This window comes from Panthera pardus, unplaced genomic scaffold (assembly GCF_024362965.1).
Source record: "Panthera pardus isolate Hobbes unplaced genomic scaffold, ASM2436296v1 HiC_scaffold_12, whole genome shotgun sequence".
Lineage (NCBI taxonomy): Eukaryota > Metazoa > Chordata > Mammalia > Carnivora > Felidae > Panthera > Panthera pardus.
This window is the reverse complement of record NW_026526677.1, coordinates 57,065,255-57,317,580: the sequence shown is the minus strand read 5'-3', so window position 1 is coordinate 57,317,580 and position 252,326 is coordinate 57,065,255. Positions and strand designations below refer to the sequence as shown.

Here is a 252,326-nt window from a genome sequence, read left to right as displayed (position 1 = left end):
GATAAATATTGAAGAGTGGAGATACTAGCAATATGGAACAAGAATCATAAAATAACCAAATACAACTATTAAGTGTGAAAAATAGTTGAAGTAAGGAACACATTAGATAAATGGTACATACACTGCATTCCACTGATTAGTGAGAACATTGAATTGAGGAACTCCTTCACTAGAAAGCAAAGAAATAGAAAAGATTAAGAGGATAATAGTACACATAGCAACTTCTAGTAGCAATTCCAGAAAGCTAAAAAAGCAAGAACTAAAGTACTGAAAATGAAGACAGTATTTATCATAAGCATCTGCATAGAATGCAGCTTCTAAAATAGTTCCTGATCCCTGCCTCCTGGTATTCATGCCTTTGTAGGATCCTTGTCCTCTAAGTATAGACTGGACCTGGTAAGTTGCTTCTAAGGAACAGAATACAGCAAAAGTGATAAGATACCACTTTGAAGATTAGATTATGAAAAATACTTTTGCCAATCTCTCTGACTCCTCTCATTTGCCTCTGTGCAGCAGTCTGTTTGTTATGAGCTCCTATGGAGAGGCCCACTTTGTAAGGAGCTGACAGCAGCCTCCAACCAGCAGCCAGTGAGGAACCGAGGTCCTCAGTAAAACAGACTGCAAGGAATTGAATAAAAAACAAGCCACAGACAGAATATACTTGTGAATTTCATTCATGCTTCATAAAGGACCAGTATTCAGAATATATGAAGAACTCTCTTAATAGGAAAGCAAGCCAATAAAAAGGTGAAAGATTTGACCAGACGCTTCACTAAAGAAGATCTATAAAGGGCAAAAAAAAAAAAAAAAAAAAGACATGAAAAATGCTTGACATCATTAGTCACTGGGGAAATGCAAATTAAAACCACAGCAAGACACCACTACACACATATTAGAAAGGCTAAAACTTTAAAAGACGCCATATCAAGTGTAGGTGGAGATGAGCAATTGGAACTCTCATACACTGTAGTCTGAGATTTTGGAAAAACTGGCAGTTTCTAAAGAAGTTAAACATTTATTTAACTTAGCCATTTCATGCTCAAGTATTTACTCACAAGAAATGAAAGCCATGTGTCTATATGAAGGCTTGCACACAAATATTCATAGCTTTACATGTCCAAGAACTGGAAACAACCCAAATGTCCATCAAGAGGTGAATATACTGTATAAATAAATTATGAAACATGCATACTATGTAATATAGTATGCAGTGAAGCAGAATAAACTTGATACCCACAATATAGATAAATCTCAATATAGCCTAAGTGAAAAAAGTTGGAAAAAAAAGTACATATTTTATGTTTTCTTTTATGCAAAATGTTAGTAAAAAAATTTTTAATGTTTATTTTTGAGAGAGAGAGAGAGAGAGAGAATCTCAGCAAGGGAGGGGCAAAGAGAGAGGGAGACACAGAACCTGAAGCAGGCTCTAGGCTCTGAGCTGTCAGCACAGAGCCTGACACAGGACTTGAACCCAGGAACCGTGAGATCATTACCTGAGCTGAAGTCAGACACTTAACCGACTGAGCCACCCAGGGGCCCCTAGAATGCAAACTATTTTAACAACTCTCAGTTTTTCCATTCTGCTTTCTGTCTCTAAATTTGCCTATTCTAGATAACTGTGTAAGTGGAATTATACAATATTTGTCCTAGTGTCCACCCATGTTGTAGCTTGTATCAGACTTTTATTCCTTTTCATGGCTGAATAAAAGCCCAAGTTATGTATATACCACATTTTGTTTACTCATTCATCTGTTGGTGGACACTTGGATTGTTCCCACCTTTTGGCTATTTTATTTTTTTAATGTTTGTTTATTTTTGAGAGAGACAGGGTAAATGGGGGAGGGGCAGAGGAAGAGGGAGACACAGAATCCAAAGCAGGCTCCAGGCTCTGAAGTGTCAGCACAGAGCCCTACATGGGGCTTGAACTCATGAACCGTGAGATCCTGACTGAAGTTGGATGCTTAACGGACTGAGCCACCCAGGCGCCCCTGGCTATTTTACGTTTTATTTTTTTATAAGCCTAGCATTTTCAATTTTTATTTTATTTTTTGAGAGAAAGAGTGTGTGAGCAGGGGAGAAGGGGGGAGAGAGAGGGAGAGAAAATCTTAAGCAGGCTCTATGCATAGCATGGAGCCTGACAGAGGACTCGATCCCAGACCCTGGGATTATGACCTGAGCCAAAATCAAGAGTTGGATGTTTAACCCAACTGAGCCACCAAGGCGCCCCATGGCTATTTAAAATAATGCTGCCAAGAAAATTGGTGTATAAGTACCTGTTTGAATCCCTGTTTTCAGTTCTTTTTAGTGTATACCTGGGAGTAGAATTGGTGGGTCTTACAATTCTGTTTAACTATATTAACGTTTTGGGGAAATACCAAACTGCTTTCCACAGCAGCCGCACCATTTTACATTCCCAGCAGCAATGACTATATGAGGGTTCCAATTTTTACACATCTTCATCAACACTTTTTATGTTCTGATGTTTCTGATAATAGCCATCCTTGTGGGTGTATAGTGGTACCTATCTCATGGTGATTTTGATCTGCATTTCCCTAATGACTAGTAATGTTAAACATCTTGCTTACTGGCTGTTTATATAATTTATTTAGAGAAATGTCTATTTAAGTCCTTTGCCCATTTTTAAATGTAGTTGTTTATTGTGTTGTTGAATTACAGGAGTTCTTTATATATTCTAGATATTAATCCTGTAATAGATACATGGATTTACAACTATTTCCTCTCATTCTGTGGGTTGCGTGTTCACTTATTGTGTCCTTTGATGCCCAAAAGTTTTAAATTTTGACGAAGTTCAATTACCTTTTTTTTTTGGCCTGTGCTTTTGGCGTCGTATGTAAGAAATCATTGCCAAATCCAATATCACAAAGATTTTCTCCTATGTTTTTATTCAATGAGTTTTATAGTTTTAGCTCTGATGTTTAAGTCTTTGATCCATTTTGAGTTAATTTTGTATACTGTGTATGATAAGGGCCAAGCTTCATTCTTTTGCATGTGGACATACTTTCCCCAGCAGCATTTGTCAAAAAGACTGTCCTTCCCCCATTGAATGAATGGTCTTCGCACCCTTGTTGAAAATCAATTCTCCATATGTAAGACTTTATTTCTGGGTTGTTTATTCTATTCCATTGGTCTGTATGTCTCTCCTTAATGCTAGTACTCTACTGTGTTTATTACTGTAGCTTTGTAGTAAGTTTTGAAGCACATTGCATTTATTTACGCCTTTAATTTCTGTCAGCAGTGTCTTAGTTTTCAGCATACAAGTCTTTCACCTCCTTGGTTGTTAGGTTTATTCCTTAGTATTTTATTCTTTTTGATGCTATGGAAAGTGGAATCTTTTTTCTTAATTTCTTTTTTGGATTGTTCAGTGCTAGTTTATAAAATGCAACTGATTTTTACATTGATTTTGTATCCTGCAACTTTGCTAAATTTATTAGATCTAACGATTTTTGTATGAAATGTTTAGGGTTTTTAACATATAATTGACCCTTGAACAATGCTGGGGTTAGGAGCACTGACCCTGTGCAGTCAAAAATCTGCATATAAGATACAATAAGGGTTGGCAAGGATGTGGAGGAAAAGGAGCCCTTTTGTGGAGGATGCAAATTGATGCAGCCACTGTGGAAAACAGTAAAAGGTTTCTTCAAAAAGTTAAAAATAAAACTACCCTACAATCCAGTAATCACAATACTAGCTATTTAGCCAAAGAATACAAAAACACTAATTCAAAGGGATATATGCACTCCTATGTTTATTGCAGTATTATTTACAATAGCCAAACTATGGAAGCAGTTCAAGTGTCCATCAACAGATGAATGGATAAAGATGTGGTACATATACACAATGGAATATTAGTCCGCTATAAAAAAAGAATGAAACCTTGCCATTTGCAACAACATGGATGGAGCTAGAGAGAGTATACTGCTAAGTGAAATAAGTCGGTCAGAGAAAGACAAATAACATATGATTTCATTCATATGTGGAATTTAAGAAACAAAACTAACAAAGAGGAAAAAAATGAGACAAAACAAAAATAGACTATAGAGAACAAACTGATGGTTACCAGAGGGGAGGTGGGTGAGGGAATGGGTGAAATAGATGATGGGGATTAAGGAGTGCATTTGTGATGAGCACTGGGTGATGTATGGAATTGTTGAATCACTATATCGTACATCTGAAACTAATATTACACTGTATGTTAACTATACCAGAATTAAAATGAAAACAAATGTATAACTGGTTTTTGGTTTTTTTAATGTTTAATTTTTTAGAGAGAGTGCATGAGAGGGAGGGGCATAAAGAGAGAGAGAGAATCCCAAGCAGGCTCTGGCACTGCCAGCGTGCAGCCTAACACAGGGCTTGATCCCATGAACCATGAGATCATGACCTAAGCCAAAATAATAGAGCCTGTCATTCAAGTGACTGAACACCATCCTGGTGCCCCTGCATATAACTGTTTAGTCCCCCAAACCTTTACAAATACTATTGACCAGAAGCCATACCAATAACATAAACAGTCAATTAACACATATTTTGTATGTTATTTGTATTATATACTGTATTCTTACAATAAAGTAAGCAAGAGAAAAGATTTAAAATCATAAAGAAGAGAACGTATCTTTACAGTACCATACTGTATTTCTTGAAAAAAAAAAAAATCTGCATATAAGTGGACCCAGTTCAAACCTGTGTTGTTCAGGGTCAACTGTAATAAGATATGATCTGTAAACAGCTGATTTTACTTCCATTCCAATATGGATGCCTTTTATTTTTTTCTAAACTAATTCCTCTGGCTACAACTTCCAGTATATGTTGAATATAAGTGACAAAAGTGGGCATTCTGTCTTCTTTCAGATCTTAAGGGAAACCTTTGAGTCTTTTACCATTGAGTATATTTACCATAGATTTTTAAATGTAGTATTTATCATGTTAAGGAAATTCTGTTCCTAGTTTATTGAGTGTTTTTATCATAAACATGTTAAATTTTGTCAAATGCTTTTTCTGCATCCATTAGGAAGATCATGGGTTTTTTCCCCTTTTATTCTACTAATTAATATAGTATATTGATCAGTTTTCATGTGTAGAACCATCCTTGCATTCTGAGAATAAATCATTGTGTGTATTTTCTGGTCATTGTGTATATTCTTCTCAATATGCTGCTGAATTCAGTTTGCTAGTGGTTTTTTGAGGATTTTAAAATCAATATTGGTCTGTAGTTTTCTTGTATTATCTTTGGCTTTGGTATCAGTGTAATGCTGCTGTCATGGAATGAGTTAGGAAGTGCTTCCTCTTAATTTTTTTTTTTTTTTTTTGAGAAAAGTTTGAGAAGGACTGATTGTTAATTCTTCAAGTGTTTTTTTTTTTTTTTTTTAATCTGGTATAGTTAATACAATGTTATATCAGTGTCAGGTGTACAATATAGTGATTCAGCAATTCCATACATCACCCGGTGCTCATCTTGATAAGTGTCCTCTTGAATCCCTTACCTATTTCACCCATCTTCCTACCCACCTCCCCTCTGGTAAGCATCAGTTTGTTCTCTGTAATTAAAGAGTCTGCTTCTTGGTTTGTCTTTTTTCTTTGTTCATTTGTTTCTTGAATTCCATATATGAGTGAAATCATGTTATTTGTCTTTCTCTGGCCAACTTATTTCACTTAGCAGTATACTCTCTAGCTCCATTCATGTTGTTGCAAATGGCAAGATTTCATTCTTTTTTATAGCTGAGTAATATTCCATCGTGTGTATGTACCACATCTTTATCCATTCATCTGTCGATGGACACTTGAGCTGCGTCCATAGTTTGGCTATTGTAAATAGTGCTGCAACAAACATAGGGGTGGGTGCATCTATTCCTTTGAATTAGTGTTTTTGTATTCTTTGGGTAAATAGCCAATAGTGGGCCTACTGGGTCATAGGGTATTTCTATTTTTAACTTTTTGAAGAACCTCATAACTATTTTCCACAGTGGCTGCACCAGTTTGCATTCCCACCAGCAGTGCACAGGGGTTCCTTTTTCTCCACAACCTCGCCAACACTTATTTCTTCCCTTGTGCGTCTTTGACTTATCAGCATACACTTAAGTCAATATTGTACTACTTCCCATAAAGTACAGAAAACTTTGCATAGTATAACTCTATTTTCCCACTTTCCCTTCACTCATTTTTTTTATTCACTCTCAATTTTACATATACTTATGGGTAATTTTCAATGAACAGTATTCCATTTTGTGAGTGGAATATACCATAGATCCACCTATTCTAGAATTTAAGTTTTTTCCACTACTTCTGTGATACTTTTATACCTATTATTTTTTGGTAAACATATGTACGCATTTCTCCTTGGTGTACCCTAGGAGTATAATTGATGGGTTCTAAGGTATGCATATATTTGTCTTTACGAATTAGTTTCCAAAGCAGTTGTCCCAATTTACAGTCATGTGAGATTTCCATTTGCTTAATGTTGTCAGTCTTTTTCACCTTTAGCCTTTTAGGTGGTGTGTAGTGGTATCACATTTTAATTCAAAACTTTTTAATTTTATTTTAAATGTTTATTTATTTTTGAGAGCGAGAGAGCACAAGCGGGGAAGGGGGCAGAGAGAGAGAGGGGGACGGAGGATCTGAAGCGGGCTCTGCGCTGACATCAGGGAGCCGGATGCAGGGCTTGAACTCATGAACCGCGAGATCACGACCTGAGCCGAGACTCAACCAACTGAGCCATCCAGGTACCCCTTAATTGAAAACTTTTTAAAACCACTGTACTGACCAAACAAAAGAATGTGTGAGCCAGATATGGTCCATAAGTCAACTCCAGGTCAGACTGTTTTCTGAGAATGTTTGTTTTAATGTATATGTGAACAATTGTCTACTGGACAGCTGGAAGATAAAAAATTCATGCCACAATCCTATTAGTGGAGAGATTTTGAAGCAAACTACATCTGAAACATCCATTTGTCTTGCCCTGTTCAATGGGGTGAGTGGAAAGAACCAGGTCTCATCAGGGTGATAAATGGTAGTCCTGAGGCTGTAGGGGCACAGAGAAGAGCACTTAACCCAGCTGTGGGAGGTTCTCTATAATATTGCCTCATCTACCATCCCTCCTCACCATGAAATAGACTGTGACATCAGGCTGAACTTCATTGTGCTCTCAAGACCAAAGTCCTCTGAGGCCATTGCTCATGCCATTTCTTCCATGTGTTCTTTGTGTGGAAAGCTCTCCCTCCCTTCCCTGCTTGGCCTTCAAGGTTCATCCCTGCCCCAGATCTTTCCCCACTTCCTTTGGCAGAGTTGAATACCTCTTCTCAGAGCTCGCACTGTACCATGTTCCTCACTTACCTCATCTCATTGAATCACTGGTGTTTGTTTATGTCTCCCTCTAAGTTGGTGTCTCTGGGAATGTGGCTGGGGCAGACACCTGATGTTTTTGCCACTTATCCATCCTACTTCTGGGCAACAGTGCCCTAAACGTTCTTTGGGACACCACTCCACCCCTGTTGTAAGCCCTGTTGTTTTAGATCATCTTTTCCAGATCACCATGGACTCATGGATGACCACAGGACCCAATTTGGGATAATGCTCTTCAGTCCCAGGACTTTTATTCATACTATGAGGAGAAGAAAAGCTCTCTTGGCTAGACTTGAACCCAGAAGGGCATTTGGTCTGGAGCTGCTGAGTATCACTGAAGCCTCTGAAAGGGCAAGCCCAGTGGCTATAAAGATGAAAACAAAGTCTAAGGGACACTGAATTTCTGCACCAAGCAGTTTCTGGACTTCTCAGTTATATGACCCAATGCTTTCCCTTCTTTAGCTTGAATCAGTTTGAGCAGGGGGTCTCTGTCACTTGCAGCCTCAAAAGGTCTGATGCAAAATGGTTGTTTCCTTCCCTGACCACCTGCTTTCTGAGACCAACTCATTGATTCAACTCTAGAAGGATAAGAACCTACTGGAAAAGACCTCAACACCACTGGACTCTCAGCAGACAGGGCACAGCCTAGATCACTCATTAGTTCAGATGACAGACACCCTGAGGCAGCATCTCTTTTTTTTTTATTTTTTTATAGTTATTTTTTTAATTTTTTTTAAATATGAAATTTATTGTCAAATTGGTTTCTATACAACACCCAGTGCTCATCCCAACAGGTGCCCTCCTCAATACCCATCACCCACCCTCCCTCCCACCCCCCCCCATCCTCCCTCCCACCCCCCCCCATCCTCCCTCCCACCCCCTATCAACCCTCAGTTTATTCCCAGTTTTTAAGAGTCTCTTACGTTTTGGCTCCCTCCCTCTCTAACCTTTTTTTTTTTTTTTTTTCTCCTTCCCCTCCCCCATGGTCTTCTGTTAAGTTTCCTAGGATCCACATAACAGTGAAAACATATGGTATCTGTCTTTCTCTGTATGACTTATTTCACTTAGCATAACACTCTCCAGTCCCATTCACGTTGCTACAAAAGGCCATACTTCATTCTTTCTCATTGCCATGTAGTATTCCATTGTGTATATAAACCACAATTTCTTTATCCATTCATCAGTTGATGGACATTTAGGCTCTTTCCATAATTTGGCTATTGTTGAGAGTGCTGCTATAAACATTGGGGTACATGTGTCCCTATGCGTCAGCACTCCTGTATCCCTTGGGTAAATTCCTAGTAGTGCTATTTCTGGGTCATAGGGTAGATCTATTTTTAATTTTTTGAGGAACCTCCACACTGTTTTCCAGAGTGGCTGCACCAGTTTGCATTCCCACCAACAGTGCAAGAGGGTCCTGTTTCTCCACATCCTCGCCAGCATCTATAGTCTCCTGATTTGTTCATTTTGGCCACTCTGACTGGCGTGAGGTGATATCTGAGTGTGGTTTTGATTTGTATTTCCCTGATGAGGAGCAATGTTGACCATCTTTTTATGCTGAGGCAGCCTCTCCTTATGAGCCCTCAGGCATGGCCAACTTCAACCTACCACCTTATGGATGGGAAAAGCAAGATCCAGACAGGTTAAGTGAATTGCCCCAAATTGCTCAGCTAAGATGCTGTCTCCAGTTCTACTTGCTCTCAGAATCCACACACTCTTCTTACTATACCAAAGAAGGCACAAGTAGGTGCTGAGTCCCAGGGAGACAAGTACCGTGGCGGGGAGGGGAAGGTGGACAAAAGAGCCAGAGCCAGAGCCAGGGCTAGAGCCAACCATATCTTTATTAGTCTCTGCAGCAGGGCCACTAGAGCCCATACCTACAAGGGAACTTTAGCAGGCTACTCTGGCTACTGGGTAGGAATGTTAGCTCTTCTGTTAGGACAGGGTGGGAGAGGAAATTGTAAAGGAGCCAAATGGAGAGATTGCTGGGCCACATACAGGGAGGCACACATGGGGCTTCCCACTGGATCAGGCCCTAGAGGTGAACACTGCCATCTCCCCCAGAGTGAAGGAAGAGACAAAGCCTAAGATGGTGACAGCCACAGTTATGGACAGAGGGCCAAGTTCCTGGGGACCAGGAATGCATTTCCTGATGGAAGCACCATCCTAGGGCTGGAGGTCCTGAACACAGCTTATCTGCCCCCCAGCAAGGGGACCCCAGGTTCAACTCAATTGCTGCCCCAGGCACCCCTAACATGGGAACAAGTGTTTTCTGAGCACTGAAGGAACAGGGGACCCTGGAAGCTGATAGTGGGAAGGATGGGGCTAACCTCAGAGAGTGTTTTGGATTTCAGTATGTGTCAGTATTAACAGGCAATATATTCATTATAGGCGCAATCATGAAACTTCCCTCCAAAAAGCTCACATCTCCCCTTTACCCAGCAAGCTCTTTAGCCTGGAGGGCCATCATGATCTTATCCCAGTCCCCACCCCAGCCTAAATGAACTTTTAATTCCTTGGACATGTCCATGATAATCATTGCTCTGCACTCTTGCAACAACCCTACTCCTAGCCTACCTTCTGTTCTTTACCCTCATGTGTCAAAGGATTGATAACTGTCCTGTCAAGTGTTTGTTTACTTCTGTTTTTCCCAGCAACCATGGAGGTGCTGGAGGAAAAAACCTGACTCCTCGGTCTCCAGTACCTGGGAACTTTAAGTCACATGAGTCGTTTTCTGTGTCCTGGTGTATTGGAGGGAACCATGTCTATATGTGTCTATAACAAAAGTCTGGGGTGTCTGGCAATAGATACAAGGATTTTGAGCTATGTTTGTGCCTGGGATGATAGCTTCTTGCAACGCAAGGGGTGAGAGTGGGGGAGTGGGATATGGATGATCCAAGTCCAGGGGGACTAGTGGAGAAGAAGGAGCCGAAGTACAGCAGGACTTAAATCGTGGAGGGTGGGGTCAAGGAGGAAAAGGGGTCTGTTGGTCTAGGCGCAGGGTCCACACTCCCAGTCCCAGGGCTCAGAACCAACAGGGAGACCACATGAGCGAGCCGAGCGCGGCACCTGTGGCGGCCCCCGCGAGCATGCCCATGGCCAGCGGAGCGCCCGCACTGTAGCAGGGATCCTCCCGCACTACTACGTGCGTCACGCCGGGGCCTGTGGAGAGAACGGTGAGGGACGGGGACTTCAGAGTAGGGAGCAGAGAGATCTTCACTCCTCTCCTCCCACTAGACTCATGCCCAACCCAGGGTAAAGAGCTGAGCCCACTCTTCTGCACCTCAATCGGAGAAACTGAGGCCTTGATGCGGAAAGGACTTGCACTCCTTCTCCAGGGCTTACAGGCCTTGGATCTGCTGGGACCATGGGGCTAGAGTGGAACAGCGAGGAAACTCAGTATCTCTAAGAACCTCCAGGCCACATCAGAGGATGGGCGTTCCCAACCGCCAGCCCCTGGGGCGGAAGGAGGCGGCCGCTCCCGCGTTAGCCACCAGGGGTCGCCAGCAGCTCAGAAACGGGTATTGCTGGTCAGACAGCCTAGAGAAGTGAGGTCAGTTCTGGAGTGTGGAGGTACACTGGTTCAAGAGATATTCCGAGTCTCGGGATGGGGAGGGCCCAGTGGTGGGTACCGCCCGGAAAAATCCGTGGTCCCCACAAGAGTGGTTTCTGTCCCAGCTGCAGGGGCCTGGGGCTGGATCTGGGCAGGGGGCAGGCCAGGCTGGAGACTTACCTGCATAGGGCGGTCCGTAGTAGCTGCGTACGTATGTGGCTTCATGAGCATTGGGAGTTACCACCTCATAGTAGTCCTGGTACGGGCTGTAGACACGCACCTGGGGAGCCCCACTGGGTTACTGCCCAGAAACTCCCTGGCCCAGGTTTGGGCCCCTACCCACCACACCCTGCTTAGGTTCTTCTGGGCCTACAAAACCACTTCTTCAAGGTTAGAAATGGATCCCCAGGAACCAGCAAGCTCCTGGAGAAAGGCCCTGCCTCCCCACATGGTCCATGGTCCTTGTCCTCTAAAACTGTAGCCCTTACATCCAGATCCCATTTCCTCACCCTACCCTCCTACCTATCACTCCCCTGGTCAAAAATCCTCCACAGCGGGGCACCTTGGTGGCACAGTTGTTTAAGTGTGGGACCCTTGATTTCCATACAGGTCATGATCTCATAATTTGTGAGCTTGAGCCCCGAGCCCGAGTCAGGATCTGTGCTGTCAGCCTGGGATTCTCTCTCTCTCTGTCTCTCTGTCTCTGTCTCTCTCTCTCTCTCTGCCCCTCCCCTGCTCATGCGCTCTCTCCACATAAACATTAAAAATATATAGATTTTTAAATTCCCCATGTCTCCCAACTTCCCTATGTAATCTAATATTTGCTAGCTGCTCTCCAATGGTCCCATTTGGAGAAAGCCAATGGATTTTTCTACTCTCCTAGTCACTGGGTAGGGCACCTGGCCAGCCCCCAGGCCCGGAAGTAAAAGCAGGTTGGGGAGGAAGGAAAAGAAAGGAGGGGATGGATGGAAAGTAACTAAAGTATTATCAAGCATCCACCATGTACCAGGTTCCGAGGGAGGTGTTCATATGTATTACTTCCTCTAATCCTTACTGCAGGCATTATTATCTCCACATTACCACAGAACTGGGGGTGGGAGGCTCAGAGAAGAATGGTCACTTTTCTCTCTCTGAGGGAGGAAAGCAGTCTCTCCATTAGAATCAACCCCTCAAAGCCTAACTCAGAAATCATCCACTCCAGGAAGCCCTTTTGGTTTCAGAAAGAATTCTTTCTTCCTAAGTTCTCTATGGGCTATCTTTCCTCCTGGACTTTCCTGCCTATACCCCAAATGTGAGCTATTTATAGACACGGACTCTGATTAATTTCTGTTACATACGGGATCTAGTGAATAGCAAGAACCAATAAATATATGCTGAATTAAATAGAAACTCCTAATCCATGCCCCTCATTTTACCCATGAGGTAGTAGACCTAGAGAGGGAGCAAGATCCCCTAGTCTCCTGGCTCCTTCTTCTTAGCCCCCTTCTACTCTATATCTCTCTCAAACTAGGTGTCACCCCTGAATGGTCCAACTCCTCTTAGAAGTCAGGTGTCTTAAACTCCACCTATCTCGAAGGGATTTCATCACCTTTCTATCTCCTGAACCTGCTCTTCCACAAACGCTTTTCTCTAAATGCCACTACCACATACTCAAACCAAGGCATCAGGTTGGCACTCTCATCTTCACACGCTTGTCTTCCATATCACACCAGCCACAAAGTCTCATGATTTTATCCTCTAACTATGCTCTTCTGTCCATCCTTTTGGCCAGTGCCAAGAGAATAATAAGCCATTGATTTGGCAACTTGGAAGTTGTGGATGACCTTGAAAAAACATTTTTCAGAGGAGTGGTTAGGGGGAGAATCCAGACTATGGAGAGTTGAAGAATGGTTGAGAAATAAGGCATGGAATCAACATGTCATGACATCCCTTTCAAGAAATTTGGTTGTAAAGGGGGTTTCTCTAAATACATACCTGTGATTTCAAATCCCCACGCCATTTCTTTTTTTTTTTATTTTTTAATGTTTATTTATTTTTGAGAGAGGGAGGCAGAGCACAAGCAGGGGAGGGGCAGAGAAAGAGGGAGACAGAATCCAGAGCAGGCTCCAGGCTCTGAGCTGTCAGCACAGAACCTGACACGGGGCTTGAACTCACAAACCATGAGATCACGACCTGAGCCAAAGCCTGACCGTGAACCTCCTGAGCCACCCAGGCACCCCTCCATGCCATTTCTCTTTGATGAGGATGCTTTCTTCATTTTTCATTCAATTACCTAACTTATCTTTCAGACTGAACCCAAGTATTACTCTCCCTGAACCTCAGGTTCTGTTGGGAGAACAGACTTAGCCCTTAGACTCTCCTTATCACAGCACCAGTCACTCTGCAGTGTCATTGTTTGTATCCCTGTGAGTGTGTCTCTCCCATCAGACTTGAGACCCACAAGGGGGTCTAATTAGGCCTCATTGGAACATGATAGCTGCCTAATGTACTGAATTTATCTCAAGTGAGTCAAATACAGAGCCAGACTGAACTAAGGTCACCCAGCTCTAAGTCCAGCCTCAATTTAGGGACAATGACCAGTTCCAGGGTAACACAGTAGGCTCAAACAATGCTCAGTCTCAAGTGACTTCCCTCACTGTGCTCTTCCCTAAAAGTGATCCAATAGAGCTTTCTGGTGGTGGGTAGCCAGGATCTAAGCTCCATGCCTGGAAGGGTCTAGAGAGATCCAAGCACTCAGATCCCCATTTTTATTTGTAGAGACTTTAGGATCTAGAGCCTGTATCTGCACGGCAGCTGCACAGTGAGCCTGTGGCCTCATCTGGCCTCAGAGAGAATGGAAAACACCAACTCATGCCCCTTGGCGGCACCTGTTTCTACCCTCTAGGTCTGGGAGGCCCAGAGGTAAACTCATATGGGTCACCTGGCAACGAGGCAGGGGATCCTCCAGGGACCTTAGGGACAGAACGTAAGGGCTTGATCCCTGATCCTCTCCCTTTCTGCAAGCCCAGCCCCTTTTGCAAGTGCAGGGTCAGCCAATCAGGAGGCCACATACAAATAAGTTCCCTTCCCTCAGAAAAGCTGTTGTTATAAGGTTTACAGCTTTTTAAACCCCATTTTTAGGCATCCCCACTTTAAACAAACTTACATCTTTGGGGTGCCTGGGCGGCTCAGTCGGTTAAGCCTCTGGCTTCAGCTCAGGTCATGATCCCACTGTTTGTGTGTTTGAACCCTGCATCTGGGTCTGTGCCGACAGCTCAGAGCCTGGAGTCTGCTTTGGATTCTGTGTCTCCCTCTCTTTCTGCCCCTCCCCCACTTGTGTTTTCTCTCTCTCTCTCTCTCTCTCTCTCTCTCTTTCTCTCTCTCTCAAATAAACATTTAAAAAAAAATCTTTAAACAAACTTACATCCTCATTTGGGTAGGGGGGATGTCTCAGAATGCTGGGATGGGAATCCTAGTCCTGCCACTGAAGAATCAAGTGTCCCGGTCAAGTTATGTAGCCTCTCAGAGCTTCAGTTTTTACATCTGTTAATAGGGATAGTCTTTCCTACAATGCCCACTCCCAAGGCACAGTGAGAATCCAACTGAGCCACGTCTATGCACCTGAACCTAGGTAGACCTAGCCTTCTGGGTTCAGTGGTTCTGGACATCAGAATTACCTGAATAACTTTTTTAAACCACAGATTTCCAAGGCCCCACTCCAGACCTACAAAATTAGAGCATCCAGAGGTAGGATATGAACGTTTAGATTTTTTTTTTTTAAGTCCTGAAGTGATTCTAACTCACAGCCACATCAAACACCACTGTACTAGAAAAGGAGTTCACAGTTGACTATAAGACCACCAGCACTCGAAGATAGGCCCCCACTGTACCCACCCCATGCCCTGCTGAGCACTGGGGACAGAGATAGGATTCATCCCCCAATCCTGCTTTCCAGAAATTCTGGGGTAGGAGGAAGGGAGACAGATGTGGACTAAATTATGATATGTGATAGTGATGCCATTAACAGAGGTTTTTCACTCCTCCTTCCTCCCTTTAGTCATTCACTCATTCGCTCATTTGGTGAACACTGCCTGAGGCCCACTTGTGCCCCAGCTCCATGCACCGGGAAGAAGGAGGGTCAAAACAGACTGTCCCTTGGGGCGCCTGGGTGGCTCAGTTGGTTGAGCGTCCGACTTCAGCTCAGGTCACGATCTCACGGTCTGTGAGTTCAAGCCCCGCGTCGGGCTCTGGGCTGATGGCTCAGAGCCTGGAGCCTGTTTCCGATTCTGTGTCTCCCTCTCTCTCTGCCCCTCCCCCGTTCATGCTCTGTCTCTCTCTGTCTCAAAAATAAAATAAACGTTAAAAAAAATTAAAAACAAAAAACAAAAAACAGACTGTCCCTATCACCAAGTACTCATTGAGCACTTGCTGTATACCCAGCACTGCACTGAGCCAGGCTCCATAGGGGCAGAGCTGATCAGACCCAGTCTTTGCCTTGGAGGAAGTCCCAGGTCTCATGGGAGAATAGAGACCGAAATAAAGGGACTTGAAACAAGGCCTAATAAGATGATACTAAGCATTAATCCAGCAGGCTGTGAAGGGAGTGACAATACCTGGAGGTCTGGGAAGTCCTCCCTGAGGAGGTGGTAGCCTTTGAAGTGGCTCTTAGAGGCTAAGCATCAGTTTGTCAGAGGAATAAGGAAACTAAGAGTCTTCACGGCAGAGAGAACGGCATGTGCAAAGCCTGGGAAGAGGCAAGAGGTCTGGTGCAGCTGGGAAGCTGGAGGAGCAGCTACAGCACAGGGGATGAGGGGATGTGGTAGGTGAGATTGGCTCAGGCTGGATCCTGAGAGAATGGGACTTGAGATCCTTGAGATCTCAGGCTGGATCCTTGAGAATGGGACTGTGGTTGGTGTTCTGTGAGTGATAGGTAGCCATGGAATGTTTGTGAGCAGAGAAGGGATGTGACTAGGCCCAGTTTTGGAGGCACATCTTTGTGGCCAGAATGGAGGCAGGGAGGGCTGAGCCAGCACTTACCCAGATCCGCCTCTCAACCTTACAGGGGCTCCACGAGCGGGTCACACACCTGACCTTGGGGCAAACCCGGCGGCTCCTGGGAGGGACGGTGGCTCCGGTTGGGGCCTGCTCAAGCCACAGAAACCCAAGAAGGGGGAGGGAGGGAGGTGTCAGTGGCCCTCTATATCTGGAGAAACTCAGTTTTTAACAGGCCCAACCTGAGCCCTCTGCCAGCTGGGCAGGGGAAAGAGTGGTCCTCTTCCTCTTCAGCCCATGGTAATGGAGGGAGGCTCAGAGGGGGACACTTTGCCAAAGTTACCCAGAGAAGGATCAGTAGTGTCCCTCCATAATTAGCCCACCTTCACCGGTTTTAGGCTGCTGAGGCTCTCAGTCTCCAGAAAGGACAGAACAACTCTGATCTGCCCTCCCACCCACCTGTCCTCCCCTTCACTGGCCTCCCAGCCTTGTCCTTGGCTGTGACCCTGGCCCTATATTCCCTGGAAGAGCCTCTGTCCAGAGTGGGGTATAAATCTGCAGGACATGGAGGGACAAAGCGCAGGTCACTCCTACATAGGCACAGAACAGAGAGAAGTCACGGACACAGGCATGAACACTCAGAGAGGCAGACACTGGTACAAAGACTGAGGCACAAACACATTCCACTCAAGCAAGCCCTGGGATCAGACAGGTGTGTGTGACGGCGGACAGTGGGAGGGGGAGTAGAGGGTCAGAGCAGAGACTATGGTAAACAGAGCAGCAGGAAGGTGCACAGGCAGAGGAGGGACAAGGCAGCTTCATAGAGTCACAGAGTGCAGAACAGAACGGTCAGCCCTCACCTCCTTCTGCCTCTTTTGGGTGGGACTCGTTTGCTCTGCCTATGGGGAATTTGGAGCTCAGAGCCAGGTTAGCCAACAGGGGTGTCTCTGCCTTGTAGACTACTGTTCCAGCCTCCTCACTTCCAGCTTTTTCTAATCCAGTCTCCACCCAGAAGCCTGAATCTGCTCCCCAAAGTCTGGCCAAGTCCCCCCTTCTTAATGCCCTTTGTCATTTCCCACAACGCTCCTCAGAGGTCATTTCCCCCATTTCTTTCCCTCCATGTATTATTGTCCAGCCAGGACAGACTCCTGGCACTTACACACACATACACACACACACACGTGCACATCTCACCCCTCACCTCTGCTCATGCAGTTCTTTCTACCAGTAATGCCCTTCCCTCCAAATCTCACTGACCTAGGCTCCAATACAGGCTCTTCCGCTGACTTAAGACTATGAGGCTTTGGACAAGTCACTTCCTCTCTGAACCTCAACTTTCCTATCTGTAAAATGGAACTAAAAGTACAGCCCTACCGCAGCTGTTGGAAGATTAAATGATATAACTGATGGCAGGTACTGAGCACAATGCTCAGCCCTCAGCAGGTGCATGTCTAAGAAGGGTTCTAAATACAATCCAGTCTTCTCTGCTACTTTCCAGCAGAGTCTCTCTGAGTGAGATTGGGCTCCACTGCACCACACATAGAAGGAGCAAGCACACAATGTGGAGTCAGGCAGATGGGGTCAAGGCCAAGCTGGGCTATCATTGAGCTGGGGGCCTAGGGCAGCTCCTCAAACCCACACCTCCATCAATCACTAGGCTCTATTGACTCTACCTCCTAAATATGTCTTATCCTCATTAGCAAGGCCTTAGACCAGACCTCCAGCCAGTCACCAGGACTCTGTCCCAGCCTTCTAACTGGTCTCCTGGCATCCACTCTTACCCTCTACAGGCCATTCCCTACTGACCAGCCAGACTATATTTTTAAAACACAAATCTGGTCTGATCTGTTCATATCATCCCACTGCTTAAAAGCTTTCAATGACTTCCTGGTGTTCTTAGCAGAAACCAACATCTTAACACATCCCATAATGCCTGGCCCTGCCAACCCTCCTACTCCCTTTGCTCTCCCTTCCTAAGCTCCAGCTGCCCCAGCCTTCATTCTGTTCTTAAACTTACTGAAGTCTTACCCTTTCTCAGGGCCTTTGCACATGCAGTTCCTCTGCCTGGAAAGCTGTTCCCTTTACCCCACCCCACCCCTTCTACACAGTCAATTTCTGTTTATCCTTCAGGGTCTCATCTTTAGCCTTGTCTGAACTCCCATCTGGACCAGGCCACCAAGGTGGTCACACATTGAATGCACGGTGCACATCTCTGTCAAAGCAGTTAACACCGTTGCAATAGAATCATTAACTGTGTGAGTAGTTGCTTCCTCACACCCGGCTGCCCACTAGATTGAACCCAGGAGAACAGGGCCAACATCTCTTAGTTCACCTCTGATCCCTGCCCTTTTTCAGAGTGCCTGAATATAGTAGGAACTCAGTAAATAATTGTTGTGTGGATGAATGAAGCTCAATCTTATCCTTTTCAGAGAGGTAATAATAATCCCAGCCTCACAGGACTGTTGTCAGGAGTAGGTGGAACTGCACCTGTGTCACACCTAGCACATAATAGTTGCTCAATAAAAGACAGTTCCTTTGCCCCAGCTTACATGCCACCCCCTACAGTCTCTCTCTCTTCTCCAAGCACCAGTTGTCTGTCTTCTGTCCTTTTACACTTGGACTCACAGTCTCTGAGTCCACACAAGCCTATTCACTCACATTTATGGGAATTGAGAATTCCTGGCAGGTGGAGACCGAGTCTGAGTCACCCATGATTCCATGGCAGGAAGGGGTGGGGAGGGGAAAAGGAGGGAATGGGGGGCTCACCGGGGTAGAATTCGCCTCCAGTAACGCCGTCTTCCACGCTCTGCAAAGCAAACCCATCAGACCTTGAGGAGGGAGTTTGGGAGATTGGGCCCCTAGCTGTTAAGACTTTCGTCCTCAACACAGCCTCAGCCCCAGTCTCCTGTAAAGGGGGGAGGTCCCCTTGACCCCCTTGGGTAGACAAAACCCCTCTCCCACCCCAGTCACACAGACAGAGCCCTCGTTTGAGCTGGAGCCTCCTAATTCATTCTTAGTCCACAGTCTGCCCCTCTTCCAGTTTCCCCGTCTAGACACTAGACAGCTGGGTTTGGGTGGTCTCTTTGGGGCCTTCGGATTCTGGCATGCTTGGGCTGGTTCTCTAGCTGCAGCTCACCTCCACACCCCAAACCTACACACACACAGTTCCCCAACGCTCTGACCCCAGAGCCCCGTGAGGGCCGAGTGGACACAGGACAATCAGGCCTTTGTTGGTTGCCATGGCACCTAGCTAGTGTGGACAAGGCGGCTCTGTGCTTTGTCGGGCCAGAGCTCAGCTTCCCCCACTCCCACACACCCCATCTCTTTCACTCTCCTACAATGCAAAGGCCTACTGACCCCTCAGCCCAAGGGTAGGAAGGGAAAGAATGTGAGTAAGCAGACACACCCGGCCTCACAGTGTGGATCTGCATCAGACACTGGCATGTCTCTGCAACACAGTGGGCTGCCTCTGTGAGGCGGGGCAGGGTCTCCACCTCAGATCAAAGGCCACCCACTAAGGCATCTCCTCAGGAGGCAGTGGGAAGGGAGGTCCTTTACGGATGCCACAGAGTTGTCTGTTCCTTTGTATCACCCCCAAGTGAGGGCTCATCTCAGAGCCTGCTAAATACACGACCCTGTATGATCAAGGACCACACACCTGAGGAGAGGCCAGTGTGCCCACTCCTCCCTCCATAGTCCCAGGTTCCATCACAGGGTGATGTGAGGACTTTTCTGGGTACCACACCAATCACCACGAGCCATTCAAATCCACTCTGCCCAACCTCTTCCCTGTTGACTGATCTTTGTCCCCTCTTCCTACACTTTGGGAATCAGAAGGCCCAGTGAGGAGGAGGCATCCGGTTACGTTCCCCAAGATCTCTCCCTATCCTCTCCTGAGAGGACTTACACGGCATCGTCCTTGGTCTCTGCGCACAGATACAGGCGGGAGCCCTCCCGGAGGTTCACAATCAGCAGGCCATCTCGGCTCCGGCCCTCTGGGGGCTGCACATCTAGAGACAGACACACACATATGGGGTTTCCACGGGGCACAGGCCCCAGTAAACCAGAAACAAGAATAGGGACGGACCTCCAGGTCCTGTTTATTGGCCATTGCCAACCTCCTCTGATCTCACACACTTTCTCTGGGATTCTGCTTACTCTTCAGAGCCTTTCAACCTTTCCACGTTGCCTATTGCCATAGTTAGACATCTATCAGTTACCCTGTTATGACTGTGGCCTGAGCCCTGGTTGAGGAGATTTGCTCTGTGACTCTAGGCCAGTCACTTAACCTCTCTGATCCTCCTTATCTCTTTTCATCTTTATCCAGTTTCTAGCACCCAGAGGGCAGGAACCTTGTCTGACTTACCTCTGTGACCCCAGCACAGGACCCAGGCCCAGCACAGGGTAGGAACTCAATAAGGAACCGCTATCTTAATTCAAACCCACATGAGTTGGAGTTGAGAGACCCAGAAGCAATGTCTATGGAAGCCCTCTGAAGCTGGCAAGAGCCTCATGCAGATGTTATCAGACAGACACAATGGGAGGGCCATGGACATAGTCACAGTGCCAGAGGGAAAAGGGCTTCTCACCGTGGCACTCTTGGCCGATCTTTATGCTGCGGACATTGAACTGGATGAGCACACGATCCTCCTCGTCCTGTGCAGTCTCATCACGGTAGTAGCCCAGGGTCCCATCCAGCCACAAGGCAAACCAGTTTCGCTTCCAGCGGCGGAGGATGGAGCCTGTGCAAAAGTTCACATTTGCTAGGCAGGCTGATTTCAGAGCCTGCTAGGGGGCAGGAGCCCTGGACGGGCTCCCAGAATCCCCTCACCCGCAGCCCCCAGTGTTATAACCATGCCTTTCTTGTCTATCTACCCCCTGAAATGATGGCAGAACCTCTTTCTGCCTTGCTTACCCAGTGCCTCCCTATGTGCCTATGGGCCTAACACATAGCAGAAGCTCCATAAATGTGTTGAATGGTAAATGAATGACCAGATTCCTTCCTTGGGGGCTTCCAAGGCCAAGCCCCAAGTTTCAAGGGCAAAGGCCTCTTCCTACCCTGAGCCTCCATCTAATCCCTTATCTTGCACTTGTATGACAGTTGTTTCTGTAGTGTCAGCCTCTTCTACCGGACTGGGGTGTCCACAGCTCCCCACCCTGGACTTGGCACCCAGCAGGACCTGGGTTCAGTGTTTGCTGAATTGAATGAACTGAGAATGGGTCATGGGGTGTTGGAGAACCCCTAACCCAGGAGAGCTCTTCTTCAGATCATGATTCTGGTCAGAGGTGGGTCTGGAAGCCTGAGCCCTACCTTTGGACATTTTACGACTGAAAATCTTAACAGAAAAGGCAAAGTCATAAAGAAGCTTCTTAAGGCTTTACAGATCCCAAAGCATAGAGGCATTTTCATATTATTCTGAGCCTCGTTCCATGGCCAGCCCTGGGCTAGTGCTGTGGATATGCAGAGCATCAAACCCAGTCCATGCCCTCGAGGAGCTCACAGTCTGGGGTCAGTATGGAGTGGGGGAGTGGTAAGACCCATAGATGAAGGCAGTTACATTTTGGGGGGATCCGTGCTATAACAGAGGTATGCATAACGCACTGGGAACAGTGTAGGGAGCCTCTAACCCAGCTTGGTGCTACAGCAGAGGCGGAGTGGAGGTTAGAGGAAAAGTCAGAGAAGGCTTCTCCCAGAAGGGGACATTTTCCAAGCAGTCAGGAATAGGAAGGACACTCCAAGCAGAGGAGAGTATAAACAAAGGAGAAAGGGTAAAAAGGGTCTTGTTTCTTGGGAGAAGTGTTCACTGTGGCACACCTAACAAGCCACTTCCTTCACCCCTGTCCCTGGACAAGGTACACAATGGACGAGGATTTGGCCCAAGGTTACTTACTCTGTCTCCACAGCCAGCCGCCCCTCACCAGGGCCATTTCTTCAAAAGGACTTTCCAGGGTGGAGTCAGGTGGAACCTGTAGGACGGAGGATTCACAGGACACACAAGCCTCATCAGCAGCTCCGGGGCAGCTCCCCAAAGAGAAGCCCCCAGCCCTGCCCTCCCTGGGGAAGCCACCGAGGAAACGTGGAAACGTTTAAGAGAGTGTTAGTAAACAAACAAGGGCAAGCCTGCCGGTCTCCTTCTCCTTCTCTGCTCTAGAAAGATAATGGGAGCACTGTCCTCGTGGGGTCAGCAGGGCAGCCACCCATTGTGCGGGGGTGGGGGTCAGGAGCCTGAATTCCAATCTCAGCTCCAAAACCTTTGCCATGTCCCTTCTCTCTGGCTTCTGTTTCTAGATTTGTGTCTATGAGGCAAGTAGAGGCTGGAGTGGGGAACAGTTAACAATGTTGGAAACCCTGGGAATTTGAAATGCTGTCGGCACAGAATATTAGAATCATGACAATGAATGAGGGACTTTCATGATAAAAAAAAAAGCTTCCCTCCCATTTGAATCTCACCTGAGCCGTTTACAAAGTGTGTAAAATAATAGTTCAATAGCTTCTATTATTGACTGAGCATTATATGCTGGATATGCTTCTCAGTGCTTTTGTCTATTATCTCATTGAAACCTCATGAAAATCCTTGTTACTCCCAGAAAACAGGCCTGGAGAACTTCAACCACTTACGCAGATCCCCTCGATTAGTAAACAGAGGAGCCAGCATTCACACCCAGCAGTCCCAACTTCTAACCATTACAACAGTAGGAGCTTTTAAAACTCTCAATACCCAGGTCATACCCCATAACAATTAAATCAGAAGGTCTGGGGCTGGGAGGCAAGCACTGATAGTTTTTAAAGATCCCAGGTGATTCTAATGTGCAGCCAAGTTCTGAAACCACTGCATGTACTATACCACGTCACCTTGTCCCCACTGTAACTCTGTTGGATGGGTAGAATCTTGACTCCTATTTTACAGATGGACAAACTGAGGGACAGCAAACGACTTGTCCGTGTATGCGATGGAGCTTGGACTGGAATCCAGGTTCCCTCTGTTCCTGAGGGCGACTTACTTGCGAATAGGTGGCTCTGCCCCTCCCCCACCTGCTTACACCTGTTGCTGCGTAGCAAGAGCTGGAACACCTGAGCTGGAACGCCTGGCTTTGTCCCTACTTCTCCTGCCACTCCCTCCCCTCTCCAAGCCCTACACTGGTCAGACAAAGAGGGTCAGGTGCAAACTCCCTCTCCAGCCTCCCCTTGATGCACCCACCTGTCTACACCTGTGGCGGATGCTGCTGCCAAAACGGCCGCTACTTGATGCTTGCTGTTACCCAACCTGCTGCGCCTGCGCTTTGTGTGCCCCAGAGAGCCTGGGGCATTTCAATACCCGGGCTGCGCCCCGGGCCTGGCTGCCCCTGGGCCCCGCCCCCAGGTCCCGCCCCATCTCCTGGGAGGGGATGGGGCGGGGAGAGATGCGCGATCACGAGGCATTCTGGGACTTGTAGTCTGAAGCCCTAGAGCTGGATTGCACAAGGCCTGTCCTGGGTGGAAACCCTGTGTTGACCTGGAGCACAGGTGAGCAGATGCACCTGCAATTTTATTTTGCCAAGACATCTGTGCGCTCATTTATCATGCAATACATTTCCTAAGAATCATTAACTCATTCTGTAGAAAAAAGTAAGGTAGTAAGTAAGTAAGCCAGGCTCCTAGTCTTGTCACGTTTTTTCAATACTCGGTTTGTGCCTGGCACTGTTCTGGATGCTAGTGGAGGGCACAAAGGAGCACCTGACAAGGCCTTCCCTCCTTCCTTCCCCAGCTTCCAGTCTGGTGGGATAGACTAAATGGAAACACAAGTAGAGCACAGGGTATGATTTAACAATGGGAGAAAAGAGTCTGACTTTGCCCAGGAGGTTCAGGAAGGCCTCCCAAGGAGGCTAAAAAGGGTTCTTGAGGGATGAGTAGTTTCCCAGGGGGTAGACCTAAGAGAATCATATGAGCACTGATCAGAAAGTTCAAAAGATGGGGCAGCTGGGTGCCTCAGGCAGTTAAGTGTCTAACTTTAGCTCAGGTCACGATCTCACGGTTCATGGGTTCAAGCCTTGTGTCGGGTTCTCCTGACAGCTCAGAGCCTGGAGCCTGCTTTGGATTCTGTGTCTCCCTCTCTCTTTGCCCCTCCTCAGCTCGTTATCTGTCTCTCTCTGTCTCTCAAAAATGAATAAACATTAAAAAAAAAATTTTAAAAAGGAAAGTTCAAAAGAATATGCAGTATTTCAGTGTGTTTGGAAAGTACAGTGCAGGGGTGGGGAGGGCATGGGGAGTGGAAAGGGATGAAGCTACAGGTTTTGCAAGGACATAACATGAAGCCTGGGATGACAGGCTCAAGACTTACTTGGGTATTATGACATAGTGACTGGAGCTTTGGGGGTGGGGGTTTCAAGATGGAGAGTTAGGTGGTTTGATTTGTGGGTAGAAAAGATCTCTCTAGGGCATAGTCAAAAATGAAGGAGGCCCAACTGGAGAAAGAATATTGTTTCTGTATCTACAACCTGGGCTCCTCTTCCAGGATCATTTCCTAAATAGCTTAACCCCACCAAACCCCAACTAAGAGCAGATCCAGGATGTCATTCAGAGAACAGGGATGTCAGGGCCTGAAGGGCTCTTGGTCCTAAACCCTGTCTGAGAGGGGCACCCACCCTGCCCTGGACCCTTCTTCCTGTCCCAGAGACCTGTTCCTTACCGGGGCTGCAGGACTCATGGTTCCTGGGCGGCCAGGGCAGCATTTCCCAGAAGGTTCCTGCAGGGGGTCATTTTCCTGAGCGCCTTAAGAGATAAAGGGATCAGGAAGATGCTACCAAGTGGGAGCCGGAAGGGGGAGGTAAGAGGAGGCATACAGATCCTAGAGAAAAATCGTCCTCCCTCTCCAGTCACTCCCCAACCTCCCGGACTGATCTCAGCTGCTGACCTTCATTCAGTTCATTGGGTAACAAATCATCGGTAATTTGGTTGTGGTCTTGGCCTAGTATCTCTAAGATTCCCGAAGCAGGGGCGGGCCGGGCCTCCTCCCACGGTCGGGGCGTGGCTAAATCTGCTTTCTCCAGCCTGGCCGGACAGTGCCATCACCCCAGCCCTGGCTGCACAGCCTGGCTCTTTAAGCTTTCTCTCGCTTCTGAATTTCTGTAATCCTGACCTTGAGCCACCCCGGCGCTTCGCCCCTTCGTGCTGTGCGCGCCTTGCTGAAGGATTCGCCATGACCAATCCTATTAGCCGCTGAGCTCCTACGTCTCCGTGCATCCCCAGGAACCAGCTTTACCAAACCACAGTGCCTTTCTGACCCTGAAACGTCCCACCCCTGCCTTCTCCTAATTAAATATCCGCCTCACAGTGCAAGGAAGGAAGGGAGAGAGTAAGGGAGGGAATACAGACGGTAAGGAGGGGAAGGAAGAGAAGGAAGTGGAGGAAGAAAGGAAGGCAGGAAGAACGTAGGAAGAGAGGGAAGGAAGGTAGAAAGGTGGTAGAGAAGGGAAGGAGAAGCAGAAAGGAAGGATGAACGGAAGGAAGGAAGGAAAGGGTGGAGCTGGCCTCAGGAAATCTAGACCTGGATTCTGCCCCTCTCCCCAACTCTCCTTGCTCCCCTCTGTGAGGGGCTGTTTGGTGTCCTTCACAGAGGAGTGGGGGAACAGGGCAGACAGCTCCTAGATTACATACTCTGGATTTAGCAACTATATGAAAAGGGAAGATTCTCCTGCAACAGTGTGTAATTCAGGGGGATGAGTCCTCCACCACCCTCCCAAAGAGGGGATGCTATGACAAGAAAAAGGAGAATGGTGAGTGGCAAACTAAAACCACGGGTACCTGTACAGAATCTAAATGCAGCCTCATCTGGCATATGTGTCTAAAATGTTGGTCAATGACCCTCTTTGAGAAGCTGATAAAGGGTGTAGATTCTGCTCGCGGGAAAAAATGCACACACATATCACATTTTGCATGTAATTCCTGGGAGTTCATAGACCCTGAAGCCATGACGATTACCGCTGAGATTGTCTTTAATTTCCAGAGCTGTGTAGACTGTTGGAAAGAGTGTGGGTCAACAGGTGAGAGATGCTGAAAGCATAGCAGGAGTCCCAGCTCAAAAGTCTTGGCTTTGAGAGACTGTTTAATCAACTGAAATGTATTGAGACCAACAAGCTAACAAGTAACTTTCAGGTTTCTCTTGTAACTGTGGTGCATAGAACCATTGGCAGAGAACAAGTATTTGGCTATTTAAAATGTCTCTAGTGGGTGAACAGTTCATATAATATATTGTTTAGAGAATAGTGAACTAGCTCATCAAGTTAAAATTTACCACTCATATTTTCAAGACAGTATGATATAATGCGAATAACACACTAGCTCTGTTTTAAAATTCTGAAATTTATTTTAAGGTGCAATTTGATCGAAAGTAAAAAGTTATGTGAAAGGTTTTTCATAATAATCTAGTGACATATATACCATAAAATTCAGTCTTTTAAAGTGTACAATTCAGAGGCATCTGGGTAGCTCAGTCAGTTAAGTGTCAGACTTCAGCTCAGGCCATGATCTCACGGCTTGTAGTTTCGAGCCCCACGTCGGGCTCTGTGTGGACAGCTGAGAGCCTGGATTCTGCTTCGGATTCTGTGTTTCCCTCTCTCTCTGCCCCTCCCCTGTTCATTCTCTGTCACTCTCTGTCTCTCAAAAGTAAATAAACATTAAAAAAAAAAGTGTACAATTCAGTGTTCTAATATATGCAGACTTGTGCAACCACCATCGCTAAATAATTTCAGGACATTTTCATCACCCCAAAGAGAAACTCTATACCCTCTAGTGGTCATTCCTTTCCCCCAACCCCTGGCAACAACCACTACCTACTTGGTCTCTATGGATTTGCCTCTTCTGGACATTTTGTTTGAGTGGAATCATGCAACATGTGGCCTTTTGTGATGGAATTCTTTCACTTAACATGATGTTTTCAAGGTTTGTCCACGTTGTGGCACGTATCTGTATGTGTATTTCATCCCTTTTTTTTTTTTAAGTTTATTTACTTATTTTAAGAGAGAGAGAACATGCACACAGGGAAGGGGCAGAGAGAGAGAGAGGGCGAGAGAGAATCCCAAGCAGGCTCCGTGCTGTCAGCACAGAGCCCTATGTGGGGCTCAGCCTCATGAACTGAGAGATTATGACCTGAGCTGAAATCAAGAGTCAGACACTTGGGGTGCCTGGGTGGCTCAGTCGGTTAAGCGGCCGACTTCGGCTCAGGTCATGATCTCACACTCCGTGAGTTTGAGCCCCGCGTCGGGCTCTGTGCTAACAGCTCAGAGCCTGGAGCCTGTTTCAGATTCTGTGTCTCCCTCTCTCTGACCCTCCCCCGTTCATGCTCTGTCTCTCTCTGTCTCAAAAATAAATAAACGTTAAAAAAAAAAAATTAAAAAAAAAAAAAAAGAGTCAGACACTTAACCGACTGAGCCACCCAGGCATCCCAGGGTACTTCATTCCTTTTTACTGACAAATACTATTCCACTGTATGGATATACCATATTTTATTTATCCATCAGTTGATAGACATTTGGGTGGTTTCCACTCTTTAGCTATTGTAAACAGTGCTGCTATGAACATGTGTGTGAGAACTTTTGTGTGGATATATGTTTTTATTTCTTTTGGGTGTGATATTGCTGGATCATATGGTAACTCTATGTTTAACATTTCATGCTATCAACCTGTTTTTCAAAGGGGCTACACCGCTTTACATTCCCACCAACAGTGTATGAGAGTTCCAATTTTTCCATATCCTCATCAACTTTGTCATTGTCCATCTTTTTTATTATAGCTGTCCTAAGTAGGTGAAAAGTATTATCTTGTTATGGTTTTGATTTGCATTTCCTTAAATAGCCAATGATGTTGAGCATCTTTTCATGTGCTTATTAGCCATTTGTACATCTTCTTTGGAGAAATGCCTATTCTAATCTTTTGTCCATTTTTAATTGGGTTATTTGTTTTTTATTGTTGGGTTGTGAAAAGCTTTTAAGCTAAAAAGTTATAGATAATTCAAAAATAATTTTGAAGAAAATTAAGTGAAATGGTATAGGGCCCTTCTTGTGTTTCAGGAGTTTGAGTAGAAGGGTTATGTGGAGGCTCAATGGACCCGGAAGGTGATATACTTCCATTTCCTGGTTGGGAGTGTCCAGAGAAAAACCCAGCCCATGAGGGAGTATAAAGAGCACAACTTCTTGGTGGAAAGCCGTGGGTTTGGGATGGGGTGAGGGATGACCAGTATCCAGGCTTCCTGGGGCATAGGGAATCAATTTTCTGTGTCAACCTGGCTAGGTTATAGTACCCAGCTTTTCCATCGAAAGCTAATCTAGGTGTTGCTGTGAAGGTATTTTGTAGATGTGGTTAACCTCTACAACCAGCTGAATTTAAGTAAAGGAGGTTATTCTCAATAATCATCCAATTAATTGAAGGGCCTTAAGAACAAAACCGAGATTTCCCTGAGGAAGAAGACTAGTCAGTCTATAGACTATAGTCTCAGCCCCTGCCTGAGAGTTTTCAGCCTGCTGGCCTGCCTTACTGATGTCAGACTGGCCAGCCTGCACTGTCACATAAGCCAATTCCTTGAGATAACTCTTTATATATGAATATGTAGCCTACTGGTTCTGTTTCTCCGGAGAACCCTTACCGATACAGGGGGGAGGTAGATGTCTTGTCATGAACTTCCCATTTGAATCTATTGAAAACACCAGATGTGTCTGACAGAAGGGGAACTGAGACCCTCCTATCTCAGAAGAAACAGCACCCCATACCAGAGATGGGGGGCAGTGCAACTGCTCCCTGAAAACTGCTCCATCTGGATCATCATCTAGAAGCTCAAGTTTAATTATGGCTCCCATTGTTCTTTGTTGCATGTTTACAATCTCTTTTCTTGAGATAAAAAGGTTCCTTTCAGCCTCCTGTGCTCTTGTCCAATGGTCATGATCTTTTAGTTCAAGGCAATAAAAGGATAAATGATGCTTTCCAGATTTTCTTCAAGGTCTTTTTTTAATGTTTATTTCTTTCTGAGAGAGAGACAGAGCATGAGCAGGGGAGGGGCAGAGAGAGAGGGAGACACAGAATTTGAAGCAGGCTCCAAGCTGTCAGCACAGAGCCCGACGCGGGGCTTGAACTCACAGGCCGTGAGGTCATGACCTGAGCCAAAGTCGGACGCTCAACCGACTGAGCCACCCAGGCGCCCCTTCAAGGTCTTTGACTTGCACTCTGAAGGTCTTCAGCTCTTCATTTGCATGCTCATCTTGTCATTTGCTTCAGAACTTTCCTTTTCTTGCTCCAAGTGATAATCTTTCTGGACAGATAATTTCTCAAGAGACTCCATTTCTTTCTCTTGATAAAGTTTATCACTTCACATCCTCTCCCCTGGAGATTTTGGTCTGTACTTTTTCAGTGGAGGTTTGTTCAACCTGAAGACTTTTTAATTTTTACTTAAAAATATTATTTTTAATGTTTATTTATTTTTGAGAGAGAGAGAGAGGCAGAGTGCGAACAGGGGAGGGGCAAAGAGAGAGGGAGACACAGAATCCAAAGCAGGCTCCAGGCTCTGAGCTGTCAGCACAGAGCCCGACGTGGGACTCCAACCCACAAACTGGGAGATCATGACCTGAGCCAAAGCTGGACGCTCAACCCACTGAACCACCCAGATGCCCCTCAACCTGAAGGCTCTTAAGATGATCTGTCCTGTTGGCTTTTCTGTTCCCTTCTTTAGCAGTGTTGATGTAGAATTGACGTCTCTCTCCATCTTGGATTTTTAAATGCGCACTCGACTTTTCAATATCAGCCAGTGTCCTCCTGGCTCTTCTTGTCTGGTCATAAATACTGTCTCCACCTCCTGATTCCAACTTATTATGTATGTTGCCTTCCCCAAGGGAAGCTGTTAGGTCTTTCATCTTTAGCCAACATTCCTCCAGAGACTTGATCTGACTCTTCACACAGGCCATGGAGTTCTGTATGAAGCCCCTAAACAAAAGGTGCTTTTGTTACCCGTATGGTTTTAAATTTGCTTTTGCTTTTTCCACTTGTACTTTTATAGATTTGGTTTCTTTTTACGGATTTGTGGGTTTTTTTATTTATTTGAGAGAGAGACAGAGAGCATGAGCAGGGGAGAAGGGCAGAGAGAGCGAGAATGCCAAGCAGGCTCCACACTCAGTGTGGAGCCCCACGTGGGGCTCGATCCCATGACCCTGGGACCGTGACCTGAGCCGAAATCAAGAGTCAGACACTCAACCAACCGAGCCACCCAGGCACCCCACAGATTTGGTTTTTTTATGGATTTTGGATCTTTCTCATGAAAAAAGAGATGGGCTTATCTTGATCTAAATATTGAGGATTTTCTTTTCCTGGCTGGTTTGCTGTTAAGCAGAAGATGATCCAAATCATGGGGTTTGATGTATCAGGTCGTCAGTCACTTCTGGGCTTTTATCTTCTTTCACCTCAGGGTGAAACTGATGGGAACTTTCATTTTATGAGAACTATGCTGAATTGTTAATGGTATGCCCCTTGACTCTTGGTATAGAAAAAAATTTTTTTAATTGACTGAAAAATTCTGCCTAAAACCAAGAGAACTGTTAACATACCTACCATCACTGCACACACGACTCTCTCCCTTGACTCTGGGAGAGTGACACTGGTCTCGTTCTGCATAGAACTCTACGGCATCTCCCAGTTTGCCAACAGCGCAGATTCAAGGCAGGATGAAACCCCTCCATGGCACCCAGGCTGCACAGAGCCCCCTGCTGTCACCGAGTCCTGCTGTGCCACATTGTGGAGAACACTGAGCAAGGTTCCTTCCAGAACCAAACCTGTCTGGCAACTGGGCAGACCAGAGTGAGAGGGTCAAGGGGGCACAGCCCTGTGTCAAATACCCTGATACCCTCAACCTTATGCAGGGCTCCTTCTTTTCTCCTGCTTCCTTTTCCACTGTGGCCCCCAGGAGGACTCATTCTATTCTCTGTGCACACTGCTCCCTCCGCCTGAAAGCACTTTCTCTTGCTGCCTATCCTGTAGTCACTGGGCCTAATCATCCCTGTGTCCCCAGTGCCCAGTGCAGGGCCTGGCACAGAATAAGTGCTCAGTGCTCCACACATGTTCATGAAGAGAATGAATGGGTAAACGGTTGAAAGAGGGACAAAGCCATCATTTGCTCTCCCTGCAGATTTACACATAACACTCACTGTGTTGCCTCAGCAGATGGTTCCCTTAGGAGAGCTTAAAACTCCTTTCAGAACCGAGTGCCAGATGGTGGAGAGAAGGGGAGGAGGTGGCAGCCCTGCCCTGGCTCCCCATTCCCCCTGCCATCCCCAGTAAGAGACTTTGAACAGGTTAGCTAACCTCTCTGAGTGTCCTTTCCTCATCTGTAAGCGGGGAGAGCAAAGCCTGCCTCCTGCCATGTTATGAGGATTAACACAAGGGCCGATAGAAAGCCCTGCAAGTAAGGAGTTCAAAACATTTTAGTGAACTTTTTGATTCCATTATCAAGGTATTTAGCAACTCTTTCCATTCTTCAAGTATTCAGTTATTCCATGCAGGTTTAGCAAGAGCCTCATGGTAAAATAGCTTATAAACTTAAGAAAAAAAGAGATAAAATTCTCTTTACTGTTAAGATTATATACCGAGTAAACATAAGAGACTCTAGTAAAAACTACTAGAAGTAATGAGAGAATTGGAAAAAGTGACAGCATATAAGATAAACATAGAAAGCAAAAAGAAAAAAATTTTTTAAGAACATTTTATGTTGAGGGGCACCTGGCTGACTCAGAAGAGCATGACTCCTGATCTTGGAGTTGTGAATTCGAGCCCCGCGTTAGGTGTAGAGATTACTTTAAAAAATAAAACCCTGGGGTGCCTGGATGGCTCAGTCAGTTAAGTGTCTGACTTTAGCTCAGGTCATGATCTCATGGCTCTTGAGTTCAAGTCCCACATCAGGCTGTGTGCTGACAGCTCAGAGCCTGGAGCCTGCTTTGGATTCTGTGTCTCCCTCTCTCTCTGTTCTTCCCCCGCTCATGCTCTCTTTCTCTCTCTCTCAAAAATAAATAAATATTAAAAAATAAAAATAAAAAATAAAACCTTAAAACAAAAAAGAACAAAAAACCCTTTATGTTGAGGTGTAAAAAACAGCAGCAGATTTTTGGCTCCCCTTTCCTCTGGTACCTCCTCCTCCGGAAGCTTAGTGCCCAGGCCTGGTTGGTTGAGAAGTTCTTCACCCCCTTTACACATTTGTTCTTGAGTGGACAGGGAGGCTATTTCATCTAGATTTTCCAGTTGTTCTCTGCGGGAGCACCCACTGCTAAAAGCTGCTGTCTCGTACTTGGACGCAAAGGTGTTAGTCTTTTCTTCTACTCTTCGAGTGAGGACTCAGAAACAAAATTGGGAGGAAAACTACCTCTAGAGCAACCAAAACTATGAAATACTTCAGAATACACTTAAGAAAAGTATAGAATCTATAAAGAGAAAACCATAAAATTGTATTAAAAATATAAAATGAGATTTGAATGAATGAAAAGACATGCCATGTTCTTGGACAGGAAGATAGAAATTCATAAAATTGTCAATTCTCCAAAATTACTATGTAAATTTAATTTAATTCCAACTGTAACACTAACAAATTTCTTTCTTTCCCCCTTCTCATCCTCTTTCTCTTTCTTTGTTCTCCTTCTCCTCCTTCCCCCTGCTCCTGCCGCTCCCCTCCCCTGTCCCTTTCCCCTCCCTTCCCCTTCACCTCCCCCTTTTCTTTCTCCATTTTATTCTTCTTTCAGAGTTGACAAAAGGAAGTATGAAAAATGAGAACAGAGGAGGAGCCTTGCTCTCTAGAAAACAGAATTGACTAGAAAGCCAGTGTAATCAGAGCACTGATTACTAGTTTATCCCCCAAATTCACTCTTCTCCTTCCTCAGTAGAATCCTAGATTTACAATGGGACACATAGCCACTTGGAATTAGGACCACCTCTCTCAGCATATCTTCCAACTTATTTGGCCATGTGAGTAAGTTCTGGCAAATGAGATATAAGAGGTGTCCTGTGCAACTTCAGGAAATGGCCTTTGAGGGAGAGACATATCTTTCTTCGTCCCTTTCACCTTCTGTTGATTGAAAGGCAGCCATATGGCTAAAGCTTGAGTGGCCATCTTGGACCATGAGAGAAAAGTCATGTGTTGAGGATGGTGGAACAGGAGAAAAAGAGCCTGGGTCCCTGAAATTGTGGAGGGTCAAGCCAGCTCTAGATTACTTATCTCTGGACTAAATCTATGTGAGAGAGAAATAGATTTTTATTTAGTTTAAGCCACCATCACGTTAATTTTTCCGTCATAGGTAAACCTATTTCTAATTAATGTTGAATTTTTATCTAGAAATAGATCACTGCAAGTAACAAAACTGAGGTGCTTAATTGATGAGTGCATTGGGTTGCAGATGGCAAGGACTCAGGCACTGCAGACTGGAAAGCTTGTGACTCTTGTTATACAGTAGTAAAACATTTGATCCAAAAATTGCGTTAGTTGCCTATTACTGTGTGGCAAACCATCCCCGAACTTAAAGGGTTGAGACAATGAACATTTTACTACCTCTCACAATTCTGTGCATTGAAGGGTGATGGTTCCAACTGGGTGGCTCTTCTGCCGGTCTCACAAGGGTCTTTGATGAGTCAGATGGTGGCTGGGGAGGGAATATCCAAGATGCCTTCACTTATGTGTGTGGGTGGGATGGCTGGAAGGGCTGTGACCTCTTTCTCCACCCATGTGACTTAGCTTGGGCTTCTTTACATGGCAGCTGGATCCCAAGTAGACAAAAGTGAAAGCTGCCAGACCTTCTTAAGGCCTTAAAGTTAGTCACAGGACCAGCCCAGATTTCAAGGGAGGGTACTACACAGGTTGTGAATACTGGAAGGGATGATTCATTGAGTGGTAAGCTTCAAATTCTAGCTACCCCATCTTGAAAGGCAGATCATAGGCTACCTGAGGTTGTGGCAATGCAGTGTAATAATGTAGAAAGGTAGGGAAATTTAGAATGTTGATGTTTTCCAGCTCTTTCTTGCTACTTCTAGCAAAATCCTGCTGGAGAGAAAGAAATAACGAAACTCAAACTAGAGCTAGCCACTCTGTACAGCTTTACTAAGGGAGGAACACTTTGCTATTACCTATAATCTGGGTGGACCAAGAATCCTTTAATTTTGAGTATTGTAGAGTTTAAAAAGCCAATTGCTTCTGCACTGAAGCACTTCCGTTTGTTAACTGCACAGTGGCAGCTTTAGGAGGAGATAAGACAAGTACCCTCTTCAGAAAAGCAGTGAGCCTGTTGGCAAGGAAGGATGGTGCTTTCCCACCCATGCGTATTGTTTCAAATGGTCTGAAGAGAGCCATCATCCAGCTGGAGGAATGAGTGATAAGGAAAAGATCAGAGTCTTCAGGCTCGAAAACCGTGCCTAGATGAGGTCTTTGGCTGTGGTTACTCACACTGAAACTGACCAGAACCAAATAGACCTATTTGGTCTGTTTAGTAGACCAAAGGTCTACTAAATTTTTTAAGGAATGGTGCTATCAAGGAAACCCCAAACCCAGCCTGCAGAAGCCTCTGGTTGCTCACCCCTCACAATACTCCTTGGACCCTTGAACCTGCACCAGCAGGAAGTGGACTTGGATGACTGAATTTTTCAAAAAAGGTGTGTTGTCTTATGTTCTTCATGGATATGGCTCTCCAGCCTTGCGCTTGTATGCTACTTCTCAGAAATGTGGCCTATCTAGGAATTAAAGGAGGGCTACTGATTTACCTATTGGTTTAACCAAGTTTTACCAAATGCTTCTTTGTGTCAGATATTGGGTTAGTGCTGGGATGCAGTTGTGAGGGAAAGGAGAGGCAGCTGAGAATCTAGAAGGCCTGGTAGGACCTGTACTCACTCAGACTCATCATCCACAGCTATGTCTCCTCAGTGAGGGCCTTTTGAAGGACTCCAGAAATTTCCACATCTGTCCCTGTTGCTGATTCCAGTGATGTGTATCTTGGCTGCACCAACTTCCTTGGTCAGTCTGGTTGGATTTTTCCCTGCCATCGACATTTCCAATACACTGGTTAGACAGTGTGCAGAGGTTAGGACTCATGGACCTGGTGCCGTCAGACTGAATATCCCTAAGACCTGACTGTGCAAGGCAGTGGCTTGCAATGCATTGTACCATGGCCCTTTTACACACATATCCTGTCTAGGCAACCCATTCCACTTCCAAAGGGGAAGAAAGCCTGATGATAACAGAAAGTATTTTGGGGATTACATTTTAGTGTTATGCTTTAGCAGTAGGGGTACGGGTACTTTCAATATGAACTCTAACACATTTGTCTTCTGGTCATAAAAAATGGCATACATCCCAGTCCTTTACAGATAAGTGTGCCTGGTCAGGAGGAACTTTCAGAAATGGCCTGTATTAGGCAGTTTCTGGTTGTACACGCAGAAAGCTGACTCTAGCTTAAGCAAAAAGTATGTTCTCACTCTTTTCTCCAGGCTCTGTGTCTATTGCATTCTTTCCTACCCGCCAGCTCCAGGAGGAAAAAATCCCAGGGAAGGATTCTGACTGGCCCAGCTTCTGTCATGTGCCCATATAGGGCAAGTTCTGTTTCCAAAATGAAGGGGTAGGAGGGGAGGAAGGGCTGCTGGGAACAATAGCCAATACATTTGGGTTTAGACAACAAGACTCCTGGGAACAGAACTTTATTTAGGAAGAAGTCGCTTGAATGGCTCCTTTGATGACGTAAACGTAGGGTAAATAGATACCAATATTCTAAGTAAAGGATGACACTGGACTCTGGTGTCTTGAAAAAGACATCCCATCTTCACACCCCTTGATCTGGTTTCTGGGGAGGAAGTGGGAAAATTTGCTAGACCCTCCCAGAAGCAGTGAGGTCACACTGTTACAACATTCTTGGTTGGTGGAATCTTACTGAGTGAACTCTGCCTGCAGGAAAAGACACCAAGGCCCCAGTTCCCTCACACGAGCAATACCAGAACACAGGGCGCGGTTCTGCCACAGCTCGTGGCTGGAGTTAGAGCTCTGTACTCCACCTCTCCATATAGAAAATATTTATGTTTTGAGAACAGTAACTGAACACAAGGAGGGAATGCAAAGAACTCAGTGCCCATCAAGTTCAGAATGACGCCCACAGGAGGAGGGCCTGACCCCTTGGAAGGTCCCTGTGGCCTCTGCAAGGATCTGAATCAGCACGAGTGTCATGCGAGCAACAATCAAGGGTGCTTTCACAAGCACTAGAACAAGATGGCGAGAGGTGGATAAATTTTGCATGCACTTTGGAGTTTTTAATTAGCTGGTTGATGGACTGGGTGTAGATCCTAAGGGAAAGGGAGAATTTAGGAAAGGCTCTTAGGTGTCTAACTTGAAGTGGAGGCATTTGCATATATATGAATTTTACATAAATATTAGACACATATACTTATGTACATATGCATTTGTTTAAACACGGACAAAATATTTCTAGAGGGCTATGTAAGAATTTCCATGGGAGATGTGGTAGATTGCAAAAAAATGGTCACAAATTCCTCCCAGTCCTTGTGTGTGTGGCCTTTTGCAATGTGACTGTGCTGTTCTCCCATCAAGAGGTGGAGTCTGTTTTTGCCCACTCTCAAAGCTGTCTGGCCGGTTACCTGCTTTAACCAATAGAATGCCACTGAAGTGATGTCAGAGCTCTGGGCCTAGGAAGCCTTGCAGTTTCCATTCTTACCACCACGCAAAGAAGCTTCCTTGAAGATGAGAGCGATCACAGGGAAAGAGAGGCCCCCAGACAGCCAGCCTGAACAGTCACACCTGTGAGTGAGGCCATCTTAGGCCTGTAGCCTCAATCCATCAGCCAAAAAACTGAAGCAACATGATTCACCCCAGGCAAGGCCAGCAGAAGCCCTGCCCAGCTGGGTCCAGCCCAAATCACTGACCCACAGAGTCGTGAGCAAATACAGTGGTTGTTGCTTTAAGCCACTGAGTTTGGACCAATTTATTGCACAATAATAGATAAGTGTTATAGCCGGGAACTGAGTGCCTAAAGAACAGGAGTAGGGGAGATTTTCATTCACCCTTTGGTATCATTTGAATTTTGAAACTTGTGAATAGATTACCTATTAATTCTCAAAAACTTTTTGTCATTTTTGCATAAGCCTCTTATTTTGAACATAAAGAGTATAGTTTTTAATTGATCGTTGATTTTTAAAAAATGTTTATTTATTTTTGAGAGAGAGAGAGAGATGGAAACAGAGCGAACTGAGGAGGGCAGAGAGGGAGAGGGGGAGACACAGAATCCAAAGCAGGCTCCAGGCTCTGAGCTGTCACCAGAGAGCCTGACTCAAGGCTTAAACCGGGCTATGAGATCATGACCTGAGCTGAAGTTGGATGCTTAACCGATGGAGTCACCCAGATGCCCCTGACCATTGATTTTTTAATAAACTTTTCTTGAGGCACAGCATACTTACAGATAAGTACACAAATCATAGTACAGTTTGATGGACTTTCACAAAATGAACCCTACCTGTGTAACTGGCACGCAGATCAAGAAACACCACCAGTCTCCTTTATGACCCTCCTAGTTGCTACCCACAAGGAGTATGTGTATATATGTTTATTTATATTGTATTTACATACTGGGGGTACCTGGTGGCTCAGTAAGTTGAGCGTCTGACTTTGGCTCAGGTCACGATCTCACAGTTTGTGAGCTCGAGCCCTGCACTGGGCTGTGTGCTGACATTCAGAGCCTGGAGCCTGCTTCAGATTCTGTGTCTCCCTCTCTCTCTGCCCCTCCCCGGCTCACACTCTGTCTCTCTCAAAAGTAAATAAGTAAACATTAAAAAAACAATATTGTATTTACATACTTACATATGTATTTACATATATAATTTTTTAGTTTTTTATTTATTTAGAAAAGCAGTTTCTTTTCTTCCCCATGAAATACATTTGAGCAAGTATTTAAAGAATGTCATTTTAAAGACACATCAGGTTATCTGCCTTCACAGGAACACCCGCAGATCTCCATCTGGCCCTTCTGCTTTAGCAGGGTGAACACATCTGAGCTGTTCCTGGTGGAAGCCAAACCCCTGCAGTTGGGAAGATGCATTACTTCCCTCTTGTGGCCATATTTGGTTACTGCACCGAAGCTGGGCACGGGGGCGGGCGGGGGGCGGCGGGGGGGGGGGGTCAGTGCAGGACTTTTCCAAAGCTTAAGCCAAGGTGCAGAACCTGATTAACTGGCCTCTGTTCTGGGCTGGCATTTTTAGAGCACTCCTTATAGCCAACGTGACCTGACCGTCCCCAGCATGGGTAGTACCTGTAAAGTTAGCCCTGTGGTTGGTAGATGATTTCCACTAGCAGTCTGTCCTTCATGGGGAGGAGATAGTTAGGATGGGGAGTGGGGAGGGGCAACTGAAGGCTCCTCCTAAAGAACAACCGGTGTTAGAGATTGTGGCCTTGGAATTCTCAGAACACAGTATTTGGGAGGACACTAGACGTGTCTACATGGCTGAAGCCATGAAGCCCCATTTCTCTGGAGCTTCTCCCTCCTCTCAGGTCCTGTGGGAGAAGGTGAGGTGTGTAGGAGGCTTCAATAAAAACTGGGGGCTCGTCCCGGATCCTCAGATTTCTGGGGTACCTCCCACCCAGGTGAACAGACAGGAACGAACACATACCAAGTCCCATGGAAAGCTGTGGAGAGCTTCTGACAAGGAAATGGTGTGATGTGATTTCTGTTTTTAAAAGTTCACTCTTGGGGCACCTGGGTGATTCAGTCGGTTAAACTCCCGACTCTTGGTTCTGGCTCAGGTCATGGTCTCATGGTTGATGGGATGGAGCCCCACATCTGGCTCTGGCTCCAAGCCTGCTTGGGATCCTCTCTTCCTCTCTCTGCCCCTCCCCCACTTGTATGTACCCTCTCTCTCTCAAAATAAATAAAATTAAAAAAAAAAGATTCACTCTTTGGGGAGATGGAAGGAACTGGTGATTTCTTGAAAGAAGACCTGGTAAAGGAAGGGCCATGAGGAGTGGGCCCAGTGGGGAGGTCTCCATAAGTAGACCTGGCCACTGCTCTAAAGACCTTGACTCTCACCTCTCACACCTGGCGCTTAATCAACATGCAAGTTGAGGAGCAGGCTGGTCCAGAGGACAGAACCGGTTGCAATCTGTAAATAGTGACATCGGTCAATTTTAGGTTATGTCTGCTTTACTGTCGCTATCTTTCCGTTTCCTCCTTGTGTGATATTTTGTCATGCAAAAAGGTTATGGGACACTTACCACTAGCCCTACTCGGCAGTGCAGATATTAAATAGGACATGAAAAGGGGAACCATACAGGCAGAGAGTAGGGGACAAGCAGCCCCTGGAACACACTTCTCACTGCCCTGTTGCCAGAGTCACAGTAGAAAGGGCCCTGTTCCAGTAATGTTGAGATGGAGGAGGAACACACTTGGCTGGCATGAGTGATTAAAAAAGAAGGGATTTTTAAAAATATTTATTTATTTGTTTTGACTAAGACTTAATATTTTAATTTTTTAAAAATGTATTTGTCAAAATGTCACATGCGATTTATGGAACAAACCATAAAATGCTGTGCAATGAAATCAATGATGAAAGAGCCGAAGATTCGTATGTGCAAGAATGATTCCCAGTTCATCACAAGCCTCAATCACAACTTTGTCAGCAGCGGAGCCGGAAGGAGCAGCTATGCCACAGCACTCCTGTTAGCTCTGTCTACGTTACCCCTGAAAGGAAAGAAGGCATCGGAGCTGGTAGAAACTTCATTAGGTTTCTCAACCCATTCCTTCTTCTCTGCTTCAGTTATTAGTAGTTCAGGGACTTCCTCAAACAGTACCTTCCACTTTACCAAATCTTCATCCTCGCCTATGGTTCTGGTAACACACTGATCAATGACACTGGAGATTTCTGCTCTCTTCACTCCAGTTTTAAACTTCATTGAAAACACTTGTGGATAATGTCTAAGCCACCAATAGTTTGCCTTATCCACTGCAAGGTCGTGCAGTGTATTCGGGACTGCTGTCCTGCTCCAATACCGATAACCTGACCATTCCTGGCATAGCACACGGAGTTAGACTGTGTGTACTTCACAGCATTGGTGGCTACAATGAAGTCTCTGAGCGCAGACGCTGGCAAATCTTTATTCTTGATCACAACATTGCTAAACAATGACCTGTCGATGACGCCATTATTTCTCTTCTGACTTAAAGGAAAACCCAAGAGAGTTGGAACTTCGTTTTCATCTGGACTGTGAGACGGGTCCAGCTGAAGAACACAGTAGTTCCCACTTTTCTTTTCGGAAAGTATTTTCAGAGCTTCATCTTCATATCCTAGGGCAACAATACCATCCGATACCTCTCTGGAGATAATTTTGGCAGTAGGGACATCACAAATATCAGATAATGCAACAAAGTCACCAAATGAAGACATCCCGTCAGCCCCTCTTGCTCTTGCATATGCAGTTGATATGAGCGTAAGGGTTGTTGTTGTTTTTTAAAATATTTTTGAGAGAGAGAGAGACCGAGAGAGAGAGAGAATCCCATGCAGGCTCCGCACTGTCAGCACAGAGCCCAACACGGGGCTTGAACCCACAAACTGTGAGATCATGACCTGAGCTGAAGTCGGATGCTTAACCAACTGAGCCACCCAGGCGCCCCAGAGTGTAAGGGTTTTATACAGATCGTAGACCATGCAGACTTTGGCCTCATCTTCACTTGGTGGAATTTCCAACAGCAGTACCTGATGGGCTGACATGTTTGAAAGAGGCAGCAGCAGGAATGTCTAAAGCTTCTTTGAGTTCCTTCACTAGCTGCCAGGCATTCAAAGCATCATACAAGTTTATAAATCCAGGGGCTCCATTTAGAACTGTGATGGGAATATTGGGCTTCAGCGCTTTTGATGAGAAGGAGTTTGGTGAGCATTCATTCCATACCTCAAGGGTATCTGAGATATTCCTTTACTATACTGTGTCCTGAAGTAATCTGAAATTGCTTCCTCATATTGTGCCGTACGAGTGAAAGCCTTCAAGGCTCAATGGCATCTAGTCTCCAAGCAGGTGTCTTAACTGTCGGAGTTCTGCATCTCTGTGGACGTGGCCACATAGTCCTCGGGTTCACATACTACTGTCACTCGAGCATGCTTTTCGGCTGCTGCTCTCAGGAGGGTTACTCCACCAATATCAATCTGCTCAACAGTTACATCTGGAAAAGCCACTGTCTTCACAAAGGGATACAGATTACAGACGGCAACCCTGATAAGATTGAAGTCAAGTCTGGCCATGTCAGCATTATCTTCTGGGATATTATGAGCCAAGATACTGGCATGGACTGCAGGATGCAAGGTTTTCACACGGCCCCCTAACATTTCAGGAAATCCCGTCAGCTCAGAGACATCTCTGACTGCCAGACCAGCATCCCTGAGAGCTTTTGCAGTCCCTCCAGAAGCGATCAGATTCACACCAACAGAAGCTAGGTTTCTGGCAAATTCCACGAGGCCCGTTTTGTCAGAGACACTAAACTAGGAGAGCTGGCCTGGTGCCATGGCTGCGGGTGGCAGGGTGGGGAGTGAATGAGGGCAGCTGTGGCGATGCCAAATGCAGAAGGGCACAGAGTGGCCAGAACACGCACGATCAGGCAGGCTAATGTTTATTTATTTTTGAAGAGACAGAAAAAGAGAGAGAGCACAAGCAGGAAAGGGATTGAGAGAGAGGGGACAGAGGATCCTAATCAGGCTCTATACTGACACCAGTGAGCCCGATGCAGGGCTCACACTCATCATGAGGTCATGACTTGAGCCAAAGTCCTCTGCTTAACCGACTGAGCCACCCAGGTGCCCAGGAACTTTTAAAAAGAATGGGTATGGGGAGAGAACAGCTATGTGACTATGTCACATTGGAAGTACCTCTGTCAAGGAAATAGCCTAGTTAGAAAAGGGGAACTCCTATGGGGCACCTGGCTGGCTCGGTTGGTAGAGCATGTGACTCTTGATCTCAGAGTTGTGAGTTCCAGCCCCATGTTGGGTGTAGAGATTACTTAAATAAAATCCTTAAAAAAAAGAAAGAAAGAAAGAAAGAAAGGGGGAACCCCTAAAATCCTGTAGCTGAGATCATGAGGCTAGCTGTCTAGGGAGATGAATGAATCTCTAAGGCCATCCGATGTATCTCACCTTACACTTGAAAAAACATTCTGTGTCAATTAGGATGTTGTCATTGTAATTGAGTCTTCCTAACCAAAAGTGACTTAAGGGGTACCTGGCTGGCTCAGTTGGAAGAGCATGTGACTCTTGATCTCCAGGTCATGGGCTTGAGCCCCATGTTGTGTGTAGAGATTACTAAAAACAAAACAAAACAAAACAAAACAAAACAAAACAAAACTTTAAGCCAAAAGCAACTTAAGCTGTAGAATTTTCATAATCTCATTTAACAAGAAGTCAGCAGAAAAGTCCCTGAATTGACTCAGTGTGTAACCTGTCCCACAGGACCTTGCCATCTCTCCCCTCAGCCACCCACCTTGGCAACATCTCCCCTCAAGGTTGCAAGATGGCTGCTACAGATCCAAATATCACGCCATTATGCAACAACATCCAAAATCTTCCCTCCTTGTCTATCCTCTTTTTTATCACAGAGAGAAAGCTTTCTCAAAACTCTGCCCCCACCTTCCACCAGGGGAAATCCCCTTTCATTTCACTGGTCAGAACTGGGGCATCCAGGCTCCACTGACCCAGCCACAGGGAACAGGGAAATGTGACCATGGCTGACTTGGACCATGATTCATGCTATCAACAGGGAAGGAGAGAATGCCTGCTGGGAAGTGACCCCCTGCGTCTCCCATTACATTTTTGTTCTTTTCTCTGATTACAAAAGTCATATATGTCCACGGTAGAAAATTTGGGAAATCCAGAGAAGGATGAAGTAGGAAGTAAAATCTAATATTCTACCATCTGGATCCAAGCACTGTCTTTTCACCACTCTTGCCTATCTCTGCACTCGGCTCCGTGCAGTCCCCACCATCCTCCTCTTGCACCAGCCCTTCATATCTGCCCACCCGCTCCCAAGCCACCTTCCATTCAGCCCAGAAATGCTTGCTATAGGCCTTGTCCCCACACTCCTCCCTCACTTTTTTTTAAGCTTTGAAAAAAAAAATTGTGAATAACAGAGTATGTATAATAGATGTGTATAGTTTAAATAACGACGTGATGGACACTTGTAAGCCCACCACTCAGCCTGAATACTTTGAAGCCCTGATCACATCCCTTCCTCTCCCTTCCCGAAATGGCTGTTGCTCACTGTGTTCATCAGTTGTTGCCACAAAAATGCCACGTATTGCCTCACAGCTTGACAAGCCTTTGCCTCACTCTCATGGTCTGCACGTTGCACTAATCTAGGTTGGGCTTGGTGGGGTGGCTCTACTTCAGGCCATGGGTTGTCTGGGTGGGGCTCCAGACTGCAGAACTGGAGCCAGGTCTGCCCCATGTGTCTCCCACCCTACTAGGATCAGAGTCTACCTGGTGCCTATTCTCCTCCTGGCAGCTCACTGAAGTGGGAGAGCCATGGCAAACAGCAGCACAAGCACGTTTAAGGCACTGCTCATCTCGTGCTTACTAATATTCGGCTGGCCCAAGTAAGTCATATGGCCAAGCTCAACCTCAGTGGGGCGGGGGAGTCCACTCTCTTCACAGCAGCGGGAGGTATCGAGAACACTTGCTAACCCATTACCCAGACTGCACAGTCATGCCTTTGGTTTTCTTTATGGGTTTACCCAAAAGGGGATGTATCCCTGAGGAATGTATGAGTTGTTTTCCTCTGGTTTTGAACTTTATATATCTGAGTGGATAGATTTTGTCTGAGTTACTTTTTTCCTCCCTTCTCCTTACTTTGTTTTCTCCCTGTTTTATCAGCCAGGATGTTTGGTTGTGAACACAGACACCAGTTCTGGCTCACTTAAAGAAAAGGAATTTATCGGAAGGGTGTTGGGTGAAGGTTGGAGAAGCAGGCTCAGGAAGTGGACAGGATACAGATCGGTACTTGCCTTGGGCTGGAGGTGGAGATTCCCTCTACAGGGAACTAACTCTCTGTAAAGGGGCACAGAGAAACTTTTGGGGGTGATGAAAATATCTTGTATCTTGACTGTGATAGTGGTCACATGGGATATATACATTAGTCAGAACTCATCAAACTATACACTTCAAATGAATGCAATTTGTTATATGTAAATTATACATCTCCTCGATATAAAAAAGAGGACCTGCTTCATTTAATAATAATATTTAAGTCTGTAGTGGCTGATCCTTCAGAAAGCAACTGTGGGGTTCTCCCCAGACCAGTTTCATATGATTTGAGGTGATATTTTTGGCTCTATACCTGGTTCCGTTTGACTCTTGTTGATTCTGTGAGCTCCCCAATACCACTTAAATTTTTTTTTAACGCTTATTTATATTAGAGAGAGAGAGAGAGAGAGAGAATGTGCAAGTTGGGGAGGGGCAAGGGAGATGAAGACAGAATCCAAAGCAGGCTCCAGGCTCTGAGCTGTCAGCACAGAGCCCCTCGCAGGGCCCAAACTCACAAGCCACGAGATCATGACCTGAGCCGAAGTCAGATGCCCAACTGACCGAGCCACCCAGGCACCCTAGCACTGAAGGAAAAAAAAAAAAAAAAATATATATATATATATATATATATATACACCTATATATGTGTATACACACACACACGTGTGTGTATACATATATATACATATATGTAACATATATATGTAACCTATATATGTGTATACACACACGTGTGTGTATACACATATATACATATATGTAACAGATATATCTCAATAAACAGTTCAGTGATTTGAGTATATTCACCGAATTGTGCAACCATCACCACAATCAATTTTATTTTGATTTTTTAAAGTTTATTTATTTATTTGGAGAAAGATGGAGTGAGTAGGGGAGGGACAGAGAGAGGGGGAGGGAGAGAGAGAATCTCAAGCAGGCTCTACACTGTCAGAGTAGAGACTGACACAGGGCTTGAACTCATGAGCCATGAGATAATGACCTGAGCTAAAATTGGATGCTTAACCGACTGAGCCACCCAGGTGTCCCACCACAATGAATTTTAGAACATTTCATTTCATCGCCCCCCCAAAAAAGGCCATACACCTTGGAATCACTCCCCATTTCTCCCTAGTCACCTGTACTACTTTGCTAAGGCTGCCATAACACAAAATATCTGGGTGGCCTAAAGCAACAGAAATGTATTCTCTCATAGTTCTGGAGTCTAGTCCAAAATCAAGGTGCTGGTAGGACCAGGCTCTCTCTGCAGGCTCTAGGAGAGAATCTGTTCCAGCCTTTCAGTTAGCTTCTGCTGTTGCCAGCAATCCCCAGTGCTCCTTGGCTTGCAGGTACATCACTGCAATTGCTGCCTCTGTTACCAAGTGACATTCTCCTCTGTGTCTTATGTTTTCATGTGGCATTCATCTCTCTGTGCGTCTCACTGTGTGTCTGTTCTCTTCTTATAAAGACATCACTTATATTAGATTAAGAACATACCCTGGGGGCCTGGATGGCTCATTTGGTAAGCATCTGACTTCAGCTCAGGTCATAATCTCATGGTTTGTGAGTTCGAGCCCCACACTGGGCTCTCTGTTGTCAGTGCAGAGCCTGCTTCAAATCCTCTGTCCCCACCTCTCTGCCCCTACCACACTCACGTGTGCACACCCACTCTCTCTCAAACATAAATAAACATAAAAAAAAGAACATAACCTACTCTATAGTCCTTATCTTAGTTTACATCTTTTTTTTAATGTTTATTTATTTTTGAGAGAGACAGAGACAGAATGTGAGTGGGTTGGGGCAGAGAGAGAGGGAGACACAGAATCTGAGGCAGGCTCCAGGCTCCGAGCTGTCAGCACAGAGTCCGACGCGGGGCTCGAACTCACGAGCTATGAGATCATGACATGAGCCGAAGTCGGAGGCTCAACCAACTGAGCCACCCAGGTGCCCCTCTTAGTTTACATCTTAATTATGTTTTCAAAGACCCTATTTCCAAATAAGGTCACAGTCATAGGTACCAGGGGCTAGGACCTTAACATATCTTTTGGGGGGACACAATTCAACCCTTAGCACCCTCTAATCCCTAGGCAACCACTAAGCTACTATGTGTACTTATGGATTTACCTACTCTGGGCATTTTATATAAATATAATTATACGATATGTAGTCTTTTGTGACTAGTGTCTTTCATGTAGCGTAGTGTTTTCAAGGTTCATCCATGTTGTGGCATGTTGTATTAGTACTCCATTACTTTTTATGTGAAATAACATTCCATTATATAGATATACTGTATTTTGTCTACTCACTCATTAATTGATGGACATTTGGGTTGCTTCTGTTCTTTGACTATTATGAATAGTGCTGCTGTGAACATTCTTGTACACATTCTTGTATGGACATATGTTTTAATTTCTCTTGGATATATACCTAGGAGTGGAATTGCTGGGTCATATGATAACTCCATGTTTAACTATGAGGACCTGCCAGTCTGTTTGCCACAGAAGCTACACCATTTTACATTCCTACCAACAATGTATGGAGTTTCCAATTTCTCCACATCTTTGCCAACACTTGTTATTATCCGTCTTTTAAATTGTTAGTCATTCCAGTGAATTTGAAGGATTTCATTGTGGTTTTGATTTGCATTTCCCTAACAACTAAAGATGTTGAGCATCTTTTTATGTGCTATTCCCATATTCTTTTCTTTAAGTTTATTTATTTTGAGAGAGAGAGACAGATCAGGCAAGGGGCAGAGAGAGAGAGGGAGAGAGAGAATCCTAAGAAGGCTCCACACTGTCAGCACAGAGCCTCATGTGGGGCTTGAACCCATATGAACATGAGATCATGACCTCAGCCTAAATCAAGAGTCGGGTGCTCAACCAATTGAGCTACTCTGCCACCCCTAGTCCCATATTCCTTTAATAAATTCCTTCTCTTAAATCAGCCAGAAATTTTTGTCATGGTTTTGTTCCTTACAACCATGAATCCCTGAGCCTTTCCTGAAAATCTCCTTAAGAGGTGTCTGTCTTTTGAGTTGGTTGTGGGCCTAACAAAGGAGTACAAAGGAGTTCCCCAGGGGTCCACTGAGTCTTCCCTTAAGGTACCTGAAGACCTCAAGAGTACAGGAATTCCATTTCACAGAGGCCCTAAAAATTCACCAAGGCCCCCAGGGGTGAGAAACTGCTTCCAAACTCATTAAATCATTTAGTAAGCACTCACTGACTCTCCCTACTTGTCCCATGCCTGGCCCCGTGCCTAGGGTCCTGCCTTCAAGTTGCTTGACATCTGCTACACAAGGCAGACCTGAACCTAGCCAGTTTCTGCTTAGAGTGACCAGTGCTGCTGCAGAGGAAAATATAGGGTCTCTCTGTCCCTGGGAATAGGAGGCTTCTTAGAGATGGAAATAGTTGAGATAAATCCTGGAGAATGAGTGGGAGATAGCAGGTGAAGGATGGGTGTGCGATGAGGCTCAAGAAATGGTTCGTTCAGAGGGACAGCTTTATATCAGTGATGATGTATTAGTGTATTAGTGATGATGTAAGTTTAATTGCCATAACAATCATCCTCTATGCTGTAAATAGATGTAGTTCTTTAAAGTTCAAGTGTGAGCCGTCCAAGTGGGAGTATAAATTATCTATTTCTGTGTAAGAAATTACACCCAAATGTAGTGGCCTGAAACTATAGATGTGTATTGTCTCACATATTTTCTGTGTCAAGGATTGGAAATGGCTTAACTAACTAGTTCTGGCTCTAGGTTCTCATGAAGTTGCTGTCAAGACATCAGCCAGGGCTGCAGTCATCTGAAGTTTCTATGGGAAGCTTGGTTATTGGCAGGAGGTCTCAGTTCCTCAGAATGTGGATCTGTTCTCATGACATGGCAGCCACCTTCTAAGATCCAAGACAGAGTGAGGCAGAAGCCACAATGCTTTTTATGACCTCATCTTAGAAGTTACCCTCTATCACAGGTAAGAATTATGGAGGCCATCTTCGAGGCTGGATAACATAATCTGCCTTCTTAACCCCAATGACTTGTGTCTCTCCTACATGCAAAATACTCTCACCTTCCTGTAAGGCCCTGAAAGTCTCATCCCATCACAGTATCAACTTGAAATCCTGAATTTTGTCATTTTAGTCAAATTCAGATGAAAACAAGTCTCCTTGGGAGTAGTTCCTCAAGTAGTCTCATCAAGTACAGTTCTGCTTTATCCAAACACCTGCAAATGAGAGACAAGTTGTCTTCTCTCTACCTGCCCAACATCCCAAGCAGGACCAAGGTAACTGCTATCGACCTTCCTGCTCAAATAGAGAGGAAACAGGTACACAGGAGTCACTGGTCCATAGCAATTCTGAAATCAAGCAGGGCACACATTGCTTCTGAAATCAAGCACTTACATGATTCAGACCAAACTTGGGAATACTTCCTTGTGGGTCTTGGTTCTGCCCTCAGAGTCATCCTTCTTTTCTCATGAAAGATTGACCATGTTTGCAGCTGAGTAATTTTTTCAGCCCATTTCCTCAACTATTATACAAGTTTAGAAATCTAAAGTTTTCTTTTCATTTTATATTGTCCCTGTTCCTTTCAAATATAGGCATTTGAGTTTGTGACACGTGGTTTAGACAAAGGTCTTGTAGGGAAAAACAAAATCCATATTTAGGGAGCTTCCATGAGTTCTATATGACCAAAACATTGGGTGTTCCCTGGGTTTCTCTTTGCTAGAATGTTTAAACATATACTCACAATTATTACTTACTTGTGTCAGCCCTCATATCTGACTGTGATAACCTCTAGGGCAGGGCCTATTTCTCGAGGACAAATAGACAAATCCATTATCATGCTGGGATATTTTAATACAACTCTCTCAGTAACTGATAGACTATGCAAATAAAAATATCAATAAAGACAAATGAAATTTGAATGACATGCTTCAGAATTTTGACATAATTGACATAATAGAACATTGGATCCAATAACAATAGAATACATATTCTTTTCAAGTGCACACAAATATTTATTGATATGCTGAGCCATAATGTAAGTCTAACTGAATTTATAAGAGTTAAGATCATACAGAGTATGTTCAATGACCACAGTTGGATTATGCTAGTAATCAAAAACACAAAGAAAACTAGAAAATCCCCAAATAATGCAAAGGTCAAAAAAGAAATCACAATAGAAATTACAAAGTATTTGATTCAAATGATAATGAAAATATAATATGTCAAAACCTGTGGAATGTAGCTAAAGCCATGTTTAGAGGGAAATCTGTGGCTTCAAGTGAGTATATTGAAAAGAAAACAATGGCTGAAAATAAATTATCTAAATATCTATTTCAACTAGTCAGGAAAAACACCCAGAAATTAAATCCAAATGAAGTAGAAAGAAGAAAATAATAAAGTTGACAGAAGAAGTTAATAAAATAGAAAACAAAGATATGAAGGGAGGATTCAAAGAACCAAAAGTTAATTCTCTGATAAGACTAGTAAAGTTGATGAAGTTTTGGCCACATAGGTGAAAGATAAAAAGAGAAGACAAAATTCTCAATTTAGAAATGAAAAGAGTGCCATCCCTACAGATCCTACATGAATCAAAAAGATTGTGGGAGGAAATGGTGAGTAACTATATCCCAACACACTTGAAATTCAGATGACATGAACAGATAACTAGAAAAACACAGCCTACTAAAACTGACACAAGAGGAGACAGGAAAACTGAGTAGTTTCTGTTAAATTTTTGCTATTAAAGAAATTGAATTTTTTATTAAAAAAAAAAATCTTCCCACAAAGAAAACTCCAAGTCCAGATTCTTCCAGAGGACAGAAAAAATAGAAGTACTTCTCAACTTATTTTATGGGATGAGCATTACCTAGGTACAAAAACCTAGCGAGGACATTATCAGGAAGGAAAATTATAGGCTAAACAAAGATGTGAAAATTCTAAGCAAATTATCAGCAAGCCAAACCCAAAGATCAATAAGTAGGATAATACTACACAACCAAATTGTGTTAACTCCAGGGATACAAAGTTGATCTGACATTTGAAAATTAATATAATGCACCAATTTAACAGAATAAAGTTAAGAAAGTCATAGGATCATCTCAAGAGATGTGGAAAATTAATTTGATAAAAGCCACCAATCATTTATAATAAAATCCTTTCAAACTAAGAATAGAAGGGAACTTCCTTCATCTGATAAGGGGCATGCACAAAAAACCTACATCTAACATCATACTTGCTGATAAAATAGAAAAAGCTTTCCTCCTGAAATGGGAATAAGGAAAGGGTGCCCAGTATCATCCCTTCTAGTCAACATTGTACTGGAGGTCCTCTCCTATGAAGTAACAAGAAAGAGTGTAGAATTAGAAAAAAATAATTAAAATTATAATCATTTGAGGGCAGGGGCCTGGCCTGATTCCTTTGCCAGGGCCTGGCACAGAGCAGGTGTTTGTTTGGTTGGTAACTATTAAGTGGACAGATGGAGAAATGGATGGACAAAGAGAATGTTAAGTAGTAGGGCCCCAAGGCAGGGGCCTATCTTGTAGGGCACTGATGACTACATAATCAACAGAAAAAATAAAACAGCAGTGAAATTACACACAGTGAAAATTTTTTTTAATATTTACTGATTTATTTTGAGAGAGAGAGAGACAAAGAGAGAGTGCAAGCAGGGGAGGGACAGAGAGAGAAGAAGAGAGAGAATCCCAAGCAGGCTCTGCACTGTCAGCACAGAGCCCAATGCGGGGCTTGATCTCATGTAGCATGAGATCATGACCTGAGCCGAAATCAAGAGTGGGTCGCCTAACCCATTGAGCCACCCAAGCATCCCTGAAACTTTTTATTGATGAAAAATTGATAAAAGGATCAGGGAAATCTTCTTGATAAAGTGTAGATCAGCAAAGGTTTGGCCACCGTCTTCATTTCTTTTCTCTCTCTAGGAGCTTTAGTAGAGAGTCAAGATATTTGGCCCCCACTTTGACCCTAAAGATTAAAATTTTTTTTTAAGATTTTTATTTTTATTTTTTAAAGTTTATTTGTTTATATTGAGAGAGACAGAGATAGCACATGAGCAGGGGAGGGGCAGAGAGAAGGGGAGAGAGAGAGAATCCCAAGCAGGCTCTGCACCGTCAGCGCAGAGCCCACAAAACTGTGAGACCATGACCTGAGCCAAATTCAAGAGTCGGACGCTTAACCGACTGAGCAACCCATGCGCCCTTAAAGATTTTTATTTTTAAGTAATCTCTACACCCAACGTGGGGCTCAAACTCACAACCTTGAGATCATAGGTTGCATGCTCTACCGGCTGAGTCTACCTGACCCTGAGGACGTTTTTGTCTTGTAGTTATGAATACAAATTTTTGATGGAATTATATCATATTGATTACTTTTCACTGAGAAAATATTTCCCAGAACAAATCCCATTAAGTCAGTTCAATACCTTTGATTTTTCTATACAGTCATTAAATCTATTTCCAACTTACTCATTTTGGCTTAAATTGAACTATAATTATCTTCATCTGAAAAATAATTTTCGGTATAAATTTCATAATGATGATTTGTGTTACCAGTCAATTTAAAAAATCCATATCACAGTTTAATAATTATAGCTTCTGCCATTGTAAGTTATCTTTTGTTGTCATTATTTCTATTTTCTATGGAGTTCACTTTTCCTGGGATGAATTTTCCAGATCTACATTTTGTCAAGAAGGCTTCCTTGATTTTTCCATCCATTTTAGTCAATGAGTAATTTCACTGTGTGCAATTTAGATGTTGTCAGTTTTATTTTTTTCTGTTGATTATATAGCGGGTATGAATCTTACTCCACAAAGTTAGGGAAGTAAGAAATGACATATTACTTTATTCAATTTAAATCAAATTAAATCCAATTCAGAGCTTACATTATATGGGCTCCTTCCCCTGCAAAGGATCTGGTCTTTTGTAGAGAAAAATATTTTGATTAATGGATACCAATGTCCTTCTATCTACCATGCGCTGTCCCTCCAGACAGCAGGCCACACATATGTCCAAGCCCCAGACCTTCCTACTTCTGGTAATCTCTCACTACCCTCAAAGGCATTGGCTCCTGAATGGCCTTTGCAGAAAACAGCCCCCCAGGCTCTCTTGGGTGAGATGCAGACACATTTCTTTTCCCCTTAATTCATCCAGGTTAGGATTAGAATGTTTCAAGAGAAGTTTAGGAGGAAACAAAAAGCCTACAAGAAAATGTGAGAGCTGGAAAGGATGGGTTTGGTGCATTCTTTGATAAATTTGTGCAAATTTATCCTCTTTGAAATCAGTTTTGACTGTCAAAAGGTGATTGTTCACAATAGATAAAGACTTCCTAAAACTGGGGAAAAAAGGAACAGCCCCCGCCCCCTTAAGACTACAATGAGAGCAAACTAGTGGGTACGCAGGTGGTTATTCCATTCTCAGAACTTTTCCATCTCTAGCAGAACAGCAACATGGCAGGCCATAGGTATTTGGACAGAGGCTCTGACTTCTAGGCTTTTCCCTCTGGGGGATTTCCTGCCTCAGTCTTGTTCTGTCTGCACTGTTTTGCTTACCTCAAGTGTATTCTCTGAGACGTAAGATCAGTCCATCCAGAGACAACTTCCCGTCTGCCTGATCTTGTCCGCTTTGCTCTATTCATTCCTGCCATCCCCAAGTGTCTCCTGCCAACCTTTCTAAAGCTTTCCTCTTTCATAAAGAACCAAAACAATACAGTTGTAAACAAATACAACAAAACAAAATGCAAAATCCTTGTCTCTTTACAGAGTTGTAGGGTTGAAGAGAAATTTACATTAGACACTCATAACAGCCCTGGGAGGTATGTGTGAATATCCACATTTTGCAGAAAGATGAAGTGACTTGCCCAAAGGTCACACAGCTTGTGAGGATGGAGATAGGAAGGAGGATTGGAGTTCAATTCTGGCTGGATCCTTAGTCTCTGCCAACTGCATGGCACTACCTTCTCAACCCCACACTCCATTAAAAATTCCTATCACATGGCCAACAGACACATAGAAAGATGCTCAATATCACTCATCATCAGGGAAATACAAATCAAAACCACATTGAGATACCACCTCACACTGGTCAGAGTGGCTAGAATGAACAACTCAGGAAACAACAGATGTTGGCGAGGATGTGGAGAAACAGGAACCCTCTTGCAAACTGGTGCAGCTGCTCTGGAAAACAGTGTGAAGTTTCCTCAAAAAATTAAAAATAGAACTACCCTATGACCTAGCAATAGCACTACTAGGAATTTCTGCAAAGGATACAGGAGTGCTGATTCATAGGGGCACATGTACCCCAGTGTTTATAGCAGCACTTTCAACAATACCCAAATCATGGAAAGAACCCAAATGTCCAACAACTGATGAATGGATAAAGAAGATGTGGTTTATATATACAATGGAATACTACTTGGCAATGAGAAAGAACGAAATCCTGCCATTTGCAATAACGTGGATGGAACTGGAGGGTATTATGCTAAGTGAAATAAGTCAGTCAGAGAAAGACAGATATCATATGTTTTCACTCATATGTGGAACTTGAGAAACTTAGCAGAAGACGATAGGGGTAGGGAGGGGTAAAAAATAGTTTCAAACAGAGAGAGAAGCAAACCCATAAGAGACTCTTAAATACAGGGAACAAACTGAGGGTTAATAAGGGGGTGGGGGAGAGGGGAAAATGGGTGATGGGCATTGAGGAGGGCACTTGTTGGGATGAGCACTGGGTGTTGTATGTAAACGATGAATCATGGGAATCTACCCCCGAAACCAAGAGTGCACTGTATACACTGTATGTTAACTAACTTGACAATTAATTATATTTAAAAAAAATTCCTTTCCCGGGGCACCTGGGTGGCTCAGTCACTTAAGCATCTGACTTTGGCTCAGGTCATGGTCTCATGATTCGTGGGTTTGAGCCCCACATTGGGCTCTGTGCTGACAGCTCAGAGCCTGGAGTCTGCTTTGGATTCTGTGTCTCCCTCTCTCTCTGCCCCTCCCCCGCTCACACTCTGTGTCTCTCAAAAATGAATAAACATTTAAAAAAATTTTTAAAAATTAAAATTCCTGTCACAGACACAAGCCCCCAGTCTCTGTCGTCCCTTCCTGCATAATTTTTATGCTCTAGTCCAACTACTTGGAAGAGAGATTCTTCCAATTTTAGTATATGTGCTGCCGAAGCGAGCACTGGAAGAGAGATTCTTAACCTGGGGCCTGAGAGTCCAGAGGGCTGTGCTCTTGGATGGGAGAGCTACATTTTTATATTCATTAATCTTTACAGAAATCTGGTTTTTCTTTCCATTTTGAATATAGGTGACAAGCCGCAAGTAGACTTAGCAGTACCTTCCAATTTTGTCACCAACAGAAATCACAGATGTTTCCCTATCACATTACAGTTGTTGCAAAATATCTTGAAATATTTTGAAATATCTTGAAAATATGCTGACATATTTTGTGTTCATCACTACTTTGAAACTGTGTAGTTATTAGGTAGTGAGATCTTTAATTTGTGAATGAATATATATTCATATTTGATCACTGTATTTCAGTATAAATGGTTTCTTTGGTAATTCTGGTATTTTATGTTATGCACTTACAATCATTATTTTGAGAGGAGCTTCGTAGGCCTTAGCAGCCTACCTAAAGGGTCCATGGCACGAAAAGGGTTGAGAACCCCTGATCTGAGTTTTCCTGAACTCAGGGACGCTTCCTCTGCCCTCTACAGGTTCCTTCACTGTCTGATGAGTTCCTCCTCATCCTTCAGAGTACACTTCAAGGGTTTCCACTTCAGTAAACTTTCCCAAAGGAGCTCAGTCCAGAATGGAATTTGATAACTAGAGTACCAGTGACCTCTCTCTCTTGGCCCCAATTCCACCCAAATCCCAGGCAGCCAATGCAGGAGTTACTGTGCCTGGGGTCGGTACCTTATGCTGAATGAATAATACATAAGTATCCAACGCTGTCCATCTTCTTCTAGGGGGGTTCATAGATCCCACCCAGAGGAACCTCAGCTCTTCTGGAAATAAAAGCACTTGTTCTTGTTCTTTCTCTTTTTCTGGAATGCTTTCCCACCTTCTAGTTGAAATGAAAATTGGTGGCTCCTTCCTTTCCCTTCCTCCACCAGCCAAACATCACCCAAATAAAAAGAGAAGATCTCTATTGCTCTCTGGACAAGGCAAAGTTATGAATCTCCTGGGTCAGGCACTGTACTTGACATGAATTAATTCATTTCACCCTATGAAGCAGATAATATTAGTCACATCTTACAATGGAGGACATGGAGGTTCAATAAGGACAAATGATTTTCTCAGTGTGGTAGCCTCTAGGTGGCTGAGCTGTGATATGAACCCAGATCTGGTCTCCTAAGTCTGTGCAATTTGTATGATACCAGAGTTCTTTCTACTCATTCAAAGTATGGGCCACCCCAGGAGACAGGTCAAGAACTACTAGTTAAAAAGAGAAAAGGCATGGATTTGAAGACAATGGATGTTAACACAAATTTTCCATAGCTGCTTTTAGAGATTAAGCGGAATGGATAAACATTTCCCAAAATATACTCTTCTGAATCTTTTTGGGGGGTCTTAAAATATTTGCTAATTAGTTGATTACTTGGGCTTCCAGCTTAATTGGTATATTGGTCTCCTAGGACTGCCTTAACAAATTACTACAAACTCGTGGCTTAAAACAACAGAAATGCGGGGCGCCTGGGTGGCTCAGTCAGTTAAGTGGCCGACTTCGGCTCAGGTCATGATCTCGCGGTCCGTGAGTTCGAGCCCCGCGTCCAGCTCTGTGCGGACAGCTCATAGCCTGGAGCCTGTTTCAGATTCTGTGTCTCCCTCTCTCTGACCCTCCCCGTTCATGCTCTGTCTCTCTCTGTCTCAAAAATAAATAAATGTTAAAAAAAAAAATTAAAAAAAAAACAAAACAGAAATGTATCCTTGCACAGTTGAGAGGCCAGGTGTCTGAAATCAAGATGTTAGCAGGCTTGGTTCTTCCTGGAGGCTTCGGGAGAATCCATCTATGCCTCCCTCCCAGCTTCTAGTGGCTTCCAATAGTCCTTGGTGTTCCTTAGCTTGGGGCTGCGTGACTACTCATCTCTGCCTCTATCTTCACATGGCCTTCCCATTTATTGTCTCTGTGCCTCAAATCTCTTCTCTTTTTTCTAATAAAGACACCTCCACTCACTGGATTTAGGGCCCAACTAAATCCAGGATGGATCTCATCCTAAGATTTTTAATAGCCAAGATTCTACTTTCTAATAAGATCGCATTCACGTGCACGAGGGTTAAAACTGGGACTTTCTGGGAGACACAATTTAACCCACTATAATCAGACTGCTTTTTTTTTTTTGTTTTCAAGTTTATGAACTGAGCAGCTTTATGTAAAGGATCTTCCTAAACGTAAACTTCCCAGCAAATTCTCTCCTGACCTTCATCAGTAACAGCCCTCACTTCTGTCAGCTTTTCAGAGCATGCAAAACATCTGGTACTTTGATTAATTCTTTTATCTGCCCTGGGGTTCTATATGGTCAGCAATTTTATGGATAAGGATCAGGTGTAGGAGGGGAAGTGACTAAACACGCATTCCTAGTTGAGTTAGGATTTGAACCTGGGATGTCAAGCCTCTTTCCTCCAATTGCCTGCTGCTGCATGGAAGCTTCCATAGCTGTTAATGTTTGTGCAGATTCATTTATGATTTACCTTTGCCCTTAATTTATCTTTCCATTGTCATTTAAAAAAATTCTTCCCCCAAGCTTTATTGTTATTTCCCTTGTTGATTATATGGTCTATATACTTGTCATGTTAATTAAAAAATAAACTTCCTTAGATTTTTAAAAAAAATATTTTATTTTTAAGTGATCTCTATGCCCATTGTTGGCCTTGAACTCTCAAGCCAAAGATCTAGAGTCCCATGCTCCACTGACTGAGCCAGCTAGCAGCCCCTAATGGATTGATTTATTCTTTTTTAACGTTTATTTATTTTTGAAGGAGAGAGTGTGAGTAGGGGAGGGGCAGAGAAAGAGAGAGACACAGAATCTGAGGCAGGCTCTAGGCTCTGAGCTGGCAGCACAGAGCCCGACGCGGGGCTCAAACTCACAAACCCTGAGATCACAACCTGAGCCGAAGTCTGACGCTCAACCAACTGAGCCACCCAGGCGCCCCTGATTTGTTCATTAATTCAACCACTATTTACTGAAGGCTTACGCTGGGAGAAGCCCCCGGCTGAACTGATTTAGGTGGGTCACAGAGATGAACCAGACCACCTTGCTCCTTGTCCTTGAGGACAGTAAATAGACAGTGAACATATAGTGTGAGCAGTCCATGGGAGCACAGTGGGCTTCTAACCTAACCAAAGGTGAGGAGAGGCTTCCTGATGTCGGAATTGGGTCTTAAAGGATAGATATATAGGATGCAATCCTATTCTTTAGTATTGGTTGTTAGAATTAAATATTAGGATGGGCATTTGATACCCATCTACTGAATGTTATTATGTTATTAGTTTTCTAGCACTCTGGGAAAATGGCCTAACAGGTTGGTATAACAGCCTTCATCACAAATGGTAGTAACTTCCATTTGTCCAGTGTTTGGTCATTTACAAAACATTTTCATACTCCTTATCTCATTTGCTATCACAAAAAAAAATCTCTTTTTAAAATATATTTAGGGGTGCCTGGGTGGCTCAGTCGGTTGGGCATCCGGCTTCGGCTCAAGTCATGATCTCACGGTCTGTATGTTCGAGCCCCATGTCAGGCTCTGTGCTGACAGCTCGGAGCCTGGAGCCTGCTTCAGATTCTGTGTCTCCCTCTCTCTCTGCCCCTCTCCCACTCATGCTCTCTCTGTCTCAAAAATAAAAATAAACATTAAAAAAATTAAATATATTTAAAACATTTTAATTCAAGGGGTGTCTAGGTGGCTTAGTCGGTGAAGCGGCCGACTTCAGCTCAGGTCATGATCTTGTAGTTCGTGGGTTCGAGCCCTGCTGTGCTGACAGCTCAGAGCCTGGAGCCTGCGTTGGATTCTGTGTCTCCCTCTCTCTCTGTCTTTCCCCAGCTCATGTTCTGTCTGTCTCTCTCTCAAAACTAAATAAACATTTAAAAATTTAATTCCAGGATAATTAGCATACAGTGTTTCAGGTATATGATATAGTGATTCAACAATTCTATACATTACTCAGTGCTCATCACTTAGTACTCTTAATCCCCTTACCTGTTTCACTCATGTCTCCACACAACCCCCCCCCCCATAACTATTAATTTGTTCTCTATAGTTAAGAGTCTGGTTTTCTTTTTTGCTTGCCTCTTTTTTTATTTTGTTTCTTAAATTCCACATATGAGTAAAATCATATGGTATTTGTCTTTCTCTGACTGACTTATTTCACTTAGCATAATACTCTCCAGAGCCATGTGGTTGTAAATGGCAAGATTTTATTCTTTTTTTATGACTGAGTAATATTCCATTTTATACACACACACACACACACACACACACACACACACACATACACACACACCCCATATCTTCTTTATTTATCTATTGATGGAAACTTGGGCTGCTTCCATTTTGGTTATTATAAATGCTGAAATAAACATAGGTGTGCATATATCTTTTTGAATTAGTGTTTTTGTTTTCTTTGGGTAAATACCCAACAGTGGAATTACTGGATCATATGGTAATTCTATTTTTAATTTACAAAAAGCTCTTTGAGAATGCTTTGTTTATATTCATGCATTTTTCTTGTTTATCTTAGCTAAACTCTAAAATTATAATTTAATTTTCCATTAAGATGACTGCAAAAGTTTAAAAATTAAGTTACATAATTTTTGGAACTTGTAAACATTCAAATTGCACCAAGTGTTAAACCAGGGCTTGGTTTATGATCCTAATTCGGCCATCTCTTCCTCTCTCTGGGCCTCAATTTTCTCTGCTATAGAATGGGCATGTAAAGGAAGTTTAGGCTGAAGGATTAAATGACATAATGGATCTTAAATGCCAGCCCAGCAGCTGGCTCAATGAAAATTGGTTCTCCTAACATGGTCTGTAATGTCCATTTTCCTGCCATTCTAATGCAATACTTTTTTTTTTTTTTTTTTTTTTGCAAGCAATTCTTAAGAGTCCAGCCCACACATGTGTGCCAATGCTCTTAAAGAGATGCTTTGAGAGAAAGAGGAGCTCAAACAAACTCATTAACACAGTGGAGACAAAACCATCTCACAGTCCCAGTTAATCAGATAATAACAGGCAAAGGATAGTGTTTTGACACTGTCATTTTGTCCTTGAGTGTGTTTTGGTTGGGTTGCAGAAAACAAAAAAAAAAAAAATTAGATGTGGTAGAAATAATCAACACAAAATAAAACTGACAATGGCTAAAACTACATGTGGTAAACATTTATTATGGATGGAAAAGCAAACTGAATGATCCCATCTTTGTTGGTAACATTAAACATTGCAAAGTTGACCCCTGGGAAGATTCCACTTGGTAGACATAATCAACACAAAATAAAACTGACAATGGCTCAAACTGCTTCCAGGAAAAGGTGGAATTGGTGGAAATAATGACTAGAAACTTCATAATAGCTGAAGCAAAAATCAGTAAAAATTGGTAAAGATAAAAGATAACCGAAGAATCTGATCTTTCTTGTAAAATTGACAGAGAAAATATATCTTGATGCAAATTCAATATAGAAAAAGATCTAGAAAAGTTAGAAATTGTTTAACTGTGCTATACAGAAAATTTATCAAGGAATTAAATTGGCTTCATGGAGTTGATTCCTTAAATACTTTAATAAATCCATTAATAATGGTCTAATTCTGAGTAAAAAGTTTACATACCAACAGTTGGTGGGGATTCGGAGAGAGAATTCTCAAATTAGATGAAGGGTTTGCACTGTAAGTGTCACTTAACAGTCTCCAAATACTCTCATACTCATCGCTTTATTGGATTCTCCTAATAACGTTTTGAGGGGACAGGGCAGGAATCATTCCTTCCATTTTACAGATGTAAACACTGAGATTCAGGACAGTTAAGAGACTTACTAAAGGTCACCCAGCATGTTTAAGGCAAGGTCTAATTTAGGATAGTCTGGTAAACTTTCTCATCCCTGTGACCCTAAACCTGATAATGCTTTACTTCCTGGCCAGACCAGATCCCTTCTAATTCTGATCTTCACCTGGCCCCCCTCTTTCTTCCAGTAGGACAAATGGGAAAAAGAAGGAGGAGGGAAGTAAAGAGGGTTTAGAAGAGGGCCTGGGCAATGCAACAATTAGGGAGGGGAAGGGACTTCCCTGTCACATAGCAAACATGTCACAGGCACTTTTCTTACTCAGCTCAGAAAAGAGAGGGGCACTTGGGTGGCTCAGTTGTTTAAGTGTCCGACTTTGGCTCTGGTCATGATCTTGCGATTCATAGGTTAGAGACCCATTTGGGCTCTGTGCTGACAGCTCAGAGCCTAGAGCCTGCTTTGGATTCTGTGTCTCCCCCTCTCTCTGCCCCTCCCCCACTCGTGCTCTGTCTCTCTCTCTCTCTCAAAAATAAACACTAAAAATTTTTTTAAAAACTTAAAAAAAGGGATCAGAGGGGCTATGATATTTGGGGAAATGTATGTATGGGACTGGGCTTTTAAGGCTGGGCAAAAAGGATGAAAATGAGATAGGCAGTTTGAAAATGATAGTGCCCGCGGCACCTGGCTGGTTCAGTTGGTGGAATGTGCAACTTTTGATCTCAGGGTTGTGAGTTTGAGCCTTACATTAGGTGTAGAGATTACTGAAAAAAAAAAAAATCTTAAAAAAAAAAAAAGAAAATGACAGTGCCCGATATATTTGGGCAGAGTGAGTCATAAGGAACAGAAGTGTAACTAGAGTTAGGTGGGGTGAAGCTGAAGAGATTGATTGCAGCAGGGCTGTAGACCACATTAACCTCTGATACAAGGAACCTGGCCTTTCTCACGTAGGCTTGAGGTTCTCCAGTGGGCTGGCTAGTGGAGCTTGAATGTTCTAGTGTTCAGAACATCAAGGAATAACAATATCCTAAATCTAAAATACCATATCAGGACTTATGCTAAATAGGGGATCATCTGATGCCATGTTCCATATGCTAGGAGAGTTGGACACAGAAGAAAAATTATTTTTTTAAGTATAAGACTTATTCAGTCAATAGACAATGTTTTGTTTAAGGAGAGCTTTGCAGACCCTTTACAGTAACTCTGTTCCTCCCTCCTCACTCCCCATCTCCACAGAGATCTCTGGCCCGGAGATTAAAAACCAGTGCTATAAGAATTCAGATAGAAAGAAAATTAATGTGCCTAAAATTCATTCTAGGGAAGGTGGGATTTTGGTTTGAATTTCAAGAATGAGGAGAAAAGGAGGAAATGGCTTTGGAAAGACCGGAAGAAGTAAAAATTTGAGAATAGGTAATGAGAATAGAAAACATTCTACTAATTTAATGGTCTTTTATTAATTGTAAATAACCACCATTATTTGTTTTAATAGTGGAACTGTTGAGCTCACAGAAAAACCAGACAGGCCTCATCCCAGAGCACCACCGAGGGCAACAGGAAGCCGTGGTAAGCTTTTAGGCAGCAAAGAACTGTTGTTGGATTTTGGAAATTTTTTGAAAATAGTCTTATAACTTAAAAAATTAGATGCTCTTTTTTAAACAGTTTAGGCAATAAGAAAATAAGAATTACTTGAAATCTGACACCCTTTCCTCCAAGATAAACACTGATAGTATTTGGGGGAACCTCTTTGCTTAAGTCTCACTATGCTTTTATAGACTATCGTCTCAAACTTCACGTAAATTGGACCATTTAAAGATGCTGTTCTGTAATCAATGTGTTTCCCTCCAGAATAAATGGTGAATAGCTTTTCGTGTCAATAAATAGATCTACATCATCATTTCAAATAGCTGCTTACTACTGTATTGTTTGTATATACAAATGGAGATTTACAATACCCCGATAATCAAAAACCTCAATGCACCTTGTGCATTCATCTTTTTCAAAATGTTTCATTCTCTTTTTAAGGTAAAAAAAAATTAAAGTAATGGAGCCCGGTCGAAAAGCAACCTCTTTTCACATTTGCATTTAAGTTGCCAAATCGTCCTCTGATTTGCAGGGAGACCAGGAGGGAGCTGCTGAATTAGCTCTGGTGTGACAGTGGCAACGGGGCTGGCGATGAGAGTACAGACTCACAGGTGATCTAGCCCATCTAGGCCTATCCTCAGTGGGTTATTCCTTCCTTTTTTCCTCTCTTTCACTTCTTTTTCTTAACATGGAGGAAGAAACGAGAACTGCATCTCCCAGCATTTCGCAGGCACCACCCCCTGGGAACTCTAGTACCGCCTCTGAGAAGGGTCCGGAAGGAGGGCGGGAGACTGTGGGAGCATGCTGGGAAGTGTAGTCCAGCAGGGGGCGGCGGCGGGTGTATGTGTGTGTAAAGAGGTTGGAGACGTTGCAAACATCGCTACTTTGAGAAGAGGGCTCGGGGAGACCTAACTTTCCTCACAAATGGTTTCTGAGTTTACAAAAGCCGCTAAGGGATGGTTGACTTTACTCCATTGTCCGTGACCAGGGCGGGCGCGGCCACTCTGCATAGGGCGCGCGGCTGGAGGCGTAGGCCGCGGAGGCCAGGCGCGGGCCGGAGCAGGGCATGCCGGGAATTGTGGTCCCGGCGCGCTGAGGCTGTGGGACGTGTCGCGGCGCCGCGCAGGCTCCTCCTTCCCCGCCCTTCTTAGCGGTCCCCCGCCCCCTCCCTCCGCCTCCTCCTCCTTCGCCCGCAGCCGAGCGTCCCCTCCCCCCACCCGTCGGGCTCTTCGTCGGCTACTGCAGAGGATTCAGAGCCGAATCTGAGGAGGAGGCTCTCGGTCCCTGCGCGCCATCCGCCACCTTACTGGACACAGGGGAGGGAGTGAGAGCGTCGTCGCTGTAGCCTCCTGAGAAGACAAGGGCATCGCCGCCTCCGCCGCCGTTTTCGCCTGCAGCGGCTCGCCGGTGAGGAGACCTCCCCCCCTCTCCTGGTCCGCTCTCTCGGAGCCTGGGCCGGTGGTACTTACGGAGAACGAGAGTGGGGGCTGCGGAGCCCCCGCGCGGGTTGGGGGAAGGGGGTTGAGATCGCGATGGAACGGCGGGTTGGCAGGGGAGACTTGTCCAGGCGCGGGCTGGGGGTGGGGTGAGGGTGGGACCCAAGCAGGTTGGGGGGGGGGGCGGCGACAAGGGAAGGGGACTTTTAATAGCGATTGACCCGATATGGGACAGGAGCGTGAGCTTGGGAGGTCGGGGTGGAATTTGGGATGTTTTTGGGCGACATGGATGATGAGACTGGAGTGGGATGGCTTTTAATGGGGGAGGGGACTGAATGAGGGTGATGGATTTGGGGTTGGCTTGGAGCAGTTGACAGCTTGGGATCCAGCCGGGGTGCAAGGTGGGGAGATGATTTCAATAGACAGTGGGATTGCAGGGTTGGATAGGACCCTGGGGGAGGGGTGTTAATTCAGGAGGGTGGAATTTGGGATGGACCTAAGGCAGACTAAAGTAGGTGGTAGGGGCTGGGAGTAAGGGGCTTGGCATGGGTTGAGACCTGAGCTTGAAGTGGGCGTTTGCCCTCTGGGGGTGGTGTAATTTGTGGAGACTTATGGAATAGCGTGGGTTAGGAGAGCAGAGGAGGTAGAATTGGGGGTTTTTCTGGGGAGTGCTTATGGAGGTTGGAATAGGAGCTTGGTGGGGGTGGGACTTTAAATGAGAGGAGTATGATGATGAGCTGGCAGGAGGGGGGTAAATTAGAAGTTAGGCCCAAAATGGGCAGGCAGAGATTGAAATTGGAGGGGGACACAGGGGATGGGATTTAGGGTGATTTTAGAGCCACTGGAAAAGGCATGGTGGCTCCCTGGGTGCGGGGTTGAGTCAGAGGGCTCAGAAGATGCTGCTGGGCTAGACACAGTGAAAGAATAGTGGCAGGTGGTGCACAAGGTTGGGGGATGGTATCTTGAAGAAAATGCCCCTTTCCAAGGTGGTGGAGGGAGTTTTGGAAAAGGAGTGTCTGAGATGAACTGGTAGGACTGGAGGGGTGGTTGCTGATGGTGAGGTGGCAAAGAAGCTATTTAAGGAGTGGGAAACCTGGAGTTGCAGGTGCGGATGGGGCAGGGAGGATGGAGTGGGGCGGTGAGCAGGGCTGGGAAGAAGTGGGTTGGATGATTCTAGAGAGGAAAGATTCTTACGTCCTCCAAGAGACACAAGAGGGTAAGGGGTTGTACTTAAATGGACAGCTTTGGAGGCTGTGGTTAGGGGAGGGACAGTAATCAGAGGGGACTTTGCAGGGGACAGAGAAGGTACATTAAAGACTTTCTTTCCTAGAGGATGTCTTAAGCTGTTAGTTCGATCTTTTTGTTTCATTTGTATTAGTATCATATTTGGAAGTAAATCAACCCGAAAGGTGAAGTTAAGAGGGGCTTCAGTTAAAGTAGAATTAAGGGGGGGGGGGCGACGGGAGGGTGTTTTCTATTCATTTATCATAAAAAGAAACTTTGAGGAAAAAACCTCCCAAACTAAAGATGGAGAAGATAAATCTGAAATGTGATAGATATCTTTCTATATGATGTCTCTGCCTGCTTCTTCCCACCCTCCCCTTGGTGCATTTGAAAATTAGTCCTGGAATTTGGAATTAAATAGATTTGATGAGTTGAGATATTTAAGGGAGCATTTCTTGCTTGAGAACCCATAAATGAGACTGAAAAATATGAGGCTGAATTTATTTCTTAGGCAAAGTGCATGTATGTAGAAAGAGCTTAGGCCTTTTTTTTTTTTTTCTCTCTCCTCTTAAAATTGATTGTCTGAAGACTCCATTTATTGGTGTCCTGGTTTGCAAGGCAATTAGGCCCATCATTGTATTGCAGGCTAATAATCCTGAGATGAATCTTGGCACCACTGCTTTATGTAAACAGAGAGAAGACAGGAAATACGGAAATGTCATAAATATTCATTGGTGAAATGGTTTGGTATTGATGGAGTTTTTCATTTGATTCTCTTTTGACATTACTTGATAAGATTTAAAATAATTGGACTATATTTCTATAGATTGAATTTTCTCCTAAAGGAATTCAGATGGTCAGAATTCTGTCTGATGTGGCTAAGTAAAGCATATAGAATCATTTTTGTGTTTTTTTTAGGAGTTGGTGTTGATATAGGAACATTGCATTAACTGCAGAAACAGTGTCTCCATCTATTCATCAGCAATTTTATTTAAAGCTTCATGATATGTTCATTCTTATGGCAGAATAGTGATCCTGGAAGGTAGAGAGGGGTGTGATTGGGGGGAAACAGTTTTAGGGAAACAATTTTTTGCACTTAATTGCATTAACTATGATATGTTAAACATGAAGTAGCTGTTGATTAGAGCTCAGACTGAGAAAACATGAGGAGGGATGTAAAGAGGATAAAATTGGCATCAACAGGATCAAAATGATTTTTTGTTTGCTTGTTCAAGCTTCAGACTTCAGCTCGTAAACAATCCATTTTCCTTGGCTTTCACAGTTGAGCATGTAAAAATGCCCAATACTTAGAATCCTTTTTTTTTGTTGTTCCAAAATAGGTAGAATGATGGAAGATTTGACTTATCCTTGGGATTGAAAGTGTTTTGTTATAAGGAAGCTGTATTACAATAAAAACCAGGTTTGAGCAGTTACCTGTAATTCAGTGAGAGTGTAATCTAATGCAAGCATTTCTTCTCATAACTTTGGGGTGCAGACATTGCTTTTGCGGATCTGCAGGCTTGAGCTAGAGGTGAGATATTTATGTTAAAGCTCTAGCTTTTGAAAGCTCAAAATGAAGAGTAATCACCTGGGAGAAGCGTCTTGGTGGATTTTTCCCCCGTCAACAGCTGTGGGCACCTGTGCAGTAGAAATGTATATAAAGTGTGTGTTTAATTCTTCTGATATTCTGGTAAGGAGGAGGGAGCAGATGGAAGTATTGATAGGCCCCTCGGTAGAATGAATAGCCTGTGAATTTAGGGGTGGAGAGTCCTGGGTTCAAATCCCCATTCTACCTATTGATAGCTGAGTGATTGATTTCAGCAAAGTCATTAAAAACCTTTCATACTTAGTGGTAATGGTTGCACAACATTGTGAATGTACTTCTCCTGAATTGCACACTTAAAAATGGTTAAAATAGTAAAAACAAACAAACACTTTTATGTTTGGCAAGGCCATCAAGGGAAACAAATCAGTTCATGTCCTGAAATAACGTTATGCATTGAAAACACTGTATGTATATGAACTATTTGTTCAATGTTTATTTATTTATTGCCTGCTAAGTGTCAGGGAAATAAAAATGAACAAAAAACAGTTGTGAAGGAGTCTTTCATTGTTGGGAGAGATAGATGAATTAAATATAGTGAGAGGGGAGCCTAGGTGTCTCAGTCAGTTAATGCCCAACTCCTGGTTTCTACTCAGGTCATAATCTCCTGGTTTGTGGGATTGAGCCCCATGTTGGGCACTGTGTTGACAGCACGGAGTTTGCTTGGGATTCTCTGTCTCCCCTTCTGCCCCTCCCGTTTGTGCTCTCTCTAAATAAATAAATAAATAATCTTAAATTGAGAAAAGTGAGGCATAACTTGGTGTGGTGAAAGGTGTGGCTTCTGAATTGAGTCCACCATATACTGCTAGCTCTGTGACCTTGGGCACAATAGTCTTATCTGTAAAGTGGGCATGAGAGAACTAATTTTAATTTCATAGGGTTGTTTTGAGGATTAAACAAAATAATCCCTGGAAAGTATTTAACATAGTGGGTTGATTACATAGTACATATTAAAAAACATTAATTGTTGCCATTATTATGAGACAAGAAGATATTAGAATGTAATTAGCCTTGTGTGTCCTACCATTGAGTTCTTGGTATAACGATGTTCTATAATTTAATAAAGAGGGATTACTTTGTATTATCATCTCACAGTTTATCTATTTACATGTTTGTACTGTAGTCTAGGAACTTTAATCAGTAAAGTGCTAAACATATGTTAGCTGTAGCTTCCTCGTCTATAAAATAAGAAGAAAAACTGCTCTGAGGGTTTAAATGAATTGTTTAAGGTCACAGTAAATGGAAAAGCCTGGGTTACAGCCCCCAAATTCTGATTTTCCAACCCTGTTTGTATCTTCTTTTTACATTGCAGAATAAATCGTATGTATAAAGGTGCATATAATATACATCTTTATTTTATTTTTTTTTTAAATTTTTTTTTTTTCAACGTTTTTTATTTATTTTTGGGACAGAGAGAGACAGAGCATGAACGGGGGAGGGGCAGAGAGAGAGGGAGACACAGAATCGGAAACAGGCTCCAGGCTCTGAGCCATCAGCCCAGAGCCTGACGCGGGGCTCGAACTCACGGACCGCGAGATCGTGACCTGGCTGAAGTCGGACGCTTAACCGACTGCGCCACCCAGGCGCCCCAGTATACATCTTTATTTTAAAGTATGGTAACAAATTGAAGACCTATCTTTTTCCTACTTAGCTTAAAAAGGAAATTTTTAGTACCTTTAAAGCCTTTTGTTATTCCCTGCCTGATTGAATCTCTCTCCTTCTCTATTCCTCATAAGTAACTGCTTTCCTGAATTTTGTGTGGATCGCTTTCTTGTCTTTATAGTTTTACCAAACAAGTGCATATCTTTAAACAATTTATTTTTTTACCGTTGCAATTTTATGTAAATAGAATCATAGTGTAAGTATTCTCTGGCCATATTCTTATCATTCTTATTTTTTTTCTACCATTAAAATAACATGCATGTGGTAGAAATTGGAAATTACAAAAAGGAAAAGGAAGCAAAATTATTGTCTATAATCCCATTATATGGCTATATTTTTTACTTATATGTATATGTAAGTAAAATTATATGCATACCTCAGTAGATGAGCATGTGTACACACACACAGGGTAGTCTAGATAGCAAGAAGCCAGCTTGCGTTTATGGCTGATGAGATTATCCAGATGTGGATCAATCGTACTTGGAAATAGGAATGGGAGGGGGTAATAGCAGCCTTTGTGAGCTTTGGAACAGCACTTTCTTAGAGCTTTTTCCTCATTGCTAGCTCTGTATTTATTAGATACTAATTCTTTGTTATACCAACGTAGAACTTCATTTCCTGTTTTGATAGGTCACTTCATTCTTTTCATCAGAATTTGTGTGTGTCTTTTTGCAGGTAGTCTGCCTAGTACATTGATCCTTTCCTGGTTGTACAGGAGGGTCTGTCCTCTGATGTACAGAGAGTACCATGGATAGGAAGTCCTCAGTTATACATATCAGAATTTAACAACCTAGACATCAAGAATTTTTTTGTCTAAGAGATGTGAAATCCAGATTCATTAAAATCTGTTGGAGCTTCAGTTTGCTTGTCTGTAAAATGGGTCTCAAATGAGATAATAAATGTGGAAATACTTTTTAAACTGGAAAGTATTATATAAATGTTAGGGTTTTTACCATCCTAGTTTACAAAATTGAAATCCCCACACAGAGGTAAAAAGCTTGTCATATTTGATTTATTGCTTTTCTGAAGAGTTGCTCTTGGAGGAGGGTTATATGGACAGTTCACAATTTCTCCCTTGAAACTTGAAGATTGTTGGATATAGTGGGACAGAGAATGTGCTAGAAGACTTTCTCCTAGTGAATTTATGAGACTTGGTCCCACAGTAACTGTGCTGGCTAGCTCAAAATGAAACGAGGCTATATTGAAGTGGAGAATGCAGTATACAGTGTTTGCTTTTCATTATTCTGACAAAACTCAGTTTTCCACCTGTAACTTATAACCAAGACAGAGAAGTGAGATAAATGGTGTGCACATATGTAAAGGGTGATAATACTCCATTGTTGATTTGTTGTATGGGTTAAATGAGATAAAAAGGACAAAGAACCTGGAACACTCACTGGCACATATATAATTGGTGCTTAATATGACAGCCATGACTACTATTATTTTTCTTTTACTTATGAATTGTTTAGAGCAAATTTTTCCTGTATGCTGTTCTTTTGTTCAGTATTTTTCTGAGCTGTATCTCCTCACACTCATTTTACATTTGGAATAGAAATTTATGTAATATTATCATAAGTAAAGCAAAACAAAGAACATAAATCCACAACTGCAACACATTCCAAGGCCAAAGAGCTAGTAGTCCTGTCTGCTTCAGATAGGTTTAAGACATTTGTTCAACAAATACAGGGCCACTTGGGTGGCTCAGTGTCTGACTCTTGGTTTCGGCTTAGGTCATGATCTCATGGTTCATGGGATGGAGCCTGGCATTTGGCCCTGGGCTGATAAACATGGAGCCTGCTTGGGCCCCCCCCCCCCTCCCTCCCTCCCTTTCTCTCTCTCTCTCTCTCTCTCTCCCAAAATAAAATAAATAAACTTAAAAAAACCACCAAAATACATATTGAGTGATTATTAGATGGCAGTGAGGGGGGTGCTGTAAGTATGGGCTACAAAAATTAAAATTCCCTGCTCTTAAGGAGTTTAGAGTCGATACATTTGGGAGACAGACATGCCACACATTGCCATAGCATGGTAGGATAAATGCCACAGTGGGGCATGAACAAGGGGCATGGGGAGGATGGAGGTTGGTGTGGCCTGATCTGCCTAGGGGAACTGGCAAGAGACAGATGTTTGGAGGAATTAATGCTTGAGCTGAGACCTAAAGGAGATGTGGATGTGTTGTGGAAGGAAAGCTTAAAATTGGTTCATGATGTCAAAAGCACAGTCTTCCTTGATTGTTCCCTCCCAGTGTTCTTGTAGGCCTTAGTTTCATACCTCTTTTTAAGGCCTTTCTAGCATGTATACCTACTGTAAGACCAAATGAACAAATCCCCAAACATACTGTACTGTCTTGCTCCTGTTTTTTTGATATGCTATGCCTCTTACCTGGAAAGTCCTCTTCTACTGAATTTCTTAATTTTTACTTTGTCCGTTAGATAAGGTGTATTAATGAACACGTTTTGCGGTTTTTTTGTTCTTCCCAGTTGTTCAGCTGGAAGAGATTTTTGAAGCTATGGAAATCAGCAGATATTTAAGATGAAATCTTTATTGTTTCTGCTTTCTCAGTAACTGTTGGTATTCCTTAGGGTTGGCTCCTTGAGTTACTGAACTAAGATTCTTTCCTGAAGTAGTCTTGCCCACTCTATTGGCTTAAACTGTTACCTATATGCTGATGACTCTGAAATATCTCCAGCATGAAGCTCTCTTGTGAGTTCCAGACTTGTAAATCTGACTAGCTACTGGCCATCTACATACAGATTTTCTACATTTAGATTTTCCTCACATTCATAAGGTCCAAAACAGAACCCATTTTCCCCATATACTTCTAACCTCTTCCATTCTGTGTCCCCTTCCACACAAAAAGTTAAAATCATCTCTTCTTGTAGTCTTGTAACAAATGTACTACCATATATCCAGTCATACTGGCTAATGAATATGTGCCGTTAGTCTTTTCTCTTTTTAAAAATTTTATTTATTTGTTTATAAAAGTTTATTTATTTATTTTGAGAGAGACAGAGACAGTGCGAGTGGGGGAGGGGCAGAGAGAGAGAGAGAGAGAGAGAGAGAATCCCAGGCAGGCTCCCTGCTGCCAGCACAGAACCCCATGTGGGGCTCGAACCCATGAAGCCGTGAGATCATGGCTTGAGCCGAAACCAAGAGTTGAACACTTAATTGACTGAGCCACCCAGGTGCCCTTCTTTTTTTCTTTCTTTTTTTGTTTTTTTTTAATTTTAATTCCAGTATAGTTAATATACAGCGTTACCTTAGTTTCAGGTGTACAGTTTAGTGATTCAAACTATTCTGTATGTTATTCCGTGCTCATGACTGAGCACTGGTTTTTTTTTTTTTAATTTTTAATGTTTATTTTTGAGAGAGAGAGAGCGTGAGCAGGGGAAGGGAAGAGAGAGAGGGAGACAGAATCTGAAGCAGGCTCTGGGCTCTGAGCTGTCAGCACAGAGCCCGACGCGGGGCTTGAACTTATGAAACTGTGAGATCATGACCTGAGCTGAAGTTGGATGCTCAACCGACTGAGCCAGCCAGGTGCCCCATGATAAGTGTACTCTTAATCCTCTTCACCAGTTTTACCCATCCTGCCTCTAACCTCCCCTCTGGTAATTATCGGTTTGTTCTCTATAGCTAATAGTCTGTTTTTGGTTTGTCTCTTTTGTTTTTCTTTGTTTCATTTCTTGAATTCCACATATGAGTGAAATCATATGGTATTTGTCTTTCTCTGACTCATTTCACTTAGCATTTATACCCTCTAGATCTGTCCGTGTTGCATATGGCAAGATTTTATTCTTTTTTTATGGCTAATATTCTATCGTGTATATATACCACATCTTCTTTATCCATTCATCTATCAGTGGACACTTGATAATTTGGCTATTTTACATAATGCTGCAATAAACATAGTGGTGTGTGTATCCTTTTGGGTTAGTGTTTCTGTATTCGTTGGGTAAATACTCAGTAGTGGAATTACTGGATCATATGGTAATTCGGTTTTTAATCTTTTGAAGACCCTCCATACTGTTTTTCACAGAGGTGCACCAGTTTGCATTCCCACCTTTTACTCCACATCCTTGCCAACACTTGTTTCTTGTGTTTTTGATTTAGCCATTCTGATAGATGTGAGGTGATATCTAATTGTGGTTATGATCTGCATTTCCCTGATGATCAGTGATGTCGAGCATCTTTTCAGGTGTCTGTTGGCCATCTCTGTGTCTTCTTTGCAGAATGTTCTGTTTTTTAATTGGATTACTTGGGGTTTTTTTGGTCTTGCATTGTGTAAGTTCTTTATACATTTTGTATACTGACCCTTTATTGATTACGTCTTTGGAAATACCCCATTCAGTAGGTTGTCTTTTAGTTTTGTTTCCTCTGCTGTGCAGAAGCTTTTTGTTTTGATGTAGTGCTAATAGTTTATTTTTGCTTTTATTTCCCTTGCCTCAGGAGACATATCTAGAAAAATGTTGCTATGGCTGATGTCAGAGAAAGTTCTACCTATCCTGTCTTCTAGGACTTTTATGGTTTCAGGTCTTACATTTAAATCTTTAATCCATTTTAAGTTTATTTTTGTGTATGGTGTAAGAAAGTGGTTCAGTTTCATTCTTTTTTTTTTTTTTTTTTTTTCAACGTTTTTCATTTATTTTTGGGACAGAGAGAGACAGAGCATGAACGGGGGAGGGGCAGAGAGAGAGGGAGACACAGAATCGGAAACAGGCTCCAGGCTCCGAGCCATCAGCCCAGAGCCTGACGCGGGGCTCGAACTCACGGACCGTGAGATCGTGACCTGGCTGAAGTCGGACGCTCAACCGACTGCGCCACCCAGGCGCCCCTCAGTTTCATTCTTTAGCATGTAGCTGTCTGGTTTTCCTAATACCATTTGTTGAAGAGACCGTCTTTTTCCCATTGCATATTCTTGTGCCCTTAGTCATTTCTTCTCCCTTATCCTTCATAGCCCCAATTAAATGTTTCTAAATATTTCTGGAATTCATCTCCCCATTCCTACTATTACCGCCTTAGTTCAGACCCTGATCTCACCTGGACAACTGGTTTCTGTATCACCCATCTAGTAAACCTGTCTTACTCAGCAGCTACGACATCTATCCTGTAGGTGTATGTGTCCACATTGTTCTCTTGCTTAAATCCCTTTATTGGCTCTAAAGTCTAAGCTCCTTACCATAACTGTTAGGCCTTCTGTGACCTGTGCCTATGTACTTCTGCTTGTAACTCTTCCTATGACTGGGAATACTGAGTAGCATGTAGTTCTTACAGATATCTTGCAATTTCACACCTTTGTTGATGCCGTTTTTCCTTTTATTCATCCCTCTGGGTTGGGTCCATCTCCCCTAAGAAACCTTTCAAAACCTTAAAGGTTGCTGTAAGTGCCCCCAATTTGTTCCCAGGGTCATCCAATACATGCTTATGTCATAATACTCTGTTTTAGGTAAATTGACTGTTTTTGTCTGCTCCTGTAAGTTTTTTGGTGGCAGGGACTGTATCCTAGTCATCTTTATAGTTTTAGTTTTTGGAGGGTACAAGTAGTGAGTGATTAGTTTTTGAACTGAATCTAGTAAGGATAGAGGACAAGCCAGGAGTATGATATTCTAATAAGGAGTAAGATACTATGTTGTTTTTAAAATTTTTTTAGAATGGAATTTAGAATTTTATTGGATTGATAAAGGCTTTGGTGATGATGTTGGTGTATAGCTTAAGATTCAGAAGTAGAAGCAGCAAGAGGTTATATTCAGGAGTTGGCAAATGATTTCAGTAAAAAATATTTTAGGTTTGCGGGTCACATGCAGTCTCTATAATTTCTTCTTTTCCTTTTCCTCCTGTTCTTCCTTTCCCTCCTCATCTTCTTCCTGAAGCCCCTCCTCTTTTCTCCTCTTATGTTTCATTCAATTTAAAAAAAATGTTTACTTTTGAGAGAGTACAAGTGGGGTAGGGGCAGAGAGAGGGGGACAGAGGATCCGAAGCAGGCTCTGTGCTGACAGCATCGAGCCCAGTGTGGGGCTCGAACTCACAAACCATGAGTTCAGGACCTGAGCCGAAGTCAGATGCTCAACCAGCGGAGACACCCAAGTGCCCCATCTTCGTTTCATTCTTAACCCATAGACTATCACAAATAAAACTTTAGGTTGTAGAATATTGAAGATAAAAGAGACTAAAGCAAGTTCATATTTCTTATTTTATTTATTATAAAATTTGCTGTCGTGGGCAATTATGCATATCTTTAGTGTAGAGAACAATTATACAGAATCTTTTTTGTCAAACTGTTACTCTGTTTATCTAAGAGTTTAATGTTTTAATAAATGGACCATTGATCTCTATATGAAGATGCTGTAAGAATGCTTTGGTTTATAAAGCTCCAATACAACTCCCTCTCCTCCCTCCATTTAAGCAGTTATCTGCGTCCTTTTAGAATATGCCTGTTTTTATAATGGTATAGATTGTGCTTTTTCTTAGATATGCACATTTTGAAAGAACTGTGGCTGATATATTTTTTACAGTAAACTTCAATTCTTGGCTGACTGAAGATTATGATCTTGATTTGCCTTGTGATCATGTCCTTCAAGGTTGACAGTTTCTGCTGATGCTCATATTTTCTAGCCTTTGTTTTAGAATTTTTTAACATATCCCAGTTTTCTAATGTGTCATCCTTGTTTTATTTTGAATTTATAGCAAAAATCTCTATAAGTATTGTTACACTATACTTCTGTAAACAGAATTATACTATTTTATTTGACCTATAGTGCATAGGTGTGTCATATTGCATTATTTTAAGGATGAAGAAATCAAGACTCAAGAGGTAATTTGTCTCAGGTCTGAGAACTAGTAGGGGATGAGGATGGAAAGACAAAAGGGACCTAATAAGTTGCATATCAGGTAATATGCTGGGTATTTTTTCTCCCTTATATAATTTAATGATCACATTTACCTTGTGTAGGGTATTGTGCCTATTTTACAGAAGAGGAAACTAAAGCAACTGAGGTTTGTAGGGATTAAGTAGCTTGCATTTGGTTACCTAGCTAATAAAAGCAGCTTGTATTAAAAACCTGATCTGGGGTGCCTGGGTGGCTCAGTTGGTTAAGCGTTGGACTCTTCATCTTGGCTCGGGTTATGATCTCACAGTTAGTGAGTTTGAGCCCCATATCCGGCTCTGGGCTGATGGCATGGAGCCTGCTTGGGATTCTTTTTCTCCTCTCTGACCTTCTCCTGTTTCTGCATGCGTGTGTGCATGTGTGTTCTCTCTCTCAAAATAAATAACCTTAAAAAAAAAATCCAGTCCCACATAGATATGTGGCTAGGAAAGGAAGGAATGTTTTAATTGCCTTTTTAGATAATTGTGGATATTCTTTTTTGAATATCAACACCAAAACTTGACAACTGTTAGTTTCTTTTTCTTTAAAAAAATTTTTTTTAGGGGCGCCTGGGTGGCTCAGTCGGTTGAGCGCTGACTTCAGCTCAGGTCACGATCTCGCTGTCCGTGAGTTCGAGCCCCGCATCGGGCCCCTGTGCTGACAGCTCAGAGCCCGGAGCCTGTTTCAGTTCTGTGTCTCCCTCTCTCTGACCCTCCCCCATTCATGCTCTGTCTCTCTCTGTCTCAAAAATAAATAAACGTTAAAAAAAAAAAAAAATTAAAAAAAAAAATTTTTTTTAAAGTAACCTCTACGCCTAATGTGGGGCTTGAATTCATGACCCCAAGACCAAGAGTCTCATGCTCTATTGACTGAGCCAACCAAGTGCCTGACAACTCTTAGTTTCATTTTTTAAAGTTTATTTGTTTATTTTGAGAGAGAGGGAGTCATGTGCTAGCAGGGGAAGGGCAGAGAGAGAGGTGAGAGAGAGAATATCAAACAGGTTCTGTGCTGTGCTGTCAGTATGGAGCCTGACGCGGGGCTGGATCTCACGAACTGTAAAATCATGACCTGAGATGAAATCAGGAGTTGGGCACTTAACCAACTGAGCCACCCAGGTGCCCCGACGACTCTTAGTTTCTTAAAGGTCCATTACATTATAGAAAATGAAACTATATCAGTGAGCTTTTTGTATTGTGTTACCTTAAAATCTGTTGGTCTGTTTTGTACTTTGAATGGATCTTCTACCCAGGCATGATTTTGTAGCATCATATATTGGTCATTTGCAAAATATTGGTTTACTGAGTTACATAGATCTTCTAAATGTTGTATTCTATTATGTAATGTCAAAAAATCACATTAGTTAATGTTACCACCAATCTTATCAGTCAATTCTTTTCTAATTTTTGCTTGTAAGCTCAAATTTTAGCAATGGCAACAAATAGTGACAGTTGTTTTCCATGAAGTGAGTCTCACATCATTCATTTTTGAAAAAATGCTGAACATCCAAGTCTGAATAATCATAGTTCATCTGCCAGTTGTTCTTTCAAGTAAAAACGGTGTTTCATGAAAAAAGCTGCTAGTTCAGCTGAAACTTAATTGCACGAATGCTTGAATGTTTTTCTTTGAGACAATTCTTGTACTTTGGTATGCAGGAGAAGTACTTTATGTATACTTCCAATTTCATCACAGAATATTAAAAAGATGTGCAGTTAATGATTGAGATTAATAAAGTTAATCATTTTTGTGGCTTTATCAAGAGCATTCTGTAGTGAAACTGAAATTAGTTCTCTTTTTTGGCATAGTTATGAAGAATGGAAAGATACTATTACAGTCTGGTGTCACTGCCTTCACTCAATACAGGATGGTATATTTTTATTTATTTGGATGATGATTGTGTTTCCAGGCTTTACTTATTTCTCATCAGAAGAATAGGTGGTTTTATTAAACCTTTACTAACAATACTGTTTTGAAAGCCAGCACTAGGGCAACTCGCTGGCTTAGTTGGAAGAATGTATGATTCTTGATCTTGGGGTCCTGAGTTCAAGCCCCACGTGAGGTGTGTAGAGATTACTTAAATAATGTAAAACTTAAAAAAAAAAAAAAAAAGCCAGCATGAATGCAGTTGGTTTTTACTTGGTTTAGTAGAACCAAAATACTTTAGAGTTGAACAGTTTCACAGGTTTGTCAGGATGTTAGAAAATCCCTGGGGGGGGGGGGGGCGCCTGGGTGGCTCAGTTGGTTGAGCGGCCGACTTTGGCTCAGGTCATGATCTCGCGGTTCGTGAGTTCAAGCCCCGCGTTGGGCTCTGTGCTGACAGCTCAGAGCCTGGAGCCTGTTTCAGAATCTGTGTCTCCCTCTCTCTCTCTGACCCTCCCCCGTTCATGCTCTGTCTCTCTCTGTCTCAAAAATAAATAAACGTTAAAAAAAAAAAAAAAATCCCTGGGGTTGGTGCTTATTATTCACCACCTTGTGGTGAAGGAAAGGTATGAAATAGCCTTTAGAGAACTGTGCATAACTGTGTATAAAAGTGGTTCTCTAGGTATTTAGTCCTCGTGCCCTTAACCTCTGGAGCATTTACAGTAGAAAAAGAAAAAAGATGTAGTTGAAGCCACTGCCAAGTAGTTTTGTTGCATAATGACTGGTTTTTCACTGTGATTGGGCAGTGGAGAACGGAGGAGGTGGGTTAGACAAGTTGTAGTACTGAGCATCATTTAACCTTTCTGCCAGCACACTTAAACTGCCTGGAGCCTCAGTTCCGAAGGGAGGAGAATGAACATTCATTGTGTGTCTACGTTGTGCTAGTCCTTTATGTTTTTTAATCTTATTTATACTCACAGTTATCCTGTAGGATGGTCACGGTTATTTTATACAAGAGAAAACTTAGGCTGAGAGATGTAGAGTCTGCTCAGACCCACCAGCCGGTAGATGACTAGGGTGGAATTTAGCCCCAGACTTTTCTGTCTCCATGGCCTATGAGAGCTCTTTCCTACATGCTGTTCTGTCTTCCATGGGCAATGTCTCAGTGATTATTTGTGTATCCTTGACACCTGGAACCTAGTGGAGCTTAGTACATTTTTGTTTAATAAATGAATCTGTGATAAATGAGTGAACCAGTTTTTACAGAGTAGGACATAACCTAGCTCCTCTGGGCTACTGTGTAGATTAGTGCTACAAAGTTTGCACACTAGATTCTCATCACCATTTGCTGTGGGGGAAACGGTCAACCTTCTTAGTGATAAACTATGAAACTATTTAAGTAATTTGGATATTTAGGAATTAAAGAGATCTAATGGGATGAATTTTTGTTACATTGTTAATGATCTCTTCAGAAATAAGGTAATACATCTTTTTTGCCCTTGTTTTCCCCCTTATTAGCTATGAGACCTTGGACAAGTTACTTCACTTTTCTGTGCCTCATTTTTTTAATCTTTAAAAGGGGAAGGGCAGTAATAATAGTACATAATTCCTGGATAGTTGTGAGGATTGAATGAAATAATTCATATGAAGAACTTAACACGGTGTTTAGCATATATTAAGAAATGCTAGCCATTATTCATATCTTTCTAGAATGAAGTATGGGATTAAAAACTTTTTTTTAATGTTTATTTTTGAGAGAGAGAGCGCGAGTAGGGGAGGGGCAGAGAGAGGGACACATAGAATCCGAAGCAGGCTCCAGGCCCTGAGCCGTCACCACAAAAGCCAACGCAGGGCTCAAACCCACAAACTGAGATCGTGACCTGAGCCGAAGTCGGATGCTTAACCAACTGAACCACTCATTGTTTGCCTCTCCTCCCACCTTATATATTTCATCTCTAGTACTAATAAAGTATACATTGTACTGTGTTTGCATTTCTCCAGATGCTCCATGCCTCTTGTTTCAATGTCTTTGCACATCCTCCTCTCTGGGCCTGGACATCTTAATTGGTGTAACTCCTACTTGGCCTTTGAGACTCAGCTTAGGAGTTAACCTTTTCTGGAAAACTTTCCTTGGCTTTTCTCAGATTGGGATTGGGTGCCCCATCTCTGGGGTGCCCTGATTGTAATGATCTGTTTATTGTTTATTGATTTCCTCCACTTGCAGGGAGCAGGGATTGTATCTGATCACCCTTTTTCCCAAGGGCCTATTTTTGGCCCTTGAGGAAAAGGGCATCAGTAAGGTCTTGTTGATCGAATCCCTAGTGTCAGGCTAATCTGTTAGCAGCTGTACTTTCCCAACCAGCCGTATTGTTACTCCATATTGTTCTAGACTGAGTTTTTGTGGAATGGCTTTTCTGTTGTTTTCTGTTGTCCTCCGCCCCCCTCCCCCATGTTACCTCTGCTACACTTCAGTCCACTCTGATGCAGCTTTCATCTATTTTTGCTCATAGTTGGGGTAGTGGAGCTGTATATGCAGTAGACCTGTAAATACTCAGAACTTGATTTGTGACAGATCTTAGAATCTCACTTGGAATGAATGAAGGTTATATTGGTAAATGAAGAAGTTTGGACCTTTTGTTTGCTTTTCTAACTGTTGGTTCTATTCTCTACTTCCAAGTTTCTTTTTTTAACTTTTTAAAAAAGTTTATTTTGAGAGAGAGAGAGAGAGAGTGTGTGAGTGAGCACTCATGAGTTGGGAAGGGGGAAGTCATGAGATCGTGATGCTTGATCATGATCAAGAGTTGACACTTAACCGACTAAGCCACCCAGGTGCCCCCTTCTTTTATTAAGTTTTTGGTCAATTTTAACTTTCAGATAACATAGAATGAATGCTATAAAACTAAATTTGATCAGTACTCAACTTGTGCATTTGATTTTTTTGACCCTAAATATTGGATTTGACTTATTAGTTTTGGTGGTAGAGACTTTAGGAAATGTGGGGTTTTTTGACTACCCTGTTAAGCACTTAGTGGTCCCTGACAGGTGATTTAAATTACGGCTTCCAAAAAAGGTTTTGCTAGAGTCTTAGTAGCACATAAAAATAATCATTTATGCATGTGTTCATTTAGTTAACATGGATGTCATGCTCTGTGCTAGGTTGGTTCTGATGATACACAGAGATGAGTAGGATGTGGTCTCTGTCTCCAAGGAGCTCCCGGGTGCAAGGAAGCAGGTATAAACAAATACATTACATTCAGTGTCTCATAGATGCTGTAAAATAACAAGCAGAGAGGGGGGGTGTTAATACCTTTTTCAGGGAAGAGTTCTTGGAGGAGTAAACACATGAGCTTATTTCTGAAAGAAGACTGGGTCTGGTGTGTGGAAGATTCTGGATGTAGAGTCAGAAGACCTAGGTTTGAACTCCAGCTTAGCCACTTACTAGCTCTCTGATTTGGAGAAAGTTGTTTAAGTACTCTGAATTTCAGTTTTTTCCCCTGTAAAATGAGAATAATCACATCCATATCTACTTTTGAAAGTTGCAAGGATTTAATACATGTGAAAGAACTTCATAAATGTTCTATACAAATATTATATCCTGGTTTTTGTTTTTCATTCAATGATAATAGTATTTTGGCAGATTGGAGCATCAGTTTTCTTACCTAGTCCAGAAATAAGTAAGAAAAAGACTGCATATATTAGTGTGTCATTTTTGAAGTACTAACACTGTTGGCATCATGAATTAGGGCAAAGAGTTTTAAGTCTAGTCCATGAAACTGGGGTTCTGTGATATTATGGAAGATGCTCTTAAGATGTTTACGGTGTGGTGTCTGAAAAAATATTGAATGTGGTTCTGAGTGGCATGGATGGCAACAAGCCAAAGTGAAAAGAGTTCTATTTCTTGTCAGAAGACTTATGTCTGTGTTACCTTTGGAGTTTATTTAAATTTAAGAATTGCATTTTCCTCATCAGTAAAGCAGAGAAAAATAGTAGTTACCTGCAGACTGAGAATTAGGGATAAATTGAATAAAGTAAACACTAGCCTTAATCAGTTAAAAGTTTAATTTGTAGAATATGTTTTTAAATTTCTTTTTGGGGCTCCTGGGTGGCTCAGTCAGTTGAGTGCCTGATTCTTGGTTTCTCCTCAGGTCATGATCTTATGGTTCCCGGGATTGAGCCCTACATCGAGCTCTGTCTGCACTATCAGCATGGGTCCTGCTTGAGATTCTCTCTCTCCCTTTCTTTCTGCCCCTCCTCTGTGTGCTCTCTCTCTCTTTCAAAAATAAATAAACATTAAAAAAGTTTTCCTTTTAATATAATACTTTTTTAGAAAACCTTTAAAGAATAGAGGGGGCTTCCTATCATTTAAAGTATGCTAACACTAATAGTATTTTATTCCTTCTTCAAGTTTATTGCCGCAAGTAATTTTTAAGGTTTAAATCCCAGCTCTGGCACTTACTGGCTTTGTGACCTTCAGAGTTACTTAATCTTTCTATAACTTGTTTCATCAATCTTTGAGATGGAAATATAGTGGTATTTACAGTATATAGGTTTTAGGATTAAATGAGATAATTAGATAAAGTGCTAAGTTTGGTGTTTGGCATATAATTAACAATTTCAATAAATTATAGTATTGTTATTATTACTTTCATTTTGTAAGTGAGGAACTGGGTGGAGATTTAGCAACCTGACTAGATTCACTTGTAAGAACCAGAGATGGGAGTTAGTCCAGGTTGGGTAATGCCAAAGCCTTCACTCTTTATCCTTTTATCAGGCTATGTTTTGTAATTAATATTTTATTTATATAGAAATGTATTATGGAGTGTTGTAGAGTGTTTGGAAAAAACCTGTTACTCTTAAAACTGTTTTTCAGTGATGTTTTACTAATAGTTTATATAAACTCCAAATTAAATTGGTTAGGGAAAGAATTCCTTGGCCTGACTTCCCTGAGATCAGACACAATTTAAGGGTAGATACTCTGGTTAGTAAAACTTGATCAGTGGTTAGTAAAAAGAACAGTGTATTTTTTCCTTCCTAAACACCTTTATTGAGGTAAAATTGACAGTGAATGACAGAAATTTAATACATTCTGCTAAGTTTTGACATATATATACCTGTGAAACCATCATCATAATTCAGATAGTGAATATATCCATCACCTCCCAAAAGTTTCCTGGCACCCTTGTGTAATCCCTTCCTCTTGCTTTCCCTGATCCCCCATCCAAGCACCCGTTGATCTGCTTTCTGTTACTACAGTTTAAACATGGTCTTGAAGTCAGACCCAATCAGGGTTCAGATCCCTCATCTGCCACTGTACTATTTGGTCATCTTTGGAGATGTCATATCATCTCTCAGTCTAGTTTACTCATCTGTAAAATAGGAGTTCTATCACCTGTCCAAAGGACCATGAAGAAGCTAGGAATAGTGTGTAGAAAGAGCCTAGCATGGTGCCTGACACATAGCAGCCTTCAGTCACTGGAAGTCAGTATTATCAGCCCAGCTTTCAGTTAGTGGTCCAGAGTACATTTAGGAGTTCAGAGTTCCAAAATGCTTTAATATCACCTTAAATCTTGTTGTCCTTTCCCACCGAATGAGCTTTTAACAGGAACGTTTAGATTTAGGTAACTTGAGGCCCTAAAGGGCTTTTGATACTCTGTCCTTCCCTCCTCCATGCCCAGTGTTCCACATGTTATTATGAACAGATGTTCTTCATAAATAAGCAAAGAATGCCACAGCAGATTTTTGAGTTCTTGATGCCTGTTTTTAAGTCTGGCATTGTGGTAAGTTGTATGAGCAATGAGCTTGTAGTCAAGAGTTCTGAGTTCTAGTTTCCATGCTGCTTTGGGCAAATCATAAAATCTTTCTGAGCCTCACATATAAAATTTTGTCACATGTAAAGTTGGGAAGGATCATATCACACAAATTTGTTGAGAGGATTAGAGGAGAATTTTGAAAGTGAATTGTATGATGAAGTCTTGGTTCATATGCATTGTCCCATGACTACCTTGTATCGTCAGAACTTTGTAAAAGCCTCAGGTAGCACTTAAATGTGATGTCTTAACACTCCTTTTTTCCAAAAAGTGTATTTTGTAAGGTTCTACAGGTAGCACAAAAAAGCAAAAACCAAAGGTTGAAAGTGCTTAGAATTTAAAGTCAATTTAAAGTCAGAGAACCTTAAGTTCAAATTTTCCATTAGTAGCTTTGTGACCTTGGGCAAGTTATTTAATTTCTCTAAGCTTAAAATTCTCACCTGTCAATAAGGGGTATCTAGTCTGCCTCAGAGGGTTGTTGTGAGGATTATAAGTAATGTGTGCAGTGGTTGGCATATAGCAGATACCTTGTGATGCTAGTTCCTTCCGTTTCCAAAATTGGTAGATTTGTGGAGTTTAAGTGAGCTATTACTGAAAGGATTACTTTGCCTTCCTCATTCTCTGCTTCAGTTTGGCTCAGGATAGGTGTTAGTTAGCATCTCAGATTTTTCATTTAAGTATTAAAATGAAGTTTGAAGTTTATGATGCTAGCGGTTATTATAAAGGGATTTTTTTTTCTAATAATGGGAGGAGCCAATTCTATACTTTTGTACTTTCTCATTAATTCTCATTGCTGTTGCTGGAGATACTTTGTGTTGTGGGAGCCAGGGAAACCAGGGGCTATTTTCTTGTTTCTTCTGTTTGTGTTTATTTGGGTTGGAGAATTGTCTAAACATTTCTTAGTGAAAAAAGTGCATTTGCTTAGTTCAGATTCTTCCTTCTGGGCGAGCCCAGGAATGACCTACTGGGGTAAAAACAAATAGGAAAATATGTGGATAACTGGTGAGTTCTGCTTGTAAAGTTGTCATGGTCTTTGAGTTTGGGGCAGTGGAGAAAAAGAGTTGATTCTCTGTTCCCCTCTTCCCCTTCCGAGCGTTTATAGCCCAACACAAAGGGAGCTTTAAGATGGAGGTCTGCATTGTAATTTCCTAGAAATTGCTGCTTCTGGTAACCGCTCATTCAGTTTGCACCTCTTTGCTGCAGTGGATGAAACAATGGGGACAATAAAGCCATTTATCTGATAGCTGTAGCCTCAATGGGATGTTTGTTTTAATAATGGTATAATTTGCAGGGCTCATAAATTGTGATTTTATTCTCATGGAAATAACTGCCCGGTGGTATTTGGATTTTCAGGTCTCCTGTTGTGGATAATTTCACTAACATTCTGGCTGACAATTCCCTTTATTCCAGACTTCGTTTTAGATTGTTCAGGCTGGTTGGGTAATTAGCCCAGTGCAGAGCCAATTTTCTTTAGTTTGGGGCTGGCAGGTGGTTACTAGGTAACTAGAGGATCTTCTGAGCAGGGAAGAAATTCTGCTTAGGGATTCAAGGGAAAAATAGCTGAATTTGATTTTGATTGTCATCTGGGATTTGTTTTTGAAGGTTTTGTGTATTTAATAACAAAATATCTAGATGAAAATAAAGAATTTAAATCATCTGAATGTTTATTTTCAATGCTACCAAACATTCCATTTTTTTTTATTTTTTTGGAAAAATCGTACGTTTGAGTTTTTAATTTTCATCTACATGTTTTTGCTGGAAATACATCCACAGAGGGTAAAGGATGATAATAGCTACTGCATGCTAGACATTGCCCCTAGGTGTTTTAAATACATTATCTCTAAATCTTAATTAGAATACTGAGAGGTAGGTATTGTTTCTGTTTCACATATGCAGAAAGTTAAATTCAGAGAAGTAATCAAATTAAGGTATCTCAGCTAATATGTGGCAGGCAGTTTATCAGATTCAAAACTCCTGCAAGGTTTTTAATTGTAGTAGAAGACATTCTGAAGAGACATTAAAGTTTGTATTAAACTCTTAGATATTACAGCGATTGGCTCAGTATTACATGAATTAGTACGTACCATCAGATACACATATGATTGTTCTTCCTGTCATCTAATCTTTTTTTTTTTTAATTTTTAATGTTTATTTAATTTTGAAAGAGCTATCGATAGAGACAGAATCCGAAGCAGGCTCCAGGCTCTGAATTGTCAGCACAGAACCTGTTTTAGGGGTTGAAACCATGAACTGCAAGATCATGACCTGAGCCGAAGTCAGATGCTTAATCGACTGGACGCCCATGCGCCCTTCCAATCTTTTTTTTTTTTTTTAATTAATTTATTTATTTTGAGAGAGTGTGTATGTGCACACAAGCGGGGGAGGGGTAGAGAGAGAGAAAGGGAGGGAGAGAATCCCAAGCAGGCTCCATGTTGTCAGCATAGAGTCCAACGTGGGGCTCAATCTCACGAACTGAGATCGTGACCTGAGCTGAAACCAAGAGTCAGACACTCAACAGACTGAGCCACCCAGGCACATCCCTGTCATCTAATCTTGTATTATATAAGTAAGGTACATGGAGTATTTTGATTATCTTACCAAAATTAAAGGCCCTCCAAACATACACTGTTTTAAGAATGCTTTAAAAGGTACCAAAGTATATAATAATCTCTGGTTTCAAATAACCTCACACTTGGAGTTTGGGGACTGGGCTTTTAAGTCTTGGCACTACCACTTATTGGGTGATCTTGGATAAAGCTCTTAACCCTCGTTGGCTAACCCTTAGCCCTTGGGTAAGGGCTCATTTTGCTCATTTGCAAAATAGGGATATGATACCCATTTACTAGGAATACTGGTGTTAATGTATGTGATAGTGCCCAGTATATGCCTATGACATAGTAGAGGCTAAATAAACATTGGTTTTCTTTCTTTAGACTTAACTCTAGTAGTATCGAACTACTAGAATAATTTGATGTTTCTTTTATCATTGGCCATAAGAGTTATTAAAGGATGGCCAACTTCTAGTGCCACTGTGTTACATTTCTTGTTGAAACTGTTAAATTGACAGAGTTCATTTTTCTCAAGGAACTTGCTGCCCAAACTAGGTAATTTGTTTAAGGGACATACAGCTGGCTCACTGTTTATACGCTCTTGGTCCAGAGGGTGAGTGCATATATGGTAAGAGCATTGGATTTGTGATCATACAAACTTGTTGAAGTTCCAGCTTTGCTGCTTACTAGCTGAGTTTCTTAGGACAGCTGACTTTCTCTGGCTATGACTTGGGATAGGGGTAATAATAGCTGACCTTCTCATATGTTGTGAGGATCAAATGAGATAATAGATGTGAAAAAGCCTTTTAAATTAAAAAATGCTAGGTGAGATAGTAATTATGTGACTTTCATAGGTAGATTAGGTGGGGCTTAGTGAGAATTCACCACCATTTTAGGAGATAAATTTAATTAATTTAATTATTTTTTAAATTTAAATTTTATTAAAAAAAATTTTTTTTTAACGTTTATTTATTTTTGAGACAGAGACAGAGCATGAACGGGGGAGGGTCAGAGAGGGAGACACAGAATCTGAAACAGGCTCCAGGCTCTGAGCTGTCAGCACAGAGCCTGACGCGGGGCTTGAACTCATGGACTGCGAGATCATGACCTGAGCTGAAGTCGGCCCCTTAACCGACTGAGCCACCCAGGCGCCCCTTAAATTTAAATTTTAGTTAACATATAGTGCAATATTGGTTTTAAGAGTAGAATTCAGTGATTCATCACTTACATACAACACCCATTGCTCATCACAAATGCCCTCCTTAATACCCATCACCCATCTAGCCCATCTCCCATCCACCTCCCTCCTTCATCCCTCAGTTTGCTCTTTATTGCGGTTTGCTCTTTATTGTTAAGAGTTTAAGAGAAATTTTAAATTTCACTTGAACTGTATAAAGGAAATGTTTTGATGAGTTTTGTGTTAGCTCTTGGGACGATTGAAGAGAAGAGGCCAGAATGAGGTCCTTGGGCAGGAAGTATTGGGTGAATGAATGTAAGAATGGGTTGGGAGTAGGAGTACAGCTTATGGCCAGCCAAGAGTATTTAGGGAAGAACTTATGAGGTTCAGATCTTGGTCTAATCTTGATCCTTAGAGCAAGGAAGAGGGAGGCTCCTCATTAGAAAATCTTAGAATGCTAGGCATTGTGTGGAGAATTGATTGAAAGAGTAAGGATGGTGGTAACAGCTGTAGCCTCTCTCCTGAGGGCACTAAAGTTGAAATCCCAGTTTTATGTCTTCTAGGAATATGTACAGAAGATTTTGTTTCATTTCCAGCTCTCCCTACCTCCCAACAGCTAAGTGTGTCCATGTTTGGGGGGCAAGTTCCAAGTGAATCTTGTGCTTATTACATAAATCAGTTGGTGGCTCTCAGGTGAGCACATTGGCATATTTTCATTTAAAGAGGTGCAGGTGGCTGGCAAGTGGGGGATCTGCTTTCACAGACTAGAAAGCTTAATTTTATGCAGTCATATTCAGGTTATCTCTTCCCTGAAAATTGGTTCTGTTTACAGCATTTCAGTAATGCAGATGATATTTTTCCTAAGTGGAACATCAACCAAAATTTTTAATGTGTTTAATTATTGATGTATCTGAATGCTGCAGTGTGTTGGTTAAAGATTTTTTCATACGATGAAAGCCTTTTGGCCCTGGATTTTGGTGCTGCACCAGTTTTATTCATTTTTCTTTCAGGGGCATGTCAGTTTTTCTTTGCTACAAATGATTGTGTTATGTTGTCTGGAGCATTGCCTTTTTTGTTGGGTATTGGGATAGACTATTTGTTGTGTAGGATAGTTTCAAAGTCTCCATTTTATTTGATTGTAACACATTTAGACTTCTTTCTTCTGTCCTGTTTGTCTGCTAGTATGAAGATGTTGCAGTGATTAGGCAGGAGATGGATCTCCATAGGCCCCCCCCCCCCCCACACTCAGAATCAGTGTGATTTGCTTTATCATATTAACTTCATATATAATAATGTCAACTGATATTTGCATAGTTATGTTTGTAGTTTCTGTTATTTAATATTTTTCTTTTTACTTACCTGTTTCTTGCACTAAACTGGTAGCTCTTTTCGGGCAGGACCATGTATTTCTTCATCTTGTGTTCACTGTGTCCACAGATCTAATGATGATGATGGTAGCTAACACTGTGCTGTATGTATGTCGGGCATTGTGCCAAGTGCAATATTTTTTTAATCCTCATTATCCCCATTTTATTGAAGGGAAAACTAAGACTCAAGTAATTTACTCAGTCTCACAACTAACAAAGGGATGCATCTGTGATTAGAAGTCAAGCAGTCTGACTTCAGAGGCTACATACTTAACCCCTGTACTATATTTTCTCAGAAACAGCTTGTAAGGATATATGGGTATATGTAAAATATATTCTCTATCTTATTTGAGCCTTAAAACTCTGTGAAGTGTGTATGATGCTGCATCCATTTTATAGGTAGGGAAAAGTGAAGTGAATCAGTTAATATAGGTCATACATTTGTTGAGTGTCAGAATCTGGACTCCAGATCCCATGTCTCCTGACTCCCAACTCCTATATTTTTTTCCCCTCAATCATTCTGTTGCTGTTGGTTATAGCTACACATCTGTTTTCTTAGGAATGCACAGTAATCTTTTAGATAGGGAAAATAGATTCCTTTACCTAGACTCACTGAAGATAAGAGGCAGCCTTAAAAAAAAAAAAAAAAATCTTTCTGTGTGCTTTTCTTTTTTAAATCCAAGGAGCAAAATTCCCTGGTAGATAGACTGTAAGAGTTCCTTGACAATTCTGGATAGACATAGACAATTCTGACCTAGACAATTCTGTGTGTGTGTGTGTGTGTGTGTGTGTGTGTGTGTGAAAGAGAGGAGAGAGAGAGAGAGAGAGAGAGAGAGAGAGAGAGAGAGAGACACACACGGAGGGAGGGGAGAGAGAGACAGAGAGAGAGAAGGCCTTTGTTTTCCTAGTAGCTGGCACAGAACATATTTTCTGTAAAGGTTGCTGAATGCATGATTGCAACAGTTTATGCTAATTCACAGTATTATTAAAGAGTGATGATGCTAAAATTGCTACTTATGTATCTTATGCTTTCTCCTGATTGGTTCATTCTTGGTCACTATTTGATTCTGTTTGAGAATTACAGTAACACTAATTATAGTGGCATTTAATATAGTTGAACCAGTATAAGTTACCTGTCTATAATAAAGTTTTCACATGAGAGAGAGATTCCAGTTACGCATTTGTAAATCCTTAAAGAAGCAATTTTTCTGGTGTTGTGTGAACTTAATTGTGCTGGACCCTTGATTGCCTTGTCAGGTTTTTTTTTTTTTTTTCTTTTCTCTTGTATTTCTATGAAGAGGATGTGACAGTGGCAAATTAGTTTTCCAGTATATTTTTTTTAAGTTTGCATCTTAAATAAATTGAAGTGATGCTATATTGTGACTTCTCTTTTTTTAGCTTGAAATATAGACATTCAAATAATAGTAGGCTAACTCAGTAGTATATCATTAGAAGATTTAAAAACTCCGGAACTTCCTAGGGCTGGAAGAGATCATCATCTGCTCACTCTCCCTCTCTCCTATATTATAGATAAGGAACTGGAAGCCCAGGGAAGTCAGTTGATTGGTTTAAGGTCATATAGTTTGACAGCGGACAACATGAGGCTAGCTAGAACCTAGGTTTCTGTACTTTTGCACAGCACGCTCTTTTTCCTTTGAAAGCTATTTTCTTACTTTGGCAGTTTTGAAGTCAGATATTGCCCTAAAGGTGATGTCACATGGCCACAGTTACAAGCTAAATAAAGTGTTTGGGCTCATGTGTCCTGCAAATAAATAGTGTGGCTTTTGATATGAACATCCTAATAGTAACAAACAGATCAAGGAACTAGTTCCATAAATAGCCTCCTTCCAGGTCCTTGGGAAGAAACCGGTTTTGTTTCATTTAGCTTCTAGGCAATATCACATTCAAATAGTCATGTCATAGCCTAGCTACTTGGTTTCCCAGGTACATTGCCCTGAATTATTTTTAGGTATGATTGTAGTTCAGAATGTTTGAGAATTCCTAAGTCTCTCTTCTTATTTTTGTCTGACGTGGTTGTTATGTTCATTTAAGTTAACCCTCACCTAGGAATGTCATAATTGACTCCATCGTTCCAGATTGTAGATCTGAGTGTCAGATAGTAATCTACATATTACTGGATTTTTTTAAGAGTTGTTTTAATGTAGAAACTGTATGAGATCAAAAACTAGAATTGTCAGTCTTGATTAGTTGGCTACAGGCCTGGTATTGCTCTGTCACTTGGCATACATCAACTCTTTTCTCACTTTATGTCATGAGTGCACATATGCATATGTACTCAGGTATGTTCCTCTTTCCAGTGTTGAAGGTACTACCGATACCTAAGTAGATTTTTAGGGCCTTGAAATTTGTCTTGCATAGTTTTCTTATAAGTTTTACAAGCTCAGGAGGGTATATAGAGTACAGGGTAGTTGCTGAAACAGACTCAAATATTGAGTGGGTCAAACAAGATAGACGTTTACCTCTTATATAATAGTTAAGAAATAGGTCTGTTATGACCAGGAAGGGCAGAAGTTCTCCTCCATGAAATCATCCAGGGATCCAGAATACTTTTATCTATTTTTTTAAGTTATTTTTTTTAAAGATTTATTTTTAAGTAATCTCTACACTCAATGTGGGGCTTGAACTTGCAACCCTGAGACCAAGAGTTGTGTGCTCTACTGACTGAGCCAGCTGGGCACCCCAGAATACTTTTATCTTGTTGTACTTCCAAGATGATGTCTTCATCAGAGGGCAAGCTTAAGACAGCTTGTTAGCACTTCTACCTTCTAGCTCATGAGAAGAGAGAAAAGAGGGCACATAGTTGCCTTTCAAAAAGAGCTGGAAGTTGCATACATCACTTCTACTGGCATCTCATTCATTGTACTTAGAAGCATGGTATACCCAGTTGTAAGTAACATTGAGAAATGTTTCCATTTAGTTTCCATTTAGTTGCATGCCTCAACTAAATCTTGGCATAAAGTGGAGGTAAGGGAGTGTCTTGCTTTTAGCAAGAAAGAAAAGATGGATACTATTAGCAGTCTCTTCCACAGAGTCAAAGTAGAAGGTAATAATAATTGTGCCCTTTCCCCATCCATTTTTCTATTTAATCCTCACCACAGCCTTTCAGGTATTTCGTATTATAACCATTTTGTTAATTGGGAAACTGATTTTGAAGTATTAAAGTGATGGGCTTAAAATCACATGATTGGCTTAAAACTGGACTTAACTGCCTTCGCGCCCAAACGCTCTTCCCTTGTGTTTATCTTAGTGAATGACATCGCCATTCAGTCACCCAAACTAGAAATTTCGGATTTCCTTATCTTCCTGTACTTCCCATATCTACACTAAGCTTTGTGGGTAGTATCACCTTTACATTTCTCAAATTTATACCTTTCTCTCCATTTCCAAAGCTGTTTCCTCAGTTCAGACTTTTAGCATCTCTTGCCCAGATAGTAGTGTCTATTTTTTACTCTACTGTCAGGGTCACCTTCAGTGACCTCCCTCCTCTCAGCCTCACTCTGCCAAACCACTTGGCCTTCCCAGGGTTTACCATATACTGTTATATTGCCAAAGCTTTACTCATTCTGTTTGTTCTGCTCAAATGGTCCTTCTTCTTTTCTCAACTTGGCAAACACAGCCTAGTTTTATTTTTAAAATTCTAGTACCAACATCACTTCCTCTATAAAGCTGTTCCTCTCTTTTCTAGGTGGAATTGACTGTTTTCTCTTCATGCTTCTCCCTCGTTGATGCCTGTCATAAAACTTACTGTAATGCTTTATTGTACTAATTTATAATTTGTCTTCTTATACCATCAGCACTCAATATTCTGACTGGTTGAGAGCAGCTACTCAATAATTGTTTGAATGAATGGGGTATGTGACAGACTGGTACTTGAATCCAAATCCTGTGTTTTTCTGATCATAATGACTCATTCAATGTGTGTACGTATTTCTCGGGAGTTGTTTCCCAACACCACATTTGGAGATCTGACCTTCAGGGAACTCTTTTCTTTGGCAGTCAAGAGTAACCCTGCTAGAAAAGGGCTGTTTCAACAAATGGGTGCTTTTGTGGTAGCCTCATCACCCTGTCATGTGTTGAGAATTTACATAAATGGTTTAATTTGTAAGAGTCGATCTCTTTGAAAGGTCACACTTGGACCTTGGAATAATCAAAGTTGTGAGAAAATTATTTTTCTGTTTGGATTTTGGTTGGGCATGTGCTTAATTTGGCTTTTATGCAGGTGCTGTTAAAAGCTTTCTGTGTAATGTGCAAAATAAATGTTGGATGTTTGACTTTAGCTTTTATTGATCAAATCAAGGGACAAAAGAGGTTTACTATTCATTTTGGAGAAAAGGTAGGCAAACTAGAAAAAGAAATGTACCCCCTTAAAGATGGTTTTGTTCTGTAGGTTATTTACAAAGTACATGAAAATGAAAAAGGAATAGCTTCAATTTACAATAGGTACAATTTAGGGAAACTTGGTGACATCTCAGTGATGAGTGTAAATTTAGCTTGGTCATTATCATTTCTGATCACTGAAACTCCCTTATTGTGGATTTAAACCATCTGTTTTGGTGTTAATCCTTTAAAACTCGGTGGATGTTAATGTGATAAAGGGCAATAAAGCTTGAAGTATGGCAGTCATTTGGTCTGGTTTACTTTTCAACTAATTGCATGCAAACTAAGTATCTTTGGAAAAAGGAAAGTGGGGATTAATGCTGTAGTCAACTATTTTGATCTCAGCTTGAGCCCTGCACACCTGTCACTGGCTTGTGGAAGTTTTCCTCCGTAATTAAGAGCTTCTCCCTCATATTATTACTTAATTGGATGCCACAAGAGCCTGGTGAAACAGTGGAATCCTCTTAATTGCATACCAGCTCTTAAAACAAATCACCAATGTTTAGTGTGGCATTGTTTTTATAAGCCTTCCCTGGAAACAGTTTTGTCTTTTTCAAGTTCATATGTTTTGTTTAAACTTTTTTGTTTTAATTAAAAAAATTTTTTTGGTACGATTTTATTTTTAATCTCTACACCCATCATGGGGCTCAAACTTACAGCCTGGAGATCGAGTCACATGCACCACCCACTGAACTAATTGGGTGCCCCTGAGGCCCTATGTTTTGAAGCATTGAGGCTTTTGCTCTTTATAAAAGTAAGAGTTATATAAGACTTTGAAACATTTTCCACAAAGAATTAAAGAACATAATAACCGACATTTACACAGTGCTTTTCAATTGACCAAGTGCTTTCCCTTGCTTTATATATTTTTTTTCCTATGATAGCTCCATGAAGGGAGATGGTACACTCATATTTCCCGTTTGACAGGTGAGGAAACCGAGGGTCAGAAAAGTGGCTTGCCCCAAGATTACACAATTAGTAAGTGATGGAGATCGAAGCAGATCCCAAACCCTGCCTCCTTTCTGGTCCATCATGCTGTCTCAATAAACATAAACTGTATGTGTGGAGATGTCAGTTTTATGGGGCTTTTATCTTGTTTTGTCATATGATAATGTGGCCTCAGCTTAGTGTGTTTGGTACTTCTGTCTTTGAACTTTCGATCCTTACACATGCAGTGGAAAAGAGGCGGCATGGTAGGAGGTGGCAAAGCTAAAGTGCTGGGAAATGACAGACTGTCTAGCTCTGGGTTTGGGTCATGACTGCATCTAACTGAACGTCTTTCAGTAGGGTTGGCAGGGTCTTTGTGGTTTTGCTGCTTGTGCAGACAGGGCCTTTTCAGTGTGTTTAAATACTGAGCAGTTACAGTAGCTGGTTTAAATGAGCTTCTGTGGCAGTCACCCCCATTGGTACCCCACTACCATCTTCCTCTCATACCATTAGGACCTAGTGGTGGGAAGATTCCCGAGGGGGATCAGGAAATCTTGGTTCTACTGTTGTAGCTGGGTGATTTGTTTCCTGCCATGTTCTCTTTAGGGCTGAGGTCGGTCAATATATCACCTCTATGTAGGCTTCCCTGAGTACCCCAAGTGGCCTTAGCGCCTTTTTGTTTCTGAATGCTGTGACATTTTGTTCACATATCCACTGTGGTACTTATCACGTTGTACTGCAATTATATTTATTTCTCACTAGAACCATAACTTTAACTCTTTAAAACCAGACATCTGTGCTTGCAAATCATTGCCCTAAACTCTATATTCCATGAGCACAGTCACAGGGTTCCTTGTAGTGGGCATTTGTAGTTTGCTTCCTTACCTTCCCCCTTATCTTGGTAATGACCTCAGACGTTGACTTTAGGAACCACACTTCCTCCCTGTTTTGCCCTGTGTGGTTTGGGTAGGAACTTCTTAGCTCTGGTGTATCTGAGCCAGGCCCAAGCTAACTACTACATGACATTCCTCTGGCCACAGCGATTGGTTTAGGATGAATATATGTTCTAAGCTGGTCTGAACTGGGTTTTTTAGGACACTTGTGGGAGCCACTACAAAAGACCGTCTCCCAGTCTTGTTGGAATAGAAGGATATTAGTTTCTAGAAGCACTAGTAGCTGTTAAGCTATTTTGCCACTATAAGAGGAGAGTCTGGCTTGTGATAAAACCGACACCAAGGAAGGGAGGCTAAAGAGATGGAGATGGTGACTTTGAGTTCTGAATCGAGGATCCTCCCTAGTCTTCCATAATGCTGGGCTTCAGTTAATTGAACCAATAAACTTTTCATTTAAACTAGTTTGGAGTAAGTTTTCTGTCATCTGCAATGGAAAGAGTCCTAACTGATCTGTTTCTCTTCTGCCCCTAGCATAGTGCATGGCCTAGAATTTGTTAAATGCATAAATGATTGGTCTCTATGAACATTTACACGATTGTTTTTCTTTCTTGGTCTCAGTTTCTTTTTCTATAAAATGAGAATAATAATTTCTGTTCTGCCTTAGAGTTTTTGTGAGTTAATGGAAGGAAAAGCTTTCTAGTCTCCTCCAGCACTTTATTTATGGCACACAATTCACCATTTAATTATAAAATTTTATATAATAGTTACCTTGTTTTCTCTCAACTAGATTGTATACTCTCTAAGAGTGAGACTGCATTCAGACCTATTGTTTCCCCCTAGTGCTCAGCACAACATTGGTAGAATAGTGGGCATTCATGAATAGTTATTAATGATGACAATAGCAGCTACCATTTACTGTATACTTTCTTTAGGCTGCACATTGTGTAGGCATTCTACATAAATTATCTCTAAACCACACTTAGCTAATAGTACTACCTGTTAGATAGCTATTATGTAAGTAGTGTTGTCTTCAGCGGTTAGGTTTTCAGTTAACAGGTAAGAGAGCTGATCTTGTCAGTTGTTTTATGATGGAAAATAGAGTGATTGAGCTTTCCAGAGCATATACTAGGAATGTTTGACTGGCTTGGCATAGGTGAATAAGAGAGATGAAATGAGAGAAATGAAATACCTGATAGGGATGAAGCGTCAGTCTGGAATTGCTTGAAAGGCCACCTGCGCATTTTGTCTTTGCACAGTTTCGTTGATTTCACCAATCAATCATGTCAGTATTAAATAATAAAGGATACGGAGAGTAGTGGTATTAGAAATTCTGGTCACAAGGGTAGTGTATAATATAGTGATATCCCATTGAATAGTTTAGTAAATGCTCCCTCCCTGGGTCCCTAGTGAGTTATTTCCTTGCTAAATAAGCTTCATTGGTGCCCAGGGAATGTTTTGTCCATGTTCAGCAGAACTACCCTATTAATAGGTGATCTTTAGTTCTTTATTGAGATTTAAAGTTCGAAACCAGATTAAGCAAGAAATCAAATGGAAAAAGTCTAACTAACATTGTAGACTTCATTCTATAATGGAAAACACTTTCACCTTGAAGCAGGAAATCTGGATTGTGGACTGAAGTCTGAATCAAATGATACAAGTTACTGATGACCTGCTTGATGATTTGCATTTATTGTCTTTTATAATCTCCAAAGGAGCCCATCAGGGTTAAGTATTATTCCCGTCTATGATAAGGATCAGAGAGATGAATTGAGGCGCCTGACTGGCGCCTTTTTTTATTTGAAAAAGTAGGCTTCATTCCCAGTCTGGAGCCTAATGTGGGGCCTGAACCCATGACCCTGAGGTCAAGACCTGAGCTGAGATTAAGAGTCGGATGCCCAACTGACTGAGCCACTCAGGTGCCCTGGTCATGCAACTCTTCATCTGAAGGTTTTAAGTTTGGGCGCCATGTTGGGTGTCAAGATTATTTAAAAATAAAATCTTAAAAAAAAAAAAAAGAGGGTATATAGCTGTAAATATTCCCCTATAATGCTTTGAATCACAATCCTTCCTAAGATTGCAGCATTATACCTCAAGAACAAGAATCATATAGGGTAAGGGGATACTTAAATTATCCAAAAGTTTTTTTTATTGTCGAAAGTGAGTGAAGTGTCACTTTTTGCCCCTTAGTTAAATGATGCAGATATAAAAATAAAGCCATTTCAGTTAATGGGAGGAGGCCTGATAAGGATCTTGGTTTATGGATTTTTTTTAAGTGAATGGCTATGCCATTTTGAGTCCTGTATGCCATAATTTTAATACATTTATAAGGATATAGTAGGGTTTACCAATTTGTGTGGTCTTTAGTGTATTTATTCCACAAAGAATTTAGGGTAGTTTATAATAGTAACTTAGTAAAATACTATAAAAAGGAAAATTATTCAGTACTAATGAAAGTAGAATAATATATGGGTCTTGCCACTTGCTGTAGGTGAGTTACAAGTTTACCTCCGAATTTGCTGGAAGACTAGGAAAGAAAGGTGACTTACAAGGAGAAAATAAGACATTTCCTCTGGGAAAGCAGTTTAACATTTACGGGTTTATCATTCAGGCATAGGGAATAGCATGGACGTAGCCATATTGGCATGAAACCTGAACCAAATGCTCTTGATTTACATATTTTATTCCATGTTAATGCAATGCATTTTTGTAAGGTCCTACTCATGTGGGAGATGGATTAAAATGTACTATAAACTACAGTTTATAGTAGTATAGAGTAAGTTCCTAGAGGTGGTACTTAATTTATACTTTTGTGATAGTCGGAGTTCAGAGACCACTTTTAGCTTGCGTAACCAGGAAAGACTTCCCGGCAGAGCAACAGATACATTGGAAGTCCAGCAGGTAGATCTGTTTGGCTGGTATGGGGGCTTAAGGTAGGATCCCAGACAATCCAAACACTGTTGGCATTGTTAGATTTTATCCTCTTGCCTCTCCTCGGGACTCAAGACGCTTCTCATTTTTTTATACCAGTTATATCTTCTGCCATGGGCCACCTTTGTGCTCTGGTTCAGTCCCATTTCTTAGGATAGATATACTCCCAAGAAGCTACTTTTTCCTCCTATCCCAGTATATGTTCAAATGTAGTTACTCTTTCAGTTTAAACAACTTTTTTTTTTTTTTTTTTTTTTCTCTCCAGCTCACATGTTTCTGCACCTTCCAGGCTTTTTTGTTTGAAAAAGGAGAGCTAGTGATGTGTTTCTGAGCTCCTGATATATTTGTTAATGGTATAAAAAATGTGCTTTGGCATACAGTAGTAATAATGTATTTCTTAAGTATGTTAATAGTAAATTAATGTTGTAATAGTTGCTGTATTAGAGAAAATAGTAAATATATTAGTTTCAGCAAAAAGTGTTTTAATTTTTAAAGTGGATAAGTCAGGGGGCACCTGGGTGCCTCAGTTGGTTGAGCGTCCGACTTCGCCTCAGGTCATGATCTCATGGATCGTGAGTTCGAGCCCCACATCGGGCTCTGTGCTGACAGCCCAGAGCCTGGAGGCCGCTTCCAATTCTGTGTCTCTCTCTGTCTGCCCCTCCTCCGCTCACGCTCTTCTGACTTTCTCTTTCTCTCAAAATAAATAAACATTTAAAAAAATTAAAAAAAATTTAGTGTAAAGTTACGGCTATCAAAATTTAAAAAAAATTTGTTTTAGACAACATTGTACTGTGTAATTTTTTAAAAGTGTTTACTTATTTTATTTTATTTTTTGAGAGAGAGAGGGTGTGGGGAGGGGCAGAGAAAGAGGGAGAGAGAGAATCCCAAGCAGGCTCTGCACTCACAGCACAGGGCTTGATCCCACAAACCAAGAGATCATGACCTGAGTCTAAATCAAGAGTTGAAGGTTTAACTGACTGAGTCACCCGGGTGCCCCTGTACTATATAATTTTTTGATGAATAACATTTTGTTACAGAATGTAACACCGTACACAGAACCTGACATGTTACAGATATTCAATTAATGTTTGTTCAATTGTATTGCTTTAAAAAAAACCATTTTTTTTTATTATGAAATAATTATAGAGTCACAGGAAATTGCACAAATAGACACAAAGTCCTGTGTGTCCTTCTTCCAACTTTCCTCAATGGTCACATCTTATATAGTGTAACAATATCAAAACCAGGTAATTGATCTTGGTACAATATGTTAACTAGATTACAAACCTTTTTCATTCATTTTTCACTATTTTTTACATGTATTTGTGTGTGTGTGTGTATGTGTTTGTATAGAGCTCTGTGCAATTTTATACCATGTTTAGATTTGTACAGCTACCACAACAATAAAGATACAGAGGTGGTTCCTTCACTACAGAGAAACTCACTCGTATTGTCCCCTTTATATTTGCGCATTTACTTCCCTTTCTCCCTCAGCCTGTTCTTATCATTGTCCCCTGGCAGGTACTAATCTGTTCTCCATCTGTATACTTTTGTCATTTTGAGTGATAAATAAGTGGAGTCATATAGGATATAACCTTTTGAGATTGACTTCACCATACATAATGCCCTTGAGATTTATCTGGATTATTGTATCTATCTTTATTTTCTCTTTTGTTGCTGAATAGAAGTCCATCATGTGGATGTACCAGAGTTTATTTAACCATTCTTCTCTTGAAGACATTTGGGTTGCTTCCAGGTTTTTGCTATTACAAAGAAAGTCCTTATGAGCATTTGTGTACAGGTTTTTGTGTTTTTATTTCTTTGGGATAAATGCCCAACAGTGCAATTGCTAGGTTATATAGGAAGTCCATTTTAGTTGTGTAAGAAATTGCCAAACTATTTTTCTAGGGTGGCTGTACCATTTTACATTCTTACCATCAATGTATAAGAAATCCAGTTCCTCTGCATCCTTGCCAGTGTTTTTAGTATTATCACTCTATTTTATTTTGGCCATTTTAATAAATACATACTTCTTTCAGTTTTTCTTTGATTAAGCTACATTTTTTTAATGTTTATATATTTATTTTGATAGAGTGCAAGCAGGGGAGGGGCAGAGAGAGAGGGAGAGAGAGAATCCCAAGCAGGCCCTGCTCTGTCAGCACAGAGCCTGACGCAGGGCTTGAACCCACAAACCGGGAGATCATGACCTGAGCCGAAATGAAGAGCCAAATGCTTAACTGACTGAACTGCCCAGGTGCCCCTAAGCTACATTTGTTTTTAGCACATGGCAGGTTGATAGCCTTCCACACTTGCTGTTTGTATCCATTGCATTATTATTATTATCATTTTTTTGGTTTTCAAAGCTACTTAAAACTTCTTTTGGTTAAGTGTTCTCTTTGTCTCTATACATGTATCCTGAATCCCAGCAACAGGTGTCTTAGGAAAAGTGCTTTCATTGGGCTTTCCTGAAGTGAGACCTAGCCACTTGGACTTATTTAATGTTGTAGTAGGGCTATTGAGGATTTTGTTTATGTTCTTTTCATTTGTGAAAACAACTCCCTGGAGCTCTTGTTTTCTTTCCTGATGAGAATCAAGAAATACACTATCTGGTGTTACAACTTGGGTCATGAGAAGAAAAGACAATAACTGAATTTTGGGGGTGGACTTATGAGAGAGTTCTCTTATCCAATTGATTGACTGATTCAGGTGAAATTCACATAACATGAAATTAACCATTTTAGAGTGAAAATCCAGTGATATTTAGTACATTTACATTGTTGTGCAACCACCTCTATCTAGAGTTCCAAAACATTTACATTACCCCAAAAGGAAACCCTATATGTAAAGTGGTCATTCTCTGTTCCTCCCTACCCTCATCCAGTGTCAGCCTCAGTCTACTTCTGTCTCATTGGATTTACCTGTTCTGGATATTTTCATATAAATAAAATCATACAGTATGTGGACCTTTGTGTCTGGTTTCTTTCACTTAGAATGATTTTTTTTTTTTTTTTTTTTTTTAATTTTAGAGCATGTGTGTGTGCAGAGGTGCAGAGGGGGAGAGAGAAAGAATCTTAAGCAGGCTCCATGCTCAGTGCAGAGCCTGATGTGGCACTTGATCCAACGACCCTGGGATCACCTGAGCCAAAATCAAGAGTTGGATGCTCAACCAATTGAGCCACCCAGGCGCCCCTAGAATAATGTTTTTGAGGTTCATCCATGTTGTCATATGTATCAGTACTTCATTCCTTCTTATAGCTGAATATTATACTGTATTTGTATATCACAATTTGTTTATTCATGTGATGGTGGACATTTGGATTGTTTCTGCCTTTTGTTCATTGTGAATAATACTTATATGAACATGTGGGCACATGTATTATCTGAGTACCTCCTTTCATTTCTTTTGGATCTATACCTAAGAGTGGACTTGCTGGGTCATACAATAATTGTGTAAGTTGTTGAAGAACTGCCAAGCTGTTTTCCATAACAGCTGTGCCACTTTACATTCCCACCAGCAATGTATGAGGGTTCAAATTTTTTCACATCATTCCCAACATTCCTTGTTATGTCTTCCTTTTTTTCCCCCCTCCAAAATGGCCATTTTAGTGGGTATAATATGGTATTTTATTATAGCTCTGATTTGCATTTCTCTAAGGACAAATGTTAAGCATCTTTTCATGTGCTTATTGGTCATTTGTATATCTTTGGAAAAATATTCAATCCTTTGCCCATTTTAATTAAAAAAATTTTTCTTTCTTTCTTTCTTTCTTTCTTTCTTTCTTTCTTTCTTTCTTTCTTTCTTTCTTTCTTTCTTTTGAAAGAGAGGGAAAGTGTGTATACATGTGTGAGTTGGGGTGAGGGGCAGATGGAGAGAGAGAATCTAAAGCAGTCCCAATGCTGAGCGTGGGGCTCGATACCACAACCCTGGGGTCATGACCTGAGCTGAAATGAAGAGTCAGACACTCAACCAACTGAGCCACACAGGCGCCCCCTTTGCCTAGTTTTCAGTTGGGCTTTTGCCTTTTGGTTGTTGAATGATGAGAATTCTTTCCATAGTATGGATATCAGAGCTTTGTTACATATATGATTTCCAACTATTTTCTCTTATTCTGTAGGTTGTCTTTTCACTTTCTGGATAATGTCTTTGATATGCAAAATTTTAAATTTTGATGAAGTCCAGTTTATTCCAATTTATTTTTTTCTTTTGTTGCTCATGCTTTTGGTGTAATATCCAAGAATCCACTGCCAAAATGATTATAGAGTAGTACCAGTCAATGGAAGGCTGCTCTTGCACAGATGTGGTCCATGTGAGACACAAGATGGTAGGTTGGATGAAGAGGATGATAGGTAGAAATGGGGAATGCAAGAGAGATGTAGTAGGTGAAATTTATAGATCTGTGTGATAAATTATATTGGGGATAAAGGAGAAGGAAGTGATGAGAATGTTTCCAAGTTGTTGGCTTAATAACTCCGAGGTAGATGGTGGTGTCTTTAGCTAAAATGGGGACACTGGAAAGGACCAGTTTGGGATAGAATATTATGAATTCAGTTTTGGACATGTTGAATTTAAGGTGACTTAAGACATCCAAAGGATGATATTGAATAGTCAAATAAGCATAACTGGAACTTAGAGAAAGGTAACAGTCTAGAGAAACATTGATTATGTTTTTGGCATTTAGATAGTAAATAAAGTCATGGACATGGATTAGATTGTCTAGGGAGGGAGAACAGAGGGAGAAAAGAAAAGGGAATGGTACAGTCTTAAACATTTCATCACTGAGCAGAAGAGGATAACCTTGGAGAGCAGAGAAGGGGCGGACATAGAGACAGGGAGAAATCTAGGAGAATGTAATGTTCAAAAGCCAAGGGATTCAATAAGGAGGAGATGAACAACAATGCTAAATGATGCTGAGAGATCAGATAAAAATAAAGACGATTTCTGTTGGATTCATCAATGTGAAGGTCATTCATAACTTTAGTGAACTATAAAGTGATTATTGGGGGATTGTTCAGCTGTATGTGTTTCATTGAGAAATAGAATGCTAATCTGTAAAGGATATTATTGATCATCTAGTGTAGTGGATAAAAAAATTTTTAAAGTGCTAGAACTCTTTCTACCAAATGTTACATGAGGAGATCAAAGGAAAGCTGCTCTGGTTGGAGTGGGGCTTATGACACTACTCCTTTGTATCCCCCTTCTTTTTACTTCTGGTCCTGGACACCTTTTCATAACCCTTAGCTCTCTGAAGACCAGTTTGAAAACACTGATCTAAGTGGTCTCTTAATCCTGAGAGGGAAACTGAAGGCTAGGGAGAGGCAGTCTCTTAGCAAGGCCTGCATGGCAGGCTTAGGTTTAGAATTAGCGTACTACTATTACTAAAACTAAGGTCTCTAGATTCTCTTCAAGAATGCTCTCCACAGACTCTGAACTCTATAGAGTGCTTCTTTCCCTCTTCCCCAGGCCAATAGTTCTTACTCAGAGTCTTTGGGGTCACTGTGACATGAAGGAAATATACTAAGGAGTATGAAGGCAATCTGCTTCTCTCATTATTTCCTGTTTGTGTTCTAGAGGTGATGGGCACTGTGGTTGTTGTGTGTTTGCCAGGTTCCATTCCACCCCAGGGAATTAGTTTAAGTCAGTTGTCATGGTAATCCCATGCCCCTTGCCAGTGAATGATTTAGGAGTGGGTATATGCCCCAAATCTGGCCAGTGAGACATGACACCATGCTATTGGAAGCTTTGAAGAAAGGCTTAAAAAAAAAAAAGATAAAAGAAAGGTGGCCTTTCCGGTGGATATTTTGCACTTATTTATTTAGATTAAACTGAGTCAGTTTGGCCGAGTGGAAATACTAATACTGATCTCTGTGAGTTGTTGCAAGGAATAAGTGATTTAATGTGTTTAGAAGTGTCCGAGAACTGGGGCGCCTGGGAGGCTCAGTCGATTGAGCATCTGGCTTTGGCTCAGGTCATGATTTCATGGTTTATGAGTTTGAGCTCCACATCAGGCTCAGCACAGAGCCAGCTTCGGATCCTCTCTCTCCCTATCTCTCTGCCCCTCCCCTACTCATGCTCCCTCCCCTCTATCAAAAATAAATAAACATTAAAAAAAAGTGAAAATTGTACAGTTAGTTTACTTGATAGTAGATGTCACCTAGCAGAGGTAGGTAAAGGAATGAGCAGGATTGAAAGGTGTATGGAAGTAGAAAAGAGCTTCCTTAGATTAGTCTTGAACTTGGTGGTGTTGGGGGTGGCACAGATGGGAGTGTGAGAGCCTGAGGCAAATGGGCTAGAAGGAGATGAGAGCCTGGTAATGGTTTCTGGGGCTGATCTAGGGGAAGAAAAGGAGTGAGGGCTGTTAGTCATTGAAGCTTTTGTTAAGCCGTACTAATATATTAGGTATTGCCAGTGGCACATTTGCCGTCCTGGAGGAAACATTGTTACAAAGTTGTATTTTTGTCCTGCTTGGTCTGTTTGGGGTTTGAAAGACCTTTGGTGAGCTGATCCCCTCCTCTTTTCTTCCTCCAGTGGCTCAGTATGCAGAGCATCCGCCTCTCTGGCCATTGGGGATTGCCCAGAAAAGTATTTGGTACTTAATCTAGGTACTCCCAGTTTAAAGCTTCTGCAGAGCTGGAGGGCAGGACAAGTTGGGGGCCTAAGCCCCTGTAGTAGCACAGAGAGGTAGGTAACTCATCCTAGATAATTCAGTATAAAAATAGAATTTTAACATTTAGCTTTCAAGGTTACCGTTACAATTAGAGATAATGTTCATAAAACTCCAGCCACAGTGCCCCACATATATTAGGTGTTCAAGTAAATGACCTTTGTTTTCTGTTACCAACAAAGGTAAACAAAAGGTAAATTCAATGAGACTGGTTTTTCATACTGCGTCACTCAGGTTGCCCATGGATTTGCTTGTTTGTGACTCCTTGGGGATTCCACACTTAGTATTTGTTTTAATTGGTACTCAATGCATGTAAAATTACTAAATTGGATATGGATGGAAATGACAGTTGAAGGGAGGGATTGAGGAGACACTGCTATTTGCCTTTGGCTCCGAACTCCTAAGGGTTGGCCTTAGTCTTTAGTTATACTTGTACTGCTTTATATATTTTTTAAATGTTTACTTATTTATTTTGAGAAAGAGCATATGTGCGAGTGGGGGGGGGGGGCAGGGTGGGCCAGAGCGGAGATAGAGAGAGAGACAGAGAGAAAGAGAAAGAGAAAGAGAAAGAGAAGCAGGCTCCCTGCTGTCAGTACAGAGCCCGATGCAGGGCTCTATCCTACAAACTGTGAGATCATGAACAGAACCAAAATCAAAAGTCAGATGCTCAACCAGCTGAGCCACCCAGGTGTTCCTATACTACTTTAACCTTTTTTACATTTCTTTTGTTTTCCCTGTTGCTTCCTTTTTAAGTAACATTTTTTTGGGTGGGTTTTGTAATTTTATTTTGTTTTATTTTTATTTACTAAAAAATGTTTGTTAATGTTTATTTTTGAGAGAGGCAGAGAGGGAGAGGGAGACACAGAATCTGAAGCACGCACCAGGCTCTGAGCTGTCAGCACAGAGCCCGACACGGGGCTTGAACCCACGAACCATGAGGTCGTGACCTGAGCCGAAGTCGGATGTTCAACCGACTGAGCCACCCAGGTGCCCTATTTTATTTTTTCAAAGTTTGTATTTATTTATTTTGAGAGAGACAGAGCCTGAGTGGGAGAGGGGCAGAGAAAGAGGGGGAGAGAGAATCCCAAGCAGGCTCTGCACTGCCAGCACAGAGCCCGACCTGGGGCTCAAACTCACAAAACCATGAGATCATGACCTGAGCCAAAATCAAGAGTTGGATGCTTAACTGACTGAACCACCCAGGCTCCCCTGGGTTTTGGAATTAAAATATATATAAAATTTGCCATTTTAACCATTTTACAATGTGTAGTTCAGTGACATTAAGTACATTCACATTGTTGTGCAACCATCCCACCTTCCATCTCCAGAACGTTTTTCACGTTGCACAACTGAAACTCTATAATCATTAAACAGTAACTCTCCATTTCCTTCTCCTTCCAGCCCCTAGCAGCCACTATTAAACTTTCTGTCACTATGAATTCGATTACTCTATTCAAATTTCATATTGATGCAGTTTGAAGTGGGGTTTGTGAGCAAATGGCTAAGAAAGTATTCTTGAGATGTTTTTGGTGCACAAAGGTGATTTTATTATAGCACAAGAACAAGACCTGTTGGCAGAAAGAGCTGCACTGGGATTGTGAAGAGTGACTGATCATATACTTTTAAGTTTGTGGAGGGAGAGGGGATAGAGTTAAAGTAAGTTTCTAAGGAATTTTGAAGCAAGATTTTCAGGACCTTGCCAGGCTAACTGCTCTTAGGATAATGTTACTTTTAGTCTTTAATAAATATAAACATTAAAGCACTCAGGAAGCCATAAGTTTCTTGAGGAAGGTCACGCTCTACATGTTTCAGGTATCTATCAGTGAGCTGCAAGCTGTAAGGAGGTTTAATTTAAGCTACATTTCTCTTGCCTTTGTTTCCCTCATCAATATGAGTGAAATTATACAGCATTTGTCCTTTTATTACTGTTTTTTTCACTTAGCATAATGTCAAGGTTGTAGTATATGTCAGAATTTACTTCCTTTTTGAAGTCGAATAATTTTTCATTGTATGTATATACCACATTTATTTTTTATCCATTTATCTGTCAATGAATGCTTCGGTTGCTTCTACCTTTTGGCTACTGTGAATTCCCATTGCTTTTTAATATAACAGCAAGCACCCTTATGTCTTTTTCTTCACAAATATTTATAGAGCAGCTTCTTTGTGCTTGATATTTTTAGTATTGGAAACATGGCAGTGAACAAGACAAATGAGGTCTTTGGAGCTTACATTCTGGTGATGAGAATGGTTGCCTCTTTGGAAGCATTGCAGGAAGGACTGGTTCCCTGATTTGCAGAATTTGTATCAGACCCCAGGTATCAACAGTGTGCTATCATCTTGTATGTTGCCCTTAGCTCAATTTTTCCTTCATGTCTCAAATTTAGCACCTTCTCTCAACTTTATGAGCCCCCAGACTGGGTTGGTTACTCTTTTCTATGCTACCTGATTTCACTTATCTTTACCACAACGCGGCCAGTGTCTTTTCCTGGAATAAACTTCTTTTGGACTGGTACCCTTGTTGATTGATTAATGTGAAGCTGCTTGGCTAACAGACCAGGTATTTAGGTCCTCTGAGACCTGCGTCTGATGACTTCTGCACCCACATCTTTCACCTCTGCTTGCCTTGCACTTTGTACTCTGGCAACACAGAAATGAATGTCCTTTTCTCAGGCATGTTAAATTGTTTCTCTTCTCTGGGCTGCCCCTTTTTCCTAGAATGGCCTTCTCCCCTTTTTCCAGGTTTAAGTCTTTATCTTTTAAAGTAGTCTTCTTGCCATCCGGATGGCCAACAGGCACATGAAAAGATGCTCAACGTCGCTCCTTATCAGGGAAATACAAATCAAAACCACACTCAGATATCACCTCACGCCAGTCAGAGTGGCCAAAATGAACAAATCAGGAGACTATAGATGCTGGAGAGGATGTGGAGAAACGGGAACCCTCTTGCACTGTTGGTGGGAATGCAAATTGGTGCAGCCACTCTGGAAAACAGTGTGGAGGTTCCTCAGAAAATTAAAAATAGACCTACCCTATGACCCAGCAATAGCACTGCTGGGAATTTACCCAAGGGATACAGGAGTACTGATGCATAGGGGCACTTGTACCCCAATGTTTATAGCAGCACTCTCAACAATAGTCAAATTATGGAAAGAGCCTAAATGTCTATCAACTGATGAATGGATAAAGAAATTGTGGTTTATATACACAATGGAGTACTACAGGGCAATGAGAAAGAACGAAATATGGCCCTTTGTAGCAACGTGGATGGAACTGGAGAGTGTGATGCTAAGTGAAATAAGCCATACAGAGAAAGACAGATAACATATGTTTTCACTCTTATGTGGATCCTGAGAAACTTAACAGAAACCCATGGGGGAGGGGAAGGGAAAAAAAAAGAGGTTAGAGTGGGAGAGAGCCAAAGCATAAGAGACTGTTAAAAACTGAGAACAAACTGAGGGTTGATGGGGGGTGAGAGGGAGGGGGGGGTGGGTGATGGGTATTGAGGAGGGCACCTTTTGGGATGAGCACTGGGTGTTTTATGGAAACCAATTTGACAATAAATTTTATATGTTGAAAAAAAAAGAATACAAAAAAAATAAAGTAGTTTTCTTGCATATGAAGCCTTCTTGGACCTTCTGGAATACTATTGTGCCACATTCTTGCTGTTGCCTTCCATCATGGTCTATATCATACCATATGGTAATTGACAGGTTCTGTGCTTTTAAGTAACTCACAAATTTTAGCACTAGGTTTTAGCTATATTTCTGCCACCTTCACCGATCAGGCGTCATTCCTCACCTCACTCGTTGAACTTGACTTTGCTGCTGACAGACATTCCAGAATGAAAGTGACCACCAGGGAATCTGATTGGATTTCCTCTTTATTGCTGTCCTATTGTGTTTCACCCGTGTAGTTGTGTCACTTGTCACTAGAATTAATGTAATCCTTTTGTATAAAAATAATACGCCTTTTATATCCTCACCTAGCAGAGATTCCAAAGGTTTTGAGTAGTCCTGATGGCATTTAACATCCTCATTTTTCTTCTTCTTCTTCAAAAAACCTCTGTGGTTTTTTGAAAAATGCCTGTTACGGGAAATTTGAAAACTTGACAAAACTCTCTCTATATCCTGTCCTCCCTGTATTCTACTAGGCAGAGATTAACTTTTAAAACTTTCAGCATTGTTTTCCGCCTATTTATTTTAAACCTTATTTATTTATGTAAGTAATGTTTACACCCATTATGGGGCTTGAACTCATGACCCAGAGATCAAGAGTTGCATGGTCCTGTGACTGAGCCAGCCAGGTGTCCCTCCTATTTATTTCATATAAAGATCATACTATAGAAACAGTTTTGTGGAGTGCCTTTTTTAAATTTTTTTTTTTTAATGTTTATTTTTGAGAGGGAGGGATAGAATGTGAATGGGGGAGGGGCTGAGAGAGAAGGAGACACAGAATGTGAAGCAGGTTCCAGGCTCTAAGCTGTCAGCACAGAGCCTGACACAGGGCTTAAACTCATGGACTGCGAGATCATGACCTGAGCCAAAGTTGTATGCTCAACCCACTGAGCTATGCAGGAGCCCCAGAGTGCTTTTTAATTTAACATTAGGTTATAAACATTTTCAAGTGTCATTAAAATCTTTTGTTAAATATCAGTGTTTTTTTTTTAACGTTTATTTTTGAGACAGAGAGAGACAGAGCATGAACGGGGGAGGGGCAGAGAGAGAGGGAGACACAGAATCGGAAGCAGGCTCCAGGCTCTGAGCCATCAGCCCAGAGCCCGAAGCGGGGCTCGAACTCACGGACCATGAGATCGTGACCTGAGCCGAAGTCGGACGCTTAACCGACTGAGCCACCCAGGCGCCCCTCAGTTTGTTTTTTTAAACATTTTTTAATGTTTGGAGAGAACATGAGCAGGGGAGGGGCAGAGAGAGAGTGAGACACACAATCTGAAACAGGCTCCCGGCTTTGAGCTGTCAGCACAGAGCCCAATGTGGGGCTTGAACTCCTGAACGGTGAGATCATGACCTGAGCCTAAGTCGAACCCTTAACTGACTGAGCCACCCTGGGGCCCCAACAACACATTCTTATTGAATGGCTACTATATGACAGTTGTGTAATAAATTCTGAAAGGTTTTCCCCCTTATCACAGAACTGTGATCTCTTCAGTTCATGCCTTCAGCCATTATTTATTCAACTGGTCAACAGCTTGTTTATAAGGTTTTCTGCTAAGTACTAGGGAGGAAGACAGTGAATAAAGAAATTACAATTCAGTGTGAAACATGTTATGATAATGGTGTGTAATAGTAATAACAACAATAGCAACCGGCAATTAACGGTTGCTTACTAAGTGCCAGGCACTGTTCTAAGCCCTTTACCTGTATTAATTCATTTAATCCTCAAAATAAACTTTTAAGGTAGGTGCATAATTACTGTTATATACAAATTACAGTGAGGTGCAAAGGAGAGTGTAAAAATAGTTACCCTTTATTGAATGCCCATATGAGCCAGATGTTCTATAGATACTTTATGTACATTTTCTATCATCTTCACCAAACTCTGCCAGGTTAGGTGTTATCGTTATCCACATGAGGAAATTGGTCTCTGGAAGATCAAGAATTGTGTTCAGTTCATATAGTGTATAATAGGTAGAGTTGGAATTGAACCTGGTTTTAGTTTAATTACAAAGCCTTCGTTCTTAAGATTTTGTTGGTCCAAGGCAGGAGGGTAGGTACAACTCTCTAGGCAAAGGAACTATGGGATCAAAGTTATCAGAGTCCATTGCCTTTCTCTTCTCTTCTCTTCTCTTCTCTTCTCTTCTCTTCTCTTCTCTTCTCTTCTTTTCTTTCCTTTTCTTTTTTTTCCTTTCTTTTCTTTTCTTTCTGTAGGCTCCACACCCAATGTGGGGCTCGAACTTATGAGCAAGAGTCACACGCTCCACCAACTGAGCTGGCCAGGGCCCAAGACTCCATTCCCTTTTAAGGGAAAAAAGATATGTTGTTAAAGTTGTGAGATTGTTTCTTTCATTTTCCCATATGTCCCCTCTACTTCAGGATAGACTAAGAATTTCTCTCATACCAGTAAGAGTATGTAGGTACTTCTTCAGTACTATATATACTTGTGGCTGTGGCTGTAGATGGCACATGGCAGTTCTGAATGCTTTAGCCAAGTGCCTAATAACTGAAAGTGCTGTATTCATTCAAGACAGCTGCACCAGGCAACCAGATGGGATTTAAAATTGGCATGTTCATTTAAAAAAAAAAAAAGACTAATTTAAAAATGTCAATTTGCAACCTGATGTTGCCATGTTAGAATTTTCTAATTTTTTTCTCTAATAAGAATAGGAAATGTTTCATTAAACTCCTGTTAAATTGTTTACACTTGTTGCACACTGCACAGATGTGCTCAGCTGGCTGAAGTGTTTTTCCAAAATTGTGTGCGGTGGAATAGAGAAAAATGTGCAGCTTTAGTTCAAAGAATGTTGAATAAGAGTGCAGTGTAATTTTTTTAGTTTATTTAATTGACTTTAACAGTTGCTTTTGTAGTTGTGCTGTATAATTGAATCGTGGTGTTACAGCTTTGAGAGGCATAGACTAATGAAGACAGACCCATTTAAAATAGGTTGTGTTTAAAACTGCATCAGATGGCCCTTATCTCATCACTTTTTTCCCCCAGTTTGTTGTGGTGGTGGTGGTGGTGGTGGTGGTGGTAAAATATACCATCTCATCAGGTTTTTCCAGCAACTTCCCTGCTCCTATCCTACCTCCTCCAAATCATCTTCCATGCTGCTTCTGTGTGAGCTTTGTTGAATATAGATTGCACTCCTTTTTCCTACTTTAAAAACCTTCATAGGTTAGTTTATTCTGCAAAGCTTTTTCATGATTTGGCTCTGCCTGCCTCATTAGCCTCAAATCTTATTTCTTTTTCGTGTTGCTCCAGCCAGATTGAACTACTTGACATTTACTGTCTAAGTCACATGCCTGCCTGTACCTTCTTCAATGCCATTGTCTCTGTGTATGACACCTTCCACCCTTTTTTCATCTACCAGCCTCTTAATTACCCTTTAAAACTTACCTTGGGCATATTTTTGAGCAGCCTCCCTGTAGTTCCCCCACCCTCTGTCGCATTTCACCATTGGGTTCTCAGCCTTTCCTTTGTGCTCTTCATTGTTCCTGGTACTGCCCTTTATCATAGAGCACTTACCCCTTTGTATTATTCTAATTTGTTTCTATCTGCCACTAGAATTTATTTTTCTTTTTTAGCCCTCAGCCCTTAATAAGGCCTCAGAAAATGTGTGCCAAATGACTATATATATATATATAGAGAGAGAGAGAGAGAGAGAGAGAGAGATTGAGATTAGACTATATGTGTATATAAAGAACATACTAAGTCCAAAAAGTGTGATAAATTTCAGTGTCTCCTTGTTTTTATTTCTGCTGAGTTGTCAGATTGTTCCAATATTTGAAAAAAAAATCCTTTTAGAATTACTTAGAGTTTAATTACATGCTAAAACGGAAACAAGAAATAAGCCCTATTCTTCACCAAGTCTCACATTAAGTAGTGGAGCTTTGGTTTGAGGAGACAGACCAAACTTAGGCTTCTGATTAATCCTAACTATTGTGGTTCCAACCTTTTTTCACAAGTTGGTATGATGGTGAGTTACTACACTGATTCTAGCCTATAGGGGACATTGAACTTATGAAACCAAGGCCCTGGTGGTGTGTAATAATAAGAAAGGTAGAACAAGCTGTTAGTCATTCCTAAGAGACTTACTAGGAATTTACCAAGGGCTAGGTTACCACAATGAATTAAGCATAACTCCTGCCAGATTGCCTGCTAGACTGTGTGTGCCTTAGGGAACATATATGATGTAGACACAGTGCTGTCCAATAGAACCTTCTGCAGTAATGGAAATGTTTTATATCTGTGTTATCCAATATGGTAGTCACCAGCCAGCCACATGTGGCCCTTGCGTGTTTGAAAGGTGGCTGGTGAGACAGAGGAACTGAATTTTAAATTTTATTTAGTTTTAAGTAACGTATTTGAATTTAAGTAGCTATATGTGGCTAGTGGCTACGGTGTTGGAAAGCACAGATCTGGAGGGGCAAATCAGTAACAAGACAGATATGTAAATAAGGAAGTACAAGTAAGTTTAATAGGTGCTATGATAGAAGTATATCTAGGGTTCTAGCTAGGAATAGGTCAGATACATCTGGGGTAAAGTGGAACCCAACGAAAGAAATAGATTAGGCATTTCTGGGAATGGGGAGAGGAAATCAAGAAAAGGTTAAGGCTTTTAAGAATCTTAATCTTAAAAGATGAGTGGCTATACCTGATTGTCACATATCCTAGCTTAAAAGAATTACCACTGTCAGGGCACCTGGCTGGCTCGGTCAGTGGAACGTGTGACTCTTGATCTTGGGGTCATGAGTTTGAGTCCCACATTGGGTGTACAGATTACTAAAAAAAAATTAATTAAAAAAAAAAAAAGAATTGGAGCACCTAGGTGGCTCAGTTGGTTAAGGGGCTGACTCTTTATTTTGGCTCAGGTCTTGATCTCAGGGTTGTGAGATCGAGCTTGCATTGGACTCCACTCCCTGTTTAAGATTCTCTCTCTCTCTCTCTCTCTCTCTCTCTCTCTCTCTCTCTCTCAAAAACAAAACAAACAAGAAACCAGTCACCACTCTCTTAGGACTTAGGTTACCAGTTTTTTAAGAATGAAAATATAGTAAGATACAGACTTCTGGTTAGAAGATGAATAAGTAGTGGGGATCTAATACACAGCATTGTGAATATAGTTAACAATACTGTACTATGTACTTGGAAGTTAAGAGAGTAGGTCTTAAATGTTCTCCCCACACAAAAAATGGTAATTATATGATGGAGGTGTTAGCTAATGGTGTGGTCGTAATCATTGCAATATATAAGTGTATCAAATCAATATGTTGTACACCTTAAACTTACATGATGTTATATGTCAATTATATCTCAATAAAGCTGGAAAATATAAACATATAAAACATATAAACCAAAACAAAACAGATAAAATAAAACATAGTTATGGATTGGATGATAGACGATGGTAGGAACTCTCCTTGTGTAGTATTAGTGCAATGTGGAAAAGATGGAGAAAACCTTTCAATCTGACTTTATTCACTTATCCATTCATTATATCTCAACAAATATGAATGCCTGTCTATACTGTTCTGTGCCCCAGGGATCTCGATTTAAGTTATAGTTTTATCCCTTAGGGAGCTCATAATCAGACTTTTCTCTGGTGTAAGTTCTTGTTTGATAGATCAGGGCACCTAATCTATTCTGGGGATCAGGAGTAAGGGCTCTGGTGGATGATGTTGACCTTTCATTTTAGACATTCCCTAGTTCCTGCCACTTGGCCATGACTCTTTTCCTCCCTAGTGGATGCTTATTACTCCCCTCACTTTGCCAGCCAGAGAATTTTTGTTTCTCCTGAAGCCTACTGCCTGGCCAGAACACTGTGGCTTTTTCTATTTCTGTCACTCTATGTTAATTAAGTTAATTATGGCTTCAAAATTTTTTCTACCTGCGTGTGCGTCTGTTTGTCTAAGGGAGAATAGAGGAGAGGAAGTAATCCTTATGCAAGTCTCTGAGCATAAAGTAAGTGCTCTGTTGCAGGCATCCTAGTTGCCAGGTGAGCCAGAAATGCTCCTGAGTGTCTCAGAGTCACATCATGTGATGAACATCGTTGTGGGGACCAAGACAAACTAGTTAATAAATTAGCTTAGAAAAACAGTCAACTTTGGGGCTCCTGGCTGGCTCAGTCAGTGGAGCATGTGACTCTTGATCTTTGAGATTTGTGAGTTTGAGCCCCACGTTGGGTGTAGAGATTACTTAAAAGTAAAATCTCTGGGGCGCCTGGGTGGCTCAGTTGGTTAAGCGTCCAACTTAGCTCAGGTCATGATCTCATGGTTTATAAGTTTGAGCCCCATGTCAGACTTTGTGCTGACAGATCAGAGCCTGGAGGCTGCTTCAGTTTCTGTCTCCCTCTCTCTCTTTGCCCTCCCTCGCTTGTGTGCACTCTCTCTCTCAGAAATAATAAACGAATGAACTTTGTAAAAAAAAAAAAAAAAAAAAAAAAAAGGTAAGGGGCGCCTGGGTAGCTCAGTTGGTTAAGCTTTGACTTTGACTCAGGTCTTGATCTCACGGTTCGTGGGTTCTAGCCCCGTGTTGGGCTCTGTTTACAGCTAGGAACCTGGAGCCTGCTTCAGATTCTGTCTGTCTGTCTCTCTCTCTGCCTGTCCCTGCCCTGGCTGGCTCGCTCGCTTGCTTGCTCTCTCAAAAATGAATAAATGTTAAAAAAAAAAAAAAAAAGTGAAAAGGGGCACCTGGGTGGTTCAGTCGGTTAAGCGTCTGAGTTCGGGTCGGGTCATGATCTCACAGTCTGAGTTCAAGCCCCACATCGGGCTCTGTGTTGACAGCTCAGAGCCTGGAGCCTGCTTCAGATTCAGTGTCTCCCTCTCTCTCTGCCCCTCCCCCACTTGTGCGCTCGCGCTCTCTCTCTCTCTCTCTCTCTCTCTCTCAAAAATAAATAAACATTAAATTTTTTTAAAAAGGTAAAAAAGGGGCATCTGGGTGGCTCAGTCGGTTAAGCGTCTGACTTCGGCTCAGGTCGTGATCTCACTGTCCGTGAGTTTGAGCCCCGCGTCGGGCTCTGTGCTGACAGCTCGGAGCCTGGAGCCTGTTTCAGATTCTGTGTCTCCCCCTCTCTGATCCTCCCCCGTTCATGCTCTGTCTCTCTCTGTCTCAAAAATAAATAAACATTTAAAAAAAAAGTTTTAAAAAAAAGGTAAAAAAGTAAAATCTTGAAAAAATAAAAGAAAAAAGAAAAGCAATAGTCAACACTGAAAATGCTATTTGTTTGGAATAAGCCAACAAACCAGACAATTCAAGCATGAAAGAAAAAAGGAAAAGAACTAATGTTTATTGAGGAGCAGGTACTGATCTGAGTGCTTTGCATGTAGTAATTCCTACTTCAACTTTTTTTTTTAATTCCAGTATAGTTAAATAAGTACAGTGTTATATTGGTTTTAGGGTACATGATAGTGATTCAGCCATTCTATACCTTACTTGGTGCTCATGATTAAGTGTACTCTTAATCTCCTTCACATATTTCACCCATCCCACCTCCCCTCTGGTGACCATCAGTTTGTTCTTTATAGTTAAGGGTCTGGTTTTTTGGTTTGTCTCCTTTTTTCTTTGTTTTGTTTATTAAATTCAACATATGAATGAAATCCTGTGGTATTGATCTTTTTCTGACTGACTTATTTCACTTAGCATTATACCCTCTAGATCTATCCATGTTGTTGCAAATGGCAAGGTTTCATTGGTTTTTTTTTTTCAACTTTTTTTTTTTTTTTTTTTTTGGGACAGAGAGAGACATAGCATGAACGGGGGAGGGGCAGAGAGAGAGGGAGACACAGAATCGGAAACAGGCTCCAGGCTCCGAGCCATCAGCCCAGAGCCTGACGCGGGGCTCGAACTCACGGACCGTGAGATTGTGACCTGGCTGAAGTCGGACGCTCAACCGACTGCGCCACCCAGGCGCCCCTGTTTTTTTTTTTTTTTTTTATGGCTGAGTAATATTCTGTTGTGTGTGTATATATACACATACTACATCTTTATCCATTCATCTATTGATGGACATTTGGGCTGCTTCCATAACTTGGCTATTTATTGTAAGTAATGCTACAATAAACAATATTGGGGTGTATATCTTTTTGAATTAGTGTCTTTGTCTTCTTTGGGTAAATGCCCAGTAGTGCAATTACTGGATCATATGGTAATTCTATTTTTAATTTTTTGAGGAACCTCTGTACTGTGTTCCACAGAGGCTGCACCAGTTTACATTCCCACCAGCAATGCATAAGGGTTCCTTTTTCTCCATATCCTTGCCAACACTTGTTTCCCTACATCAGCCTTTGAGCATGGATAATATTATTTCCATTTTGCAGATGAAGAATTTGAGATTCAGAGAGGTGAGAGCGAAGGTTTAGGTTTGAATCCTAGCTCCTTTATTTTTTTTTTCCCTTTGCTTTTTAGGTGTAAGATGTTTGTAAGTTGTTTAACTGTATGATTCTCAATTTACTTGGTGGTTTAAATAAAAAGAGAAAGGGTGGCATCCAAAAATGCTTTAGTCAAAGGATTCTTTTTGAGAATTAAGTGAGAAGCTTATGAAAAAAATCTAATTCAGAAACATAGTATATGCTCAGTTAAGTTTGGTTGAATGTAAGACTGTTGTTCCTCTGTTTTTTTTTGGTTTTTGTTTTGTTTTTTTGAGAGAGAGAGAGAGAGGGCGCAAGTGAGTGAGGGACAGAGAGAGAGAAAGAGAGAGAGAGAAGTGGGGCTCACCCGAAGTGGGGCACAAGCTCACCTGAGGCCGGGCTCGAGTTCACCCAGTGTGGGACTCAGACTCACAAACCTGAGATCATGACCTGAGCTGAAGTCAGATGCTTAAGGACTGATGCATCCAGGCACCTTTCTCTGTTTAATCAGGGATTCCTTTTAAGGAAAGGATTAAAATTCCTGGAAAGACTAAGAAAATTTTACAAAGAAATATGGAGAATTAAGAAGTATGGCCTAGGGTTTAATAAATGTAGCTAATAAGTATATTTATTATATATGTGTTTATTTGATAGAAGCTACAGGAGAGAAGGGAACTCGTGCTGAGAAGCCTTCATTGCCTTTCCTTGAATAATAGGGACTGGTTATACAAAAAGTTAGTTCCTTGTCTCTCTTCTATGCTCAGGTTCCTCCTTAGCCCCCCATTCCTGCTGTTGACACTTTTGTTTGGCTTATTGTACTTTTTTTTTTTTTAAGTTTCTGCCTTTATATCAATAAACCTCGTAAACTGTGAGGTATGAGAGAATAAAGAATTTAAGTAGTAATGGGAAATCTGCTTAGCATTGGGCATAGATTAAGTTCTAGCACTCATTTATCTGGTGAAGATACAGAGGGTGATGTTTGTTCTGCAAAGCCTTAGGCTAAAGGGGAGTCTTTTGCGTAGAGCAAATACCAAAACGACTCAGAATTTCCAAGTGCCTGCAAAGGAAGAAGGTGACGCTTGAATCTTACCCTACGAGGTTTGGGGTGGGGGGGCAGTATTAAAATTGGGATGCTGAAGGCTGGGGTCTTAGATTGTGTGTGTGTGTGTGTGTGTGTGTGTGTGTGTGTCCGTGTGTCCGTCCGTCCGTCCCACCTGTGATCTGGAACTGTCATTATTTTGCTCTTTCTTTTATGGACTGATTTGGGGCATGGTTCTAAAGAGAGAGACTGTGTAGCTCACTAAATTTATGTGTGTACATTTTTTATAAGAATAATCTTGATGTTTCCACAATGCTTTTGATCTGCTATATTGGTTGTACAGTATGTCTGCTTCTACTGTGGGTCTCTTCAGTTGATAGTTTAGGTTATCAGGACTGGCTGGAATAGTTATCTTTGTGAACTTCTAGCTATCTTTGTGGTATTTTATATAGTATTTTATGTTGTAGTACAGCAGTTAAGGTCCTAGGCTTTGGAGTCAGACTGCCTGAATTTGAATTTAATTTCAGTTACTAGCTATGTTGTCTTGAACAACTGACTTGATCTTACTACATTCAGACATCTCATTTGTGAGAGATCATAATGGTCCCCACTTTATAGGATTATGGTCAGAGTTGGGTGAGATAATGTGCTCACTCATAGTCAGTATTCATAAGCATTAGCTACTATTATCATTTTACCTCAGGTAATGCCCAGCTCATCTATTTTTAAATAAATTGTGGTAAAAAATACATATAATACATTACCATCATAATCATTTTTAAGTGTACAATTCAGTGACATTAAGTACATTCATATTCTTTTTTTTTTTTTAATTTTTTTTTAACGTTTATTTATTTTTGAGACAGAGAGAGACAGAGCATGAACAGGGGAGGGGCAGAGAGAGAGGGAGACACAGAATCTGAAACAGGCCCCAGGCTCTGAGCTGTCAGCACAGAGCCCGACGCGGGGCTCGAACTCACAGACCGTGAGATCATGACCTGAGCCGAAGTCGGACGCTTAACCGACCAAGCCACCCAGGCGCCCCAAGTACATTCATATTCTTATGCAACCTTCCCACTATGCATCTTCAGAACTCTTTCGGGCTTGTAAGACTGATACTCTATACTCATTGAACAACTCCCCATTGCCCCTCCCACCAGCCCCTGGCAACCACTGTTGTACTTTCTCTGATTTTGACTAATGTAAGTACCTCATATAAGTGGAATCTTACAGTATTTGTCTTTTTGTGACTGGCTTATTTCACTTATAATGTCCTCAAGATTCATGTGTGTTTGTAGCACATGTCAGAATTTTCTTCCTTTTTAAGGCTGAATAATACTTCGTTGTATATAAACAACACATTTTGCTTTTATCCATTCATCTTTTGGTGGATACTTGGGTTCCTTCCACATTTTGGCTGTTGTTAATAATGCTGCCATGAACACGGGTGTACAAATATCTGAGACCCTGCTTTTGATTCTTCTGAGTATATACCTGTAAGTGGAATTGCTGGATCATATGATAATTCTGTGTTTAATTTTTTGAGGAAACTACATAGTGTTTTTCACAGTGGCAGTACCATTTTACCATTCCTACCAACAGTGCACAGGGTTCAAATTTCTGCATATCCTTACTGGCACTTCTTGTTTTTTAGTTTTTTTGGTGGAAGCTATCCTAATGGGAGTGAGGTGGTAGCTCATTGTAGTTTTGATGTGCATTTTCCTGATGATTAGTGATACTCAGTATCTTTTCATGTGCTCATTGGCCATTTGTATATCTTCTTTGGAGAAATGTCTATTCAAGTTCTTTGCCCACTTTTTTCAGTGTTGTTTTTTTTTTGTTTGTTTGTTTTTTTGAGAGAGAGCGCAAGTGGGGGAGGGAGAGAGGGGAACAGAAGATCTGAAGTAGGCTCTGCATTGACAGCAGCAACCCTGATGCGGGGCTTGAACTCACAGACTGTGAGATCATGACCTGAGCCGAAGTTTGGACGCTTAACCAACTGAGCCACCCAGGTGCCCCTGCTCATTTTTGAATCAGGTTTTTGTTGTTGAGTTTTGGGAGTTCTGTCTATATTCTGGATGTTAATTCCTTTTCAATATATGATTTGTAAATAATTTCTCCGATTCTGTGGGTGTTTTTACTTTGTTGATTATGTCTTGATGCACAAAACCTTATTTAAAAAAAAATTTTTTTTTAACGTTTATTTATTTTTGAGACACAGAGAGACAGAGCATGAACAGGGGAGGGGTTAGAGAGAGAGGGAGACACAGAATCTGAAACAGGCTGCAGGTTCTGAGCGGTCAGCACAGAGCCCGACGCGGGGCTCGAACTCTCGGACCGTGAGATCATGACCTGAGCCGAAGTCGGATGCTTAACCGACCAAGCCACCCAGGCGCCCCCAAACGCTTATTTTTTAAATGTGGTTTTTCTTAAATTTTACTTTTAAATTAGCAACAATAAAATTGCTATTTTTTTGTCATAAAATTCAATGAATTTTGACACATACATAGATTGTGTAACCAGCACCACAGTCTTAGTCAAGAGCACTCAGAAAAACTTCCTCATCACAGCTAGTTTTTTAAAAAGTTTTTTCTTAATGTTTGTTTATTTTTGAGAGAGAGACAGAGTGTGAGCGGGGGAAGGGGCAGAGAGAGGGAGACACAGCAGGCTCCAGGCTCTGAGCTGTTAGCACAGAGCCCGATGCAGGACTTGAACTCATGAGCTGCGAGATCATGACCTGAGCCGAAGTTGGATGCTTAACCGACTGAGCCACCCAGGTGCCCCCACAGCTAGCTTTTTAATAAGTGCTTTTTGGTGGTGTTATTGAGAAACTGTCTTATTTCAAGAATGGGCAAGATCAGCTGCAAACCAGTCTGAAGTGCTTATGGCTCTTAATTGGTTTGCTGGAGGATACTGTATACTTTTTTTTCTTTCTCTTTCCTTTATTTCCCCCCATAGGTGACCTTGGAAATCAAACCTACCCCCTTCTTTTCATGTAACAGAGCACTGCTGACCAAGTAATTAATGCAAGGATATTGGATTTTATGATACACAGTTTTGATAATCATTCTCTCAGTCTTTGGTTATAAATCTGTGTTCTCATGTTCTCTTAGTCCTTGGTTTATTAATTCATAGCTTTGATGAGTAAGTGCTATAGCTGGGTCTTAGTTATGCTCACTAGTAAGAAGTGGGGTAAGAGAGGTGAGAAAGACCCCTAGATTTGGAGACAGTGAAGGCAGGACAGACTCTTGGCTCTGATAACTTCTATATATCTTAAATCATTTAATTTCTATGAGCTGTATGTTTCTTACCTGCAAAGTGGGTAAACTGTTAACCCCTATCTCATAGCATTTTTAGTTGTAAATATTAAGTAAAATAAAGAAGGTGAGAGTTATTTATCATTCAATAAATGTTAAGTTGAATGTGAATGTTAAGTATGTTGATAAGTGGAACCTAAAATAAATTCCAGATTACATTTTAAAGTTTTTTAAAAATAATAGCTGTATTGAGCAATAATCCTACATGCTCTACAGTTCAACTGTTTAGAGAGTATGATTTAGTGGCTTTTAGTATATTCACAGAATTGTGCAACCATCATCATAATTAATTTTCATGTTCTTATCCCAAAGAGAAATATATATCCTTTAGCAGTCACCTCATACTTCTTTCATATCCACCAGCCCTAGGCTATGTTTATTTATTTACTGTTTATTTATTTACTTAGAGCTGGGGAGGAGCAGAGAGAGAGAGAGAAAGAGAGAGAGTCCCAAGCAGGCTCCACACTGCCAACATGAAGCCCAGTGTGGGGCTCAAACTCAGGAATTGCGAGTTCATGACCTGAGCTGAAATCTAGAGCTGTATGCTTAACCAACTGAGCCATCCAGGTGCTCCTGTGTATGTATGTATTTTAAAGATATCACATACCCATTAAACACTTAATCCTAAACACTTAAATATTTTAATGTTTATTCCATTTTGAGAGAGAGAGAGAGAGGAAGACTGAATGGGAGAGGGGCAGAGATAGAGGGATACACAGAAACCAAAGCCGACTCCAGGCTCTGAGCTGTCAGCATAGAGCCTGATGTGGGGCTTGAATTCATGACCCATGAGATCATGACCTGAGCCAAAGTTGGACGCTTAACAGACTGAGTGCCTCAATCCTAAATACTTTATTTATTTTTTATTAAAAAAAATCTTTTTTTAAACGTTTATTCATTTTTGAGAGACAGAGAAGCAGAGTGCAAGTGGGGGTGGGGCAGAGAGAGAGGGAGACACAATCCCAAGCAGGCTCCAGGCTCTGAGCTGTCAGCACAGAGCCTGATGCAGGGCTCAAACTCATGAACCATGAGATCAAGACCCAAGCTGAAGTCGGACACTTAACTGACTGAGCCACCCAGGTGCCCTCTAAATACTTAAAAAAAAAAAAAAAAAAAAAAAAAAAAAGTTTATTTATTTTTGAGAGCTTGTGTGAGAGAGCCTGCACACGCATACAAGCATTGGCAGGGGAGGGGCAGAGAGAGAAGAGAGAGAATCCCAAGCAGGTTTGCACTGTCAGCACAGAGCCCAGTGCAGCGCCTAGTCCCAAAAACTGCAAGATCATGACCTGAACTGAAATCAAGAGTCAGACACTCAACCGACTGAGCCACCCAGACGCCCCTGGGCTTCTTTTCATTTAGTGTAATGTTTTCAAGGTTCATCCATGTTGTAGCATGTATCAATATTTCATTCCTTTTCATTTCCTAATGTTCCCTTTTATGGATATACCACATTTATTAATCTATTCATCATATCATTAATAGACATTTGGGTGGTTTCTGCTTTTTAGCTATTATGAATAATGCTGCTATGAACATTCATATATAAGTTTTTGTGTGGACATATGTTTTCATTTTCAAGTGGAGGAAAATGCATTCTAGGTGCGGAATTGCTGGATCATATGGTAACTTTATGTTTAACCTTTTGAGGAGCTCCAAAAGTGGCTGTACCATTTTACATTCCCACCAGTATATAAATATACTGAAATATACTGAAATACAAAGATTTCAATTTTGGGGATGCCTGGCCGGCTCAGTCAGTGGAGCATGCAGCTCTTGATCTTGGGGTCATGAGTTTGAGCCTCATGTTGGGTGTAGAGATTACTTAAATAAATATTAAAAAAAATAAATGTTCCAGTTTCTCCACATCTTCCACATTCATTTTTGAGAGAGAGCGAGAGAGAGAGCAAGAGTGAGCGCGTGAGTGGGGGAGGGGGAGGGGCAGAGAAAGAGGGAGACACAGAATCTGAAACAGGCTCTGGGCTCTGAGCTGTCAGCCCAGAGCCCAATGCGGGGCTCAAACTCACGAACTGTGAGATCATGAGCTGAACCAATGTTGGACGCTTAAATGACTAGGCCACACAGGTGCCAATTTTTTTTTAAATGTTTTATTCTTTACTTTTTTTAGTTACTACTAGCACTGAAAATCCTTAGGAAGGAGATCCAAAAAAGAGAAATTTTAAAATAATATTCAGTCTTTTTATGGCCAGACCAGACTGACAATATAAGATATTAATTAAAGAACAGTTAATACCTGAATTGATTACTAGTATTGATTATACAGCACTTAAAATTTGATCTTGGCACTGTGGATAGAGCAGTGAATAAATTAAAGCCCCTGCTTTCAGTTGCACTCTACTGAGCAGAGACAGGAAAAATTAGGCAATATATGGGGAAAGGGAGTTATTGAAAGGGAGGGGACTATTTTAGATATGATTGGTTAACCTAGGCCTCTCTGGTGAGGTGAAATTTGAGTGGAGATCTTAACGAAATGAGGGAACAAATCATATTAATAATTCAGTGGCAGAATGGGCAGACAGAGCTATAAATGCTAAATTCCTGAGATGGGGTTGTGCTAGGCTTATCAGTGAACAACAAGAAGGGAAAGAATAAAGAATGTCCCTGCTGTTCACATTAAGGAATCTGAGGTCTTGGGTGGCTCAGTCTGACTCTTGATTTCAGCCCAGGTCATGATCTCACGGTTCATGAGATCGATTCCCACATCAGGCTCTGCACTGATAGCACAGAGCCTGCTTAGGATTCTCTCTCCCTCTCTCTCCCCCCTTCCCTCTTCCTCTCTCTCTCTCTCTCTCTCTCTCAAAAATAAATAAATAAACATTAAAAAGGAAAAAGGAATCTGAGGCTTGCATGTTCTTCTTGGTATGTGTTTTTGGCCACCTCAGAGTAGTTTCTAAACAACATGAATGTTGGTGTTCCAATTTAGCTTTATTGCAGTGTAGCTGAAGTGTAACGAACAAAGAGGACAATGGTAGGGAGTAAGATAGATAGTTCGAAGAGAGCCAGATTACACAGTGTCTTGTAGGCCATGATGATGACTTTGTATTTTATTCTGAGTGAGATGAGAAGCCATTGCAGGGTATTGAACACAGTGGAGTGACATGATCTGAACTGAATCTAAAGGATCATTTTGGCTTCTGAGGAGAAAGGGTCAGGGGATAGATAGATGGCAAGGGGTATCAGATAGAAGCAGTGGTATCAGATAGGAAGCCATTAACAAGAGTTAGGGAATGAGATAATGAAAGTTTGAGCCAGTGTGTTAGCAGTAGAGGTGGTAAGAAATTGTTGGAATCAGGGTATGCTTTGAAAGTAGAGCTGACAGAATTTGCTGATCAATTGGATGAGGACTATGGGAGTAAGAAAGTCACAGGAAGTTTTTTGCTTTGAGCAACTATAGGATTGGATTTACCATTTATGTGAATGGGAAAGACTGAGAAGAGCAGATTTGTAGGAGGGGATCAGGTGTTTGATTTTACACATACTACATAATAGATGGCTGTTAGACAACCAAAAGGAGATGTCATGTAGGCAGTTGGATTTACAAATCTAGATTTCAGAGAAGTTCTGGTTAGAGATCTAATTCTGGGAGTCATGAGCATATGTAAAACCATAAAGTAGCTGTGATCACCTAAGAAATGTGTGTAGATAGAGCAGAGGAGATTTGATGTTGGAGCCCTGGGGAGGCTGAGAAGATGAAAGGAAGGGCCAGTGAGGTAAAAGAAGAATCAAGGGAAAGTGAAGTACCAGAGTCCAAGTAACTTGTGGAGGATAATTGCAAGTGTCCCAACTTGGTTGCCTGGTTTGGTTCTAAGTAACTGTGGGACATTGGACAGTTCATGTTACTTTTTTGGGCTGTGGGTGATCCCTAAAGTGAAAGGCTTGATTAAATTGTCTTGAAACTTTCCCCATCATCATAATAAACGTATGTATATAATACTTTATAGCACATTAATCTTTATAACAAATTTATGGGACTTATATTTTTATGCCCATTTTACAGATGAGAAGAATAGAGTTCAGAGACTTGTCAAAGTCACATAGTCATAGTCAGTTAGAGATTTGAACCCAGATCTGCCTGATCTCAAAGCATGTGCACTTTATACTGTATAACAACTATATTTTTTACACTAATATTCTAGAGCTCTGTGATTTTGAGCATATGGAATTCATTTATTGATTATTTATTGAGCACCTGCAATGTACTAGTCACTGTTCTAAGTGCTGGGGATACAGTTGTGACCAAACCAAAGCCCTTTTTGTTCTTTGATCTTTCATTCTAGTGGGTAAGACTGATAGTAAACAAACAAATTAACTAATAATGTTAGTGCCATAATTAAAAAAAAAATCCAGGTGAGGGAACAGGATATGTTGGGGGAATGATCAAGAAAAGAAAAGCCTTTCTGGGGTGCCTGGGTGGCTCAGTCGGTTAAGTGTCTGACTTCAGCTCAGGTCATGATCTCGTGGTTTGTGGGTTCGAGCCCTGCATCAGTCTCTGTGCTGACAGCTCAGAGCCTGGAGCCTGCTTTGGATTTTGTCTCTCCCTCTGTCTACCTCTCCCCTGCTCATGCTCTGTCTCTCTTTCAAAAATAAGTAAACATTAAAAAAAAAGTTAAAAAAAAAAAGCCTTTCTGAAGTGAAGACATTTTAGCAGAGACCTGAATGATCTAAAGTAGAAAGCCATGAGACATGATGAAGGAAACAAGAAACATAAAGGTCCAGAGGTACGAATGAGCTAGATGTGTTTGAGGAACAGCAAGGAAGCCATTGGTAGGACAGGAGGTTGACAAGATGCAGAGAGCTTTGGAGTCATTTAGCCCTGGAGGGTCAGTTATGACTCCCTTCATTTAATTTGCTGTGTGACTCTGGACAGAGTACCTGACTTCTTTGAGTTTTAATTACCTTATCTCTAAAATGGAGATAATAAAATAAAGGTATCTTGAAAGTGAAATGAGAGAATGTGTGTAAAACATCTAGGATGGTGGCTGGAGTATTACTTTATTAAACGTATGTTTACTGCACACTATTATTATTGACTATGTCCTAGGCACTCGTTCCACTGTCATCCAGTAAGTTTAGTCTGTTTTTCTTTTTTCTTTTCTTTTCTTTTCTTTTCTTTTCTTTTCTTTTCTTTTCTTTTCTTTTCTTTTCTTTTCAATTTGTTTTAGTCAGCGATCTTAAAGTTCTGTTTTTGTGCTCAGGCTAGGCAGTCTCCCTGAGCTCACCTTTGTATTAAAATCAAAGAAAGAAGTGTTGGACTGAAAAGAAAATGATTTAGAAGTTGATGAGTAAGTATAAAAATATGGGTTGGGATTCTGGTAATTGCAGCCTCTGATATATTCATTTATTATGGAAAGAAACTGCATGTGCATTTCTGCCGTCTTTCCTCATCACTGGATACTAGCTCTACTCAGCCACTTCCCAGCCAGGCTTCCTGCTGACCCAAACCTGCTTGCCTTAGGAAAATCAGATAGGAGAGAAGTCTTCTATCCTTAGAAGACCATCTGTTTTTAGACCCACAGCTGCTGCCCTTACAATTGCAACCCAACACAACTGGAATGATTTATTCATCTCCAGGTAACATTTGTGCACCAGGCTTCCAGCAAAGTACAGTATCAGCTTTACACTTAATGAAGCATCCAGCACAGGTGGTGAGCTGCCCTGGAAGGGATGCTTCCGGCTTAGAAATGGCTGATGGACAGGTGGAGGTAAGCTGTTAGTATTGAGTGTAGCCAGAGGAAGAGCAGAGCAGAGTGAACACTAGGCAACAAGGGAGAATTTCTTGTCCAGTAGGGTCTTGATTGTGTGTCCTATATTCCTGGAGTTTCAAGATAATTTAGTCTTTAAGTTAAATGTTGTACCACTGTTGAGTTAGGGGAGAAATTTCAAATCCAGAGAGAGGAAGGGACTTAGCTTAAGTTGCAAACAGTTTGGCATAGTTAACACTAGAACTCAGGTATTCCAGCATCCGTATAATTTGCTGATACTGTTAATAAATCACAACTCTTTCCTCTTAATAGCTAAATAACCATGCAAATAGCTTAATTTTTTTTGAACCTCTCTTCTTATATATAAAATTAGGATGATTAACACTTGTTCTGGATTGTTTTGAGGGTTAAATGAGATCAAGTATATGGAAACTGGTAAGGTCATTTTTGATAATCAGAAGGTATTAAATGTTAATTTCTCCTCTTTTTCAGGTCACTTGAGCAAACAGTAATTAAGCGTCTGTCTTGCGCCAAGTGTAATAGTACTATAATAATAGTTATTGGTATAATTGGTATAATAGTACTTTCTCTTGTCAGAGTCCTTCCATAGTCAAATCTTCATAACTAAACACAGTTGTTGTAAACAAGTGATGCTTACTTTAGAAAAATTCAGAATGTTAATATTAACCTGTGGTGATAACTCTGGGACCAGTGCATCTAGAGCTAGTCTGTAAGACTTGGCTTCTGTTTCTACAGGGTGCTTTGGGGACCCTCTGGAGGGCAAATCATGACTATGATGATATTCTTTGTCACCTCAGAGATACCTTGGTTTCTCTTTTGGAATGTTTGGTTTTAGTAAATTGCTTCCTCTTCACCTTAGGTTTTAGGCTCTTTGACAAGCCATCTGCTTCTCAAACCCAATTTCCCTTTACCACCAAGTGCTTGCAGGCAGTTCAGATGGAGAACAAAAGCTTTCTCCAGTTCCTAGTGGTTTTGTGAGAGTGAGAATGCCTCAGGGAGAGATTGCATCTGCTTATTGGAATTCATTTGTGATGTGTGCAGTACTTTAGGCAGTATTTTACCAAGGACTGTGCTGGGGCTGGCTGAAGAAGAGATAAAATTTTGGAATGGAGGTCTGTCAGCATGGATTTTGGCTATTTCTGTCCTTGCCGGTATCAGCTAGGGCTCCACAGAGCTTGTTGGGATTGCTGCTGCTGCTTCTACTATCCTTACTACTACTTACATCTGTTGTCCTAAGTTTTCCACGTGTACTTTTTGTTGTTGTTGTTTGGTTGTTTTTCCAGGTTGTTGATCTGTTCTGTGAGTGGCTCAGTATAATGCAATTCAATAGACAGAGTAAAGTGGAGATTAAGTAATGAATAAAATAAGATACAGGGAAACCTAGTGTGAGGTAGTAGAAAAGCCTTGGTAAATGTATAGGCATACGTGGCTTTAAATTTCAGCTTTGCTTTGCACTGGTTCTGTGATCTTGGGTGTATCATTTAATCTCTTTGCATGGTAATTTCTTCATCTCTAAAAGTAGGAATATAAATATCTACCTTGTTTAAGGTTGTGATGAGGATTAAATGAGAATTTATAGGAAAGAATCAAGCATTGAATAGGTGCTTATTAAATATTCCTTTCTATCTTTCTTCCCATCTTTCTTCCCATCATCCTTAAGGAATGTACATGGAGAAATCAGACACATATACATGTGTGTATATGTGTGTGTTAGTTTAACATAGCTTTGAGAAGTGGCTGGAATTTGCCACACTCATTGAAACCAGGCAGAGAGGTATACTCTGGTAAGGTGACATAACATAATCTTTGTGCCTTTAAAGAAGACCTTAGGAGGGAAGAATAAAGAACCTGGCAGTGGAGGCCTTTGGATGCTGGTTTCCTCAGGGGGACCATTAGAGTGTGTCCCTGGTATCCACTGGTTTCTTAGAGATAGAATAATCTGTTTCGTGGTAAGGTGAGAGCAGAACCTGGGGTTTGTAAGTATGAGACCTGCCTTTTGGGAACAGTAAGTGTATAGCTTGGAAGATTGTAGCCACCACCTTTTCCTTTCCCATCCCCCAGATCTGTAATACCATCCTCAGAATGAGCTTTTCCAAGATTTCACATCTGGTCATCTTAATTGGCTCTCCATTGGCTCTCAGTTGCCTCTAGGTTAGAGTCCAGATTCCTTCTATGACATATGAGATCTTCCTCAGTCTGGTCTTGACCTACACTTTTAGCCTCATTTCCCACTGCTCCTGCCTGTGCTCCAGTGATGCTTCTCAATCCCTTAGTCCTCATGTATTTGGCCCCTGATAGTCTTTCTGCTGTCTGTATTTCCCCTCTTTCTTATTCCTCTGGTTTACTTGACAGACTTCTTTCTTTAAAACTTTTCTCTGGGGCGCCTGGGTGGCTTAGTCGGTTGGGCATCCGACTTCGGCTCAGGTCATGATCTCGCGGTCCGTGAGTTCGAGCCCCGCGTCGGGCCCTGTGCTGACGGCTCAGAGCCTGGAGCCTGTTTCAGATTCTGTGTCTCCCTCTCTCTCTGACCCTCCCCCGTTCATGCTCTGTCTCTCTCTGTCTCAAAAATCAATGAACGTTAAAAAAAATTTTTTTTTAAAACTTTTCTCAAAAACCATGTTTTCTGTGAAGTTCTCCCTGACTTCTGAAAGTGGGGTGCCATGGGATGAGAGACTTCCCTCCTCTAGGTTCATCTAGAATTTTGTATTTACAAAAATCTACATGTTTAGCATCAGTGATTAGTAGACACAATTATGTTTCTTAATGCTTTTATTCATGACCCATTGACTTATTTTAGTGCCTTCACTGGGACACTCCATTCATATGTAGATCCATTTACAACAGATATCTTTAGAATTAGAAAAATAAACACAGATCTAATACAGCCTTTGCCAAGACGTAGCAAATTGTATTTTATTATACCCTGATGAAGTGAATAGTCATCAGTAAAATGAATCACTAGGTTTCAAAAGAGCTATTTATTATCAGGTTGGTGATGTAGGTCCATCTGATCTAATTTTGTGATATTTAGTCAGTGATTGAATCAATTTTTAAATCGTTTAATCAATGATAAATCATTGACAGAGCATCATTATTATACTTAGGCTTTTTTTCATATAACTTTTCATTTGGATTCTCAAATTTGATATGAATAAGATCTGAATTCTGTTTTTCATGTTGGAGCTTTCCCCAGATATCTGGTGATCCTTGGTTGTTTGTTCATATTAAAATGGGATACTAAAAAGCTGATTGGAAATTTTAAATATTTGGGTGGGGCTTACTGATTGTGGACCTCACTATATGGTGATCTGCCTGGGATATTGGTGAGGCACCTACAATGTCAGCATCAGTAGGTCTTTTCACTAGGGCTGGTCAGATTTTGTGGAATGATCTTCTAGTCTTCTTCCTAGATGTTCTTGGCCTGGCTCTAGTGGTCTGGAAGTTGACTGGGAGAGGAAGGCTCTCATTTTACTTAACATTCTTATTTTCACTATTGTAACCCTGCCTTCAACTGTACCTGCTATTCCCTTATCTAGAGACCCTCTGTCATCCTTTTCAGAGGAAAAAGAAACCCTGAACATGGTGCTACCAGTTTCTGAAACTTGTGGGGCTTCTACAAAACCTCCACAGAAATAGCAAATCAGGTTACTTTTTGTCTCTGCCTGCCCCCCCCCCGCTCCCCCCCCCCCCCCCGCTCCCCCGCCACTGCTGGTTCAGTATTATCCTTCTTGGATCTGATGTCAGTTACTGATTATTGCTGCTTTCTAGCTTTCAATATTTGGTGGCTGTTGCTCTTCTCATTTCTCTTTGTTTTTATGATTTTATGCCTTATAAAAAGTCCAAAGGTGGGGTCTAAATTATATACTCCCCTCCTCAGAATAGACAATATTATTTAATCTTTCTTGAGATTCAGGTTCATTATTGTGAATATCAATTATTCTGCCTTTTTGTGTTGCACTGATGGCCATGGGAGCTATTGTATTCTATACTAACCTATCTGATGCTGTACTTTAGAACAAAAACAAAAAGCTAAGGGCCTCTTTTTTGGTGAGTACTGTGCTTTATATATCTTGTGGTTGTTTTGGAATTATTTTTCTGCCTTTTCTTCTTTGTCACTTCTCACATACTGTATGTGGTGCTCTGAAATTACTGAGTTTATTAGATGTGTTTGTAAAGGAAAAGTGAGGCCTTAGGGATTCTACTGCCTGTAAAGTGTGAAGAATTAAAATAAAGATAGTTATTTTGGCTTTGAAGAAGTGTTTTTGCTTACTTTCTAGTTCTCTATGTGATCCAGAAGACAAGGTTGTTGGATCACTGAATTCCATACAAGTGAAGTATTGCCATGAAGCTTCATAGCTTGTCAAATAAATTGCTTTCATCCATATCATCTCATTATTTTAAGCTTCATAGTAATTTTACAAGGTAGTAGGGCAGGTAGGATTATTCCGGTTGTATGTATAGGGCAGTTTGAGTTTCAGAGAGATTAAATGATGTGTTCATATCACATAATTGAGTGGAAGAGCAATCTCAGGTTGTCTGACTTAAACCCTTGTGTTCTCTGTCTTCTCTGTAAGTGGCCTTCTACAGAGAAGGTCAAATTCATAAGATTAGAATTCAGCACAATAAGGAATAGTCCTCATTTGATCTTTATGGTAACCCAGGGAACAGGTAATATTTTTTCTATTTCCTCTCTGGGGAGTTTGAAGCTTAGATTAAATGACTTGTTCAAGGTCACCTGGCAAAATAAAGAGCGGCACAGCTGGGACTCATTCTCTTCTTTTGACTCCAAATCTTGCTCTCTGATTTTAGTGCATGATACTTCCTCACTCTGAATGAACTGCCAAAAGAGAAAATACGCCAGCCATGTGCATATTAACAGCAATGGTTTGAAGTACTAGTAAACAGCCAAGTCCTCTTCCCTGGGAAGGTTTCAGCTGATTGGAATTCTCAGTCTGTTTTTCCAGTTTATGTAAGGAAGGAGGATAAAGAACTGTAATGTTTGGACTTGCAACAAACTTTAATTCCCTTAGTGGAAACACTAAAGATACAGTTGCATTGCCAGTTTGGCAAAAGGAAATATTTAAGCTCTCAAGTAGAAATAACTTACTGAGTTTCTAGTACAGCCAGTGTTCTAGACCCCAGGAGGGATTTATCATGAATCAGGGAATGTTAGAGCTCTGAAATCCATTCATTCTAAGGCTTAAAGGCTGAGTTTGTCTAGACAGTTCAGTAGAACAATTCTGTATACCTTTATTGAGCTCCTGCTGTTTACTAGGAATAGTAATCGACACTGCTTAGGAATTTTATGGTCTGGTTAAGAAGGCACACACAGACAAATAATTATATTGTAGTTTAAGAAAGCACTATAATTGAGAGATACACAAAGAGCACTGAAGAGGGAATGATCAATTCTGATCAGACCAAGAGTGAGAGGAGTGACTGGAAAAAAATTTACAATGAAGATGATGTTTGATTTGTACCTTGCAGGATGGGTCACATCTTTAGACAGAAAGGGAATGAAGGGCGTTGTAGGCAGAGGGAACAGTATATGCAGAATCTTAGAAATATGAAAGAGCTTATTGTTTGAGGGAAGCAGTGGAAAGCTTGATTCAGCTAGAACTGGAGAGTAAGGTAAAGTAGGCCTCCTCTCTGATCTAGGACTATCAAGGCCCCCTTCTTACTATGCTGTGTCAACTCACTAGGTATATTCTTCTTCACATGTAGGTGTTCTCTGAGATAGGCTGCATCTCCTCTCCAATCTTGCTAGCCTTTCTTCAGAGCTTAGTACAATTACACACTCTTCTATAAAGCTTTCCAGGCTGATAGCTGATTGTTGTCTTATCCCAACTCCTGTCACCCTTTGTAAGCCAGTGTAGTTGCCTCCTAAGTTAATACTGACAAGTGTTCATCCATGATTTGTTTCTATATTGCTTTCTATTCTAGAAGGATTTGCTATTAATGATGTTTCTGATTATGGTCGGAGTGGAGGTTTATCGTTTGGTTACTTATATTTCTTAAGCCTTGGGTATAGGTTTATTTTGAGGTTGTTTAACCTTCTAATCAGCTCAGGAATCCTTCAGTTTAGGGAATAAAACATGGTGCAGTGAGACCCTTTAAGAAGCCTTTGCTGACCCTCCTAGAGCTAATAATTCCTTTTCTTTTTGTCTTAGGGCTTGTCACTCTGCCTACAACTCTCTTTTTTAGTGTCTGTCTCCACAATTAGGTAGTGAGCTCCCTGAGGACAGGGATTTTGGTATAGTCCATTTGTTGTGTTTTCAACAGCCAGTGTAGAGCCTGGACACAGGATAGGTGCTTGGTACATGTTTATTGTTTATTGAGAGCCAGAATGCAGGAATTCTAATTCTAATTCTACCATCATGTGACCTTGGGCAGGTAGGTCACTTCCAATCTTTCAAACTTCAGTTTCTTATCTGTAAAATATGAAGGTTGGACTCCATGACCAGTATCACATCATTTATTCTACTTATAGCAGTCAAGGTCCACTTGAAAAGTTAGAAACCACACTAATAATTTGAACAGGTAAAATTTAATATGAAGAATTGTTAACTAGATAAAAAGTAGTTAACTACAAAAGAGATAAAAAGAAACTCTAAGGTGTAATAGAGGTAGTAACTGCAGAAAACTGGTACCATCCCTAGGGCTGAAGGAAAGATAAACGAGGAAGGAACTTAGAAGCTTAAGAAAAGAGAGCTCCGCAAGGCTGAAATTCAGGCCTCTGAGGAGAGTGTATGGTTGCTGTAGGAATGTGTTGCTTTCTGCTGTGGTGAAGAAGAAACTGGCTGGAGAGTGCTCGCCTCAAAACCTGGAAAGCCACTGTGCTGAAATCTACCATGATCCCCTGCATGCTGATCTACTTGCTGATTTGTAGAAAAAACCAAGCACTGTAAAAGTCCCTTCTTTCTCTCTTAGCTTTGTAATCTCTTTCCAACACGCTCTGTTGGCAAAATAGACATGAATCCCCTGGGAATGGAAACATGTAGCCTGTAGAGTCCAGTCCAGTATCACAGAGCAGGGCAATGAAGAATTTGTTTGGAACCTTAAAGCAAGTAATACATTCCATTTTGTACTAATCTGTTTTGATACTTATTTTCCTCATTGCACCATGGGCTTGATAGTGGCTAGAACAGTGTCATATTTGTCTCTGTATCTACATTGCCCCAGAAGGAGCCTAGCACTAAAGAATTGCTCAGTAAATACTGTTTGAATGAAGGAAAGACTCAGTAAGAGAAAATTAGGTGTTTCTCTAGGTTGGTGTAAGTCTGATTATCTTGGAAGAAATTGGAACTGAACATCCTCCCTAGCAGTTAAAACCTTATTGAATGCCATTTGTCTTGTGCCTGTCATGTGCATACCTTGCATCAGATGCTACAGTGAGAACATTTTCCTGTTCATATATTTAATATGAAATTAAACATATCCCCTTTCCTAAAGGGCGATGCTCTGAAATCTGGGGTAGTGTGCACATAAGTATATTCCTCAGAAGAGTAAAGAGATTAATGTATTATGTGTCGTGTGCAGTTTAGTTCATTTCATCCCTAGAGCCCATTGTATTATACCCATTTTACAGATGGAGAAACTGAGGCTCAGGACTGTTGAGGTACTTGACCAAAGTTATACAGCCTGTAAGTTCCAAAAGTGGGATATGAGCTCAGGTTTGGCTGTTGTAAAATTTTGAACAGGGCAATACTCTATCCCTTTCTCCCAGCTTACAAGCGTACAAGCACAGAGTTTCTATTAGCTGATGGCAATATAAATGTGTGGAATTGATTTTCTCTTTCTGGTCGTTTGGGGCTGGACAAGTAACAACAAAGCAAATAGCAGTACTTGCAAGGCTGCAGTGATGGTGTTTGCTAATAGCTGGCCTTTCAAGTAAGCCAGTTTGAGCCTGAGCTTCAGATATCTGATTTGTGGAGCAGTTGCTGTCTGGCAGCAGGGTATTCTTTCTCCAAATCCCACACTACCAGCTCACAAAAGAGTTCTGATGCATTCCCTACATTAAACTTCTTTTCTCTTGCTCCTACACAGTTCTTTCCTTTTCTGGGGCCTGAAATTAGATAGACCACTTAATTATTGTTAGGACACAGAATTTATGAGGCTAGTGTGTTTTGTTGCTTCTGAGCCAGCACATGTAGACCCTTTAGGTAAATTAGGTTTGAGAGTCAGTTACTCCTTTCTTTGGTTGTCAGCCAGACAATGCTGGGGACCCAGATGCCTGTCTTATTGCTTGAGGGGTCAGAGTATTGCATGTGGCCTGAGAGAGATAGTGTTAATAAGAAAAGCTTTTCATTGAAAGCATTGGAAGAGACCAATAATGTCAGGATTTGCTAATCAGATTATTCAGCTAGTTATTTTGCAAATATCCACTGGGATGACCACTGATTGCTGACATGGGAGTGTGATTTCAACATGACAGTGAAAAACCCTTGGGCCAATGTCACCTTTCCTTCATTTCTTTTGATACTATCATTGACTAGGGAATCTTAGGATAGTTACCTTCCCCTTTGATTTTCTTGGCCATAAATGCTGCTGCTTAACTGCTTTTCAGAAGTAATGACATTTATTCTTTGGAAGGAACTGAAGAAAGCCTGCACATGTCATTTATTTTTAACTGCATGCTCATTAGAGTTGAAATCTTACTTTCATTTTGTGGGTTAGCATTGAACAGGAAAAGCCATATAGTGGAATTAGTATGGGCTATAATAGCACAATCACCTGGGCAAAATCCCATTCTGCTACTTAGCAACTTAATAGTTATTTATCCTGTATGAGCTTCAGTTTCCTTTTCACTAAAATGAGAATAATGATAAATAATAATGACAATAATAATGGTCCATAATTTTGGGTAAATCTGTTAATTTCTCTGAGCCTGAATTTATTTATCTGTAAAATGGAGCTAGTAATTCCCTAATAATAGGTTTAGTTTGAGAAAGAAACTGGCTAATGTAAATGAAAATATCTGTTGCAGTGCCTGGCACATAGTATTTGAGTATGCTAAGTGCTAAATAGTGGCAATGACTGCTCTTAGGAGATCTGAAGGAAAAGATCCCTGAGGGTGTAATAGTTGCTGTGGGATGGATCAGGGCTTAATAAATACTCATTGGTTAATTCTTTCAGTGGGGAGGTCTTGTCATTTCCTTTAGGAACCGTTTTACTTGATCTATTGGTATTTCTTTTTCTACCGTGTCTCCAGACAGAACTATTTCCCCTGAAAGTTTCCTTCCCAAGCTGTCGTCCTGACATTGCTATTCCAAGTTGCTCTCTATAGAGAAAGTGGAGTACAAAGACTGAGTTGTGGTTCAAAACTTCCACTAGCTTGTATTTCTGGGTTCATTGCTTTGTACACAAGACTGAGGAGGGTTTGTTAGAGGCCTTTAATGAGGTATGATCATGCCATTATTTTGCTATTTCTTTGGTATAAGCCAAGAAGGAGGGCTGGCCAGTAAAAAATGTTTTATAGGACAGTAAACTGGATGTCTCTACAAAGCTGGCCTCTGATCTCCTTAGCCTCTTTAGGCAAGAGACTTGGGCTAGTTTGAATTCCAACTGTTTCAGTTCAAGGGTTTCATTTCTCTCTTTGTCACAGAGGTATAGATTTTTAGAGATGTTCAAAGCTGAAGCACAGAGATTAGAGGACTTGTTTAAAGTCTTACGGCAAAAGCAGAACCTAGATTTCTTTTTAATTCTCTTTCTGTAGTTCTTTGGGAAAATTCACTTTCTTTCATAGGATATTTAGCTAACAATAAGCAGCTTATTTTTAAGAATATGCTCTCATTTTCCTTCTCATAAATGCTACAGGATTGTTCTGAGGTATAAAGATTACAGTTCTTTCATGGCCAGTGTTGCTTTTTTCTTTGCAGCACTCCTTGAGATAAGCAAGTCAGATACTCTTGATGATTTTTTTTTTAAGTTTATTTATTTATTTTGAGAGAGAGAGGGAAGGGGGGAGGGAAGGAGAGAGAATCCCAAGCAGGCTCCACACTGTCAGAACAGAACCCTAAGCGGGGCTTGATCTCACAAATCATGAGCTCAATGACCTAAGCCGAAACCAAGAGCCAAATGCTTAACCGACTGAGCCACACAGGGACCCTGGGTTTTGTTCTTGTTTAGACAACAATAACAAAAGGAAATTGAGGCCCAAGGAGGGGAGGGTGACTTGTTTAGAGTCACATAGTGAGGGTCAGAATTAGAACTGAGGAGCAAGAAGGCCCTTTTGTTTTTTGGTTTTTGATTATCACTGGGAACATTGTCATACCTTGTCAACACTGGATATTATTACTTTCTACAGTTTTTGCTATACTCATGAGAGAAAAAGACCTCATTGTTTTAATTTTCATCTTCCTAATTACTGGACAAGCTAAATATGTTTTCATGTTTATTGGCCATTTGTAGTTCTGTGAATTTTGTGTCATTTATTGCATAGTCCCTGCTAGGTTCTTTGTCTCTTATCAACTTGGTGAGGGAGTGCTCTTTTGTATACTAAAGGTATTCATCTTTTGATACATAGACTGCAAATACTTTTGACATTTTATTTACAAAACTTGATGCTTCCTTAGAACACCAGAGAGAAAAAAGCCCTTTGTATTGGAATAGCTATTTATTTTTTAAAGTTTATTTATTTTGATAGAGAGAGAGTGCAAACAGGGGAGGGACAGAGAGAGAATCTCAAGCAGGCTCTGTGCTGTCAGTGTAGAGCCCAATGCTGGGATCGAACTCCCAAACCATGAGATCATGACCTGAGCCAAAACCCAAGAGTTGGGTGCTTAACCAGCTGAGCTACCCAAGCACCCCTGGCATAACTGTTTAAAAATAACATCTCTTACCACTAACACTACTACTGAACATTCACAAATTTAACAAGAACTTTCAAATTCTTTCTATCTTTTGTTCTCTCAAGAATTTCAAGAGGGCTTATGATGAGAATAAAGTGGATTGAGCATGTACATCTTACCTCCTTTTAAAAACTCCATTGAAATAACTAGTATTAACTTACAAAGGCTAAGAGAATGGGAGAATATGGAAAAGAGCCATAAGTGATGGATGATTTAGGGAAGGCAGAATGCTGAGGCTGCAGAGGGAGTGTGGATATGAACAAAGAAAGCCATTTGTGGTATGGAACTCTAGAAAGCTCTGGATAGCAGAGGTTCTTGGCATCTTGAATGTTAGACTGAGAGGTGGAGCTGAAAACAGGGGTTCATTGGTTATAAGGAACAGTTAAAAACCCAGATCTTTTCACTATTTCAGAACATTGGAGGTTTATTCTCTAGGGAAGTAAAAGCTGGGAGGCCGCTTTTTCTCCTGAGGTGGGAGATTGGAGGATTCCTCTCTGAGTAACTGACTCACAGAAGTTGAGGGCCTCCCCAGTAAAAAACTGGTTTGTCACTTTCTCTTGTCACAAGGAACCTAGAAGTTAACATGCCCTATTGCTCATACAGTGTATCTGCAAGTGCCTTACTCTTAAATATGAGAGAATAGGCAAAGATCACCTAATATTTGAAAAAAACCCTCTAACATGAATGACAGAATGAAAAGAAACGGATGAAACGAACTCTACCTCCAAAAGAGAGGGGTGGGTGGAGAGCACAAGAGAGAGAATGTAGGGAGCAAAAGAAAATTTGAAAAAAACTCATCAAAGGAGATACTGTCTCTATGAAATAAGGATAAGGTCCTGTTAAAAAGAAGGAATAGAGAACAAGAAAGAATCTTCGACCCTTAAAAATGTATTGGAAGTCTGGGGCACCTGGATGGCTCAGTCGGTTAAGTGTCCAACTCTTGGTTTCAGCTCAAGTCATGATCTTGTGGTTTTGTGAGTTCAAGCCCTGTATCAGGCTCTGTGCTAGCAGTGCAGAGCCTGCTTGGGATCCTCTCTCTCCTTCTTTCTCCGCCCCTCCCTGACTTGTGCTGAATCTGTCTCAAAAAAAAAACTAAATAACTTAAAAAAATTCTTTTAAATGTATTAGAACTTAAGAAAGAATAAAAACAAATAAGTAGAAGGTAGGAGATGAAAGAAGTTAGAAGATCAGTTTAAAATTTATTTAAATGTAGGGGTGCCTGGGTGGCTTAGTCAGTTAAGTGGCTGACTTAGGCTTAGGTCATGATCTCACGGTTCTTGAATTCAAACCACATATGGGCTTTCTGCTGTCAGCACAGAACCCACTTCAGATCCTCTGTACTCCTCACTCTCTGCCCCTTCCCGGCTTGCACTCTGTCCCTCTCAAAATAAATAAATGAACTTAAAAAAAAAAAAAAAAGAAATTTATTTAAATGTAAAAGTTTTTTAAATTCAAAAGAATTGATTTATTTATTTTTTTTTTTTTATCATTTCCTTGTCCGTTTTCTCTATTTCTTCCCTTTAGATCTCTGAGTTTCCTCATAATTAGGTGTTGGATCACAGGGTGAAGGAAATCATCAAACAAATAATATAATTTCTCAGAACTTAAGTACACATATGTAGAGACTGAAAACCCAATCAAGTATGTTCCATACAATGAATGAAAAAAATTATATATATATCATCATGAAATTTCAAAACACTGGGTAGAATGAGAATACTGTAAAAGCTTCCAGAGAGAATTAACAGGTCGTACACATCCTAGCAATATGGGAAGCTAGAAGAAATTGCAGGAATTACCTTACATTCTGAGAGGAAATGATTTCCAATCTAGAATTCTATACCCAGTCAAAAGTAACTATCTGATCTGAAGGTAGAAAAAAGAAAAAGATTTTTAGAAATGCAGCATTGCAAAACATTTATTTCCCATGTATGCTATCTCAGGAAACTTGGTAGTTTGATACATCATGATGAGATGGAAGAGAAAGAGGAAGGCGTGGATCTAGGAACAAGGGATTCCAATATAGAAAAGTGAGTAGAAACCTCAGAGTGGTGGGAAAGAAGTATTCCAAGACCACAGCTATGCAGGTCTTGAGACAAGAGAGAGTTACCAGATTGGAACAAGACGGTGGAGATCTCCTAGAGGGGTGTTTTAAAGAAAAGGTAAAATGAAACCAATACTTTATCTGATATTTTTGACAATATTAAAAGGAGCTTTAATATTATTTTGGAGACTTTGGAGGTGAAGTGGGGAAAAGGACTTAAAACTCAGTAAATTAAAACTGAGGCAACTGTTAATTCAAGGAGAAATTAGAATTCTAGTTGTCCAAGAAGGGCAATGCAGTCATAATACATTACGTGGCTTAGTTGTGAAAAACATTATAATAATGTGAACTCTGAATATTAATTTTTAAAAACATTTTTGAAATATTTATAGATTTACAGGGAGTTGCAAAGATAGTATAGAGAGGTCTTATATACGCTCTATCCAATTTCCCCCGATGGTTAGATCTTGTATAACCTTAGTACAGTATCAAAACTGGGAAAATGACATTGGTGCAATGTGTATGTATAGTTTTGTGCCATTTTATCACATGTGTATTTGTGTAACCACCACTGCAATGAAGATAGAGAATATCCCATTACTGCAGACATTTCCCTCTTGCTATCCCTTTATAGTCATACTCCTACCCCCCACCACAAATCCTGGTAACTACTAATTTGTTTTTCATGTCTATAATTTTATCATTTCAAGATAAGTATATAAATGGAATAATACACTAAATAGCCTTTTTTTCACTCAGCATAATGCCCTTGAGATCCATACAAGTCATTATGTACATCAGTAGTTCATTCCTTTTGATTTCTGAGTATTATTCTATCGTATGGGTATATCTTAAATACTAGTTTAACTAAAAACTGTGATGTGACTATGTTAGTGGAAGAATAGTGTGTATATATGTGTATGGATAGGTGTGGGGGTGATGATTATGTTATACAGAAAGATAAATGGTAACTAAAATTGACCAAAAAATTAAGTCAATAATAACCAGTACAAGCATGGTTTTTTTGGAAATAAAGAGGTAAATGCCAAGAGAAAGAGCCAAAGTTAAAACTAGTTGCCTTTGGGAAGCAGAAATCAGGAGTAAGGCAGGGGACTGCCACTTTTTTGTTATAAGCTTTATAGTACTACATACATAGGAAGTAAAGGGCTATTACCTACATAGAAATAAGGCCCAGAGAGTTAAGGGGTCCAAGGTTTTAGAGTGAATATCTAGAGAAGCTGAGATTCCACCTTTGGCTCTCTGATTCTTACCAGTGTGCTTTATCCTCCAGCCTGCCTCGAGGTGATCATACAAGTGAATGCTTGTGCTTCCAACAGAGCCTTCTCAATATTTTTTATATTGGTCATTACAGCCTCTGCATCTAGGACACTGCAAAGTGACTGACCTAGCAAACAAGAGTCCCAATGACCCAGTTCCTGAGTAGCTGATGCTGGGGTAATAAATTACTATAGAACTGGTTTGTGAATGCCAACTTGGCAGTTCTGTTTTCCCTTTTGATGGACTAGGGATAGCTCTTCTACAGGAATTATGTGTGTGTGTGTGTGTGTATGTATGTATGTGTATTTATATATAATATGTACAAGTACATATTATATATAAATAAATAAATAATCTATAATAATGTTTTTATACACATACACACACACACACACACACACGTTTAAAAATCACTCATTGGCACCTGACAAAATACTCCTATTGTAAGAGAGGGAAGTCATAGCTTAGGCTTGGGAGTCAGACAGTTTGAATGCAAGCTTTTGTCCTGCTACATTTTTTGTGTCCTCCACCCCCTTTAGCAAGGTACGTTTCCTTCTTTTCTTTTCTAAGCTCCAATTTCAACTTCCTTGAGAATTCCCTCTCTGACCTCTTCATTGGACTGTAGTGCTCCTGAATTTCCTGTGCTCCAGATATTTCTTTGAGTCACTTCTGCAAATGATTTATTGCTCTCCTATCATGCGTGAGAATTTTATTCTCAGCAAGGAATCCCATTGTCTAGTGCTAGAGATTCATTCTTTGCCCTCATGTGTTAACTCTTGAACAAGATTCAACCCAGGGTGAAGGCCTCAGTATGAGTCAGTGCCCTTGTGGTTTACTTCAAATACTAGGTTATCCCCTTTTCATTGTTACTACCATTAAACTGTTCTTGTCCACAGGCATTAACTGCATGTTCCTTTGGTTTTCTTTGCTTTGTGGTTGTTAAACACTGATTTCTAAGTTCTGAAGATGAAGGTAAGAGCTGTTATTCACCAGCAGAGCAAACTTCATGACCGGATGTGAGCAAAAACAAGAGCAGAACTTTGTGTTTATCTCCTGCCAGCCCTGGGCTCAGTGGAGAGGAAAAGAGGGTCCCAATGTAGGTAGGGGTAGGTGTGTCTCAGTTTTCTTGTCCCTGAGGAGCAATGCCTTCAGAGAGTTCCACAGGTGTTGCAACAACAGTACAGACAAGAGTATAGAGTCGTTGTCCTGTTATTTAGACTATTCCTGGAGAGGAGGCCAATGGGCTCCTTCTTTTATGGCTCCTACCAAGAGCCACAATAATAGGCTAGGTTGCATATGCAGAAAAAAGACACCAATCCTTTTAAATTATAAAACTAAAATCCATCTTATTATAAAAATAGTAACATACTTCCTGAAACTGCTGTACCATAATAAAATTTTATCAGCTCATTTGTAACTTGGAACTTACCGGTTTCAACCAGTGTAAGAGAGAGTCTTTTAGACCAAAGGACCTTGCTGTTAAGGTAGTGTTTGCTGGGAGGTCTCAGGCTTGTGAGGTGGTTTTCTGGGAGCCATTGCCAGTAATGGTTTTTTCAGCTCATTATTTCAGTTGTCTTTGGGTGCAAAAACAGATGTTTGACAGTAGTGTGAAATAATGTGTAAGCCCATTTCTTCTTTTTCAAGGGCTTGACACCTGATAAGAGGACAAAGCCTTTGGGCAGGATATGTAGGGAGCCCCTTTGATGTTCTGAATTCTGTAAAGGGGCTGTTTCTTTTTAGACAGGGCATCCTTTGGTGACAAGCTTGATCATCCTCCCCATTTATGAATTATAATTTCAGAGAAACATTTTGAGAAGATTGCTAAAGAAACTAGGTCAAATTAGGTATGATTTATGAAATGCACCATTAATGAGGCAATGAGAAAGTCAGTTCTGTCTTTCTGTATCCTGAAATTCTAAAGAGGTTAATTACAGGAAGGCCTTCAAACCATATGTTCTTTTGTCTTGGAAACATTCCCATTTTTGCATAATGTGCTTGCTTATGTGACTGCATCTAGTCATACAGCATTGAGTATCAGCACTTATTACTTGAGTTCTTTTGTTTTATATCTGAAGTTATATAACCTGGCTTTAAAAGAATAAATTATAAGAGTTTGCTGATATGCTACTCTCACTGATCTATGATTAACTTAACAGTATTGCTTCAAAAATCTATCTTCTGTTCCTGTGTGTTCTCCACCATGTTCACTCTGTTCCAGCCACACTCTCTCAGTTCCTCTAAGAGCATATCAAGTTCCTTTCTGCCTCGGTGCCTTTGCCCATGCTATTCCTTTCCCAAAAATGTTTCCCTGAACCTTCCTCCTTTATGACTAACTACTCCTCTGTTATGGCTTGTTTAAATGTCACTACCTTGGAGTGTCCTTTCTTGACTTGCTATTCACAAGAAAATCTCTATTTGCTTTTTTATGAGCATCTCTTACAAGTTGTAATTATATGATGTATTTAGTCTGTCCTGTCTGCCCTTCATCATCTTCCTCCTCTAGAGTATAAACTCTGAAGACAGGGGCAGTGGCTGAATGGTTCATTGTTGCATTCTCACTACCTAAAACAATGTCTAGGGTTTGACACATAGTAGGGATTCGTAACAAATATTTGTTGAAAGTTTGAATGAATAAAGGATGCATTCTAGGGAGTATCCAAGAGAACCAGGCAAAAGCTGAATGGCCATTTAAAAATTTTTTCTGAATCGCCATTTTTGACTAAGCTTCGGAAGTCACATAGCATTTTACTTCTGCTGCATACTACTGGTTGGGTGAGTCCAGCTCAGATTCATGAGGAAGAGAATTATACTTTACCTCTTGATTGGGTACATAGATTTCCCATATACCCCCCTCCTTCCATGTGGATAGCCTCCCCTTTCACCAGTATTACCTACTAGAATGGCACCTTTTTTTTTTTTTAACCAAAGATGAGCTTACATTGATACATCATAATCACCCCAAATCCATAGTTTACCTTAGGGTTCACTCTTTGTGTTGTATATTCTTGGGTTTGGACAAATATATAATGACACATCTATCATAATATCATACAGAGTATTTCACTGCCAGCAAAATCCTGTCCGTTCCTCCTAATCCCCCTCCCCCCGGCAACCACTGATTTTATTATTTCCATAGTTTTGCCTTCTCCAGAATGTCATATAGTTGGAATCATACAATATGTAGCCTTTTATGATTGGCTTCTTTCACTTAGTAATATACATTTAAGTTTCATTCATGTCTTTTCATGGCTTGATAGCTCATTTCTTTTTAGCACTGAATAATAATCTGTTGTCTGGATGTACTACAATTTATTTATTCACCTATTGGAGGGCATCTTGGTTTCTTTGAAGTTTTAGCAATTATGAATAAAGCTGCCTGTAAACATTCTTTTATAGGTTTTTGTGTGAACATATATTTTCAACTCCTTTGGATAAATACTAGGGAGTGTGATTGCTGGATCCCATAAGAGTATGTTTAGTTTTGAAAGAAACCATAAAACTGTCTTCCAAAGTGGCTTTACTTATTTATATTCCTACCAGAAATGTATGATCGTTCCTGTTGCTCTACATCCTTGCCAGCATTTGGTATTGTCAGTGTTCCAAATTTTAGCAACTCTAATAAGTCATCTCTGATGACTGATGATGTGAGCCAGCCATCTTTTCATCTGCTTCTTTGCCATCTGTATATCTTCTTTGGCAAGGTGTCTGTTAAGGTCTTTGGTCCATTTTTAAATTGGGTTGTTTGCTTTGTTATTGTTGAGTTTTAAGAGTTCTTTGTATATTTTGGAGAGTAGTCTTTTATCAGATGTGTCTTTTGCAAATCTTTTCTCCTAATCTGTGGCTTGTCTTCCAATTCTTTTGATACTGTCTTTTGCAGAGCAAAGGTTTTAATTTTAATGAAGTCTAGTTTATCAGTTATTTCTTTTATGGATCATATCTTTGATGTTGTATCTGAAAAGGCATCACCATACCCCAGGTCATCTGGGTTTTCTATTACTCTTCTAGGAGTTGTATAATTTTGTGTTTTACATGTAAGTCTGTGGTCCATTTTGTGTTAATTTTTGTGAAATGTATAAGGTCTGTGTCTAGATGGATTTTTTTTTTTTTTTTATATGTGGATGTCTAGTTTTTCTGCATCATTTGTTGGAGAGACTGTCTTTGTTCCATTATATTGCCTTTGCTCCTTGACCAAAGATCAATGGACTATATTTATGTGGCTTTATTTCAGGGTTCTTTATTCTGTTCCATTGATGTATTTGTCAGTTCTTTCACCAGTCCTACACTGTCATGGTTACTGTAGCTTTGTAGTAAGTCTTAAAGTCAGGTAGCGTCAGTCTTCCAACTTTGTTCTTCTTTTTTGATACTGTGTTGGCTATTCTGGGTCTTTTGCCTCTCTATATATAAACTTTAGAATCAGTTTGTCAATATCCATAAAGTAACTTGCTGGGATTTTTATTAGGATTGTATTGAATCTATAGATCAAGTTGGGGACAATTGATATCCTGATAATATTGTCTTTCTCTCCAGGAACATGGAATATCTACTTACTTAGTTCTTTTGTTCCATTAATCAGAGTTTTGTAGTTTTCCTTATATAGATCTTGTATACATTTTGTTAGATTTATACCTATTTCTTTTTGGGGGGATGCTAATGTAGATGGTATTGTGTTTTTAATTTCAAATTTTACTTCTTTGTTAATATACAGAAAAGCAATTTACTTTTATATAATAACCTTGTATCCTTCAGTCTTGCTGTAATTACATATTAGTTGCAGGAGGGTTTTTTTGTCAATTCTTTGGGATTTTCTACATAGATTATAATTTCATCTGTGAAAAATGACAGTTTTATGTCTTCCTTCCCAATCTGTGTACCTTTGATTTCCCTTCCTTGCCTATTGCATTGGCAAGGACTTCTAGTATGATTTTTTAAAAAAGGGTGGTGAGAGGTGACATCCTTACCTTGTTACTGATATTAGTGGGAATAGTTGGAATTTCTCACTATGAAGTATGTTAGCTGTAGTTTTTTGTAGATGGTCTTTATTAAGTTGAGACAGTTCCCCTCTCTTACTAGTTTACTAAAAATTTTTGTGAGTAGGTGTTGGATTTTGTCAGAAACTTTTCTGCATCTATTGATATGATTGTATAATTTTTCTTTTTAGTCTGTTGATATGATGGATTACCTTAATGGATTTTTGAATGTTGAACCAGCCTCACATACTTAGGACAAATCCCTCTTGGTCATGGTGTATAATTCATTTTACGTTCTTTAAGAATACGTGAGCTGGGGCGCCTGGGTGGCTTGGTCGGTTGAGCGTCCGACTTCGGCTCAGGTCATGATCTCACGGTCCGTGGGTTCGAGCCCCGCGTCGGGCTCTGTGCTGACAGCTCAGAGCCTGGAGCCTGTTTCAGATTCTGTGTCTCCCTCTCTCTCTGCCCCTCCCCCGTTCATGCTCTGTCTCTCTCTGTCTCAAAAATAAATAAACGTTAAAAAAAACAAATTAAAAAAAAAAAAAGAATACGTGTGCTAATCTTTTGTTGAGTATTTTTGCGTCTATGGTTATGAGAGAGATTGGTCTGTAGTTTTCTTTTCTTGTAATGCCTTTGTCTAGTTTTGGTATTAGGTTAATGCTGGCCTCACAGAATGAGTTAGGAAGTATTCCCTCTGCTTCTATTCTCTGGAAGACATTGTAGAGAATTGGTATAATTGTTTCCTTAAGTGGTAGAATTCACCCCATCCTGTGAACCCATCCTGGCCTGGTGCTTTCTGTTTAGAAGTTTATTGATTATTGATTTGATTTCTTTAATAGATGTCTATTCAGATCATCTGTTTCTTCTTGTGTGAGTTTTGGCAGATGGTGTCTTTCAAGGAATTGATCTGTTTCATTTAGAGTTGTTTATAGTATTCTTTCATTATCCTTTGAATTTCCATGGGATCTATAATGATGTCTGCATTTCTGATGCTCGTCTTTTGTGTCCTCTCTCTTTTTTTCTTAGTATCCATTTTATTGATATTTTCAGAGAACAGGCTGTTAGTTTCATTGATTTTCTTTATTGATTTTCTGTTTTCAATTTCAATGATCTTGCTCTCTTATTATTTCTTTTCTTCTGCTTATTTTGGATTTAATTTGCTCTTCTTTTTCTAGTTTCTTAAGGCCCTTTTTTATAGGCATTTACTATTTTTTAAGTTCATTTATTTATTTTGAGAGAAAGAGAGAGTGCAAGTGAGTGGAGGAGGGGCAGAGAGATGGAGAGAGAATCCCAAGCAGGCTCCATGCTGTCAGCACATAGCCTGATGCAGGGGGTCAATCCCATGCATGGTGAGATCATAACCTGAGCCAAAACCAGGAGTTGGAGGCTTAACCAACTGAGCCAAGCAGGTACCATGTAGGCATTTACTATTAAGTTATGGCTTATGCTGAAAGGAATGATTCCTGATCTCCACTTCTGTAACTGACCTTAACATGAATGGCTTATGCTTCCTATCTTATGTTGTAGTATTAGTATCTGCCTTCATGTTCAAAAACACTCAAGGTCATATTAGGTATTTCAAAAAAATTATTGGTGTCCCTGAGCCAAAACCAAGCTTATACAGTATTTAAGATACTTATGAATTGTTGTTTTTCCCTGATCTTTTTGAGGGACAGAAATACTTATTTCTGAAGAAGTGCACCCTCAGAGAATTAATGGGCAAACACAATCCATCATGACCTATACAGACTTTTTCCTCCCTAAGTAGTGTTCTTTAACTGTTAATAGATAACATCTATTTCTGTTGGATTTACAAATCTATGAATTAAAATAGCAAAAAGAGCAATAGGCTGTAGTAATCAGGTGACCTGGATTCTAGACTACCTGCATGAGAGGTGACGGTGCAGAGACTGGGATGGCGAAAGACTGTTTACTACTCACTTGCTTAAAACAGAAAAGTATGTGGACTCAGTGACCCTGAAGGTGCCTTACAATCTAAATTTTCTATGCCGACATGCTCTTGTGTCTTCTGAGTTCCCATAGCAATCTGTATTTTTTTAAAAATAATTTATTAGTATACTTGTAATTATTTGTTTCATATTGGTCTTCCCCACTGGGCAATAAACTCCATGGGGGCAGGAATCATGTCTGTTTCATCCATTGCCAAGTACATAGAAGGCACTTAAGGGGCACCTGGGTGCCTCCGTCAGTTAAGCGTCTGACTTCGGCTCAGGTCATGATCTCACGGTCTGTGGGTTCGAGCCCCACGTTGGGTTCTGTGCTGCCAGCTAGGAGCCTGAAGCCTGCTTCGGATTCTGTGTCTCCCTCTCTCTCTCTGCCCCTTCCCTGCTCACGCTCTTTCTTTCTCTGTCTCTCAAAAATAAACAAACATTAAAAAAAAAGGCATTTAATAAATATTTCTGGATGAACGAATGAAGGGTTTTCTACCATGTGTTGTACTTTTAAGAGAGTACAAGTGGGGAAGGAGCAAAGAGAGAGGGAGATAGAATCCAAAGCAGGCTCCTCCCTGACCACACAGAGCCTGATGTTGGGCTAGAACTCACAAACTGAGATCATGACCTGAGCCAAAGTCAGACACTTAACTGACTGAGCCACCCAGGTGCCCCTACCATGCAGACATTCTTACTCTTTAAAGTAGCAGAGGCCCTTGGGGTGCGTAGGTGGCTCAGTTGGTTGAGCGTTGGATTGTGGTTCTGGTCATGATCTAGTGGTCTGTGGGTTTGAGCCCTGTGTCAGGCTCTGTGCTGGACAGCTTGGAGCCTGGAGCCTGCTTCAGATTCTGTGTCTCCCTCTCTCTCTGCCGCTCCCCTGTTTGCATTCATGTGTGCTTTCTCTGTCTCTGTCTCTTTCTCAAAAATAAATAAAAACATTTTAAAGTAGCAGAGGCCCACTGATACATTAATTGCCCCTGGCAAACGAAAAACTACTTTCTTTCTCTTCGGATTTGCCTGTTCTGGTCTTGGGCAAGTTATTTAACCTTGTGCCTCAGTTTTCTCATCACAAAGTGGGGAAAACAATACCTACCTCATCAGGTTGTTGAAAGTGTGATACAGGAGCAGGAAAAGAATTAATTTAAAGGCTTTAGAATTGTGTTTGAAACACAGTAAATGCTATGTGTTTGTTGTTGTTATGTCTTATTATGTTTAACATTATTGTGATCATTGTTTTGTTCCCCTTATAGCACCTAGCATAGGACTGGACACATAATAGACACATTCATCCAATTTCCTGAGGCCTCTACTATATGCCAGGCACTGTTTTAGGAGATGTTAAATGTGGATTAAAATACTGTCCCTGCTCTGAAGCTGTTCACAATCTCATGGCAGAGATAGATATGTAAACAGTATGTAAATATACAAATATACGTATACATATACATATATACTCACAGCATATGTGTGTGTGTATATATATATATATATATATATATATATATATATATATATAAAGAGATATATAAGGATAATAATAATGTTATACTAGAAGTAAATACAGTATAATATGGGAGCAGGAAGGAAGGAGAAATTCACACTGAATGACTGCAATGTTTTTATCGTTTACCTCATTGAATTCTCAGGACAGCTCTGTGAGTTGGAGATTCTTAGTCATATCATTATGGATGAGGAAACTAATACTTAATGGTATTAAATTTCTTGCCCAGGGTCATGTAGATAGTAAGTAGTTTTTGGGACTTAAACCTGAATCTGACCAATTATAAAACCTTTTTTACTATTTCTGGTCCTTACAAAAATACTTTGCTGCTGTTTCTTTGAAATTTATAAGTCCTACAAAGCAAAGCAAAACTATGTTTTTGGCTGAAAGGACTTGAGATTCAGTACATATTTTGAAAAATTCAGCATCTGGAGCCCTGCTGTTCTATTGCTCCTGTTACCTGGTCTGGCAAGGAAAAACTTAATGTCTGGGAAAGCTCAAGATGCCTCAGCTTTGGGCAAGATGGGCTGTGTCCCATTTAACTTTATCCATTGTCTATCCTGTGAGGCTTCTGACTGGTACCTCTTCTCTGGGCAACCAGGCTCCTTTGTGTGGGCAGGGACCTTGGGACCTGAATGGAGAGTTTGTGCAGAGCTTCCTGTGAATGAGAAGTGTTCCTGTGATTAGCCATGACCTCTTAGCAGCAGATACTTTCATCATTTGGCTTCAACTTTCCCACTTCTCCTTTGCAAAAGATTCCACTGGATCTACCAGGAACAAAGCAGCTTCCATTGAATTCAGCAGCTTGTTTCTGATTACATTAGGCATTATCTGTACTGCCCTTTGGCTCACCTCATGAGTGGGCTAGTACTGTGGTTATTTTTCACAGAATATCCAAGCTGGGAGGACCCTAAAAAACCCTGGTTAACCCCTGCTCATTTTGCAGAGCAAGTAAGCTGAGACCCAATAAATGGAAAGTATTTACCCAGATTCCACAGAGTTTGTTCCATAGGTGAGACTAGGACTCTGATGCCTTAACTCCAGGTCACTTTTTCTACCTACCAGACCCTGCTACCTCCTTTTTTCTCACTCATATAAAATCATAAGCTCTTAGAAGGCAGAGATCATGCCTTTTATACCTTTATATCTTTCAGAGAGCCCAAGTTATTAGATATGCTCAGATTTGTTATTATCTGATGTTACATATGGAGAATGCATTGCCTAGTAGAAAGAGATAGGTAGGGGCACCTGGGTGGCTCAGTCAGTTAAGTGTCCGACTTCAGCTCAAGTCATGATCTCACGGCTGGTGAGTGTGAGCCCCACGTCAGGCTCTGTGCTGGCAGTTCAGAGCCTGGAGCCTGCTTCAGATTCTGTGTCTCCGTCTCTCTGCCCCTCCCCCACTAATGCTCTGTCTCTGTCTCTCTCTCAAATATAAATAAACATTAAAAAAATTATTTAAAAAAAAAAGAAAGAAAGAAAGAGATAGGTAGGCCTGGATGGAAATCTTGGCTAGGAGTCAATGGAGTTGGGGTTCTAACTCAGGTATTCTGAGTCCAAGTTGTACAGTCTTTTTTCTAGTAAACTTTTACTGGATTGGTATGCTTTTAACAGGGGAAAAGTGATCCAGACAGAGCCAAGCTCCAGAGGCAGTGAGTGTTGGCTGTACATGGAGAGAAGCAACTAGACTGATGTGGCTAGAGCACAGGTTGGATTAAGTGAGGGGAGGTAGGACTCAGGCAGCCAGAAACATTGGGGGAAAAAGGTGAAAAAGGTTTGGAGCCAAAGAGGACAGATCACTTTATTTTTATTTTCAGTTTTCAAGTCATTTTATTCAGAATTTTGTGTTTGTTTCCTGAATCAATAAATACTATACAAACAATGTAGGAATGGCTACCATTTTCTCTCCCCTGCCTCCCACCTGGGGACAGTCCTCTGGGGCACTTAACTCAGGGGTTCTCCAGATTTGGTTCAGCAAATTAGGTTGAGTGACACTAAAGTCCCTTGAGTAGGGCAGATCACTTTAATGTGCACTTTTTATTTATTTATTTTTTTTTTTTTTTTAAATTTTTTTTTTTTTCAACGTTTTTTATTTATTTTTGGGACAGAGAGAGACAGAGCATGAACGGGGGAGGAGCAGAGAGAGAGGGAGACACAGAATCGGAAACAGGCTCCAGGCTCCGAGCCATCAGCCCAGAGCCTGACGCGGGGCTCGAACTCACGGACTGCGAGATCGTGACCTGGCTGAAGTCGGACGCTTAACCGACTGCGCCACCCAGGCGCCCCTAATGTGCACTTTTTAAAGAAAGCCTCCTGGAGTTGGGAGTCTTGAGTTGGGCCTGAAGGATGGTTAGGATTTGAACTCACAGGGAAGGCACAGGATTTGTGGAGAAGTGAGGACATACTTCTTTTCCTCTTTAAACAAAGTTGGAAAGCCAAGCATCTTTCTAATTTGCCTAGAGTGTTTTTGAGGAGGGGAGTACTGGAAAGTGGAGGTTGGGGCTAGGTTTTAAAAAGCATAGAATTCTGGATTTGAGGATTTAATTTTTATTTCTATTGATACCACTGCAGATGTGCTCCCTCTTCAAAGATGAGTTGTAGGAACCCTGGACAGCAACTGGGTAATGAACTCTGCCTTACTACTCTTCTGGGGTTTTATTTAGACATTTCACTTGGATGAACTTACCATATGCAGCTTTGGCTATTCTGGAGCAGCCTCAGAGGTCCATGACATTTGTAATTCCCATTTTCCTGAGAAGAGCATTTGAAAAGCATTTGATGAGGCAATGGTAGATGAGAGTGGTTTACTTAGCTAAGGAATCTCTCCCACTTATGGATAGTGACATATGTAAATATGAGGATTCTTAAACTGTCTCTGGAGATTTCTCTACAAATGACAAGGTTTTTAATATATTCCCTTCCTACACTTTTTTTTTTTAAATTTTTTTTTTACCGTTTATTTTTGAGACAGAGAGAGAGCATGAACTGGGGAGGGTCAGAGAGAGGGAGACACAGAATCCGAAACAGGCTCCAGGCTCTGAGCTGTCAGCACAGAGCCCGACGCGGGGCTCGAACTCACGGACCACGAGATCATGACCTGAGCCGAAGTCGGCCACTCAACCGACTGAGCCACCCAGGCGCCCCACCCTTCCTACACTTTAAACAAATCCATAATCAGCCTAGTCTTGGGTTCTGATCCCAACTCTAGTCCTTGACTTGCCTGTGTGGCCATGGATAAGCCTCTTTCCTTTAGTTCCTGCATCCACAGTAACAATGATGCTGAGCTGGAGACCTCTAACAATTTTTCTGGTTCTGATACTTCAGGACTCTGTATATGGAACACAGATCAGCCTTTTCTTTGGCACTCTTCTTATACACAGATCATAATGCATTAAAACATAATTGTACCATAGTGACTATACACATATTGGTCTAATCAATACATGTACATGAAACGTTGGTAATCATGCTTCGCTGGCTTTTTGAATGTTTTTGTTGTATTCTGTCCTTTTATGCCCTCCGCTGCCTTCATATTTTGGCTTTGCCTTGTGTCATCCTGCAGAGCAGGTCATAGATCCAAAGACACCACTGCATTTTAGTAGTATTTGGGAAAAAACAACAAAAATTACATTTTAAATTGAACCCGCTGCTTCAGTTTAAACTGGCCTTCCTGGTATCTACAGATTATCAATTTCTGCTCAGGCAGCCTGCAGGGCCAGGAGGAGGAGACGTGGCAATTTTGTCCCAACTTGATGGAAAAACCTTAAGCCTCACCTTTTCTGTTGGTTGCAAGTGTGTAGCTTACAGCCCACTTCTGCTTTACTGCAGTGTTAAAGATTTGTGGAAAGAGGCCAAAAATGCAAAAGAGGGAACTGTAAGGAACTATATATACAAAATGTGGTTTAAGACAACTGCCTTTGGACAATTTTTTGTTTTCTCCTCATTTTTGTTAATTTGCTCCATAGTTTTGGATATGAGTAATTGTAATAAGGCATTCCAAACATTTCATGGCACTTAAAGTGTAGAGCCTTTTTTTTTTTGCCTTTATATAACATACCTTTATAAACAACCTAGAGATAATGCCTACTATGAGTACTTACTTTTTATTGAGTACTTACTGTGTGCCTGACAACGTGCTAAATACTTGCTATGTATCATTTCACTCAACTCTTCTATCAGCTGTAAAAGTGGTGTTATCACAATTTGAAACAGATGAAGACAGTAAGACCCAAAGAAGATAAACAAGATGCCCAAGATCACACAGTTAGTATGTGATGGAGCTCAGACTGGAATCCAGCCAGTAGTGCCTGACTGGACAATCAGTTCTGTTAACTTCTGTGGTTTACTGTCTCTGTGAGATATGGCATTGTATCTTCATTTATAGATGAACAAGCTGACCAGAGAGGTTGTAAATTGCCAGTAATCACATGGCAGATATATGGTAGATATAGGACCTGAATTTTGATTGTTTGGTTTGGAATGTGTGTCCCAGCTGGTTTTTATTCATTTTCACTTTAAACTGTCTTATTTTTATATCATAATAAGATGAACCGTTTCACATTCTTTTGGATTAGTCTTGCTCTGGATTATAAATAAATTATAAAAAGGTCTTACTGGGGATGCTAAGAAAAATAAGATGTTGGGTCTGTTCTTAAGGAACTAATGGTTTGTTGTAAGGAAAAGATACATTCAGAAGCAGTAGTGCTCCCACTAGTTAGTAAGTGGAGGGAAAACCCCTAATGAGTTCAGGCTATGAGTGATTTAAAGGAGAGGAATAGAAGTGTGAGCTACAAGGGGCACCTGGGTGGCTCAGTCGGTTGGGTGTCCGACTTCAGCTCAGGTCATGATCTCACAGTCTGTGAGTTCAAGCCCTGCGTCGGCCTCTGTGCTGACAGCTCAGAGCCTGCTTCAGGTTCTGTGTCTCCCTCTCTCTGCCCCTCCCCTGCTCATGCTCTGTCTCTGTCTCAAAATAAATAAAAACATTAAAAAAAATTTTTTTAAAAAGTGTGAGCTACGATTTAATAGGGAGAATTTTGTTGTTGTTATTTTGGGAAGGGTTGTTAATATAGCATATGATAATAAAAATTCCACAACCCTAGTTAAGTGTGATTAGAAAAAAACAAAACTACCGAATTCTGGAGCCAAGTTTTGTTTTTAGTAGGAACACAGTTCTGAAGTACTTATATATGTGAGTGGGGTCATTTAATATATTTGTGTTTTCTATGTCTTGCTTACATAAATGTTTATTGAATGAATGAATTTTCGGTCTGATTGTGAAGATACAGAGGTACTGTGTCATTATTATGACATAATGTGCAATAAAGTGCTAAAAGTGGAACCTTTAAAGAATGTCTAGTCTAGCCTCTACTTCTAACTGATGAGGGAACTGGGGCACAGAAAGGGGAAGTGACTTCTAATAAGTTGTAGAGAAGGACTGGAATCCACAGCTCCTGGCAGCACTAATGAGTTTCTGTAATAAGTTGCCAATGTTTCCACAGATTTCCTGAGCATGAGTAGAACATACAGAGAAAATATCATTGAAAGTATTTTGAATCACTGACTTTTTACAGTAAAGTGAGGATGTGGAGGTTTGGTTTTTTCTCAGTTCTACAGATCTTGTGTACCAAGTTTAGATTAGAAAGGTTCCATAGGTTAAACCTAACTTTTGATCATAGTTTTCCCACAGGGCACATCTAGCAGAGTTTTTCCCTCAAAGGCCTGGCTGGAAGCAGTGGCCTTTATCTCTGATGTGTAATTTACCTCTCCTTCCTGGTGTTTGAGGCTTGTTGGTCTTGATAAATGCCTGTTTTCTATGCACAGCCTGCAGTTAACATGGGGAGCTCCTGGTGTGGAGCTGCTTAGGAAGCGGTGGGTGAGACTGCAAGTGAAGTGGGCAGGGTGGGTTAATGGCCTGTGCCCACAAGCAATGCATTAACTCAGAGAGCTTGTCTAGTCTGAATGAATCTGTAAATCTCAGTACCAGAAGGGGAAACTGATGTGAAAAGTATGCATTGGTATTGTTTCGCTGCAGAAAGGAATGGAGGTCAAACAGAGTCCAGGAGTGGAGAAGGAATTAGAATCCAGCAGTTCTGGATTTGATTCTAGGCTCAGTCATTTGTAAGCCATATGACCTGGGATGGGTTCCTTAGTCTAAGCTCAGTTCTCCCATCTATAAAGTGGTGTAAGAAATACTAAGCACCTCACAGGGGTATTAAATTCTTCCTGAGATACTGAATGGCTTGTTTATTTTCCTGTTCTTCCAGATCATTTCTCAGATATCACCCTCTCAGTAAGACTTCCCTAACTATCCTCTTAACAATTGTAATTCCTATCCTGACACTCCCTGTTCCCTTATCCTGCTTTATTTTTCTGCTGTACTGCTAATTGTTCATATTTTTTATTTGTTAATCTTGTTGCTCCTCACTCATAATAACAACAAAATACAGCAATAATAGTAACAGCTAGTTCTTATATGTTGGGCACTGTTCTTAGCACTTAACATATGTTAACTAATTTAATCCTTATAAAAATCCTGTTAGGTGGTAGTATTATCCCCATTTTATAGATTTAAAAATTGAGGCATGAGGACATTAAGTGATTTTCAAAGAACACATAAATAGTTAACAGTGGAGTGATAATCTGAACCTGAGATCTCTGGCTCCAGTCCTTGCTTTTAACCACAGTACTACACCGCCTCATTAGAACATAAGCTTCTTGAAGACAGTGCTGTTTCCTTAGCACCTAGAGTAGTAGTTGGTACATAGTAAACAATGAGTATTTGTTAAATGAATGAATGTGCATTGATAATATTTGTGCGAGAAAAAGTTAAATGGAGCTATTTTATTTGCTGTGGCCCCTTTTATCTTCTAAGGTCCTAACAGTTGCCCTAATTCTGTGCTGGTTCAATATGGTAGCCAACAGTCACATTTTAGGTGCTCAGTAGCCTCATGTGGCTCATAGCTACTATATTGGACACTGCAGATGTAGAACATTTTTATCCCTGTAGAAAGTTCAGTTTGAACAGCACTTCTCTAGCACCTCCTGGGTATCCAGGCTAGAGGGCAAAAAGGAGGAGGAGGTGGAGAAGCTAGTAGTGAGAAAGAAGAGAGAGGGAGAGAGGGAGAGTGATGGGCTCATGGAGGGCCTTGAATGCTGAAATAAAGTTTGGCCTTTAGTTTTAAGCCAGAGGTTTCTGAATTTGACCATGTATCAGAAATACCTGGGGGAAGCTTGTTTAGCATTCTGATTCTCAGGTGGTCTGAGTTAGTAGTTTTGGTGTGGGACCTACAAATCTATGTGTGTGTGTGTGTGTGTGTGTGTGTGTGTGTGTGTGTGTGTGTGTGTGTAAAATAACACATGACATAAACGTCACTGTCTAAACTATTTTTAAGTGTGTAGTGTAGTACAGTAGTGTTAACTATACGTACCTTGTACAACAGATCTCTAGTACTTTTCCTTTTGCACAACTGAAATTATACCCAATAAACAACAACTTCCTATCCCACAGAGTCCCTAGCAACTACCATTCTACTTTCTAAGAGTTTGACTACTTAAGATATTTCATGTAAGTAGAATTATGCAGTATCTGTCTTTTTGTGACTGGCTTATTTTACTTAGCATAACATCCTCAAGGATTATCCATGTTGTAGCATATGATAAGATTTTCTTCTTTTTATTATTTTATTTTTGTTTTAGTTTTTAAATATTTATTTTGAGAGAGAGAATGTGAGTTCAAGCAGGGGAGGGTCAGAGAGACAGGGAATCCCAAGCAGGCTCCATGCTGTCATCGTAGAGCCCGATGCGGGGTTCCATCCCATGAACTGTGAGATCATAACCTGAGCTGAAATCAAGAGTTGGACACTTAACTGACTGAGCCACCCAGGCGCCCCCAGGATTTTCTTCTTTTTATTTTTTATTTATTTAAAAAAATTTTTTTTAACATTTATTCATTTTTGAGAGTGAGAGAGACAGAGCACGAGTGGGAGAGGGGCAGAGAGAGAGGGAGACACAGAATCGGAAGCAGACTCCAGGCTCTGAGCTGTCAGCACAGGGCCCGATGTGGGGCTTAAACCCATGGACTGTGAGATCATGGCTTGAGCTGAAGTCAGACGCTTGACCGACTGAGCCACCCAGGCACCCCTTTCTTCTTTTTAAAGACTTAATAATATATTGCAAATATACACCATATTTTCTTTATTCATTCACTGTCAGTGGACATTTAGGTTGCTTCTCCCTCTTGGCTGTTATGAATAATGCTGCAGTGAACATAGTTATGCAAATATCTCTTTAATATCCTGTTCTTAGTTCTTTTGGATTTAGGCCCAGAAGTGGAATTGCTAGATCATATAATAATTCTATTTTTAACTTTTTGAGGAACTTCCATACTGTTTTCCACAGCAGCTATACCATTTTACATTCCCACAAACTGCACAAGGGTTCCAGTTTCTCTGCATCTTTGCCAACCCTTGTTATTTTCTGTTTTTTTTTTAATTTAATTTTTTTTTTTAATACTGGCTATCCTAACAGATGTGAGGTAGTAGCTCATCGTGGTTTTGATTTGCACTTCCTTGATAATTAGTGATGTTGAGCATCTTTTTGTATGAGTGTTGGCCATTTGGAGAAATGTCTATTCAAGTTCTCTGCCAAGTTTTAAATCAAATTATGTATTTATAAAACTGTTTTAAATAAGTACCCTGAGTAATTCTGATGGAGTGTGGTGGTGAGTGGGCCAGCAGCTGTGATGGAGAGTGAGGAAGCTTGGCTCATTCAAGCTACATTATTCTCAATTGGGTTATTCTTGGCATCACATGCTGTCTCCGGTTTGATTTTTTTGTTATGTCTATATCATTAAGCCTCAAATTAGACAGGTGCTTCCCTGAGGAGTCTTCACTGTGTCCTGAAATTACCCTCTCTTCCATTTTCTGAGCCTTTAGCTTGTTCTTTCAGTATCTTTCCTTTTCAGCAGGCGTGCTTTCTCAGTGTTGGTGCTGCTGGGCAGCAATCTCTCCATTGGTCCTATCTTAAATTTCTTCCCCGTTTCTTCAGCTTCATCACAACCAAACTCTTCCTGATCTTGTGCCAAGGCCTGTAGCCTAGGGCTTCCTGGGGCCTTTGCATCAAACAAGGATGGTTTTGCCTGGTTTTTCTGAGCCTTTCTGTCCTGAGACAAAGGACTTGGCCTGATACTCAGAGTCTCAACTGTCTGGAATGCAGCAGTTCCTGATTCAGAGTCTTGGACCTCCCATTGCAAGGGCCCAGTAGTCTTTGAACTACACAGTAAGCAGAGGAGGTCTCTTGTGCTTCAGGTGGAAAAGCAGCCTCACTGCCATTCTTCTGGTTTGGGGAGTCTAGAAACCTGCAGTCCAGTCCTGGATCTGTTACTGATTTGCCCTGTGACTTTGAGGAAGTCACTTGGTCTCTGTTTTCTCTGTTGGAAAATGAAGGGCTTGAATTAAATGATCTTTGAGGTCCTACTAAGCTATACATTCTTTGGTCGCTTTCCATTAATTAATGGTGTGCTCAGCTCTGTATCAGCCAGTGGGGAACTCCATAGGTTAACTAGATAGCCTCTGCTTTCACAAAGCTCATAGCCCAGGAGGGAAGCACTCACATGAACAATCACGTCTAACTTGAAGCAGGTCCGGAATGGGACTGTCACCTGGTGTGTTTGAACAGAGCACAGTGATTAGTTCCTGCTGGAAGGATCTGTGAAGTTTCAAGTAGGAGAGAGGGTTTGAGCCTTTGGTCCTGTCTTCACTTCTGTTGTTCTTCCTTTTCCCATCCCCATAGTCCCCAGGCCCATTCCCTTCTCAAACTTTGCCACAGTTTTCATGGTAAATCATGTTACTCCTTAAACACACACACACACACACACACACACACACACATACACACACACACACACAAACCTAAAACACATACACACATAGAAATCCCTTCCTCCCTTGTCCAAACTCTTGCAGTAGTTGTATAGGTGTACAGGTTACATGTAAAGCTCCTCTAGTTTTTATTATTTGGAACCAGGAGTTCAAGTAGCTTCTCTCATTTTGTCTGCTATGAGGATTTTAAGCTGAGGGTTTGAGTCTCAGTTTTGCAACTACACTACGACCTCCATAGGGCAAACAATAGATCTTATTCTTTGGTCATCTATACCTCTTCCAAGTGATTTTCGTAACAAATAGCCCTGAGTAGAGAGTCATTAGATGTGGGCTTATTTTAAACTGAGTCTCTTGGCTCTGATATGGATGTCACACTTGCTTATTTATTTAAGATGTGGTGTTTATATTAAGTGATAAATTTAAACATGTAACAGGTTTTTTTTTTTTTTTAAGTTTATTTATTTTGAGAGAGAGTGCGTGCATGCACGCACTCATTCATGTGCAGGAGGGGCACAGAGAGAATCCCAAGTAAGCTCCACACTGTCAGCGCAGAGCCCCATGTAGGGCTAGATCCCATGAACCGGGAGATCATGACCTGAGCCAAAACCAACAGTCAGAGGTTCAACCAGCTGAGCCACCCAGGCACCCCAAATGTGTAACAGGTTTTTGTTGTTGTTGTTGTTGTTGTTTTGTTTTTTTTGTCAATTTGATCCTTCTTTCTTGCCTCAACCATCTTCTTGGCTCTAAGAAGGATAGTAAACCTGTTGTTACATGAAGGAAAGAACACTGGGTTTAGAGTGTGAGGAGTCAGGGTAGAGTCTGGGCAACTTTGTAAGTAGAGACTAATCCCACCTCTGATTCCCCATTGAGTTATTAGATGATTGCAGAAATGCTTTGGAAAGTAAAAAATTGATCTTTGATTTTTTTTTTTTGGCTTTTAGCATTTGTAATTTAACAAATATTCACAAAGTACTTAATGTGTGCCAAATCCTGTGCTAGAGGAATAGAAGGAAGAGTAAGATATAGCCTTTGCCCTCCAAGTACTTTACATGCTAACTTGGCAGGCAGGTATGAATACAAAGGAATAAAGGAAGTGAACAAAGGGGGTGGGGAGGGAAAAGAATCAGGGAAAAGTGCTTGAATGTGAGACTTGTCAGGTTTTATGGGGTTCAGTTTGGGAACTTGACTTGTCTTGTGAAGGTCCTATGATGTCTTTTCTCAGAGTACAGCTAGGGTGAAGGATCTGCATCTCACATATGATGAGATCAGAGAGTCAGTGTTCAGTCAGTTATCATTTTTGTATAACAGCAGTGTTGCATAGGAGAAAGAATAGGGAATTTGAGTTCAAATCTCTGGTCTTCACTAAAGTGTATTCATCCTTGAACATGTTACATAATGTTGCTGAAAGATTAGTTTTGTTAATAAAAATGAGAGAATAAATGCCTCACATAATTATTCAGTTCAATTTGATAAACATTTACGGGAGTCTACTTTGTGCTAGCTGGATTCTGAGGTTGCAGAAGTGAAAGGACAATTTCCCAGGAACTCTCAATCTAGTGGGAAGAATTGTATCATGTAAGAATGTGAGATAGAAGCTATGTAATAAGAGCATCCCATGATTATAAGTGCTATATAAACATGAAGGCTGCGGGGCGCCTGGGTGGCTCAGTCGGTTAGGCGGCCGACTTCGGCTCAGGTCATGATCTTGCGGTCCGTGAGTTCTAGCCCCGCGTCAGGCTCTGTGCTGACAGCTCAGAGCCTGGAGCCTGCTTCATATTCTGTGTCTCCCTCTCTCTGACCCTCCCCTGTTCATGCTCTGTCTCTCCCTGTCTCAAAAATAAATAAACGTTTAAAAAAAAAATTTAAACATGAAGGCTTCTGCCATAGATGACCATTCATAGAGCTGCTTCCCACTAGAACAGTATTACCATAAGCAGTGTCTTATCATATCTCCTTTCTGTTTTTGGGAGGTGTGTGTGTGTGTGTGTGTGTGTGTTTTCTTTATTAACAGCTGGTTCCTGAAAGCTCAAGATTATTACAAGGAATAAATGTGATAACATCAGTCAGGTCAACTGGAGTTAGCATCTGACACACAGTAGGTAGTGACTAATGGAAGCTTTCGTTATCCCTAATCTGTGCTTCATCTGAGTCACAGAACAAGGAGAGTCTCTCAAATTAACTGCCATGTTCTGGGCACTGTTCTAGGGATTAGGGGTACAACAGTGAACAAAAATAGATGCAAATATTTATCATAATGGAACTTATATTTTTGCGGGGAAGACAAATAACCAAGATAAAAAGTAAAATATTAAGTATGGTAGACAAGTGGGAAAGAGGAAAAAATAAAGCAAAGGAGGGAGAACTATAGTGTTGGGGGTGAAGGTTTAAACTTAAAAAAAAATTTTTTTTTGAGTTTATTTATTTTTGAGAGAGAGACAGAGCGTGAGTGAGGGGAGGGGCAGAGAGAGAGGGAGACACAGAATTGGAAGCAAGGTCCAGGCTCTGAGCTGTCAGCACAGAGCCTGATGTGGGGCTCAAACTCACAAACCGTGAGATCATGACCTGTGCTGAAGTCAGATGCTTAACCAACTGAGCCACCCAGGTACCAGTGAACTTTTAAATAAGGAGCCAAGGAATGCCTCACTTGAGAAGGTAACTTTCGATTAAGATCTGAAGAAGATGAGAGAATGAGTTGGAGGAAGAACATTCCAGGCAGAGAACAGCAAGTGCCAAGGCTCCAAAGCCAGACCTGGTATGTTTCAAGGAATGGCACGAGGACAGGGTGGCTGAAGTGAAGTGATCAAAGGGGAGAATAATAGAAGAGGTTGGAATGTTGTAATGGGAGTAGACCTTGTCGGGTCTTCTAGATCCTAGGAAAGACTTAGCTTCTCCACAGAGTAAGATGGGAAGTCATTGACGGAAGAGTTACCTGGTACAACTTATTCATATGTTTTCATAGACTCATTCTGACTACTCTGTTGAGAATAGACGGAAGAAAGGATAGCTCCTAAAGCAGAGAGACCAATTAGGCAGTTGCATCCGTCCTGGTGAGAGATATTGGTGGTTTAGATTAAGATGAATGAAGTGGGGGTAGTGAGACTTGATTTTCAGGTAGAGCTGAAAAAAATTTGCTGTTGAAGTAGTTGTGAGGTATAAGAAAAAGAGAAGTGAAGAGAGACACCAAAATTTTGACCTTTGCAGTTGAAAGGATGGAGTTGACTGGGCGCCTGGGTGGCTCAGTCGGTTAAGCTTCCAACTTTGGCTCAGGTCATGATCTCACGGTTCGAGAGTTCATTTGAGCCCTGTGTTGGACTCTGTGTGGACAGCTCAGAGCCTGGAGCCTGTTTCAGATTCTGTGTCTCCCTGTCTCTCTTCCCTCCCCCACTCATGCTCTCTCATTCTCTTTCTCTCTCAAAAATAAATAAACTTTAAAAAAATTAAAAAAAAAAAAGGATGGAGTTGCCATTAACTGAACTGGGAAAAGACTTGAGGAGAAACAGATTTCAGGGGAGAGGGTGAGTGAATATAAAAATAGAGATGGTATTTACATTCACAATATTAGATGAAGTGACCTTGGGGATGCATGAAGATAGAAAAGAGAAAAGAGGCCCAAGACTTGAGCCTAGGTCACCACAAAGTTTAGATACTGAGAAAAAACTGCCAGAATAATGCAGAAAAACAAAACAAAACAAAAAACCTCCACCAAAACTCAGTGAGTATAGTGTCTGGAAGCCAAGTGAAGAAAGTGCTTAAAAGAGGGGAGAAAGTGATCAGCTGGGTCACATTCTGCTGACATATCAAGGAAGATGAGAGCTGAAAACTGATCACTAGTTTTAGCATGGTAGAGGTCATTGGTGACTTTGATAAGAACAGCAGTTGTGGTATGTATGGTGGGAATGAAAAATCTGATTGGCATGGGTTTTGTTTTTTTTTTTTTTTTTTTTTTTTAATTTTTTTAACGTTTTATTTATTTTTGAGATAGAGAGAGACAGAGCATGAATGGGGGAGGGGCAGAGAGAGAGGGAGACACAGAATCCGAAGCAGGCTCCAGGCTCTAAGCCATCAGCCCAGAGCCCGACGCGGGGCTTGAACTCACGGACCGCGAGATCATGACCTGAGCTGAAGTCGGACGCTTAACCGACTGAGCCACCCAGGCGCCCCTGATTGGCATGGGTTTAAAAGAATGAGACGAAAGACAAGAGAAAGCAAATATAAATAGCTCTTTCTAGAAGCTTTGTTGTGAAGGGAAGTAGAGAAATGGATTGATAACTGGCATGTTCAATAGAATAAAGAATGGGGGGTTTGTTATTTTTTTTTTAATTTATTTTTTTAGATAAGACAAAAGCAGCAGGAGGCTAACAGGAATAATCCCGAAGAAAGGGAAAAACCTGATAATGTGGGAGAAAGAGAAGAAATAACCAGAGTAATGTCATTTGTTTGGTGAGGGGATGGAATCTGGTTTATCTGTCTTTGGAGGGTTGGATATGGAGTGGTACCCATGGTCAGAAGGGAGAAATCAGAGTATACGTGCACAGACGCACTTAGGTAGGTAAATGTGGTGGGAGCATTCTCTTTTGTGTTGATTTATTTAGACAGATAAGCAAAGTCACTAGGTGATAAAATAACTAGTGAGGTTAGCAGCAGAGAAAGCATGAAATAGTGTAGGAAAAGTAAATTGTCTTGGCAAATACAGAATGATTGGGTTGCATTTAGAGCCTACATGAAAATAGTGATCATAAGTTTAAAGTTTAAATTTGGTGGACATAGTTGTGTATATTTTCTTCTCCCAAGACCTGTGCCAATGTAGGCAGAGAGTAGATGGTGAATTACATTTAACCAGAGCTGTGGTTTAATCAAACTTGTGTTAAGATAGAGGGCCAAGGGAGTGATTATAAAAATTGACCAAGGAATTTAAACTAGCCAGGATTAGGAGGGAAGTAAGGATGTGAGGAATGTGATAGAAATTAAATGTAGGTAGGATCAGTAGATTAAATGTCCTGATAGGCTGAAGGGTTGTTAGAATTGGGGTAACTATAGTGAGTAAACTGTAAAGATAGGAGATAGTGACTGGAGAATGAGATATTTGGAATTAAGGCTATAGAAAATTGACAGTTATTGGTAATGACAAGGTAAAACCATGGAATGAGAGGCTGAGGTAGAGTGGAATTCAAGATCAACAGAGAAGAGGAGGTCAAGTAACTGGGAGGGCAGTATTCTATAGCCATTATTTATATAGTTACTGAAATTACCAAGAATTATGGCAAGAATGGTATTGGGGAGAAAAACCATTTGCTAGGAACCATAACCTTTAAGACATAAGTGGAAATATCTTGGGCTACAAGTTCAAGGCCCAGTGGTAGATGGGGAATGAGAGAAAAAAACAGCCCCATTTGCTAGGGCTGCAAAGGAAACATTGTCAGGGACTGCTAGATTTCACTTAGAGCAAGAAGGCACGGGGGGGACATTCACAGAAGAGATTGAATATACAGAGATTTGCTAACCTTGAGATCCAGAGGGAACAGTGGAAAAGGTCAGAAGATGAAGAGGGGAGAGAGGTAAGAGTCAGAAAATGCAATGTACAAGCCACATAGGAGTGAAGTCTGGAAGATGAGAAACAGCCTGGGGGTCCAGGGGTGGGGTTGGGTGCAGCAGCTAATGACGTTCCCAACTGAGAAGGAGGTGGTCTTTTCTAATTGTTTGTAGTAAGATTATTCAAATTGGTTTTCCAATGACATTTGGAATAAGATATGATTTGCTGGTTAAAAAATTATCCACTTGTGGGCGCCCTGGGGGCTCAGTCCATTGAGCTTCCGACTCTTGATTTCACCTCAGGTCATGATCTCATGGACTGTGGGATCAAGCCCTGCTTTGGGCTCTGTGCTGACCGCATGGGGTCTGCTTGGGATCTTTCTCCCCTTTCTCTGCCACTCCCCCGGCCCACACGAGTGCTCTCTCTAACATTTATTTTTATTAAAAAAAAAATTTTTTTTTAATGTTTATTTTTGAGACGGAGACAGAACGTGAGCAGGGGAGGGGCAGAGAGAGAGGGAGACACAGAATCTGAAACAGGCTCCAAGCTGTCAGCACAGAGCCCGACATGGGGCTCAAACTCACAAACCATGAGATTGTGACCTGAGCCGAAGTCAGACACTTAACCGACTGAGCCAGCCACTCAGGCACCCCTATTTTTATTTTTTATTTTTTTAATGTTTATTCACTTTTGAGAGAGAGTGTGCGCCTGAGTGTACACACATGAGAGTCGGGGAGGGACAGAGGATCCGAAGCAGGCTCTACAGTGACAGCAGAGCGCTTCATGTGGGATTTGAACCCAGGATCCATGAGATCATGACCTGAGCCAAAATCGGATGCCTAACTTACTGAACCACCCTACCACCCCTCAAAATAAATAAACATTCAAAATAATAATCCATGTGGATAATATAAATTTATTTGCAAATATTAAAAACATACTGCTTTGGAATAAGAAACATTTATAGGTGTATTACAAAAAGCAGACAGATGCACATTATTCTCCTGCAAGAAAATATGCTTGGCAGTGCCAAAGTAGATTGGATCTTGTTCGAAGCATTAATTTATATATTCAAACATTGATACCACTTTGTCTTTTTTACTGAGGGTCATTTTGCTTCCTAATGAACATGCTGGAATTTATTTTCAGGTTGCTTCATCTGAGGGATCTATTCAGAAATAGTTGTTCCAGATTACAAATCAATTTGGAAATCCCAGTGGCACTTGAGGGGGAAAAAAAAAAATCCTGCAGTGAGCTTTTGATTTTATCTTGAAAAGCTAATAAATGGTGGTCAGACTTCTAGTTTGTGATCATCTTTATCTAAAACAGGAAGTCTGGAACGTTTTAAAAATCAATGTCTTGATGTTACAACAGATAAACCTTGGCAATGTTATGCTAAGTGAAATAAGTCAGTCATAAGGGACATGTGTAATTCCTCTTATACAAGGTTCCTAGAATAATTAAATTCATAGAGATAGAAAGTGGAATGGTGGTTGTTGGGGGAGGAGAGAATGGGGAGAGTTAGTCTTTAGTAGGTACAGAGTTTCAATTAGGGAAGATGAAAAAATTCTGGAGATGGATGGTGGTGATAGTTGCACAATAGTGTGAATGTATTTTATGCCTCAGAACTATACACTTAAAAATGGTTAAATTGGTAAATTTTGTGATACATATTTTACCACCACAAACAAAAAATCCTCCAGTGTTTTGAGTGTCCAGTGCCTACAAGATTGCTTGCCTAAACGAGTTGACCATTCTCACGTTTTATTCTATTCTATTCTATTCTATTCTATTCTATTCTATTCTATTCTATTTATTTTATTTTAGAAATAAAGAGTGCAAGGTGGGGATGGAGGCAGAGGAAAAAGAGAGAGAGAATCTTAAGCAGGCTCCACGCTCAGTGTGGAACCCAACTCAGGGCTCAGTCCTACAACCTTGGGATCATAACCTGAGCCAAAATCAAGAGTCAGATGCTTAACCAACTGAACCACCTAGGTACCCCATTCTCATATTGAATTACAAATAATGAACCCCCTTCTCCCTAATACCTTACATTTGTGTACTACTGTACAGTTAAATGTTTTCATATCTCATTCAGAACAGCCTTGAGAAGTAGGTAGATAGGAATAGATAAAGAAATTGATTCTAAGAGACTTGCTCCTGTTAAGTCAGAGGGAGTGTCTAGTTCAACATGGTCTAGTTTCAGAACCTTCCTAGCCATAAATGAGGGAGTTTAAAACTTATAAGTGGGGGGCTTTTCCTGAAGCAATATAGTTCCTTCAGCAGAGACCTCCTCCCTTTATTAGAGCACAGAGGCAGAACAGTTGAGATCTGCACTCCTGACTTGCACGCACTGCCTGGTTTGTATCCAGTTCTTCAGCAGAGATTTGGACCTGGGAGACTGATCATACCATCTGCAGTTTGACCAGTTAAATTCTACATGCTCATCTTTTTTTTTTCCCCCTGAAGGGAATTAGTTTTTCAAATATCATAACATAATAGGATCAAAAGTAAATAAAGAGATTCACAATGAAGGGGAAAAATAAGGAAAACAGAATAAATGAAGCCAAGATAAATTTAGTACCAGGAGGTTTTTTTTTTTTGTTTTTGCTTTTGTTTTTTTTTTTGCTAAGATTTGGTAGCAAATTCAACTCTGAGCTTTCTGGTGGCCACAGCAAGGTCTGGTCCAAGATTCAGAGTGTCTGTCATTCGCCCATCTATTCTTTCAACTGATAGTTTATTCTCAGAAGACACACATGTATCTCTGGCTCTAATGTCTGAAGAAAATAGAGCTCATTTTAAACAATGGCTGACATTAGTGGTTGCCACAGTAAACTTGATGGTAAGCTCTTTGTCTGGTTTATTTCTATTTAGCTTATACCTGGCACCAGCGATTGGCTCAGACTGAATAATTATTATGGACTTGATGTATGAATAAGAAATGATTGCTCTTTTTAGGATCTGATGTAAAACTTGGACAATGGACAGTCATTTTGATGTTCAGCAAATACTGAATACTTGTAGATACTTGGTCCTGTGCTGGGCCCTTTGAAAAATAAAGACATAAATTATGGCTTTATCTTCAAGGAGTATTTTTAAAAAGCTAATGATACAAAGCACTGTGTGAAGATATAAAATGCTTTGTGAGGATTATGGGAGCTCAGAGGAGAGAGTTCATCATAGGCCAGGCTGTTCAGTTTCCACAATGGTAAAAAGGGAATAATAGTACCTACTTCATAGGGTGGTTGTGAAAATTAAATAGTTAATATATGTAAAGGTCTAAGAAAAATGCCTGGCTCATAGGAAGCATTCCACAAATACTAGCTAATAATAATATTTAGGGAAGACATCCTGGAGAAAAGAGTGCATGGAGTTAGGCTCTTTATATCCCTGTGTTTGTCCCTACCAAAGCGTGTGGGTGTCCTTATTTGACTCTTGATATGTTTCCCTTGTCTGCTAGCTCCAAGGTCCTTAAGGGCAGGTATCATAACTTATACTCATCTCTGTATCCTTTTTTTTAATTGTCTAAAACATTTTAATGTATTTTTGAGAGACACAGCATGAGTGGAGGTGGGGCAGAGAGAGAGAGAGGGAGACACAGAATCTAAATCAGGCTCCAGGCTCTGAGCTGTCAGCACAGAGCCTGATGCGGGGCTCAAACCCATGAACCGCAAGATCACGACCTGAGCCGAAGTTGGACACTTAACCGACTGAGCCACCTAGGCGCCCTTCATCTCTATATCCTTAATGCTGGTACTGGGCCTGGTATAACATAAACACCCAGTGAAGGTTTGTTGACTAAAGGAAGAAAGCAAGCAAGCATACTGGGAGCCAAGCAGGCTTGCTCCTTTAACAGCTGAGAAGGTTCTAAAGACATGCTTTCTGGGAGTCCTACTTGGCTCTGAATTACATCTGACAGCATGTTCTGCTTGCTGTCCTGTTACTCTTCCTCCATGTTCCTTCATTCCTTACTGCCTTTATACCCTTGTTGGACTACTGCTGACCTCTAAGCAAATGAACTAATGGTTGGTGGGTAGTTAGTTCACAGCAGTCGTCATCTCAGATCATATTGATTTCCAGTTGTTCACTGGACATCTTTGCCTCTGCTTGTTCAAAAATGAATGCCATATTTCACTGCTTACCTAGAAACTCCTTACTTTCTCCTAATTGAGCCCTGTGTAGAGTTTCTAAAACCTATCACTTATGACTCTGAAATAATTTCTATGTTCTTTCCTTCTTTTGTATTTCCACTCTTCCTTTTTAGTTCTTGTTTCTATTCTGCCAGTTCATCCTCCAACTTCTCATGAAATGTCATTCTAAAACACAGATATGTCACTTTATTAATTTAATTTTTCGTCGCTCCCTATTTATCTTCATAGCATTTCTTTAGATTATATGGTAGGGCTCAATTTCCATGTTATAGATGAGGAGATAATTGCATTCCTGGAACAGATGGCCTCAAGGTGAAATTAATACTCCTCTTAGCCTTTTGAGGCTAATTACCCTTCTAAAACCTCAGACCCAGGAAGAGAACAGTCTAAAGTCTAAAGTCTAACAGTCCTGTCCCTATAGAAATTGTGGGTCCAAGGCATTGAAAATCATATGTGATGAGGATGTTTCCCCAGATGCAATAATGATAAAAATCAACATTTGTTACGTGTTTGTACTCTGGCAAAACATGTATTGTCTTATTTAGTCCTCCCAACAATCCTAGGATATAGTTAACACTAGTATTTCCACTCTACAGAAGAGGAAACTGAAATTAAGTGTGGCATACAAGGCCTCACATGTGCTATGACTTAAAAACCTATGTTCTTAACTATTATATGAAGTTTCTAGGTAGCACTTTGCACATGTTGCTTCCCTAGGAAGGATCATAACTTTGTGTGCTATAAACTTAATGTTGAGAATTGCCAGTCTAGTGGGCTTTGTGGGTTTGCTCCAGAGAACTAACATATTCTGGTAGAACACTTTGACTGAATAGGTACTTCAATGAATACCTTTATTTCTTTAGATTTCCTTAGTATCCTGTGTCTCATGACAGATCAATCTAAAATGCCACGTAAGACTTATTACCAGCAAAAGGGGGAAGAGGGGCTTTATTGGGACTGTGTTTTCATATAGCTATCTTGTCCATTTGTCTGTCTTCCCATCTAATCGTCTGTTCATCTGTCCATGCAGAGAATGATATCAAGGAGAGATGGTAGAAAGCCTCCAGTGTAAAGTTGGAGACCTGGGTTTTGTTAAGGACCCAATCCATGACCCTAACTTGCCATGTATTTCTGGGGTAGTCCCTTCCTTTCTCTGTGCCTCAGTTTTTGTTTTTGTTTTCCTTCAAAAAAATAAATAAATAAAGGTATTTGCATGCCATGACCATAGGCCTCTTCCAACTAGCTCTCTGCAGCTGGATGTCATAGGTAATATGGCAGTTGTACTTTTGAAAAGTAGCACTGGTACTTTTATATTACAGGCCTCTTCTAAGAAGATAAAATCTGGCTTATATATTTGCATTGCAAATCTAGCCTTTTGTCAGTAACCATTAAAGAGAGGCTCTGATTTATAGCTTCTCTAGAAATGCGTGTTGACTATTTCCTATAGCTTGGGATGTTATATAGCAAGTCTGCCTATAGCAATCCATTTCTAGCAAATTATAACTTTGCTTCAGAGGTATGTGATAATTTAAGATCATTGTATTATGCGGTTGTGAAACTGTGGTATGCAATCAGTTTGTTCAGTGAATAGTTTCCAGGCACACACTGTGTTCCTGACTTTGTGCTAGGTATTAGGACTAAAAGTCTGACAAGACACATCTCTGCTTTCATGGACTTGGCAGGAGTTGGGAGTGTGATAAGAGTGTGATAAATACTACAGAAGCTTCCCAGTGAAAGTGACATCTAATTGAGCCCTGAAGAGAAGAGGAGGAATTACCCAGATTAAGAGATAGGGTAGATCAGGGAGAACCCCTGAATGATGGAGAAAGGATGGTATTTCAGTCAGGCACAGCGAACAGCAGTGTTGGAAAGACTCAGAGGCAAGAAAGTATGGCATGTTCAGGGGAACTCAAAAAAGATAATACCTGCTGGATTATAAAGTGTGAAGGCAGGAAAAGGCTATTTTAAGATTACAGCCATTTTAGGTATCCCTTCTGGATTGGGAAATAGCATGATGTCATAGAAAAGACTAGACTTGGGATCTAAAGACCCAGGTTTTAGTCTTTGGCTTGCCACTAGCTATCTATGGGATCTTGAAAAATTATTTAACTTCTCTGATTCTTAGTAATTGTTAACTCTTGCACCATCCTTTTAAGCTGTAAAACTGCTACACTATGAAAGCTTTCTTAATTCTTCTGCAAAGCAGAATGACATCCTTGCTCTGTTTAAACACTTTTAGTATAGCACTTTTATTATAGTAATTTTTATTTGCAGATGTTTCCCCATTAAAAGGTGAGTTCTTTTAAGGGCAGAGAAATGACAATGTAAGTCCCAACTACTTGTGATGTTTAATGGATACTTGGATTGTATATTAAGGGAGTTTCCCTCTGAAATTTGTTTGCCCTTAGAAAAAAAAACCCTGAGAAGAAATCTTGTATTATTTGCAAACATGTGACTGGAGAGACAATTTTGTTGTTTTTGATGAGCAAAAAAGCCATTTTCTTTTTTTTTTTTTAATATAATTTATTGTCAAGTTGACTAACATACAGTGTATACAGTGGGCTCTTGGTTTTGGGGGTGGATTCCTATGATTCATCGCTTATATTAAAAAAGAAAAAAAGCCATTTTCTTAAAGCTGTTTCGGTGGACTGAATGCTCTGGTGGTTAGAATGTGACATTTTGCAGATGAGCATATCATTTACAGGCAGGCAGGCACAAGAGGTGGTTGTTGAAGTTTTACATGAAAAGAGCTTTCTGTTAACAGTGGAAACCTTTTTGATATTGAGATCCTCTTAGCAGATCCTAGAAATCAGAGTTCTCCTCCATTTCACCTTTAAATTGAAACGTTTTCTAAGATGAAATGATATATACAGAGCTGTAAAATGGAAATCTAATGGGCAGTTTGATTACATTTGGCAGACGTATAAAGAAGCAGACATCTATTATAAAAACTGGCCTTCCTTGTGTATCATCATACTGATAAAATTAAGGGGAAAAACCCACTGAAATGGACTTTTCTTAAATTTGTTTGCTCAGAAGAAGCAATATGTGATATGAAACTGTTGAATTCCAATAAAGGTTTATTTTTATTTACCCATTAATTCATTCATCTTGCCTAATCAACAGATGTTTACTGAGCACCCTGCTTTATACCAGGCCCTTTTCTAGAAATTTAGGAGTGGATAAAACATATGGTCCCTTGACCTCATGGTGCTTCAAATGTAGCAGGAAGAAAAGAGTTGCACAAGCAAATTACAGCTGCAACGAGTATTTATAACAGAAGTTCAGAGAGCTCTGGGATCATAAAATGGCCTGTAGTCATGCCCTATCTGGCCTTCTGAGATTCTTCATAAGAACTGTGTAGACACAACTGAGAAATGAGTATAGGATGATAATATCCCTATCATGTTTCACTTAGATTCTGTGCTCCAGTTGTTCAGAGCTGCTTGACATCCTGCCTTGCTCGCTCATGACTTAGTTTCATGAATGCCCTTTCCTTCGCCTTCTGTAGAATTCCCCTCATCATTCAAAACAGATCGAATGACAGTTTTTTAAATCTTCAACATCTCTCCCTCAAATAGAACTAGGTTCAGCTACAACAGTCTAAAATAACAGTGGGTTGGAAATATAAGGTTTTATTCTCTCATGTAAAAGAAGTACAGAGGTAGGCAGTCCAGGCCTGACCTGATTGTTCCATGAAATCATCAAGGACACAGGCTCCTTCTACCATCCTTGATTTGAGACTTCTATTCTCAAGGTTACATCATGGAAGAGAAGGCTGATGAATTCCAATCCATTGTGTCCTAATTCTAGATAGCAGGAAGGAGTAAGTGGAGAAAGCTGGGCCTCCAGATAACACTGTTCCCTTTAAGTAGCCTTTAATAGAAGGCTAACAATATTTGAATTGTATCTCATTGAGCAAAACTAATTACATAGCCACACCTAACTACAGGAGGCACTAGGAATTAGAATCCTTTAACTGAGTGTTTTGCCACCTAGTGGTAGTTCTAGCGTTCTTTCCCTGACTACCATCCTTTAGTTAGTTATAAATTCTAAACACTCAATATAATAACAGTACTGTATTGCTTTTAGTTGTCAATTTCTATGTCTGTTTCTTTCTTATAAATACCTCAGGAATAGAAATTGTGTCCTGTTATCTCTAACACTTTGCACAGAGCCTGGCACAGGAGGTATCTTCATGTGTATAAAATGAAGGTGTTGAACTAAATGACAATACTTTTAGCTTATAAAAAATCTGGAACTATTTCTTGAAACACTAATTTGTATTTTTAAACCACTTTATTGAGATATAACTTATATATGATAATATTCACCCTTAAGTATACAATTCAGTGATTTTAGTAAATTTACAGAATTGTGCAACTATCACTAAAATGGTTTTAGACCATTTTTATTACCCTGTAGAGATCTCTTGCTCCCATGTGCTATCAATCCCCATTCCTACTCCAAATCCCAGGTAACCAAAGATCTGTCTGCCTCTATAAATTTGCCTTTTCTGAACATTTCATATAAATAGAATAATATAGTATGTGGTCTTTTGCTCCAGCTGCTTTTATTGCATGATATTTTCAAGGTTAATTCATGTTGTGATATGTATCATTGGTTTTTTCCTTTTTCTTGCTGATATTTTCTTTGTTGTTTTGGGAATTAAATGTATATCTTAATTTATTACAAATTATTGTATTTATTACAGTCTGCTTCACATATAATCTACTCAGATACAAACTAAATGAATTTCAGTAAAATATAGAAACTTTGTTTCAATATAATTCCATTCCCCCCTCTCCTTTACTTGTTTTTATATAAGTCAAATCTTTATATATAATATGCCCAATAATACAGTTTTGGAGTTATGTTTTCATAAATTTAAAAGACAGTATATAAGAGAAAAATATTTATACTTTTTACCTACATAATCACCTCTACAGGTGTTCTTTATTTTTTCACGTGGATTTGAATTACACTCTGGTACCATTTCCTTTCAGCCTGATAGCCTCAGTATTTCTTTAGTATTTTTATTTATTTATTTGTTTGTTTGTTTGTTTGTTTTAATTTATTTTTTATTTTATTTTTTAAATTTACATCCATGTTAGTTAGCATATAGTACAATAGTGATTTCAAGAGTAGATTCCTTAATGCCCCTTACCCATTTAGCCCATCCCCCCTCCCACAACCCCTCCAGTAATCCTTTGTTTGTTCTTCATATTTAAGAGTCTCTTTTTTTTTTAATTTTTTTTTAATGTTTATTTATTTTTGAGACAGAGAGAGAGACAGAGCATGAACAGGGGAGGGGCAGAGAGAGAGGGAGACACAGAATCTGAAACAGGCTCCAGGCTCTGAGCCATCTGCCCAGAGCCCGACGCGGGGCTCGAACTCAGGGACCGTGAGATCATGACCTGAGCCGAAGTCGGACGCTTAACCGACCAAGCCACCCAGGCGCCCCAAGAGTCTCTTCTGTTTTGTCCCCCTCCCTGTTTTTATATTATTTTTGCTTCCCTTCCCTTGTGTTCATCTGTTTTGTGTCTTAAAGCCCTCATGTGAGTGAAGTCATATATTTGTCTTTCTCTAATTTCACATAGCTTAATACCCTCTAGTTCCATCCACGTAGCTGCAAATGGCAAGATTTCATTCTTTTTGATTGCCGAGTAATACTCCATTGTATGTATGTGTGTATATATATATATATATATATATATGTATATATGTATATATATATATATATAAATAAATATATATACACACACACACACACATACATATACACACACACACACACCACATCTTCTTTATCCATTCATCCATCAATGGACATTTGGGCTCTTTCCATACTTCGGCTATTGTTGATAGTGCTGCTATAAACATTGGGGTGCATGTGCCCCTTCGAAACAGCATACCTGTATCCCTTGGATAAATACCTAGTAGTGTAATTGCTGGGTCGTAGGGTAGTTCTATTTTTAATTTTTTGAGGAACCTCCATACTGTTTTCCAGAGTGGCTGCACCGTTTGCATTCCACCAGCAATGCAAAAGAGATTGTCTTTCTCTGCATCCTCGCCAACATCTGTTGTTGCCTGAGTTGCTCATGTTAGCCATTCTGACAGGTGTGAGGTGGTATCTCATTGTGGTTTTGATTTGTATTTCCCTGATGATGAGTGATGTGGAGCATTTTTAATGTGTCAGTTGGCCATCTGGATGTCTTCTTGGAGAAGTGTCTATTCATATCTTTTGCCCATTTCTTCACTGGATTATTTGTTTTTTGGGTATAGAGTTTGATAAGTTCTTCATAGATTTTGGATACTAACCCTTTATCTGATAAGTCATTTGCAGATATCTTCTCCCATTCTGTTGGTTGCCTTTTAGTTTTGCTGATTGTTTTCTTCGCTGTGCAGAAGCTTTTTATTTTGATGAGGTCCTAATAATTCATTTTGCTTTTGTTTCCCTTGCCTCTGGAGACGTGTTGAGTAAGAATTTGCTGCGGCCAAGAGCAAAGAGTTTTTTGCCTGCTTTCTCCTAGAGGATTTTGATGGCTTCCTATCTTACATTTAGGTGTTTTATCCATTTTATTTTTGTGTATGGTGTGAGAAAGTGGTCCAGGTTCATTTTTCTGCATGTCGCTATCCAGTTTTCCCAGCACCATGTGCTGAAGAGACAGTCTTTATTCCATTGGATATTCTTTCCTGCTTTGTCAAAGATTAGTTGGCCATACGTCTGTGGGTCCATTTCTGGGTTCTCTATTCTGTTCCATTGATCTGAGTGTCTGTTTTTGTGCCATCTTTAGTATTTTTAGAAAGGCAGGTTGCTGCCAGTGAATTATCTCAGTCATTATATGGGAATGCCTTTATTTTTGCCTTCAGTTTTGAATATAGTTTTGCTGGGGTTATAAATCTTTTTTTAAGGAGGATATTTAATTTTTAATTTATTTTTTTAATGTTCATTTTTGAGAGAGAGAGAGAGGGAGAGTGCAATCGGGGGAGGGACAGAGAGAGAGGGAGACACAGCATCTGAAGCAGGCTCCAGGCTCTGAGCTGTCAGCACAGAGCCCAATGTGGAGTTCAAACCCACGAACTGCTAAATCATGGCCTGAGCTGAAGATGGATGCTTAACCCACTTAGCCACCCAGCTGCCTCTATTTTTTATTTTTATTTTATTTTTTGAGAAAAGTTGACACAGTGTTAGATATTTTAAGTATACAACTCAGTGGTTTGATAAGTTTATACATTATACTATGTTCACCCAAGTATAGCTATCATCTGTCCCATTATAATGCTATTACATTGTCACTGACTGTATTCCTCATGCTCTGCTTTATATTCCCATGACTCACTCATTCCATAACTGGAGGCCTGTATCTCCCTCTCCTCTCCACACCCTTTTGCCCAGCCCTTCCAACACCCTCCCCTCTGACAACTATCAGTTTGTTTTTTGTTTATAGTCCTGATTCTGCTTTCTGTTTTATTTATTTTTTATAGATTCCATTTATGAATGGAATCATAATGATATTTGTCTTTCTCAGTCTGCCTTATTTCACTTAGCATAATACCCTCTAGGTCCATCCATGTTGTCTCAAATGGCATGATCTCATCCTTTTTTATGGCTGGGTAGTATTCCATTGTATATGTGTGTGTGTATATATGTTTTCTTTACCCATTTGTCTATTTATGGACACTGAGGTTGTTTTCATGTCTTGGTTATTGTAAATAATGCTACAATAAACATAGGGGTGCATATATCTTTTTGAATTAGTGTTTTCATTTTTCTTGGGTAAATACCCAATAGTGGAATTATTGGATCATATATCTTTAATTTTTTGAGGAACCTCCATACTGTTTTCCACAGTGACTGTATCAATTTGCATTACCACCAGCAGTACATGGGGGTTCCTTTTTCTCCACATGCTTACCAACATTTGTTGTTTCTTGTATTCCTGATTTTAGCCATTCATACAGGCATGAGATGGTATCTCATTGTGGTTTTGATTTGCATTTCCCTGTCAGTGACTGATACTGAGCTTTTCATGTATCTGTTGGCCATCTTTATGTCTTTGGAAAAATGTCTGTTCAGGTCCTCTTCCCATTTTTTAATCAGATTGTTGTTTGTTTGTTTGTTTGTTTGTTTTTAATTTTTTTTGCTTTTTTTTGGTGTTGTATAAGTTCTTTTTAAAAAAAATTTTAATGTTTGTTTATTTTTGAGAGAGAGAGAGACAGGGCACAAGTGGGGGAGGGGCAGAGACAGAGAGGGGGACACAGAATCTGAAACAGGCTCCAGGCTCTGACCTGTCAGCACAGAATCTGATGTGGGGCTCAAACTCATGAACTGTGATATCATGACTTGAGCTGAAGTCAGTTGCTTAACCCAGTGAGCCACCCAGGCGTCCCAAGTTGTATAAGTTCTTTATATATTTTGGGTATCAGATCCTGATCACATACATCATTTGCAAGTATCTTCTCCCATTCAGTGTGTTGTCTTTTCATTTTGTTGATGGTTTCCTTCACTGTGCAAAAGCTTTTTATTTTGATGTAGTCCCAATAGTTTATTTTTGCTTTTGTTTCCCTTGCCTTAGGAAACATATCTAGAAAAATGTTGCTATGGCTGATATTAGAGAGATAACTGTGTTCTCTAGGATTTTTATAGTTTTAAGTCTCACATTTATGTCTTTATTGTTTTGTGTTTGTTTTTGTGTATGGTGTTCAGAAGTGGTCCAGTTTCATTCTCTTATATGTAGCTGTCCAGTCTTTCCAGTACCATTTATTGAAAAGACTGTCTTTTAGCCATTGTATATTCTTGTCTCCTTTATCATAGATTAATTGACCATGAAATGTGGGTTTATTTCTGGGGTCTTTATTCTGTTCCTTTGATCTGTGTGTCTGTTTTTTGTGCCAATACCATACTTGTTTTGATTACTACAGCTTTATAGTATATCTTGAAATCTGGAATTGTGATACCTCCAGCTTTGTTCTTTCTCAGGATTGCTTTGACTTTTCAGGCTCTTCTGTGGTTCCAAGGGGGTTATAAATCTTGATTAATATGTTTACTTTTTTTTGTTTTAGCACATTTTATATATCATTCCACTGCCTCTAGCCTCCATTATTTCTGATGAGAAGTGAGCTGTTAATCTTGTTCCCTTTTATCTGACAGATTGTTTTCTCTTGCCACTCTCAAAAATTTCTCTTTGGCTTTCTGCAGTTTTTACTGTGATGTACACAGGTATGGATATTTTTTGTGTTTAGCCAACTTGGAGTTCATTATCTATCTTACATGTGTAGTTTAATGTTTTCTTTCTTGTTTTTTTAATTTGAGAGGGAGGGAGAGAGAGCATGAGCAGAGCAGGGCAGAGGAGCAGAGAGAGAGAGAAAATTTCAGGCAGGCTCCATGCCCAGTGTGGAGCCAGAAACAGGACTTGACCCTCAGCCGAAATCATGACCTGAGCCGAAATCGAGTTGGACCCTCAACGAGTGAGCCACCCAGGCACCCCTATTTGTTTTTAAAATCAAATTTGGGAAGCTTTTAGCCATTATGTCTTCAAATATTTTCTGCTCATTTTTTTTTTCTTTCCTCTTTCTGGAACTCCCATTACTTACATGTTGGTTTGATTGATATTTCCTACAGGTCACTCACTCGGTTTATTTTTATTTTTGTTTTTCAGATTGTATAATCTATATTGATCTGTCTTTGGATTTGATGATTTTTTTTCTCTGTCAGCTCAGATTTGTTGTTGAATCCTTGAATATTTTATTTCAGAATACAGTTTCCATTTGGTTCTTTTATTTTTATAATTTCTATATGTTGATATTCTCTATTTGATGAGTTATTATGATCATACTTTCATTTAATTCTTTAAATATGGTTTCCTTTTATTAATTTATAATAGCTGTTTTAAAATATTTATCTGCTGATTCCAATATCTGGGCTCCCTTGAGTCAGTATCTATGGTCTTTTTTTTTTTCCTTAGTAAATGGGGCACACTTCACTGTTTCTTTGCATGATTCTTTTTTTTTTTTTTTTGGTTGAAAACTACATGTTCTAGATAATATATTGTAGCAACTCTTGATTCAGATTCTTCCCCCTTGGAGGTTGGGGGATATTGTTGCTGGGTGTTTTTGTTTATTTAGTAACTTGCTTAGACTATTCTGTAGTGACTATCTCTTCTGCAGTGTGTGACTACTGATGTCTTTTTTTTAAACATGAATATTTAGTTATTTATTTAACATGAATGTAGTTTATTCTGGTCACACTTTTAAAACTATTGTTTTAATTTTTAAACTTGGCTTCTTAAAAGTCACCCCTGGGTCAGTGTAGATTAGTGGTCAATGATTGGCTTAACCCCTAGGCCAGGAAATTTTGTACTCTTTGCTATAGGATCTGTTTGTCATTTGGGGAATGCATTCAAATTTCAGACAACTTACAATTCTGCATCAGCCTTTAGTTTCAGTGTGTTCAAGGCCTTACATTCACATAGAGTCAGTAGATAGCTAGGACCCTCTCCAGTTTCTCCTTAGCAACTGTGAAGTTTTACCACCAGGGATCCCATAGTAGGTCTTACCAAGACCCATTATGGCTGTTTGGTTCCCTAGTATGCCCTTTTAAATTTCTGGTTTATCTGCTCTGTTGCCTGCCCTACCTAATACTAATAGTATGACCTTTGTCTAGCTCCAGTAGTGGCCTTCCTGGATTGTTTACTATTGTTCCTCAGATTGTCACCCTATTGTGATGCTGGGCAGTATCCAGAGCTGATTTTCTATGCTCAGCTTCAGATTAAATCAGCCCACTCTGGCTCCAGTCATCCTCTTGGCCTGGCCTGGCCTGGCCTGCTCTGACAGAATTACTCCCAGGAAGCTGGGGGTTGGGAGATAAGGGCAGCTCTAGGCTAAAATGCCACAGATTCTCACGTTCTTAGTATGGTTCAATAATTTTTCCTGAATAATCCTTTCTCAATTTGATGTATGTATGCCTTTGGTTAATTTTCAGAGGCCTGAATTGGTTGTTTTTGACAATTTTATCCAGTTTTGTTGCTTTTTAGGGAGAAGGTTTGCTGAGCAATTTAAGCATTCCAGAATTTCTGTCTCCTTGTATTATTTTTGGCATCTTTATTTTTATTGAACTTTAAAAATTCCCCAGCTAGACCATAACCTTCTTTGGGCAGACACCATCTTTCTCTTTTCTGTACAGTACCCATCCAAAGTGCAATAAACATTTGAGCTTTCATTCCTTTATCTGTCAAATGAAGTTAATTTGCATTGCTTACCTCAAAGTATCAAGTGAAATAGTAGTTAAAATTTTCATAAACTGTAAAACACTTTGTAAATGGTAAAATTCTTTGAAAATTTTAAAGTAGTTTGCAAGCTACAACACTAATTTTTAATGCTGCAACCTGTTGTGCATGTAGTACTTCCAAGTACTCATCCTGAATCCATGGGCTTTTTTTTTTTCCTTGTCATTTTATGCTCATAGGTTTTACTGTTGGTTTGAAAGAAATAGTTCACGTGTTTTTTGGGGGAGCAGCAGCAGGTCACTTGCAGAACAGTCTGGGTATGAAAGCTGCTAGCTGCACCAGGAGGGAAGTTTTTAGGACCTGTTTTCTCTCTCACATGTTATTCTGGCTCACCACTGCTTATTCTGCAATTAGAGGGGTGAACTACCAATGGAGGCTTCTATGGACAATGGAAATAAATACTGGGGAGATGTGGAGCCAAGTAGTTCACTGGGATATGCCAAGAAGTGGCAAGCACTTTGACGCTTTTTTCAGAGTTGTCTTTTGGAGAATATGAAGGATGGTTCATTATTCATTCAACTACTATGTATTTAGTGTCCGTTCTGTGCTGGGTAATATTTTGGGTGCTGGGGATACAAGACAAACAGAATCCATATTCTTAAGGAACTTACTCTAATTGGGGAGAAAATAAATAGGTAAGAAAATATATAAGGTAGTGATAGGTATCAATAGGAAAGGTAAAACAGGATGATGGGACAGAGAATAACATCTTTGGAGGAAGTATTTTAGGTAGGTGGGTTAAGGTAAAGAAGTCATTTCTGGTAAGAGATGAGACCTGATTGAAGTGAGGGAGTATACTATTTGGATATCTGGGGGAAGGGCATTCTGGGTGGGGGGAAGAGCAAGTGCAAAGATCCTGAGATGTAAGCATGCATGCTGTGTTCAGAGAACAAGGAGGTCATTGTGATTGGAGTGGAGAAAGCAAGGCAGTAGTAGTAGTAGGAGTTGCAATCAGAGATGTGGGCATGTGAGGTCAGATCATAGAAGGCCTTGTAGACTTTTATAAGGATTTTGGATTTTATTCTGAATAAGATGAGAAGGAAGCTATTACACAGTTGTGTTCGCTGGCACACGAAATGTAGACTTGCTGTGGTTCAGCCCCAGGAAGCAGGGGCAACTCCATACTTGGCTCTGGAGAGATAGCTAGGAAGGATGTGCACAGTGGGCACTTACTTTTCTTACTAAAGAAGTGAAATCAGGTTGGATGGGTAGGGAGTGTATGGCAGCTGAGATTGTAGAAGTCAGGCAGGCAGTGCTTTTATTCTCTTGTAACTGACTGTGTGTGCCCCGCTGGGACCCAGCAGGTAGATATGAACTGCCTCCATGAGAGGAATCTGTCAAGGTCACAAGGGATCCTGAGTTAAAGGGAAGGGATCAGGGCCTGCCATTCCAGAGGAGAATCTAGTGCTGGGTTTGGGAGACTAGGAACTTCATCTCGCATGGTGGAAGTAGCTTAGACATTGGAATCAGACAGACCTGGTTATGAAACTGACCTTTCTCAATTCTTAGTAATGAGACTTTGGATAGTTTGCTTTATTTCTCTAGACTTAAGTTTATTTATCTATAATACAGTGAAAATAATACCTATATTGCAAGATCACTGTGACCTTTTAAGACTTATAGGGACTTAATAAGGTAAGTCTCTAGCGCAGTGCCTGTCACCTGGTAGATGTTCAGTAAATAGTAGCTGCCGGTAATAGAGGTAATATTTATAATATTGGTAGTGGTTAATCCCTACACAATACCCATTGTGTATCAATCATTGTAGTAATGTACTATCAATCATTGATAGATTGTACTATCAATCAGTAGTAGTATTCTTAGGTATCACAAATTTAAGTCCAAATCCAAATTTGTTTTTCACTCCCAAACATGCTCTCTTCATAGTTCTCATCCCAGTAAGTGGTTATTTTTATTATTCCAATTTCTCAAGTTAGCTTTGGAGTCATCCTTAATGTCTTTCTCCTTCTCATACTCCATATTCAATCCATTGGTAATTTCTGTCAGCCTGTTCTTCAAAATATATCCAAAATATGACTACTTTCCACCACCACTATCACCACTGCTACCACCCTGTTTCAAGCCACCATTATTCTTCATCTGGATTATTTCAAATAGCATCCTGACTAATTTCCCTTTTCCATTTGCCTTCCTGCCATCTGATCTCAGCTCAGCAGCCAAAGTAGTCTTAAAATGAAGTCAAATCATGTCACTCTTCTGCGCAAAATACTCCAGTGGCTTCTTATTTCAAATAAAAAACAAATTCCTTATACTGGTCTACAAGGCTCTGCATGATTTGGCCCTTATTACCTGTCTGATGTCACTGTCTACTCTTTTCCCTTTCATTCGCTGCTTTCTAGCTAAAGTGGCCTCCATGGTGTTTCTCAGACATAGTTCCACTTCAGGGCATTTGCATTTGCTGTTTCCTCTACTTGGACAGTTTCCTCTCAGCTGTATGGCTTGCTTCTTCAACTTATTCATTGCTTAGATGTCACTCAATGACACTCTAGCCATTTAAAAAATTGCACTTCCCCTCCCCCGGCCAGCACTCCTTGTCTGCCCTCAGTGGATTTCTCTATTGCATTTACCACTATCTGATATACAATATATTTTACTTTTTAGAAAATTTTGTCTCTCCTCCTCTCCCAGCTCAAGTGTAGGTAGGAATATTTGTTCTTCTATCAAGTTTATGTGGGACAAATGACATTTGGGAAAGAGAGTCTCAGGCATTGTCTTCAAACTATTTGGGCTTCAAAATCTCCTTGGAAACATAAATGCATAGATTCCTAAGCCCTATCCCATAGAGCATAGAGAATATTGTACACCATGTGAAAGAATTTGGATTTTATTCCCAAAGCCTTTGAGGAGAGTAACCCATCCAACCTTTGTTTTAATAATGAATATCAAGGATGAGGTAGACTGGGTTAGAATGTGGAAAAATAGACTTCTTGGCACTGTTGTAGTAGTTTAGACAAGAGATGATGAAACTTCAAACAGGGGCAGTAGGGTTTTTTGGGAGCTCATGATCAGGTGTGAAAGAGTGGGTGGCATTTAGGATAACTTCCAGGTTTTTGTCTTAGGTGCTAGGTGGATGGATTGTCAGTAACTCTGAGACAGGCAATACAGGATGAAAGAATGGGGCTGGGAAAAGATTCTGAGTTTACTTTTGGGTATGGTGGGTTTGAATTGCTTAAGGAGTGATCAGGAAGAAATGTTATGAAAGTAGGGTGTATGTGGGTGTGGATGTGTGGTTGAGTGTTACGTTATAATAATTATTGTGAGAAAATGTGGATTTGGAAGTTATTAGGTTTCATGTGTCATGAACTAATCTAGGCAACCATTAATCTACCTTTGTCTCTATAGGTTTGCCTATTCTTGAAATTTCATATAAATGGAATCATGTAATATGTGACCTTTTGTGACTGGTTTCTTTCACTTAATGTAATGTTTTCAAGATTCATTTATGTTGTATCATGTATCAATACTCCATTTCTTTTTATTGCCAAATATTTCATTGTATGGATGTATCACATTCCATTTATCCATTCACCAGTTGAACATTTAGGTTGATTCCCTCTTTTGTTTTTGTTTTGAGAGAGAGAGTGAGGTGGGGGAGGGGCAGAGAGAGACTCCCAAGAAGGCTTCATGCAGAGCTTGATCCCTGACTGACCATGAGATCATCCTGAGCTGAAATGAAGAGTTACATGCTTCGGGGCACCTGGGTGGCTCAGTTGGTCGAGGGTCCAACTTCGGCTTAGGTCATGATCTCACAGTTTGTGAGTTCGAGCCCCACGTCAGGTTCTGTGCTGACAGCTCAGAGCCTGGAGCCTGCTTCGGATTCTATCTCCTTCTGTCTCTGCCCCTCCCCACTTGTGCTCTGTCTCTCTGTCTCTCAACAATAAATAAATGTCAAAAAAAAAAAAGTTGCATGCTTCACTGACTAAGCCACCCCTGTTTCCATCTTTTGACTATCATGAATAATGCTGCTGTGAACATTCATGTGGACATGTGTTTTCATTTCTCTGTGGTATATACCTAGGAGTGGCATTGCTGGATTATATCGTAACTCTGTTTAATTATTTGAGGAACTATCAGATTTATTTCTAAAGTGACTGTGTCGTTTTACATTCCCACCAGCTTTGTATGAGGGTTCCATTTTCTTCACACACTTGTCAACACTTTTTGTTATCTTTTTATTTTAGCCATTTAGTGTAGAGAAGTAGTATCTCATTATATCATTTATATAACTTCTTTGAAGAAATGTGTGTTCAGATCCTTTGCCCATTTTTTAATTGAGTTATTGGCCTTTTTATTATTGAGTAAAGATAAGAGTTTTTTTTTTTTTTCCAAAAAAATTTTTTTAATGTTTATTTTTGAGAAAGACAGCGACTGGGGGAGGGGCAGAGAGAGAGAGGGAGACAGAATTCGAAACAGGCTCCAGGCTATGGACTGTCAGCACAGAGCCCAATGCACTGTGGTTCAAACTCATGAACCGCAAGATCATGACCTGAGTGGAAGTCGGAACTTAACTGACTGAGCCACCCAGGCACCCCAAGATAAGAGTTCTTTATATTTTTTAAATACAGGTATTTATATTTATATACAAATACAATACCCGGGGCACTTGGGTGACTCAGTTAAGCATCTGATTCTTGATGTTGCCTCAGGTCATGATCTCAGAGTTCATGGGTTCTAGCCCCATGTCGGTCTCTGCACTGTCTATGCAGTGCCTGCTTGGAATTTTCTCTGTCCCCCTTTCTCTCTGCGGCTCCCCCACTTGTGCTCTTGCTCTCTCAGAATTAAAACAACAACAACAACAACAACAACAAAACCTTAAAAAAACCCCAATCCCCTATCCTATACAGTTGACCCTTGAACAACATGGGTTTGAACTGTGTGGGTCCACTTACGCGTGGATTTTTTTTTACCGTACAATACTGTAAATGTATTTTCCTTATGATTTCCTTAATAACATTTTCTTTTTCTAGCTTTATTACAAAAATACAGTATGTAATACATAGACAAAATACGTGTTATTCGAATGTTTATATTCTCCAGTCAGCAGTAGGTTCTTAGTAGTTAAGTTTTGGGAGAGTCAAAGTTACATACAGATTTTGGACTGCACAGGGGTTTGGCACCCCTAACCCCTGCATTGTTCAAGGGTCAACTGTATATGGTCAGCAAATTTCTCTCCTTCTCTGGGTTGTCTTTCACTTTCTTAATGGTGTCTTTAAAGCACAAAAGTTTTTAGTTTTGATTAATCCAGTGTATTTTTTTTCCTTTGGTTGTTTGTACTCTTGGTATATTTAAGAAACCATTGCCAGTCCAAGGTTACAAAGGTTTATGCCTGTATTTTCTTCCTTCTTGTATGAGTTTTGTATTTCAGCTCTTTCATTTAGGTCTTTGATCCATTTGGGGTGCTAGTCTTGACCCTGCCCTTAACTTGCTTTGTGACCTTGGGCTGTTCATTACCTTTTTTCAGCTTCACTTATTTCATCTATAAAGTAAAAGTTGTTATGTGTGTATATATAGAGCAACAGAAAACAGATCAGTGGTTGTCACAGGCTGGGAATCAATGGGAGGGTATTGAATACAAAGATGAGAGAACTTTTTGGGGTGATGAAAATGCTTTATATTTTACTTGTGGTGGTGTTTGTATGACTACACATTTTCAGGGGTCATAGAACTATATACCCCAAAGGGGTAAGTTTTACTATATGTAAATTATACCTCAATAAATCTGTTTTAAGAAAACCTTACAACACCTTTATAAAGTATGTAATATTTTCCATTTTGAGGCTAGAGGAAACTGAAGCTCAGAAAGGTTAGTGGCCTGTGGTCCCACATTTGGTAGGTGGCAGTGCTAGGATTTGAACCTAAATCTGTCTGATCATAGAGCTTGTGATCTTCCTACTCATGTTTAGTCTGTCCCTGAAACTATTAAGAGTATGTGGATTCTCTCGTAAAGGGTTGACTTACCCTTGAAAGCCAGGGACCGTGTCTTCCTGCAAGCAGCTTCCCCAGAAGTGGCTGTCACATTCTTAATCCAAATTTTGAACCCATGGAATATCTCATTTCTGTCAGTCATCAGTAGGGCTTGGAATCAATGCTGTTGTGGGGTGCTCCCCAGTCAAGATATCCTTTTGAGGCTGAGGCCCTCATTTTGGAGCAGGAGGAAACCATTTCCAAAGTTTTTGAGTTTCTTTGGTTATGAAAAACATTTTCATACCTTGCCCAATCAGCAACATGGATTACCTTCTTATTAGGAGTGTGACTAGATTTTACAGGGCCAGTTGTGCTGCTTAGCACTTTAACAGTCTTGCTTACGCCACATTATTTAGCAAAGAACTAGTTGGGTAGAAGAGAGACCTAAGGCAGGAAAAGTGTACAAGTTGTCTTCTGTGTTGTTGCTGCCATCACATCATCACTATCATCATTTACATGTGTGCACCACCTGACAGTTGGTGGTGTATTTTGACATTCTGAGATCTTTTTTAATTCTCCCAGTATCTGTTAAGGAGAGTGCTTATATTTAGAGAGAGAATGTTACCTGGCCATATTCTTAGATAACTCTGGATGCAAGGGGTATTTTCTCCTTAAATTGTGCCGAAATATATATATATCCTGTAACCTTCATCCTCAAGTTTTCAGTTCATTTACTGGTAGTAGTTTAATCTAGCCTGTTGCCTTGGGGTCATTCGCCAGGGCTGCCCATTGGCTACCTTTCAGGAAGTTCTAGCCTCTGGAATTAACCAGTAGCATTTTCCTTTTTGCCTGTTTGACCACCCTGCCTTCCTCTCCTTGGGAACCCATCTTTACTCCACCTCTCATTCCAGAAGCCTGGAGAGACTTAATTAATCTCAGAGCAATTGTCATCAAGCCAGTTGTTGACTGCCTGTCTTGACATTTGGCTTGTTTCCTGTCCTGAGGTGCTATAAGAGAAGTTAATGACCTAAAAAATTGCCCATCCATCATGTGAGCCTAGTTAGGAGAGAATTGTTTGATTTTTATGAAGTGTAGATAATATATTTGTAGAGACAAGTTTTTCAAACATGTACTGGCCTATGTGTCAGAGATGGTTCTCTAAACAAGATGGGACAAATGGGCTGTAAAACAGAGTTTAATGACAGATTTTTCCATTAATCAGAATGGAGAATGTGCTTCATTAAGGTAATTAACAAAGCACTTGTGCAGGTGATACTTACTGCACACAGATTTCCAAGTTTCTTTCTGTTGAACAAATTTTGAAAGAGATCTTGACTGTGTTTTGCATTAAAATTCTCAGTGGTGATAAATTTCCATTTTTCCCAAATCTGTTAGTAACTGGTATCTTGTCCTCTGCAGGTGCAAAGGGTTGGTGAGACACTTGCTGCTCTTCCTAATAGTCTGTGTATTTATTGTTTGGCTCTTACACTCCCCTGATGAACAGTAGAAGTGCATCCTTACCCAACTCCCGGACTGGCATCCTTAGCATTGGAAAAGACCTCAGAGAGCCTAAACTAATTGATTTGACATCACGATGTTAGAGTCCGGAGAGGGGAAGTGACTTGGCCAATGCCACACAGTATACCAGTGGCAGAGTCATCTGTGGGATAGTGGGTCTGGTTCTGAACTAAAAGCCAAAAGGTCTGGGTTGACATTAGGCAAGTTGTATCACCTCTCTGCTTCTCAGTATCTTCATTTGTATAAGGAGAAAAGTGTATAGCATAGGGCCAAGTACAAACAAATGGCTTTTTGCTTCTTTCTGCTATACCATGTTGTTCTCTGTGAGTATAAGTTGAAGATTATAGAAGGGAAACTGATGTCAGGGAAAATGAACAATCAATAATCAGTGCTATTTTCTTTGTTTCTGTATAGGATCCTCAGTCTTCCACAATGAACCCTGTTTATAGCCCCGTGCAGCCTGGGGCTCCTTATGGCAACCCTAAGAACATGGCCTACACAGGTAAGTGGTGTGAAAATAGTTCTCATTTTGAAAAACGGTGGTTAAGGGCATTACCAAATAACTTGCTGAATGACTTTTGGTGTACTGTGCCTCCAAAAGCCCTGGTAAAGCTTGGGAACTTGTAGAAGAGAGATATGTCTGGGGTTCAATGGAGATGGAAATGACATTCTTACAACTAAGGATTGTTGAATTGTCATCTAGGGGAAAGGAAGGGAGGTAACATTTATTGAATACCTACCATGGACCTAGCCCTGTGATGCACAGTTTCACATATCATGTTTGATTTTAAACCGGTTTTTCATGGTACAGCTTCTTATCACCATTTGACAGTTGAGAAAGCCATAGTCACAGTAAGAGGCCATAAAACAAAACCAAAAATAGATATTTGAGCCCAGGTCTGCTGATCCTGAAAGCTGATCTTTTTCCTGAACTGCATACCAAGCTGTTTCCTACTTCTCTCTTTGTGTATGTTGTCCCTCTGTCTGGACTGCCATTGTCCCCTGATAGCATCACCTTGTTCTTTAAGAACTCCGCTCTGAGCTCAGAGAGCACTCTTCCTGGAATCATTCTCTCCCATACTTGGCCTTAGGCAAATTTTTTTAACCTTCCAGAGCCTTTGTATTCCCATTATAATATTACCTTCTTCCTTCCTTCCTTCCTTTCTTTTTTTTTTTTTTTTTTTTTTTTTTGTTCCTCACACTTATTCTTTATTCTAGGTGTTTGTTTTTTTAAATTGAAGTATAGTTGACACACACTATTACTTCAGTTTCAGGTATGCAGCATACTGATTGGACAAGTCTATCTGTTGTGCTGTGCTTACCACAAATGTACTTACCATCTGTCACCATACTACACTATTACATTATCATTGACTATCCCTATGTTGTACCTTTTATCCTTGTGACTTAATTCATTTTATATCTAGAACCTGTATCTCCCACTCCCCTTCACCCATTTTGCATCCCCCATCCAACTCCCCTCTGGCAACCATAACCATTAGTCTGTTCTCTGTATTTATAGGTCTGTTTGTGTTGTGTTTAATTATTTTTTAGATTCCACACAAAGTGAAACCATGGGGTATTTGTCTTTCTCTGTCTTACTTCACTTTAGTGTAATACCCTCTAAGTCCATCTGTGTTGTTGCAAATGACAAGATCTTCTTTTTTATGGTTGAGTGATACTCCATTCACACACACACACACACACACACACACACACACACCCCCCACATCTTTTTTATCCATTCATTTGTCAGTGGACACTTAGGTTGCTTCTATAATTTGGCTATTGCAAAAAAATGCTCCAGTAAATATACAGATGCATATATCTTTTCAAATTAGTGTTCTTTGGGTAAATACACAGTAGTGGAATTACTGCATCATATGTTATTTCTGTTTTGAATTTTTTGAGGAACCTCCGTACTGTTTTCCATAGTGATGGCACCAGTTTGCATTCTCATCAGCAGTACACAAGGGGTCTTTTTTTTCACCAACACTTGTTCTTTTTTGTGTTTTTGATTTTAGCATGAGGTGATATCTCATTGTGGTTTTGACTTGCATTTCCCTGATGATGAGTGATGCTGAGCATCTTTTCATGTGTCTCTTTGCCATTTATATGTCTTCTTTGGAAAAACGTCTATGCAGATCCCTTGCCCATTTTTAATTGGATTATTTGGGGGTTTTTTGGTGTTAGGTTATGTAAGTTATTTATATAGTTTGGATATTAACCCCTTCTTGGGTATATCATTTGCAAGTATTTTCTTCCAGTCAGTAGATTGCCTTTCCATTTTGTTGATGGTTTACTATGCAAAAGCTTTGTGTTTTGATGTAGTCCCAGTAATTTATTTTTGCTTTTGTTTCCCTTGCCTTAAGAGACATACCTAGAAAAATGTTGCAATGGCCAGTGTCAGAGAGATGTTTTCTTTTAAGAATTTTATGGTTTCCTGTCTCACATTTAGGCCTTTAATCTGTTTTGAGTTTATTTCTGTATATGGCTTAAGAAAGTGGTCCACTTTTATTCCTTTGCATGTAGCTGTCCAGTTTCCCAGCTACATTTATTAAAGAGACTGTCTTTTCTCCATTGTATATTCTTGCCTCCGTTGTCATAGATTAATTAACCATGTAAACATGGGTTTATTTCTGGACTGTCTATTCCATTCCATTGATCTATGTGTGTACTTTTGTGTCAGTACGATACTGTTTTGATTTAGGGCTGTCATAAGGATTAAATGAACTAGTGTAAGGCACTGAGCATATAATATCTGGCATAAAGTAAGCACTTAAAAATGTTATTATTTACAAATAAATAAAGATGGGTAAAACATATGGTAATAGAAATAAATAAGAAAATGTATTTAGATTGTCCAGCATGGTGCTTAGCATAGCATGGGCCTTCAAGAATACAGTGATTATAGATCCAAGGTGAAGGTAACAATATGAATAAACACATTGGGACGTAAGAAGGTATGGTCAGATTACATACAGTCATTACTTGAGATTAGTTGGAGTAAAGAGCAGGAAAGGGGAAATGTGGGGGAGCGCCTGGCTGGCTCAGTCAAAAGAACATGCAACTCTTGGTCTGAGAGTCATGAGTTAGAGCCCCACACTGGGAAGGAGATTACTTAAAAAAAAAGAAATAAAATCTTTATTAAAAAAAAAGAAAAGGGGAAAAGTGGGAAATGACACTCAAAAAGTAGATTAATAATGGTCTTCATGGCAGGATTGGAAGTGAAAGAGGGAGTAGAGAGTTTTGTCCCAGAAGAGAGTCATTGGCAGTGAATTTCGGAATATATTGGTTCCTTCTTATAACTTCGCACTTTACTGTGTATCCTAACTTCCTAGACAGAAACTTGAGGGTTCTCTAAGTGTCCTTTGTTTAATTGTTCCATACTTTGCTCTGTAAAAACACTAGGAAGATGCTTCAGAAATTCCTCAAATAATGTGATTTGATTTATTAAAAATATTTAGAACTATTTTTATAAAGTATGTATACAAATAAGATGATCAGTGTGTTAAGCTTCTAAGAATGCATGTTAATTTTTAAAGAAACACAAATAGTCGTAGCTACTTGTGTTTGTAAATCAGGATTTTCTTAATGCGAGGCAACTCAAAAAAACATTCAAATATGTTGGATGTTGAGCCTGATATAACTATAGCTGTTATTACTTTGAATTTCATATGTTTATGTTTATCACAACAGCCTTATTATCCCTACTTAACATTAATAGTAAATATTTTGAAATTTCTGTTTGAAAATATTTACGATATGCTAAAATTGTTGTGTGTTTACTCTAAGAAATTAATGCCAAAACCAGGACCTACCGAGCAGTAGTTGCTCTTTTTCTTCCCAGTTTAGTGTCTCAGCAACCCAAGTCTCTTTGGCAGAGAGGACTGAGCCACTTTGGCAGACAGAGCCCAGGGGAATCCTGTGGGTTTCCTGTGATTCTGGCTGCATTCATTCTCACTGAATTGCTAAACTTGAGAAAGAAGAGAACAGTTGCATTTATCTATTGATTTGCTCAAAAAAGATTAGGCTGTGTGATATATTGGGAAGGAAGTGGACCTTGTTTCTGCTTGGCACATAGTATTAGAACTTGGTAAATGTATTTTGATTGAATGAACAACAACCAGGGGCCCCTGGGTGGCTCAGTTGGTTGAGCATCTGACTTTGGCTCAGGTCATGATCTTACAGCTCGTGAGTTCAAGCCCTGCGTCGGGCTCTGTGCTGTCAGCTCAGAGCCTGGAGTCTGCTTTGGATTCTGTGTCTCCCTCTCTCTCTGCCCCTAACCCACTCACATTCTGTCTCTGTCTCTCTCAAAAATAAATAAACATTAAAAAAAAATTTTTTTTGAATGAATGACAACAAGATTCAGATCCCAGCTCTGTTAGATAATAGCTAGGTGACTTTAACCTAGCTTAACCTTGCTTAATCTCCCTTAATTTAAATTTCTTTTATAAACTGAGATAATATTACTTACTCGATAGGACAGTTATGAAAATTAAGTGAAATAATTAGTATTCCTCCCAAGGGAAAGAAGGAGGAGTGTCTTTGTTTCTAAGCCTGAAACTATGTTTTAAGTTAATTTCTCTGCTGCAGATTCTAAGGCCACATAGGAAGAATAAACTCCACACAAATAGAGTAAGTTCAGACTTCACATAGGCCAAGATTTCAAATTCTTCAGGAAACTTTCTTTTTTAAGCTAAGCTTCCATTGTCTCTGTATTTTTGAGTCAGTTTTTTTTTTAATTTTTTTAAATGTTTATTTATTTTTGAGAGAGAGACAGAGTGCGAGCAGGGGAGGGGCAGAGAGAGACAGAATCTGAAGCAGGCTCTAGACTCTGAGCTGTCAGCACAGAGCCGGACATGGGGCACAAACCATGAACCGTGAGATCATGAGCAGAGCTGAAGTTGAATGCTTAACCAACTGAGACACCCAGGCACTCCCCCTTTTTTTTGAACTGACAATATGATTCTTCCAAGATCCCAGCTTTTTAGAAGGAATTCGAGTTCCGTTGTCCTTCCCAGGACCCAACGCCTCATCTCCCACCTCCAGTGGCGAAATAAAGCAAGCCCTGTAATTGCCCAGACCAACATCAGCTATGAGAGTTAGTTTCCTCTTCAGTTTTTCACTCCTGGGGATTTCTTTTTCTTTCTTAAAATCTCAACTCTGCTTATGTTTATTATATGACATGAAGTGTTTGTTATCCAGCTTTTCAAGATGTTATGTAGTAAGTAGATTTTCAGGTTATCTTCTCCATAGTGCTGGAAATAGAAAACCCAAGTAAGATAATTTATAAGCAAATGCCAAATGTAATGCATTAGAGTAAACATTTGTTATTGTTAATAACAGTAATGGTTATGTTAAAGAGTATTACCATTTGGCAAACACATGCTGAGTACTTTCTATAATTAATCTTATTAATCACAAACCCCATAGGATCATCTTTTAATGGTGGTTTAATTGGTGGTTTAATTCAGGTCATAAAACTTGGCCAGTGTATATAGCTTCTAAAAGATGAGGAAATATCAGGTCTTTATGATTTCGAAGTATATGTGCTTCCTGTTATAGTAAGCTGATATGTTTTAAAATATGTACTCCTTTTACTGTTCCCAGTGATAAGCTAGATGAGAGGGTTGTTTTTTCACTTTCTAGGACTAGGGAGCCTTACCTTGGAGGGGCTAGAAGCCTGCTTCTGGCCAGCAGTTTGGAATAGGCTAGTGAAGGGCAGTAGAAGCAAAAGTGGAAGGTCAAGTTCATTGTGGTCTCATCTGCCTCAGAGGTAATGGGGTAGTGGCCACATGGAACAGAGGTTGGAAAAACTGATTTGAAATTCTCTGTGGAATCTGAGACGGAAATAAAATATAACTACACAATTATGATTCTGACATCAGTTCTAATGTGTGGGTTTTTTCCTCACACCATGCAGTTCTCCAATACCAGTCAGGTATCCTACAGTTCAACTCAATTCTGATACTATCTACTTGGAGTTAGTGTCAGATTCCACAGATTGAGGGCTCAATCCCACAACACTGTCTTTATTTCAGATGCTAATCGCACGCCCAAGTTGTTACCTGTACTTCTGACTGATGGCCTGTAAATCAGAGGTTCCCACAACCACTGCCTTGGGTTCATTTAATCTGGTAGAGCAGCTCAAGAACTCAGGAAACCAGTTTACTCACTAGATTATTGGTTTATGGTAAAAGAGTATAACTCAGGAACAGGCCGATGGAAGAGATGCATAGGGCACGGAATGTAGAAACGAGCACGGAAGCTCCAGAGGGTGCCACTCTCCCTGCACCTCCATGTGTTCACCAGCCTGGAAGCTCTCCAGATCTTGTCCTTTTTGCCTTCTATGGGGACTTCATTACATAGACATGATTGATTAAACCATTGGCCATTGGCAATTGATTCAAGCTGCAGCCCCTCTCCTCTCCCCAGAGGTCAGGGTGGTGGGACTGAAAGTTCCAACTCTCCAATCACATGTTTGGTTCCCCTGGCAAACCTGTCCCCATTGCTTTCCAGATGTCACTCATTAACATAAACAGATGTGGTTGAAAGGAGTTTATTTTGAATGTCAAGATACCTTTATGACTCTTATCACTTAGGAAATTCCAGTGGTTTTAGGAGCTTTGCACTAGGAATAAAGATGAAGACCAAATATTTATTTCCTATTGTAAATCATGGTATACAGCAATACAGTATATTTCAGTGAACAGCTGTCTGCTAGTCAAATGACAGTATTTTCACGTCCTTTTTAAACTCCTTTACTGAGCACTTACTGTGTGCCAAAAATTGATCTCAGTGTTTTACAGACAATATTTTTATACTTGCAACAGTCCTGTGAAGTGATTATAATTAGCTCCTTGTGCATCTTGGAAAAGAGAATTCAGAGAATATACTATGTCCATATACTTTAAAACACTTAAAACATAGTGTTATAGACTGAATATTTGTGTCTCCTCAAATTCATATGTTGACACTCTCTCTAATTCTCAATGTGATGTTATTTGGAGTTCGGGCCTTTGCAAGATAATTAGATTTAGTTGAAGTCCTGAGGATGGGGCCCTCATGATGGGATTAGTGCTCTCATAGGAAGAGAGACACCAGAACTCTCTGCCGTGTGAGGACACAGCAAGAAGGCTGTCATTAGCAAGGCAGGAAAAGAACCTTCACTAGAACCCAGTTGGGCTGGCATTCTGATCTCATATTTCCATCCTCCAGAGAGCGAGAAATCAATGTCAAAGCCACTCAGTTTGTGGTATTATATTATGGCAGCCTGAGCCAGTTAATAAAGATAGTAAGTACAGTGAACACTGAAATACCCTTCACATAGATTTACCATACCAGGGGGCTCTTTAAAGAATGGGGCATTTCTTTTTCTGAAAGGCCTCAGAAACATTTCTCTGCCAGAAGTTTGCAATGTAGACAAGACCTAAATAATTCTCCATACTCCTTTCCTTTCCTTTCCTTTCCTTTCCTTTCCTTTCCTTTCCTTTCCTTTCCTTTCCTTTCCTTTCCTTTCTTCTCCTCTCCTCTCCTCTCCTCTCCTCTCCTCTCCTCTCCTCTCCTCCTCTCCCCTCCCCTCCCCTCCCCTCCCCTCCCCTTCCCTTCTCCTCTCTTCTTCTCTCTTCTTCTCTCTTTTCCCCTCCCCTCCCCTCCCCCCCTTTCCTTCCCCTCCCCTGTCCCTCTCCTTCTCTCCCCTCCCCTTCCCTTTTCCTTTTCCTTAAAATGTTCTGATGCTGAGAGTGTCCAAGCATCACCAGAGATCTAGAATAGATGCTGAAAAGAGGACAGATATTGGAATCTATCAGATCTGGGGTGGACTCCAGGCTCTGCCACTAATTAGCTGTAGGACCTTGGGTGAGTTCTTTAATTTTTCTCAGTCTCATTTTCTTCAACTCTAAAATAGAGTCATGATCTATACAGATGGTTGGTTCACAGGCCCATGAAAATGTTTATGAAGTCTAAGGCACCATGGCTGGCTCAAATGTGGTGTTCAGTTAACAGTTGTTACAATGCATAACACTAAGTATATCTCTACTGGGGAAAGAATGTGGGGTAAAGAATGAGTGACTTAGATTTAGACCTGATTCTACCATTTAAAAACTGTGTGATGTCAGATAAATTATTAAACTTTCTAGGCCTCAGTACATCATCTGAAAGAAAAAGAAAAAAAGCAACGGGGGTGGGGGGAAACCGTTAGGAATTTATTCTTCACAAGACAGCAGAGAGTAATAAATGTAACAGGGCCAGCCATTGATTTGGAGTGAAGTTTCCAAAACCCAATTGGAAAGAATTCTGAAATGTGAGAATAGATGGACCTCTTAAAGTAACCCATAATTTTATAGGTGAGAAGATGGAGAAGTGTTTTGCAGAAATGTTGGAACTGGGTCCCCCTGTTTCGGGTTTGTGTATTCATTGTCTCTTTACCACAGAGCAACATCAGGGTTTCATCTTACATCCTCTCCTGGCTACTTCTCAGTCCTCTGCTGGTCCATACCAGCTCATATCCTTTCCCCCACTCCTGTGCTGGGCCCTAAATGAATTTGTGCTTTCAGCTCACAGCAGTTGTCATTGAAATACTTCAAATACCCCAACAAAACACATGACTCTCAAGGTTGGAAAACTAGGAAATTGATCTGTTCAAAGACTTCGTTGTCATTTTTCAGTTTTTTCTTTCCTCGAGTGCTTTTTTTTGCTTAAAAAAAAAAAAAACAGTGGATTTAAGAAGTATATTTGTATTTGACACAGTTTTTCAGGTGGAAGACCTTGATAATTAAGCTGACAGTGTGCAGATACAATGAATAATCATTGTAATGTCAGTGAGACTAAAAAAGAGTATCTTTCTCTTCAATGACCCCGGCCTGCACCCTTCACCCTCCTTTGTGAGGATCACCTGATGGAGGTTTTAAGACTAACTATAACCAGTTTAGTTTGTTCTTTGCAAAGAACCTTTTTTGGGGTTTTTCCCCCTCATATTTATTTCTTATAACAAGTCTAGGGAGATAGCCCTTATTTTCCAGATGAAATGATGGGATCAGGCTTCCCAAGGTCACATTGTATAGCAGAACCCAAACCCCAGATTTTCTGCATTACAAAGCAAGTGCTTTTACTGCTCTAGCCAACTTGGCTATCTCTTGGACACCATAGTGATTAGGATCTTAGATGAGCCCAGGAAATGGTGAAAACTACTCCACAAAACTCCCTTCTGATGTTCAGACTGAATGTCTACTCAGGAAAGACTTCTCAGGTCAATTAATTACTTTCACCTATGACTGAAATAGGTCTCTAAGAAGAATTCTTACTAACTCTTCTCCCTGTGGTTACTAGTAATCTCCTTGTTGTTAAATCCAGTGGACCCTTGTCAGCCTTTCTTCTAATTTGACACTTCTATATCATTTGAAACTCCAGATTCCTCCCTTCTGGAAGTTTTCTCATTCCTTGCTTTTCATTGATTACAACATAGTCTTTCTGTTTATTTTTCTGTTTGTTTTTCCTTTCTTCCTCTCTGGCTGTTCCTGAATCTGTCTGCTTTCCAGTTTTTCTTTCCCCACTCACCCAGTAAAAGTTGGTGTTGCCCAAGAGCCCACTTTCTCTTTCATCTTAGTTCCAGCTACTGTCTGTAGGCTGATGATTCATAAACTCTAGCTCTACAGCAAACCTCTCTTCTGAGCTTCAGACCAGTTTATTATCTAGCTGTCTTCAGAACCTCTTCTCCATGAATGTCTCCTATTTTGTTTAGATGCATCATGTCTAAAACTGAGCCTATTATCTTTCCTTATAATGCATTTTTCCTTTTATCAGTTTGTAATTAGTACCATCATTCACCTATTCCCTCAAATCAGAAACATAGGAGTCCTTCTTAATACTGCTTTTTCTTTTGCCTTCTAAAGTCAGTTACTAAGTCCTGTCTTTTTTTTTAAATTGTGGTAAAATACACATAACATAAAATTATTTGACATCTTAAACATTTTTAAGTGTATAGTTCAGTGGCATTAAATACATTCAGATTATTGTGCAAGCATCCCCACCATCCATACATAGAACTCTTTTCATTTTTTTTTCTCAAAATTATTTAAATTCTAGTTGGTTAACATATAGTATAGTATTAGTTTCAGGAGTAGAATTTAGTGATTCATCATTTACATGTAATACCCAGTGTTCGTCACAAGTGCCCTCCTTAATACCCATCACCCATCTAGCCCATCTCCCACCCACCTTCCTCCATCAACCCTCAGTTTGTTCTCTGTCTTTTGTAGCCCCCTTTTCCTCTGCCTTCCCATATGAGTGAAATCATGGTATTTGTCTCTTACTGACTTATTTGCTTAGCATAATATACTCTAGCTCCATCCATGTCATTGCAAATGGCAAGATATCATTCTTTTTGATGACTGAGTAATATTCCATTATTTGTGTGAGAGGGTGTATATATATATATATATATATATATATATATATATATATACATATATATATACATACACACACATATATCTGTATATACCACATCTTTTTTTAAAAAAATTTTTAATGTTTATTTTTGAGAGTGAGAGAGGACATGAGTGGGGGGAGGGGCAAACACACACACACACACACACACACACACACACACACACACACACACACAGAATCCAAGCAGGCACACAGAATCCAAGTAGGCTCCAGGCTCTGAGCTGTCAGCACAGAGCCCGACATGGGGCTTGAACTCATAAACCGTGGAGGTCGGACACTTAACCTGCTGAGCCACCCAGGCACCTCCTACACCACATCTTCTTTATCCATTCATCAGTCGATGGACACTTGGGCTCTTTCCATAGTTTGGCTATTGTTGATAATGCTGCTATAAACATTGGAGTACATGTACCCCTTTGAATCTGTATTTTTCTTTTTTTTTTTTAAGTTTATTTATTTTGAGAGGGAGAGAGTGAGAACAAGTTGGGGGAACAGAGAGAGGGTGACAGAGGCTCTGAAGCGGGCACTGTGCTGACAGCAGAGAGCCCGATGCAGGACTTGAACTCAGGAACTATGAGATCATGACCTGAGCTGACGTTGGACACTTAACCAACTGAGCCACCCAGGCACCCCGTCGAATTTGTATTTTTGTATCCTTTGGGTAAATGCCTAGTAATGCAATTGTTGGATCATAGATTAGTTCTATTTGTAACTTTTTGAGGAACCTCCATACCATTTTCCAGAGTGGCTGCACCACTTGCATTCCCAGTAGTGTAAGAGTGTTCCCCTTTCTTCTCATCTTCCCCAACATCTGTTGTTTCCTGTGTTGTTAATTTTAACCATTCTGACAGGTGTAAGTTGGTATCTCAGTGTGGTTTTGATTTGTATTTCCCTGATGATGAGTGATGTTGAGCATCTTTTCATGTGCCTGTTAGCCATCTGTTTGTCTTCTTTGGAAAGATGTCTATTCATGTCTTTTGCCCATTTCTTCTTCCCCCCCCCCCCAAGTTTGTTTGTTTGTTTATTTGTTTAGAGAGCATGAACAGGGAAGGAGCAGAGAGAGAATTGGAAGCAGGCCCTGCACTCAGTACAGATGCGGGGTTCTCTAGTACTTACAACCCTTTAATGATACTTCATTGTCCTTTGGTTGAATTGAAAACTCCTTAGTTTGCAAGAGAAGGTTTTTATGACCTGACCATTCACATCCCTCCAGCCCATTTCCTGCTCATCTTATGTATCTGTATTTTCCGAGTGGTGGTTGGTATTATGTTTTTATTTAGAGCTATAATTTCACTAGAGATCATCAGGGCCAATCCTCTTCTCAGGTGAGGAACCTGAGGTTTCATAAGTGCCTAAGGACAACACCTATTACAGTTCACCATGAATTCAATATCTGATTTACCTCTCTCTTCCTAGTACTCAGCCCCTGGCATGCCATGAATATTGACTAAGTATTTTTTAGTCAGATAGATGAACTAACCGATACCAAAATTGGAAGTAGAACCCAAAACTTTGACAGCTAAACTAGTTTTCTTTCTATTCACCTTATGCTGCTTTTTAATTTCCAAGGCACTTAGGTGTAAAACATCTGGCATACAGTTATGCTCTTATTAGGTAGTAAAACATTAGTAGCCATTGTTTTGTTATTAGTCATCATTATGGGCATACCTTATTTTATTGTGCATCGCAAATAGTGCATTTTTTACAAACTGAAAGTTTGTGGCAACACTGAGACAAGCAAGTCTTGACACCATTTTCCCATTAGCATTTGCTTGTTTCACGTTTCTGTGTCACATTTTGGTAATTCTTAAAATATTTCGAACCTTTCCATTACTATATTGTTATGGTGATCTGTGATCAGTGATTACAGCTTGCTGAAAGCTTAGATGATGGTTTATATTTTTTAGCCATAAACTATTTTTAATTAAGGTTTGTACATTGTTTTTTTTAGACATAATGCTATTGCACACTTAATAGACCACACTATAGTGTAAGCATTACTTTTATATGCACTGGGAAACAGAAAAGTTCGTTTGGCTCACTTCATTGCAATGTTCACTTTATTGCAGTGGTCTGGAACTGAACCTGCAGTATCTCCAAGGTGTGCATGTATATCACCAGCACCTGGCACAGTGACTTAGTGCAGAATAGACTTAGTGAATTTTGAAAGAAGGAAGGGAAGACGAGAAGAAAGAGAGAAGTTAGTAGCCCTCTGTCATGGCAAGGAGAGTCTGGGACAGGTAGCCTAATGTGGAAGAGATTGTTCTTGCTTTGTAGGTGAATGAACTGAGGCCCAGAACATTTAATTTGGATAATCTATTGTGACTGGTCAACCCCTCTGTATGGACTAAATGGAATAGGGAGATTTTTCTACTTATGAGTTTTGTATAGATAGCACAGATCTTCAGAGGAAACAAACTTGGTTTATAGCAAATTTTCTTTTTTCAAACAATGATAGTTGAAGTCTGATGATTCCTTTGAGCTTCTTAGCAAGGAAGAGCTGTCCTTAAACCTCCTGATGTTAACTATGTAGTCAGCCTTGGACAGGCTCATTTTGGGTCTTGGCTTCTTTGGTAACAAAGCCAGATTTGACTTTTAAAAACAAAAATTGGGGGCGCCTGCGTGGCTCAATCGGTTGAGTGTCCAAGTTTGGCTCAGGTCATGATCTTGCGGTCTGTGAGTTCGAGCCCCGCGTTGGGCTCTGTGCTAACAGCTCAGAGCCTGGATCCTGCTTTGGATTCTGTGTCTCCCTTTCTCTCTGCCCCTCCTCTGCTCATGCTCTGTCTCTCTCTCTGTCAAAAATAAATATTCAAAAATAAAAATAAAAAAAAACAAAAATTGACTCACCAATGACAGATATCTTCTGAAGCTTGAAAAAACAGGGCCCACAAAGCTCCTGATAATAATAAATAAGAGGTACAATACTTTACAACTTAGAAAACTTTTTACCATTTGTAATTTCATTGAGTCCTTACAACAGTACTATGGGTAGAAATTTTTATTTTTTATTTTTTTTAATGTTTATTTTTGAGAGAGAGAGAGAGAGACAGTGTGTGAGTGGGGGAGGAGCTGAGAGAGGGAGACAGAATCTGAAGCAGGCTCCAGGCTCTGAGCTGTCAAAACACCCAGGTGCCCCTAGAAATTTTTATTAAAACATCCATTTTATAGGTGAAGACTCAGGTTAATAAATATGTGCAACTTTATGCTGTTAGTAAATTGCAGCGAGGCTCTTCCTATTCCACCAAGCTGTCAGGCAAAGCCTCTCTGGGTTTTGGAGAGAACACAAGAAGTGAGTGTGTCTGCCTCTGATACATAATGTGTGATGTCAACACAAAAAGCAGATGGATTAAATCTTGTCTGGGCAAGAATCATGCACTTTAAACTAATTTGCTGTTGGCTTATGACAGATTTACTTTCCTGGATCACAAAATGATTTCCCACTTCTGTAGAAAAGATCAACCTTTTCCCCCAAAGAAAGAAGTGTTGGTGGTGGTGTTGGATTATTATTTCCTTGCTCCTTCTTGGCTTCCTGTTTTCTGTAGTTGTTCATTTATTTCATGTCTTTCTAGACTGTGAGCTCTTTGAGCAGCAGTCATGTACCTTCTGTGCCTAGAACAGAGCAGACAGTCAGTTACTCATTAAATATTCATTGGATTAAGTTATTTATCATTATGTTTATATTATAATGTTACGCTTGCTGTTGATAATTATTATAGTAATAATTACCATTAATGACTGTCAGTGCAGTGCCACGCACTTTACAGACATTGTCTCCAATTCTCATAATAACCATACAAGGGAGAACTGTTATCCTTATACATATGAGGGAATAAGGTTCAGCTTATTAAGTAACTTGCTGAAGGTCATGTAGCTTTTAAGTGTCACCTTAAGCGAAATATAAGTAGACTTACATTTTTTTTTGCTTTATTGTGGCAAAATATACATAAAAATTACCATTTTAGCCATTTTTAAGTGTATAATTTATTGGTATTAAGTACCTTTACAGTGTTGTGTGACCATCTCCACTATTTCCAGACTTTTTCATCATCCCAAACAGAAACTCTGTGTCCATGAAATAATAATTCCCCATTCCCCCCTCCCTCTAACCCTTGGAAACCTCTAAATCTCTGTCTCTATGAATTTGCCTATTTGAAATATTTCACATAAATGGAATCATATAATATTTGTCCTTTTATTTGGTTTATTTCATTTAACACAATGTTTTCAAGGTTCATCCATGTTGTAGCTTGTATCGAGATTTCATTCCTTTTTATCACTGAATAATATTCCATATAATGTATCTGTCACATTTTGTTTATCCATCTGTTTCTTTAAATCCTCTGGAATAAACTTCAGCCCAGGGAGGTTGGACCATGGCTGCAAGCCTCTGTGTCAGCCCCTCAGCCATCAAAGGCAAACTCGTAAACCCTGTATTTGGAGGACAAGGTCCTTCTTGCCCACCCTAGATGAAAAAACTGACACAAGGAGCTTAAATGACTTTTCCAAAGTCATAAAGGATTTCATTAGTTTTGCCAGGCTTTAAAGATCCTCCTCTGACCTCTATCTTATGCTGAATGAGGGGAAGACCTAGCATAAATAGTTTCTTTATTTTGGCTCACTTCCCTCATTCAAAAAAGTAGGAGGTTGCCTTAGGAGCTGTTAAAGGGAAAGGTAAGCCAAGTGGGTGCCCCTTTCCCCTCCGGTAGAGATCTGTTCATACCCATTTTATGTATTAGGCTTCTTGATGAGGTTTTGTTTGACAAAAAGGGTTCTGCTGCTACAGTAGGGAGCTAATTGAACTGCTCAAGATGAATTCTGACCTTCTAATTCTCTTATACACCCTGTTCTTCAAAGTGTGAGATTATCAGCTTTGTGAAGACAACACATACAGTGTGTCTTTTGTGTGTATTGCCCCTCTATTGACTCCCCACCTTAACCAGCACAGATTAAGAAGGGGAAAGACAGACATGTAAGTAGACAGTTACAGCACACTGAGATAAATGCTGTCGCAAAGGGATGTGCCATTGTGTTCCAAGAGTCTAACCTAATAAATAGATGTACAGATTGCTATGAAAACTTGGTGGGTATATGGGAGGGGCCACAACTCTGGCAGAGGTTGTGTCAGGAAAGGCTTCTGAGAAGTCAGGCATGGAACTAGGTCTGAAAGCACGAAGAGAAGCCGAGTTCCAGGTCTGCTGCTAATGACTCAAGACGCTGGAGCAAGGCCTGCCCATCTCTCTTGCCTTCCCTTCCCATCTAGGCTGAGGGGCTTAGATGTGTTGTTTAGCAATTTGCCTTCCAGCTCTAACATTCTGGGCATTAATCTATAAATTTTTGTTAGCCTTCTTTCATTAAAACAACTGGCTCATTCCCTTAAACTATTTCTTTTGCTTCTTGAACAAAATTTTCTGTGCCCCTTCTTGGAATCCCTGGTGTTGATGAAGATTTCAGAAACAGGGAAGATGCAGTCAGCTGAGAACCCTCTCCTATAGTGACTGTGCCTTCTATCATCTCAGGGCTTCTTGCCCCAGAGCTCCTGACCTTCTTGGGCAAGATCAGTAGGAAACCATGAAAGCCTTTTCATAAGTGACCTCCTATGAAAGGTCGGATATAACCATAGTCACCACTAGGGCCCTTGTCCTGCTGATTAAGCTCATGCAATTTAATTTCATTTTCTATTAGTTACTTATGGTTCTTAGTCAATGAAAATATAATTTTGTGGCTGTGACTACAGCTGAAAATTGGCGAGATATCGATAAAGGACTTGAATTTTTGGCCGTGCTACGTAGATTCTCATTGGAATGATGACTTTTGCTTAATGTAGTGGGGAGAATCTCTGCTAGAAGTCAGAGACCTGAGTTTGACCCCTGGCTCTGTCTCTAACTGAAAACTTAAACAAATCACTTTATTTTGGAGGACCTTAGTTTCCTCCTCTATAAAGTAAGAATAATAATACCTACCTTATCTATCACTTGTTTGTAAGACTTTAAGGAGATAATTGATCAGTAAGAGCTTTTTAAATGAGACAAAGCTAATTAGGAGTGAGCTGCTGGGTCCATGATTGTTCTTATCCTGGGGGTTAACTCCTTGGGCAGACTGAGGCCAGGGAGGCCTGGAGGTTGATGAGACTAGCTACTTTACTGGTGCTGAAATTCTTTTTTGAAGGGAACTCCCTGGTGTATGGGGGCAAAATTGGCCTGCTTCCTGGGAGTTCTACTTCCCAAGGAATCACAGGGTTTCTGGGGAGCAACTGGAAAAGTCCAGAGCTTGGAAAAAAGGGATACCTGGGTAGAAAGGACACCTTTATCTACCCTAGACACTACAGAGTAAGTTGGTTTCTCCTGTGGAAGGGTTAGTAATAACTAACAGCTATCTATTATTACCAATAATCTTTGCTGTTTGTTGGTCATCCATTATTGGCCATGCACAGTATTTTGGAAACTTTCCTACCCAAGTGTACTTGACATCAGAGGAGAACAAATTCATCTCTGAATCAGTGGGGGAATATAGCCCAGAGCGGATCTCCAAGGTTAAAAATTACTTGAAGCCCCTGCATTATCTTCAAACTGCATAAGAATTTTGTTTTAAGTCACCATTATATAGTCATAGTTGTTTTCTGTACAACAGATAATTTAAATTGTTTACCCTCTGGTATAATTACCCTACCAAGAAAGTACACTATATTTGCTCATTTACCCTTTAGTATACTGTTGAGTACCCACAGGGGTTCCTGTGCCCAGTTTGAGAACTGTATCATCATTATTTTAGTTAACCTTTATTTTCCAAAGTTTTTATTGATACAGACACAAGTTAAGGAAGATGGAAAGACTTGTTCCTGTCACAGAGTAGTGGAGCCAGAATCAAGTTTAAGTTTGGATATTCCATTCTCTTAATCACTGAGTTACTTGTCTATATTATTTACTGCCTTAGAATTGTTTATATTTCTGGAACACTTATTCCTCTCATAGGCAATTACTGTGTCCTCAGTGCTTAACATAGTGCCTAATTCAAAGTAAACTCTTGGGGCACCTGGGTGACTCAGTTAAGTGTCCAGCTTTGGCCAGATCATGATCTCGCAGTAGGCAGGTTCAAGCCCTGCGTCAGGCTCTGTGCTAACAGCTCGGAGCCTGGTACCTGCTTTAAATTCTGTGTCTCCCTCTCTCTGCCCCCCACCCCGAATCATGCTCTGTCTCTCTCTCTCAAAAATAAATAAATGTTTAAAAAATTAAAAAAAAAAAAGGACAAAGTAAACTGTTGATTGGTTGAATGATTAAATGGCAAATGATCAAGCCTCTAATAATGAAGCCTTTTCAGAGGTTCATAAGTATCTGGCAAATTGACCTCAGAGTTTAGAATAAATGTTTTTCTCTTAACTCTTCTCTAAACCAGTGATGCACAGTTAGCTCTAAGCCAGTACTTCCACACAGAAAATGATGGTATTTGTAGAGAACTCTGGATAAACAGACAAGGCTACGAGGGAGTTCCTGGGCCCTACTTCCTTCCCAGACACCCTATGTGCTTAAGGAATCAGTGTCTGAATTCACCTGTAACCCATTGACAGCTCCTAAGCTACCATGAATGGTATCTAAGAATTATCTGGTTTTTATTTGTCTTACCATTTCCCCAGTATACACTCATACACATCCTATCTGCTCCATCTTTGTACCTATCCATCCCTCATCATTGCTATCATGAACACAGTTGTGTTGTGGAAAAAGGTTGAGAGTTTGGACCAAATTGTGGGTTTCCAAAGTCTCTGTGACCTCTGTGGCTTCTAAGTATAGTCCCAGGTGTAGGAATTTGTTAGAGATGAGAATTATTAGGCCCTACCCCAGACCTCTGGAATCAGAAACTCAGGAGGTAGTTCCCAGCAAGCTATTTTCACAAGCTCCCTAAATGATTCTGATGCTCCTATCTGCCATCTAGTAACTGTTCAATAAATGACATTCTCTTCTCTCCCAGTTCTTTAAGGTTATCTAGAAATCTTGCCATCATTAATTCCATAATTTCTCTGAGAAATGCCCTTTGAGTTCCAAGCAGCTTTAGAACAGAGATCATGTGTCATCTGTGACAAGGGTGGCTGGCCCCTTCTCAGACAGATTGGGAGGTCTATGAACAGGCAGTCTAAACCCTGGATATGGGAATAGAAACTACAGCTTCCAGCATGATAGCCAGCAATCGTATCTTTTTCCCTGCACATGTTAGGAGAACTAAATAATTGGCCCCTAAAATTGGCTTTAAAAGGACTCATGTTGGGTGAGGTCAAAAGTGTGATTACTTGAAAATTGCTCTGCTGGTGGGGAAGGTACTTGAATTTAAGTGTCTAAATCAGATTTTTGCTATTACTGCTCTCAGCAGGAAGAGGCAGAAAAATCAATAGTCCGTGGTTTTGTTTAAGCTACAAAACCACACTTCTTGCCTCCAAAGGTCTCTGGCTTCCAAAGATTTTGTCTTTCACTGTCACCACAGGTGCTGTCACGATTGTAAGTTTATGCTGAGTTCCTTGAACTCTGTCCTCTTATGTGTGCATGGTAGGAGGCCTGGAAGCTTTGTGGTACCATGAGATAGGTAGGTGTGAGCATCCAAGACCTGGCTCCAGACCTTCCTTCCCTTTTCCCTCCTTAGGGTAGACCCTGAGCTGGGAGAATTGAATTCAGAAATGCAGACAAGAGGGCTGGACACAGTGTCCAAAGGGGTGGTCTCTTCCTGAGCAGCTACATTATGATTTTAGGTTACTGGCAATCCTTGAGTTTCCAGAGGAGCTTGGAACTTTGAAGAAGAATGCTGAATGACTGATATTATTTTACTCATTTCATCATTTGAGTACCCATTCCCTAAGAAGTCCAGTGCTAAGTGTTTCTCATATAGCTTAATGGTTAAGGCTGCCTATTTTTGAGTCTTAGCTCCATCATTTGATTACTTTATATCACTTATACAAAGTATAAGTGCCTGAAGTATAAATACCTGAAGATGCTACTGGAAAACTTGACTATTTGTAGCTTAAACAAAGTATATTTTTCTTACATAAAGAAAAGTCTGGAGGTTAATGACTGATGGCATTGATTTATTAGGTCAGTGATTTCAGGACCAGTATTCTGTGACTCTTTTGGTTCCCCCCCCCCCCTTTTTTTTTTTAAGTTTATTTATTTATTTTGAGGGAGAGAGCAAACAGGGTAGGGGAAGAGAGAGAGAAGGAAGAGAGAGAATCCCAAGCAGGCTCCTCATTGTCAGCACAGTGACCAGTGCAGGCTCAAACCCACAAACTGTGAGATCATGACCCAAACTGAAATCAAGAGTGGGAGTTTTAGTACTTTTTTGCACCTGTTGGCTTTCCCCTTTTGATCTAAGATGGCTGCTATAGCTGTAAGTATCATGTCTATGATTGAGGGAGGAAAAAGGGAGTATAGAGGAACATCAGTAATGTTTGTCCTTTTACTAAGAAAGCAAAGGCTTTCCCACAATTCTCTCAGGAGATTTCTGTGTAGATCTCGTTGGTCAGAATTGGGCCACTTAGCTAATTCTAAGTTCTGGGAAGGCTGGAAAAATGAGTTTTTAGCTTTGCCAGCCTGAATAGTCAAAGAGCAGAGGGGGCTGGGAATGAGCATTGGGTTAGCTCACCCACGGTCTACCACAGTGGCCTCAGCAAGTAAATGGCTTCCCTGGCTGGTTTCCTCATCTATAAAATAAAGATAGTAGTAGAACCTACCTTATGAAGGAGCTGTGAGGGTTAAATGACATCAGTGTAAAGTGCTTAGCATAATACTTGACACATAATAAGTAATAATATTGTTTTATGACTAATATTATTTCAGCTTCATAAAGTAATTATTATCCCATTTTACATAAGAGGAGGCTGAAGCTCTGTGAGTGGAAGTAATAACGTGCCAGAATTCAGAGTCTGAAATGGCAAAACTGGTTTAGAGCCTATATCTGAATCTAAATTCCACACTTCCTTTTTCTGCACTGCAAGTTGAGTCAGCAGGGAAATGGAGGTTGTTTGATGAGTATGCCTTGGCACACCCAGGGCACTAGCCACACACTTGGTGAATAGAGTGTGAAGAAAACTGAAAAAAATAGATTTGGACAGTGAGAGCCCCAGCAGAAACCCCTGTCGGTGACATATAAGGACAAAGAGAACCACAACTTAGGGAGTTATCACAGGACTGATACTAGATCCACCAAATTGGGGGATGAGAATTTGAGAAAACCAATTTGGAAATATAATTTGATAAGAACTGTAAGAAAAGCCAGTTGTGGGGGGTAGTCAGAAGGGGCCCCTACTCTAGCCTCAAGGGAGGAAGGTCAAGGCAGACTTTCTGGAGAATGAAATAAGGTGAAGGGCAAGGGAAGGACAATCAAGCATTGAAGACATCCTGAACGGTGACCTAGAAGCAGAACAGTCAAATGGAGTATGCTAGAACAGCTTTGGGTTTGGTGTTGGTAAAGTGTAAAATGCCAGGCCAGAGTCGCCATGAGGGGAGATGGGACATCTAGATGGATAGAAGACTTGGAGGGTTATTATGCCATGCTAAGAACTTTGCAACTTTATCCATAGCAATATCTTTATCCTTCTTTGGATATTTGTTTGGAACTTTTATTCTTGGCCACCAGAATGGTTTAGGCATGATGGATAGATTGGCATTTTCAAAAGATCTCTCTGGATATGTGCAGAGAATGGATTAGAGGGAGAGAAAATGGAGGTTAGAACACAAGTTAGGAGCTCTTTAAAGAGGTCAGTCGAGAGACCTGAACTAAGGGTGGTATTTAGGATGGACAGGAAAAGACACTCTTGAGACATTTTTAGAGAGAACACTATGTGGCATACAGTAGACATTCAGCATTTGTGGAATATGAATTAATAATTTAGGACTTGATACTGGATTCAGGAAGTGAGGGAGAAGGAAGAATCAGGCTTCCTCTGACTTAGGTGACAGGTTGCACGGTTATGCCTTTCACTGAGTTCTCTGGAGTACCAGGGCTAGCATATGTCTGGGAGCTTTCCTTGTAATTTCTCAGGTAATTTCCTCATAACCCTTTGGGAATCCCCCTTTTTCCTAGTGCTGGGATTTCTAAACCCAACACGTGTTGGTAATGATGGGGCAAGATAATACTATTCCCGTTCTACAGATTTGGAACCTGAGGTGCAGAGTAGTTAAGTAACTTGCCGAGGTACTCAGCTTACAGCATGTTGCCTGTTAGAGCATATTGCCTTTATGTGAGACTCTTGAACTTCCCATTGTAATTTCAACTGATTATAGGCCATAATAAAATAAGCAATAAAATTCAGAAGATTAGATTGATCTAATTACTCAGCTGTTAAAATGAGGCCATGAGTTAATCATAATTCAATGCACCTTCTAATTCAATCCAATAGTGTACAATATCATTTGCATTATACAAAGAAAGGTCTACTGATGCCTCTTTAGTGTTAAAAGGAAGAAATAAAATAACTCATAAAAATAGAATCCACGATTCCTTTACCCTTATTCTTCTTTATTAGATAGATCTGGTGTCAGTCTTGTCACTTGCATAACTGTGAACCTCAGTTTTCTTATCTGTAAAATAGGGGAGATTTTCATTTAACAGTAGCTGTTATTATTTTGCAGACACAGAAATGGAGATTCAGAATTTGATAAGGATTATAAGGGTCTTACCCAGGTCACACAGTACTTTAGTGGCAGCTCTAAACAAAAAATATGTTGAAATGGAAGCATTTTGGGGGGAATCTTTGAAGACATGTTCCATATTTCAGCTTATTTGAAAACCCAGTCCTGGTGTGCATGTCATACCATCTTCTACCTTCTTCCTTTAGGACCTCACTCGTGAGCTCATAAGTCTCTAGGAACATCAGTCTTAAATTTGTAGAGCCCAAAAAGAGTTTTTAGGACATTTTTACATAAAGCTGGAAAATATAAGTATCTGAATTCTAGTCCTGGCTCCGCCTGAAGGATGAGTAGCCGTTATTTGGAACAGATGAAATATCTAACCAATAGGAGATCAATGGAATCTGCCTAAGTGTCCATTAATATAAACATTTTATGGTTTCTGTTGTTATTTTTCTTTATTTCCAAAACAATGTGCTCATTTTAGAAAACTCAGGAAATACTGAATATGAGAAAAAAAAATCCATAGTTCATCTGATCCAGAGACCATCACTGTTAACACTTTGGTATATCTTTTTTTTTCCTAGAACTTGTAAAATAAGCACACATACACATTGTTTTTCAATAAAAATGAGATTATATGCTGCTCACTGTCCTGTAACACCTTAATTTATTTAAGGAAGTTCGAGTTGTTGGGTTATTTAGATTTGTCTCATAACGCCCTGTTGACAGACATTTAGGTTTCTTTAACTCTCACTATTAACCAGTAGCACAAAGCAGAAATAATAGACTGAAAATAAATGAGAAAAATGCAAAAATGTGGGGATACTTTCATTTATAAATTTTTTTAAAGAGACAAAAATGCTTTATAATGTATAAAAGATTGTAAGTATACATAAACACAACAGTACAAAAAAAATTACCTATATTCAAAGCATAGTGACTGGTTCGATGTTTGCATAAAGAGCCACACTAACTAGGTAGGATCTTGCTTTTGTCCAGTTTGTGTTTGACCAAGCAATAATAGGTTTAATCACCAGGAGTCATGTAAGGGGGAGGGAAAGGCAGGAGGTAAGGGACGTGATTGAGGATCTAGAAGATTTTCATTAAATAAGACCATTTAGGGAACTTTTAATGAAAGGGACAGGGGTGGGGACTAACATTTATTGAAGTACTTACTACTCTGTACCAAGTTTTGTGCTAGGTATTTTGCATGCTAAGTCTTAATTTTCTACCCTGTAGTATATTATAGCCCTGTGTTCTTGAGGCTCAGGTAAAGAGACTTGCGTATGATTTCATGTCTGGTTAGTGGTACACTGGACTTTTGAATCCACATTTGCCTGCCTTCAGACCACCTGTTCTTCCTGCTGGACTATGATGGCTCCCATAAGAGAGCCAGAGCAGGAGATTCTTTCTCCCGATTCTCAGAAGGAATGAGTCCTTTCCAAAAAAAAATTCCTATGGATCCTCTTACCTCCTTAGGCTGTCATCTCCTCTCTTTTCCTTTACTGTCAACATCTTTACTCACTTTTCAACACAGCCTGCTGTTCCAATGCCTTTATTAAATCTGCTGTATATAAAATAAAAAGGCAGATATTGCCATACTGGATTTAAAAAAAAAAATCAGGATCCAACTGTATACCGTCTACAGGAGATACCACTTTAGATTCAAAGATACAAAAATGCTGAAAGTAAAAGAATGGAAAAAGGTAATGTAATAGCAACCATAAGAAAGCTAGAATGGTTATACTAATATCAAACAGAATAGACTTTAAAACAAACCCCCCCCCAAAATGTTACTGGAGATAAAAAGGGATATTTTATAATGATAAAGGGTCAATCCAGCCTGAAGATGTAATGGTTATATATGCACCTAACAATAGAGCCCCAAAATACACAAAACAGAAGGTAACAGAAATGAGGAGCAAAAGAGATAATTCAGCTGTTATAGTTGGAAACTTCAGTACCTCACTTTCTTTGACCACTGCATCCTGCTGACTTCCAGTACCTCACTTTCAATAATAGATAGAACAACCAGACACAAGATCAACAAAGAAATGGAAAACTTGAACAACATTGTATACCAACCATATCTAACCAGTATCTGTAGGACAGTCCAACAGTAGAATATAATTCTTCTCAAGTACACATGAAACATTCAGGATAAACCATATGCTGAGCCATAAAACAACTCTCAATACATTTAAAGTATTGAAGTCATACAAAATATGTTCTCCAACCACAATGGAGTGAAACTAGACATTAAAAATAGAAGAAATGTAAGAAATTCACAATTATGTGAAAATTAACATACTCCTAAATAACAAGTGGGTCAAAGAAGAAATCATGAGGGAAATTAGAAAATACTTGGAATGAATTAAACACGGCACACCAGAATTTATGGGGTGTAGTTAAAGTGGTACTTAGAAGGAAATTTATAGCTGTAAATGCCTGCATTAAAAACAAATAATTAATTCACCCTAACATATTGGGGGGAAAAGAGCAAACTAAACCTAAAATAAGGGAAAGGAAGGAAATAATAAGGATTAGAGCAGAAATAAAATAAATTTAAAAATAGAAAAACAAAGGTGTCTGGGTGGCTCCGTTGGTTAAGTGTCGACTTCTGAGTTGGCTCAGGTCATGATCTCAGGATCATGAGATTGAGCTCCGTGTGTTGGGCTCTGTGCTGGGCATATTCTCTCTCTCCCTCTTCCCCTCTCCTGCTCTCTTGCACATGCTCTCTCTTTCAAAAGAAAAGGAAAGGAAAAGAGAAAAGGAAAGGGGAAAAGGAAAGAGGGGAGGGAGGGAGGAAATAGAAAAAAAAATCAATCAACTGAAAGTTTATTGCTTTTCAGAAGATCAACAAAGTTGGCAAACTTTAGACTGATCAAGAACAAAAGGGAGAAGACTCAATTACTAAAATCTGGAATGATACAGGAGACTTAACTCCTGACTTTATAAAAATAAGGATTATAAGGGAATACTGTGGACAGTTGTACGCCAACAAATTAGATACCTAGGTGAAATGGACATATTACTAGAAATACACAAACTATCAATGCTGATTTATGAAGAAATAGAAAATCTGAATGGACTTATAACAAGTAATAAAAAAAAAAATGGAATTAGTAATAAAAAAAAAAAAATTCCCCCAGAGAAAAGCCCAGAACCAGATAGTTTCACTGGTGAGTTCTGACAAACATTTAAACAAGAATTAACACTAACTGTCCACAAACTCTTTCAAAAATAGAGCACTTTCTAATTTCTGTGAGACTAGTTTGTGTTGTCTTGATACCAAAACCAGACAAAGACATCACAAAAAACTATAGAACCAGTATCCCATTTGAATATAAATGCAGAAGTCCTCAACAAATACTACCAAAATGAGTCCAATAAGTTATAGAAAGGATTATATTATACACTGTGACCAAGTGGGATTTATCCCAGGGGTGCAAGATCCATTCAGCATAGGAAAATCAATCAGTGCAGTGCATCATATTAAAAGGTTAAATGACAAAACCCACATAATCTCAGTAGACACAGAAAAAGCATTTGCCAAACTCCAGTACCCTTGAATGATTAAAAAAACAAAACAAAACAAAGAAACAGCCCAACAAATTAGGAATAGAAGGGAACTTCCTCAGTCTGACAAAGGACATTTATGCAAAACCCATGGCTATTACTACACTTAGTTTTAAAAGACTGAATGCTTTTCTTCTGACACTGAGAATAAGACAAGGATGTGCAGTCTTACCCTTTCTATTGAACACTGTATTGGAGGATCTAAGTAGGGCAACGGGGTAAGAAAATGAAATGAAAAGTAAAAGTATTTGTATTTGCAGATGACGCAATCTTGCATGTACAAAATTCTGAGGAACCCACAAACTGATAGAACTAATAAATGAGTTCAGCAAGGTTATAGGATACAGGATCAATATATAAAAATCAATTGTATTTCTATAGTTATAATAAACAACCCAAAAATAAAATTAAGAAAACCATTCCATGTACAGCATTATGAATTTATAGCAAATGAATTGAATAAAAGTACTTAGGGATAATTTAACAAAAGAAGTGTAAAACTTATACTTTGAAAACTCTAACATGTTGAAAGAAATTAGGATCTAAATACATGGAAAAACATCCCATGTTCATGGATTGAAAGACTTAATATTTTTTAAGATGGTAATAGTTCCTAAATTGATCTACAGATTCAAAATAAACCCTATCAAAGTTCTAGCTGGTTTGTTTGCAGATTTTGACAAGATGTTAATAAAATTCATGTGGAAATTCAAAGGACCTATATTAGCCAAAACAATCTTGAAAAAGAACAAAGTTGGAGGACCCACACTTCCCAATTTCAAAGCTTATTAGAAAGCTACAATAATAAATGTGGATTTATTGTGATTTTTGCCACAATGTGATTTTGGCACAGGGGTAGACATATGCATCAGTGGAATAGAATTGAGTATCCAGAAGCCAGCTGTCACATTTATGGTCAATTTTCAACAAGCATACCAAAAACAGTTCAATAGAGAAAGAATAATCATTTCAACAAATGGTGCTGGGACACTGTATATCCACATATGAAAGAATGAAGTACTTCACATGATATGCAAATATTAACTTAAAATGGATCCAAAGCCCTAAATATAAGAGCTAATACTATAAAACTTATACAGGAGAGCTTGGAGGTACATCTTTGTGAGCTTAAGATTTGGCAGTGGTTTCTTAACTATATAACACCAATAGCACAAACAGCCAAAAGAAAAAAAATAGATAAATTGGAATTCATCAAAAGTAAAAAGTTTTGGGGGCACCTGGGTGGCTCAGTCGGTTAGGCATCCAGCTCTTGATTTTGGCTCAGGTTATAATCTCACGGTTCATGAGAACGAGCCCTGCATCAGGCTCTGTGCTGACAGCGTGGAGCCTGCTTGGGATTCTCTCTCTCCCTCTCTCTCTGCTCCTGCCCCTCCCTTGCTTGTGTGCACTCTCTCTCAAAATAAACATTTAAAAAATAAGTTAAAAAAAATATAATAAAAGTAATATTTTTAAAAAAGGGGAAAATTTTTGTGTTTCAAAGGACATTCAAGAAAGCAAAAAGACAGCCTACAGGATGGGGTAAAATATTTGCAGATCATCTGTCTGATAAGACATCTAGTTCTAGATTGCATCTAGAATATATCAAGAACTCTTCACTCAATAATAAAAAGACAACCCAATTAAGAAATATGCAAAGAACCTGAATAGATAGTTCTTCAAAGAAGATACACAGATGGCTAATAAACACATGAAACAGTTCCTACATAATTATCAGGGAAATGCAAATCAAAACCACAATCAGATAGCACTTTACCCCCCTAGGATGGCTGTAATCAAAAAGTCAGGTAATAACAAGTGTTGATAAGGATGTGGAGAAAGTGAAAACTCATACTACTGGTGGGAATGTAAAAAATGGTGTAGCCACTTTAGAAAACAGTCTTGTCAGTCCTCAGATGGGTTCCTGTCTCTGACTTTGCTTATATTGTTCTTTTGGTTTTATTTTATTTGGATGTCATTCCTCTTATCTTTGCCTGCCAGAATCCTGCCACCTCACAAGACCCACCTCAAAAATCCAGTTTCCCAATTGCTAGGTTGTGTATCTTTATCTGGTATTGCCAAATTGCCCTTCAGAATGCTTTTACTGATTCCCATGGTTTTAGATCCTTCCCAACACTTGCTATTGTGAGACTTTAAAATTTTTGTCACTCTAATAGGTGTGAAATGATATTTTATTCCATGTATTCACATTTTGCTGATTACTAGTATGATTGAACATCTTTTCCCTTTCTCCTCCTTTTCCCTAGTCATTTTGAGTGATTTCTTCTGTGAATACTGTGATTAGATGTTATTGGCTTATTTTCATTTCCTTGTTGATTAAATATGAGTTTTTTACTCTGGATACATTTGTTACAAATATCTTTTCTCTGTACTTGTTTTTTAACTTTGTTTAAATTTTAGTGAGTTAAATTTATCAACCTTTTTTGGTTTTTCCTTTTGATTTCATCTAAGAAATACTTTCTAATCCCAAGTTCAAACTATACTCTCCTATTTTCCCTAATAGTTTTAAGTGTTGTTGTTGTTGTTGTTTTAATATTTAAGTTTTTGGTCTTTCTGGAATTGGAGAAGTATGAGATGGGGATCAAATTTTTTCTTCACATGGAAAAAACAAGTATTCTATGTTTTACTGAATTTAAACAAGATCTTCCCTTTCCAGATCTCTTAAAACAGCATAATAGAATAAAAAAGTGAATTGACATGGGAGGAAAACGAATTTATGGACTAAATCATCAATTTGCAAAATTTCATCTGCTCTTTTATTTCTTTTTAGAAAATAAATACAGGGAGGGTGGGAATCACTCACCAAACAATCTGTAAAGTATTGAGACCTCCCTTCATAGATGCCAAAAAAAAAAAAAAAAAAAAAAAGGCAGCAGCACACTCCTGCAGTGGAGATTGAGACAGAATAGGCCATCTGCTTTCCATTAGAATTTCTCCCATACCCCATGCTGACAGGGAGGGAGCTTTGGAGATACTGTTAGATTTGTAAAAGAATTTTTTTTCCCTTCAGAAACAGCACACACTTGGCCTTATGTACTTACCTAAGGAACAGTTTTATTATTAGTTTTAACAACCTATTCTTCCCCTCTCTCTCTCTTTCTCTCTCCCTCTCTCTCTCTCTCTCTCTCTCTCTGCCCCTCTCTCTCCCTGCCCCTCTCTCTCCCCCTGCCTCTATATATATAATTTATTGTCAAATTGGTTTCCATACAACACCCAGTGCTCATCCTAACAGGTGCCCTCCTCAATGCCCATCACCCACTTTCCCCTCTCCCCCCCCCCCCCACCATCAACCCTCAGTTTGTTCTCAGTATTTAAGAGTCTCTTATGATTTGCCTCCTTCCCTCTCTGTAACTTTTTTCCCCCCTTCCTCTCCCCCCTGGTCTTCTGTTAAGTTTCTCAGGATCCACCTATGAGTGAAAACATATGGTATGTCTTTCTCTGCCTGACTTATTTCACTTAGCATAATACTCTCCAGTTCCATCCATGTTGCTGCAAATGGCCAGATTTCATTCTTTCTCATTGCCAAGTAGTATTCCATTGTACATATAAACCATATCAAAAAAAAAAAAAAAACACATCTTTTTCCATTCATCAGTTGATGGACATTTAGGTTCTTTCCATAATTTGGCTATTTAACAACCTATTTTCTTATCTTTTTTCATTGATGATACTGCTTTTGCACTAAAGGCATGCCATGTTAAACCTGCTCTGGCTTTAGCAGCCTTCTTCTTCTAGGGCTCATCCAGGATGAATGACCCACACAGGTTACTGGCTTTTTAACTAGAGGGTAAGTCCTCCCTGGAGATGCAACACAGGTCAGAGCACAATTGATTACTGGATATTTCTCAGAGGGAGTTGCCTTGCCCTAAACTGGGAAGAACAGTGCCTTACTTACCACCCTTAAAATTCCATGGGGCTCACTAGTGGGAGTCTGGGTGGGTAGGCCTTGCCAGTGTTTAGGCTACCTCAAATTCAAGTCTGTGGGCAGGTCCAGAGCTAGCCCTGTAGAACCGCTGTCTGTGTAGACTGACCTGCAGTCTCGCCAGGATAGCACTCTAAGCAGCCAGGCCTCCCAGCTAGGAAGAAAATCAGATTCAGGCTGTTTTCTGGAGCCAAGAGATTCAAGAGTCCATTTGATTTATTTTCTTTCCTTCTGCCTATTAAAAGAAGCAACAAAAAGCCTATAAAACTTGCAGTTAGAATGTTTCCCATCTTGCTTTGTAGCCTTTTGCCTCACAGCAGGAAAAGTGAGGTTTTGCTATAAGGATGGTATTTTGTAGGCTGTGTCTCCTAAGCATCTTTGTTGTTGCCCATTTTCCTCTTTATCCCATCGCTACTGTTTTAGCTTTGCCTTTGGGCAATTGCAGTAACTTCCTATCTGGTCCTTCCCTCTGATCTCACCCACTCTGAACCTGTTTACAGTTGCTGCTGGAGTAGACAAAACACAAATCTGAAACTCTTGGTTCAGAATCCTCCAGTGGATTCTTATTATTGAGTGATAAATTCTATCCCTAAGCCTGGCATTCAGATCCCTTCACAATCTGTTCTCAGTCTACCTTCTTATCTTCATTTCTTGTTGCTTTTCCCTACATACTATAAACTCCAACCGTACTAAACCATTTGCCATTTCCCTAGTGTGGCATACGTTTTCATGCCATCATGCATGAAGGGAGGATCTATTTCTTTGTCCCCACTCCTTCACACCTCTGACAAACTGCTCCCACTCATTGTTCAAGGCCAATCAAATGTTCCTTCTTCTAACAAGCCATTCCCAGCTTTCCCAGACCTGTTCTTCACTCCTTCCTCCGCATTCTGGTAACACTCCGACATTCTCTCATTGTATGTCATATAGATTACCTGTAGATTAATATAAGTAGCCTATATTATTTCCCTATTAAACTTTAAGTTCCTCTGTAAGGAACCTTACATCCTGTTAGCACAGAGTAAGCATTTGGTAGATATTAACTATGCTGATGGATAATGATGAAGAAATCTGGATTAAGTTACTTTTGGCCTTCACTGACTGCACATCACCAGCATCTTAATACGTCAATTAATTATTTTTCAAAAATTTTTAATGTTTTATTTACTTTTGAGAGAGAGAGAGAGAGAGAGAGAGAGATGGAGTACAAGTGGGGGAGGGGCAGAGAGAGAGGGAAACCCAGAATCTGAAGCAAGCTCCAGGCTCTGAGCTGTCAGCTGTTCTCTCTCGTGAACTGTGAGATCATGACCTGAGCTGAAGTCAGATGTTTAACCAACTTAGCTACCTAAGTGCCCTTTTTTTTTTTTTAATTGGGGAAAACCCATCAGCAGAAGACTGAACAAGGCAAGAAGAAAGTTGAATTGCTTTAAGGGAAGGGGATTTGTAAATTGAAGTCTGGCTAAAGGTGGGCAATCAGGATGGAGAAAGGGTTGAAGGAATTGGACCTACTGGATTTAGACAAGAGAAGATTCAGGAAGAATATCTGATACCTTCATATCTCTGGAGGATTGTCCTGGAGCAGAAGGAACAGACATATTCTTTGAGAACCAGGACCAGTAGCTTGGAAGCTTTTCAGGGTCAGATACCTTATAAGCCAGGTTGTTAGCCAGTGTAAAGAATTTCTTAACTTTCAGAGCTCTCCTGCAGGAACTTTGACTGCCTAAAGGGCTTCTGAGCATACCATCATTAGAAGAGTGTGCCACCAGGGGCCATGTGGCCAGCTATGAGGACCATTATAAAGGATATTCTTGTACTGGGTGGCAAATTGGACTCAATCACCTCTAATACCTCTTCTAACTCTGTAATTCAGTGCTTGTGTGATGCTTTTCTTTAAAAAAAAAAAAAATTATGTTTATTTTTGAGAGAGACAGCACAAGTGGGGGAAGGGCAGAGAGAGAGGGAGACAAAGAAACCGAAGCAGGTTCTAGGCTCTGAGCTGTCAGCACAGAGCCCAGTGTGGGGCTCTAACCCACAAATCGTGAGATCATGACCTGAGCCGAAGTCTGGCGCTTAACTGACTGAGCCACCCAGGCACCCCTCTGATGCTTTTCAATAGCACCAGTATGACTTACATTAGTATGCTGAGTGGGAATAATAGCTGTTGTGTTGTGTTGTGTTTTGGGTAACTGAACCATCTTTGACCAAATTGAGTAATTTTTTGTTTTCCCACATTATGAAGCTAAAACTTGTTGGGGGTGGGGGGCAGCCAAATCCCAAGGTTTGTGTTGAGTAGACTCATGTTTTGAGGAGAGGTAGGGAAGTTGGTAGAAATGGACTTTGTCTCAGCAGGTCTGGATTCTGTCTCCACTCTGTTCACAAGCTATTTAAGGTAAGTCTAAGATATGTAAGATAAGTCTAAGTTTCAGTATCCTTATCTCTAAAATGGGATTGCTAAGGTATTTCATGGAGTTAGTGTGAAGATTAAATTAGATAAAGAAGGCCTGACATAACGCTCAGAACATAATACAGATTCAAAATTATATTCTTCCTTTTACCCTCTTTTTTATTTTGAGAGAATTAAATATTTTTTGTTTGGGTTTTGGTCACCAGGCCTTGAAGTGAAGGGGGTGGCAGTTTTTTTCTTTTTCATCTTGAGCTGCAGACCTAAAATGTCTTCATTGCATAAGTGTCCTCTGATCACAAAGACATAATCCTCTTTGTCTTCCTAAGCCAGGGAGTTAGTTTTCCACTAGCCTTTTGATACTCTTGCTTTCTTACTTCCTAAAGATCAAGTCATTTCAGAAATAGTCCTCTGATTTCTCTTAAAAGCAATTTCTAATTTCCATTTTAATCGAAAACTAGCTTTACATTTCTTCAGTCCTAATCCTAGTGACAACAAGAGGAAGGGATTAGATTATATTGACATCCATAAAGCAATTAAAATGTACACATCAGAATCCCAGGAAACCTGATCACTACTATAGCTTTTGGGATACAAAGGAGAAAAGCTCATTTTTTCCGTTTATTCTCTTTACTCCTGACCTTCAAAGAATTTAACTATAGAAGGGGCAGACTTCCTTCCAAGGACCAAATCATAGTTATTTGACAGGTGTGGAAAACGTATTATTGCTTTCAGGATTCCCTTTCCAGTAATACCACTGACTTGCTGAAAAACCTTATCCAGAAAGACACTTCACCTCTCCAAGCCTCTGTTTCCTTTTCTACAAAATGGGGGAAATAACATTAGTTTAGCTTTGTTTTAAGATTCTATTTTTAAGTAATCTCTACACCCAATGTGGGGTCTGAACTCACAACCCCAAGATCCAGAGTCATGTGCTCCACTGACTAAGCCAGCCAGGTGCCCCAACATTAGTGTTGTTTTGAGGCTCAAATGAAATCACAGGTGTAAAAAATATCTTTGTGTGAGCAGTGGGAGAAATGTATATGGTGTATTATTTGAACTCAATATCTTTACCCCTGATGAGCTTCCACAGATCCAGGTAGCTTTGGGGGACTAGGACCTGGAATGCATTCTGCTCCCTTGGGTCTTTGAGAGTCAAAGGGAATGTCTTTGGAGTGTGCCAGGAGGAGACTTCCAGCAGGGAATAGCTGCATACCAGCAAGTGCTACTGTGGACTAAGCTTATATTCTAGTGGTGGGAGACAGATGGTCTCCCCTAAGCAAGTAAATATATAGTATGTCAGGCTAAGTGCTGTGAAGAAAAACAAAGCAGGATAAGAAGCATAGAGAGTAATGAAAGTTGAGAGTACTATTTTAGAAAGAATATAAAATCCTTTGAACACAGTTCCAGGAAGAGGGAATACAAAGAGTAAAAGGCTGAGATGGGAAAATGCTTGACACATTAAGAAGAGCAAGGAGGCCAATGTGGCTGGAGTAGATTAGCATGGGGGCAGATAGTTGGAGAGGAAGTTTAGAGAGGTGGCTGAGGCTCAAGTGGGTCATTAAAAGGATTTCTTTGTGATTGCCATGGGAAGCTAAAGAGAGGAGTGTCATGATCTGATTTAATGTTTTAACAGGATCACTCTGGCTGCTGTGGGAAATAGACTGCACAGAATCAAAGGTAGAAGCAGGGAGACCAATTATGAAGCTAGTGCAGTAATTTGGAAAGATGTATGTAGGCAATGAGAGAGAGTCAGATTCTAAATATATTCTGAAAGTGGAACTGAAAGGATTTGCTGATGTGGATAGGAGAGAAAGAATAGTATCAAGGATGAATCTAAGGTTTTTGGCCTGAGGAACTGGAAGAATGAGTTGTCATTTACTGGTGTAGAGAAAACTGCAGAGGAACAGGTTTGGAAGGGAATAGGAGGATAGAAAGTAAAAATTTCTTTTCAAGTAGAAGTTTGAAATAATAATAGCTGACTTTTTGAAGTCTTAACTATTTGCCTGGCTCCTAGTGCTTTGAGGTCTTAACTAATTTAAACTTAGGGCAACTTGTTAGGTAAGTAACACTCCCATTTTACAGATGAAAACTCAAGCACAGAGGGGGTAAATAAGTGGCCCAAGATCACATAAATAGTCGTGTTGCTGGAATACAAACCTAAGCCTGGATCTAGCTCCAGAGACCAGGCTATCTGATAGCTTTGATAGTCTAGCAAATATCCAAATGGAGATGTTGAGTAGGCAGTTAGATACTATATGAGTCAGGAGTTGAGGAGAGAAGTCTGGTTTAACAGTACGAAACTCAGACATAGTGACAGATATAGCTGGAAAGGTAAGTTAGAGCCATCCACTATAAAGGGAGACATGGTTACAAGAAGATAAAATGATGAGCTCAAGCCCCCAAGACAACCTTTCCTCTCAGGTATGGTTACCCCATCAGTCCTGCTTCTTAGAGCCAAGGAAGGTACAAACCAAGCCACTTATGGATGCCCCAAAATGCTACCCTCCATGCTCTTGCCTGGAATGTCCTTCTTTCTCTTTCTTATCCACATCCAGGACACCTAGTGCCCTGCATAATCCCTGGCAGATAGTAGATACTAAAAAATATTGGTTAATGAAGGCCTCTTCTCTGCCCACTCTCAACCTTTATCATGGCACTTTTCAGGAGGCATTCTAACTATCCACTTATCCATCTTTCTCCCTCATTAGTTGGTGACTCTCTCAAAGCCAGGGACCCTGCTGAATTTGTTTCTCTTGTTTATAAACCTATCTTAGCTCCAGAATACCGCCCCCCTCCCCCACCATAATCTCTGCATTGAGTACCTATTTTCTGCCTTATCTGTGCCAGGCTTTAGAGATGCCAGCACCATCATCAACAGAAGCAGCAAGATGAATAATATCGTTGGGAACAAGGAAACAAAACCAAACCAGGAAAGTTGTAGGGAGGAAGACTAGCTTACATTTGATGCCCTTTCTAGAGAAGGAAAGTTGATGGTGGGGAAGAGATTCTCTACTGGCCACAAAGACTATTCACCACCACCTTATGTTTGAGAAGCTCAGATGCTTCCTGTCCAGGCTGAGGGAAGGGGAGGGGAGGAGTGGTGTGTTAATAGAGTGGGAACGAGGAACTGACCGAAAGCTATTGTATACAAGCAAATAAGACATAGTTGTGTCTTCAGGGAGCTTACAGTTTGGGGAGGGTGAGCAGGACAGGAAATATAAACATACCGTTGATGTACAGTGTGATAAGTTCTGTAGTTGGGGATACATGTGTCTTCAAATTTGTTCTGTTTTGAAGGGCAGAAGCTACCAATAGAGTTCAGTGAAGTATGAAAAGTCACTTTCAGACCATCAGAGCAATCTCACGGTATAGTAGGGGTCTCAGGAAAGGAAAGAGTTTGCTATCTGTAGAGATGTAAGGGCTAGGTTGAATGATCCCATGAGTGTGTCATAGAGGAGGCCCTAGACCCAAATGTGAGGGTCAACCAAATGGCCTTTGAGTACATTCTAGCATCAGCAGTCCCTTTTCTTTCTCTCAGCCTGAGGATGTCATTTATAAAACAAAGAGGGTTGGAGGATCAAATAAAGCTCGTTCTATTCAGCCATCTTATATCTGTCAAACACAAGTGAATGAAAAATAATTCTACTTGGAAACATTGAAGGGAGATCCTATAATTGCCCCCCCAAAGTAAAAGGCATCTGAAATGACAAAACAGGGGTATGATTACCCTTGGCCTCACAGTCCTCTCACGTGAAGCTGAATATAGATTTCAGCTAGGAGACTGGGTCACTTTGCTTCTCAGATTAAAGCCCTGACTTTCTTCTTGATAAGTAGCAGATCTCGATGATGCTAATTAAGAGACAACAAGTTATCTACCTTGGTTCTGAAATTAGAAAATGATTGAGGGATAAAGTGAGATGAATTTTCTTTGGAGTTGGAAAAGATTTAGGGAAAGGCATACTAACAAAGATACATTATTAAAGCGCAATATTTACAAATCCCAAAGAAGCTTTTAGGGATTTAGGGATTTAATCTTTGACTTTTAAAATCAGCTTTCCATCATCAGTCAAAATACCAATGAGCATTAAAAAGCTGCAGGGAGCAGTGAGACAGGCACTTACCTACTGCTAGTGCAAGTACAAATTGATAGTTTGTCTAGGAAGCAGTTTGGCAAAGTATGTGAAAACTCTTAGCACGTCACTTCTCATCACCTCTGCTGATATTGCCCTGATCTGAGGCCCATCATCTATTGCTAGGAGTTTGCAGTAGCCTTCTAACTGGTCTCTGCTTCTCTACACTGCCCACATTATACTCTGCTTTCAACACAGTGATCAGAGTGACCCTTTTCAAACGAAAGTCAGATCATATTATTCTTCTGCTCAAACCCCTGTGATGTCTTCTCATTTCACTCAGAATGAAAGTGAAGTCCTTTCAATAGGACTATGAGGCCTTGTGTGAACTGTCCAGCCCTTTACCTCTCTGACTTTCTCTACTGCTACTGTCCCCCTCATTTGTTCCACTTCAGCCGTACTGGCCTCTTTGCTGTTCCTCGGACACATCCCATAGGCTTTCCACTTAGGGGCTGTGTACATTTTCCTTCATCTGAAATGCTCTTTCTTTAGCCATCTACTCGGTTAACTTTATTTCCTTCAAGTCTTTGTGAAAATCTTACCTTCTCAATGTGTCTTATATTGGTTACCCTATTCAATATGGCAGTGCCTCCGTCCAACACTCTGGCACTTCTTACACTCTCTACCCTGCCATTTTTCTCTTTTCCATAGCACTTTAGACTGTGTTTATTCATATTTACTATTTATCCACTGCCTTCTCCTACCTTTTTAAAATATAAGTTCCACAAGTACAGGCATCACAGTGTCTGGCACAGAGTAAATACTCAAATATTTGTTGAATGGATGAGCTTTAAAAATAGCACTACCTTTTGACCTAGAAATCTCACTTCTAGAATCGTTCCTAAAATAGAGATTTAGCCAAAGATTTATTTAGGTTGTTCTCATAGCTGCATTTACTATAATGAAAATTTGCAAACAACCTAAACATCTAAAAACAGAGTCATGGTTAAATGATTTGATATCTACATAATGGAATATCATAAAGATGTTTAAAATAATGTTTTTGAATAATATGTAGTTAATATGGAAAAATACTTACAATGTTAAAGTGAAAAAGTAGAATATAAAACTACATATACCCCTACCTCACACCATTTACAAAAATGGATTGGTAATCTAAATATAAGAGCCAAAACCATACAACTTGTAGAAGAAACCATAAGGTTAAATCTTCATGACCTTGGATTTGGCAATGGATTCTTAGATATGACACCAAAAGCATGAGCAACAAAACAAAAAAATAGGTAAATTGGACTTCATCAAAATTAAAAATTTTTGTGCATCAAAGGCATTGTCAAAAGGAAAAGACAACCCATGGAATATGGAAGAAAATATTTGCAAATCATATACCTGATTAGGGTTTAATATTCAGATTATATAAAAGATTCCTTAAACTCAACAACAGAACCAAGTGACCCAATTTTTTAAATGGGCAACTATTTTGAATAGACATTTCTCCAAAGAGGTATATGATGACCAATAAGCACATGAAAAGATGCTCAACATCATGAATCATTAGGGAAATGCAAATTGAAATCACAGCAAGATACCACTTCATTCCTACTAGGATGGCTATAATTAAAAAAAAAAAAAAGGTAACAACTGTTGCTGAGGATATGGGAAAATTGAAACCCTAATACATTGCTGATATGAATGTAAAATGGTATAGCCACAATGCAAAACAGTTGGGTGGTTCCTCAGAAACCACCAAAGGATAAATGGTAAATAGATGTGGCATATACATACAGCGGATAATCATTCAGCCTTAAAAAGGAATGTAGTTTCAGTACATGCTTAAACATGGGCATATCTCAAAAACATTATGCTAAAGTGAAAGAAGCTAGACACAAAAGGGTAGTATATGATTCGATTTATATGAAATATCTAGAATAGGTAAATTCATAGAAACAAAGTAGATTAGAGGTTAACAGGAGCTATGGTTAGAGGGAATGGGATATTATTGCTTAATGGGTATAGAGTTTAGAGTGATTAAAAAGTTTTAGTAACAGATAGTGGGGATGTTTGTACAACATTGTGAACATGATTAATGACACTGAATTATGCACTTAAGTGGTTAAAGTCACAAATTTTGTTATATGTATTTTGTCCCAATAAAAATTTCCAAAAAAGGGGCTCCCTGCAGGCTCAATTGGTAGAGCATGTGACTCTTGGTCTTGGGGTCGTGAGTTCAAGCCCCACATTGGAGAGTAGATTGTACTTAAAAAAAAAATCCTTTAAAAATTAAACAGCAACACCAACAATATATAACATGCAGTGGCAGGCTAGATCTAGCTTGTGTGCACCCTCTAGAGCCAGTTGTGAGCGCCTTTTCCCAACTACTCCTTCAGTGACATTGGTAGCTTGAAATTAGCCATGGTGGGAGTATTTCTACCATGGAACTTGGCAAATGCTAGAAATAGAACTCCACTTCAATCCCCTCAAGCCAGTTGTTAAATATTTACCAGAACACCACTGAATATATGTGAATATATAAAAATGTATAGAAAACTCTCCAGGATAGCTGTTACCACCTTGGGGGAGTAGAGTAGTGTTGCAGCAGGAATGTGAGAGTAAACTTAGACTTTTTACCACATACACTTTGATGGTGTTTCCATTTTTTTTTCTTTTTTACAATGAGTACGTAGACATACAATTCTTACACTGTTTTTTTAATGTTTACTTTTATTTTTGAGAGAGAGAGAGACAGAAAACACAAACTGGGGGAGACGCAGAGAGAGAGACACGCAGAATCTGAAGCAGGCTCCAGGCTCTGAGCTGTCAGCACAGAGCCAGACGCAGAGCTCGAACCCACGAACTGTGAGATCATGATCTGAGCCCAAGTCGGATGTTTAACCAAATGAGCCACCAGGAGCCCCATTTCTTGTGCTATTTTTTAAAAAAAAGAAAAATCTGCATGTATTAGGATTGTGGTATTGGTGCCTTTTCTCAAGAGGCTAAAAGGTGGTCACATATACTGTCTGAAAAAAAAGGCCCATAAAGAGGCTGAAGGCCAACCCTGGGACTTGGATTCTGTTTCCTTTTCTTGTCCAATTAATTGGGGCTTTTTTGTCTCTTCACAGGTTACCCTACAGCCTACCCCGCAGCAGCCCCTGCCTACAATCCCAGTCTGTACCCCACCAATAGCCCCAGTTATGCTCCAGGTAAGGAGAAAGTGAAGACAGCAGTGGTGCCTGGGGTGGGAGGTGGGACTCTGTTTGGAAAAACAAACCCACCTGCTGGCCTTTTCCTGTCCTTAATTGCTCTGGACTCCGCCCATCCAGGCCTGATTCTCCTGGGAGTCCCCTCTGGGAACTGGGGGCAGTTGAGCCTAAGGGTTGGGGTGGGAATAGAATCTCCTCCGTTCTCCTTGGGATTTAAGGTTGGCCCATCTTTTCTCTGCTGGAATATCTGAAACATGCATCCTCTTCACAGAACCTTTTCTGCTCTCCCAAACAACGTCCAAATCAGTTCTTTGCTCGGTTTTCCCTAAGGCTGCCATTGAGACACACACAGATGCAAACACACACACACCAGACTTCCTGGGTGTGGAATTTGGAAGAGAGTGAGAGACTTGCCACCAGAGGATAAAGAACTGCTTTTCAGGCTGAGGCAAGGAACCTGTTTTTCACAAATCACAAAGGCCTAGCATTCCTTTATCTTATCCATTCCTGGATAGAGATTGATACAGATTTGAAATGTTAAAAAAATAAAAAATTGTTCTCATTTGGGCTAGGAGCAGTGCAGAGGTCTTACCACCAATACTAACCCTCATACTTAGTGGGTGCTTTAACACTCAAGGGGCCGGAGAAAGAATCTGGATGCTGCATGTAGAAAGTCCTGGGTTTGAATCCTGATTACTCAACTCACTAGTTGTGAGGCCTTGGACAAAATAGTTCTCTCAGAGAAATGTGCTACTTACTTACCTCAGGGGTGTAGATGGTTTTAAGTAAGTTCCTCTTCATTTACTCAACAAGTATTTATTTGTTGAATGTCCTCCACACTACAATAGAGAAAAAGAGCCATCTTTGCCTAAAATAACTTCTAGTTCATTTGGGAGTTGGCATATAAACAAATTCATAGCTGTGCGGTGTGATGAAAGGGTACAGGACGCTTCACAGGGGGTCTCTCAATAGAGACCTGAGGGAGAAGCAGGAGACGTTCTTTTAAGCACATAAGGAAAGAATTGGACGTTCTAAACAGAGTAGAGCCTGGGCAAAGGAATGGTGATGTGGGAATGGTTGAATCACACTGTAGGGGTGGGGATAATAGATGAATCTGAACTACAGATGTCCAAGGGCCAGATTTGGAAAGGCCTTAAATGCCATAATCATACCCCCCCCCCCGCCATGTTCTTGTTTAGTAATGATTATTCTAGAGTTAAAAAGCTTGAAAAGACCTTAGAGATCCTCCAGTTCAGCTCCTTCTCTTGACAAGAGAGATCCAGAGATAAACAGTGTTTTGTCCAAATTACTCAATGATGCAGCAATAGCATATGAACTAGAACCCTTGGCAGATCTTCGAGTTCTTGGTCTCATGCTTTTCTGTGTCAATCCAGCACTCATCCTACCATTGTTCCCTTTCTTCTGGAATATTTAAATAAGAGAAGAACATGGTCTGTGTCAGAAGACCTAGATGTGGGTTCTGACTGTCACTTCCTAAATTAACAACCTTAGAGTCACTCGACCTCTCTGAACCTCAGTTGCCCCATTCTAAAGTAGGGATCATTTTGTAATCATACACACTCACGCACATACCGTGAGCTCCCTCTTTTTTGAGAGACAAAGTACTATTTTATGCAAATAAGTGATGTTAACCCCTAAAGTCTTTACATAGGTATGTCATTCCACAGACATTTATTTTGGCCCTGCTATGCCCAAAGCACTCTGGAAGACACTGCATGTGATTCAGATTTGAGAAAGCTGAAGTCATTGACCTCAAAGAGCTTGTGAGGGTAGGAGTAATCCACAAGCTAAAACGTCTCTATCTCAGCATTAATAGTTTATTCTATATTCACTTTTAATCAACAAGATACATATTTCCCAAAAAATGTGTAATAGGCAGAAACAATGAAAGCTACAGAAATTTACCCTGATAAAAGATTTAATCAAATTTGATAAGATCTGTCTGAAAAACTACGGTGGTTTTGATTATCAAGTATCTCACAATATAGAAATGATTTAAATTTAAATGCTGTGAGATCTGTGAATTGGCTTGGTAAACTATCTGGTCTAAAACAAAATGAGGTGAGTAATTTCACAAGGTCAGCTAAGGTCAGGATGAAGAAGATGTGTGTGTGTAGTCAGGAGGCCACCAGTGACCTACGGAAGCAGAGTCAATGAAATGGGGAGCCCGGGAGTGAAGAAGCAGTTAGCAGGCAGAGCCTGCTCTTACAAGAGACTTGACTACAAGGGAAAGGAGAACAAGGGAAGGTGGGGTTAAAGGAGGCATTTTTTTAGATGTGAGCATGATTAAGCATGTGAGCATATAAGCGCTGATGGGAAGGAGCAAATGAGGAGGATAAGTCAGAGAGGCTGCCAGATAGACCCAGGCCTTCAAGGAAGCTTTGCTGAGGTGGGAGATCTAGAGCTCTGTTCTCTTCTTTGTTTGGGGGAGCAGGTGGACGGGGCTGCCTCACACAGGAGGGCAGCTCTTCCTCTCCGACTACAGGAAAGGTCACAGATGCATGTGCTTAGAGTAAATTGTCCAGTGGAAAGTGGAGAGTTCTTGTTTAATGACTTTGATTTGCTGTTGGAGAGGTGAACAAGGATAGAGGGAGGGTTCTTAAGGAGAGAGGTCAATGTGTGAAAGCCTCACTGGAAGGGGAAGGATAAGTGTCACCAGCAGGTGACACAGTCGTGTAACAGGAGGCTCCACTGAGGGTGGAGGCCATGAATTCTTCAAGGCTCTAATTCCAGCACTGGGGCATTTTCTCATAATGTACAGAATTTATGGTGCTGGTTTGTGGAACTGTTTGAGGATTAGTTTAGCAAGAAAGTGGAAGGACAGGGAATAAAAATAAATAGATAATATTTGTTGAATGGTTCCTATGTACCAGGGACTATTTTAAGCTCTTTATGGATATTGACTTGTTTTCTATCACAACAAACCTTTGAAGTCATTACTATTGTTATTCCCATTTTCCAAGTGGGAAAACTAAAATTTAGAGGAGTTAGGAACTAGCCCAAAGATCCAAACTCAGGCATCCTGCCACCACACCTGCATGTGGTCTGTGGCCGGCCAGAGAGAAATTGAGAAGTTAGACTAGAGCAACCAGACTAGAGAGAACAGACAGAAGGAGCCTGGGACTGTGGGGAAAAAAAGAGGAGAGATTGGAAAGCTTCCAGCGTGTATAAAGTACTGATTAGGTCTTAATTTTAAAACAAACAAATATCATCCCACTTCTAACTTGATTTTCCCCAATTTTATGTTTTCAAAATTTCACCATATGTCTAAGCTATGACTGAAGCAACCTGACCATTTCCTTAGAAACCCATACAATCCACTGTAGAGCGTGGTATTCCCACATTGTGTCAGAAGGCCCCTAACTAGAAGCTGGAAGGACTGATTTTGATGTGACCTTGAGCAGATCCCTCTCCTTTGGAGTTAGACACACCCCACTGGTCTGTTCCATATTTTCAGAGGCCAGCCTCTGCATTCACCAGGTCTCCTGACTGCAGTAGGGGAGCTCCTGCTGAGGAAGGGCCGGCTCAAGGGCAGTGTAGGTTACTCTCAGCTTCCTGCTAGAAGCAGCCATTTGTGATGCTGAGAGATGCCTGTGGGGTAGAAGCCTGCAAAGAGCCAGGCTCTCAGGTTTAAATTTCTCTCAGCTTCTTCAAGGAGACCAAGAAGTTGCTTCAGAGAGAGCTATTTTTAGCAGCTCTGAGTACTCTAAGATGTCATCTGTTCACGATGCAGGGAAACATTTCACTCTTTCATTGGTTCTGAAAGCAGTGTGGGTACTTGGAGCTTTTTTCTAAGCTCTTAATGACTTCGGGGATCTTATTTAAGGACCATTTGGCTCTGCAGGAAGCAGGAGCCAACTGAGACTCGTTCTCAGAATCTGAAAACCAAAGGATGTATCACATTATTGGTAATCTGACCTGAAAATGAAAGAAAAGGATAAACAGAATAACTAATGTAGATAGAAATGAAATACCTCCTCACAAGAGATGTGTTTATAAACCATTTTCACCTACTGTCTCACTTGATTTCATAGCGACTTTATGAAGTACAAATACAAATTGTTCCTGTTTTGTATGTGACAAACCTGGAGAAGGGCAAGGGAAAGGAATTTGTGCTTCCTGAATACCTGCCATATTCCAGGCAGTGTGTGAGTCGTGACACAGATGTTAATTTTTACTTTAGTCTTGTGTGAGTTGAATCTTCCTGCCTCCAGTTTTGCTCAGAGGTTAAATAACTTGTCCCAAGTTGCACAGCTAAAAAGCAGTGGAGCCAGAATTCAAACCCAGTCTGTCTGACCCTGCAGCCCCTCCTGTAGCACCTCACTTCCCCAGAAGTTTCAAGTGATGAAGTACCTCTGCATTGGTCCTAGCCCTCTGGGGCTTTACAGAGAGCTCTTCAGAGGCCAAAGGTGATGATTTTGAACCCTGAACCTTTACTTCCTCTCACACACAAAGCCTCTGTCATGTGTGAAGTCCCTCTGCAGTTCAAGAGCACTAACTTGGGTCAGATGCCTGGAAGATGCAGTGGCGTCAAGGAAGAGTGCTTCTCTTCAATGAATGGGCTTTCCTGGATGGCAAGTCTGTCATTCCCTCCAGGGTAGAGACACTTCACGCCCTGTGCATTCACTGTTTCTTATGTAGCCTGGGGGAAACTGCTATCTTGAGACAGTCTGTTTTTGTAACTGCAATGTATACTACTTTGCACAAGTTCTTAGTGGTAATTTCAACTAACATTTCTATCCAACAGAGTTTCAGTTCCTGCATTCAGCTTATGGTAGGAGAGCTATTTTTCCTCATCTGTATTATGGCCTATGAATGTGTTATCTCGTAACAACAGTAGATTCCCTCTCCTTCCCTCCCCAAATCCCATCCCTTAGGCTTGGGCTCCCCCAGGTGGCTCAGCAGCAGTTCCTAAAGCATGCAGGAACATGTCTGATGGTGCAAAATCATGGGTTGGAGACACACATGAACCGTCCCCTAGGGCAGCAATGAAGGATCATGGCACTAAAAGGCGTCTTTCCCCTTCCTCACCTCCGGGGTCCCATCTGACCTAGGTCAGAAACTTTCACCCTAACCTGGCTGCTGAATTCAAACAATCAAGTGAACAAAATTCTTCAGCCTGTATGGCTCCTCTCTGTTGGCTTTGTGGCAGCTCCTGTGGAGGAGTACCTGGATCATGCCTATAAGAACCCCAAAACAATCTGCCCCAGGATCAGATTTTCCATCTCCATTGGCAGTCTGACATGTTTGAAAGACCTGGTTGACTTTAGATACAATCTGTTCCCTTAGCCCAAATCTTGAGCTCTAGCTCATTTTCAGGGCATTTTCCTGGATGGTGAGAGGTGAGGGCCAAGTGTGCTAACTAAGTGGGCAGTGTGGACTCCAGGCCCAAAGCACCACGGGAACTTCTGGGCACCTGTGAGGGTCCCAGCAGTGTAACTGGACTAGGTCCTTTTTGTCACAGACAGTAAGGGACCATGAGAGGGACTTGCCACTTTCACTACTCTCACCTGGGCTGCTCAGGACAATGTTTTCATTAAAATCTCTGCACACTTTCTCAGCTTTTAACCTTGAATTATTTGGATGTTGAATATTGAATTTGTGTATGGCGCATCTTTCAGGAGATGAGCTGTGAAATTTCTCCTTGCCACTGCTGTGGGCTGGGTGATCTTGGGCAATTTGCTAATGTCTCCAAGCCATAGATAGTGTTTTGTTACAGATGTTCTCTCAGCTCCCTCTAATGTTAGCAGTCTATCCTCTTATAATTTTATTATTTTTGCCAGTCACAGACCTGTTTCTCTTATCATTTATGGAGAGTCCATTTTTTGTTTGCCTCAGGATCAATGAACTTGGACAGAAGATTCCATAAAAAGTGAGAGAAGTTCTCATGCTTTCTCACCCCTCTAGTTATAGCATCTGAAATAGAAATACTAAAAAGTATGTGCGGAGCTCTTCTCTTCACAGAATGCTTTGTGCCAGACCCTGCACTGGCTCTTTAGAGATAAAGACTAGTGACACAAGGTCCCTATTCTAAAGGAACTCAATTTAGTGGGGGAGACAGACAAGCCAGCAAGTACAGGGGTTTCTAAGAATCACAGAAACTGGGATAGCGAACCATGTGGGATATATGAAGGGGCTGTGGTCAAAGGGTGGGGAAAAGAAAAGACTTCATAGTAGAGGCAAGCTCATGATTGATGGCTGAATAAATCTTTACCAGGTGGCATTTGGGGAAAGACAGGCCAAGAAGAGTGAACCATGAGCAAAAATACAGAGATGTGCTGTGACACTCCTTGGCATATTCTGGGAATGATAAAGTTTGTGTGGCTATAATGTAGGGTTGGAAAGTGAGAACAGTGAGAGACTAGAGAGATCACAGGGCTAGATCATGAGGGGCCTTGAATGCCACACAAGAAGTTCAGTCTTAGCCTGTAGGCAGTGGAGAACCGTGGAGTGTTCTTAAGATTTTGTGATTAGGTTTAGGTCTTAGAAATGTCTCTTGATTGCAGTTTGTAGATTGAAGTTGGCAGGTGTAAAAACAGAACAATGAGGAAGCAGTTGCAGTAGTGAAGAGCTGATGAGAACTTAAATTAGAGCTGTCTATAACTGTGGGGATGGAAGACGAGCAGATACCAGAATTAGAAACTGTTAAGACTGGATGACACTTCACTTTGATCCTCACGTCAACAATATGAAGCAATCAGAGAGAAGTTATTACTGCTGTGTTATGAGACAACAAAATAAAGATTAAGTGACTTGCCCAAGGTCCCCCAGCTAGTAAGTGGCACAGCCCAGGTTAGAACTCAGATTTCCTGACCTACTGCATTATTCAGGATGATGGTCCCTTGCTGCCTCTCTTCCTTGTAAGTGTGCTTAACAGATTGTTCAAAGTGTCAGAGGGCGTGAGGGCCCCGTATCCAGGGAAGTGAACAACCCAGCACCTGGATGTGGGCAGCATGCTGTGACTGGGCCATGGCCCTTCACTGCCAAGGGTGTGTTCTCTCTCTCTCTCTCTTTCTCTCTTTCTTTCTCCCTTTCTCTCTCTCTCTCTCTCTCTCTCCTTTTTAAATTGAAGAATACATATACAGTAGTACATAAAGTGCACTAGTCTCAAATGTACAGCTCAGTAATATTTGACATATGTATACACTTGTATTTTACTACCACCTAGTTGAAAGTGTAGAACATTTCTAGGAGTTGGTACCTTTCATGGCACCCAAGAGCAGGCATGCCTGTCAGAGCAGCCTCCTCTATTACTGTGCCTCTAAAGTTTCAGTTGGATTGTCGCTGTCCCACAACTGAGCTCTCAGTTGCTACCACCAACAGAATGGGTTACTTTAGAATTGTACATGGAAGAGGAAGATCATATGGCACAATACAACAGACCAATAAGGAAGTCAAGTTGACAGCTAATATTTGTTGGTTTTTGTAGCCTTCATATTTGTCCAGTTTTAAATTATAAAGTACTCAAATATAGAGAGAAACATAGAAAATCCCAATATTTGTTTTCTCTTCTTTTTTAATGAAACCAGAAGGAAATACCCACTTCTTCAGGACATAAACAGTTTAGTTCACTTGATCAGTTAGATAAGACATAATCAAAGGCACAGTCGCACTTGCTTCTTTCCTGGTTAATCTGGAATGTTATTTTATTGTGCATAATGCTGTCTTGTTCACTCTCTGGTTGGCGTGTGGCTGTGTTGCATCCCCAGCTAGCCCATAAATACCTTGTGTGCGGTGACCATGACCCACATGTGTTCCTGTCCACTGTGGCGCTCCCCTCAGTGCTGAGTGCAGTGTAGGCTTCAGTTACTCTTTGGTTAATCTTGATTTGTTTTAATTGTCATGCAGTCCTTCAGACTGATGTCAGACTTTTGGCTTATGATGAAAATTATGGTGAAGTATGCACCACTTGGGGGAAAAAACTGGCCTGGAACAGGACATCCAAATTTTCTGTGGCTAAATTCAGGCCTTCTGCTCCCTGATGGAACCCTGTAGGGTCTTGAGGACATCTGACTTCTCAGAATTACATGTTTCACTTTTTAGGAAGTTGTTTGGAGTGACCAGGGCTTTCCAGCCACATTGAGTGGCAGATTCTAAATTTGGAGACATCTTGATAAGATTTTTCAACACTAATTGGATCCTTTATTAATCCCCACCCCCTGCTCCCACCCCGGGGAAAAGAAACTCAAGGTAATTGTTTAAAATTGACTGCCCTCCTCCTGTATTGTTTGCAGAGCCATGTCTTGGTGTCCAGCAAAGGCTTTGGACTCTGCATGGAATTCTGCTGGGTGTCCATTTCTTCTGCCAGAATTCTCCTTTTAGTGTCACTTTCCTGCCCATGATTTCCTTCTCATTTCTCAGCATCTGCTGTATATATTGCGGGCCATTAATGCAAGCGCAGAGTCAGCCTAGAACAGCTACACTTCTAGCCTTAGTTTGGCAAAACAGCAGGGTCCTTGACCTCTTCCTCTGGCCTCAGTACTCCCAAGGCCGAAGGAACCAGAGGCATTACCTGTTACCTGGATGGGCAGAGGGGTTATGGGATCTCTCTGGAGGCGGGCTGTCCTTGCCCTGGCAGAATCAGAGTGGACAGGCATACTTCTCATGCCACCGTGCTGCACCTTAGCCCCTTGTTAAAATGTTTCCAGTATATCCAACTATTGCCAGTGTAGCCCCCACATCCTGCTAATGTTCTTTAAAACCCCTCATACCCAAGATGTTATTTGAGTGGAAAAGATACTATTACAATTGTTCTTCCTACTCTAAACAGAAATTTGGGTCAAGAATGGTTTCTCCTTTAGGAGAAAGTATATCAACAGAAATCTCTAAAAAGTTAGGCATTTCCCCCCTTTGAAACCCTCTTTCCTCTCTCCTTCCCCACAGGATACCATGAAGGTAAGTTTTTTGAGTCATTCCCCACTTCCAGATCATATGAAACATCATCCTTCAAATTTCCCAGGCTAAGCTTCAGGTGAACCTGAGAAGTGTCTGCAGATTTCTTTCAGACTGGGCCTCATCTCTATTTTACACCTATCCCAAGTTTGACATAGAATTTCTTAATGGCCCAGCAGATCATCTCTAATTCATGATGAGATATCTCAGGTGGGGCACAGCAGCACCTCAATAGGAGGTATAAAGGGTGTGCAAGATGTTTATCTGTCTGGCTCCAGCTGGGTGTACAGAAGAAGAAGGAATGGGAAGAGCCCCCGTGGACAGCCTATGCCTCCTGAACCGCCACAGCTCAGTCCCTTTAAAAGAGATGGCAGTCCAGCAAGGTTCATGTCACGTGATAATTCTTTTGAGGTCTCTCTTTGAAAACAACTTATTAAATACCCCCCAGGTGAGATTTCAGACATGAAAAATGAGTACTTGGTTGATGTGGCCCAGTACACAGTCAAAGGCTCCAAGTTGTGACATATTCATAAGAAAGCGGCTAAGGAATATCCCAGAGCCTTAGGCCAGAATGTCAGTAAGAGGTGGTATTCATAGGCATCTTCATAAGGTTTTGGTAGTGGATAGAAAACCCTGGCTCTCTTAGTGTAAACTCAGATTTCCTTGGTTTCAAATCATTTGGAAGCTCACTTCAGCACTCCCCGCAACCCACTCGCCCATCTCAGAAAGGCTGAACCATCCTGTGTGTCTGAACAGGGCCCCTTGGGTTATATGTTTCCATCCAGCACAAGACCCTTGCTTTGTGTCTGTGATTGGTGGTGCCCACTTCTTATTTCTGCCTAATGCCATTCTTGTGTCTTCCCTTAAGCAACTCTGCTGATGAAACAGGCCTGGCCACAGAACTCGTCTTCCTGTGGTACTGAAGGCACCTTCCACCTCCCAGTGGACACCGGGACCGAGAACCGAACTTACCAAGCATCCTCTGCGGCTTTCAGTAAATACAGCCTGTCTCCTCCTTTCCTTGTTCCCCTTGGTTGGGACTGATTTGTCTCTTAGAAAGAAAGGAAAGGGCACTTTTAAAACTGACCTTATAAGACACTTATTTTAAGAGGTTCTCCTACCCACACAAAAAATTGACCTTCCTCATACAGGGAAGGTCATCCTCTTTGATCATGTACCCGGCTTTGGGGAGACACAAAGCAGTGAGGGAGGGAGGAGGAAGTATGCACCTGGCCAACAAGTTTGATAAGGGAAGAACTGTTACTACATTTTAAGGGAAAGAACATTTGAAGGCCTGTGGACCTTTGGACAGAGAGGGCTCCTCTAGCTAGCACAGGGTTTCACAACCTTGCCATTATGGACATCTGGACCAGATAGAAATTCTTTGTTGTAGGGGGCTAACTTGTGCATTGTAGGATGCTAAGCAGAATCCCTGGCCTTGCCCCGCCCTCCTCCCCGCCCCCCGGATGCCAGCAAACCCTCATTATGGCAACCAAAATATCTCTAAACATTGCCAAGTGTCTCCTGGGGAGGCAGAATTGCCCCCTGCATGAGAAATATTCTCCGAGTGGAAGCTACACTGTGAGAGCAAGGTATGTACAGGGAATCCTCAGGGAAGACAGAAACCATCTGGCCAATCAGATTGGTTATGTTCATCTTGAGGTTCAGTGGGGTGACTGATGGTTTCACCTTCACACCTGATGTTTACTTTTTTTTTAATGTTTATTTATTTTTGAGAGAGAGAGAGAGACAGACGGAGTGCAAGTAGGGGAGGGGCAGAGGGAGAGGGAGACACACAGTCTGAAGCAGGCTCCAGGCTCTGAGCTGTCAGCACAGAGCCTGATGCAGGGCTCAAACTCAAGAACTGTGAGATCATGACCTGAGCTGAAGTCGGACGCCTAACCGTCTGAGCCACCCAGGTGCCCCCACACCTGATTTTTAATACAAGATGTCTCTGTGGGTAAAATGAGGACCAGTGTTTAGAAGTTACTGAGTGGCATTTTGACTCCATATAAGGAAGACTTTGTGCCTTGTTGGAGCTGTCCCAAAGAGGAATGGCTGGCTTGGGTTGTGGGGAGTGCTTTTTTTCTTAAGTTGTGCCAGCAGAGCTTGACATACCCTTAAGAGGGATATTGCAGATAAAGCCTGATAGTTTGTAGTTCAGTAAATTATTAATCTGTTAAGTGGATTAAATGAATATGCTGCATTTTTTCTTTTTTTTAATACCCAATGTTATTTTCTCCTTAGTTACTGTTGTCCCTAGATGTCGTCATCAACTTACATTTAAACAACCTAACTCTTCACCTTTAGAGAATTTGCTTTCATTATCACCCTCTCATTTAATCTACACTATAGTCCTATTATGGTGGATTTCTATTCAGGTTTGAAAGCTGAGGCTCAGAAAGGTAATATGTCGAATGTCATCCAAGTAGCAAGCAGCACAACTAAAAAGATATCACTCAGGTTTAAATTTCAGGTTAAGTTTATTGACTTTTTTCATGAGATTGATTGTACTCATTAAGAGAGGGATGGCAGTAGTAGGGAGTTTTCTCAGGTACCTCAGGTAGAATTGAGCAAACATATATGTAAATGGGCTTATACATATACATATTTTCTCTTAAACCCACACGTGATTGTACATGCATATAGACACACCTACTATAGTTTAGCAGAAAGAGGCCTGGGATGGAGACCAGAAGAGTTGGATTCTAGACTTGGTTCTGTACAACCTTGGATAATTTATGTCCATGCTCTGGACCTTGGTTTTTCCAACTGTAAAATGAGGGGGCTGGACTAGGACCTTTGAAAGTTCTGTCTAGCTGTTAGACTCCTGATTCTGTCACCAGGGTGCTGTGTACTCAATATCCACCACCCTAGCAGGGACCTTTCTAGCTACCCTGCCCGTAGTTGACCAGCCAGCCTTTGCTCACATATATATCTCCAGGGTATTCATTCCCTCCACAGGCAACCCTTTCTACAGTGAGAATGTCTGAATATTAGAAGGCTTCACCTTCTCCTGTGTTGAAATCTTCCTGAAGTCCCATTGAAATGTCCTGCAGCTACCTCCCACTGTCCTCACAGGCTGTCACAGTCCCTGGAAAGGACCACAATGTGCCCCTTTTCTTTAAAGCCAGTAGTGTGTGAACCTGTGGAATTTTTAAATAGAGGTTGGCTCGCCTGCCCCTCCCACTCCCACCAGGCTTCCTCCCGACACAGATTTTGTGGCTTCTAATTGCTACAGAAAATTCAGGGCACTTTAACAAATTCAGTTTAATTTTACCAACACTTGCTAAGGCTGTTTGTAATTGGGTCTCCCTCCTACTTATTCCACACTCTCTTGTTCGGCTATCAACAAGGAGACTTGGGGGTCAAGGCAAGACTCAGACATAGAGCTTTGTTCAGACATGTAAATCTGATGGTCAATAAACCGATTAGTCTAAAAGGCATCCTTGATGTAAGGATCAATGCCTTTGAAGGTGGTAGGGGCTCTCCAACTGAAAAAGATTTATGGTAGTGCAGAAGGATTGAAGAGAGGGCTAAAACAGTTTTTATCTCACTAATGTGCAGACTCTATTTATTTTCCTGTTTGATGGACCCTAAAATTATAGTTAGGGACCTGAGAGAAAGAATAGGGCCTCATAAACAAAGCCTCTTTCAGAAGGCAGAGCTGGGACTTCTAGTGATCTAATTCCCTTTTTTCTGTCACAGTATTGCCTTTAATGAAATGATGACATGAAGGCCAAAATGTCAGATGTCCAAGATTGGACTGCAGAGACCTATAACTCAGAAAGGAACCGCTGCCCAGGTCATGGGAAGCCCTGAACTCTGAGCCAGCTCTGCACTGATTTGCTGTGCGATTTCGGGAAGGTCGCTGCCCCACTCTCAGCTCCAGATTCATTTGAAATGTAAAAAGTTGAATGCAAGTCTCTAATGTCCTGAAGGCATAGCATTCCAAAGTCCTAATCCTGTGACCTTCAGACTTAGGTAGAAGTCCATTCACAAGTGCCAGACCTCCAGTGAGGGAGCTGAGTCTAAGTTCATTTCAGCAAAATCAGTGAGTTTGTTTTTTGTTTTTGTTTGTTTGTTTTTGCATCATCAAGCCCAATAGCTTCTTTTACTTAGATGCACAGAATAACAAATCCTAAATTTTGCCTTACCCAAGGTAGCTGAGGCTATAGCTCCAGGGGACTTTATAATCCTCAGTGGTGCGGACAGGACTGTCAGTCAGTTGTAGAAAGTCCACTGCAGTGATTTTCTCATAAGTCTCACTGAAATACTCAGAGACTTAGAATATCAACACTAGAATGCCTTCTGATACTATCCAGTCCAAATGAGGGTATTCCTTGAGAGAAGAATTGACCTGACTCACTGACAAAGCCCAGGATGGGAGCCCAGGCAGTTCCTGCAGCCTCTTAACACAGGTGGAAACCTTGAGAACTACTGTAGTTGGAGGAAGGAGCACTGGGTCCTGAGTCCTGGCGAGCAGTTGCTCTGTCTCAGAGCATCTCATCTGTCCGTCATCTCATCTGTGAAATGTCTGTGTTGGGGGCTTAATGATCTCTAGCTCTGCTTCTTCCTTCTCAAACTGTCTGGACAAATGAGCAAGGCCTTCTTCTGCAGCATCATCTTTTGGCTGCCAAGGGTACTCTGGCTGCTGATTTGTATTCTGAGTATATGTGTATCTCATTTCATAACATGAAGAAAGGGAAACATTTTCAGAAAAAGTTATTCTTAGACTTGGAAACCAAATTCTCCTGCAGACTCTTGGTGCTTTTTGATTTTCCTCAGAGAGATAACCTCAATACTTTGTAAGGTGGTTGATTGTCCTTGTGGCATAGAGGAATAGAGCAGCCTTCCCCTAGGGATAGAAATTCCAGAGCACATTCTTGGGGAACATAAAGGAAAGTTGCCAGTATCGTTGGCTTATTAACTTGAAAGAATTGTGAAGTCATGGTATTTTAAACCATACAGTTTTAGAATCTTAGAATCCTGGAGTCTGTGTTCCAAGTTGGATCACACAATGGAAGTCATAGTTTAACCTCTCTATTGTAGTCTTTCAGACCAGTCTCTGCTTGCACACCGCCAGGGTAGGAAGCTTACTAAGTGTTTCTCTATACAGTGAGAGAGAGAAAAGAATAATAGCTCACCTTTACGAAATGCTTTTAATGTGTCAGGCACTATTCTGAGGGCTTTGCAATTATTAATTAATGTATTTATCACAGCAACCCAATGAAATAGGTACTGTTGTCCCCATTTTACAGATGAGGAGACTGCTGTTTTCTACAGCTGTTAAATAGCAGGGCTGGGGTTCAGACCCAGGCAGTCAGTCTGGCTCCAGACTACTCATAACCGCTACTCTGTGCTGTATAGCTTTCAGAGACAGGTATCTTAGGATTCAAGGGTATCCTGCCCTTCTGCATAGAAAAGAGATGCTCTCCACTCTGGCTGGACTCCTCATAACCTTATTTTATTCCTTTAAATCAGATTGAGCAAGCTATCCCTGTAGAAGTCCAAATAATAAATACTGTAGGCTTTTCAGGCCATATGGTCTCTGTCATAACTACCATTGTAGCAAGAAAGCAGCCATAGTTGGGAAGTAAATGAATGGACGTGGCTGTTACAATAAAACTTTGCTTACCAAGATAAGTTGCAATTACAAAAACTGTAGTTTTCAGGTTTTATGTATTCATTTATTTATTTAATTTTATGGTTTATTTTTTAGTAATCTCTACACCCAGCATGGGGCTCGAACCCATGACCCCAAGATCATGAGTCACATGCTCTTCCAACTGAGCCAGCCAGGCGCCCCTATAGTTTGCCTGTTTTAAATGTTAATAGCGTGAATAAAAGATTCAGTGGTAAATTAAATTTGTAAATAGTCTCCTGCATATCCCTATCTCGGAGATTCATAGTTCATCCTGTCATTTTAAAACTTCTCAGGGTCATGGAATAAAAAACAAACCTATTTATCTCTATTCTACATTACTGCACTTTTTTTTTTAAACAGTGATTAAAATCCTTCAGAATGATATAGTTCATCGCACAGTCTTGGGACACGCCCATTTTGAGAACCTCCACCTTTGTTTTACAGATTAAAAAACCATGCCTCCAAGGTGAAGTGCCCCTCAGATGGCTCCTTGTAGATATCACAGACTTAGACTTCTGTCTGCCCCTGCAGTATCTGCTTCACCTGCCTTGACCACATATCATAATTAGTGCCACAATCTAGAAACTTGGAGGAATCTGCTCCAGACTTCTCTCAGCTGATTCGCACCTCCATGTCTAGTTTCTCTTTTTTTCACAATGCTACCTTCTCCTGAATGTATTCTTTCCACTCCATCTTCATTGCTACTTATTTCCCAAATGTATTTGACCACAAAACCAGTTTCTCATGGAATAAACTATGGATCTGCAGATGGAAAAGTAAATGACATGATTCCAGGGAAGAGGACAAGGATGCCTTTCGGTGGTGCCTTTTTTGGTGACCAAATAGCAGCGTTCATGTCCTACTGAGTATTTCATCAGGGGCGGGGAGGTGGTGGGGGCGGCGGGCGCCAGGCCAGTGCTGTGGATGGAGACAGATTTGTGACCTTACAGCAGCTTGCTTTTACTCGGGCATAGGGTAAAAGAGACCTAGGATCTTTAGAAAAATGGGATTTTAGTTCAGGAGGAGATCTTCACTCTTAGCCTTCTGATTTAACAAAATAGGAAACTAAAGCCCAGACACTTGATAATAGGCACACCAAATTGGAAAAAAAAAGCCTGAACTGAAGCCTTGGTCTGTTTTCTTCCAATAAAGCACCCCTCTTTGCTCTGCCCCCTAGTCTCTTCTTGCAGAATCAGCACCACGTTGCTGACAGTCCTTGGTGAGCATCTTGTAGGTGAAAGACCTTACTTTGAGGCAGGAGAAGGTCAGTGATGTACCAACCAGGCTGAGCCTGGATGGGAAGCCCAGGGAAGAAGTATCAGCAACAACCCATTGGAGATCCAAAGCCAAGGTCTTCTGGCACTGTCCCTTCAACTTAGAAAGAAGGAGCAGTTTGTAAAAACACTTGCCCTTTCTGAGCCCATTGTATAAAGTAAGAGAGTTAGGGGTCACTTGATGATTACTTGGTTTCCATAGAATCATTTCATTTTGTGTTCTGTGAGTACATAGTCTTGTTCCTGGGTGATTTATGTCTCAGCTTTTTCCTGTGGACATAGGATCTGACTCTATTTTCCAGAACAGTCAAAGGTAGCACAGTTTAATCAAGTCACTGATTGTGAGCTCCCTGGGGCCTAGGTTTCAGGTTGATGTGAACTTTCATGACCCCTGACTTCAGGCAGAGGTGGTTCCCTCCAAGCCCCAGGAGTGGGGGGAAAGGCTGGCTCTGAATGGTGTTTTCTGTGGGCTTTTCACCTTAACCCTCTCAGGGAAGAAGGGGAATGTGGGAGAGAGAATTCCAAAGAGAGAGATACAAGGAGAGAAAAAGAATAAGGGGGAAAACAAAAGAGAAACAGCAGCAGAAGACACCCGGGCTGCTGAGTGAGGAGACAGAAAAGCAGGAAGACAGAGTGCGATAAAGGGCAAGTGGGCGGAGGGTCTCCTGTCTGTGTGTACATGCCTGTCTCACAGCATGTAGACAGAATCCCAAACTGTCTGAGCTGCAAGGGTCCCTTAGGAGATCATCTGGTTCCAGCCTCTTATTTTATATGTCATACGCCTGAGACCCAGAAAAATACAAGATGCCAGAATCACTTGTGTGCCCTGTGCACCAGGACTGAGGGAGCTGCCTCTGGGGCCAAGGCTCTCTGGGTGGAGCCCTGTTCACTGTTCTCATCTGTGTTTCCAGCCTGGAATCAGCCCATCCTTGTCTGGGGAGTCGTGACTGGGACCTGCTACCTTCTGACAATGTTCTGTCAACTAACTGGAAGTCTCTCTTATTGCCTTGGTACAGGATATACTGCAGGGACACCGTACAAGGTCCCACCGACCCAGAGTAATACTGCTCCACCCCCCTACTCCCCATCACCCAACCCCTATCAGACGGCCATGTATCCAATCAGAAGTGCCTACCCCCAGCAGAATCTGTATGCCCAGGTAGGTGCATGTGGAAGCCTGGGCCCACCACTTCTGCAGGTAAAGGAGTGACCAGCCTAGGAGGGTTGGGGGTGGGTAAGGAAGAGAGGGAAGGCAAGTTCATGGCTCTGACCACTTGCCATTATTATATCATAGAAATGGTAGCCCTGTAGTCTACAGACTCCCTCACCCCACCTCAGCCCCTCAGGGGTGATGCATGAAGCCGTTTAGATGAATAGCGCCCAGAATGTCAAAGGAGCAGGGGCCCCTGGAAATCATCTAGCTCAATTCCTTCTTTTTTTTTTTTTTTTTTTTTTTCTGGAGAGAGAGAATGAGGGGGAGAGGGAAAGAGAATTTTAAGTAGGCTCCACGCCCAGTGTGGAGCTCAATATAGGGCTCAGTCTTACCACCATGAGACTATGACCTGAGCTGAAACCAAGAGTTGGATGTTTAACTGACTGAGCCACCCAGGCACTCCACTCAATTCCTTTTTATACAAGTGGGGAAGCTGAGACCCAGAGGAGAGTGAGTTGTCCAAGGTCACACAGGGAGCTGTTGGTTGAGTCAGGATGAGACCCCATGTGTCTTGGGCTTCTCTCCCTAACCCCCACACCTACCCTTCCTTGATAAAGTCTGTGAGCTGAACAGGGAGGAGATAAGTTCTCAGGCTCTGTCACCAGTTCCCTGTGTGACCATGAGTAAGTTATTTCTCTGAGTGCCTTAGTGTCCCCATCTGGGCTCTTTCAGCTAGAGAGAATGTGTGTACTCTGAGGGGATGGCTATGACAGGGACTATATGAGGCTCCAGCATACCACATGGCACGTTTTTTCTCGGCTGACAGTTCTACATGAGGTTTTTAAGTAGTGAGGAGAACACTTTTTGATTTAAAGAAAAGCTACATTGTAGAATAGAATGCAAAACTTTTAAAAGATAGAACAGTGGGCTGGAGATCGTTTTTCTGGTTTGTGGTAGGCTGCTTTGCACTATGTTCTCAGACCTCTGGGATTATAAACCCATATTCTGAGGCTCCTGTCATTAGTTAGTAGAGGCATTGGGAAAGCTCTGGAGTAAGATGACCCAGGGGGCTGTGTCTACTCCCCACAAAGGTCACCAGGCCTGTGGGCTGTGGCAGCAGGAAGCAGCCCTGTGATCTAGGCAGTGGGAAGTCACCTAAGACAACTGTCTCCATCCTCACCTCTTTGCCTAAAGAGAAATAGTAAGAGACATCTGGGGAAATGCTCTGCATTTGTGACAGTCCCCAGTAGGTAAAACGGCAGTACTCGCACCAGTGTGATCGCCCCTCTGGTAATTCCTCATGTGCATGTACACAGTGGTCTGGATTCACCAGCCCCATCCATATTCTCACTCACTGACTGTGGTCCCTGCCCTTACATTTTAGGCAGCTCATAGAAGCACACTGCAGTAAGATCCAACCATTTTAAAATGTCAGAATTCGGGCTGTTACCCTATTAGATCATCATAGCAACCCTAGGAGCAAAGCAGGACAGGGCTGGAGCCTTATTTTTCATAATTCATAACGAAAAGCTGAGCCCGTTACTGCACTGTCCAGAGTCATGTAGTAAGACAGACACAGAATCCCAACTGGGGCCCAGACCTTGTATCTCTAGGTCCATGCTTATCTGGCCCTATCCCATAGGGTCTGGGAGGAACAGGCTCCCCCTCCCTTTTCCTCCTCCCCATGTCCTACCCCACATCTCCAAAAGCTTGTGTGACCTCGGCCTCTTTTCCCTCAGGGAGCCTACTACACACAGCCGGTGTATGCTGCCCAGCCCCACGTCATCCACCACACCACGGTTGTCCAGCCCAACAGCATTCCCTCTGCCATCTACCCAGCGCCTGTTGCTGCCCCCCGGACCAACGGTGTGGCCATGGGCATGGTGGCCGGCACCACCATGGCAATGTCAGCAGGTGAGGGCAGCATCTATGTCAGTGTCCATCCCCCTTCTCCAGAAACTCATGACAGACTGGAGAACACAGTCATGGAATCGAGTGTCCCATAGCATGAGAAATTGTGTTCTGGGGGTTTCTGGGAATGTTGTCCATAGGGATGAGAAAGATGTCACCGAGGAGGACATACTGAGCTAGACCTTAAAGGGTGAATAGAAGCTGACCAGAGAGATGGAAGAGGGGAGGGCAGTCCAGGTGGAAGGAACATGAGCATAACACGTTCACAGAATGGAAATGGTCCAAGGCCCTTAGAAAAAAGGGGCATGGGTTTGGAAGAGCAGCTGGAGGAGTCAGCAAAGTAAAGTGGGGAGACTCGAATACCTCTAGGTAATGGGGAGCTAGCAAAGGGGTTCAAGCAGAGGAGAGATGGTTTTGGTTTAAACGTTCTTGGGCTGCAGGGTGGAGGCACAGTTATATAGGAGAGGCTGGAAGCAGGTAGGTCAGTGGGGAGGCTGTCATTTAGAGGAAAGATGATGGCACTAATACTCTGGTAGCAGCAGGGTTCTAGAAGGGAGTGCACGGGGCTAATGTTATTGAGCAGGCAGAAGCTTAAGCCCCTGTCCAATAATTAATTGTAAGGCATGAGGGACCCCTTTTCCATTTCTGGCTTACTCCAGAAATCACATCAGAGCCCTGCCCTTCAGGAACCCTGAGGATAGGGATGGAGACGACACTGGGAGAGTAAGTTTAGGGAAGTCTCTGGGTGCACGGTGGACATTCAAAAGAAGAGCATGAGATGATAAGAGGGTTGTGGATAACTTTTAGAGACCCAACTTTTAAAGAATCATTTGAGGGAAGAGGGTACAAGGGGTCTAGTGGGCAGGGGGTGAGAATTGGGATTTTATGTGGCCCCCTAATGTAAGGGGTTGTTGAGGCCTCATTCCCTAAATCTGGTTAGCAAGCTATCGAATATCTGCTTGGTGCCAGCCTTCGTTCTGGTCCTGTGGACCAGTTACTGATAGATCAGACCAGAGCCCTGCCTTTAGGAACAGCAGGGCCCATGGGAAATACAACCATATAAACCAACAATTTCCACTCGGTAGATTACAAAAAGCATACAAAGAAGAGTAGAAGGAGGCCACTGAAGATGAGTGATTGACTCTGTCTTGGCGTATCAGCAAAATTTTCCCTAACGAGATGAAGCCTGGCAAGGTGGGAGGGGCAGGAAGTTCATGAGCAGGTGGGGGGCCCAGGTTGGGGAGCAGTTGTGTGAAAGACCATGGCTTCATCCTCTTCATCCCAGCACCCTGGGACAGCCTCACTGGGTTTACTCTTCTCTCTGGATGCTCAGGTACCCTGCTGACTGCACCCCAGCACACCGCGATTGGGGCACACCCTGTGTCCATGCCAACATACAGGGCCCAAGGGACCCCTGCGTACAGCTATGTGCCCCCGCACTGGTAAAGCCTGCAGCCCATCCAAGTGAGTGGGGCCTGGGCTGGGAGAGGTAGGAGGATGACCAAATACCAGAACCGCCCCTAGCAAAGCACAGGTGTTGGTAGGGGCCAGTGACAGTTACCAGTTGCTTTCCTGCTCTGAGTTCAGTAATATTACCCTTAATGATAGCTGTCACTTTCCATATGTTCTAGATACTTTACGTATGTTATCTCATAATCCTTAGAGCAGCTCTGTGAAATGAGGATTATTAGTTCTGTTTTACTGATAAATGCATAGTTCAACATCACTTAACCAGTAAGAATTAAGCTGGAACTTGAACTCCAGCCCTCTAGTGCTAAATTCTGTGCTCTTTACCTACAGTCTCTAGACTTCCTTTAACTCTGGTCCTCATTCTTCAGATGCAATCTTACCTTAATCAGATGTTGGCGATGGTAGCGGGGGAGGGGGGCGGCTGGAGACCTTGGGCCAACATCCCCCCCACCCACCAGCTTCCTTACTGCCCTCGACTGCTCCTGAGGGACATCAACTTTTAATACCTCTGCCCTACCTCCTGATCTCCCCTACCCTGCACATCCTCCAGGAGCTCTGGGCACTGGACAGGAAGCAGGCAGCTCCACTAGGGAGGCACAGAGGGCTCCATTTAGGGCTCCCACAGTGAGGGGAGGGGATCCAGTGGCTTCCTGAAATGGCCTGACAGGAATATCATGGTCACTAATGGCTCTCCTCTTCCTTCCTCAGATCTGGAGTCACACATTGTATGCAACTACTCAAGTCTTACACAGGTGCTGGAGCAGTTCCCTAGCAGCACCACCTCTATTTGCAAGAAGAGACAACGGAAGTGCAAGGGTCACTTTATGCATCTTTAACGGTTTTGGTTTTTATTTTTGGTTTTTGTAAAAGCTGCTTTTTCTAATCTCCTGCCTCTCCCCAATGTCTCCTTCTTAGCAGCTACCCTTCCAGCTCTGTCCCCTCCTCCTGACCAAGCACATCCTCTCTGCTCTTCTCTCCTTCCCCAAGCATCCAGTCCCCGGGGATCCTAGTTTAGTGGCAGAGAGCAGGGTTTATTGCAATGGTTCAGCTGAAGGTGTGATTTCCTTTGAAGAGAGTAACACTTGTGGCCCTTGGGTCTAGGGTAGGAACTCAAAGCTGTTGAGCAGGTTACATCTCTGGGAGATTGTTCTTTATTTTTCCGGAGCAAGATTAGTTTAGGACGTTACTATGTCCTGACACAAAGGAAATGTCTTCTGAGAACCATCGCAACAGACCGAGAACAGGACCACCTGAATTAGGTAGGAGTGTTCATAGCAGCTTAATACCCCAGGTGAGAACCTGGGAAAACCAGATTCTTTCTTTGGGAGAACTTGAGGGAGGGTGGGGGGAGGGAGGGCACTGGGGGAAGGAAGAGGGGAGAGAGGTGCTTGCCTGCTGGCTTTGATTTGTAAGGTCTCTCGCCAAATTGTCTGGGCCTGGACCTTCTGATTTGCACAGTGTTGTTAACTGACCTGGCACTTCCTCAAAATGTAATTTTGACCTCAGTCCTGCCAAGCAGCTGCAGGGTGATGGTATCCCAGCCTCCCAAAGCCTTGGAAGGCCAGATGCCCTATGTAATCCAGACCTTGGCCCTTGAGCCCACAGGGACCCACTCTGATGAGATGCTTCCTCCTGATTAGAGTGGGAACCTATGGCATTTCTCTCCCTTCCCTCTGCCCTTCCCAGTGCCAGGGCTCACCAGCCTGTCCGTGGGGCTCTTGGTTATCTTGTGCCATTCACGGCCAAAGTGAAGGAACCACATTCCAGGTGGGTGCTGGCAGCTCTGAAGGTCAGGATAGTGAAGGAAAAGCAATAGCAATAAACATTTCATAGACTCATGGAACTGACGGGACCTTAGCAATCATCTCATCCATTCCCCTGTTTGATAGATGAGGAAGCTGAGGCTCAGAGAAGATGAAAGGACTTCCCTAGATCTTGCAGTAAATTAGCATTAAATGCAGGCTTCCTACCATGGGGCATGTTATCCACAAAAATTTAACTAGGGATGGATTGGCTTGGTTTTGTAGAAATTAAGTCAGCAGCACTCACACCCGGTGAACTCTGGAACAGTCTCTGGGCTTTTGTTTCTGCTCTTTTTCTCCATCGATTCCAAAGCGGGGTTAAAGACTGGGCAGAGGTCACATGGGGGCAAATGGCAGGAACAGAAATTGCAAATGAAGAAATAGCATTTGGAAATTCTGTGAAGACATCTAGAACTTTCGTTCTATACCTGACTCCAGCCCTAGGAGAAGGAGAAAGCGGGCTGGCTGAAAAGGAGGATCTATGCTTTTAGGACAAAAGCCCCTCCTCCTGAAAAGAGAAGGGGACAAGGATGAGGCCCAGGAGGCATGGGCTTTCATGGGAGAAGAGGAACCCCCCAGTCAGGAGTCCAGGCTAGTCTCAGCCAGGAGCCCAGGTTGCCCAGCATTGTCCCCTGCACCCAGCTTTTGGCTGAGCTAGCAGCTCCTGTGTGGGTGGGGGTGCAGGAACATTTTACTGTACAAAATGGGATCATTGATAACATTTGGGACTTTTAAACAACCCTTTTCATTTTAAATTCACATGCACTTGGACATACCCTTACCCCTACCTCCCATGTCTCCCTTAAAGGAGGAAGAAATCAGGAAACTCTTGAGCCAGAAGGACCTCAGAGGTTGTCTGGCATTCCCAGGAGGGCAAAGCCCATCAGCATCCAACCCAGAGCCAGGAGTTGGGGGACCCACCTTCTTGGCTTTCCAGGGAACTGCAGGACCAGTAAGGAGAAACCTAGCTATTCTAAATGGTCTGTTCTAGAGTGCTGATGGGGTTTCATTTTAAAACAACAAAGTTTTCCAGTGTTAATCCATTTTTTGCAGATACCTCCTCCTACTCTCTGGTTTTGTAAGGGTGGGTGAAGGTTGTTCTAGATTATGTCATATGTGTGTGGAAAATGCCAAAATAATACTAATGATAATAATAGGAAACCTTTGCATTTGTCAGGTGCTTCATAGATTTCAGAGCACTTCACAGCCTTTAATTTACTGGCCCTGAGAGAGAGAGAGACGGGGTCAGAGTTATTACACCCATCTAACAAATGAGGAAACTGGTTGTAGAAGAAAAGGGAGCTTGCCAAGGTGAGCAGAATGCTAGCTAGTATCCTAATAGGTTTCCATGTACCCTGCTACCTCTAGGTGGGCTGGGTAGAACCACAGAGAGGAAGTAAAAAGGAGGAGACCTAGGAATGGCCCTGTTGCTTTTGTTCTTCCTATGCCAGTAAGGAAAAACTAACATCTAGTACCTCACAGTTCACAAAGCAATTTCACATCCATCATGTGGCTTAACCCTGTGAAATAGATTATTCCTCCTATTTGATCCATGAGGAAACTGAGACTTGGGAAAGCAAAGTGATTTGCTCATAAGTGGCAGAGCCACTTGAATCCCAGTTTGTCTGCTTTCCCTCCAGTCTGACTGCACATACAGGCTTGAGGGCTAAAGCATCTATGCTCTGCACCCTTTCTTTGCCCTAGTATGTAATTCCAGATCAAAGACAGGCCCCAAGGCGAAAACAAGGTACAGAAAGGCTGTGGTCTGGAAGAGCCCCAAGTCCAGCACCCTCTTTTCAGTGTGCATGGCGGAGCCCCAGTTCTGCTGGCCTCCCCCTCTTGCTTTGACGGAGATCCACAAGCCTGGCCAAGCTTGGGGAGTCATCGCAAAGGGAACAAGTCCAGGAGAGCAGGGGTAGTAGTAGTGTGCCTCTGGCAGAATGAACATTCGTGGCAGGATCATAGGCATCTTTTGGGAGGCATCTAAAGATACTGGGTGGCCCATTGGTAAAGCTGGACAGAAGGTCAGAGCTGGAAGGGCCCTGTCATTGTTAGGAAGGCCAGCAAGCCAGAGAGGACAAGGAGTGTGCCCACATGACATAGTGAGCTACAGTGCTGGCACCAGCATGCAGACACCTCCACTCCAGTGCCTGCCCCCAGTACCACAAGCTTGGTGGCCAGGGTTAGGGGTACAGGTGGTTTTAGTCACCAGCCAACCCTCTTGGCTTCCCCAACTTGTACCTGACTCCCTTTCCTCATTAGCCTGGGGCCCAGGAATCTGGAGTCTGGAGTGCCCCCCAGTGGTGAGAGCCTGAAACATAACTTTCCTGCCACTTGTGAAAACATTTTTTTCCTCATGAGACGGGACAGTTGCTGTGGCTCTTCTCTCTTGGCAATGACCCTAAAGTGTATATCCCCTTATCTAAATATCGAACAAGGACACACAAACCTATCCACATGTTTTTTTAATGTACAAAGTGCTTTGACATTCATTGATTGCCAAATCCTCATTTTATAGATGGAAAAAACTTAAGTCTTAAAAGGCTTAGGAGACTTGGGGCATGTGGCTGGCTCAGTTGGTAGAGCATGTGACTCTTGATCTCGGTTGTGAGTTCAAGCCCTATGCTGGGCCTAGAGCTTACTTTAAAAAAAAAAAAAAAAAATGGCTGAAGAGATTTGCCAAAAGTCATACAGTTAAGAGAAAGAGCTGAGATTTGAACTCTTCAAATCCTCTGCTCTTTCTGCTGGCACCTGCTGGATCTCAATGGCAGGCATTAAGAAGGGGTGGGCTGCTACCTGTCTGTTCCAAACAGAGGAAGACTCCAAAAGACCTGGGGAGCTCAGTCTTCCCAATTGAGATTTTTTATGAGGGGCCCCGAGGACCCTGGCAGCACCAGGAGGATGAAAATTGGCAACAGAAGGCCTAACCTGAACATAACACTTTGGGGTCATGATGCCGAGAGCTGAAGACACATTCAAGGGCAGCCCCCAGGTTTCTGTCCATTGAAAGACCCGTGTCCCAGGGAAGCCTGCATACCCCTTGCTTTCTGACCCTGGAGGGCCTGCCCACTGTCCAAACGCAGTGAGTCGACACTCCCAGGGGACCTGATGTAGCCTTGAATGGCCAAAAGCACATGCCTTCAATCCCTGGGCTTGCTTTTCCCATGGGTGAGAACCAGGACCAAGAGAGACACTGTATAGTTCCAAGTTTGAGGTTTACCAATCTCAGCTAGGAATGCTCCTTTGGAGGGGCTTACTCTGTTCTGAGTGGCATTCAGAAATGAATCACATGGAGCATAAAACGCAGGCAGGCCCTTAGTCACCAAGTTCTGGCGTCCTTGTGTAGACAAGATTTAGCCAAGAGCCCCAGTGAGGCCCTGGCTGAGCCAAGCCCGGAGCCCTGCATACCCAATTCCTTGGGTCTGCCTCATGGCCAGAGAAGGAAGGCCTGGAGGACATGGGTCTTGGTCTTTGTGTGGTCTTGGTTATAGCACTCTGGCTGGATTAATCATTTAGGTATCACCATGGCATTTCTTAGTTGCATTTGAGTGAAGATAAATGGAAGCCCTGTTTTTCCACCCTCTGTTCTACCACATCACTACAGAGTGTGCGGTCCCCAGCTGCTTGCCAAGCTCCAGAGTCCAGAGAGGGGCAGGTTAGGCAGTGGAGTGAGCAGGTAGGAGGGGCACAGCCCCAGGGGAATCCAGGCCCAGCCCAACAGCAGAGGAAACTCAACCAGGCTAACATTGAATTCCATTCCTGAGCCTCAGAGATCAAGTTTCCATGGGCATGCCAGGTTGGCTGCAGGGTTTGTCCTTTACCTGTGTTCCCTTCTCCTAGAAAACTTGTTTCTGAAGTTATGTATTACATGGTTCCAGGGCCCAGCCTTCACAATTCCTGCCTGGCAGGCCAGCTTCAACATTCCATAGCCAACTTTGCCTGAGCCAGACTTGGGCCCTGTTCCCTCAGTTTCTCCAATGGTTATTTTCTATCTTGCATGCTGTTGAGTCCAACCCAGTGGCCAAGTGAGGAACACAGGAGTTGGGACTGGCTGCCACAAAACCAGAAAGGGTAACTAGAGCTCTTGCTTCCCTGCGGCTGCATCCATAGTCCCTGGGCATTCATGCTGTGGCGGTGAGGCCCTGGACCCATTGCAGCTCCTGGCAGAGTGGGTACTCTCCTTCCTGAAGAGAACCTATAGAACAGCTTTGCAGATAAGTACCAGCCCATAGGAGTCAAATGGGTGAAATCCTCTTTGGGCCTGACCCCAGCAAGACCAGCATCTCAAGGCTCTAGCCTTCCTCCTCATGCCTGTGAGTCAGGAAAAGAGTGGGATTACCCACAGACCACCTTCTCAAGTCAGCCAGATCGTGTGGATCTGTGGTGGGACTCAAGCTCCTCCTTACCCCAAGGGGAGGTAAGGCCAGGCCTCTAGCAACTTGGAGTTGTCTATAATGACCTTTAAAGGCCCAAGGGTCTATCTCCTGACTAAAGGCATTGCATCCCTATATCATATCACGTGACAGAGAAACCTGTTCTCGTGGCATGTAACATCCCTGTGAGAGCATTGTATATGATTTTGTATTTTTTAATTCATTTTAATCTACAGGTTGGAATCTAATTTTTAAATTTTATTGGAACTCACATTTTAAAAAGAAAAGCATTTAAAATAATAATAATAAACCTTTGACCGGTGTCTTCCAAGTAGTTTGATCAAAGAACTTATCAGTGTTTTCAAAACACAGCCTGGAGTGTAAAGATTGGAAAGCCCCGTGGCCTCGCCTTGTGTGTATGAAGTGTAAATCTGGTTTTGTTTTGTTGTTTTGGATTCTTTTGGGTTTTTGTTTCATTTTGTTTTGAAGATCAGATAGTGATCACTCTGAAAGATTGAAGCCAAGAATTTGTAACTATGATATTTACTGTAAGCTGTAGAACATTCAATAACTATTAAAAGAAAAAAAAGTTTCCAAAAAAAAAAAAAAAAAAAGTCCGGGGTGACCAGACTGGTGGTTCTTGGGGCAGGGAGACACCACCTCTTAGGCCAG

At 41.0% G+C, this 252,326-nt stretch overlaps 2 protein-coding genes, 1 non-coding gene and 1 pseudogene across 10 annotated transcripts; 1 reads left to right on the top strand and 3 right to left on the bottom strand.

Annotated features, from left to right (window-relative positions):
- Positions 1–9,179: 9,179 nt before the first annotated feature.
- PLEKHB1 (pleckstrin homology domain containing B1) lies at positions 9,180–24,648 on the bottom strand. 5 transcript variants are annotated; one of them, XM_019449756.2, is made up of 8 exons: positions 24,547–24,648; positions 21,772–21,847; positions 20,470–20,622; positions 19,788–19,890; positions 18,647–18,686; positions 15,926–16,030; positions 11,090–11,189; positions 9,180–10,518 (listed from the first exon to the last, which is right to left on the bottom strand). In XM_019449756.2, exons 1-8 carry the CDS (start codon positions 24,562–24,564, stop codon positions 10,382–10,384), a joined length of 732 nt encoding a protein of 243 aa, XP_019305301.1. In that variant the 5' UTR covers positions 24,565–24,648; the 3' UTR covers positions 9,180–10,381. The 5 variants fall into 5 exon arrangements, with proteins under 5 accessions (XP_019305301.1, XP_019305302.1, XP_019305299.1 ...); XM_019449757.2 differs by lacking the exon at positions 24,547–24,648 and adding an exon at positions 23,080–23,227; XM_019449754.2 differs by lacking the exon at positions 24,547–24,648 and adding an exon at positions 21,992–22,012.
- A 14,771-nt stretch (positions 24,649–39,419) lies between these two features.
- Positions 39,420–41,405, bottom strand: LOC109267166 (bifunctional purine biosynthesis protein ATIC-like; annotated as a pseudogene).
- A 19,993-nt stretch (positions 41,406–61,398) lies between these two features.
- Positions 61,399–251,985, top strand: FAM168A (family with sequence similarity 168 member A). 4 transcript variants are annotated; one of them, XM_053900077.1, is made up of 9 exons: positions 61,399–61,472; positions 186,254–186,341; positions 225,031–225,111; positions 229,880–229,906; positions 234,893–235,018; positions 241,962–242,104; positions 243,838–244,012; positions 245,343–245,473; positions 246,188–251,985. In XM_053900077.1, the coding sequence occupies exons 2-8, from the start codon at positions 186,272–186,274 to the stop codon at positions 245,453–245,455; spliced, it is 735 nt and encodes a 244-aa protein (XP_053756052.1). In that variant the 5' UTR covers positions 61,399–61,472; positions 186,254–186,271; the 3' UTR covers positions 245,456–245,473; positions 246,188–251,985. The 4 variants fall into 4 exon arrangements, with proteins under 4 accessions (XP_053756052.1, XP_019305310.1, XP_019305308.1 ...); XM_019449763.2 differs by lacking the exon at positions 61,399–61,472 and adding an exon at positions 62,647–62,897; XM_019449765.2 differs by lacking the exons at positions 61,399–61,472; positions 234,893–235,018 and adding an exon at positions 62,642–62,897.
- Positions 239,756–239,828, bottom strand: TRNAM-CAU (transfer RNA methionine (anticodon CAU)). The gene has a single exon. It is a non-coding gene; the product is annotated as a tRNA-Met (tRNA).
- Positions 251,986–252,326: the final 341 nt, after the last annotated feature.

Coding starts and splice junctions, on each gene's coding strand:
- PLEKHB1 (XM_019449756.2), bottom strand. Junction 19,891..20,469: donor GATCGGCCAAGAGTGCCACG/GTGAGAAGCCCT, acceptor GTCTGTCTCTAG/ATGTGCAGCCCCCAGAGGGC. Junction 10,519..11,089: donor CTACGGACCGCCCTATGCAG/GTAAGTCTCCAG, acceptor TTCTCTCCACAG/GCCCCGGCGTGACGCACGTA.
- FAM168A (XM_053900077.1), top strand. CDS start 186,272: ATGAACCCTGTTTATAGCCCCGTGCAGCCTGGGGCTCCTTATGGCAAC. Junction 229,907..234,892: donor GTTCCTGCATTCAGCTTATG/GTAGGAGAGCTA, acceptor TCTTCCCTTAAG/CAACTCTGCTGATGAAACAG. Junction 244,013..245,342: donor CACCATGGCAATGTCAGCAG/GTGAGGGCAGCA, acceptor CTGGATGCTCAG/GTACCCTGCTGACTGCACCC.